This window comes from Choloepus didactylus, chromosome 20 (assembly GCF_015220235.1).
Source record: "Choloepus didactylus isolate mChoDid1 chromosome 20, mChoDid1.pri, whole genome shotgun sequence".
NCBI classification, from domain to species: domain Eukaryota; kingdom Metazoa; phylum Chordata; class Mammalia; order Pilosa; family Megalonychidae; genus Choloepus; species Choloepus didactylus.
Window position 1 is genome coordinate 22,786,398 of NC_051326.1, and position 261,153 is coordinate 23,047,550.

At 36.6% G+C, this 261,153-nt stretch overlaps 4 protein-coding genes, 1 long non-coding RNA gene and 3 pseudogenes across 14 annotated transcripts; 3 read left to right on the top strand and 5 right to left on the bottom strand.

Moving 5' to 3' along the window:
* Positions 1-13,624: 13,624 nt before the first annotated feature.
* THAP1 (THAP domain containing 1) lies at positions 13,625-17,552 on the bottom strand. 4 transcript variants are annotated; one of them, XM_037812854.1, is made up of 3 exons: positions 17,231-17,549; positions 14,701-14,899; positions 13,625-14,154 (listed from the first exon to the last, which is right to left on the bottom strand). In XM_037812854.1, exons 1-3 carry the CDS (start codon positions 17,299-17,301, stop codon positions 13,780-13,782), a joined length of 645 nt encoding a protein of 214 aa, XP_037668782.1. In that variant the 5' UTR covers positions 17,302-17,549; the 3' UTR covers positions 13,625-13,779. The 4 variants fall into 4 exon arrangements, 2 of the variants coding, with proteins under 2 accessions (XP_037668782.1, XP_037668783.1); XM_037812855.1 differs by having other exon boundaries at positions 14,704-14,899; positions 17,231-17,546; XR_005213309.1 differs by lacking the exon at positions 13,625-14,154 and adding an exon at positions 16,493-16,706 and having other exon boundaries at positions 14,767-14,899; positions 17,231-17,552.
* On the top strand, positions 17,141-22,132 carry LOC119516545. 4 transcript variants are annotated; one of them, XR_005213312.1, is made up of 4 exons: positions 17,141-17,346; positions 17,478-17,592; positions 17,987-18,799; positions 19,228-22,132. It is a non-coding gene; the product is annotated as an uncharacterized LOC119516545 (long non-coding RNA). The 4 variants fall into 4 exon arrangements; XR_005213311.1 differs by lacking the exon at positions 17,987-18,799; XR_005213313.1 differs by lacking the exon at positions 17,987-18,799 and having other exon boundaries at positions 17,481-17,592.
* A 1,912-nt stretch (positions 22,133-24,044) lies between these two features.
* On the bottom strand, positions 24,045-62,513 carry RNF170 (ring finger protein 170). Of its 3 annotated transcripts, none has more exons than XM_037812851.1 (7): positions 62,392-62,513; positions 56,416-56,559; positions 39,397-39,472; positions 36,828-36,936; positions 33,040-33,113; positions 29,931-30,041; positions 24,045-26,908 (listed from the first exon to the last, which is right to left on the bottom strand). In XM_037812851.1, exons 2-7 carry the CDS (start codon positions 56,550-56,552, stop codon positions 26,639-26,641), a joined length of 777 nt encoding a protein of 258 aa, XP_037668779.1. In that variant the 5' UTR covers positions 56,553-56,559; positions 62,392-62,513; the 3' UTR covers positions 24,045-26,638. The 3 variants fall into 3 exon arrangements, with proteins under 3 accessions (XP_037668779.1, XP_037668781.1, XP_037668780.1); XM_037812853.1 differs by lacking the exon at positions 62,392-62,513 and adding an exon at positions 62,083-62,314; XM_037812852.1 differs by lacking the exon at positions 62,392-62,513 and adding an exon at positions 62,195-62,297.
* A 295-nt stretch (positions 62,514-62,808) lies between these two features.
* On the top strand, positions 62,809-197,141 carry HOOK3 (hook microtubule tethering protein 3). Of its 2 annotated transcripts, XM_037812507.1 has the most exons (22): positions 62,809-63,087; positions 70,144-70,229; positions 105,448-105,520; positions 120,432-120,482; positions 126,450-126,582; positions 131,866-131,933; positions 142,345-142,407; positions 143,893-143,976; positions 149,551-149,714; positions 153,632-153,772; positions 155,309-155,510; positions 160,823-160,933; positions 161,660-161,747; positions 170,582-170,651; positions 173,102-173,242; positions 178,876-178,963; positions 183,139-183,173; positions 186,193-186,275; positions 186,824-186,924; positions 188,332-188,436; positions 188,601-188,672; positions 191,962-197,141. In XM_037812507.1, the coding sequence occupies exons 1-22, from the start codon at positions 63,031-63,033 to the stop codon at positions 192,100-192,102; spliced, it is 2,157 nt and encodes a 718-aa protein (XP_037668435.1). In that variant the 5' UTR covers positions 62,809-63,030; the 3' UTR covers positions 192,103-197,141. The 2 variants fall into 2 exon arrangements, with proteins under 2 accessions (XP_037668435.1, XP_037668436.1); XM_037812508.1 differs by lacking the exons at positions 62,809-63,087; positions 70,144-70,229; positions 105,448-105,520 and adding an exon at positions 105,616-105,696.
* Positions 86,944-90,648, bottom strand: LOC119516954 (annotated as a pseudogene).
* Positions 101,633-102,146, bottom strand: LOC119516269 (annotated as a pseudogene).
* Positions 197,142-204,981: 7,840 nt separating the features above from the next.
* Positions 204,982-205,690, bottom strand: LOC119516431 (annotated as a pseudogene).
* A 14,445-nt stretch (positions 205,691-220,135) lies between these two features.
* Positions 220,136-253,790, top strand: FNTA (farnesyltransferase, CAAX box, alpha). Its single transcript, XM_037813319.1, has 9 exons — positions 220,136-220,382; positions 221,459-221,544; positions 228,756-228,870; positions 231,944-232,048; positions 239,481-239,607; positions 246,554-246,702; positions 249,331-249,393; positions 251,983-252,154; positions 252,423-253,790. Exons 1-9 carry the CDS (start codon positions 220,174-220,176, stop codon positions 252,543-252,545), a joined length of 1,149 nt encoding a protein of 382 aa, XP_037669247.1. The 5' UTR covers positions 220,136-220,173; the 3' UTR covers positions 252,546-253,790.
* The last annotated feature ends 7,363 nt before the right edge of the window (positions 253,791-261,153 follow it).

Sequence of the window (261,153 nt, forward strand, 5' to 3'; positions counted from 1 at the left end):
GTTTATATCAGAGTAAGTGAGATAAGCCTGAAATTTTCTTTCCTGATTGGTCTGGTTACAGTACATAAGCTGCATAAAATAAGTTGGGGCATTTTTTAAATCATTTATTCTCTGCCATGAAAATTAAAAGACTGAATAGTATTTGTTCCTTGAACTCGAAGAGGGCAGTGAGATTTAAAGCTTCATTTCAATTTGCAAAAACATAGTCTATAAGAGAAAGAAAGGGCTTCCTATTATAACCACATGAAAATAGAATATTATTAAACCAGTCTGATTTGCCAAAGATTGACATGATTATGTAAAATTGGTTTCTTACAGAAAATTGCTTCTGGGCTACCTGTTTCTGTGAGAAGGGTTTTTTCTTAAAAGGCTAGGAAATTTAATGTATTAGAAGTTCTGTTTCTTTATTTATGGGGAATTCTGGGAACACTGGATTTTTGAAAGAGCTTAATTAATTTCTTTAAACTAATCAGAACAGACATCCTATTTTAAGAGACTGTCATTTAATTAATTAATACCTTCCAGAGGTAGAAAAATGCTTCTTACACATAAACAGACTTCTCAATTGCAGATGCACAAACACCCAGAAAGCTTACAGCTTCAATTTTACAACATCAGTCATTGTCAAAAGTAAACAAAGAAAAATAAAATTTCACCAGTTCAGATGACAACATATCTTCTTAATTAAACTCGCAAACAAACAAAACCCACAGCAAACCTGATCCTCTATTATCTCTCACCCAGCAGAGACTAGACCATCATCACTTCTACCAAAAGATCAGACTGCAAAATCAGATTCCCAGTTATTGTTGTCACCAATGGGGAAAAATTTGTTGGCCATGAATAAACCACAGTCATATACATGTAAGGCATTTTCTCTACCACCAAGTAGAGTCTGCCCTAGTGGTCCATTACACCAGTGCCTGCCTGGACCCCATTATGGAAAGTGACACAGCCCAAACCATGAACTGACTAACAGACTTGACAAAAAGTAAAATAAAACTGAAAATACAGCATCGAAAGAAAAAAATAGAGAAAATCAGAGTTCAATGGAAGGTAATGTCATATTTCCACTCAGGATTCATTCATGGAGCCAAGAAAAGATGTACTTGGGTTAAAGAGCCCACGAGGTGCGCTTCTCGGATAATACAGTTCAATTGACTTTGGCAGTTGAAACCACTTGGGCATAGTGGTGGGGACCCCAAAACTGTCAAAGTATAATGTTTAAAACTTAGAAGTGTGACTGTCATACAAATATAAAGTGAGCATATGTCAAAGATTTATATAACTCATTAACAAGGGAACCAACAGGATGATAAAGCTGGTTCAAAGAGCACCTGAAAGCCTGAGTATGTACAGGTATTGAAGACAGAATGATGAGATATGGTTGCTGAATTGGATACAAAACAGGTTAATGTCTTCCAGGACAATAAAACTGCAACCTTTGGGGTTATCTCTTCTACCAGACAGAAGGCTTATGCATTTTTACCAAGCAAAAATCTGCAAGTTGATGTATAACTTGTAAGAGTCTTGGTCCTAATTACTAGTAAATAGCAAATCAAACAAAGTTACAGTTTCCCAGAGAGTTAAACAATCTTCATGAGTGCATGTTAGATAATGCTCCTGTGTGACACTGAAAGGCACATGCAGTCATCCTTTGCCTAGTTCCATGTTTTGGATCATTTTTCTGAATGGTTCATCTAACTATTTATCAAAAGCCTATTCTTTGATGAGTACCCTGATGGACACTAAGGGGACGATGTTGAATAAGACATGACATTTGCATATCATACAGTCCAACAGAAAGAGCAGGCATGAGAACAAGTTCAATAGGGCATTAGATGTGCTGTGGTTTAACAAGTCTCCAAAGGGTACAGGGAAAACACAAAGGAGGGAGTAGTCCAGCCAATTAGGAGAACAGAAGTGGCCAGAGGCATGTCCCAGGTGCTGATGAGGGGAGATCAAGCCAGGTAGAGGGAACAGCTGATCAGAGGCATGAAGATATAAAATAGTCAGTCACTTCATCTTAGCCACTCATTATGGCCTTTAATTACATACATCTTGAAATGTCACTTAACTGCTTTGTGTAATATCAACATTTTCAATAACATACGCTTGGGCTGGGGAAATGCTGGGCAAAGATTGTGTTATACTCAATTGCAAAAATTAAGAGACAGTGGGCAGCTTGTGGAATTTGTAAAAATCTGGAACATTGACATTTGAAACCAAGTTCAAATCTCAGCTCTGCCACTTGTCAGCTGTGAGACCTGGGGTACGTAAATCAGTCTCTCCTGTGATGCCTTTGTGCAAAAGGGTCACAAACCCACATATCACCAGCACTATGAGGTATACATGAAGTAGAGGGTTAATTTGGAAGTTCACAGGCAGAAAGACAGCAGAATGCAAAGACCTCCATCCTTCTGCCACCCTGCAGATTGGCTGCTAGCATAGGCAGATATGGCTAGACACCACATGGAAAATCCACTCCTATAACCACACTCTCTATATATAGGGGGGGATGGCAGGGCGGATGCCAGAGAAAACATTTAGGGGAAGCCAAAATTATGGGAACTTCCTAGATGAGGAAATGGTCTTTTTAGAGAAAGGGACCTCTAAATATGACTTTGGTTTCAGCCTGTCAGACCTGTTCTGTCAGCTTCTTATTAAGTTACTGATAAGCCCCAGAACCATGTGGACTTGTCCCTCCTCATCTCATCTATAATATTGGAACATTAATATTAAAACATATCACATAAGATTGTTGTGAGACTTAAAAGTAGTAGTAGCCATATCATAAATGACAGCTGTAAACAGTGAGACCTGTTTCACCAGCCTGAGCTTCAATAATCCACAACATTTTTATTCCTCAAAGTAATCACTCAAATCCAGCATGCCCAGATTAGCAGAAAGTCAATTATCTATTTCTTGGGCTCCTCCTGCCAAAGCAGGAACCCTTTGAAATAGGCAAGCAATAGACAGCAATGAAAACCAACTGTAGGGTAAGAGATTGATAATGGCCACTGTTGAAGTAGCATCTGTGCTAAAAGGACTGTTACTGGGGAGAGTCATAGCCAAAGCAACATGTCCCCTCTGCTACCCCTAGAGCTAAGACAAATTCCCATTATTGCCACAGTAGTTCTTTACAGGGACAAGCCCACATCTTCAGCACTAGCTTGGTCAAGGCTGCCCCATGCATTTTCATTTACACTCACATGTTCAGCTGCTATTGCCTCAGCACACCCACTGTGAGCTGAGAACCATGGAGCAGAACATTTGCACCCTGCCCTGGGCTTCCGGCCCCCTCCTGTTGCTAGGCCAGATGCTCCTTTTCTTCATATTGAGTTTCCCCAGGGGGCCCTCAGGCCTTCCCTGCCCGTGGTCATCACTCAGTTCCGCATAAAGGTTCTAATAATATTGAACCTCAAAAGGGGAGAAGTCCACAGTTCTCATCAAAATAGTCAAAGTCATGAAAGTATTACAGACCCAAGGAGATTAAGGAGACCTGATGACTAAAGGCAATGTGGTGTCCCGGATTGGATCCTGGAACAGAAAAAGTACACTAAGAGAAAAACCGGTGAAATCTGAGAAGTTTGGAATTTAGTTAATAGTAGTGTACTGATGTTGGTTGCTTGGTTTTGACAAATGTTCCAGGTAATGTAAGATGAAACCATTAGGGGAAACAAACTGGAGGAGGAGTTTATGGGAACTCTGTATTTTACAACTTTCCTATATATCTAAAACTGTCCAAAGTAAAACAAACAAACAAACAAACAACAACCAAAAAAAAAAAAAACATTAAAAAAGAGAGAGACAGAGAGAGAAAGGGTCCAGGTATTAATCCCTTCCCCACCCCGGTGACTCTCTTGTCCCTATATAGGGATGACAGGCAAGTTCGTAACCATCCAGGCATCTTGTGTCAGGTGAATATGGACACAGTCTTGCACTGACCCTCCAATCCTGCACTGACCCTTAAGGGAATCCCTGCCAAATATGCCACAGGTTCCCTGGGGGGAGACATGAAGACAGGCAAAGTGATTTTTCTGGACATACATGAAAAGCAAAGACATTCCAGAAGTAAAGAAAGGATTAGAGGGTTTCATATAAACAGTGACAGAGGAGCTAGCCAGTGACCATCACTCTGCAGTACCCTGCAGTTGTCCGAAGTCAGAAGCTGATCAATTATTGAACTTTTTCAGCATAATTGAGACATGAAGCCACAATTTCCTATGTGTAGTGTGCTGACAGGATCATTGTGATGTTCTTGCTTTAGCAGACCAAGTGGTATATGACCTAACTTGTCATCAGTCTCCCGAGATGGAGAACAAGGACCCAGCTGACAACCAGGTGTCCTACCTTAGTTGGTAGAAAGGAGAGAGGATTGGGGAGGGGCACAATCTTAAGTCCTTATGAGCACCATGTCCTAAAAGGAGGCTTCTGTTTTAAAACCCTGAGTATCACAAATGTTTAATTTGAATGTGTGGGTCAGGGAGTGTACCAGTTAGGGTTCTTAGTTTTAAGCAAATAAAAATCAATTCTGGCTAACTTTAGCAGAAAAGGAATTATCATAGTTCACTACTCTAAGGAATATATGCCAGTTTGAATGTATTGTGTCCCCCAAACGCCATTATCTTCGATGTAGTCTTGTGTAGGCAGGAAACATATTGGTCTTGATTGGGTTGGAGACTTTTGATTGAATGTTTCCGTGGAGATGTGATCACTCAACTGTGGGCTAGATCTTTCATTGGCTAATTTCCATGGATGTGTGGCCCCTCCCATTCAGCATTGGCCTTGATTAGTTTACTAGCGCACTATATAAGCTCAGACAGAAGGACTGAGCTTGCTACAGCCAAGAGGGAGACTTTGAAGAATGCACAGAAGCTGAAAGAGGAGCTGCAGATAAGAGACAGTTTGAAGACAGCCATTGAAAGCAGACTCTTGCTCTGGAGAAGCTAAGAGAGGACAAATACCCAAAGAGCAACTAAGAGTGACATTTTTGAGGAACAGAAGCCTAGAGAGGAATGTCCTGGAAGAAAGCCTTTTTGAAACCAGAACTTTGGAGCAGATGCCAGCCATGTGCCTTCCCAGCTAACAGAGGTTTTCCGGACACCATTGACCATCCTCCAGTGAAGGTACCCGATTGTTGATGTGTTACCTTGGACACTTTACGGCCTTAAGACTGTAACTGTGTAACCAAATAAACCCCCTTTATAAAAGCCAATCCATTTCTGGTGTTTTGCATTCTGGCAGCATTAGCAAACTAGAACAGAATAGTTTTTTCACTTTTAACATTTTGAAATCTTCCAGCAGATGGTGCCGTACACTGCTGTTGGCCAGGTGAAAGTTATGACATAGTCATCATTGCCTGAACATATGCAAGACTGGCTGATATTTCTATTTGCGTGAAAGTAAACTGCAACTCTGGATATTTCTGTCGACAAGCTAGTTAAGGACTATTTGAGGAAAGACCACGAGTCTGAACATCTTCTATTAACACCTAATGGTAAGATTAAGAGAGTGTCAGCATCATAGCTTGAAAAAGCGATACCAGGGACTTGGAAGAGACTTCAAGGGACAATAGTGGAACACTCCGAATAAATGCTCAATCTTTAAGCTCTTGGTGACATAGAAGAAAATATTGTGTGGGAGAAAATGTTCATCAAAGACTTTGTGGTTTATGTGTCAACTTGGCTAGGTTATGGTATCTGGTTGTTTGGTCAAGCAAGCACTGGCCTGATTGTTACTGTGAGGATGTCTGGAAGATGGATATAAATCATTAGTCAGTTGACTGCCCCTACGGCTGATTACATCTACAGTCAACAAAGGACACTGCCTGCAGCAATGAGAGGAGCCTCCTCATCCAATCATTTGGAGGCCTTAAAGTGAGAACTGAGGATTTCAGCAGTCAGAAAGAAGACTATCTCTACTTCAGTCAGCCAGCTTCCCCTGGGGAATTCAATGTCACCTTCAATCAGAGGCCAACCTGTGGCCTGGCCTGCCCTGTGGACTTCAGGCTTGCCAATTCAAACAAATAAACAAACAAACATCCTGTTGCACCTGTTCTCTGAGAACCTTAATATAGACTCTAAATCAAGGAGTTATTTTTAAAAGATTCTGAATGAGAAGTTTTAGGAATACCCCAATCAACTTATTTTGCTAATATTTCTCTTTTTATGTATCCACAAGTGATATATAAGGATCTACATCTAAATAAATCTGAAAAACATTTTCTATAAGTACATAATTTAAAAATTTCAGGTGTTGGCCCTGCCCCAATCAAGATGATGGAGCAGGACACATAGGGCTCAGTCCCTGACAGAAGCTTTGAATAACCAGCAAGAACTGGCAGAAACATCTTTCTCAAAGCTCCAGAAAAGAGTTAAAGGACTGCAGTAATAGAGCAAGCACCAAACAAGAAAAAGTCTTCTTAAAAGCAGTAGGAGGTGGAGGACTAACTTCCATTTTTCCTGGCCAGCTGCCGCCATGGAACAACCATATCTCCTCTCCTGGCAATCAAGGAAACTTCTGTTATAATACTAGTTGGACACAAGCTTAAGGAACAGATGCCTCAGAGTCCTAAATTCAGTGACGACATATTAAAATATCAAAATGTCTAGGTTCTAGACTACTTAAATGGTTCGCATTCAAAGCAAATTTTGTTACTTTACAAATATAAAAATAATTTAACTAAAATAATTATTAAAAACATTTTTTATTTAGTTAAGATTCCTTTCAGTTTTTAGTAAATGCTATTAAAGAACATTTTTTTTACTCAGAAAAAAAAAGTCTAGGTTCCAACAAAAAATTACAAAACATACAAAAAAACAGGAAATAATGGTGCAGGCAAAAGAGAAGAATAAAGCACTAGAAATCATCAATGAGGAGGATCACACCTGGGACATACTAAAGACTTCTAAATAATGATCCTAAACATGCTCAAAGAGCTAAAGGAAAAACATGGACAAAGAACTAAAGGAAATCGGGAAAACGACAGATGAACAAAAAGAATCTCAATAGAGAGATGGAAATTACGAAAAGGAACAAAACAGAGCTGAAGACCACAATAAGAGAAGTTAAAAATTTCTCTAGAGGGATTCAATAGCAATTTGGAGCTGTTAGAAGAAAGACTCAAAGAACATGAAGGTGAAATTTTAAAGGAAAGGCAAAAGAAAAAAAGGAAGAGGAGGGAAGGAAGAAGGAAGGAAACTTTGCTGTTACTGGTAGACAAACTTGTAAGACAAGCACAAAAGAAAAAAAAATTTTTTTTTCCACTACATTAACAGGACTCAAATTCTGGAGGAACAGAAAGCAGACTATATGTGCAATGCTGGTACTTGTATGTTACATAAAAATTGTTCAATTTTTTCTGCCATTAGTTTTATCATCAGTTAATATAACAAATCATAAAATATGCATTTAGCATACACATTCTAGAATGCCCCTCCATTTCATTAATAATTTTGCTGTTTCATTTTGTTTTCACAGCTATTCTAGCTGTGGTGAAATCAGGTTGTGAGTGACCAAAACCACTGTGTGATACGGTTTTGCTTTGCAAAAACAAACAAAACAACAACAATGGCAACAACAAAGCAGGAGGATCTTGTGGCACCCTGGCTGGTGTCTCCCACCCTCACCAGCTCGGCACAGAGCTGGCCTGCACTCCCACTGCACTGTTCCAGGAGCAGAATAACCTTCATGCCCCTCCTGGGAGCATGTATGACAGGCCCAATCTGGCTAGTGGTGGCCTGAGGAACTCGCCATACCATAACTTGCCCTGTGTATAGAAGGCAGCTCACTCAGTCTCCCGGAGAACACTGTGGGAGAGCAGTCAAGTCATGCTGCCTGGATAAGGGATTGCTGACTGTACGACTTACAGTGCAGTGCCCAGGACTGTGAGGAGACTGTTTCCTGGAGAAGAGGGGACATTTGGAATTGGGTAAATGGGGGCAATTCCCAGAGCTGCACATGCATGCCCAAGATGAGTTGCATGTGTAGAAAGGACCAGGACAGCGCCCCCCCCCCCACTTTGGCCTGACACTATTCTCTAAACTCATAGTATGGATCAGCTCCAAAGGAGAGCATTTGCACAGGTTAATCTGCAGAGTGGGAAAGATGTTTCCTTTTTACCTTTTCTCCTTCTTCCCCTCTCCTCCTCTTTTTTGTTAGCTCCTGGTTTTCAAGGAAAGCTCTGTCGTAACACTCACACTGACCTGGGGGAGGGGAATGGTGTTAAAGGATAAATTCTGGCTCAAATACCATACAGACTTTTACTGTTCTTACCGAGATTCTGTAGATTTTCCTGAATGTTGCTTCATTTGCTCTTTGCGCTTAGGACAAGTTGCAGAGACTTTATTGTTTTCCTTTTCAATAATTTTCACCAGTTATGGTTGATATTCTGCATAGTGGGTTGGTGGTGCACCACACAGTCATTCCAGAAGACATCTCTCTATTCAATTATTGCTGATATTCTACAATTTACCTCATCAAAAACCATTTAAAACAATGGAAATTTATTCATATCCCTTAATATGTTTTAAAAATGAAAATTGGATCATCTCAAAACAAAATACTACAAATTTAGAAAAGAGCAAACAAAAAGTCTCAATAGATTTTAGGGCTTTAAAAATATGTATCACTTAGGAAAAAAAAGTCTCAGAATAGAAACCACATTTGGTGTAAAAAATTAAGACATGGAATTATGTAAAAGAATATTACTTTGAGCAAACCTTTCTGTTACCTATAAGTACAATCACAGTTGCTTGTTTTTAAATCACTGTGTTCACTCTGTGCTATTTTTCCTTCATGTCAATGATTGTACTTTAACATGCAAGACTGCAAAGACCCATATTGCCCAGAAACACAAGCTACCATCAGCCAAGATCAGTGCTCTTCACTCAATTCAACAGTCCCCAATATCAGGCAAATCTCTTATGACTCTTCACCTTTAACTGCTATTCATGTCACTAAGTGGTGACTATCTTAAAAATTCTGGAACACAAAAGATTTTATTTTTATAAATCAAATTAATTTTAAAATTTATTATTTATGTTACTACTGACTTTATAAAAGTCATAGGCATTGGATTTGCGTAGTAAATAATTTTTTTAGTAACTAAAGATAATCAGAGAATATTCATTTACGCTAAAAAAAATCCGTATCAAGTGAAACTTTCATTTGCCTTCAACATTATTATGATACTTCTGAGAAAGGAATTACACAAACAATATTTCAAAGAAAAAAGCCCCACACATCCTTGGATTTCCAAGTAAAAAGTTTTGTTAATAATTTGTAAACACCATTGTTTCTTTACTGCAATGACAAAATTATTTTAAGTACACATAACAGGCATACAATTAACAAACATTTAAATTTTATAAAATTGTAAAACTTCTTTAATTTGGAGTTTGATCATTCAAAGTAGGCAGTTCAAAGAGGTTAATAAAGGAGGCATAAAAACAATAGCAACTCATTTTACTCTAAACCAGAAAACTATTTTGAGGAACCTAAACACAGTAATTGCTTAAACGTAAATGGTAAACAGAGAATGGATGAACACTTTCCAGAGATATTATAGGAGATTCTGCAGGGTTGGGAGGTTAGGCTAGTGTTTGAGGATTTCCAAGTCTTTCCAATTCTAAAATTCCATGATTCTGCAGTTCTCTCAGCAGTTTTATTAAGAAACAGTTCAGGGCTTCCAAGAAATATGGCACAGTAGAAAGACACAGCATACATGTCTCCTACAAAAAAGTCAGTGGACAGGCAGAAACTGTCTGAATCAATGGTTCTGGGGCTCTGAGACCAGGGTAGCACTGTGCAGCGTCTAGGAAAGAGCAGGATGGAGAGGCTGAGAAGCTACAGAAAAAGCTGAGTGAATTGCCTGTGGCAGTGGCCAGTGCCCATCCTCCACCCTTGAGGTTTTCCTCTGATACCATCAGAGGCTGGCTGCTACAGATGCAGAGGGGTATGACGGTCCTCCTCCCTGGGAATGGCAGGGATACATCGAGTGCCAAGCATGGCTTCTGATTGGCGAGCTTTGACCTGCTGGGTTCTGGCTCTGAATCATGGTTCAAGCCTGCTTGGAAAAGGGATCCCCTCAGCCACTGTTTCAATACCACCCCATGGAGGTTAAAAAAGTACATTCCCTCCTTAGGACAGTGGGGAAAAGTCTGCCAAAGAGTGCCATCTGCTAGCCAGGTCAGGAAAGTGCAGCTTAGAAGAGGTGGGGTGGGGAGTGGGGGATGGGGAAGCTTTTTGGTATTTTTCCTGACCTTCTCCCCAGGGCCCTTTGGAATTGGCCCATGCCCCCTGCATGGGTCCCCGGCCGTGTTTTGATTAGTTAAGCACAAGCAATTCTAAAGATCTAGAATAAGTTGAACCAAGTGTCAAAGAAGAGCCTTAACTCAAAGCCAATCAACAGTAAGAGAAGTAAGCTCATCAAAATAATTAGCTGCCTAGACATCAGCAAAACATTACAAGGCATACTAAGAAACAGGAAGATGTGGCCCAGTCAAAGGAACAAATTAAAAAGTTGGAGGAAACATGAATTTGGAACAATAAAAGACGTTCAAACAAGTCTTCTAAATCAACTCAAGGAGATGAAGGAAAATATGGATAAAGAGATAAAGGATATTAAGAAGAAAATGTGTGAGCATGAAGAATTTGAAAGCATGCAAAGAAAAATAACAGAACTTATGGGAATGAGAGGCAAAATAGATGAGATTAAAAATACACTAGAGGCATACAATAGCAGATATGAAAGGGCAGAAGAAAGGATCAGCAAATTAGAAGACAGGACAACTGAAATCGTACAGTCTGAAGAATAGAGAGAGAAAAGAACGGAAAAATTTGAGCAGGGCCTCAGGGTCAGTCAATTCAGGAACTGAATGACAGCACACAAGCATATGCATCACGAGTATACCAGAAGGAGAAGAAAAGGGAAAAGGAGCAGAAAGAATATTGAAATATTGGTTAATAAAATTTTTTTTTAAAATAATGGCCCCAAATTTCCCAACTCTTACAAAAGATTTGGATAATACATATTGAAGCTCAATGTACTCCAGAAAAGAACAAATCTGCATAGACCTACTCCAAGGCAATACTAATCAGAATGTCAAATGTCAAAGATAATGAGGGAATTCTGAAAGCAGCAAGAGAAATGCAACTCATTACATACAAGAGATTCCTGTTAGGACTAAGGGCCAATGTCTTGTCAGAAACCATGGAAATGAGAAGGCAGTGGTATTACATATTAGGATACTGAAAGAGAAAGACTGCCAGCGAAGAATTCTTTATCTGTATCTGACAAAACTGTCCTTCAAAAACATGGGAGAGTTTAAAATATTCACAGATGAATAGAGAATTTGTTAACAAGAGACACGCCCTACAAGAAATACTAAAGAGAGGTCTGTAGGCTGAAAGGAAAAGAGAGGAGCAAGAGGTTGGGCAAAAAGTGTAGAAACCAAGACTATCAGTAAGGGTAATTAAAAGGGTAAAAAGAGAAACAAAAGTTAAGATATGAAATAAAAAAGCCAAAGGATAAAATGGTTGAAGTAACTACTGCCTTACAGTAATAATGTTAAATGTTAATGGAAGAAACAGTTCATTCTTCTCACCATAAGTGCCAGATTTTGTCACATATATATGGAAATTTCAATATGTTACTATATGTACTTAAAATAAATTTCATCTCTTAGAATTTGCTGCCATTCACATGAGCCTTCTTCCCATTTATTCCAGATTGAGGCCTGATCCCCATTTGTTTCAGATTGATGAATTTCATTACGCTTGAACAGAAATATTTTTTAGCCTAAATGTTACACTTTCCTTAGCAATGTAATAAACAATAGACAAAATGAATTTCACATCTCACAATTCACAAATAAGCACCTGCACCTCAAATTTCCTATGTTAAACTACAATGATAAATTATTTAAATACAAGCAGTTGGTATACAAGCTGTTTGCATAGTTCTCTGCAAATGGGGATTTATATCTGTTAGGAAAAGAAAGTAGCCTTAGGTTAAATCATAATGCTCAGATGCTAGTCATTAGGACTATTATAATTACCACTTTCACAATCTAAGCCGGATTCTTGGTTCTGAGGTGGTTTACATATATGTAGAAGGACACAGTGATTACCTTTTATGTAGAACACAATTTAGGTTGAAGATATGTATTTGTTCACATAACCTCCAGGCATCGCTAGAGAGATTAAATGTAAAAACAAACTACTTGGAAACTTCGTGGAGTCAAAAAAGCAGTTATGAGATCCCATGAATAACTTGAAAAAAATCCTCTAATTCATGATATCCAATTCTAAATAATGTTATCTGAAGCTATATAACTTCAAGTAATCATTATTTTCTACTTTTGAAATATTGGTTAATAAAAAAAAAATCAAATCTCCATGAATCCATATACTATCCACTGGCAGCATGGCAGTGAATTACGCTGAAAACCAGGTCTACAAAAGACACTTTTGAATGTCATTGTTTCACATCTTTAATACTGTCTTAAAAGGTCTGTTAATCTTCAACTATCTCAATGTACTTGGAAATATAAAAATAATTATAGTTGGAACAGTTATTCTAAATCTAAATCTTAAATTGATAATTCCTATGGGAATATTTGTTTACTCAGAACATATTTTCATTTCAAATATAGGTAAAATTTCTCACAAAGTCAGAACACAACTCACAGTTTGAATAGAAATCTCAGGGTTTAAATCTCTACATTCAGTAAAATAAACACTACACATTAGGTTGCTTTGGAATACAAATTACTCATTTAAATAAATGGGATATAAGTTCTACCTTGTGTTAAAAGTAAAAAAACTGTTTTTTTTTACATGAAGCCGTGTCCAAAATCAATTAGTCAAGTGCAAGATTACTATGTTATGAGACAAATTAAACTCTACTAACAACATATTTGTTGGAGATCTTGATGCAGCTATAACTACAGTAGGTGGAGAATTGGATGTCCCTTAGCTACTGGGTAATGACAGAAAAGAGCATGCCATGGATCCACTCCCGTTTTTACTAATTCCTTAATAACAATGTCTACTTTGTTTATTGAAGAATGTTTCTTCCTTTGGAAACAGAAGTCTAATTTTATAATGCTATACCATAGGAAAAATACCGGCTCACCCTATAAAGACCCAATTTTTATAAACTGATTTAACCATATTTGATTAGGTATGGAAAGACTTTGCATCTTCTGCTCTAAAGATGACCAAAATTTTTTCCCTAAGTATTGACGTGCCAATTTATCCTTGACAAGTGATTCAGAGGATAAATGAACCTTCTTACTTTAAAAATAAGAACGTGTGAATATATATTTATATATTCTGAGAAGTTTTGTCCCATGATCTGACCCATACTTCTGATTTAAAATATAACTGAGTTCTTTCAACATATTGTATTAATTCTACATTTTAAATTTAAGTCATCCTTACTGTACTGCTCTCACTCTCTTCAATTTTTAGGTTATTTCTATAAATATTCAAATTTAAAAAACAAATATGCCCAATCTCAAAACCAACTTAGGCTGGAGCTCTGAGGTTGGTTCATAACTTTTAAAATATTTTGTTCAAATGTAAAAACCCTGAAATCACAAACAAAAAGTTACAATTTTACAGTATATATCTAATTTATTTTTTAAAAAAATATTCTGAATGGTTTTTATACAAGTAATCAAGTGTTAACTTTTTCGAGTGAAACTCCTTTTTAGGCTAGAAGAGGCTATGTGGAATTGCCCCATTAGAAATCAATATACATTTAATTTTTTATGCTGGTACTTCCACTATTTCAAAGTAGTCGTTTGGTAGAATCACATAACCCCTCTCTGACATGTCATCTTTCTCTTTCTGGAAATGTACAACCTCCTTTAATTTTTCAAGCTGTCGTTCTTGTCTTCTGCATCGTTGCTGTGCAGTCTTGAGTTTCTTTCTGAGTTTTTCCACTTGTTGTTCTAGCTGATGAATCCTTTTCCTTTGGTGCATGGTATCCTCCACAGTATAGTTGTGGTCACAGAAAACGGAGAGATTATCAGGGGTCTGAAGAGGAGGCATTAGTAATCCAACAGCAGCATCAACCTGGGAAACCGGAGGTGTTAGGGGAGGTGGGGGGAGCTGTTCTTGTGGCTCCAGAAGATCTTCCTTCTAAAACAATAATGCAGAGTATGTTTGAATTTAGTAACTAAAAATACAGTTTGAAAGAATTCATCTGTGAAATTTAAGAAATATTAGACTTCTATGTAAATCCATGGAAGAGAAACATTCCAAACTGAGAAAATAGTTTAAGTTTTAGTTATACTTTTCTACCTGAAGTAGAAGTGGGATGCAACAAAGAGGTAGAATGATCACTTCAATTTAATTAAGTATGTACTAAGCACTTAAAACTGAGGGAAAAAAAGGGTATGAACTGTTACTGATAAAGAAAAAACAAAACTTTTCAACACACAAGTAGGGGTAAAGAATGATCTTTCAGTTACATAGCTAGTATAAGTTTCTTAATGCGAAAATATTTAACTTTAATAAACTATATTTTGTGCTTTTAAACAGTATATCTCTGTTAACAGTAGTTATTTACAAGTGATAGGTACCAGGTAGCATTTATTTTAACACTATTCTGAATTTTCCAAATTTTCCACAATGCACACATTAATTTTATAAACAGGAAAGCAACTAATATTTTAAAATACATATTACCTTGTCATGTGGTTCAGTACAAAGAAATATTGTGGGTACAGCGTTCTCTTTCAGTAACTTGTTGTTGCACTCCCTCTTAAAGCAGTCTGGAGTAAAGTGCTCTGAACAAATACTGCTATACTTGGTGGGTTTAAAGTTTTTTCTTCTCACAGCTGCCTCCCATTTTTTACAGAGACTGGGTCGAGTGAGAGGAAACCTAAGAAAATGACACAACTCAGTTCTGTGACATTATTTTTTAAAAAAAAAGAAAGAAAGAAAGCAGTTTCTTCAATTGGTGTTAACATACTAAAGACTATTTGATTAAAGAATAGCTCCATTTATCTATTTATCTCATTTACTAAAGTTAACTTTTTTATTTTGAGGACACTGAAAATTTCAAATAACATACTTGTTATAAAGTGAATTTGTATTGTTGGTTTTTTTTAACAGTAATTTTCTGTGTGTGTGTGTGTGTGCTGTGCAACAAAGTTGCGCATTTATCTATGTGCTGGAGGAAAAACTCTTCTAGTTCTTTAGAATTAATCTGATAAATATGAACAGGTGTAATTTGAATTAATCAGATTATAGGCAAATAATAATGATAAAGAAATAAAGTCATTTATTTTAATTACCTCTTAATCAACTAGAATATCTCCTTTAGGCCCAGATAAAGGGAGGTAGGAAGAATTTAAATTTATTGTGATTTTATTTTCTAGGTCAAAGATTCAGTAAACTGGGGGGACTGGAAAGAAGCCAAAAAGGATATTTCAAATCTTTGTTGCAGAGTTTCTCTTTCATGTAAAGTATGTTAGGGCCTGACTGCCATTATCATTAAGACCTAGCTGATCTTAATGACAATTGCCCTTCTTTGTCCAGCACAGCTCATCCCACTGCCACCAAGTATAAGCTGGGAGAAGTAGTACTCTTTGGAGGCCCAAGGACTACAAAGTCTCAGATTGTGAGGTTCTATCAAGATCTTTCCCATCTACTTCCCCAAATACTGTTCTTTTAGATAAAGGATGAGATGCAGTTAGCCATTCTTTTGAATGGATCGTTTTACTATCAGCAGAAACCCAATGTTTCTAATGTGTGAATGTCATCCTTAAGTAGTTTCCAGTTGGCAAGGAAGAGTTTTCCATATTTTTAGATTCCCTCTAAGGCATCATTAGAAATGTGGGGATGGAGAGCTGAATACAAACGGTGGTATGTCACTATCTCTAACCTATTCCTACACTTTGAAAGTTCTACAGGTCAATTTCATCAGCGTTCTGAGAGTACAATAAATCAAGAGATTAAAATTAGGATACTAAACTGAATCCTGGAAGAATTCTATCCCCTTCTCCGTGGGGGATCTTTCAGGATTTCTATGTTCTAGGCTCTCTTATTTCTATAGGGTCAGTTTTACATTATATCAAACATATTAAGATACATCCACATCCCCCATCAACATAAACATACCCCCACCCCAAGGAATACTTAATTTTGCTTTTGTAATTATTTGTCTATAAAAAATTTGCGTAATTTAATATTTGCTCTGATTTCTCAGCTGTCATCCCCGTACATTCGGAAATTCTTGCAAAGAAAATCTAATGTAAACTTAAAATTTATAAGTACTGAATTTGGTTGAACAAAACTGTCACGTGACAACTTCGCAGACATTTAACATTAACTCATTTCAATTTTGTAGCTTTCTTTTCCTATTTAGAAGATAATATTTTTGCCATAGGGCTGTAATTGCAGCACCTACTGGATAAAATAGCCCCGAAGGCTGTGAGGGCTTCTCTATGTTCCCATAATAGCTCATACTGACCTTTATTGCGGCATTTATTATGGTCCATATTACCATTATTGTGTGCTGAAATGATAATCAAGTCATCTTGGCACTACCAGAAGCTTTCTCTAAAACTTAGGAGTCCGTGAGATTGTTCCTCTGAGTTAAAAAAAGAAAAAAAATTCCTCCTCAAATCCTGGCCTGAAATCAATCCATACTGGTGTGATTCTCGCCGCCCATCCTCAGCAAGTTTCTGAAGGACGAAAAAGTGACTTCTGTCGTCTTTTTAAATGTCTTGGTTTCTATTTCAAATTTGCCGCTAAGGAGTTATCACCGCCTCAATGCTCCAGGACGCGGGTCTGTGAGCCTGGACACCTCACAACTCGAGGGGTCTCCTGGCATCGCTCGCGGGCCCAGATCTCGCCATCACGAGTCTGGGAGCGAGCATCACAGCCCGGGCCGGCTTCTCGAAAGCACGAAACGGACACCGCGGCAAAGCCCGGCGAGTACGCGCAGCCCGGAAAACCGGGGCGCGGGCCTCGGAGCGACGGTTCCCCACCAGGACCCCCGCCCAGGACATCCGCCGCTCCCGTACCGGGAGAGACCCCGGCGGCACGCCCCGGATGCGCCCCGCCCCTGCCTCCACCCCCTGCTCCTGCCTCCGCCCCCTCATCAATCCTAGCGCGAACCCGCGCCGGGCTCCGCCCCTCGCACTAACGAGCCGCGCGTCCACAGTCCCAGCTGGAGCCGGTCCCGCGAGGCACGCAGGAGACTTACTTGTGGAAAGAAACGGGCTTATCCTTATCGTATCGGTTCTTGCAACCGTAGGCGGAACAGGACTGCACCATCCTTCCGGTCCTCACTCACTTCACTTCTGCCGCCACGGCAGGCAGGTGAAACTGCTGTCAATGTCGTCGCGCTCGGTTTTAACGCCCTTGTTTCTAATGTAGCTTCAGCCAACAGTTACAGTGATGGTAGCCTCACTCGGGTATGACTAACGAGACCGTTTTGTTGTTTGCTGTAGCAGAAAAGAGCAGAGCCATCGCCCGTCTCCCATCTCCAAGATGGCGGAGGCAGCTTCAATCTCACCTCTCGCGAGGAGTTTGTCCCACTGTCTTTGATTAGCCCCAAGGTCAAAGGTAACGTTTCCAGGGAAGTAGGCCATTGGCTGAGGCAGGACGTCTTGCGCGTCGAGCTCTGTGTTGAGGAAGTGGGCGGGGCCTCCGAGCTTTTCGCAGGAAGAAGGAGAGCGATTGGGGGAGGAGGTTAAGCGAGGGGCGCGAGAACTCGGGGCGGAGCTCCCGCCGTCCTTCGAGACTCGATGTGTGAACTTATCCGGAGTTTCCCTTGGGCGGTTTAGATTGGGGAACAAATATGGCCTTTTGGGTCCAAGGGCCTAAAAGAGGCCAGAGTGTAAAGCTGACGTCATTTTCTAATTGCGCCCATTAGAAAAGGCCACGGATGGTGTATTATTTGTACACCTTTGTGGACCCCTTTTCTCGAGCGCTGTTGTCCTGTTACCTGTCTTTGCAGGCATCCTTAGACCTTGTGAGAATCTAGGTGACAGATTTTTAACAGAGAAACCACACACACAACACTCCTCCCTCCATACCCTGCCGAATCCTCCCTGGTCTCGGTGAGCCGCTCCACTGCAGCTTCCCAAGCAAACCCGCTTCTGAAGGCTGTTGCTACAGTAATCTCCAGGTGCTGTGTTGGAAATCGCGAAGTGCTGCAGCGATTTTCTCATTGAAGAATGGTTTTACCTTCCTTGCTTCCTGCTCCTCTCCTTTATGTAGATCAGGGCCTGAAAACCTAGAAAACAGGTTGAGTAATTTCATGGCTCTTAATACGCTCTTCTAAAATGGTGTTTCTCAAGGTTCCATCCTCTGCCCTCCTCTCTAAACACTCTGCTCCTTCACTTCAGTCAGATGCCACGACTTCCTAAATATTGTATTTCTTAAGTAAATCTGTTCTGCTTTCAGTAGTCTTATCATCTGTGAGTTACCTATTCAGTTGCTGGAGCCAGAAACCTTGGAGTCATCTTGGATTTCTTTCTCATCCTCCACATCCCTTTGATCAACAAGTAAATTCTATCAAATAAATAAATACCTCTTAAATCCATCTTTTTTCATCTCTCCTCGCACTGGTTCTTGATCAGGCCCTCATGGTCTCCTTCCCTTGCTTTTGCAGTAACCTAACTGTCCTAATCTCCCGTTTTGCCTCTTTTCAGTCCATCCTCCATGGAAACTGATAGGTCATTCCCCTGCTCACATCCTTCAGCTGCTACCCTGTGCATGAACTGAATGAAATCCAGACTTAGGTGGACACATAGTGCTTTAGGACCAGGTACCTCTACTCTTCCAACATCATCTTCCTCCACTTGCTCTTAAACTGTTTCAGCTTCATGTCTTACAGAAGGTAGGCTTTCTCATGATTTCCTTAAGTAGACTCTCCCTTTGCCAGAAATGCTCTTCGCTGACCTGTCCACTTTTGAGATGTGACCTCAGTGTTATCTTTTACAAGTTTTCCCTACCCTCTTTCTATTATTCCCACTGTAGGCACCTCTCTTATTTCAGTGAAATCCTGCAGTTCTTTTTTTTCAGATAACTTTTTTTATCAGCTTTATTGGGGTATAATTTACATAAAGTAAAATTCACAGAATTTAATTGTACAATTCAGTGAGTTTTGAAATGCATATGGTAGCACAATTCCTACTACAGTCATGACATAAAACATTTCCTTCAGCTTAAAATTTCTCTTGTGCTTCTTTGCAGACAATTCCTTCCCTGACCAACCAGCTTTGGCAAGCGTATGATTTCTACCACTATTCCTTTACCCTGTCTGGAGTTTATCATGTAAACAGAATTGTGAAATATCTGCACTTTTTATATTGCAGTTATAAACCATATGGTAATTTCTGTGTATATCTGTTTTCCTCTCTGTACTGTAAACCCATTGAGGACAGGGACTGAGTCTTTAATAATCTTGTAGCTTGAGTGCCTGGCAAATATTAAATATTCAGAAAATTCTGGTTGAATCAACTGGGCCTAGAAACCATAAATCTAAAATAGTTTCAGGGCCATATCCATATATCAAAGCATCTGAATAATAGCTTATTTCCAGTGGATATTGAGACAGGTGGTAATTTCCTCTGTGGTCTGCTGCACAATAAATATCAGACTGTGATAATTGTTTGTGAACTGAAAAAGTATATTTTAACTTAGAGTTCACTGAACTCTTTACTCATCAATTGATAAAACAAATATTTACTGAACATCTATGTTCTATGCATAATTCTAGGGGTTTGGGATACATTAGTGAACAAAACGAAGTTTTTTGCCCTTGTGGAGCTAATGTTTTAGTCGGGGTTGGGGAAGGCAGAGAGGAAACATAATATGGAACCACATCTGTTAGACGGTGAAAGGTGTTATGTGGAGGTGAGGGAGTTACAACTTCATATACAATGTACAGGGCAGGCCTCATTGAGGAAGTGATATTTAAACAAAGACTGGGAGTTGATGAGAGAGCTGAGTGTATCTGGGGGAAGAACTTTGCAGGCAGAGGGAATGCCGAAGGCAGTTCATGAGGCACAGTGTTCCCAAAATGTTGAAAGAACAGCAAAGAGGCAGTGTAGCTGGAGCCAAGTGGGGAAACAAATAAGAGATGATGTCAGAGAGAAACAGAGGGACAAGATCACGTAGACCCTTGTAGGCTAGTATAAGGAGTTTGGCTTTTACCCCGAGGGAAATGGAAAGCAGGGTTTTGAGCTGAGGTGTGATACAATCTTTTGAAGGGTTCTTTACTGTGTTGAGTATAGACAGCCGGGAATAACTAGGAGGCTAGGAGACTGGTTAGAAGGCTGCTGTGGCAACGTAGGTGAGACATAATGGTGACTTGGGTAGCAGCAAAGGAATAAGAAGTGGTCTTTCCTTGTCTTCTCCCTCCTTTATTTCTTTCATTTACTTATTACTCTCTATTTATTGAGCACCTACTAAGGTGGCAGGTGTTATGCCAGGTCTGAGAATATATTGGTGAACAAGACAGAGTCTTTATCTGCATAGAATTTATATCCTAGTGAGGGGAAAACTGTTGGTAAAAATAAATAAACTTTCGGCTGAGATGCCTGAATACATCAGAATGCTATAAAGGTAACTTAGGGGAAGGTAGGGTCACTACTTACTTTAGCTGGGATAGTTAGGAAGTTTGTCTGAGTAGGGAACATTTAACCTGAGAACCACAGAATAGAAAAAAATCCAGTAATATAAAGAATGAAGGGGCAAGGTTTGGGAGAGCATTCCAGACAGAAGGAATGTGGTGGAGCACAGTGAGCTGGGGGAAAAGGGCATGAAATGAGGTTGAAAAAATAGGCAAGGGTCTTGGTTTGGATTTTAATTTCAGTGGGAAGCCATTGAATCATTTTAAGCAGGGGTGAGACGTGATCCAATAAACATTTTTAAAAAGTCATTCTGGCTTTTGGCTGGAGGGTTTGTCAGATGGGGGTAACAGTGCAGGCAAGCAGACCAATTAGGAGACTTGCAGCGAACAAGAGAACAAAAGGTAATAGCTTGGACCAAGGTGATAGCACCAGCGACGGAGCAGTAGGCCTCGAGAGATATTTAGGAGATAGAAATGCCAGGGTTTGCTGATAGATTGTACATGAGGAAGAGGAAGGAAGGAAAAGGAATCAAGATATCAAGCATGATTTTCAGGTTTCTGGCTGAAGTATTTAGATGGATAGATAGTGGTGCCTTTTACTGATATGCAAATGGCCTTTAGGAAAGAAGAGAGCTTCTTCCCTCAATAAAATAGAGGACTTGGAGGGGCAGGAGTAACTTAGGAAGCTGAGTCAACAGCTGTGGTGTTCTATGACTGGGGAATATCAGAAGAGAAAGTAAGTATAAAGTAGATCTCAGAGACTGGAAATGTAAGCTACTAAGTAGGGTGTTACAGTCACAGCCAGTGTTGAGGGCCCTTTTGAGGTCTGTGATCATTAATCAATTTAAAGTGAAACCAGTCAGTTTTGTCATACGATTTCCCCATAGCCAAGTTCCCTCCTTTGCTTCTTTTTCTACTGTTTTTTTATCTTCTAGCTATTCATAACTTGGAAATGAAATATACATTGTTATTTAATATAATTATATTCCCTTCAAAATCGTAAATTTCTTGCCATAGTGAATTACATGTATTTTTAAAAATATGTATGTATTAGATTGAATTGAATGGTGATTTTCTTCTTTGAAAAAATCTCCCAAACTAAATTTTCCTTTGTGTGGTCTGCAAATTAATTTATTTGCTTAATATAAAAATAATTTCCACTTCCTCTAAACTAACTTAACTGTTGTCTGTTTTTCTTCTTTCTACTTTGTCCATTGCTTAACATTTTCTGAGGCCTGAATAAACTGTTCCTTACCTTTCAAGGGTGATCATGGGGAAGCATTTTTACTTTCAAAGATGATCACCCTTGCCTTTTAAAAAAGTTGATGGAAATAACCCGAATGTCCATTAATAGTTGAATGAATAAATGTGGTAAAGTCACACAGTGGAATACTATACAGCAATCAAAATAAAGCAGCTGCTACTGGCAAAAATGCGGATGATTCTTACACATGATGTTGAATGAAAGAAGTCAAACAAAAGAAAATATATGAATCTATTCTTGTAAAATGAAAAAAAAAAAAAGGTAAAACCGAAGTCATGGAGAGGTTACTTTTGGGGAGGGAGGAAATGAAGGCTTACAGGATGGTGGTAATATGTCTTCTGATTGGGGTGATAGTTAACCAGATGTGTGCACTTCATGATCATCATTTGACCCTTATGATTTATAAAATTTTTGGTATTTGTTACAGTTTAATAAAAGAGCTTATTAAACAAGGGCAAGATAACAAGAGAAGCAAATTTGCTCCCCTTTTTAGAGCAAGAGACATGTGTATACTAATTTGATCTCTAACCTCTACAATAGGTATGAAATAATGAATATATGCCTCAGTTCTATTTCATGGCCGTTTATGGGAAAGAGTAAATAGGGATAAACTGAAGACGGTTAGTTAGAAGCTTTGTTTTTCAAATTGTTAACAGGTCAAGAGCTTATTGGTTGACTATTAGTACTTTTTAAGGAAAGAAAACATTTTACCCTTAACATTAAAAGGGTATGTTTTGTCACAATTGTTTTAGAAGAGTAAGCTTTGTCTTCCAGTTTGATAAACTGAAGAATTAAGCCACTTGTTTTTCTACTCAACTGTGCTTTGTTTTTCTATAAACAGTTTCTATTAAAAAGGTACCCTAACACTGACGCTTTTTGGACCTCATTTTTTGCATCTGTAGAGTGAGGCTGTAGGATTAAATCAGGAATATTTAGTTTGGAATCCACAGATGATCAGGTCTTTGAATCCCCTGAAAATGATTGCAAAACTATGCAACTATGTATCTATATATGCATTTTTCTAGGGAGCTGTCCATAGCTTTCTATCTGATATTCACAGAGAAAAAAAACCTAGCCAAACTTTAAGGTCCCTTACATCTCTAATATTCTAGGATTAGTGAAACAAAGATTGGGGTGATTTTCATGTAGGTATAAATTACAGGTTTTCTCTAATACCAATTAGAAGGGTTTACTGTTTTTATCTGAATAGCAGGCATTTTTAAAGAAAATTTTTTTTAATTTGTGTATTTTAAATAGATTAAAATCTAAACTGTTAGATACCAGTGACTTTAAACATTGTTATCACCCTCTCCTACATCAGATACTACATTCTCCTCAAAAGGCCTATAGTTGAAATCACAAGCTGAATCTCACTGGTCTGAAAGGGAGAATAAGGACAGTGGCCTGAGCATGCTCAGTGTTTCTGTGAGGTGTTTACTCCTCTCATGTACCATTCTGGAACATGGGACAAGTCAGAATATGCAGGTGGATGAAGACGACAGTGATTAAAAAGTTTATTTTAGAATCCTGCTACAACACCTTCAGCAGTCAAGGATTCAATGCTTAGAACAAATGTTTGTGCCATGAAGATGGTCTGGTTCTGACAGAATAACAAAACCTCAATGATTATCTGTTAGCAGCCTCCTGTTAGCAGCCCTTAAAGAGTGTTGCCCTGGTTCTGGGAGACTCTGAAGTTCTAAGACCTAAAGCCTTGAATACTCCTTCCTACTCCCACCCAGTCCCAAGTTCATGGGTTGTTGTTTAGCAAAACGGAAAGGCCTGGAGGAAGTGGTGGTGGGAGGGAGGGGGGAGGAGTTATGTATGATGCAAACATTAAGTGTGCAGTTTCAGAAAAGAAAATTTCAGTTATCAAATAAAAAATTCAAATATATATCAAAGGAGAGGGGGATAGGGAATGAGGATCAAGCCTAAACTCTAAATATCCCCTTCATTGCTCAGAATTAGTAGATCGCCCAGATTAAATCACTTTCCTTAAAAAATACTTTTCTACCTTCCAACTTTTAAGAAATCTAAGCAAAATTAATTTGAAATGTGCTGAGATATTGGATACCCATTAGTGATAAAGCCATTACAACCATTATATTGAATGTTATTTCGGGAGTTCTCAATTTTGAAGCAAATGATAGCAAAGAAACAGGAAAATGACACCTATTTTTAAAATTTTAAGATACGGTGCTTTTATTCAAAAGAATAAACTTGTTGACAAACTGGTAAATTGCAGAGTTTGAACCAAACCACCAATCCTCTTCAACAACTCTGTGAGGTAGGTGTCTGCACAGCCACAAGGGATCATCAATACAATTCCCTTTTTTCCTGTGCTAGACTCAAAAGCTGTGAAATGTAGTAATTGAAACCGCTGTCCTAGTGGGCAGTTAAAACACGTTTCATCTGTCTTGTTCCCCACAGAGCCACCAAATTTATTACCTGCTCCTGGCGTTGGACCATTTGTTTCTGTGACAGTTACAATACTGTTGTTTTTAAAAAATCCAAATTAATGTTAGATTTATGTGATTTTACTCTAAGTCACAGAACTATTACCATGATATTTAAAACAATGATTAACTCTGCTTACTTTAAATACTCTTTCAGATTCCCTCTGCATTTCTTTTCAGTGATCAATGAAGATGACATCGTAAGCAGGTCTAAAATTCTGAAATGTAAGCATGTTCCCATTTCAATTTAATAAGACTTCAGATCATAACAGTGTTTTGTATTTTACAAAATTTGCTGCAATACATCTTGACCAGGAAAGTGAAGGAATTTCAAAATCACAATAAAATTATAACCAGAAATGTGACAGTTGGAGCAGAACATGTGCACAGAAAATAAAATCCTTTCAAAAATGACATTGCTATATAGCTCTGTGCCATATTCGTACTTGTATGAAATGCATTTCTAGTCTTGTAAATGGTGATATGACAAATTCCCAGCATTAGCTCTTCGTGTTGGCGACTGCAGCTGTATCGTTTCTCTATGAAGCATCCACCCTGTTGTTGATTTGGAAGGATTCATGAAGCCTTGATGTGTCATCTTTCTAGACTTTTTCCTTTCTTGGTCAGGAACACCTAAGCTATTCTACTCCAATAAAGGACTTTCAGAGAATACCTCCCATTGTCTCTTCTGCTCCCCACTTCATAATAACCATCACCATCAGAAAATTCTATCTAAACAACATATGCAGCAGTCCTAGAGTTTAATCTCAGTTCAATTTTACGGCTTCAGCAAAAAACTTTCATCTATAACATGGGGATTTCATCTATGAAAACAAAGGTGATGTCTTACCTTGGTCACAAAATTGATTTAAGGATAAAATGAAAACTATGCAAGAAATTGCTTTAGTTGTAATGTGCTATGTTTAAGCATTTTTTTTCCTCTGACAAGCAACAGCTTTGTCCTACACACAAATTAGGAAACACAATTTTTGACATTTCATTCAAAATCTCAGTAGTTGATGGCTGACAATTAACCTGGGAAAATCAGACAGGTTTTTCTCCTTATTTCCCTAGCTACACATAATTAGGCTCACTAATAAATTAATTGATAGTATAAAATATCAGGGAACACAGATTAAAACTAACATTGACTCCTGGGCATCGCCTTATACCATACTGTCCTAAATTCACTAATGAACAATACTAGCTGAGGTGAATTAGGATCTTATAATACTTGTGGTATTTCTCTTTCTTAACCTGAAAATTGCAGAAGAGAGCATTAGATACTTATGTTATAGCTGTAAAAAAACAGATAACTTTCCTATCTGTTCACTTCAGGTACATTTGCTTATTCTACACAATGTTTTTCAGATGTGATCAATCTGGGCTATATGCTGCCAGGTAGAGACAATATTAGGTTTTCTGGTGGAAGAGAAAACCAGCCAAATTTGTTCATTTTGTTACTAGAGTTAAACCAGTCATTTCTCTAGTCAAATTGAAACAGTGTTTCTAAGGGCTTCGACGGTCAGTGTCACGAACATCCACCTTTCACAGAAATGCATAAAACTGTTTGCAGTATCACCCAGGTTCCTGAAAAAAATTTTCCCTTTACAAGTTACTTTTATATGCTAAGGATCAAACTCAAAGTCACAACTGTGAACATCAAGTATACTGCCTGGAGATAAATCTTTTTCATCCAGTTAATTTTCCTATTGGTTAAAAATTGTTCTGTAAACCAGAATATGAAATCATATGATTAAGTTCAAGTTTCTTCCCTCAGTTTCAGTTGATAAAAAAACTGTACCAGAATGGACAAAACAGAACTGCTCCAAATGCACAAAACTTTGCTTGTACTAAAGGAAACACTGACATTCCCTCAGTATTGTACAATATTTTATTGTAACAAAAATATTTAGATGAGTTTCATAGTTAAATATGTAGGTACCCACTGAGGAAGATAAATTGGGAAAAATGTATATTTAGCAGTATCTTACTAAACATCCAATTAATCTTGAGTTGTTTTTGAGGAAAGATATAAAACATCCCTTTTTATATAACTCTTAATTTTTCCAGAGTCTTTATAGACAACACAGAATCAAGATATAGTTGTAAATCATTATAATTCTAACCATAATATTAGAACCTGCAACATGTTAAAATTCCAGTTATACACTGCTAGACGTCAAATGATCAAATGTTTATGACACAGTGGTTTTAAGCTTTAAAGATAATATTCAGATGCTTTATAATGCCATGGGTCTCTTTGTTTGATTCTACACATGAGCGCAAATATTCTAGTACGTCTCATTTTTTTCATCTGTTTAGCCTCTGTGTTATCACTTCTCGATACATAATAGAGATGTAAATAAGCAACAAAAAAATGACAAAGAAATCATCTAGAAAGCCTAGAATTCCAAACAAGGCTTCAGGAACAAAATCTAGAGGTGATATAAGGTAGAAAAAAGCTCCCATTAAACAAAGAATTATCCTGATGCGGAACATCCAGAAAAGACCTCCAACTGAAAACATCTCCCTGAATGCATGCCTCAGTAAAGTGGGTAGATCCATAATTCTTTCCATAATCTGATAGGAGGAAAAACAAATATTATGCTTTGGTATCTAATGTGTAAGATTTCAAAATAATACAATTTTCTTAAAATGTGTAGAAAAACTCAAGATAAACTAAGGAGTTTCACCTGTTGGTTGAACAGCATGTCTTCTATTTTATATTAAAATAGTTCTTTGATTACTAAATTCTTATAAAATAGGTCTTATTGCAGGTAATTCGAAAGCACCTAAACATCAACAAGGTTAAAATATGGGATACAGTAATGCAAAACTCAAGTTATCTCTAATTTGAGTTAGTAAAATAAACCAAATGAAGAACCTAGTGGGATTAGAGTCTGAGGCTTGAGCTTAAATTTCAACATTACAGTCATATCTGGTTTTGAATTCAAAGTCAAACACTTTTTAGCCAGGTGACCTTGGGGGAAAGTTGTTTAATTTAATGGAGATAATTCAACAAAAAAATTGAGTACGTATGTACCATAGGACTATTGAGAACTAAAAGAGATAAAAGACCTTCGCAAATTGCCAGACAATATACAAATATTACACATTAAAAACACATCTAAACTTCATCAACTTTGATGGCTTTGAAACCTTAGAAAAGCAATGAAACTGATTCCTTTATCGATATGACATTTAATCAGCTTAGTGTGAATTCAAGCAAATTACTAATTGCCACAAAGATTTTCTGTATGCCATGTGCTAATAAATTCCTGAATATGTACAGAAAAACACATGAATCAGTAAGTTTTTATATAAATGAACATAAAGTTTTCACAGTTGAAATTGAACAAAATACTTAAATTTTTAAAAATGGAAAGATGTACAGAAATTGGACCCTTCATGCTTTGCTGGTGGTAATGTACAGCCACTTTGGAAAATAGTTTGGCAGTTCTTCAAAACGGTAAACATAGAGGTATCATTATGATATAGCAATACCACTCCTAGATATTTAATGAAGAGGAATGAAAACATGCAACCACACAAAAACTGGTAAATGAATATTTACGGCAGCAGTATTCATAATAGCCAAGAAAGAGAACAACCCAAAGTCTATCAGCTAATGAATGGATAAACAAAAGTTGGTATATGCATGCAATGGAATATTGGGCAATAATAAGGAATGAAGTTGAACAATGCTACAACATGGATGAACCTTGAAAACATGCTAAGTGAAAGAAGCCAGATGCAAAAGGTCATATATTGTATGATCCTATTAATATGAAATGATGAAATGTCTAGAATCGGCAAATCTACGGAGACTGAAAGTAGATTAGTGGTTGCCAGGGACTGTGGAGAGGGGAGGGAAAGGGGAGTACAGAAAGTGTCTGCTAATGGGTACAAGGTTTCTTTTTGAGATGATGAAAATATTCTGTAAGTATACTAAAAACCATTTAATTGTACACTTTAAAGAGGTACACTTTATGGCATGTAAATTATATCTCAATAAATATAAAAATAAAAATTTTTAAAAAGGAGAGAGAAATGATGCCAGTATCTATTTGTATGACCCTGAGCAGGTAACTTTGCTCTCAACAATGGAAAACTCCTCATTTGTCAAATGTGGCTATTCGACTGCATGACTTACAAGGTGGTCCTGTCTAGTAATGATCTACCATGACTCCTCAACATAACTTCTTTTATTCTTATTTCTCAGAGTTGGTAGATGTAAGAGAAGCTGACCAGAGGAATAAATCACTTCCTGTGGCCATTCTGCGCACAGTTCAGCTATTTCTTTAAACAATTGTATAAAAAATCATTCATTCAACTCTGGAAATGTGTTTTGTTTAACAAGTGCCACATAAACTGAGATGGCATGGAGAAGAATATGGGAAGAATTAGCAAATGTGGAAGAAACAGTTCAGAAAACTCCCCCAGATAAGGAAAACCCTGTAACTCCTCTTGGAATACTGGTCACAAAAGAACAAGAATGAACTTTTTAGAATCACTTCCTGTGTTAATTTTCCACTCCCAATGGAAGAAACTAATATTTAAAGCAAAACAGCTGCACAGTTTCACAGTCTATGGTATATTACATTAAATATTCTAATGACGAACCAGTATGTCTTCTGAATACATTTCTGTCCTTTATCAGAGCTATTTCTTTCACTTCTAATATGGTATCATCAATTAGATAAAATCTGTTAATAATTATACAAGAAATGTGAAATGGTTTACTAAGAAATGTTTGTGGTGGTGCCATTTACTGAGTTGAGTAAGACTGAGAAAAGAATAAACCGAGTCGAGGGAATCAGGAGTTCAACATTATACAGTTAAGTCTGAGATATCTATGAAACATCCAAGTGGAGATGTAAACCAAGCAGTTTAGTTTGAAGCTCAGAGGAGAGGGTTGGGCTGGCTTTCCATATAAATTTGTACTTAGTTTTAGAAGTACATATTCAGTCTTACACACACTTCTAGAATCATTTGTTAGACTCTGAGAAAACTCAAATAAGTAATATGTGGTAATTTTTAACTTACTGAATGTTTTTTGGGGGAAAGAGGTTAACTGTAGTAATTAATGTGTTTTTTAAAAAATTAAAATATTTTTTAATAACTAAGATGACATACCAAAAAAAAAGGCAAAGAAAGAGACTTTTAAACCTAGGGTCATTTAAAGTAACATTTCAAATTGGGGTGAGGGAGAGGCATGGGGAGGGGAGTAAATAAAATAAAGTATAACACAATTGTAAAAGTCTTTCTAGAAGTTATAAGACAAACTATGACTTAGGATCACACAGGAATCAATAATTTTATATTTCCTTCTAGTTTTTCGTATTGCTTTTTTGCTGGTTTTTCTCTCAAACTTTTATAATGTTTTTTTTTTTTTCCTTAAGAAAGGAAAATGTCATCCTTGGCAAAGCTTTAACTCAGTGATTGACAAAAATGAAGGGGAAAAAAAATCTAAAAACTTTACCCAACACACATAGCAATGGGATTTTTCATAGTTCAAAGAATACTTGTTGGTAAATCTCTCATTAGAAAAGAGAAGTATAATGACTCCTTCCAACTCTTTACCTGCTATAACATTACTTACAGATCTGGGCTGCCCTGAGAATCTCCGGTTATAATCATTAATATCTTGATGCAATCGTACAATATCCTGAGACTGATTTTCTTCACCAAATACTGTTAGGAGTAAAGTTACCTGTATATTACAGAAAAAGAATGTCACACCTTAAAGCATGTTACACCTTTTTGTATCATTAAATTTTTTTCATTTTTGTGTTACTCATTTTCTCATTTCTTCTCATACAGGCAATATAGAGAAAGGGGAAGTAACTATAATATTATTGTCTTATAATAAAATATAATGCAAAATGTAATTTGAACTCCTATAAAATATATTGGGCACTATATCCAAGCACTGGTTCTAACATTTTCTTGTCCACACCAGGGATAAATGCAGTAACCTGTGTGTAGGCCAACAGATATTTGAAGATATAAGAATAATGAGAAAACATTCAGGAACAAAGTGATATGAAATATATACCTATAACTTTGAGAGTGAAAAAATTAGGGATTTTTTTTAAGTATGAAAATCACAATTCCTTATTCTCGCTGGTATTTGAAACAACTCTGAATGTTATTAACCATAATACAGAGATTAAGCAGGACAGCTCTCAAACAGCAATCCATACTATAATCAGAAAATGTAATTATTTATGCTATTATGTATAATGTAATACTTTTAACCCAGCTTGCTCCATAGTAATGGTAGGGAGCATACACATATGTCCCAACGACAATGGGATAATCTGAAGGTGACAGTACCTTGAAAAATAAATAAATTTTAAACTGTAACAACCCGTGACAGATTTCATTTCAAATCTTCCAACTGTTGTTTTTATCCTTTCTCAGTTCAAATGCCTTCCAAACAGCTAAACAAAGCAGTAAGTGGTGGGAACAGCAGGTACAGCCATCTCTTCCTTTACAAATTTGGTTTTGAAAAATGCATTCTTTCAGTAAACATTAATTGAGCACACCCACTGTGGGAAAGGCGCTGCTAAGTTCTAGGCATACAAAAAAATGAAGACATGGACTGCTCCTTGGTGACCATCATAATAAGCAAGACAGAAGGGGAGGCAGACCTGTTCAGCCTGTCACAGGGCACTGGGGTAGATGTTATAATGATAGTATGAGAGTAACTATCTCTTCTGCCTGGGGTGTCCAGAAAGTCTGAAACTTAAGCTAAGCCTTGAAATGTGTGTAGAATTGTTGGTGTGTCAGTGTATGTGTTTGGGGAGAGACGTGGTTAGCATGTTTCAGTCAGAGGCAAGAGCCTGTGCGTTATTATTTCCATAACAATTTACTAAAGGAGCCCAGAGAAAGGTCCTGCTGCTTGCCTTGTCACCAGGATGAATTGCTTTACAGTTCTGGAACCAATTACTAATATTAAAACAACTTCATATCCACTTGATTAGTCTCTAGTCTCAATTTGTGGATGGTAGAAAGGAAAACACCTGCTAATATACATACGCCTTAAGAAAAGCCATGGGTAGAACCAAGAAGAGGACACAAGTGGCAAGACTAATTCTTTAATGCAAAGACCTGCCTGGTTTCATTGTGGCTGGCAGATGGCAAAAGATGATAATAAGTGGTACTGGCAAATAAGCTTTCATTTGACTGTCATGGGTTACTCATCAAAGCAGCCAGAGGGAGTACCAAAAAAATCAATTTTCTTTCTACCCATGTGATGAAAAGTCAAGTGTGAAAGGGTATGTGGAAGCAAGAAGGGAAAGAAGAGAAAAACTTGTATTTTCCTCTCAGCACCACAAAATGGGGGAGTAGATAGCCAGAATAAAGGGTGAAGGAAATATGTATACATATGAGTGTGTCTGTATTTTTAAAAATAAAACATACTTTATTTAAAGTGCAAAAATCAGGCAAAACTAACAATATTTAGAGATCTATCTATGCAATAAAACTATAAAGAAAAGAAAACAATGGAATTGCTTACCAGTCAGTATAGTTACTTCTAGGTGAGAAGGGCAGGGTAGAGACTTGACATGTGCCCCAGGGGGGTCTCGGGTTCATAACAAGTTTCTATTTATTTCAGTGGTGGTTATATGAGTGTTGCTATGTGATCATTCACTGTGTGCTTTTCTGTATGTCTGCTATATTTCACATAGAATTTTTGAAAAATTGTTGCCTCTTCTATCATTTATTTTATTTTTTTGGTATCTGGGGATTTATGCCTTTACAAAATCCCCTTTACTGTTATTTTACTGGGGTTTCAAGAGGTAGCAAAAGTTAATGTATGCAGCATCCAATGTGACGTCTGTACAAGGAACTCTCATTTTTAGGACATCATTTTGCATGCTGGAAGACTTCCTAAGAAAATACTATCTTTTTACATGTTCATAACTTATCAGAAAGGTAAATACTTTTATTTTAAATGAAAAATAAAATAAGGATAATAGGAAATTAAGAAAAACTGTTTACAACTGATAGAACGTCCTATTTTGATATGTTTACTAATTTAAAAACTAAGAACTTAGGTTTTTCATATTGTTCAGTATTTTGTTTTCCAGTTTGTCAAAGAAATTGACAAAATCTGCACATTATAGTTTTCTCACTGTGCTACCATTTTAGTCTTCAAATTTAGGTTTATAAAAATCCACTGCTTCCCTCCTGAGGTAGCCTCTATACTGACTGTAATGTTCTGATCTGTTCTGGACAATGCAATGTGGCTGTGTCTCTAAAAGAACTGGAACTTTTTTAGATTATTATTCATTATTTAAAGCCATCTGGACCATCAGTGCAAAAGGGCAGATTAAAAGGAAAACAGGTTTTTTTTATTTCAAAAGTAGTATATGTGGTATATTTTATTACGCCTGATTAGCTAGTTCAGTTAATCCTCTGCTGGTATTACAACAATGATTGGTTAAGGATTGTGAGGAGGGGTTCATTTATCAGTTTTGTTTTTTTTCCCAATACAATGGTAAGATTTCAAAGGGAATTATCTTTTTTTTTGAGATTATGTCTTAAAAATGGTTTTAAAGAAAATACAGCAACATCACAGATGCTTTGGGTAAATAAAATTCTGCTAAAAATAATGGAGTGATCCAAAATTTTGATACAGAAACTAAAAATTTACAAAATGAGCTAGCAAAAAAATATGCTTTCCAGATACAAAACATTACCGTTTGTCTACAGATTGGACAACTGATTGCCCCAAGCCATGAACCATATCGCCAATATGCAATAATGCAGGTACCTAATGGAAAAAAAATTAATACAGGTGTTTTAAAGTCCATATATCCTGAGAAAATTTCATGTATTTTGAAATAGTTAACAGTATTGCCTTATTTTCAAATACTTTTTTCGTTCATCCAACCAACTCTTCACCCATAAAACTGTATGCAAATTCAAATCTAGTCTCAATTCCCAGTCATTGAAAAATAATTTCATTTAAATTGCTAGTTAAACTATAGACATTTCATACAGCAAGCATGCATTTAATCTTGACGCTTCAACACTACATAGAAAATAGTGCATTTCCTATGTAAAATAAATAAAATAGTTAAACACCATTGTAAATACACAACCAACAAATCCTAGTATAAATTTTCTGTTCTAAATTTGATATATATGTGACAAAAACACAACTTTTATTTCTTTCAGAATTTAGAAAGCCAAATTACTGAATTATCAACTAACAGTAATTAAGCAGTATGATCAAGGAATCAAAGAATACAAAAATTACATGCTCTCTGCCCTAAAAAAAATTTATGCTCCAATACACTAATTGAATCAACTCTTGCACTGAATGGATTTGATTTTTCTTCTTGAAGGTACTTATGGGAAACAAACAGCTAAAGGTGGGTGGCACAGCCTAAAGGAAGAGTATGTATGACCTCAAAAACTGGTAGGTAATAATGCAAGGTATGGACTATAGTTAACAGTAATATTTTAATATTCTTTCATCAGTTGTAACAAAGATACCACATCAATGCTAAGTGTCATTAGTAGGGAGGACAAGGGGTATGGGGTTTTTGTTTTTGGAGTAATGATTTCTAAAATTGATGATGGTGATGAACACACAACTATGTGATGATACTGTGAGCCACTGATTGTATACTTTGGATGGATTGTATGGTATGTGAATATATCTCAAAATTGCATTAAAAATTGAATTAAAGAAAAAAAATTGATAAGTGAGCTAAAAATGTAAGCACTACCCTTTAGGCCAGGAAAAGATGAAGAAGGAATATTTCTAAATACTGCCTGGTATTTTAGGAGCTAATTCATTAATCTGAACTATAGTGCTTCCCATCTTCCTTCTAATTCCAGGATCTCCCCTGTATTCCTCCTCTGGCCTCAGAAACCTAGCTTAGCCCTTCCTTACTTCTTAGTCTGATTCTTCCAGATCAAATAAGTGTTCAGAATTCACAGCAAGCAATGACAAATTAAGAAGACCAAGGTGGCACGTTTAAACCAATTAGAAGGTAGTTAAATCTTGAACTGTATAATACTAAGTATAAAAAGAGTGCAATGAGGGAAAACTCTCTGGGAGGCTTTAGAAACAGTAACTTCTAGAGCAGAAAGGATTTGAACTGAACTTTGTAGGAAGAGTAAGATAGGATAGGCGAAAAATGAGGGAGAATGCTCCAGGTTCTATGAGCAGCAAGAGCAAGCACCAGTGGAAGAAATAAATGGTATGTGAGAGGCTAGTGAGAAAACACATGGGGTAAGGAAAGGCTGTACAAATTGGACAATACAGTAATTGCAAGAAAAACTTGCTTAATGATGTAAAGATGAATTTAAAAGCGAAGCCATCTTTATTTGATATCTTTACTCTCACAGAATGCTGGGTTAATTAGATAATATTAAGTAGTTTGAACAACATAATTTCATATAGGAACTATATGAAAGCAAAACTTATTAATCTGTTACTGTATTTATAATTATTATTATTATTGCCATCTGTAATGATTCCTGAGATTTATCTACTGCTTTTCACCCAAGTCATTTATTAATTCAATCTCACATCTCTTTTCCACAAGTTGGGGTATAGGTGTCCTTTTGCAGACTATGTAATGGCCACTTGGCTGCACTGAAAAATTGTGGTCCAGCAAATCAAATTCTTCAGTTCATACACACCTGCTATGACATGCTTGATGCATCCCTGTTCCTCAAATTTCCTCCTCTATAAAACGAGATATCACGGCTCTTTAAATCTGTTTTTCTATCTATAAAATGGGAATGATAACCTAGACTTCACGAGACTAATGCAGAATTAAATAAAATGTGTGATATGAATGCAAATAAGTTGGTATCTGTTGTTGCTGTCATTCCTAACCACAATAATGAAACAGAACTGTAGATCCATATAGGAACTAAGCAAAAGTGCGCTTGATGGACATATTGATATAGCTGAACCTCTAGTCAAAGAAACACATTTTTTCTGTTTATTAAGAAGTTGAATAGTTTTTGTTTTTGTTTTTTTTTTAGCCTTTTAACCCACAGACACCAAATAAAAGTGGCTGACAAGTAGAACAGGGTATCAGAAGCAATTTACCCTATTACCTCAGACCCAGAGGTAAAACTAAGAACACACTGTTTCAGTTGGCTGAGTTATCCACTTAGTGAATTACCTAACCCTTACTTGGCAAAAAGAATTCATCTTGCCTGCCAGATCTCATTGATTCCTAACAGCTAGGTGGAATACTACGTTGCGAGGCTGATTAAGGCCATATCCAGAGTCGGAAGAAAAGAGAGCCAGATTGATTAGGAGTATATGCCACAGGTTTGGGAGGAGAAAGTAGGGATGCCAGGCATCTGCCTTTTCTGGCAGCCATTTGATTCTCCCCATAAGATCTTTCTTTATGTTGCTGTTTCTTAGCATTTCAAAGATAAAGTTAGAAACTGAAGTGTTTTATAATTTGTCAGCTGCTTACGCAAATACCTTAGTGATTGAGATTGGTCAGTACTTAATAAATGAACACAAAGTATGGAGAAATCTGCATTAGCATGACATGGATTTCAAATACTTACATCATTCCCAAGAGCATAAATAATAACACTGTACCTAAGAATTCTATATGATGAAGTTAGACAAAGATACAAAGGGGAGAAAGCAATTTATGGGCGTATTATGTGCTACATTTAAAATCAGTCTTCATGTGAACATTGGGTACATTTGGGAGTAATTAGGACCCTATCTTGAATATAGCTGTTCAAACAAATAGACATATTACCAATAAAAAAAATAGATCTAGCAATGGACAGAATCCAGGTAGACAGTAGTCCTTAGAGTATTCACCATGTATAAACCACCAATCATATAGTAGAATTGACCATAGGATTTGAAGTTAGATCTAGGTTTAAAACCTGGTTCTGTTACTTAGCAGCCAGATTACACTATATAAAGTTTCTTAAAATCTTTTAGCCTCATCTGTGGGGTCAGATAAGATGAAGTATGTTGAGTGCCCAGCACAGAGTAGGCATTTAGCAACTGATTTTGCCCCTCTTCCCCCAATCCAGTATGATCATACCAAGCAATAATGTATGATAACTCATTATTCTCTGAAATCTTTCTGGACGGTTAGGAAAAATTATAGGAGGTAGGAAGCACCACTTTCCAATACTAAATAAATGTAAAATCAATATTTCCTTCTTGTTCCACTACATGTTCTAGGTATCTTATTCTCTCTAACCAACTCAACATCACAAAGAGGCTAAGTACTTTTTGTATTAACTTAGAGGTAAAGGAAGGTCTGGGGCAGAGTTTCTGAGAGAACTTTTCTGCCCTAGAAAGAATGAAAAATAAATAAAACCACCAAAAAATGATGAACAATAAGGGATTCAGTGAAACAAGACTCAGAGGATATGAAATGTGAAAAAGAGAAAATTAGGAATCTAGCCTATGTTTACATATAGGTCTTGGTCTAAACAGTCATTTTTACCAAGTATGTCATTGTTTGCTTACCACAAAAAAGATGTCCACAGTTCGTTTCAACAGGGAAGGAGGCCTGATGTAAACAGATTGGACAGTACATGTCAGTATAGAACTGCTGTCGAGCAGGAGCAGGTGCATCCTGATGAGAAAAATAAAATAAAAAAAAATAAGTATATATACACCAATTTATATGAGATACATAGAGGGTTTTCAGAATTTATGTTTAATTACATTTAAGTACATAGCCAAAAGTGTGTAATCATCAAATTTTAGATATGCAATAGTTTAAGGTCTTAGATGTTTGTAAAGTTATGAGAATACTATTATCTTGTTTAAGCTGCATGAGTCTCTAGTCTCCTTCTAAAATATAATTTAAAGAAAATAACCGAGATTGACTCAGGAATTTCTCTTTTATTCTATAGGAATGAGTAAATTATTCTGAGTAACACAAGGCTAAGCTACTACATAAACTGAAGAATAAGAAATGTCAAACTGTTTTCTAAGTATTAGCTTTTTTCATTTTTAACATTTCCTCCTTATAAATGCTGCATGTCTGCTGCACCTCACAAGAGACAAGAGTTACACTTTCAGAGATTATTTGGTCATTTTGGAAGTAGAAAATTTAAGACTGCTGACAAATTAAACTTAATCCTTCACATAGATTAATAAACTTTAATGTTTTTCAGTTGTATCACTGTTGTGATTTATACTAGGAATGTTGAATAGAATCAACAGTACAAGAAGCATCCAGGTATCAAAGAACCTGCTAGAATGTAAGTGCCACAGGGACACAGACTTTATCTGCAGGACACCCTGTAGTACCCCATCCCCTAGAAAAGTAGCTAGCACTTGTCCTTAAGGTATATTTGTTAAAACATGCATCTGTTAATACCTGTTTTTGTAGCACCCAGCACACAGTTTATAAACAAAGTAGCTGACACAAAAATCATCAAATTTGCAAAATATGAACTGTTTTTAACCGTCCACTAAACCAAAGATTTTTGTCCCCCAATACTAATAAACTATAACTGATATTTCTTATTTCCTAAAACAGTCCTAAAATATCAGAATATTCTATCTGCCAAGGTCACATCTTTATGTTATGGTCTTTTATGTCAGTTTTAAAGGCGCAATCAAAAAACATACAGCTTTTAGTGCCCCCCCCCCCACCTTTTCTCGTTATTCTTCTTTAGAAATTAACAGACAAAAACAAGTACCAACAATGCCCAATAGAACTTTCTGTGAGAACGGGAACCTTTATCTCTTCTGTTCAATACAGTAGCCACTAGCCACATGTGGCTACTGAGTACTTGAACTTTGGCTAGTATGACTAAAGACTTGAATTTTTAATTTTGTTTAATTTTAATTAAGATTTAAGTAGCCACATGTGACTAGTAGCCACCATACTGGACAGTGCAGAACTAGGCGAAATCAGAAGCTTCAGTCTCACTCCAGAAGCTATATGCCATGCCTGAGGAAGGTCTGAAGGAGATGAATGGGACAGCGGTGCTAAGAAATCTAGAAAATTTGCCTCCATCTGAGATTCCTGCATAGCTGGCTCTAGTCATGTAATCCCTGGTGTGGATTTAAGCAGGCTTAGCAACTTAATATGTTAAATGGAATAAGAACAGCAACCTTACTATCAAGTGTAGGCTGTCTGAAGAATTTTTCAAGAAGATAGTTGTATATGAAAGCACAGTGTAAACTGCAAAACGCTATACATGCATGAATTAGTTGATAACAATAGTTCTGGAAGAGAGGGCTACTTCCAACATGCTTAAACTATTCCTGTATCAATGAATTAAAGTTCCATGAGGGTAGGAATTTTTGTCTGTTCAGTTCATAATTCAATTCCAAATGCCTAGAACAATGTCCAGCATATAGTAGAGGTTCAATAACTATTTGGTAAATTATACAATCCTCATTGGAACTGAAGATTGTTCAGTGGACAGGAAAGCAAGCTTTGTGTGTGTGTGTGTGTGTGTGTGTGTGTGTGTGTGTGTGTGTGTGTGTGTGTGTGTGTGTGTGTGTGTATGTGAGCAATTTCAGCATGAAGTGCACTGTATCCTACTTCCTCCAATCTCCTATTTCGTAAAGTATATTACATTTCTGGTTATTAAGAGATTCCATTTGGTAAGAAGTAAAAAAGGGGCTAAAGAGAAAAGTCTTTTTCTTTGCCTAACTAGTTTTGCTAGCTTTGACCACTGGAAATAGAACAAAACAAAATAAAACCATCCTTTCTAATCATTTCTTTGTAGGTTTCAAGGAGTACATGTTAGAAAGAATAGTTTTTCTACTACATTTCAGTAAGGTCAGTCAGACAATGATTATTTCCTCACACAATAAATAATAGGGAAACTAACTTTTAAAGCAAGTTAAAAAAAAAACAAAAAATCATGAAAACATCTGAATAGATTAAGACTAGGCATTTGCCTAGCCTAAAAATATATAATCTACAGTATAATTTAAGGTAATTAAAAGCAGGAAAGCCCCATTTTCCAAAAAGTAACTTATTAATGTTTCATCACAATTTCATATGCAGGGGAAATTAAAGTATCTACTCCTTACATAAATGCACATATTTCTATAACTACAGTACCTGTTCTGTTTGAAGTTGTTCCCGAAGCACCCTTACTAGCTCTTGGTTTTCTGGGTGAATGTTTTGATGTGCATTTCTGTTGAATAAAATATAATACACTTTGAATACAAAATATTGTCAGATAAATCAATTTTCTTTACAGGTTTAATTTTCAGCTTAGAACTACTGGTAACTTAAATATAAATGATGACACATGATGGCACTCCAATTCCAGGACTGAACATTCCAGGCTATTCTATGGTTTGTTATTAAAATCACGAATCACGTTTAATGTGTAAAAGACATAATCTAGGGATCTAGTACTTTAGGGATTTATTGTAATTGCAGTCCTTCAAATAACACAAAAGGACAATTAACACATTTCCTATTTCTTTTGTGGAATGTCTTAAAAATAAGCAGCTATATAAATCTACATATTATACATTTAAACTATGCATTTGAACACCTTTCCACATCTAATTTAACCATTCTCCCAACTTACCACCTATGAGGGGAGGGGACAAAGAAAAAGAGAAACTAAAATTATAAAGTGCAGAAAAGCAAAATTGTAACATACCACTAATATCTTAACATTAACAATTAAAATGGAGAATCAAAGGCAAGAAGTGAGTGGCTCTTATAAGTGGATAAGATGTGAGTTTTGAAAATTAGAAGTGATGGTTAGATGGGTAGGGTGAAGGTGAAGATTTATATCTGCATCACAGCTAAATTTCATTGGCTGTAAAACTTTTACTGAACTTAAATGTCTTTTAACATCAATATTTTAAATCCACTCAATCCCAGTGTTACTCTATAGAAGAATCCTTTCTCTCTGGGTGAGCCAATATCCAACAGAGATAAGAACCCTAAATCAATACCCTAATAGGAGAAGGAAAATTAAAGAAATCCATTCTATAATTATTCCATTTTTTGGAAAGACTTTAAATTTTAGAAAAGAAGGCTGACAAGATATAACTATTAGTTCGGAGAGGACAGGAAAACAGTTGAAAGTCAAACATCTAATCAGAAGTTCAACGTAAATGTAATGAAACTATGTGAACTCTGTTTAAACCTATTAAGTTTTGATAGATTGTTTATTTTAAACTAAGTTACATTCTTATGACTGAATAAATGATCTATGAAAGAAGGCTACCAGTATATGAAGGCAATGTATCAAGGAACAGCCCAGGGAACCAACTCACTTAAATACTAATAAATACCAAGTTGAACAGCATTTCTTTGAGAGTAGAAAACCATTGCCTTTTCATTGGAAAAATACAGCCATGACTTTTCAGGGTATAGGCCCATGAGACTGAAAGGTCTGTTTTGGCTTCTTTCCATATGAGAGAGGATATAGGAAATCTTTTTTTTTTTTATTAGTTTTATTGAAATATACTCACATATACCCTAGTTATCCACAGTGTACAGTTATTCACAGTGCCATCATATAGTTGTGCATTCATCACCAGAATTGATTTTTGAACATTTTCCTTACTCCAAAAAAATAAAAATAAAAATAAAAGTAAAAAAGAACACCTAGTGGAACTGCAACCCATAGCATCCTTTGAAATTTGTTCTATAACTACTTGTTAAATTGTAATTTGAAAGCTATACCTTTTTGTATATATATTATGTTTCACAGTAAGGAAATAACTGAAACTATGGTACTATAACTCATAATAACTTTGGAAATTTCCTATAAATCTACTTGCTAAATCATACTTTGAAAGATACTACCTTTTTGTATATATGTTATATTTCATAATAAGGAAATAACTGAAACTGTGGAATTGTAACCCAGAATAGTCTTTGAAATTTGCTCTCTAACTACTTGTTAAATTGCACTTGGAAAGTTATCACTTGTATGTATATATGTTATATTCTACAACAAAAAAATATGATAAAAAAAGATAATAGAGCAGTAGGTTTTGGAGTGTAAGAGGGTGAGAGGTGAGATATCCACTGGAATCTGGGCAGGATACATTTACTAAGAAAAGTATAAACAATTCCAGGTCCTAAGACAGTCCAAAGGCAGAAATGAGCCTAGTGGCTCAGGGCATAAGGAAAGACCCTCATGGAAGGGGTAGCCTCAGAAATAAGATCGTGAAATATAGGAACTACTTCAATGAAAAGTAAAGGGCAGAGAGAACATCATGAGCAAAGAGGTGAAGACAGGAAAGAACAGGATGAGTGGGAAGCAGGGAAGGCTACAGTTTAGCTGGACCTAAGAACAGTCCTGGAGGAGAGGATGGTAATGCTGCGAGGGTGGAGAGAGCCCCAGCGCAGAAGACCCAAAAGGCAGACTGAGGGGTGTGCACCTGTCAGAACTCTCTGTGTGGAGAAATGATGTATGCTTTAAGGAAATTAAGTTGGCAAATAAGATGAACTGCAAAAGGAAAAAATTAGAAGCAAAGCATATAGTTAGAAGGAGGCTTTAACAGCCTTCAGGTAACTTGTAAAGAGGGCATGATAGGAGATTAGCAGGGAAAATGCTGGAAGAATCACCAGGGAAGTAAAATCTATGGCATTGCCAACTGATAGGAAAGATGAGGGTAGGAAAAGCATCAAATTTTATCAGCACCTTACTCATCTTAAGAAAAAGGTAACAGCAATTTGTAGACTTTTCATTTGATTAGTACCTTTTCTTTCATTTGTAAATGATTCCTTTTCAAATAGCATTTCTCTAAGAGGCATCATTCTCCTATTAGTATATAGTTTTGAAAGAAATAGTTTTCTTCTGTTTCATTTTTAATCATGGAAAACAGATGAATAATTCAGTTATTGTGATCTTCCTTTCATTCCATAACAAATGCCTGGGATAGGGGACCACCAGGGTAGGGGGTATTCTCAGTTTAGAAACTAAGGCCAGGAATGCTAATCATTGCATCATGCCCAACACAAAGGGAGCAGCTAACTCAGGGAAAGTCAAAGCAGATGAGAAAAGCAATGACTCATTTTACACCCAAATCACTAGTATTACTGATATTTTGCTTAATGACTTTGAGAAACAAGAGTCCCTATAAGTCCCTGTGCTCCTATGCTTTAAAATACTCATATGCTATAAGATTTTGTTTATAGATAGTCATGCCTACAAATATATATAAGATTTTATTGGGTTTGTTTAAAATCCATCCCCCACCTCACATCCTATTTTTTGTTTAGTTTTTGTCCCCTTTTTCTACTCATCTGTCCATACATTGGATAAAGAGAGTATGAGCCACCAGGTTTTCACAATCACAGAGTCACACCATGTAAGCTACATAGTTATGCAATCGTCTTCAAAAATCAAGGCTACTGGGTGGCAGCTCAACAGTTTCAGGTACTTCCTTCTAGCTATTCCAATACACTAAAAACTGAAAAGCGTTATTTACATAGCACATAAGAATGCCCTCCAGAGTGACCTCTCGACTCCATTTGAAATCTCTCAGCCACTGAAACTTTATTTTGTTTCATCTCAGTTTCCCCTTTTTGGTCAAGAAGATTTTCTCAATCCCATGATGCTGGGTCCAGGCTCATCCCAGGGAGTCATGTCCCACATTGTCAGGGAGATTTATACCCCTGGGAGTCATATTCCTTGTAGTGGGGAGGGCAGCTGGCTTAGAGAGAAAGGGCCACAGCTGAGCAACAAAGAGGTTCTCTGGGGGAGACTCTTAGGCACAATTATAAGTAGGCTTAGCCTCTCCTTTGCAGGAACAAGCTTCATAAGGGCAAGCCCCACAACTGAGGGCTCATCCTACTAAATTGTTAGTCCTTAATGTTTGTGAGAATATCCATAACCCAGGTGGGGAGGTCCAACATTTACACATTTTCTCCCAGCTCCTCAGGGGGGCCCTGCAAATATATTTTTATTATCTGCCCATATTACTTTGGATGTATCGGGATTTCACGCTAAACTATACAAACCTACCAGATCTCATTTCCTATTCAAAGTTCCATGTAATTATGGTGCTTGAATAAACTGTACAAGTTAAAATATTTAGTGTGCTGCAGAAAATACAGATTCAGCACCAACTAAACATCTCTTCCCTTGGACTCACACAGAAGTTGAAGTTTGAAAACATCATCAATATCATCCTTTACCCTTTAGTCTGATTTACTATTGTTCTAACCAAGTCTATTTCATTCATATCTCTAACTGAATGAAGTCTGATCTCTTTTTCAGGCTCTTTAACATTTGCTGTATGGGGTAATGCTGACATTCATAGCTGCTGGACCCTGGTGAGTCTCAGGTGTCACACAGATACCCAAGGTTCCAGGGACCAACCAGGTTAAACAAAGAGCTCGGCATCTCAGAATTTAGAAATAGCCATTACCATTCAGGAATAGATATAACTGCTGTAAGAGCATACAATCTAAGAACCTTTACCATAAGCCTTCCCCTGATAACCTATGCTTTCAGATTCAATTTTCAGAGTTATAGTTAGTCCTTATTAGTGAGGCTTTATAATGTCTGTCTTTTCGTTTCTGGCATACTTCGGATGTGGGAAATCTTAAATCAGGAAGTAGAATATTAGAAAAGTCCAATTATATCCCTCCCTTTAGTAAGAGCCCAAGCTGCTTGAACACTGCCTAGAGCTCATATAATTAATTGAATGTGATTGGCAGCTATGAGTACAGAAACTTAAAATCCCCTAAATCAGGGATAATTAACATATATGGAAAGTTAGATTAGATTATGGTCACCTTAGCTATGACAAAATGACAGGGCATTTGACACCAAGTTGGTCTAAAGTCAGAAACCAGGGAAGGCTGTGGCTATAACATAGAACCAAAGTGCATTTATTGTTATTGTTGTTGCTGTCACTGCATTTACTGATGACTTATGGCTCTTCTTTGTTCTTTAAAAGGGAAAAACCAAAACCATCGAACCAATGAAGCTGTATGGGGCCCTGGAAAGGAGTCAGGAACCTCTAATATGAGGAAAGAAATGATACCCAAATTCTGAGACAAAGAAAAAAGTTTGATTCAAAGTTTACGAATGTGCAAAAGTGTTTGGTTTACAGGTTAAAGCCCATACCAGCCACTTTTGACTGACATCTGGTATCTCAGTAAATGTCAGTTATTATTAATATACTGTGAGGAAGGAAAAACAAATAAAAAGAATTTTAAAAGAATTATAATGACTAAAAACATAAAAGAAATTTCAGAAAAGAGAGAAACGGTTGCTTTGTGTGAATTTTAAACTACACATGCCCTCTCTAACCCATCAGTAATTATTTCAGTAAAGTAATAGGATTACAATTGCCAACTGAATTTGAATCTGAAAAGTTGGACGGGAATGTAAACCAGTCTCTCAACCAATCATACAATATTCAAGACAATGTCCAAGTAATAGGAGTGCCTTATCTAATTTGAAAAACTATTTCTTAGGTTAAGCCAAAACCTCATCATTTACTTCCATCTATTGGCCCTAGTTCTGCCCACAGAAAAAATCTAATTCCTTTTCTACAAAACAAGCCCTCAACATAAAGACAACTTATATATCCAACCATTCCTTTCCCTACAATAAATATCCCTAGGATCTTTAACATTTCTGTATTTTTCTCCATTCTGATAATTCCCTCTGAATATTTTCTAGTGTAAAAAGCCCCAAACTGATTGGGAAAGCCATAAGGACCACACTCCACTTTGTCTAGTTTATGGATGGATGAGTAGAAAAATAGGGGAAGGAAACAAACAGACAAAGGTACCCAGTGTTCTTTTTTACTTCAATTGCTCTTTTTCACTTTAATTATTATTCTTGTTATTTTTGTGTGTGTGCTAATGAAGGTGTCAGGGATTGATTTAGGTGATGAATGTACAACTATGTAATGGTACTGTAAACAATCGAAAGTACGATTTGTTTTGTATGACTGCGTGGTATGTGAATCTATCTCAATAAAATGAAGATTAAAAAAAAAAAAAAAAAAAAAAGCCCCAAACTGAATATAATCCAGATGAGACCTATAATTGGCCATTTTGATAAATGCAAACTAATTTGTTAAGTTTTGGCATCTACAATATACAATTGACTTATTAAATGTACTTTTAGTTTGTGCCTATCATGTCATTCTAGTCTTCAGGGAAAAGAACTTTTATTATGTAAGTATTAGATATCTATGCTAGAGTAAACATACAAGGGAAAAGAAATCAGGCAAAAATATCTTGAAATAAAATTAATCTTACAGAAATAATTTTTAAATGAACAGGTTATTTAATTACAGTTTTGTGATCTGTGTATTTCATTCAACAGTTATCACTTAAAATTTATCATGAATACTTTTACATGACAATAAATTCACATCTGCATCCCATTCTTAATAGGTAAATAGCAAGCACTCAATTTGTATTTGCCTAGTCATGATCCATTTTTGTATCTTGCCAATACAATTAGCTGTCTTTCCCAACTAACAATTTAATAAGCATGCCTTTAATGTCTTCTTATTCCAGGTTGCTAAAAAGTGAACAGAACAGAGCAGAAAGAAGGAATTAATAAAGATTAGAACAGAGATAGCTGAACTAGAGAACAGAAAAACAATAGAGAAAAATCAATGAAACCAGAAGTCGGTTTTTTAAAAGATCAGTAAAACTGATAAACTTTTACCTAGACTGACAAAGAGAAAAAGAGAGAGCAAATAACTAACACAAAAATTACACAAACTGACTCAAGAAGAAATAGAAAATCTCTATAGACCAAAACTAGAGAGATTGAATCAGTAATCAAAAACTTTCTAACAGGGAGGCGGGGCAAGATGGCAGACTGGTGAGCTGTATGTTTTAGTTACTCCTCCAGGAAAGTAGGTAGAAAGCCAGGAACTGCGTGGACTGGACACCACAGAGCAATCTGACTTTGGGCATACTTCATACAACACTCATGAAAACGTGGAACTGCTGAGATCAGCGAAATCTGTAAGTTTTTGCGGCCAGGGGACCCGCGCCCCTCCCTGCCAGGCTCAGTCCCGTGGGAGGAGGGGCTGTCAGCTCCGGGAAGGAGAAGGGAGAACTGCAGTGGCAGCCCTTATCAGAAACTCATTCTACTGATCCAAACTCCAACCATAGATAGACTGAGACCAGACACCAGAGAATCTGAGAGCAGCCAGCCCAGGAGAGAGGAGACAGGCATAGAGAAAAAAAAACAACACGAAAAACTCCAAAATAAAAGCGGAGGATTTTTGGAGTTCTGGTGAACATAGAAAGGGGAAGGGCCCTGAGGTGCATATGCAAATCCCGAAGAAAAGCTGATCTCTCTGCCCTGTGGACCTTTCCTTAATGGCCCTGGTTGCTTTGTCTCTTAGCATTTCAATAACCCATTAGATCTCTGAGGAGGGCCCTTTTTTTTTTTTTTTTTTTTTAATCCTTCTTTCTTTTTCTAAAACAATTACTCCAAGAAGCCCAATACAGAAAGCTTCAAAGACCTGCAATTTGGGCAGGTCAAGTCAAGAGCAGAACTAGGAGAGCTCTGAGACAAAACGCAATAATCCAGTGGCTGAGAAAATTCACTAAACACCACAACTTCCCAAGAAAAGGGGGGTGTCCGCTCACAGCCATCATCCTGGTGGACAGGAAACACTCCTGCCCATCGCCAGCCCCACAGCCCAGAACTGCCCCAGACAACCCAGTGTGACGGAAGTGCTTCAAATAACAGGCACACACCACAAAACTGGGCGTGGACATTAGCCTTCCCTGCAACCTCAGCTGATCATCCCAGAGTTGGGAAGGTAGAGCAGTGTGAATTAACAAAGCCCCATTCAGCCATCATTTCAGCAGACTGGGAGCCTCCCTACACAGCCCAGCAGCCCAGAACTGCCCTGGGGGGACGGCACTCAACTGTGACATAGCACAGTCATCCCTCAACAGAGGACCTGGGGTGCACGGCCTGGAAGAGGGGCCCACTTGCAAGTCTCAGGAGCCATACGCCAATACCAAGGACTTGTGGGTCAGTGGCAGAGACAAACTGTGGCAGGACTGAACTGAAGGATTAGACTATTGCAGCAGCTTTAAAACTCTAGGATCACCAGGGAGATTTGATTGTTAGAGCCACCCCCCCTCCCTGACTGCCCAGAAACACGCCCCATATACAGGGCAGGCAACACCAACTACACACGCAAGCTTGGTACACCAATTGGACCCCACAAGACTCACTCCCCCACTCACCAAAAAGGCTAAGCAGGGGAGAACTGGCTTGTGGAGAACAGGTGGCTCGTGGACGCCACCTGCTGGTTAGTTAGAGAAAGTGTACTCTACGAAGCTGTAGATCTGATAAATTAGAGATAAGGACTTCAATTGGTCTACAAATCCTAAAAGAACCCTATCAAGTTCAGCAAATGCCACGAGGCCAAAAACAACAGAAAATTATAAAGCATATGAAAAAAACAGACGATATGGATAACCCAAGCCCAAGCACCCAAATCAAAAGATCAGAAGAGACACAGCACCTAGAGCAGCTACTCAAAGAACTAAAGATGAACAATGAGACCATAGTACGGGAGACAAAGGAAATCAAGAAGACCCTAGAAGAGCATAAAGAAGACATTGCAGGACTAAATAAAAAAATGGATGATCTTATGGAAATTAAAGAAACTGTTGACCAAATTAAAAAGATTCTGGACACTCATAGTACAAGACTAGAGGAAGTTGAACAACGAATCAGTGACCTGGAAGATGACAGAATGGAAAATGAAAGCATAAAAGAAAGAATGGGGAAAAAAATTGAAAAAATTGAAATGGACCTCAGGGATATGATAGATAATATGAAACGTCCAAATATAAGTCTCATTGGTGTCCCAGAAGGGGAAGAAAAGGGTAAAGGTCTAGGAAGAGTATTCAAAGAAATTGTTGGGGAAAACTTCCCAAATCTTCTAAACAACATAAATACACAAATCATAAATGCTCAGCGAACCCCAAATAGAATAAATGCAAATAAACCCACTCCGAGACATATACTGATCACACTGTCAAACACAGAAGAGAAGGAGCAAGTTCTGAAAGCAGCAAGAGAAAAGCAATTCACCACATACAAAGGAAACAGCATAAGACTAAGTAGTGACTACTCAGCAGCCACCATGGAGGCAAGAAGGCAGTGGCACGATATATTTAAAATTCTGAGTGAGAAAAATTTCCAGCCAAGAATACTTTATCCAGCAAAGCTCTCCTTCAAATTTGAGGGAGAGCTTAAATTTTTCACAGACAAACAAATGCTGAGAGAATTTGCTAACAAGAGACCTGCCCTACTGGAGATACTAAAGGGAGCCCTACAGACAGAGAAACAAAGAAAGGACAGAGAGACTTGGAGAAAGGTTCAGGACTAAAGAGATTCGGTATGGGTACAATAAAGGATATTAATAGACAGAGGGGAAAAATATGACAAACATAAACCAAAGGATAAGATGGCTGATTCAAGAAATGCCTTCACGGTTATAACGTTGAATGTAAATGGATTAAACTCCCCAATTAAAAGATATAGATTCGCAGAATGGATCAAAAAAAATGAACCATCAATATGTTGCATACAAGAGACTCATCTTAGACACAGGGACACAAAGAAACTGAAAGTGAAAGGATGGAAAAAAATATTTCATGCAAGCTACAACCAAAAGAAAGCAGGTATAGCAATATTAATCTCAGATAAAATAGACTTCAAATGCAGGGATGTTTTGAGAGACAAAGAAGGCCACTACGTACTAATAAAAGGGGCAATTCAGCAAGCAGAAATAACAATCGTAAATGTCTATGCACCCAATCAAGGTGCCACAAAATACATGAGAGAAACACTGGCAAAACTAAAGGAAGCAATTGATGTTTCCACAATAATTGTGGGAGACTTCAACACATCACTCTCTCCTATGAATAGATCAACCAGACAGAAGACCAATAAGGAAATTGAAAACCTAAACAATCTGATAAATGAATTAGATTTAACAGCATATACAGGACATTACATCCCAAATCACCAGGATACACATATTTTTCTAGTGCTCATGGAACTTTCTCCAGAATAGATCATATGCTTGGACACAAAACAAGCCTCAGTAAATTTAAAAAGATTGAAATTATTCAAAGCACATTCTCTGACCACAATGGAATACAATTAGAAGTCAATAACCATCAGAGACTTAGAAAATTCACAAATACCTGGAGGTTAAACAACACACTCCTAAACAATCAGTGGGTTAAAGAAGAAATAGCAAGAGAAATTGCTAAATATATAGAGACGAATGAAAATGAGAACACAACATACCAAAACCTATGGGATGCAGCAAAAGCAGTGCTAAGGGGGAAATTTATAGCACTAAACGCATATATTAAAAAGGAAGAAAGAGCCAAAATCAAAGAACTAATGGATCAACTGAAGAAGCTAGAAAATGAACAGCAAACCGATCCTAAATCAAGTAGAAGAAAAGAAATAACAAGGCATCCAAATTGGAAAAGAAGAAGTAAAACTGTCATTGTTTGCAGATGATATGATCTTATATCTAGAAAACCCTGAGAAATCGACGATACAGCTACTAGAGCTAATAAACAAATTTAGCAAAGTAGCGGGATACAAGATTAATGCGCATAAGTCAGTAATGTTTCTATATGCTAGAAATGAACAAACTGAAGAGACACTCAAGAAAAAGATACCATTTTCAATAGCAACTAAAAAAATCAAGTACCTAGGAATAAACTTAACCAAAGATGTAAAAGACCTATACAAAGAAAACTACATAACTCTACTAAAAGAAATAGAAGGGGACCTTAAAAGATGGAAAAATATTCCATGTTCATGGATAGGAAGACTAAATGTCATTAAGATGTCAATTCTACCCAAACTCATCTACAGATTCAATGCAATCCCAATCAAAATTCCAACAACCTACTTTGCAGACTTGGAAAAGCTAGTTATCAAATTTATTTGGAAAGGGAAGATGCCTCGAATTGCTAAAGACACTCTAAAAAAGAAAAACCAAGTGGGAGGACTTACACTCCCTGACTTTGAAGCTTATTATAAAGCCACAGTTGTCAAAACAGCACGGTACTGGCACAAAGATAGACATATAGATCAATGGAATCGAATTGAGAATTCAGAGATAGACCCTCAGATCTATGGCCGACTGATCTTTGATAAGGCCCCCAAAGTCACTAAACTGAGCCATAATGGTCTTTTCAACAAATGGGGCTGGGAGAGTTGGATATCCATATCCAAAAGAATGAAAGAGGACCCCTACCTCACCCCCTACACAAAAATTAACTCAAAATGGACCAAAGATCTCAATATAAAAGAAAGTACCATAAAACTCCTAGAAGATAATGTAGGAAAACATCTTCAAGACCTTGTATTAGGCGGCCACTTCCTAGACTTTACACCCAAAGCACAAGCAACAAAAGAGAAAATACATAAATGGGAACTCCTCAAGCTTAGAAGTTTCTGCACCTCAAAGGAATTTCTCAAAAAGGTAAAGAGGCAGCCAACTCAATGGGAAAAAATTTTTGGAAACCATGTATCTGACAAAAGACTGATATCTTGCATATATAAAAAAATCCTACAACTCAATGACAATAGTACAGTCGGCCCAATTATAAAATGGGCAAAAGATATGAAAAGACAGTTCTCTGAAGAGGAAATACAAATGGCCAAGAAACACATGAAAAAATGTTCAGCTTCACTAGCTGTTAGAGAGATGCAAATTAAGACCACAATGAGATACCATCTAACACCGGTTAGAATGGCTGCCATTAAACAAAGAGGAAACTACAAACGCTGGAGGGGATGTGGAGAAATTGGAACTCTTATTCACTGTTGGTGGGACTGTATAATGTTTCAGCCACTCTGGAAGTCAGTCTGGCAGTTCCTTAGAAAACTAGATATAGAGTTACCATTCGATCCAGCGATTGCACTTCTCGGTATATACCCGGAAGGTCGGAAAGCAGTGACACGAACAGATATCTGCACGCCAATGTTCATAGCAGCATTATTCACAATTGCCAAGAGATGGAAACAACCCAAATGTCCTTCAACAGATGAGTGGATAAATAAAATGTGGTATATACACACGATGGAATACTACGCGGCAGTAAGAAGGAACGATCTCGTGAAACATATGACAACATGGATGAACCTTGAAGACATAATGCTGAGCGAAATAAGCCAGGCACAAAAAGAGAAATATTATATGCTACCACTAATGTGAACTTTGAAAAATGTAAAACAAATGGCTTATAATGTAGAATGTAGGGGAACTAGCAATAGAGAGCAATTAAGGAAGGGGGAACAATAATCCAAGAAGAACAGATAAGCTATTTAATGTTCTGGGGATGCCCAGGAATGACTATGGTCTGTGAATTTCTGATGGATATAGTAGGAGCAAGTTCACAGAAATGTTGCTATATTAGGTAACTTTCTTGGGGTAAAGTAGGAACATGTTGGAAGTTAAGCAGTTATCTTAGGTTAGTTGTCTTTTTCTTACTCCCTTGTTATGGTCTCTTTGAAATGTTCTTTTATTGTATGTTTGTTTTCTTTTTAACTTTTTTTTCATACAGTTGATTTAAAAAAGAAGGGAAAGTTAAAAAAAAAAAAAAAAAAAAACAAGGAAAAAAAAAAAGATGTAGTGCCCCCTTGAGGAGCCTGTGGAGAATGCAGGGGTATTCGCCTACCCCACCTCCACGGTTGCTAACATGACCACAGACATAGGGGACTGGCGGTTTGATGGGTTGAGCCCTCTACCACAGGTTTTACCCTTGGGAAGACGGTTGCTGCAAAGGAGAGGCTAGGCCTCCCTATGGTTGTGCCTAAGAGCCTCCTCCCGAATGCGTCTTTGTTGCTCAGATGTGGCCCTGTCTCTCTAGCTAAGCCAACTTGAAAGGTGAAATCACTGCCCTCCCCCCTACGTGGGATCAGACACCCAGGGGAGTGAATCTCCCTGGCAACGTGGAATATGACTCCTGGGGAGGAATGCAGACCTGGCATCGTGGGACGGAGAACATCTTGTTGACCAAAAGGGGGATGTGAAAGGAAATGAAATAAGCTTCAGTAGCAGAGAGATTCCAAAAGGAGCCGAGAGGTCACTCTGGTGGGCACTCTTACGCACACTTTAGACAACCCTTTTTAGGTTCTAAAGAATTGGGGTAGCTGGTGGTGAATACCTGTAACTATCAAACTACAACCCAGAACCCATGAATCTCGAAGACAGTTGTATAAAAATGTAGCTTATGAGGGTGACAATGGGATTGGGAAAGCCATAAGGACCACACTCCAGATTGTCTAGTTTATGGATGGATGAGTAGAAAAATAGGGGAAGGAAACAAACAAACAGACAAAGGTACCCAGTGTTCTTTTTTACTTCAATTGCTCTTTTTCACTCTAATTATTATTCTTGTTATTTTTGTGTGTGTGCTAATGAAGGTGTCAGGGATTGATTTTGGTGATGAACGTACAACTATGTAATGGTACTGTGAACAATCGAAAGTACGATTTGTTTTGCATGACTGCGTGGTATATGAATATATCTCAATAAAATGAAGATTTTAAAAAAAAAAAAAAAAAAAAAAAACTTTCCAACAAAGAAAAGCCCAGGACCAGATGGCTTCACTGCTGAACTTTACCAAACATTAAAAGTTGAATTAACAACAGTCCTCCTCAACTTCTTCTAAAAAAATTGAAGAGGAGGGAACACTTCCTAACTCATTCTATGAACTAGCATTTCTCTAATATCAAAGTCAGATAATGAAGACATCACAAGAAAAGAAAATTACAGACTAATATCTCTAAGGAATATACATGCAAAAGTCCTAAACAAAATATTAGCTAACCAAATCCAACAGTGCAGTGAAAGGATTATACAACATGACCAAGTGGGATTTATCCCAGAAAATGCAACAGTAGTTCAACACAAGAATATTAATCAGTATAATACACAATATTAAAAGAATGAAGGGGAAAAACCACATGGTCATCTCAATTGATGCAGAAAAGGCATTTGACAAAATCTAATATTCTTTCTTGATAAAAACACTCAGAAACTAGGAATACAAGGGAATTTCCTCAACATAATAAAGGGCACATATGAAAAACCCAAAACTAACATCATATTTAACAGTAAAAGGCTGGAAGCTTGCTCCCAACACCAGGAACAAGACAAGGATGCCTCCTTTCACCAGGGCTATTCAACATTGTAGTGGAAATTCTAGTCAGAGCAATTAGGCAAGAAAAGGAAATAAAAGACATCCAAATTGGAAAGGAAGAAATAAAACTATCTCTGTTCATAGATGACATGATCTTATATTTAGAAAATCCCAAGGAAGCCAAAAGAAAACTACCAGAGATAAAGAAAATGAATTCAGCAAAGTTGGGGGGTACAAGATCAATGCGCAAAAATCAATTATTCGTTGTGCTGGTTTGGATCTATTATGTCCCCCAGAAAAGCCATATTCTTTTAATCCAGTCTTGTGGGGGCAGACCTACTGTGGAGGGAACTTTTGATTAGGTTGTTTCCATGGAAATGTAACCCACCCAACTGATGGTGGGACATTTTGATTAGATTATTTCCGTGGTGATGTGACCCACCCATTCAAGGTGGGTCTTACCTAGTTTACTGGTGCCCTCTACGAGAGGATAAAAGGCAGAGACATTTTAAAGAAAGTTCAGAGATGCTTAGAGAGAAAACGCCGAGACATTTTGGAGACAGTTTCGCTGTTGAAACCAGACGTTTGGAGTTACTAAGCTAAGACATGAAGCCCAGAGTTTACCCTGGAGAAGCTAAGTGAAATCCCACAGATATTGAAGAGAAGGCCTCTAGAATCAGAAGCTGAAAGCAACACAACCTGTGAGCAAAAGATCAGCAGACGCCAGCCACGTGCCTTCCCAGCCAACAAAATGTTCTAGACGCCATCAGCCTTTCCTCACTGAAGGAATCCTCTTGTTGATGCCTTTGTTTGGACACTTTTATGGCCTGAGAATTATAAATTTGTAACCTAATAAATCTCCTTTATAAAAGCCAATCCATTTCTGGTAAGTTGCATTTTGGCAGCTTTAGCAAACCGGAACATGCATTTATACACTAACAATGAACAACAGGAAAAGGAAATCAAGAAACAATTCCATTTACGATAGCATCTAAAAGAACAAAATATCTAGGAATAAATTTAACCAAGGATGTAAAGGATCTGTGTACTAAAAACTACAAAACATTGCTGAAAGAAGACCTAAATAAATGGAAAGAAATCCCATGTTTATAGATTGGAAGACTTAATATTATTTAGATGTCAGTACTACCTAAAGTGATTTACAAATTCAATGCAATCCTGATCAAAATTCCAGCAGTCTTTTTTTGCAGAACTGGAAAAGCCAATTAACAAATTCATATGGAATAGCAAGGGATCTTGGATAGTGAAAACTATCTTGAAAAAGAAGAAAAAGTTCAGGGACTCACTGTTCTGGTTTGCTATGCTGCCGTTTTGCAAAACACCAGAAATGGATTGGCTTTTATAAAGGGGGTTTATTTGGTTACAAAGTTACAGTCTTAAGGCCATAATGTGTCCAAGGTAAGGCATCAACAACAGGGTACCTTCACTGACGGATGGCCATTGGCATCCAGAAAACCTCTGTTAGCTGGGAAGGCACGTGGCTAGTGTCTGTTTGCTCCCAGGCTGTGTTTCAAAATGGCGTTCTCCAAAAGGTTGCTCTTGGGGTGTTTTGTCCTCTCTTAGCTGCAGCTGCTCTTCAAAATGTCACTCTCAGTTGCTCTTAGGTCCTTCTGTCTGTGAACTCCTTTATATGACTCCAGTGATCCAGTTAACACCCACCCTGAATGGGCGGGGTAACACCTCCATGGAAATTATCCAATCAAACATTTCACTCACAGTTGATTAGTCACACCTCCAAGGAAACACTCAATCAAAGAATTCCAATCTAATCAACACTAATACTTCTGCCCATATAAGACTGCATCAAAGAACATGGAGTTTTGGGGGACATATTAAGTTCAAACTGGCACACTCACACTTCCAGATTTCAAATCTTACTTCAAAGCTACAAAAATCTAAAACAGTATGGTACCGGTATTAGGACAAACCAATAAAACAATGGATTAGAACTGAAAGTTCAGAAATAAACCCACACATCTATGGCCGTTTATTTTTGACAAGGGTGCCAAGTCCACTCCCTGGGGAAACAGTCTCTTCAACAAATGGTACTGGAAAAACTTGATATTACACATGAAAACCAATGAAAGTAAACCCCCCTACCTCAAACCATATACAAAAATTAACTCAAAATGGATCAAGAACCTAATATAAGAACTAATACTATAAAACTCTTAGGAGAAAACATAGGGAAAAATCTTCAGGAACTTGTTAGGCAATGGATTATGAATTTACCTAACTATGCTATCATCTAGTCATTTTTCCCTATTAGGGTCAAAAGTGTATTACCAGATACTCCACAAAATATTCTACCAAAGTCAAAATAACATTGCTCTAATCTAAATTACTAATAATGCAGAGGTAGAGGAATAATCACCACTTTTTTCTAAGTGTTCACATTCTGTTTAATAATCTTCTCTACAATTTTTCTAGGAAACTCACTGATTTGTAATTTTTAGAATTAACTGTATTCTCTTTTGTAATTTTTTCCATTTTTGTTTTCAATGATACATCTAAAATTTTATTTATATACTTCATTACCTAGTCTCTGTGTTTTGTTATATAGATTATTCAGATCCTTTTTAGGCTGCTGTTTCTCCATTTAAAAGCTGAAAATAATTTATCTTTATTATCTACCTTGTCTACAAGTTGATAGACTCAATTATGAAAATTACATTTTTTCTAAAACTGCAATATTCCCATACAAAATATTAAAATTTCATTCAAAATATGTATGTTAAATTTAAATTTATAAGACAGTTGATGACAGGAAAAATATATGGTAGCATTCAGAGCCCACTGGAAAAAAAAATCCCTTAGTAAATCTATATAATCACAGAAATCTATTTCTTGCTTGTCATATTAAACATTACTAAAAGCAGTCAAAATTCAGTGACCCTCGAGAATATATATTATTTCAATTTTTCTGTCCTTTAGTCTCACCTGAAAAGTGCATATACCAGGGTAGCAATCAAAGCGAAACTGACCACAACTGCCACAAGCACCTGGTCACTTACTCCTTCTATAACTGAATCATCATCCAGTTTCAAACTTTGAACTTCACCTTGATATCTGGCCATTCCAGGACTAAAAGATGAAGAAAAGACAAAAGTTACAATGACACAGTGAAAATGAAGTAAAGTAAAAATATATATATAACTGTCTTCTAATATACTTAATTTTTTGTAGCACCCACTTAAGGTAGGTTGCATTAAATACAACTCTAGTGGGTATCCCCCATTAATGAGTTCTTTTAAATTTGCCATCAACATTTGGGGGAATACAGAATTCTATTTTAAAGAAAACAAGCACTATAATTTATCATCCATTTAGTTGTTTGTTTTTTTTTTAAGAAATTTATTTAAAAAAAAAAAAAACCCTCTTCTCTTCAAGTTTAACTCCTTTTATTTAAGAAAAAAGATATTGCTCCTGCCCAATTACTCTTTTCTGACTCCTGAATACCAATTAAATTCTCCAACTAGATCAGATTCCTCTTCTCCCTCATAGCACCTAATTTGTATCTCTTATGGAATTTACCATGTATGGCTGTCATTTATTAATCTTCCTCATTTTCCTACTCCATTAAAGCTCTTTGGGGGAAGGAATGTATTGTCATCTTCCGTAAATATATCTATATTACCTAGCACAGTGCCATGTACACAGTGGGAGCTAATAAATATTGTTTAAAGTCAAAGAGTGACTTACCTTACTTATAAAGTAATTTGACTGGTAAAAGACATTTAGGCTATAGGACATTTATATTTATACTAAGACTACATTGAGTAAATGAAAATGCTGGTGCTTGAAAAGCCATTAGCCTCACCAGAAACTAAGCTGAGCTTATGGTTCTGAATTCTTTGAACTGCCTGGAATATGGAATCACTCTGAGGCTGCATTTCCTTACGATGAGAAAAGGGGAGGATATGAAACTCTCCTTCTCATACTCTAAACTAGAGAAAAATAATAATAACCAATTCTACAGGTATGAGGGGAGATAGCCCAACCACATCAGAGTCCAAATGTCATAGGTAATTCACATTTTTTTCAGATGGCAAAACAATAAAGTTCAAAGTCTTATAAGATAGCTAAAGGGAAATAAAGGAAATAAATGTTCAATTAAATATATGACTTAATAATTAAAATAAAGTTCTGCATTTTTGTAATTTTTTTTGTACTGAAAAGAATTTACCCAATATCATCATTAATCAGATGAATTTCTTGTTAAGAGGAAACTCTGAGTTTGGAAGTCTGACCCCTTTGATAAGAATCTGAACAGGCTGCTTGTAAGAAAATTACCTCTCATGCAAGAAACCTAACCTAGCCAACAGATCAAAGGTGGCTTTCACTAGCTTTACACATAGTAATAGCCTGATCCGTCAGGAACTTTCTAATGACAGGTTTCAAATACCCATTATAAAGGTGCATAACAGGAAACTAAGAGACAGAACTCTAATTTCAGTACTGTAATTCAAAAGAACAGTCAAATGAACTGCCAACTGAAAGTGAGAAAGAGCTTCAAATAATGTAGGTGTGGCACATATAGTCAATTTAGATTTTTATTTTATCAGGTTTCCTCTTTTTAATTTAGAGATGCTATGGCTGTGTCAGAAGTCCTAAGGGCAGGGAGAACTACCTGCATCTGCTCAATAATAACCAAAGTGTCATCCCTGTGTCAAGAGTCCTCAGCTTCTATTTAACAAAATCTAATTACTTAGAGCTGTGAGCATTAAACCAAATTATCAGAGGTAAAAGTGCTTTGCAAGTTAAATGCACCAATAGATGAATTATAGTTATCATTAGATATACACATTTTCTCCTATGCTATACATATTGGCAGTTTACTACTTTATACTTTAAAAAAGGGCTACATTTATTTCTATGTCCTTCCAGGTATAATCAGTGGTAACGTGACTGAATTCTACTGTACAAATTATACATACATATGCACATTTATGTATATATGTATATATATTTGACCTGTACAAAATTACAACCTTAAGATACAGCTTCATATATCTTATCATGTATCAGAGATCCAAGCTACTTTAAGTGTTACATGGCTATATAATGTTATTTGCATCATTTTAAAGACGTTGCCAATGTTGTTGAAAAAATAGTTATTTTCTTTCCACAAATTTTGGCATCACTAAAGGAGGTGCTGCCCTAGTAACAGGGTAGAAGGAAGGGAGGTGACTGCTGATGAGTTTCTGAGAGGAACAGAGGTCAGCTGCATTTTCCTAGCATCTGGAAATCCCCACTAAACCTAGGGCTCTTACATGGAGATCTACTGAAGGAGTCTGATCTACTCACTTATTGGGAGCTTTTATGGTACACTTTCTGCCAGTAGTTTTTCTAATAATCGGAGTACAAAATGAACTGTAGGAGTTAATGGCTCAACAATGAGATATTATAAGGAAAAATACCTCAGTTTAGAAAGAGGCTTATCTGATTTACTATTAAAGGGGGTAAACAATAGAAACAAAATTTCCTATTTGAGGATATGGATATACTTCATTCTTGAAAATGAATTCCAAATTAATCTGGACTTCAATTCTCCAATTTTTGTTTTTCACAATCAGAACTTTTCTAAACAAAGGAGCACTGCAGATTTTGTCCCATAGCAGTCTGAACCCAAGCCCAAGCAGTTGCTGCTTCAATATTAACAGCCTGGGGTTCTAGTTCCAATTCTGCCATCACAACTGTGACCCAACTTGATGTTCTGAGAACCTCTCCTTTTCTGCAAAATGTAAAAACTGGAGTTGATTTTTTAAGTTCCTTCCACCACCACATTCCTCTGGTTCAGAGTTTTCGGAATAGAAAAATGGCAGGAAAGATAAATACCAAAGGTTACACTGGTTACTAGTGGGGAGTATAACTGGAGAGCCAGATGTTCACTTTCCCCAGGATACAGTTCTACAGTGTGTGAATTCTTTTCAAGTATGTATTACTCTAAAAATAAAAGCCAGAGCTTACTTCCTTCCTTGAGACATAAATTCAATTTCTCTGCTCAAAGATTTAAAACCTGTCTCAAGTCCCACTCTTACCTATCGCCCCTAGACACTCTGTTTCTTGATGGTGCCTATTAAAGACACAGTGAAGGGCAGAGAGAAGGCACCCATATTTACAACAGGGCCTCCTCAATAGCAGGTTCTCAAGTCTCTCATCATGGGCTCCTTTCAATCTGGAACCGGGACTTACTCACTTGAGCAATGAACAAGGTCTAACATGTTGCAGGGGACATGAAATGCTGTTTACTTGAAAACCAGAAACAAGATAGTCAAATTCTTGTTGTTAAATCTAGTCTATTTCATTAGATCCTGTCAAACACAAAAATATATTATTATACTCAGTCTGTTTTTAACTGTTTGAAATTTACAAAAACAAAAACAAAATGTACAAAAGATCTTGGAAACTGTGTGGTATAAATGATAGAATACTGAAGTAGAACCAGCTTCTAGCTTTGGCTTCATTATTGCTTACTGGGGAGTAGCTGAAGTAGCAAAGAAGCATTAAGACTTAGAGTCTGGGTCTCCACTTACTCATATGTAAAATATGGAAAATTAAGTTGAATCATATCAAACTGCCACATTTTTGGTCAAAAATGCTTTGCCTTGAGGGATTTACAATGAAATAAGAAGCAGAACATTTAGCATATTGCTTGACATATCTGGTAGGCTCTCAGGAAAGGGAAGGTATAATGTTTTTATCACTATTAACAACTGTCAAGGAATCAGAACCATGATAAAATTTAGCCACACCTTCCCCATAGCTGTACTATTCAGCATCTCAAACACTCTTTAATCAAAGCTCTAAGTGTGTATTCCCTGGGAAAACAGGATGAACTTCGGAACACTGTCACATGTTTACTTGAATCTGATAAACAGCCATAGAGGAGAACTAGCCTTCAACTAACTACAATAAGGAGATAAGTACACACACTTTTCCTGGGTCCTTTCCAAAGCTTTCGGGAGAAAAAAAAAAAAGGTAGAGAAAAATAAAGGAAATACAGGAAATTCCAGAACTTTTAAAGGAGAAACTCAATGTCCTTTTACCCAAGCTCATGTATTAATCTTGAAGGCCACATAGCTTCTGCAGAAAATAACTCACAAGCAAGAAGCTTTTACTATAATTTCCTTCACTGAAGGTTGTTGGAGCTACAAAAGGAAACCCGGAGAACACAGCAATATCATGCACAAATGTGTTGTGTATAAATATTCCAGAAAAAAGTTTGAGGCCAATTACGTAAGTCTCGAAAATCTGAGCAGCTGGAGTAAAGATGCTGGCTACTCCACAAAGTACTTCCAGGGAAGGCTAGCATCTTGCTCATCTCCCCATCCAAAGACCTGTTGCACTTGAGTCAGGCTTAAGTCAATAAAACATACTAACTGATTTTACACTCTTAGGAAGAGATAGAGAATCTACAGAAACAACTTAGTTTGGAATGTAGGAACTCAGGTTTGACAAAGATCCAGAGGCAGCAACAGACAAAACAAAACAAGACGAAATACATATTTATAATTTCTAAAGGTTTCTCTGCCCTTTTTGTAGGAAAGATCACTGAGAAGACTTGAGATAAGTTTTTACATTCACAAACTGATATATCATCATGTATGAAATGTTAACTGGTACACCACTGTCAACAGTACTGGTAAAAACTCAATGTTGTCTTGCCAGTTTTGGATGCTCAAAGAAAGACTCCTCTTAATGGAATAAGGGAGACTGGAGGATCTGCAAACCAAAGTAAAGATGGCTTCTGGGAAGTTATCTTTGCTGAACCCCAAATAAATGTGTGGAATTATCTGGTAAAGTTACGCATACCCTATGAATCAATATTTCCATTACTAGTACTCCAAGGGAAGTATCCTAAAGAAACTCCTACTAGACATACACACTAGGGGTCCAGGTACAAGACTGTTCATAGTATTGTTCTAAGTAGCCCCAAACTGAAACAACAAAATGTCAAACAATAGAATGGATACATTATTATAATCACAGAGAAATACTAGACAGCAATAAAAGTTACTTCTAGATACAAAAATTTAATTAGTTGAAAGCCAGAAAATAGCATAACATGATTTCATTCATACAAGTTCAAAAACAGGCAAAGTAAAACTATATTGTTTAAGCACGTATGCATAGGTGGTAAAGCTGTAAAGAAAAGTAAGAAAGTGATAATTACAAGAATTAGGCTAGGGAAGGAATTTTGCTTACAAAGTAAGCCGGGTATGAGTGTGGGAACTCCTGGGGTACCCGCAATGGGCAATGTTCTTTCTGTTTTTATCTGGGTGTTTTATCATGAATTATTCTTTAAATATGTATATTGTATGCACTTGTCTGCATGTTATGTAGCATAATAATTTATCACTAACCCTGCAGGGATTCACTCTTCTGAAAAAGTGAGTACTCGAGGACAATCTACCTCTCCATTAAGGGTGACGGCTAACTCTGAACAAGGCACTAGGAGAAAGAGGCCCTAGGAATACTCAGGGACCCTTACGGTTTAGTGACCTGACGCACACCCTCTCCCTACTTTAAAGCTTTCAGGGAGTCGAGGCTCCAGGCGACCCAAGGAAGGAACGGCGGGCTCTGCTCACCGCCGGCCAAGCCCACCTAGAACCACCAAGAAGCCCGCCACGTCGGCCTTTCCACGGTCCCCGGGCCAATCCGGACGGGAACTGGGCGACTCTGGGGCTTTGCCAGGTTCCTAAAGGAAGGCGGAGACCTGGGGCTCGATGCAGCGACTCCTCCCTCCCCGAAGCGACTCCGCAGCCCTGAGGCGACCCCCAGACAGAACTGCTCGCCCCCGGAGTGTCCCCAGTCTTCCACGACTCTCCCGGGCCCGGATCCGGGTGGGCGTGGCACGCCGCGCGCTGGGCGCCGGGAGGCCGCGGGCCGGGGAGGGGGAGGGGGCGCGCGTACCTCTCCACCGCAGAGGAACTACCTCGCCAATTCCCGTTGACTGAGAATAATTTCCGGGGACTGTCCCCGCCACCCCTCCCGGGAAACCACTTGCAGTTGCTTTTTTTTTTTAATTTGGGACGCAGGCACTGGCGCACGCGCACTGCCGAGCTTCCGTGAGGGTGCGAGCGGACGGGGGAGGAAAATCCTCGCCGCCGCCGCCACCAAAGCTGAGCGCGTGCGCAAGACGACACGCAGCGGGGCCAGGGTCGGGGACGCGCGCGGCGGCGGCTGCGGCAGCGGGGAGGCGGGTCAGGCCCGAGTGCGACTGTGCGCAGTGGGTCGGCCGCCGCCGCTCGAGCAGGTCGCCGTTCTCGGGAGGAGGGGTGTAGGAGGCTGGGGGCGGGGACACAGGCCAGCGGGCGTGGCCGGGGGCGCGCGCGTTGGGCGCGCGGTCCCGAGTGAAAGAAGGAGGGGCAGAGGGGGTGACGGTGCGGGAGCCGCTGCAACCACCGGGGCGACAGTCGGCAGCCCGGGCCGGAGGAGAAGGTGGGCCAGAGGCCAGGTCAGCTGCCCGGACCCCCCCGCCTCAGCCCCAGACGCGAGCAGCAGCGGTTTCTGGCTAAGTGGGGAGGCACTGCCAAGCCCCAGGAGGGGAAGATGTTCAACGTGGAGTCGGTGGAGCGGGTGGAGCTGTGCGAAAGCCTTCTCACTTGGGTATGCGATGCCTGGCGGGTCGGGTGGGTAGACCCCCTCCCCAGGTCGCTTTTCCGGGATGCCCCCACGCTCGTCCCGGGTGGCGATCGCTGAAGGCGGCGGTGCCGTCACATCCGGGGCCTGGGGCGGGCGGAGCCGAGGGACGCGAGTGCGGGCCGCGTCTACACCCGCGGCCCCGCGGGGGTCAGGTGGGGAACCACCGGCGGTGTGGGGAGGCTTGGCACAGGGTCCGAGAGAAATTTGCCGGGCTTGAGGTATTGGCTGCTGTCGGAGTAGTAACCGACTCAGTGGAGGCTAATGATGGGGTGCAGGCGACCCTGTAATTAGGGTTGTTGTTGGCTGCAGCTGATGAGGCGCTGGTGCTTCCCTCTCGCGCTTGTGGGGACGGCAAAGCGTTGGTTCTTGCGCCCCCGCGCAGCCGGTAGGCACTCGGGACCCCGGGATACGACGCTCCTCGCCTTTGTTGTTTGGTTCACGGAGGATGGAGCGTAGCCCTTTCAGGGATGAACCCTGCCTACTGAAAAAGAAAATAGAAGTACTTTTAAGGCGTCCGAGAGACATTCCGAATCGGTCCAAAAATTGTTTAGGTTTTTGGCCAAAAGGCACCCAGAAAAGCAGAGTATTAAAAGGCAAAATGCATTTTGGAGAGTAGAAAGTAACTGGTATGGAAGTGCTTACTAAAGATACTAGAGGTAAATATTTAAATAAATCTGTAAGGCATTAGAGAATCAGTAATGAAACTCAAGGACATTTTGGAGCAGCGTTGTTGGAGTCTAACTTTATTAAACGGTTATTAAAATTCTCACATTTGAAAAGCAAATATGCATTCCATTCTAATGCCGAAAACATTGCGTGTAGCAGCCTTTTCAAGGGCCGGTCATTAAAGCCCTACTTACATAGTTCTCAAACTGTGGTGCAGCTTTCTGGTGAAGGAAGAGTGTGAAGGGGTATGCCGAATTACAGGATAAACTAGTGTTTCTTTCGGGAGCATTGTTTTACTCATTGCTAATGATTTAAAATATTTTTATAATAAAACAAACATGAATGCATTTATGGAGACGACTACAACATTTGTACCATTTTTAAAGGTAAAACGCAGAATTTCGAATAAATTCTGTTCAGCCAGTGGTTTGGGTTACAAATTCAGATCCTTGGATTATTATATCAGTCTCCTGTAGAAAGGTTTGTGGAAAGGTTTGTGAAGCAAACACAAGTCACCATGAAAATAGTGTCTGAGGTTTTCATAATTTGACAATTTCACAAATCAAATTATGTCTCTAAAACATAGACCTATATACAGTGGTAGGACTTGGTATATTCACTAATCTTTATATTAGAACATTCTTGGGTTTCAGATCGTTTGCAATAATATATAGTTATCATACAGTTTACAACTCTAATGGGATGTAATGTTCCAACTTCAGGCAAAGAAGATGAGTTTAACTGCTGTATTTTGGAGGAGGGAAAAACTGATAAGTTGCTTAATGTGGCCAAGGTTTGACTAGGCAGGGGAAAGATAAAGAATTACCACATTCTTTGATAATGTGGAAGGACTAGATTTGGCAGAGGTTGAAACAGAAGGCTGAGGATCTTAAGATTTTGTGTTTTGAGTCTGTACAAGTAGTGCCTCCCTCAGTGCTAGAAAAAGAGACAAAAAGGCAAAGATGAGGAAGCTAACTGAATTAGAAGTAGGGATACATTGTTTAAAATTTAGGAAAAAAGCCATGGAAACAAAGAGGTGTATTTGAAGAGTATCTGCAAAAAGTTGATAGTACAGTTTGAGAAATGCTAAAAATTTAGAGGAAAAATCATTGGAGAAGTTTGAAGGAATACTAATAGAGAACTACAGAATATGAGAGAATCTGGAATAATTTAGAATCTGACAAAAATGTCAAGAAAACCAAGATAATCCATGTTATCAGCTGCAGAGAGGTCAAGGAATATGGTATTGTAGAATAGGCTTTTTGAAGGACTTTGGAAGTCTAATCCAGGAAAATTTCTGGGAAAGATAAGATTAAAGATTATCAGTGACAAAACTGGAGGGCAGGGTTCACGCAAAGATGTACAATTCTAAAATGTGGACACATTGGAAATGTTATTTAAAAACATCAAAAGGTTTCAAAATAAGTTTGAGTTTAAATGCTAGGTTTGTTCTCTTTTATAAAAAGCAGAATAATATTTACATGAAAAATGTTTGAGGAAGTGGAAAAATGTACATTTAGTCTAGTAACATCCCACATATCTGGAGGCCAGATTAATCCTGAACACAATTCCAAAACCAAATGCAAGAAAAATATCTATAGAATACACTTCAACAAAAAGAATCCCATTTAGAATAATTTACTCTGTTTACTTAAACTTCTAGCCAACTTGATTGTGTGGTTTCTTTGCACACAGCAAGTTGGAAGGGGAATGCAATACTTGCCAAAATCCAGACAGCTGTCAGTAACAGAGAAGACCCAGGAACTAAAAGTGTAGTCAGGGTGATTCAGTCTTTGGGCTAACAGCCTTTTTATATATAAGAGCCTCCAACTTCAGTTATTAAAGATCATAATGATCCTGCATGTCAAATTAAAGGGTATTTTTCATTATATCGCATTTAGTTTGAGAGAAGAGAGATGTACATAATACATTTTTAGAAATTCTTCCATTACAAATGGTTAAAATAATAAAGTTCAGGTCCTTAAAGGGGTTACCATTGGTCACCTACGCAGAATTAAAATCTGTGGAATAACTCATTGCCCCAAATGCTAGATAAATTGCCATTGTATTAGAGATCCCAAAAAACAAATGTTCCAAATTTCTATTGAAAGAGGAATACTTAAGAAAAGACCAAGTATTATCCTACCAACAGAAAAATTCTTAAGCTTAAATTTCAAATCAAAGTTTGTGCATCAAGCAAGTTCAACAGGATATGCTTGAAATTTCCATTCTACCTCCTCTCCCCACCCTCTGAGTCAAAATATACTTGTTAGACAAATCTGCCCTGCCTATTATACCTGTCAAGCCTAATTTCTTGAACTGTGTATGAGTATCAATGAGAAGATTTCACTCTCCTGGGTTTTAAGAACTAAAAAACAAGAAAAAATCTGGAATGCTCCCAGTTCATGACCAGAGATTAAATGGAGAAAGAATCATTACATAGGCTGAGTACAATTATTCTGGGAAGCCAGCAACATTAACAAACCTTTGTAATGGTCATACTCCTATTTTTAGCATCCTATAAAATGTGGACTAGGCTATAGAATTAGGGAAGACAACAATTTTTGTCCTCTAATGGAGGAGTAAAGAAATCACTGATGTGTAAACATTAAATCAAATATTTTCAAAGCTTTAATTATTATTTTTTTTAATTGGGAGTCACTATAGTATAGTAGTTAAGAGTTCAGGTTCTGACATTTTACTACCTTGGTTTAAATCCTAGTTTTGTTTCATACAAACTATAGATGACATTCGATAGGTAACTTCACCTATGTGTTTTGATTGTATTCATATTTAACACGAAGATTTCTAACTACAGAATTAGTTCTCATACTTTAACATTCATCAGCATCACCTGGAGGATGTGTTGAACCACAGATCGCTGGGCCCTATCCCCAGTGGGTCTGGGCTGGAGTCTGAGGTTTTTTGTTTCTAGCAGTCATCCCAGCTGATGCTGTTGCTAGTGACCTGGGACCACACTTTGGGAACCGCCATAGGCCAGAGTTATTCATCCTTGGCACTACTGACATTTTTTTGGACTGGATAATTCCTTGTGGGCATTACCCTGTGCATTGTAGGGCATTTAGTAGTATCCCTGGCCACTAGAAGATAATAGCACCTACCTGGTTGTAACAACCAAAAATGTGTCCCAGGGAATAACATTGTTCCTGTTGAGAATCATTACTTTAGCGATACTTATTCCAGGAGGAGGGTGAGGAGGAGGTTGGATGGTGTTTATAGAGATGCTTGGAATTAAAAGAGAGGTTCTGACCCTTCATGTAGAATTTCATGCCTTAATGCAATTAGGTGCAATTGTTTTTAAATTTTACTGTACTACTATATTGAACTACCCCAGAGTTTATGAGAACTAGTAGGTGATAGACTTTTTTTTTTAAATCAAGATGTAATTCACATGCCATAAAATTCATCCTTTTAAAGTATAATATTCAGTGGTTTTTAGTATATTCACAAGGCTTTGCAACCATCACTACCATATCTAATTCCATATCTAATTTCAGATCATTTTCATTACTCCAAAAGGAAACCCTATAGGGAGAGATTTTCTTTGAGTTCTGCTTTCATGCCAAAGTAGAAGGGACATCTAGCCCTCAGTGAGCAACTATTTACCTCAAGGGCCAATACAGAGAAAATAATAATTGTTTAGAAATCAAGATGAAAAACTTCTAAGTCCCAAGAGAAAAACAGATAGTCTTACAACTAAATTACCTGCTTTATTGAATAACCTGCTTTATTGCATTGTTTCTTCTCATTGATCAGAGGCAGCTTTCTATCCTTTCATCCCTTACATTTGAGTGTAAGTGCGTTAGATCAGAGGGTTTCGAATGCCAAACCAGTGCCCAGCTGTATAAGAATGATTTGATGAGTTTGTTAAAAATAGATTTCCAGACTTTTTCCCCAACCACTATATACAGATTATGATTCAGTATTAGATAGAGCCAAAAAAAAATGTGTATTTTCAAAATAAAAACTTCCCAGATGATTCTGGTGTACAACCAGGTTTGGGATCTAGTACTTTGTTTAGGCTTTTCAGAATACTTCATGTGTGTTTGTTTTCTCATTCTTTGAGCAACACACCCCTCAATAAGGTATTTTCCCCCCAATTTCTAGATGCAAAAACCAATTTTAAGAGAAATGAACTGACCTGTCCAAAGTTATGCAGCAAATTAGGATCAAAGCTGGGAATAGAATTAGTTAGCTCCATTTAAGACAACATAGACTGAGGGCCTGTTCTGTATTGGGCATTGTGCTAAGGTTAGTGGTAGAGAGATAAATGAGATATGGCTCTCACTGTTGCCTCTCTTTTTCCTTCTAAATAAACCTACAAGAAAGGAAGTTGATTTTTTAAAAATGAACCATTAACTTGCCAACTATGAAATGAAAGCTGGTGCTTATTTTTTTTTAAACTACATTATTATTACCACATGGCCTGCAAGGAGGCAGCTGTAGATAGTATGGAATAAAACTCAGAATCATCCTCTGTGGGGGGTGGGGTGGGGGGCTGGGGGGTGGATATGTCAGTTGCTTGTATTCATTTACCAATCATTTATTGAGCTAATACTATGTGTTAAGTTAGTGCTTAGGGTTGCTTAGAAGGGCACTCTTTTCATTACCTACCCCAAATAGACACTTAAGTAGTAACTACTTGCCATGTGAACCTTTAAGTTAATTCCCTTAGCTTCCACCACCATAACCAGATCACTGCCCATAAGATTCTCCTATATAGAAAATATATTTGTTAATAGTTCTTTAAGATTTTTTTCCTTGTTTTTTCCCCCTTTATTAGGGAGGCTGTGGTTTACAGAAAAATTATGCATAAAATACAAGACTTTTTTAAAATTTGATAGATATGGTGTGGAGAAGTGGATACTTGTCTACTGTTATTAAGAGAATAAATTGTGGCAGCATTTATTAAGGACAGTTTGGCAGTATTTATCAAAAGTCTTAAAATGTCCATATGCTTTGACCCATCAATTTTACTTCTAGGAGTATAACTCAATAAATCAAGATGTGTGTGAGGACAGATAGTCACCTGCGTATTATTCCTAATATTTCCATTGACGCTACCTAGTTTAGCCTACCATATAATCTCATCTGTGTCAGTATGTCTACCTTTTTTCTTCCATTCCTTTCTTCATATTGTAGCTAGTATGATCTTTTATAAATACAAATCTCATGACCTCAGTTTCCTGCTAAAAATTCTTTGCTCTTCAGGATAAAGTCCTGCATGGCTTGTGAGGTTTTGCATGATAATGCTTGCTTCTTTAATCCTATCTTTCACCATTTTACTCCTCTACCTGTTCCATGTCTTCCTCCAATCCCCACCTCCACCAATCCACACCAATCTTCTTTTCATTCTTAGATTACATCCCACTCTTACTTTTAATCTTTGTACTTGCTCTTTAAACTTCTGGTAATACTGTTTCATTTTGCTAAACTAAACTCTTTGGGGCATGGCCTGTGTCTGTCTATTCTTGGTGATTTATTGCCTTCTAAGTCCTAATTCTACTACTGGGTCTAATTATTGTTGGTTCAGCCAGATTTTCTTACAGAGATAATTTCTGTTAGAATTATCATAACATTTTTCTGGCCACATCATGCTGATAGGTACAAAGTTAGTTCTAATTCAGGGTACATTTGAAATAACAATGAACTGAATATCTAACTTAACCCTAGTCACCGTGACTCCTTCATCTATACAATATCAGATTATTTGGGCTCTGAGTGCCAGAAACCTCAGCCTGGATTGATTTAAACATTAAAAAATTTATCTGACATAATAGGAGGCTTTAAGGGTTTTTTTTTAATTCAGTGGATCAGTTTTGACATTAAGAATCTTGTTCATTCTTTCTCTTCTCTTGGCCATCTACACATTTACCTCATCCTAAGATGATTCCCTTAATAGTCACAAGATGACTGCTAGTGGCAATTGAAGCAGTAACTTACTTATTCTCATCAAGAGTAGAGTAACTTTTCTTTTCCAGAAGTTCAAGAAAGCATCTCCAAGCATCTCATTGGTCCAAATTGTCTTGGCCTGTCCATCCCTGAATCAGTCACAAATGGGGGGATGAAGTTACTGTGATTATCCTGAATTGATCATCTGTGAGTAAATGAATATTGGGAAGTCACCCAGTGTCCACCACAATCTTTCTTTTAATGAATGGGGAAAATTACAATAATCTGTAGGAAATTACCTGTATGGGAAATTTTCCAACTGTTTTACTTTTTGAAATCTCTTCCAGCTCCTTAGGTGAGATAATCACAAAAAGAAGCCTAAGAACTCTCCTATATAGTTAACCATAAACTCTCCCCCTCCTCCTTTTTTTTTTCTTTCAGATCCGGACATTTAATGTAGATGCATCATGCCAGACTGTGGAAGATTTAACGAATGGGGTTGTGATGGCCCAGGTTCTTCAAAAGATGTAAGAATAAATTGCTAATCTTTGTATGTTCTTAAACATGGCTATTAGATTGAAAACATGGATTAAAAATTATAGTGCTAACATATAACTTGTGTTGCGTGTAGAATATAACTGTGACTAGTGATAATTTTGGTGAGATGAACTTGTTAGTTATGGATTGACTAGTTACAAGTTCAGTTAGGGCTATAATTGTTCTAATACTCCATGACTTTTGCAGAATTATTTGTCCTTGTGTTTTTGGCATGAGCTTAACAGACATTTTCATGCTATTGACCAGATTTTGCCATGTAGAGGGATCTGAGAGACTCCCTCTTATATATTTAGGATTTTCCTCACATGTCATCTTACCAGTGATGCCTTTTCTTAACACTATTTAAAATAACAGTAACCATTTCCCTGACTCTCTGTGCACTTACCCTTGTGTGTTCTTCAAAGCAATAACACCATCTCATATATCATATATTTGCTTGTTTATTTATCATCTGTTCCCCACCCACTCACACAAACATACACTCACACACACACACGCACAAATGTAGAGCCATATAAAGATAGAAAATTTGTTTTGTTCACTGCCATGTCTTAACATTAGCACAGTGCCTGGTTTTTGGTTGAACCACTTGAAACTGCCATTCTTTGTAGGACGGAAATGGTCAAGTACCAGCAATTTCTTATGGTTCAGTCTGCATCATGGGTGTTCATGTTTGTTGAATGACTAAAATTATGAAATATCTATTTGGAATATCTATTTCCTACCTGTGATCACAAATACCATGAAATGGGTTGGTTTAAACAATGGGAATTTATTCTTTCACAGTTTTGAAGCTAGGAGAAGTCCAAAATTGAGGCATCAGCAAGGCGATGCTTTCTCTCTGAAAACTGGCATTCTGGGGCTGGTTGCAGACAGTCCCTGGGTTCTTGGCTTTTCCATCACTTTGCAGTTCACATGGTGGCATCTTCTTTCTCTTCGTGGTTCCCTTGACTTTCAGATCCTTGCTTCCCTGTGGCCTTCTGGGCCTGTAGTAATAGGGTTAAGACCCATTCTGATTTAGTTGGCCATACCTTAACTGAAAATAACATTTTCAAAAGATCTTATTTACAGTGAGTTCATATCCACAGAATGGATTGAGTTTAATAACATTTTTTTCTGTGGTCCATAATTCAATCTACTACAAAATGTATAAATTATACCTGACTCATTCCTTCTAAGTATTTTGAAAACACATAATAGTTGTAAAGTGGATATTGTATGGCTATCTTTAACTTTTGACTGAGGAATATTTAAATCAAGGATTGCCTGTGAATTTACGAAGTCATTGGGTTTGGATAATTTGGGAGTTACTATTCTCTTTTGAAGCCCCGAGCATGTTGAGATTGATGTTAAGATTTACATATGACTAGCTAGACTTTCCTGTAGTTCTGTTGACAATCAATATCATCATTAAATACTGTTGCCCAGCACTGCTACTCATCTTGTAGTAAGTTACATAGAATTGCCCATATTAAAAGCAGTGCAAATGTCTGCATTTTCAAGCATCTGTCTTTGTGCCTGTAGAATTGGAGACTCACGCTTGAAAACCGTGGCTTGTTTTTCTGTCTTCTCTAATTTTACTTTCGTGGCAAATCTCTTTAGATCTACAGGAATACCGGCTTTTTGCTGGAACTTGTGAAGCCTCATTTGAAACCTGGTTCTAGCATTCTGAGAAGAGTGATCTTATAGTCTTCATGGTCACCTTTGAGTGGCACCCTAGTAATTTTTAGCTTTCTAATTGTCTAGAGAGTTTCACTGAAGTTCTTAATAAAAATTATTCTGGGCACATGGGCATAGCTAAGTGAGCTTTCCAGGTATGTGTCAATAAATGAATTTTTTTTCAAAGAGAGTGTTTATTGCTAAGCATGAAGCAGGAGATCAGATGGCCTATGGGCCTAAAAATCTGTTTCCTCAAGTCTAGGGAGTTTAGGGTTTTTTTATGGATTCAAACAAGGAGAGATGGAGTTGTTACCATTACAATAGCAAGTATGAACAAAGACTAAGAGGAGGCTATAATAGCCATCCCAATAGTAAGTATAAACAAGGGTGGGGACTATTTCATTGAGTTTCAGTAATTTCAGGTATTAACTTCTGGCTATTCTAGAAACTTTAAAAAAAAGTATATAATGATTCAGTAATCGTAATCATTCATTAATTCTTAGCTCTCAGTTACAACTCTCCCTCTTTTGTCCATTTCCTCAATTTTGAGGGATATCTGGGTGACGACCGTTCTAACTTCTTCATGCTGAAAAGTGACATTGACATTATGGGGTAGAGAAATGAAACTGGTTATCATTCTTGAAGAGACTGGTACCTCTGGATTTCAGGGTTTAGCTGGCATAGGAGCAATCCGGAGGCTTTAAGTCTCTGAAAAATAAACTTAATAAATAAAACTTTTTATGGATTTTTAGATAGAGCCCAGAGTATTCCTTTAGGGTTTTCAGGAACACTCTTGCTTGAGGCATTGCGTACGGCGTCAGTTTGCAATATCTGGCTGAAACCAGTAACCTCTAGAATGACCTCCTGACTCGATTTGAAATCTTGGAAACTTTTATTTTGTTTTACCCCCCTCCCCTCCTTTTAAACTTTATTTATCAAAAAATTAAAAAACACAAACCATAAAAACAACATTTTAAACTAAACAAAGCAAAGGAATAAGAAAAACAGTTGACCTAAAATAACTACTTTGCTTCCAACATTCCCCCTTTTGGTGGAGAAAGCATCGCCGATCCCACGGTGCCAGGCCCGGGCTCACCCCTGGGAGTCATGTCCCATGTAATAGATAAGGTAGGTTTAGCATAGGCTTAGCTTCACCATTACAGAAATAAGTTTCATAAGCGCAAGCCTCAAGATTGAGGGCTTGGCTTATTAAATTGGGAGCTCCTATTGCTTGAGAGGATAGCAGGAATTCTGGAGAAGTTTAATAGTTCTGTGCTTTCTTTCCCCAGTCCCTCAAGGGACATTGCAAATACCTTCTCATTTTATTCCCCAAACACTCTGAAATACATCAGCGTATTACATCAACCTGTACAGAATGCCAAGATCTTATTCTTTCTTCTAGGTTCCGTGTCAAATTTAGCTGTATTAGGTTGTTCAAATAAACTGACCAGACAAGTTAAATCAGATAATGTGCCACAGAAAATTTAAATTTTGGACAAAATAAATCTCTCTTCCTTTGGTCTTACACAGAAATTAAAGTCCTAAAATACAGAAATTATCATCTTTTATTTATTCTGTATTCTGATTCACCTTAGTCCTAACCTGATCAGCCCCATTCACTGCCCTGATTGAAGTCTGATCGCTTTCTCAGCTTCTTTAAGAGTTGCTGTATGGAGTAATGCTGCTCCTTCAGTATCTTCAGAGCTGGAGAACTCCAGCTCTGAGTCTAAGATGTCACACAGACATCTAAGCTTCCAAGGAATTACCAGGTCACACACCGAAGGAGCAAAGCGCCTCAAAATTTAGAAATAACTAAAGCCTAGGAACAATTGTGACTGCTGCAAAAGCCTACCGTCTAGGCCCTAATTCCCATAAGCTTTTTCTAAATGAAATTATTTCCAGAAATAACAACATTTGACAATTAGTTTATATAGAGATCCTCAGCCATAGACCACAGCAGAAGTTTTGTCCTGTCTCGCCTTTAAACTTGAACCAGGGTTATGTTGATTAACAGGTAGACTTGCCTTGCTTTTTTTTGAAGATGAAGCTGTAGCTGACCACTTGCATTTCACGAGAAGTGTCAGAGGAAAACAGTGTAACCAGCAAGGAAATCTGGTTGTCTCCATGACGTGCAACATTCTTGTAAAGATAACTAAAACCCTGACCAACAACATCACACTGCTGTCTAACATTGTACAGATCAGCATCAGGACATAACATGGACAGCAAGAACATTGTCAAGCCCCTAGTAACTTCATACAGTCTCTAAATATATGAATAACATATCACCCATACAAATCCAATCAACAGAAGCCTAGAAAATCCCTTTTAATTATTATAACACCACCCAAGCACTTCCATGTAATATATTAAACTATTTTTAGCACCTCACGTTCAAAATGAGAAAGAACAAATCCTTTGCAACAGCTTGCCTTTAAAAGTGAGAAGACTTGTCTTCTGAAATAAAGGATGATGTTAATATAAACATCAATGAGGATATTATTCTATATGATACAGAATCTTTTTTTCTAGACAGACTACTCAGAAAAAGTTTTTTGTAGCCTTTCCTTAAGAGCAGACCAACAATTGCATTATTTTAACAGGAAGAAAAATGAACTCCAGTTTTGTATGAATTCACAGTTTGACACAAAAGCTCTTTTAAAAAATTATAAACAAGCCCTATCAAATTGTTGGTCAGCATTGGCTACAACAAAACAAAATTCACTTTTGTAAACCCTCTACAACTTTCCATCTCCATTCAGGTCTTGTCTTATATATTCCTGCCTCTCATTCTGTGAAAACTAGCCATTTTACTTTGGGACAAAACCCCACTCCCTTAAGCTTCTCAAATTTTAGCCAGCACTGACTATGACAGGCTTTGTCAATAAATGAATTTCTTTATTTTGTTTTTTATCCAATGTACAATCAGATGTTCACAGTACCATCATATAGTTGTGCATTCATCCCCCCAATCTATTTTTTGAATGGTTTCCTTGTACCAGAAAAAAGTGAAAATAAGAATAAAAAATAAAAGTAAAGAAGAACAACCAAAACACCCCCCCACACACCCCATTTTTCATTTAGTTTTTTGTCCCCATTCTTCTACTCATGCATCCATACACTGGATAAAGGGAGTGTGATCCATAAGGCTTTCACAATCAGCACTGTTACCTCTTGTAAGCAATGTAGCTTCAAGAGTCAAGGCTGTTGGGCTGCAGTTTGTTAGTTTTAGGTATTTACTTCTAGCTATTCCAATGCATTAAAACCTAAAAAGGGTTATCTATATAGTGCATAAGATTGCCCACCAGAGTGACCTCTCAACTCCATTTGGAATCTCTCAGCCACAGAAACTTTATTTCGTTTCATTTCGTATTCCCCTTTTGGTCAAGAAGATGTTCTCAATTCAATAAATGAATTTTTGCATAAGCTAACTTGAGCAGGTTTTCTGTCATTTGCAAACAAAAGAATGTATGTGTATATTTTAACTATGTACGATCACAACATAGATATCATTCTGCAGAGTGGTTATTTTAACTTACAAAATTTTGTTCGCCTATTTCTCATCAATACGTCATTTCTACCTTTTTCAGAAAAGCTTTCTTTTTTCATTTATACATGTTTGTGTGTATACACACACACACACACACACACACATATCCAAGTAACTGCTATCAGATTAAGATACAGAACATTTCTGGCATCCAGATGGTTCCTCTCTTGCTCCTTCCTAATTAATACCCCTTACCCCAATGGTGCCACTATTCTGGCTTGTGTCGCCATCAGCTAGTTTTGCCTGTTCTTGAACTTCTTATACATGGAATCATACTGGATGCATTCTTATGTCTGGCTTCTTTCACTCAGCATCATGTCTGTGAGATTCATCCGTATTGTTGCATATTATCTCCTTTATTTTAATCAGTTGTGTAATATACTTAACTTCATCAACATTTGATCCTTCTTTTGTCAGTTTGATAAATATTTATTGAGTGGCTATTTTTTGTCCAGCCGGTGATCCAAGGGTGAGCCACAGCCAGCAAGGTAAGCTGCTTTCAGGGAGCCTAAAAATTAGAGAAAAACAGATTTTAATTAAATAATAACCAAAACAAGGTTGTTTCTATAATAAGTACTATGGAGAGTAAGTACACAGTCTTATGAAAGTTTAGTTAACAAAGTTAGGAACATTTTACCTGAGTGCGTAGTAAAGATAAGTTAAATATGAAAGCATGATTGGTAGCAAGATTTCTAAGCAGAGGGAAGAGCATATGCAGAGACCCTGTGGGATGGTGGAGTATGGTGTTTAGTACTAAAGAAAGAAAGAAGGTTTGAGTTGTTAAAGCAGAGGGGAAGCATGGTACAAAATGAGAATGGAAAGGTAGATGGAGTTAGACCACATATGTGTGGGAGTTTTGTTTTTATTCTAAGGCCTGCGAGAAGTAATTAAAGAGAAAGACATGGTTAACCATAATCAGATTTACATTTGAAAATATTCTGGCTGCAATATGTAAAATGAATTGGAAGAGGCCAGAGTGGATGAGGAATGATTGGTTGGAAAGAAATTACAGTTGTTCAGAAGGAAGATGATGGTGCTTCGGACTAAGAGATACAAAGGAGTTGAAGACAAGTGGGTGAAATCAAAGTGACACACAAAGTCAGCAGATTATGGGGTACTGACAGAAAGGGAGGTGTCAAGTTGACTTTTTAGTCTCTGACTTAAGCAAATACATGGGAAAGGATACAAATCACTGACATTGGACTACTGGAACAGTACCTGAGATGGAGAGATGCTGGATGTACCACAAGTTCAGTGTGGGGGACAATGAATTCGAGACATCAAGAGGAAATGCCAGGTTGGCAATTGACTGTACAGATTGTGAGTTCTGAAAAGGAGTCTGAATTGGAGATATCTATTTGGGTGTTTCCCAGTTGAAGACATGAGTGTTGATTGAAGCACTCAGAGGAGGGTATAATATAAGAAGAAAAAATGTTTAGTCTATCCCTTGAAGAACTTTGACATTTGATGTTTGGCTAGAGGGCCAATCAGCAGAGGGACCAGGAAGGAAGGTGGAAAGCCTGTAGAGTATAGATGCTGAGGGGTGAGTCTTACTGGAATAGCATCTTTTGCATTTTGGCTGAGCTGAGAAGTGAAAAACTATCTTTTTATACTTTTAGTAGAGATTTTATATTTTTCTGTCTGTCTTTAAGTCATTTTCTACTTTTTTACTTGCCTTCCAGCTTTCCAAATTTTGTTGCTCTTCTCTCTCATTCCTTTGTGTAGGTTCATGCCTCCCATCTCTTTTTTTTTTTTTTTAACAGCTTAAATGAGATTAAATTCAAATACAATATATTTTTTAAAGTGTATAGTTTGATAAATTTTGACATTATATATACCTGAAACCATTATCTCAATCAAGATATTAAACATATCCATCACTTCAAAAAGTTTCCTTATCCCCTTTGTAATCTCTTCTGTCCTGCTACCCTCCCAGCCCCCATCCCCAGGCAACCACTGATTTACTTTCTGTCATTATGATTAATTTGCATTTTCTAGAATTTTATATAAATGGACTCAAACAGTATGTTTTCTTTTGGAGGGGTGGAGGTCTGGCTTCTTTCACTCAGCATAATTATTTTGTGATTCTTCCATGTTGTTGCCTGTATTAATAGTTCATTCCTTTTCGTTGCTCGTAGTATTCCATTGTATGGATATACCATGATTTATTTATCCATTCATCTGTTGGTGAACATCTGGGTTATTGCCAGTTTGGGGCTATTGCAAATAAAGCTGCTATGAACATTTGTGTACATGTCCTTGTATGGGCATATGCTTTCATTTCCCTTGCATAAATTCCTAGGACTAGAATGGCTGAGTCATATGGTAGGTGTATATTTGATATTTAAGAAACTGCCAAACTGTTTCCAAAGTGGGTGTACCATTTATATTCCCACCAGCTGTTTATCAGAATTCTCATTGCTCTGAATCTTCACCAGCACTTCATAAGGTCAATCTTTTTAACTTTAGCCATTCTAGTGGCTGTGTGGTGGTTTTAATTCATTGTGGTTTTAATTTGCATTTCTTGAATGATTAATGATGAGCATCTTTTTATGTGTTTATTTACCATCTGTGTATTTTCTTTGATTAAGTATCTGTTCAGATCTTTTACCTGTTTTTTAACAGGTTGTTTGTCTTATTAGTGAGTTTAGAGTTCTTTGTATATTCTAAATACAAGTCCTTTGTCAGATACATATTTTAAAATATTTTATGCTAATCTGTGCCTTGCTAGTGCTGCTGTAACAAAGTACCACAAACCGGATGACTTAAAACAACAGAAATTGAGACTGGTGAGCTGTATGTTTTAGTTACTCCTCCAGGAAAGTAGGTAAAAAGCCAGGAACTGCGTGGACTGGACACCACAGAGCAATCTGTCTTTGGGCATACTTCATACAACACTCATGAAAACGTGGAACTGCTGAGATCAGCGAAATCTGTAAGTTTTTGCGGCCAGGGGACCCGCGCCCCTCCCTGCCAGGCTCAGTCCCGGGGGAGGAGGGGCTGTCAGCTCCAGGAAGGAGAAGGGAGAATTGCAGTGGCTGCTCTTACCGGAAACTCATTCTACTGATTCAAACTCCAACCATAGATAGACTGAGGCCAGACACCAGAGACTCTGAGAGCAGCCAGCCCAGCAGAGAGGAGACAGGCATAGAAAAAAAACAACACGAAAAACTCCAAAATAAAAGCAGAGGATTTTTGGAGTTCTGGTGAACACAGAAAGGGGAAGGGCGGAGATCAGGCCTTGAGGCGCATATGCAAATCCCGAAGCAAGGCTGATCTCTCTGCCCTGGGCACTTTTCCTTAATGGCCCTGGTTGCTTTGTCTATTAGCATTTCAATAACCCATTAGATCTCTGAGGAGGGCCGTTTTTTTTTTTTGTTTTTTTTTGTTTTTTTTTTTTTAAATCCTTTTTGCTTTTTCTAAAACAATTACTCTAAGAAGCTCAATACAGAAAGCTTCAAAGAATTGAAATTTGGGCACGTCAAGTCAAGAGCAGAACTAAGAGAGCTCTGAGACAAAAGGCAATAATCCAGTGGCTGAGAAAATTCACTAAACAACACAACTTCCCAAGAAAAGGGGGGTGTCCGCTCACAGCCACCATCCTGGTGGACAGGAAACACTCCTGCCCATCGCCAGCCCCATAGCCCAGAGCTGCCCCAGACAACCCAGTGTGACTGAAGTGCTTCAAATAACAGGCACACACCACAAAACTGGGCGTGGACATTAGCCTTCCCTGCAACCTCAGCTGAATGTCCCAGAGCTGGGAAGGGGGAGCAGTGTGAATTAACAGAGCCCCATTCAGCCATCATTTGAGCAGACTGGGAGCCTCCCAACACAGCCCAGCAGCCCAGAACTGCCCTGGGGGGACGGCACTCACCTGCGACATAGCACAGTCATCCCTCAACAGAGGACCCGGGGTGCACAGCCTGGAAGAGGGGCCCACTTGCAAGTCTCAGGAGCCATACGCCAATACCAAAGACTTGTGGGTCAGTGGCAGAGACAAACTGTGGCAGGACTGAACTGAAGGATTAGACTATTGCAGTAGCTTTAAAACTCTAGGATCATCAGGGAGATTTGATTGTTAGGGCCACCCCCCCTCCCCGACTGCCCAGAAACACGCCCCACATACAGGGCAGGCAACACCAACTACACACGCAAGCTTGGGACCCCAATTGGGCCCCACAAGACTCACTCCCCCACTCACCAAAAAGGCTAAGCAGGGGAGATCTGGCTTGTGGAGAACAGGTGGCTCGTGGACGCCACCTGCTGGTTAGTTAGAGAAAGTGTACTCCACGAAGCTGTAGATCTGATAAATTAGAGATAAGGACTTCAACTGGTCTACAAACCCTAAAAGAACCCTGTCAAGGTCAGCAAATGCCACGAGGCCAAAAACAAACAGAAAATTATAAAGCATATGAAAAAACCAGACGATATGGATAACCCAAGCCCAAGCACCCAAATCAAAAGACCAGAAGAGACACACCTAGAGCAGCTACTCAAAGAACTAAAGATGAACAATGAGACCCTAGTACGGGATATGAAGGAAATCAAGAAGACCCTAGAAGAGCATAAAGAAGACATTGCAAGACTAAATAAAAAAATGGATGATCTTATGGAAATTAAAGAAACTGTTGACCAAATTAAAAAGATTCTGGACACTCATAGTACAAGACTAGAGGAAGTTGAACAACGAATCAGTGACCTGGAAGATGACAGAATGGAAAATGAAAACATAAAAGAAAGAATGGGGAAAAAAAATTGAAAAACTCGAAATGGACCTCAGGGATATGATAGATAATATGAAACGTCCGAATATAAGACTCATTGGTGTCCCAGAAGGGGAAGAAAAGGGTAAAGGTCTAGGAAGAGTATTCAAAGAAATTGTTGGGGAAAACTTCCCAAATCTTCTAAACAACATAAATACACAAATCATAAATGCTCAGCGAACTCCAAATAGAATAAATCCAAAAAAACCCACTCCGAGACATATACTGATCACACTGTCAAACATAGAAGAGAAGGAGCAAGTTCTGAAAGCAGCAAGAGAAAAGCAATTCACCACATACAAAGGAAACAGCATAAGACTAAGTAGTGACTACTCAGCAGCCACCATGGAGGCGAGAAGGCAGTGGCACGATATATTTAAAATTCTGAGTGAGAGGAATTTCCAGCCAAGAATACTTTATCCAGCAAAGCTCTCCTTCAAATTTGAGGGAGAGCTTAAATTTTTCACAGACAAAGAAATGCTGAGAGAATTTGCTAACAAGAGACCTGCCCTACTGGAGATACTAAAGGGAGCCCTACAGACAGAGAAACAAAGACAGGACAGAGAGACTTGGAGAAAGGTTCAGTACTAAAGAGATTCGGTATGGGTACAATAAAGGATATTAATAGAGAGAGGGAAAAATATGGCAAACATAATCCAAAGGATAAGATGGCCGATTCAAGAAATGCCTTCACGGTTTTAACGTTGAATGTAAATGGATTAAACTCCCCAATTAAAAGATATAGATTCGCAGAATGGATCAAAAAAAATGAACCATCAATATGTTGCATACAAGAGACTCATCTCAGACACAGGGACACAAAGAAACTGAAAGTGAAAGGATGGAAAAAAATATTTCATGCAAGCTACAGCCAAAAGAAAGCAGGTGTAGCAATATTAATCTCAGATAAAATAGACTTCAAATGCAGGGATGTTTTGAGAGACAAAGAAGGCCACTACATACTAATAAAAGGGGCAATTCAGCAAGAAGAAATAACAATCGTAAATGTCTATGCACCCAATCAAGGTGCCACAAAATACATGAGAGAAACATTGGCAAAACTAAAGGAAGCAATTGATGTTTCCACAATAATTGTGGGAGACTTCAACACATCACTCTCTCCTATAGATAGATCAACCAGACAGAAGACCAATAAGGAAATTGAAAACCTAAACAATCTGATAAATGAATTAGATTTAACAGACATCTACAGGACATTACATCCCAAATCACCAGGATACACATACTTTTCTAGTGCTCACGGAACTTTCTCCAGAATAGATCATATGCTGGGACATAAAACAAGCCTCAATAAATTTAAAAAGATTGAAATTATTCAAAGCACATTCTCTGACCACAATGGAATACAATTAGAAGTCAATAACCATCAGAGACTTAGAAAATTCACAAATACCTGGAGGTTAAACAACACACTCCTAAACAATCAGTGGGTTAAAGAAGAAATAGCAAGAGAAATTGCTAAATATATAGAGACGAATGAAAATGAGAACACAACATACCAAAACCTATGGGATGCAGCAAAAGCAGTGCTAAGGGGGAAATTTATAGCACTAAACGCATATATTAAAAAGGAAGAAAGAGCCAAAATCAAAGAACTAATGGATCAACTGAAGAAGCTAGAAAATGAACAGCAAACCAATCCTAAACCAAGTACAAGAAAAGAAATAACAAGGATTAAAGCAGAAATAAATGAAATAGAGAACAAAAAAACAATAGAAAGGATAAATATCACCAAAAGTTGGTTCTTTGAGAAGATCAACAAGATTGACAAGCCCCTAGCTAGACTGACAAAATCAAAAAGAGAGAAGACCCATATAAACAAAATAATGAATGAAAAAGGTGACATAACTGCAGATCCTGAAGAAATTAAAAAAATTATAAGAGGATATTATGAACAACTGTATGGCAACAAACTGGATAATGTAGAAGAAATGGACAATTTCCTGGAAACATATGAACAACCTAGACTGACCAGAGAAGAAATAGAAGACCTCAACCAACCCATCACAAGCAAAGAGATCCAATCAGTCATCAAAAATCTTCCCACAAATAAATGCCCAGGGCCAGATGGCTTCACAGGGGAATTCTACCAAACTTTCCAGAAAGAACTGACACCAATCTTACTCAAACTCTTTCAAAACATTGAAAAAAATGGAACACTACCTAATTCATTTTATGAAGCTAACATCAATCTAATACCAAAACCAGGCAAAGATGCTACAAAAAAGGAAAACTACCGGCCAATCTCCCTAATGAATATAGATGCAAAAATCCTCAACAAAATACTTGCAAATCGAATCCAAAGACACATTAAAAAAAATCATACACCATGACCAAGTGGGGTTCATTCCAGGCATGCAAGGATGGTTCAACATAAGAAAAACAATCAATGTATTACAACACATTAAAAACTCGAAAGGGAAAAATCAATTGATCATCTCAATAGATGCTGAAAAAGCATTTGACAAAATCCAACATCCGTTTTTGATAAAAACACTTTAAAAGGTAGGAATTGAAGGAAACTTCCTCAACATGATAAAGAGCATATATGAAAAACCCACAGCCAGCATAGTACTCAATGGTGAGAGACTGAAAGCCTTCCCTCTAAGATCAGGAACAAGACAAGGATGCCCGCTGTCACCACTGTTATTCAACATTGTGCTGGAAGTGCTAGCCAGGGCAATCCGGCAAGACAAAGAAATAAAAGGCATCCAAATTGGAAAAGAAGAAGTAAAACTGTCATTGTTTGCAGATGATATGATCTTATATCTAGAAAACCCTGAGAAATCAACGATACACCTACTAGAGCTAATAAACAAATTTAGCAAAGTAGCGGGATACAAGGTTAATGCACATAAGTCAGTAATGTTTCTATATGCTAGAAATGAACAAACTGAAGAGACACTCAAGAAAAAGATACCATTTTCAATAGCAACTAAAAAAATCAAGTACCTAGGAATAAACTTAACCAAAGATGTAAAAGACCTATACAAAGAAAACTACATAACTCTACTAAAAGAAATAGAAGGGGACCTTAAAAGATGGAAAAATATTCCATGTTCATGGATAGGAAGGCTAAATGTCATTAAGATGTCAATTCTACCCAAACTCATCTACAGATTCAATGCAATCCCAATCAAAATTCCAACAACCTACTTTGCAGACTTGGAAAAGCTAGTTATCAAATTTATTTGGAAAGGGAAGATGCCTCGAATTGCTAAAGACACTTTAAAAAAGAAAAACGAAGTGGGAGGACTTACACTCCCTGACTTTGAAGCTTATTATAAAGCCACAGTTGCCAAAACAGCATGGTACTGGCACAAAGATAGACATATAGATCAATGGAATCGAATTGAGAATTCAGAGATAGACCCTCAGATCTATGGCCGACTGATCTTTGATAAGGCCCCCAAAGTCACCGAACTGAGCCATAATGGTCTTTTCAACAAATGGGGCTGGGAGAGTTGGATATCCATATCCAAAAGAATGAAAGAGGACCCCTACCTCACCCCCTACACAAAAATTAACTCAAAATGGACCAAAGATCTCAATATAAAAGAAAGTACCATTAAACTCCTAGAAGATAATGTAGGAAAACATCTTCAAGACCTTGTATTAGGAGGCCACTTCCTAGACTTTACACCCAAAGCACAAGCAACAAAAGAGAAAATAGATAAATGGGAACTCCTCAAGCTTAGAAGTTTCTGCACCTCAAAGGAATTTCTCAAAAAGGTAAAGAGGCAGCCAACTCAATGGGAAAAAATTTTTGGAAACCATGTATCTGACAAAAGACTGATATCTTGCATATACAAAGAAATCCTACAACTCAATGACAATAGTACAGACAGCCCAATTATAAAATGGGCAAAAGATATGAAAAGACAGTTCTCTGAAGAGGAAATACAAATGGCCAAGAAACACATGAAAAAATGTTCAGCTTCACTAGCTATTAGAGAGATGCAAATTAAGACCACAATGAGATACTATCTAACACCGGTTAGAATGGCTGCCATTAAACAAACAGGAAACTACAAATGCTGGAGGGGATGTGGAGAAATTGGAACTCTTATTCATTGTTGGTGGGACTGCGTAATGGTTCAGCCACTCTGGAAGTCAGTCTGGCAGTTCCTTAGAAAACTAGATATAGAGCTACCATTCGATCCAGCGATTGCACTTCTCGGGATATACCCGGAAGATCGGAAAGCAGTGACACGAACAGATATCTGCACACCAATGTTCATAGCAGCATTATTCACAATTGCCAAGAGATGGAAACAACCCAAATGTCCATCAACAGATGAGTGGATAAATAAAATGTGGTATATACACACGATGGAATACTACGCGGCAGTAAGAAGGAACGATCTGGTGAAACATATGACAACATGGATGAACCTTGAAGACATAATGCTGAGCGAAATAAGCCAGGCACAAAAAGAGAAATATTATATGCTACCACTAATGTGAACTTTGAAAAATGTAAAACAAATGGTTTATAATGTAGAATGTAGGGGAACTAGCAGTAGAGAGCAATTAAGGAAGGGGGAACAATAATCCAAGAAGAACAGATAAGCTATTTAACGTTATGGGGATGCCCAGAAATGACTATGGTCTGTTAATTTCTGATGGATGTAGTAGGAACAAGTTCACTGAAATGTTGCTATAGTATGTAACTTTCTTGGGGTAAAGTAGGAGCATGTTGGAAGTTAAGCAGTTGTCTTAGGTTGGTTGTCTTTTTCTTGCTCCCTTGCTATGGTCTCTTTGAAATGTTCTTTTATTGTATGTTTGTTTTCTTTTTAACTTTTTTTTTCATACAGTTGATTTGAAAAAAGAAGGGAAAGTTAAAAAAAAAAAAAAAGAAAAAAGACAAACAAGGAAAAAAAAAAAAAACGATGTAGTGCCCCCTTGAGGAGCCTGTGGAGAATGCAGGGGTATTCGCCTACCCCACCTCCATGGTTGCTAACATGACCACAGACATAGGGGACTGGTGGTTTGATGGGTTGAGCCCTCTGCCATAGGTTTTGCCCTTGGGAGGACGGTTGCTGCAGAGGAGAGGGTAGGCCTCCCTGTATTTGTGCCTAAGAGTCTCCTCCTGAATGCCTCTTTGTTGCTCAGATGTGGCCCTCTCTCTCTGGCTAAGCCAACTTGAAAGGTGAAATCACTGCCCTCCCCCCTACGTGGGATCAGACACCCAGGGAAGTGAATCTCCCTGGCAACGTGGAATATGACTCCCGGGGAGGAATGTAGACCCGGCATCGTGGGACGGAGAACATCTTCTTGACCAAAAGGGGGATGTGAAAGGAAATGAAATAAGTTTCAGTGGCAGAGAGATTCCAAAACGAGCCGAGAGATCACTCTGGTGGGCACTCTTACGCACACTTTAGACAACCTTTTTTAGGTTCTAAAGAATTGGGGTAGCTAGTGGTGGATACCTGAAACTATTAAACTACAACCCAGAACCCATGAATCTCGAAGACAGTTGTATAAAAATGTAGCTTATGAGGGGTGACAGTGGGATTGGGAATGCCATAAGGACCAAACTCCACTTTGTCTAGTTTATGGATCGATGTGTAGAAAAGTAGGGGAAGCAAACAAACAGACAAAGGTACCTAGTGTTCTTTTTTACTTCAATTGCTCTTTTTCACTCTAATTATTATTCTTGTTATTTTTGTGTGTGTGCTAATGAAGGTGTCAGGGATTGATTTAGGTGATGAATGTACAACTATGTAATGGTACTGTAAACAATCGAAAGTACAATTTGTTTTGTATGACTGCGTGGTATGTGAATATATCTCAATAAAATGATGATTAAAAAAAAAAAAAAAAAAACAACAGAAATTATTGTCTCACAGCTCTGGAAACTAGAAGTCTGAAATCTGTAGGGGAGAATCCTTCCTTGCTTCTTTCTAGCTTCTGATGGTTTGGTGGCAGTGCTTCGGTTTCAATCTCTGCTTCAGAAGGTGCATGATGTTCTACCCTGATCCTCTCAATCTGTGTCCTATTTTCTCCTTTTTATAAGGACACTAGTCGTATTCAATCAGGGCCCACCCTAATCTAGTTTGGCCTCATCTTAACTAATAACATCTTCACAGACCCTATTTTTATAAGATTACATTCACAGGACTGGCATTAGGACTTGAATTTATCTTTACTTTTGCTATTGTAAAATAAAAAAATATATATATGAAGTAGAAATTGGTTTTAGTAACATTAGTAGAGAATACATTCTAAAAACTGGAGGTTATTGGATGTGAAATTCTGGCAGCCATTTAATAGAAGAGTTCCAGATGGTTAGGTGGAGGCCAGCACCTCATGAGAATGAAAGCCTTCTCTGTGGTAAATTTTGGATGATACCTGGAGAAATCTATGCAGTGCAGAAACCAAGTTGAATTGTTTTCACAAATGTTGTAAAGTTAAATACAGTAAAAGGTTTTTTCTACATGCACTTCAGTTTCACAGCATAAGTGGCCTAGACTACCTAAACACAAAAGAGAACATTCATTCAAGATATCTAACTCCCTGGTATAATGCATACAATTCAAAATGATTATGCTATGATTACGACTAGGGCTTCCTGCAAGTCCAAGACTGTGGTTATGGAAAGCCTGGCCCCTGGTGTCAATATCTAGAAAGCAGTAGCCACCTTCTTCTATATGTGCTTTTTGCTTTTTTCTTCATTTTTCTTAATCACCTCTTCTCTTGTTACTGCTTCTTAGCAAAACTGGTAAAAACAAAGTTGTAATCATTGACCATGGCTCTCTGCAATCAAGATGTTTAGAACCTTCCATCTTCTGGATGAAGAAAGCACTGTGCTACATTTAGAACTCTGATTTATAAACAGGGTGGTCACAGATTTTCCTGGCTTGAAGACTTCGACAACTTTCCAGATCAGGGAGGGTATCACAGAGGTCTGAATTAAGTTTGTTTCAAAGCTTATATAAGAAAATTCTGATTATGGAGTGATATGAATAGTCTAGTAAATTCCATCTGATCTCATTCCATTCATTGAAGACTCACAAGGATTGAACAGTGTGACATCAATGACAGAGCCTGGTATCATGTCACAAATTCCACTCTCACACGGGATGTCCTTTGCCATAAGACCATTCTTTCATGTTGAACCTGGTCCATAACTGCTGGGCCAGGCCCACTCATCAGAATTTCTGAGGTTTAACTGGATTGCTTGATTACATGTAGACTGTCTGGAAAATTCCAAGCAACAGTCAGAATTCATACCTTCCATACAATGTGCTGCTTCATTTGGGAAAATTGTATTAAGAAATTCTGTTCCTTCCTGGAAATTACCCTTAGTGAGAAGGCATCTTGAAATTCTTATGGGAATAAAAGAAGCTTTGAATTGTAGTCAAACTCACTGTAATCCCTAGCAAGCCTCAAGAGGGGCACCAGTGCTTTTAGTAAGAGGCGATACCACATGTCTTCAAAACGAAACATCTCTTGGAGACAAACATGCTACTCTCACTGAGTACATAAGCTTTCTGCTTGTCACTTTTTGTCACACTTATGCTTGAACATGGCACATCCTTCGAAGTGTTTCCCACTCAGATCTTGGGGTGGTGCAAAGATCTCCAGATCCTTGGTTTGTGTTGGGGTGCTACTGAGAGAATCAGACCTCCAGCAGTTTTTTGGGCTCTCTGAAAAACTGTGCAGCTTCTATCACTCTGAGAGTAGTGAACAACCACAGAAAAGCAACTAAATTCTCTTTTCCCGCTACTGCCACTGCCGCTGCAGATTATTTCAGCTGCATTATTAAAGTTCAGGTTCCTTTTTTTGGCTATAGTTTTATATTAACTTTTTAAAAAAAGGAGTTAATAAAATTTTCCCAGCTTTTTTTCTGAGTGAAAGTTGAATGTGAGTCTGTTTGAAATACAGTTCAGTGAGTCTCTTGTAGTCTAGTTTACCCATTATAGAGTAGAGTGAGTGGTAGCAGATGCTGCCTGCCATACTGCGTAAGCCTGAACATGTCTTTTTGTGGACACAACTCTACCAGTAACATTAGCTTTCCTTTTCATTTTCTTAGTAGTGTCTTTTACAGAACAGAAAGTTTTGACTTTGAAGCCTGATTTATTTTTATTTTTTATTTTTTAGTTCATACTTTTTTTTTTATGTTGAGTAATCTTTACCAAATCCAGGGTTACTAAGATTTTCTCCTGTGTTTTCTTCCAAAAACTATATTTTCAGTGCTTACATTTAAGTGTATGATGCATTTTGAGTTACCTTTTGCATATAATGTGAGGTTAAGAGTCAAGATTTTATTTATTTCTTTATTGGCCTATGATTGTTTTTCCAGCAGTATCTGTTGAAAAGATTCCTTTCCCCCATTTCCAGGACCTTAGGTTATGCTGAACTGCCTAATTACTTGACAGACATTCTTAGATGATTAGATTCTTGTTTTCATTTATAGATTTCCTAATTTATCAGTCACTGTAAACTCTGTCAAAGGTCAGTTCTATCCTTTTACATCTGTACATCAACAAATACAAAATTAAAAAAATATTAACTCATGTTTATAGAATTTTCTTTCCTATTTTCAACTTCATGGCTTGAAAAAAATGTTTACAAAGTAGCACCTACTTTAGAGAGTATAGCCTGTTTTTTATAAGACAGCAAGAACTTGAATTGACTGTTTATAGTGTAAAACCTGTCATCTTGGTGAACCTAGGTGTATGTGCCTAAAAACAATCAATGCTTATTCCTGATCTGTCTTGGATTCCCTTTACCTTCTTGCTCTTAAAGAAATCTGGGCCTCCCCTAACAACATTCCTTCTCCTGCAGGCTTCTCAAGTGAAGACTGTTTTTTTGCTCATAGCCTTCATATAACACTTAGCCCAGAGGTGGCAAGCCTCAGTGCAGCTTCCAGAATGTTCTCCATCATCTTCTCTAACGCCTCCCAGTTTTTCATCTTAGCCCTCGTTGTTGACATCCCCTCGCATTTCTCAACAATTTTGGATTCACCATCACACTTTCTAACACTATTCTTGTCTAAATTCTTGGTTATTTGAATATGTGCCTAGATGTTCCTTCACATCCTTGCCTCTGTTCCTTAAACTCTTCCTTTCCATTGATCTTGTCTTGTTCCCAAGGTCATACCCTAGACCTTATGATAATCAGTAATATGTAACCCCTCCAGTTCTATGTTCTCCACTGTCTGAACACTACTTCCTATCTTTCCATCTTACTGTCTCTTGTACCAAGACTCCAGTAATCCTTCAGTTCTCTAGTGCCAGTGGAACCTCAGTATTATCTTTCCTTGAAACTATTCTCTCTTCATGTGACTCAACTGAAATTCAATGGTCAATTGTAATCCTCCCTCGTGCACATTTTCAACTCGTTTGCCCCTTCCCTTATTTCTTGATATTTGTTTGGGAAAATCATAACTCTGGTTAAATTTAATGCCCCACCTGTTTTGTGTCTCCAGTATGTAGCTGAGCCTGGCTAGGAAACAAACAAACAAACATGCTGATGGATCTCATTTCAAATTTCTCATGTGGAACCTGAAATGGTCCCTATGGAAGCCCACAGCCATGCTGTGCTTCCCTAGTCCTTTCATTCCCCCACTCTGGTAGATGAATTTTTCACACTTTTCTCTCCTCAAACCTTCAGTACTACTTCCCCTCTCTTTCATTTGATCAACTTACCAGCCAGGATACATTCTATTTCTGAGAAAATTGAAACAGTTAAAAAAGAATTTCCATAAAATACCCTGACTACATTTACCCACCTATCAGCACCTATTGGACTTTGCCTATCTGCCTCTTACTATATATATGAACTATTGTGTGTAAGGGAGTGTTTTCAGATTGGTGAAGCTGCCGGAATGTAATATACCAGAAAAAGGGTTGCTTTTACAATGGGGATTTATTAGCTTACAAATTTACAGTTCTAAGGCTATGAAAAGTCCAAATTAAGGCATTAATAGGATGATACCTTCTCTGAAGAAAGGCTGCCAGCATCTGGGACTTCTCTGTCATGTGGGAAGGCATGTGGCTGGCATCTGCTGGTCCTTCTCTCCTGGGTTTCATTGTTTTCAGCTCTGGCTTCACTGGCTTCCTCTCTCAGTTTCTGTGAGTGTGTCCTTGTCTCTCAGCTTCTCTGGGATATCTCTGAGCTTTCTGGTGTTTTTCCTGTGTCTCCTTTATCCTTTTATAAAGGACTGTAGCAAGGGGATTAAGACCCACCCTGGATGAGGTGAGTCACATCTCAGTTGAAATAACCTAATCAAAAGGTCCCACCCGCTATTAATAGGTCTACACTCACAGGGATGAATTAAAAGAACATGGTCTTCTCTGGGATACATAACAGCTCCAAACCACCTCAGGGAGAGAAAGATCCTATCTTAAAGCCAGTACCTGCATCTTGTATGCTGGATCCCATTGCCTCTCACCTACTCAAGATCATCACTTAACCAATATTCCCTTTCTTTCCTGCATCATCAGTTTTTCCTTCTCTACCTGATCATTTCCATCAGCATACAAGCAAGCTAGTATTTCTTCTATCTCTAAAAATACTTCTCTTGATCTCACTTCTTCTGTCACTCACTATTCTGTTTCTCCTAACTTTTTCAGTAAAACTCCCTTAAAGAATAGTCTTTACTATTAGTACCATACTGTCGCTGATTCCTCTCCTCCCAGTCTCTTAAAGGCACTTCAGATTTTTGTCCCCACAATTCAATTAAAGCTGCACTTGAGTCACATCTATTCCTGGGTTGTAATGGTTATCTCCAAATTCTGAGATGCTGAGCTCTTTGTGTGTAAAACCTGGTCAGTTTCTGGAACTTTGGATATCTGTGTGACACCTGAAGCTCAGAGCTAGAGGTCGGCAGTGTTGAATGGCAGTATTGTCTCGTACAGCAACTGTTAAAAAAAAAAAAAACCTGAAAAAGAGTTCAGACTTCAATTAGAGTTGTGAATGAAGAGGACCTGGTTAGGGCTAAGGCAAATCAGGCCAAAGGGTAAAGGACGATACTGACTGTTTTTTTGTTTTTTTTAAATTCAGTTTTATTGAAATATATTCACATACCATACAGTCATCCATGGTATACAATCAGCTGTTCACAGTACGATCATATAGTTATGCATTCATCACCACAATCTATTTTTGAACATTTTCCTTACATCAGAAAGAATCAGAATAAGAATAAAAAATAAAAGTAAAAAACACCCAAATCATCCCCCCCATCCCACTCTATTTGTCATTTAGTTTTTAGCCCCATTTTTCTACTCATCCATCCATACACTAGATAAAGGGAGTGTGATCCACAAGGTTTTCACAATCACACTGTCACTCCTTGTAATCTATATTATTATATAATCATCTTCAGGAGTCCAGAATACTGGGTTGGAGTTTGGTAGTTTCAGGTATTTATGTCTAGCTATTCCAATACATTAAAACCCAAGAGGTGTTATCTATATAGTGCCTAAGAATGTCCACCAGAGTGACCTCTCGACTCCATTTGAAATCTCTCAGCCACTGAAACTATTTCGTCTCATTTTGCATCCTCCTTTTGGTCAAGAAGATGTTCTCAATCCCATGATGCCAGGTCCAGATTCATCCCCAGGAGTCATATCCTGCATTGCCAGGGAGATTTACATCCCTGGGAGTCGGGTCCCACGTAGTGGGGAGGGCAGTGAGTTCACCTGCTGAGGTGGCTCAGTTACAGGGAGAGAGGGCCACATCTGAGCAACAAAGAGGTACTCAGGGAGAGACTCTTAGGCACAATTATATGCAAGCTTAGCCTCTCCTTTGCAATAACAAGCTTCATAAGGGCAAGTCCCATGATCAAGGGCTCGGCACATCAAACCGCCAGTCCCAATGTTTGTGACAACATCAACACCAGTCCAGGTGAGGAAGTCCAACACTTCTGCACCTTCCCCCAGCTCCTCGGGGTGGGGGGTGGGGGGGCTGTAAATATATTTTTTTATTCTCTGCCCAAATTACTTTGGGATGTGTCACTATTTCACTCTAATCTATAGTAACCTACCATATCTCACTTCCTATTCAAAGTTCCATGTAATTGTGGTATTTGGACAAACTGACTCTAGAGTTATACTGTTTAGAAAATACAGATCCTGCACCAAATAGACATCTCTTCCCTTGGCCTCACATGGAAGTTGAAGTTTTAACACAGTCAGTTTCGACCTTTACCCTTTGGCCCAGTTTGCCCTAGTCTTAACCAGATCTGCTTCATTCATATCACTAATTGAAGTCTGGGCTCTTTTTCAGCTTTTTTTTTAACAGTTGCTGTATGCACTAATACTGACATTCATATCTGCTGAGCTCTAGCTCTGAGTTTCAGGTATCTCAGAGATACGCATTGTTCCAGAGACCAATCAGATCATACACTAAGGGATCAGCATCTCAAAGTTTAGAGATAGGCATTACAATTCAGGAATAGAGTTGACTGCTGTAAGAGCTTACAACTAGGGACTATTACAGTAATCATGTCCATGTTAGGCTATGTTCTAGGATTCAATTCTGAGTGTACACATTGTAGTTAGTCCATATTGGTGAGGCATTATAGTGTTTGCCTTTATTTCTGGCATACTTCATTCAAATACTGTGTACAGGATCCATTCACCTCATTGTGTGTCTCACAGCTTCACTCCTTCTGGTAGTTGCTCAATATTCCATTGTATGCATACGCCACAGTTGACCATTCTGTTCCTCAGTCTATGTACCCTTAGGTCACCTCCACCCGTTGCAAATCATGATTAGTGTCTCCATGAACAACAGCTTGCAAACGTCCAGTCATGTCTCTGCTCTCAGATCTTCAAATGACATACCCCATAATGAGGTTGCAGGACCTTATGGTCCCCACATACTTAACTTTTTGTGGAACCACCACACTGACCTTCAGAAAGGCTACACCATTCTGCCTGCTCATCAACAGTAGGTAGGTACATCCCTCTCACCATGTTTTCTCCAACACTTTTACTCCTATATATATTTTTTCCTACAATTTTATAGTTATATTCACATGCCATACATTTATCCACAGTGTACAATCAAGTGTTCATGGTATCATCATAAAGTTTTACATTTATCACCACAGTCAGCACTTGAACATATTGATTACTATAAGAAAAATTGTTTTTTTTTTTTTTTTAGCAATAATAAAAAAGATGATAAAAAGAAAAATAACATGTCATACAATACAATATAATAGTAAGGACAGAAAATAACACCACTACCAAGAATCCCACATTCCTCCTCTATATCCTCCTCTGATATACACTTAGCATTGGCATATTGCCTTTGTTACATTTAATGGAGGTATATTACAATGTTATTGTTGACCATAGACTCCAGTTTGCTATAGTTATGTTTCTCCCCGAATACCATCCCTTTTTCAACACTCTACATGGTGGACATTCATTTGCTCTCCCACATACAAAAACATTTTTATATTTGTATATTTAGTAACAGTCATTGGCCACTCCAGTGTTTGCCAAGTTATACAGTCCCAGTCTTTATCATCTATCTTTACCTCTGGTGTCATACATTCTCCTATCCCACTTCTTTCAGCTTTACTCACAGACATCTTTGTTCGGTGTACTTACAATACTGTGCTACCATCACACAATATTATGCTATCTATTTCTGGATCTATACAATCAATCCTAAACATTCTGTAGACCTTCAGCATCAAATGCCTGGTCTCTGCCCTCTTTCTATCTCCTGGTCGCCTGTGTTGTCAGCTTTTAATTCCCAAAGTTTGTTCATTAATGTCTGTTCATATTAGTGAGACCATACAGAATCTGTCCTTTTGTTTCTGGCTAACTTCACTCAACATAATGTCCTCAAGGTTCATCCACATTATTATATGATCCATGTCTTTGTTCTGTCTTACAGCTGCATAATATTCCATCATGTGTATATATGTTTGTTTATCCACTCATCCTTTGATGGACATTTGGGCTGTTTCCATCTCTTGACAATCGTGAATAATGCTGCAATAAACATCAGTTTACAAATGTCTGTTTGTGTCTTAAGTTTCGGTTCCTCTGAGTATATACCTAACAATGGAATAGCTGGGTCATATGGCAAATCTATATTTAGCATCCTGAGGAACCGCCACACTGTCTTCCAGAGTGGTTGCACCATTCTACATTCCCACCAACAATGAATAAGTGTGCCTCTTTCTCCACATCCTCTCCAGCACTTGTCATTTTCTATTTTTTGAATAATGGCCATTCTGTTAGGTGTGAGATGATATCTCACTGTGGTTTTGATTTTGCATTTCCTTAATAGCCAGTGAAGTTGAGCGTTTTTTCATATGTTGTTGAGCCGTTTGTATTTCCTCTTCATGTCCATGTCTTTTGCCCATTTTTTAATTGGATTTTTTGTCTTTCTGTTATTGAGATGTAGGATTCCTTTTTATATTCGGGATATTAAACCCTTACCTGATATGTGGTTTTCAAATATCATCTCCCATTGTGTAGGTTGCCTTTTTACTTTTCTGACAAAGTCCTTTGATGTACAAAAGTGTTTAATTTTGAGGAGATCCCATTTGTCTATTTGTTCTTTGGTGCTCGCGCCTTGGGTGTGAGGTCTAAGAAACCACCTCCTATCACAAGATCTTTAAGATATTGCCCTACATTTTCTTCTAAGAGTTTTATGGTCTTGGTGCTAATGTTTAGGTCTTTGATCCATTTCGAGCTAATTTTTGTATAAGGTGTGAGATAGGAATCCTCCTTCATTCTTTTGGAAGTGGATATCCAATTCTCCAAACACCATTTATTGAAGAGGCTGCTCTTTCCCAGTTGCTTTGGCTTGACTGCCTTATCAAAGATCAGTTGTCCGTAGATGCAAGGGTCTACTTCTGAACATTCAATTCGATTCCATTGGTCAGTATATCTGTCCTTATGCCAGCACCATGCTGTTTTGAGCACTGTAGCTTTGTAATATGCTTCAAAGTCGGGTAGTATGAGACCTCCTGCTTCGTTCCTCTTTCTCTAGATATTTTTGGCTATTCGGGGCACCTTGCCCTTCCAAATAAATTTGGTTATTGGTTTTTCTATTTCTGTAAGGTAAGTTGTTGGGATTTGAATTGGTATTGCATTGAATCTGTAAATCAGTTTAGGTAAAATTGCCGTCTTAACTATATTCAGTCTTCCAATCCATGAACATGGTATGTTCTTTCATTTTTTCAGGTCTTGTTCAATTTCTTTTGGCAGTTTCTTATAGTTTTCTTTGTAAAGGTCTTTTTTGTCCTTGGTTAAGTTTATTCCTAAATACTTGATTCTTTTGGTTGCTATTGTAAATGGGATTTTTTTCTTGATTTCCTCCTCTTGTTGCACATTACTTGTGTGTAGGAACACTACAGATCTTGTAGCCTGCCACTTTGCTGTATTCATTGACTAGTTCTAGTAGCTTTGCTGTAGATTTTTCTGGATTTCCCACGTATGTAATCATCTGACTGTGTTTTAAAACTTCAACTTCTGTGTGAGACCAAGGGAAAGGACACTTATTTGGTGCAGGATCTATATTTTCTGCAGCACACTAAATAATTTAACTTGCATGGTCAGTTTAATCAAACACCATAATTACATGGAACTTTGAATAGGAAGTGAGATCTGGTAGGTTTGTATAGGTTAGTGTGAAATCCCAAGACATCCCAAAGTAATTTTGGCAGAGAATAAAAATATATTTGCAGGGTCCCCCTGGGGAACTGGGGAAAAATGCAGAAATGTTGGACTTCCCCACCTGGGTTATTACTGGTACTTAGTAGGATGAGCCCTCAATCTTGAAACTTGCCCTTATGAAGCTTGTTACTGCAAAGGGGAGTCTAAGCCTACTTATAATTGTGCCTAAGAGTCTCCCCGAGAGAAACTCTTTGTTGCTCAGATGTGGCCCTCGCTCTCTCTCTCTAAGCCCATGTGGCAGGTGAACTCACTGCCCTTCCTTCTACATGGGGCATGACTCCCAGGGGTGTAAATCTCCCTGGCAATGTGGGATATTACTCCCGGGGATGAACCTGGACCTGGCATTGTGGGATTGAGCAAATCTTTTTGACCAAAAGGGGGAAGTGAGATGAAACAAAATGAAGTTTCAGTGGCTGAGAGATTTCAAACAGAATCGAGAGGTCACTCTGGAGGGCATTCTTATGCACTACATAGATATCCCTCTTTAGTTTTTAGTGTGTTGGAATAGCTAGAAGTAATTACCTGAAACTGTCAAACTGCAACCCAGTAGCCTTGATTCTTTTTTTTTTTAATTTTTTTAAAGCAATTTTATTAAGGTTTATTCACATAACATACAGTCATCCAAAGTGTACCATCAGTTGTTCACAGTATTTCATATAGTTGTGCATTCATCACCACAATCAACCTTTGAACATTTTCATCACTCCAAAAAAAAAAAAATTAAAATTAAAATTAAAATGTAAAAGAACATCCAAAACATCCAATCCCCCTCCTCCTCCCCATTGTTCATTTACTTTTTTTAGTACAGTTTTATTGCGATATATTCACAAACCCTACAGTCATCCACAGTGTACAATCAGTTATTCATAGCACCATCATACAGTTCTGCGTTCATCACCAGAATTAATTTTTGAACCTTTTCCTTGCTCCAAAATAAAAATAAAAGCAAAAAAGTGCACCCAAAACTTTCCATCCCCTCCATCCCACCCTATTCTTCATCTCATTTTTGTCCCCATTTTCCCACTCCTCTATCCGTACACTGGATAAAGGGAGTGTGAGCCACAAGGTTTTCACAATCACACAGTTACACTGTGCAAGCTACATAGTTATACAGTCATCTTCAAGAAACAAGATCATTGGGTTGCAGTTCAGCAGCTTTCCCTCTAGCCATTCTAACATACCAAAAACTAAAAAGTTATATCTATATAGCACATAAGAATACCCTCCAGGATGACCTCTCAACTCCATTTTGAAGCCTTGATTCTTGAAGGTGATTGCATAACTGTAGCTTACATGGTGTGACTGTGTGATTGTGAAAACCTGGTGGCTCACACTCCCTTTATCCAGTGCATGGACAGATGAGTAGAAAAATGAGGACAAAAACTAAATGAAATATAGGGTGAGATAGGTGGGATGGAATGTTTTCAGTGTTCTTTTTTTACTTTTATTTCTTTTGGAATAAGGAAAATGTTCAAAAATTGATTGGAAAGACACTTCTTTTTTCTGGAGGGCCTTCTTAGCAACCCAAGGAAGGCGGGAAAAGGGAAATCAAGTAAACACACAACCCTCAGACCCTTATAATTTAAAATGGATTAGTCACGACTTGAAAGTGTTGGTAAAGCAACATATACAAATTATATAATATACTGAATATATATTTGCCTGGGGGCAAAGAATAAAAGCTTGGTCAGGATAGAATGGAGTTAATATTCTGTCTGGTCTTTGGTATTTCATAGTAGTTGTCCTTTATTCCCTAAATGCCATGACATTTACTTTTAAGAAATGTTCAAAATAATTCTTTAAAGTTATAAGCACCAAACAGCACATATACCTGTCCTAGAGTTTTATACCTATACCTGAATACTCTTACCCATGCAATCCCTAAAAATTGCCCTTAAAATATCTTGAAGGTAAAATAAAAGCTGCTTTTGCAATTAAAAAACAAAAAATTGATTCGAGTGCTGAGTGCACAACTGTATGATGGTACCATGAATAACTGACTGTACACTGTGGTTGATTGTAGGGTATGTAAATATATCTCAATAAAACCGTATTTTAAAAAAAAAAATTAAAGCTGCACTTGTCAGGTCTCCTACTGTTCTACACATTGCTAATTCTTTGGTCCATTCTCAGTCCTTGTCTTAACGTGACAGCAGCATTTGATACAGTTCTTCGTGTTTACCTCCTTGTAGCACTTTTAAAATTTGGCTTCCAGGATACTGTTACCTGCTCAGTTTTTATCCTGTCTCCTTGGTGAGCCATATTTTCTTGGCTGGCATTTCCTTTCCTATCCTGTTTCTTAATGTTGGATTGCTTGAGGACTCAGGCTTTGCCCTTCTCTTTTCTATTTACAGTCACTCCCTTGATTTCATTATTCTCATGGTTTAAATACCTGCCATATACTAATGGCTCTATTTTATATCTTCAGCATAAATCTTTGACCTTCAGATTTTGTCTCATTGTTTACTCAACATCTCCAGATTGGTCTAATAGATATCTCAAACTTATATCTAGAACTGAACTCCCAATCTTCTACACTAAAACCACTCTACCAGAAGTCTTCTCATTTTACTTTTTGGAATTTCTAGCCAGCCAGTTGCTGAGACCAAAAAATTTTGGAGGTAACCTGGCTTCTGTTTTTATTCTATCCAACACCCGATCTGTCAGGAAATCCTGATATCTGTACTTCCAAAGTTGTATCTCAGTAAACTAGAGGCTAGAGCAGCAAACTAAGTCATGAGGAAACACTCGAGCAAATCCAGAAAGGGAGACATTTTAAAGGACAACTTGCCTAGTTTTCTCAACAGATCAGCGTCATGAAAAGAAAGGAAGAGGATGGGCTGTTCTAGACTAAAGAATCTCAAGAGAGAGAGACTAGCCTAATTCAGTGCCTAGTTCTTTGTTGGATTCTTTTTAATCAAGCCAACTGTAAAACACATTTTGAGGATGATGGAAGAAATTTGCATGTGGACTGAGCATTAGATTGTATTTTGGGGATGTTTCTTTATTATGTTAGATTTAATAATGGAATTATGGTTTATATAGGAGATGCCCTTATTTATTAGAGATACATAGTGAAGTTCTTAGTGAAAGTTAGATTCTGTAATTTTTAAAACTTCAAAACAGTATGGAACAAACTCACCACGTTTGTCTGGCCATTGGTATCTCTTGCCTAGATTATGTTAACAGTTTTATTGGAACTCCAGTTTTTACCCTTGCCTGCCCCACAGTCTCATTTGAATCCAGCAGCCAGAATGATCCTCTAGTAAAGCAGATTTTCTGCTCAGAACCCTGCATTTGTGCTGCATTTCACTCAGGTAAAAGCCAGATTCCTTACAATGGTATAAGACCCCAAGTAATCTGCTCTGTTTGTTTCCACTCTGACCTCTACTTGATGTTTTCTCCCATCCTGGCTTCCTGGCTGGTCCTCCACAAAGGCTGGTCTCCTGCCTCAGGGCTTTTGCAGGGCCTTTCCCTCTGCCTGGAAGCTTTTCAAGCTTATAGCCACGGAATACTTTTCTCTCCACCTTCCAGGCTGAACTGATACTTGTCAGTTTCTCAGTGAAGCATATCCTGACCGTCCTATTTAATATTGTCACCGCCCTTACACTCCAGATCTCCCTTGTCCTGCTTTATAGTAGATTCAGGAAATATTTGTAGAAGGAAGGAATATGGAACTATAAAATTTGACTTTGAAATTAAAAGAAGACTTTATCTTTTATCTTTTGTCACTACATACTGATTGAAAGAGTAAGATAGGAAATAGTAATTTATACCTCTAAGAGCCATTAGTTTTTGTTTTCAGAGTTCAAAAAAAGGGGCAAAAAGGAGGTAAATGAGACCAAAAGAGAGAAGGTGAAGGTCAAGCTATGGTCAGTGGTGAAATGACTCTTAAATAGATACTTGTATTTTTATAGTATCCTAAGTTGTTTGCCCTTGGTATGGAGCCTATTCGTCTTCTTTTTTTTTTTTTTTAAATAGTGAACTTTAACATCTATACACAATAGTGATAACTTTCAAAGTACAATTTCACAAGTAGTCAGAGAGCAAATTTCAAAGAATATCATGGGTCACAGTTTCACTGCTTCAGCCATTTGCATTATTGTAAAATATACATACATACATACATACAGAAAGGTGTCAACTCTTAATGTTATATAGGTAATTTCAAAAATTGTTATGTATTACAGTTCCACAGTGTCAGTGCCGTCCCTATTATGCAATACAAGGTATATACAGAAAGGTGAAGACCTTCAAGGCACAACTCAACAAGCAGCTATAGAGCAAATCCCAAAGGATGCTATAGGCTACGTGTCATTTATCTCCTTCCAGCCATTCCAACACCCAAGCATCCAAAAATATATATATAAAGTTTCAGTATTCATAGACCTTTGTTAAATCTTCTCTTGTGTATTGGTACCCCTTCCTCTCTCACTTAATCTCTTTCTCCATCTTCAGGGGTATCTAAGTACCCTAACTTTATTCATATTGAAAGGGGGTGTCAACAGTATGGGTAAGGGGGCTGCATCTGATTGTTGTTCTTAAAAAGGCTATTGCCTCTTGGTTTTAGGACTTATAGGAACACTCTGGTGGCTTTAAGTTTCTGAAAGATAAAGCTTAGTGAGTAAATATTTTATACAGTCTTAGGTAGTGTGCTGGTTTGGATGCATTGTGTCCCCTAAAACGCCATTATCTTTGATGTAATCTTGTGTGAGCAGACGTATCAGTGTTGATTAGATTGTAATTCTTTGATTGTTTCCGTGGAGATGTGCCCCACCCAGCTGTGGGTGATGATTTTGATTGGATAATTTCCATGGAGGTGTTAACCCTACCCATTTAGGGTGGGTTTAAATTAAATCACTGGAGCCGTATAAATGAGCTGACAAACACAAGGAACTCAGTGCAGCTGTGAGTGACATTTTGAAGATCAACTGAGCGTGACATTTTGAAGAGGAGCTACAGCCAAGAGGGACACTTTGAAGAACACACAGAAGCTGCGAGAGTAGCTGCAGATGAGAGACAGTTTAAAGACGGCCATTGAAAGCAGACTCTTACTCTGGAGAAGCTAAGAGAGGACAAAACACCCCAAGAGCAACTAAGAGTGACATTTTTGAGGAACTGCAGCCTAGAGAGGAACATCCTGGGAGAAAGCTGTTTTGAAACCAGAACTTTGGAGCAGACGCCAGCCAAGTGCCTTCCCAGCTAACAGAGATTTTCCAGACACCATTGGCCATCCTTTGTTGATGGACACTTTATGGCCTTAAGACTGTAACTTTGTAACCAAATAAACCCCCTTTATAAAAGCCAATCCATTTCTGGTGTTTTACATTCTGGCAGCATTAGCAAACTAGAACAGGTAGGGACCTAGGTATTTGGGGACTACTTTTGGTAAGGGCATGGCATACTGTGCCCATTTTGGATGTCTGGCTGGAGCTTGCATAAGAGAAACCTCCAGGATATCCTCTCAACTCTATTTGGGATCTCTCAGGTACTGTGACCTCAGCTTGTTACCTTTCTTTTTCCCCCTCTTTTGGTCAAGCAGGCATTTTCAGTCCCTCACTGCCAAGGCCAGGTAGAGCTTATTCTTTATGTGCCTGTGTTGCTTATTTTGAATCAGTAGGGCCTTAGCATAATTTGCATTATTTTTGTTGTCATTATGGTTTTGACATTTAATTATAGCCAACTCTCCAATATACATTTTTTTTTTAATATGGTCAAAAAACTTATATTTAGAATTTGCCAGCTGGACTGTTTAGATGATCCCAATTTTGTTGGCAACATCCAAAGCATCATAGTCAGGAGCCAGTCGAACATATGCCTTCTTCTCTCCATCAGGCCTGATCAGGGTGTTGACCTTTGCCACGTCAATGTCATAGAGTTTCTTCACAGCCTGTTTGATCTGGTGCTTGTTGGCCTTGACATCCACAATGAACACAAGTGTGTTGTTGCTTCAATCTTCTTCATGGCTGACTCAGTGGTCAGGGGGAACTTGATGATGGCATAGTGGTCAAGCTTGTTTCTCCTGGGGGCGCTCTTCCGAGGATATTTGGGCTGTCTTCTGAGACGCAGAGTCTTGGGCCGCCGGAATGTAGGTGAAGTGCAGATCTTCTTTTTCTTGTGGCTGTGGACACCTTTCAGTACTGCCTTCTTGGCTATCAAAGCCTTTGCTTTGGCTTTGGTTTTGGGAGGGGCAGGGGCTTCCTTCTTCGCTTTCGGTGCCATCTTCATGAAAAGCTCTCCAATATACATTTTAATGGCAAGGGACAAAAATGATTATTTTAGACCATTAAAAGGTCATTAGAAAATAGTTATAGGTAATAGTCTGTCTATCTATAAATATGCTAAAGTTTGCTAATCAAAAATGTCTTATCAAGAAATGGAATCAAAATACAATGTTTGTATTGGACCCTATCTTAATAGGGGGAGGGTGCAGAGCTCATTAAAAATATTACAGTGATTAAATAATGCTAGCAGTAGAAATAAAATTTAATTTTTTGCTTTCTGTGAAAGCAATTGACTGCAAGCAGACAATACATTTCTGAAATTATATTAAGGATTAAAATTAATGGACTTTTCCTTTAATTTAAGCTATAACTGATACACAAGTTACAAATTATTGTTGACAAAATTTAAGCAAATTATTTTATGTTTCTTTTTTTCTCTTAGCAGAATTCAGGACATAGTAAGTAGCTAAAGATAGCTTCCTACTCATGAAGAATACCCAGTGAGATTATCAGTTCTTGTTTACATACCTGCACAGAACTATAATCTAAGATTTTTTAGATAATCACCATTATGTTGTTTGTTCCTAGCTGGAGAGCAATAGTTAAGGGGTATTCAGAAAACATTGCTGTAATTTGTAAACTACTTCTAGAAACAAGATATGGCCAGATGCTGCATATTGAATCAAAGCTTATTATTAGGAAAAGTCACATTGAATATAAGAAGGTTGTAGATTACTTTTCTTGGTTTGTTCTGCTTAAGCAGTAGATTGGAAGCTTGTTAAATAAAAAATGCTATGACTTTCCTAATGTTATGCTTCAGTCCACAAGTATTTATCTAGAGCCTGCTTTATGCCAGACGTGAGACATTTGGCAGTACAACAGTAATGGAGAAAAAGTACTGTGCTTAAAGAAAATAGATCATCATAAATTATGTTGGTCCTTTTCAACTTGTGACTTAGTTTACTGGGCCTAAAGGAGATACGTGTTGAACTCTACTGGTCTGTTTTAACAAAAATGACAATACCATCAGTTCTTTGCCACCTACTATCAGAATGAACTTGGATAAATTACATACGTCTATCTGGTATTCCTTAATTGTAACATAGGGATAATATTATATTCCTTGGAATGTTATTGTGAATGTAAAGTGCGTGATTGAATGCCTGGTCTTTTGCTGTTGCTTAGTACATGATAGTAGCAGCTGTTTTCATTGTCTTCCTTTTCTCGCTCACACATGATTATGAGATTTTGATTCAGTAATCTTTTAGGGAATAAGCAGAGTCCGCTATGATGCTTGATTTGAAACATTTTAATAAGACTTTTCTGAGTTCTTGAATTTTAAAAAGTATTGCTGTCTTACAACTTGATAATGAAAAGACAGCCCAATTTTTAAATGGGTAAAGGATCTGAATAGATTTTCTTCAAAGATGTACAAAATGGTCAGTAAGCAGATTAAAAGATGTTCAATATCATTAGTCATTAGGGAAATGCAAATCAAAACGACCATGAGATACCATTTTATACCCACTAGATGACTATAGTCAAAAAGGCAGGTAACAAGTATTAGCAAGGTGATGGAAACTGAAACCCTCATATGATGCCAGTGGAATGTAAAATGGTGCTGTTTCCTTAGAAATAGTTTGGTCATGCTTCAAAATGTTAAACATTGAATTATCATGTGACCCAGCATTTCTACTCCTACGTGTATACCTAAATGAAACATAAATTCACAAAACTGACACGTGAATGTTCAAAGCAGCATTATTTATAATAGCCAAAAAATGAAAACAGCCCACTTGTTCTTCACCTGGTGAATCAATAAATGAAATGTGGTTTATCTATACACTGAAACATTATTTGGCCATAAAAAGGAATGAAGTACTGGTACAAGCTACAGCATGGATGAACCTTAAAAACATCAAGTTAAGCAAAATAAGCCAGACCTACAAAAGACTACATATTGTATTATTTCATTTCATAAGGTGGATTATTCAGAACCCATAGGGATAGAAAGTAGATTAGTGGTTACCAGGGGTTGGGGGCAAGGGAAAATGGGGAGTGACAGCTAATGGAAATGGGATTTTTTTGGGGGAGATAGAAATGTTCTAAAATTAGGTTTTGGTGATGGTTGAACAACTCTGTGAATACTAAACACCATTTGCATTGTAAGCTTTATATTTATGAGTTTTATAGTATGTGAATTATATCTCAATAAATCTGTTTTCTTTAAGTACAGTGATAGACATTACAGTTCATATTATCTAGTGAAATGACACAGGCTTCAAAAATAATCATAACATATTTCTGTAGAGGTAAATTTAACTTCCCGTATATACTTGAAATCTAAATACCCTTTCTTAATAATAAAATTAAATTTTCTAAATAGCATGTTGCTTCATTAAAGATAATTTGAACAAAATTTAATACTGATTGTATATATCAGTTTGAGTTGAAGTAAAAATTGAAATCTAGACTTTTCCTAATATTTCTCTCATTGTCATTCTGTTTTTTGGTAAATAGGGATACTTGTAGCATTGTGGAAAGATCTTTGCACTTAGTAATTGCTAGAGCAAATCAAACATAGATATTCTATCTGTGATCTTGGACAAATTATTTTCTTGGAGTCTCAGTTTCAAAATCTTTAAAATGAGGATAATGCTGAGCTTAAAAAGGGTTTATCTTTGTTTCAATATGTTTGTCTGCCCCAGAGTCATCTTAGATTTTAAGCCTTTTGCAAACACAACAGTGTCCAACTTTGCCTAATCTAGTACTACATCTGAGAAAATAGTTCTCAACTTATGTTATTTGGAGAAATTGAAATATTAGTGATATTATTGGTGACCTTTAAAGTATTAGGTGTTGGAAATCATTGAAATATTAATTGAAAAACTTATTTTAAACTTGCCATGTTTTCTTTTGCCTACTTAAAAGCATGTAATTGATACTTGATTGTTTTTAGATATTAGTGTGATAGCTATAACTATGTTAATTCAAGTTTAGTACACTCATCTATAATTTGTTTAAAATGTATTAATTTTATGATGCTGTTTTTTACCTCTTAGTGTATGTTTTTGATAAAATATCTTTTTTTTAAATGAGCTAATAACGATCAAGTTAATTTTAGAGAAATCTGCTATAATTACATCGGTCTCATGTACTGAATTATTTAGTGACTGGTATGTAACAAATACATTTTTGTGTTAAGTGGCGATATGGGATGGGTTTCAGTTTTCCTTGTTGCTGCTGTTGTTGTTTTAGTTTGATAGATTCATGATCTTAATATGCTAACTTTTCTTTATTTGCAGAGATCCTGCATATTTTGATGAAAATTGGCTAAACAGAATCAAAACCGAAGTAGGAGATAATTGGAGGCTAAAGGTATTTTCCTTTTATTTTTCCATCTGTTAATTAATCCTTAAATACTGGTGTGTGTATAATATTATTGATTTTTGATCCATTGTGCCCAGTGAGCTTTAGGAACTTAGGCTGCCTATAGTGAAATAACCTAGAACTGAAGATTGGAGGTAACCTGAAGTTGCTCACCAAATACAAATGTAAGTCTATAAAGCATAGTGGCTAAATGCATGGACTCGAGACTCTGAATGCCTGTGTCCATATCACAGCTTTCCCTTTTAGTATCTGTGAGAGAGTTGTTTAACCTTTCTGTGCCTAAGTTTTTCCACTTGGATAGTGAGGATTATAATAGGACCTACCTGACAGAAATAGATGAGTTAATATATGTAAAGCACTTAACAATAGTGCTATTGTTGCTCTTAATAATGAGAAAATATTGGTGTTTTTTAACTATGTCCAAAACACTCATACAGTGAAATGTTTTCATTTTCTTTCTATGTTCCAGTATTTAGACTTCTTTAACCAAAACCCCACATAAAAATATGGTGTAAACTGCAACCTGTCACATGCCTAATTGCATCTGTATAAAGTAGCTGAAACAAGTTTTTACCTTTACTTTATGCAGTGATGTTTTTACTTTTACCTTAACAAATATTAGTTGCAACCCACTAAATTGATTTTTTAACTTTCTGTTTTGAAATTATTATAGACTGACAGGGAACTGCAAAAAAAAGATGTGCAGGGTACCCTTTACCCATGTCCTCCAGTTTCTCCATTGGCGTAACTCTGCTACAATATCAAAACTAGGGAATTGACATTGGTACAGTTCACAGAGTATTCAGGTTTTACCAGTTTTACATATGTTCATTTGTGTTTGACGATAGTTCTGTGTAGTTTTGTCACATGTGCAGAGTTGTGTAACCGTCACCACAGTCAAGATACGGGACTCTGTCATCACCACAAGGCCTCCCTGGTGCTGCCTGTTGGGCCATACCCACCCCACCTGACCCCCATCCCTAATCCCTGGCATCCACTGATTTGTTTTTTATCTCTATAATTTTTTTTTGCACTAAATTGCTTTTATGACCTAGTAATGGTCATGACCTCAGTTTGGAAAACCCTAGAACCATTTCTTTTTCTTTTTCTTTCTTTCTTTTTTTTTTTGACGTTTAGCTTTAGTATGTTGCTTTTCTTACAATTAATGAAAGCATCTTACAATGTTACTTTTAACTATAGATTCTGTTTTGCATTGATTGTATTTTTTTCCCCAGTACCATCCCTTTTTCAACACCTTACAAAATTGACATTCATTTTTTCTTCCTCAAGTAAAAACATTCTTATATATTTGTACATTTAATCACCATCATTGACCACTCTAAGTTTTGCTAAATTATACAATCCCAGTCTATATCTTCTATCTTTCCTTCTGGTTTCATACATGCCCCTAGCCTTCCTCTTTCAACTGTACTCACACTCATCTTTGTTCAGAGTACTTAAAATATTGTGCTACATCACATAGTATTGTGCTATCCATTTCCAGATGTATACAATCAATCCTATTGAATCTTCTGTACTCCTTCAGCATCAAATGCCTGATCCCTAACCTCTTTTCATCTCCTGATAACCTGTGTTCTTAACTTTAACTCTCCAAGTTAGCTCATCAATGTTAGTTCATATTAGTGAGACCACACAGTGCCTGTCCTTTTGTTTCTGGCTAATTTCACTCAATGTAATGTCTACCATCTACCCTTTTGTCTTTTAGATGTTACATGTCATATTTTATTTTATTTTTTTCCTCTCTCTCTCTTTCTAACCCTTACTGATAGTCTTCATTTTTACACACTTCTCTAAACCTCTCTCTCCTTGATTTTCCTATCTGCCTGTAGTGCTCCCTTTAGTATTTCTTGTAAAGCAAGTATCTTGTTCACAAACTCTCTCAGTGTCTGTTTGTCTGAAAATATTTTAAATTCTCCCTCATTTTCTTTTTTTTTTTCATTTTTATTGGGATTGTTCAGAAACCATACAATTATCCAGAGATCCAAAGTGTACAATCACTTGCCCCTGGGTACCCTCATACAGCTGTGCATCCATCACACTTAATTTTTGTTCAATTTTTAGAAACTTTTCATTACTGCAGACAAGAAATAAAGTGAAAGATGAAAAAAGAAAAAAAGAAATGGAAACTCTAATCCTCTCCATCCCTAACCAACCCCCCTCAATTGTTGACTCGTAGTATTGATATAGTACATTTGTTGCTGTTTATGAAAAAATGTTGAAATACTACTAACTGTAGTATATAGTTTGTAATAGGTATATAGTTCTTCCCTATATGCCCCTCTATTATTAACTTCTAATTGTATTGTCATACATTTGTTCTGGTTCATGGAAGCGATTTCTAGTATTTGTACAGTTGATCATGGACATTGCCCACCATAGGATTCAGTTTTATACATTCCCATCTTTTGACCTCCAACTTTCCTTCTGGTGACATATATGACTCTGAGCTTCCCCTTTCCACCTCATTCACACACCGTTTGGCGCTATTAGTTATTCTCACATCTTGCTACCAACATCCCTGTTCATTTCCAAACATTTAAGTTCATCCTAATTGAATATTCTGCTCATACTAAGCAACCACTCCCCATTCTTAAGCCTCGTCCTATATCTTGGTACCTTATATTTCATGTCTATGAGTTTACATATTATAATTAATTCCTATCAGTGAGACCCTGCAATAATTGTCCTTATGTGTCTGGCTTATTTTACTCGCAGATTGCCCTCGAGGTTTTGTCATCAACCCATTTTTTTTTTTAAAATGGTTTTGTTCACTCACCATACATTCCATCCCAAGTAAATAATAAATGGTTCTCTGCATGGTCATACATTTATGTGTTCACCACCTTCACCACTATCTATATAAGGGCATCTACATGTCTTCCACAAGGCAGGAGGGAGAGTCAAAGAAGGTAGAGAGGCAAAATAAAGAGGAAAAAAAAATGACAGCTAGGAAGCAGCAAAAGGAAAAATAACCTTAAATCAAAGTAGAATAAAGAATCAGACAATACCACCAATGTCAAGTGTCTAACATGCCTCCCCTATCCCCCCCCCTTATCTGCATTTACCTTGGTATATCACCTTTGTTACATTAAAGGAAGCATAATACAATGATTCTATTAGTTACAGTCTCTAGTTTATGCTGATTGCATCCTTCCCCCAATGCCTCCCCATTTTTAACACCTTGCAAGGTTGACATTTGCTTGTTCTCCCTCGTAAAAGAACATGTTTGTACATTTTATCACAATTGTTGAATACTCTAGATTTCACCAAGTTACACAGTCCCAGTCTTTATCTTTCCTCCTTTCTTGTGGTGTCTCACATGCTCCCCACCTTCCTCTCTCAACCATATTCATAGTTACCTTTGTTCAGTGTACTTACATTGTTGTGCTACCATCTCCCAAAATTGTGTTCCAAACCACACACTCCTGTCTTCTATCAGCCTGTAGTGCTCCCTTTAGTATTTCCTGTAGGGTGGGTGTCTTGTTCACAAAGTCTCTCATTGTCTGTTTGTCAGAAAATATTTTGAGCTCTCCCTGATATTTGAAGGACAGCTTTGCTGGATATAGGATTCTTGGTTGGCGGTTTTTCTCTTTCAGTATCTTAAATATATCACACCACTTCCTTCTTGCCTCCATGGTTTCTGCTGAGAGATCCGCACATAGTCTTATTGAGCTTCCTTTGTATGTAATGATCACTTTTCTCTTGCTGCTTTCAGGATTCACTCTTTGTCTTTGACATTTGATAATCTGATTATTAAGTGTCTTGGCATAGGCCTATTCATATCTCTTCTGTTTGGAGTACGCTGCGCTTCTTGGATCTGTAATTTTATGTCTTTCATAAGAGATGGGAAATTTTCATTAATTATTTCCTCTATTATTGCTTCTGCCCCCTTTCCCTTCTCTTCTTCTGGGACACCAGTGATACGTACATTATTGTACTTTGTTTCATCCTTGAGTTCCTGGAGACGTTGCTCATATTTTTTCATTCTTTTCTCCATCTGCTCCTTTGCATGTAGGCTTTCAGGTGTTTTGTTCTCCAGTTCCTGAGTGTTTTCTTCTGCCTCTTGAGATCTGCTGTTGTAAGTTTCCATTGTGTCTTTCATCTCTTGTGTTGTGCCTTTCATTTCCATAGATTCTACTGGTTGTTTTTTTTGAACTTTTGATTTCTGCCGTATATATGCCCAGTGTTTCCTTTACAGCCTCTATCTCTTTTGCAATATCTTCTCTAAACTTTTTGAATTGATTTAGCATTAGTTGTTTAAATTCCCGTATCTCAGTTGAAGTGTACATTTGTTCCTTTGACTGGGCCATAACTTTGTTTTTCTTAGTGTAGGTTGTAATTTTCTGTTGTCTAGGCATGGTTTCCTTGGTTATCGAAATCAGGTTTTCCCAGACCAGAACAGGCTCAGGTCCCAGAGGGAAGAGATATTCAGTATCTGGTTTCCCTGTGGGTGTGTCTTAGAAAATTGCTCCACCCTTTGACGCCTCAGGTCACTGTGCTTTTCTGCCCAGCAGGTGATGCCTGTTAGCCTATAATTCTTGACTGGTGTGAGGAGGTATGGCCGTGTTCCCCCAGGCTCTGGGGTCTGGTTCTGAATGGAAAGGGCCCCACCCCTTTCCTCCTAGAGAAGACAGACCCCCCAGGTGGAGGTCATTAGCATTTCAATGGTCTCCGCTCTCTGCTTGTGCTGTCTCCACCCTTCCTCGAGTCACAGCCCTGGAAACTGAATATGACTGGGGCTTTCTCCACTGAGCTGAAAAAGAAACAGATAGTCCCCTTCAGACCCAGTCCAAGGCGACCCTCCGGCTCTCCAAGGTCAGTCGTCACCCAAAGCCTCTGTCTGTTTTTTGGGGCTGCGTACCTGTAGTGAGCAGTTCACACTCGCTATTTAAAACCCCAGTTGGAGCTCAGCTGAGCTATATTCGCTTGTTGGGAGAGAGCTTCTCTCTGGCACCACGAGGCTTTGCAGCTCGGGCTATGGGGGAGGGGGTCTCGCTACTTGGATCCGCAGGTTTTACTTACAGATTTTATGCTGTGTTCTCGGGCATTCCTCCCAATTCAGGTTGGTGTATGATGAGTGGATGGTCTCGTTTGTCCCCCCGCAGTTATTCTGGATTGTTTACTAGTTGTTTCTGTTTTTTTGTAGTTGTTCCAGGGGGACTACTTAGCTTCCACTCCTCTCTATGCCTCCATCTTGCCCCGCCTCCTCCCTCATTTTTGAAGGACAGTTTTGCTGGATATAGAATTCTTGTTTGGTAGTTTTTTCTTTCCGTATCTTAAATATAGCATACCACTGCCTTCTTGCTTCCATGGTTTCTACTGAGAAATCCAAACGTAGTCTTTTTGGGCTTCCCTTATATGTGATGAATTGCTTTTCTCTTGCTGCTTTCAGAATTCTTCCTTTGTCTTTGACATTTGATAATCTGATTATTAAGGATCTGTTCTGTTTGGGATATGCTGCACTTCTTGGGCCTGTAATTTAATGTCTTTCATGAGAGATGGGAAATTTTCAGTGATTATTTCCTCCATTATTGTTTCTGCCCCTTTTCCCTTCTCTTCTCTTTCTGGGACACCATGACATGTATATTTGTGTGCTTCAGGTTGCCATTCAATTCCCTGAGACCCTGGCTCGTATTTTTCCATTCTTTTCCCTATCTGTTCTTTTGTGTGTAGGATTTCAGATGTCATATCCTCTAGTTCATGAATCCTTTTTTCTGCCTCTTCAAATCTGCTATTGTATATCTCAGTTGTGTTTTACGTCTTTTCTATTTTAACTTTCATTCCCATAAGTTCTGCCAATTGTGTTTTTTTAAACTTTTGAGTTTTTCCTTATGTTTCCCAATGTCTTCTTTATATCCTTTGTCTCTTTTGCCATGTCTTCCCTTAACTCGTTGATTTTATGTTGAAGTGATTTAACATGTTTTTTGAACATCTTTAATTGGTAGTTTCAACTCCTGTATCTCATTTGAAGTCTAAGTTTGTTTTTTTTGGCTGGGCCATATCTTTGTTTTTTTCTAGTGTTAATTGTAATTTTTTCTTGTTAGGCACCTGGTTTCCTTAATTACCCCAATCAGATTTTCCCAGACCAGATGGGCCCAGGTCTCAGGAGGAGTGTAATCAGTATCAAGTTTCCCTGAGGATGAGTGCCAGCAGATTGTCAGACTTTCCTGTGAGGCTTCTAGGCAAGAAAGTGGTGCTTGTCAGCCCGCAGCTCCCCACTGGCATAAAGAGGTGCAGTGCCTTTAATACTCAGCAGATCCTGTCCCTGCCAGGGACCAAGGGTGAATCAGAAGCTAGGCTTAAGCTGTTCTGTTTTGTTTTTCCCCAGGATCTGGCGTCTGAATTCTCCGAGGGAGGGCCACCCCTTGATGTGGGCCTTGCCCTGCCCCCCAGTTTCGCCAGTCGACAGGTGTTAGTACCCAATTCTCTTTGCCCCTTTCCTTCAGACACAGCCATTTTCTAATATTCTGAGCTCAGCTGTCTCCAAAAGCCTCTTTTTACTTATTTATGCATTTTTTCCCCATCAGCCCTGCCTTTTCTCTGCTGGGAGAGACCTCAGGCTTCCTTTCCTGCTTGCTCCAAGTTTATCTGGTTCATGGCTTATAGTCAGTAATCCACATTCGTTAATTAAAACCACTGTTGGAGCTTGGTTGAGCTACCTTCCCTTGCTTCCAGCAGGGATTACTTCTGTTTCCCATAGGGAAGTGTTCCAACTAAGCCTGCCATAGCAGTGGGGGAGGGACACTAGCTCCGCAGTTTGGGGAGCTTTGCTACAGTTCTGTGCTGCGATCTCAGCTAGTCATCCATTCCGACTGTTGTACGATGTGTGTCAGGTCACAGAGGTCCCCCAAAATTGTACCAGACTATTTACTAGTTGTTCCTGGCTATTTAGTAGTTGCTCTAGGGGACTAACTAAATTCCACACCTTCCTACACCTCCATCTTGCCCCACTGAACCATTTCTTTTTGATATAGACTAGTACAGACTCAGAAGTGCAAATTCGTAAGCATGTGAAGCCCATAGATTTATTCAAGGCCCACTTAGTCTATCTTTATATATTTCCTGAAAGCATGTACTTCTCCCACAAAAAATATGTATTGATTGCTTAGGTGTTGGGTCTGTCCAAATCAAATTTCTTTTTACTAACAGAGTGAATGGAAACTCTGTTTGATGACACTATTTTAATTTCTAAACAATATTTCAAGAATAGACAATTAAAATGCTTTTTAATGTCTAAAAGTTTTGAGACAATTTATGGATATTTAATATAGTGCTCCTAATCATCATTTGTGTTTGGTTGCTGTTTTGATTTGTGAAGAAGTTGTATATTTCTCCCCATTCCCCCCACTCACACAAATGCGCACACACACACCCCTTCAGTGTCGTGAGTATGGCATTGGAAAAGGAAAAAAGTTTATTGTATTTCTAATGTTAATAACTACTGTTTTCAGTTCTGCTTTGTATTCCTTTTCCTCAGTATTTTACCCTATGTTCTTTCTCTTCAGTCTTAAGATGACAGTTTGATTAGATATGTAGATTTTTGTGAGGGGAAAAACACAACTACAACTACCATTTTAAATGAACACATTGATTATTAATATATTTTAGTTTAAAATGTTAAAACGTGAAAAAAGAACATCCTAGAATAAGGGAAATAAAGTAAGTGTATTATATATTTTCCATGCCTCCAATTGTTTTCAGAAGTATAAACATGCCAATTTTATTTGAGAAGTTTCTTTTTAACTATATAAGTAAGCAAGTTTTCAGGTTATTTTTTCCCTTAAAAATAAATCTGATAGAGGACCTAAGATGGTGGCATAGAGAGGAGTGGAAGACTGTTAGTACCCCCTGGAACAATAACCAGAAAACTAGTAAATAATCTGGAATAACTGTGGGGAGATAAACGTGACTGTCCACTCATCATCCACCAACCTGAATTGGGAGGAATGCCTGAGATCGCAGCATAAAATCTGTAAGTAAAACTGTGGGCCCATGCCGAGAGCCGAGAGCTGAGAGCCAAGAGCCCTCCCTCAGGGAAGCCTCGCAGTGCTGGAGAGCAGCACTCTCTCAGCCCAGCTCCAACTGGGGTTTTAATGTTAACTGCTCGATACAGACAGCAAATCCTCAACAAGCAGACAGAGGCTTTTGGTAACAACTGACCTTGGGAGACTCGGGGGACATATCTGTTTCAGGACAGGGGGCCCAGAGGATCGGGTACTAACTCTGGCTGACGGGTGAACCTGGGAGTTTTTCTGTGCCTTTCTCTCTCTGTGGAGAAAACCTCAGCCATTTTCAGCCTGCAGCGCCTTGCAGTTAAGACAGCCTTAGCCATTTTAAAATCAAAACACTTCGATCAGCAGAGTCAGAGAAACAAAGAACTTATTGATATGCAGTGACCTCTCTGGCGGGGGGCATATAGCTTCCCAAGGGGAAAGGGAGGGGCCCAGCTCTACTGCCTGCCTTTCCGGAACCAGACCCCAAAGCCTGGGGGAGGACAGCCACAGGCCACACCCTCTTACACCAGCCAGTGACAGGCTGACAGGTGCACCTGCTGGGCAGAAAAGCACAGGTGTTATCAATCCTCTAAGAAAAACCATCAGGGAAACCAGATACTGAATATTTCCTTCTTCTGTGACCTGAGCCTGTTCTTGTCTGGGAAAACCTGATTGGGGTGGCCTAGGAGGTCAGATGCCTAGACAACAGAAAACTACAACCTACACTAAGGAAAATGGAGCTATGGCCCAGTCAAAGGAACAAACGTACACTTCAGCTGAGATACAAGAATTTAAACAACTAATGCTAAATCAATTCAAAAAGTTTAGAGAACATTTCGCAAAAGAGGTAGAGGCTGTAAAGAAAACACTGGGCATACATAAGGCAGAAATCAAAAGTTCAAAAAAAACTAGTAGAATCTGGAAATGAAAGGCACAATGCAAGAGACGAAAGACACAGTGGAAACATACAACAGCAGATCTCAAGAGGCAGAAGAAAACACTCAAGAACTGGAGAACAAAACACCTGAAAGCCTACACTCAAAAGAGCAGATGGAGAAAAGAATTAAAAAATATGAACAACGTCTCCGGGAACTTAAGGATGAAACAAAGTACAAGAATGTACATATCATTGGTGTCCCAGAAGGAGAAAAGAAGGGAAAAGGGTCAGAGGCAATAATAGAGGAAATAATCAATGAAAATTTCCCATCTCTTATGAAAGACATAAAATTACAGATCCAAGAAGCACTGCGTACTCCAAACAGAATAGATCTGGATAGGCCTACACCAAGACACTTAATAATCAGATTATCAAATGTCAAAGATGAAGAGAGAATCCTGAAAGCAGCAAGAGAAAAAACAATCCATCACATACAAAGGAAGCTTAATAAGACTATGTGCGGCTCTCTCAGCAGAAACCAAGGAGCCAAGAAGGAAGTGGTGTGATATATTTAAGATACTGAAAGAGAAAAACCACCAACCAAGAATCCTATATCCAGCAAAGCTGTCTTTCAAATATGAGGGAGAGCTCAAAATATTTTCTGACAAACAGACAATGAGAGACTTTGTGAACAAGACACCTGCCCTACAGGAAATACTACAGGGAGCACTACAGAGTGATAGGAGAAGACAGAAGTGTGTGGTTTGGAACACAGTTTTGGGAGATGGTAGCACAGCAATGTAAGTACAGTGAACAAAGATAACTGTGAATACGGTTGAGAAAAAAAAGTTGGAAGCATATGAGACACCAGAAGAAAGGAGGAAAGATAAAGACTGGGACTGTGTAATTTGGTGAAATCTAGAGTGTTCAACAATTGTGATAAAATGTACAAATATGTTCTTTTACAAGGGAGAACCAGCAAATGTCAACCTTACAAGGTGTTAAAAATGGGGAGGCCTTGGGGAGGGATGCAATCAGCATAAACTAGAGACTGTAACTAACAGAATCATTGTATTATGCTTCCTTTAATGTAACAAAGGTGATATACCAAGGTGAATGCAGATAGAGGGGGGGATAGGGGAGGCATGTTAGACACTTGACTTTGGTGGTGTTGTCTGACTCTTTACTGTACTTTGATTTAAGGTTACTTTTCCCTTTTGCTACTTTCTAGCTGTCATTTTTTTTCCTCTTTCTTTTGCCTCTCTACCTTCTTTGACTCTCCCTCCTGCCTTGTGGAAGAAATATAGATGCCCTTATATAGATAGTGGTGAAGGTGGTGAACACATAAATATGTGACCATACAGAGAACCATTGATTGTTTACTTAGGATGGAATGTGTGTTCTAGTTTGCTAATGCTCCCGGAATGCAAAACACCAGAGATGAATTGACTTTCATAAAAGGGGTTTATTTGGTTACACAGTTACAGTCTTAAAGCCATAACGTGTCCAAGCTAACACATTAGCAATCAGGTACCTTCACTGGAGGATGGCCAATGGCGTCCCGAAAACCTCTGTTAGCTGGGAAGGCACATGGCTGGCGTCTGCTCCAAAGTTCTGGTTTCAAAATGGCTTTCTCCAAGGATGTTCCTCTCTAGGCTGCAGTTCCTCAAAAACATCATTCTTAATTGCACTTGGGATATTTGTCCTCTCTCAGCTTCTCCAGAGTGAGAGTCTGCTTTCAATGGCTGTCTTCAGACTGTCTCTCATCTGCAGCTCCTTTGCTTTCTTCAAAGTGTCCCTCTTGGCTGTAGCTCCTCTTCAAAATGTCACTCACAGCTGCACTGAGTTCCTTCTGTTATGTCAGCTCATTTATATGGCTCCACTGATCAACTTAGACCCACCCCGAATGGGCGGAGCAACACCTCCATGGAAATTATCCAATCAGAGTCATCACCCACAGCTGGGTGGGGCACATTCCAAAGAAACACTCAAAGAAGTACAGTCTAATCAACACTGAAAACATCTGCCCACACAAGATTACATCAAAGATAATGGTGTTTGGGGGACACAATATATTCAAACTGGCACGTTCCACCCCCTGGACCCCAAAATGACATTATCTTTCCATATACAAAATACATTCATCCCATAAAAATATCACAGAAACTTAAATCGTTTCAGTAACAATAGTTAAGTACAAAATTCTATCAAAATCAATTGTAGGTGTGGTCAGTCCTAAGGCATAATTTTCCTTTAGCTGTGGATCTGTGAACTTATACAAAGGAGGGACATTCATAGGATAAACATTCCCATTGCCATAAGGAGAAAGAGGAAGGAAAACAGGGTTAACAGGACCAAAACAGTTCCTAAAATCCACAGGACAAACTCCATTAGATTTCGAAGTCTGAGAGTCATTAACAAAGGAAGGTTGCATCCTTGGGGCTTGAGAGAGCGGGAGTCTAACCCTTCCTAAGGGCCTTTGTGGCAGCCCTTTCCTCTCCAAATGCTTGGGTGAGTGCTCCAACATATCCACACATTGGGGAGACCACCTTCTTGGCCCCACCCTCCTCAAACATAGGGACAGCTCCTGGGGCGCATTCCAAAGAAACACTCGAAGAAGTACAATCTAATCAACACTGATAATGTCTGCCCACACAAGATTACATCAAAGATAATGGCATTTGGGGGACACAATATATTCAAACTGGCACAGTCTGTGAACAAAGCCATCTTAAAAAAAAATGGGTTGATGATGAAACCTCAAGGGCAGTATACTGAGTGAAATAAGCCAGACACATAAGGACAAATATTGCAGGGTCTCACTGATAAGAACTAATTATAATATGTAAACTCATAGACATGAAATATAAGGTACCAAAATATAGGACGAGGTTTAAGAATGGGGAGCAGTTGCTTAGTATGAGCAGAATGTTCAACTAGGATGAACTTAAATGTTTGGAAATGAACAGAGGTTTCGGTAGCAAGATGTGAGAATAACTAACAGTGCCGAATGGCACGTGAATGAGGTGGAAAGGGGAAGCTCAGAGTCATATATGTCACCAGAAGGAAAGTTGGAGGTCAAAAGATGGGAATGTATAAAACTGAATCCTGTGGTGGGCAATGTCTATGATTAACTGTACAAATATTAGAACACTCTTCCATGAACCAGAACAAATGTATGACAATACAACTAGAAGTTAATAATAAAGGGGAATATAGGGAAGAAATATATACCTATTGCAAACTATATACTACAGTTAGTAGTATTTCAACATTCTTTCATAAACACTAACAAATGTACTATACCAACACTATGAGTCAATAATTGAGGGGCGTTGGTTAGGGATATGGGAGGATTCTTTTCCTTTTCTTTTTTTCTTTTTTTCATCTTTCACTTTATTTCTTGTCTGGAGTAATGAAAAGGTTCTAAAAATTGAACAAAATTAAGTGCGGTGATGGATGCACAGCTGTATGAGGGTACCAGGGGCAACTGATTGTCCACTTTGGATCTTTGGATAATTGTATGGTATCTTGAACAATCCCAATAAAAATTAAAAAGAAAAAAAAAACCTTATCATAAAATAAAAAATAAATAAATAAATAAACCTGCCTTCCAGCGAACTCAATGAAGAAAATATTTGGAAACCACATATCTGAAGAGGGTTTGATATCCAGAATATTTGATGAAATTCTACAGCTCAACAAAAAAAGACAAACAGCCCAATTAAAAAATGGGCAAAAGACATGAATAGACATTTTTCCGAAGAGGAAATATAGATGGCTAAAAAGCACATGAAAAGATGCTATTAGGGAAATACAAATCAAAACCACCATGAAATACCATCTCACATCTTTTAGAATGACTGCTATTAAACAAATAGGAAACTACGAATGTTGGAGAGGATGTGAGAAATTGGAACTTATTCACTGCTGGTGGGAATGTAAAATGGTACATCCGCTGTGGTGGATGGTGTGGCGGTTCCTCAGGACGGTTAGTATAGTTGCCTTACGACCTGGCAATCCCAGTACTCGGGATATACCCAGAAGTTCTGAAAACAGGAACACAGCCAGACATTTGCACACCGATGTTCATAGCAGCATTATTCACAATTGCCAAAAGATGGAAACAACCCAAGTGTACATCAGCAGATGAATGGATAAAGAAAATGTGCTATATACATACAATGGAATATTACTCAGTTGTAAGAAGGAATGAAGTCCTGAAGCACATGACAACATGGATGAACCTTGAGGACATTATGTTTAGTGGAATAAGTCAGACACAAAAGGACAGATATTGTATGATCCCACTGATATGAACTAATTATACTGTATAAACTCATAGACATAAAATATAGAATATAGATTACCAGGATATAGAATGAGGCTAGAGAATGGGAAGCAGTTGGAAAGCAGTTGCTTAATACATACAGAATGTTCAACTAGGTTGAACTTAAATGTTGAGAAATGGACAGAGGTGATGGTAGCACATTATTGTGAGAATAATTAGCAGCGCTGAATGGCATATGAATGTGGTGGAAAGGGGAAGTTTAGATTCATGTAAGACCAAAAGGAAAGTTAAAGGTTAAAACCTGGGAATGTATAACCTGGTAAATCTTGTGTTGGACAATGTCCGTGATTAATTGTGCAAATATAAAAAAGTTCTTTTATGAACTAGAACAAACAGGTGATGCTATTAGAAGGAGTTAATAATAGAGGGGTTTATGGGGAAAACATGTACTGATTGCAAACTATGAACCATAGTTAACAATATTTTAATACTCTTTCATCAACAGTACACCAATACTGTGGGTCAATAATATGGGGGGATAAAGGGTATGGGAAGATTTGGGTTTTCTTTTTTATTTTTATTTTTCTTCTGGAGTAATGAAAATGTTCTCAAATTGATCATGGGGTTGTACGTCCAACTGTATGATGATACTGTGAGCCAGTGATTGTATTCTTCGAATGGTTTGTATGGTGTGAATATATCTCAATAAAACTGCATTAGAAAACAAATTTTGCCTTTGATTAACCACTGGATCACTCCGCTGTGATTCTGCCTCTTTTACTTGATGGCCATAAGCTCTACTGTTTTCTGTCCCAGAACATCTTCAACTACTAACATTGACCAGATAAGGCTAGATAAATGACCAATAGAATCTTAACATACACACACTTGACACAAATTCAACTTTATGAGTTGGGTCCAAAAAGAAAAAAGAGTAAATTAATAATTTACAGTAAAAGTGCCAGTGATTTTGCCTGCCGTTTTACTTAGATAACATATGGCCAGTGAACTTATGATCTGGATTGAGTCTGTGTTAGGAGACGACGTCAATATGTTGGTTCCTCATCTTGTCTCATTTCTAGGTTTCTTCTTATAGCAAGAGCATCTTGCTGTGCTGAGTGTTATTCCTGTGTTTCAAGATGTAATAGTATTTTTTTCAACCTTATAATTCCTGATTAGCTACTTTATTTAGTGCTCAACTAAAGAAACAGCAGTTTTCTGACAGTGGAGGGATTTGGTGACATGCTATTTTAAGAGATTTTCAAAAGTATTTTGACTACAATTTTTGCTTACTGTTCTGACTTAAGAACTTAGCCTCTATGTAAGATGCAACTCCAGTTTTCTAGGGAAAACGGTACCAAACTCAAGTTTTCATTAAGAATGGCACATTTATCCTTTACCTGCAGAAAACTGAAATAATTTAATCATACTGTTTAGTCTCCTTCAGTTCCCTCTGGTTTTTGTCAATGTGGTCATAGCATTGAAAATTTTGCATAAGTGGAAACAATTTGTTTTATAAATCTCTTAGATGAAATACATTCAACTGTTAATGGTTCTTTCTTGAAGATGACAATAATTCAAATATGCTATTAAAATCTTATTTTTTATATTTACTTTATGATTAATTAGAGTAGTTAGCTCAGAAAACTTTTAAGTTAAAATGTATTTTGATTTGTGCTTGCCCTTCAGTCAGTTGTTTTCTTTTTCTTTAAACAGATAAGCAATTTAAAGAAAATTTTAAAAGGAATCCTGGATTACAATCATGAGGTAAGGGCTTTTTTTTTTCTCATGGTGCTTGGAAATACAAATATAAGATAGTTTAATTTTATAGTAATTTCAAGTTAAGAAAGAATTGTCTTCAAAAATTGATAATTTGTAATATTATGTAGTTTCTAATGTTGATTCAAAAAATAGTTTAGGTGGTTAATAGATGAATAATCTTTTTTTGCTGTATTGTAGGATATAATAGATGATTTACTGATTTATGTTAAGTTTGCCATGCTTTCTGCTGTTAATAGAAACTGTTAACTTTTATTTCTCCCCTTACCTCTGAAGCTAGTTTAGCATTCATGCTTCATTGTATCAATTCCCTTGCCTGCCTCCATTTTATTCCTTGGCAAAATTTCACCCCTACATGAACTCAGCTTATCCTGTGTGTCTGCATCAGAACAGTCAAACATTGCTGGGCTGGGGTGGGGGGGAGTGGTATCAGGCAATAGAACTAACTAGTTGTACTTTAAATTTCATGATCACAGATGTCACATGGACACAACACTGCTTAGAAGCCTGTTATTTCCTTAATAAGTTCTTTCCCATTCTCTGAGAATACTATCTGATAGCTTGTCACTCTTTAAACTGCTTTACAACCCATCTCCCCAGAGACTCTGTAAGTGTAGAAAAGAACTTTGTCAATTTCCCTTTATCAGATGTACAAGCTTACCTGCATTTATACCTACCCTTATCCCCACATCATCTGTCTTCCCCACTCAGTAATTGAGCCTACCATCTACACAACTCCCCAAGCTCAAAACTTAGAAATCATCCTACAATTCTTCCTTCTTTTGATATCTTCAGCAAGACTCATTAGTTAAACCTCCAAAATACAGCTTTCTCCATTCTGCTGCCATCCCCCTACACCAAGCCATCATTAGCTCTTGCTTGGATTAATAAATTCATCTAACTGATGACCCTGATTACACCCTTTCCCCACTGCATTCTATTCTCCATTCCAAAGCTAGGATGACTTTTTTAAAACATAAACTTGATTATGTTACTCTTCTCCTTAAATCTTCAGTGGTTTCCTGTGCACTGACAATCAAATCCACACTTGTGGCATGACCCTCCAGGCACTACATGACCCCTCTAACCTCCTACTCTCCTCACCAGAACACCGCAGCCATGTTCATCTTGCTTCCCTTCCTCAAATATGCAAAGCCCTTTTCTTCCTCAAGGACTTCATACTTATTGCTCTTGCTGTGTGGAATGTTCCCTCAGCTCTTGATATTGCTTATCCTTCAGATCTGAACTTACTGTCATCTCAGAGAGGCTTTCTCCAAGCACATACTGTCCCAAACAGGGCACCATTAACCCCTTCCCCATTACTCATTTCTGTCACCATCTCTGTTCCCTTTCATCCTTGACCTATTAGGAGTTTTCTTATTTAAGTGGTTGATTTATTTAGTTGTCTTACCCCATTACTTTAGTAGAGTCAGGAAATGAGGTTGGAAATGGACCTGTAATAGTCTTTGTTACAGTGCCAGTCCCTAGCTCAGCGCTGTCTCACAGGGTGTACTCTAAAATTTCAAATGATCTCAAAGAAATACAATTTTAGTAAAACATTGTTTCAACTAATATTTCATTTCAAAGAAAAGTATATTTCAGATATATAAATGTACTCATAGTGTTAGTATTGCAATTCTTGAAGAAATACAATGCACGAGTGTAACTTTTTTGGCCAAAATTATTATATTCTAAGTGTGCTGTAGGAAAGCATATTTAATAGGACTTTGGGGCTTAGAAGAAATGATTTTTGTTGTTCCGAGCATCACACTCATTTTGTAAAAGACAAATGGTCATTTAAGTGAAGTACTACAGTTAAAAAAAAAAATTATGGTAGTGAAGGCGATGATATTTCAGGAATCATTTACTGAGTGTTGTCATGAGCCAGATACTGTGCTCAGTGCTGCAATCTTAAGCACATGAAGTAAGTGCCACTGTCTCCGTCTTATAGGTAAGAAACTGAGGTGCCGATAGTTAGACCATATACACTTCTTTCTCTTTCTTTTCTTTATTTTCTCCCTAACCCCCTGAAATTTTCCTTGGGTCTGCCAGTGTTTTTCATGTGGTCCCAATTAACATTATCTTTCTCCACTGATAAATGCTTGGGGAGGGAAAAAAACCCAACAGTTTCTGAGGATGGTTTAGTGTCATTGAAACTTACGTCCTTTTTAAAAACCTAATTACACTCATTACTACATGAATTTGGGAAGAGTTAAAGGGTCATTAAAACTAAAATCTGTGTATGGGGACGGTGTTTGCTTAATTTGGGTATCCACAACCATTTAGTCAGTCCATACTAGGTGATTTGTTACCAGCTTCTACATTTAATCTCACTCATAGCTCAATGTTCTTTTCCTTCATAGCACCTCCTGCAATTTGTAATTAAATAGTTCTTTGCGTGTTTACTTATTCATTTTATGTCTTCTACCCTTGGTCTATAAACTACACCAAAGTAGAGTTCTTGTCTGTTTTGTTAACCATTGTGTGCCGAGCACCTAGTATAGCACCAACAAATAACTTGTTGAATGAGTGGACATGCAGTTCTTTTTTAAAGGTTTGGTGTACAGGGGGAAAGGCAGTTTTACACATAAGTAGTGGGAATATGACTGGTCATAATTTTTTAAAAGGGCAGTCTGACATTGTATATTTAAACTATTTATAAAATGAATAACATTTTTTGACCTGGTAATGCCATTTCAAGAAATTTATCTTCCAGAACTATACAAGGACATCTGCCTCATCATCATTTCATAGTAGGTAAAAATTGAGAATAATCCAAATGTGTAACAGTAAGAAGATTATGAAATATTTATAGTACAAATACCATGTCATGAAAATTCATTTTTATAAAGACTTTAATAACATAAAATTAGGTTATACATGCCATATGATACCAATTTTATAGAAATATACAGAAATGTACTTGTAAATATGTACATGTGAATCCACAATCTAAAATCCAAAATCCTTTAGGCCAGATTCATTTTGAAATCTAGAATTTTTCAGATTTTACAAAGGTAACATTATGTATATGCCATGTATTATGTGAATACCTCCCATGGGGTCTCGGGCCACTCGCCATAGTCTATTACATTGATATTTCTGCAGCAAGCATATGGTTATTCACTCCAAATGAAATAAATAAAAATCATCAACTCGTGTTCTGTCATTACCATTCACCTTCATCCTGGAAATTCCTTTCTCTCTCTCTTATCTTATATTCCATCTGCTGAATCCCATGTATCCTTCTTTCCTGGTTTACTTCCTTGTTTTGGTGGAGCTCATTTCCCAGTGGTGTCCTAAGAAAAGGTACATGATAGGTAGATTTTTTTAGGCCTAACATATTCAGAAAGGTCGTAATTCTCCCCTCACACCTGATTGTTGAGTTGGATGGAAATCTAGGTTGGAAATAATTCCCCGGTTTTTTGAAAGCATTGCTGCATTGCCTTCTAGCTTCCAGTGCTGCTGTTGAAAGTCCGTTATTTGGATTCTCATTCTCTCTTTAGTAACGTGTTCGTTTTCTGTTTTTAATCTTCATTGTTAGTGGTTGTGTGTTTTGGTATGAGGTATTTTGTTTTGTTTTCTTATTATGCTTTGCATTAAGCAAGCCCTTAAAATGTCAGTACTCAATACTTTAGTTCTAGAAAATTTCCTTATATATATATTTTTTATTGTTTCTTCCTCTTTATTTTCCCTGTTCTTTTTCTGGAATTCCATTCTGCTATCAAACTTCCCTGGATTGACCCTTTCATTACACAACCTTTTCTCTCCTTTTTCTCTTTGTGTTTTTGCTCTATTTTCTGAGATAGACACTTTTCTTCCAGCTTGCCCATTGAAGTTTTCATTTCTATCATATTTTTAATTTCCAAGAGCACTTTTGTGTTTTCTGAATGTAACTTTTGTATCGTGTTCTTGCTGTATAGATGTAATATTTTTCTTATCTCTCTGATGATATTCATTTTGGACTTTTTTCACTTTCATATTTTATTTACTTTATTCATTTCTTGTATAATAACAATAATACATGAATTGATAGTTTGGAAAAGGTACAAAAGGGTGAATAGTGAGTGAACAATATAAATTTTTTTTAAATTTTTTAAATTTTTAAATTTTTTTTAATTTTTTAAAACAATGTAATTAAACATTGTTTAATCCTCCTACCCCAGCTGCCCTGTTACTAGTTTCTTGTTTATCCTTCTAGAGATGGTCTTTTCCAAAAGAAGAGGAAAAACTAAATTTAATCTGGGTTGGGGTATATTTCTATTTGTTTATTTTCCATATCATTCAGAATAAAACCCATACCCTTGACATGACGCTCAAGGCCTGAGTGACCTGCCCCCGACCGCAGCACTTTGTCCTCATCTTTTCCCACCCCTGACCTCAGCCTCGCTGCCCTTCCCACTGTTCCTAGAGGTCAGGTGAACTCCTGCCTCAAGACTTGGCACTATGGTAATCTCTGCCTGGTGTATTCCACCCCCACCCCCACCGCCACCCGCAGGTATAACTAAATGGTTTGCTTGGTCATTTCAGGTTTCTGCTCAGTTTTTACCTTAACATAAAGGCCTTCCTTCACCACCTATCTGAGATAGCCATCCATCCCCCTGTTTACATTAAAGAAGTTGTAGGTTTGCAGAAAAATCATGCATAAAATACACAGTTCCCATGTGCCACCTTATTATTAACACCTTGCATTAGTGTGGAACTTTTGTTACAACTCATGAAAGGACACTTTTATAATTGTACTGTTAACTATAGTCCATTGTTTATATCAGGGTTTACTGTTTGCATTGTACTGTCCTATGGGTTTTCTTTTTTAATTTTTATTCTAGTAATATATGCAACCTAAAATTTCCCCTTTTAACCACATTCAAATATATAATTCAGTACTGTTAATTATCTTCACTATGTTGTGCTACCATCACCACAATCCATTACCAAAACATTTTTCCATTAACGCATATAGAAACTCTGTACAAGCTATGCATTAACTCTCCATTCCCTACCCTACCCTTGCCCCTGGTAACCTATATATCCAACACTTTTTCTTATAAAATAAACATACTTTCAGAAAAGTATGTAAAATGTATGTGTACAGTTTAATAGTTTGTTACAAAGGGAACAGTTATGTAGCCCAGATCAAGAATAGAACATTGCCAACACCGCAGAAGGCCCAGGTTTACCTGCCTGATCACAGCCCCTTTCCTCCCCAGAGAAAACCACTATCCTGGCCTTTTCAAAATAATCATTAACTTGCTTTTATTGGTAGTTTTACCACCTGTGTATACATCCAGTTTTAGGGTTTCTTTGTTTTGTGTCTTTTTTCATTTTGGAGAATGTCTTGATGATCCGTGGTTGTTTGTTGATACTTAAAAGTAAGGCACTGTGAAAAATTGACTGGAAACTGAGTGGGGGTGCTTTTTGAGTGCTACATTTCTCGGTAGGTCTTTCAGTTAGAGACCTGCGCATTTATTTATGTATATAAATCTTTTCATTTGGGGCCGATTTCCCCATAAAGATACCCTCCAGTCTCCTTCCTGATATAAGTATCTCGCTGCCAGCATTTTCGGACTCAAATGGAATGAAGGTGGCTAGGGAGAATTTTAGTGTTGGGATGTGAATTTATATTTAACCTCAGCTATTTCCAGTGCCCCTGGTTTAGAACCCCTCTGGTTCTCCTCCAGAGAGTAGACATCCAGTCTTTCCTTGGTGGGGGAGGGATCAGCAGTACTCGGTGTCTCTGCTAGTTGTACATACACATCAGATTAGGGATTAAGTTCTTGTGTCCCAAAATAGTTTTAACCTCAATATAGGAGGCAACAGAAACTGGGAATGAGAATGATATAACAGCTCTGCCCTTGGTAGCGAGTTTCTGATGCTGACAAACTAATCTCTATCAAATATTTTATTTGACCGTATAATTATAAATACAATTGTAATTTTTTTATCTTCGTTCAGGTTTTAGGACAGCAAATTAATGACTTTACCCTTCCTGATGTGAACCTTATTGGGGAACATTCTGATGCTGCAGAACTTGGCAGGATGCTTCAACTCATTTTAGGCTGTGCTGTGAACTGTGAACAGAAGCAAGGTAATTTATTTGAAGTTGGTGTATTCATTTAAAAATAATTTAGGAAAGTAATACTTGTATATTTTATATATAAATTATGAGTATAGACAGTGGCATCTTTGAAAGGCTACTCTCAAAGAATGCAATTTTCCATAATTTTACTGGTAGTTTGTTTTCAAGATTAAGAGGTTTACAAACTAGAATAAATTTGATTATGATGATACTTCCCCTTTCTGCAAGAACACATACTTCTTTGAGTAGATTATTTTTAGTGCCTTTTAACTATACTGAATATAATGAAATCTATTGTTAATTCGACTGAAGTCCATCTGTCAGTTTAGAAAAAATGAGCACAGATGCACAGTAGTTAAATAGGTAATCAGGTCTGCCTTCCCAGTATGCATTTGCAAGATGTCTCAGACCCTTTTATTGAGGCACATTGTTTGTGGGACATTTCCAAGTTTGTAGTTACTGTGGGGAAAAGGGGAGGGAAGAGTATCAATTCATCCAGTCACTAAAACAATAAAAATAGATTTGGATTTGGGTCACCTACCCCTAAATCTGGTAGATAATCTTCCTCAGGAAATTAGTTCCTTAACAGTTAAATTTTAGATGTTGCTTTGGCTAGCTTTTTTTTTTTATTCAGTTTTATTGAGATATATTCACATACCATACAATCATCCGTGGTGTACAATCAGCTGTTCACAGTACCATCATATAATTGTGCATTCATCACCTCAATCTGTTTTTGAACATTTTCCTTATACCAGAAAGAATCAGAATAAGAATAAAAAATAAAAATAAAAATGAGCACCCAAATTATTCCCCTCATCCCACCCTATTTTTCGTTTCTTTTGTCTCCATTTTTCTACTCATCCACCCATACACTGGATAAAGGGAGTGCGATCCACAAAGTTTTCATAGTCACACTGTCACCCCTTGTAATCTACGTTGTTACACAATCGTCTTCAAGAGTCAAGGCTACTGGGTTGGAGTTTGGTAGTTTCAGGTATTTACTTCTAGCTATTCCAATACATTAAAACCTAAAACGTGTTATCTATATAGTGCATAAGAATGTCCACCAGAGTGACCTCTTGACTCCATTTGAAATCTCTCAGCCACTGAAGCTTTATTTCGTTTCATTCTGCATCCCCCTTTTGGTTAAGAAGATGTTCTCAATCCCATGATGCTGGGTCCAGATTCATCCTTGGGAGTCAAATGCTGCATTGCCAGGAAGATTTACACCCCTGGGAGTCAGGTCCCACATAGAGGGGAGAGCAGTGAGACCACCTGGCTTTGACCAGCTTTTAAAGGCGAGACTAATATATATTTCAAAAGTGTTTCATTCCATTTATTTATAAATGATTACAAAACTTTTAGAAGTACCCTAGGATATTTATATGACTATACTCTGGAAAGAAAACCTTGAAATTATTTGGGCTTATCTTTGCAAAGATTAACAAAACAAAGTAAGAAAGAGACATTTAAAATAATGATTTGGGTGTGTTTATCTCAAGGCCAGAAAAAGATGTTGCTAACCATAGAAAGTTTGAACTATCATCTTTTACTTGTGTCCTTTGTACTTAACAATCTAAAATATCTAATTTTAAGTTCCCAGAGTCACATTGATCCAATATATTATATCATTATCATTAGTGTTAAAATATTGGTTCCTTTATTAATTTGGTTGGTATATCGGCAATTTAGGAAATCTTTCTGTACCTGATATTAAGAGCGTGGGTTTCCATGTCCAGCCAATCTATGTCCAAATCCTAACCCACCTTTCACGAGGTTTGGGATATTGAGTAAATCAATCTCTAAGTGAAATCTTTGATTTCTTATTCAGTAAAATGGTGATGTTAGTATTCACTTCCTAAGGTTATTGTGGGAACTAAATGAGGAAATGTATGTAAAACACTCAGTATAGTGCCTGGCAAACTTGAAAGCATTTTGTTATAATTTTTCATGTATGGTATTTCAAAACATAAATTTTAATTCACTTTTCTATTTTGTGTTTTTGTGAACTTTTAGGTAGGCAAGTTTTTAAAATGTCAGTTATAAGGTGGCGTTTTGGTATTTACTTAATGATTTATACTTATTCTGTGAAATATGGAATGTAAATTAGTAAAACCACTAATTTACATTGAGAGCAACTGTTCAGTAAGTTAAATTTTAGTCTACAGTTTTAAAAATAAATGCAGTACAACAAACCCAGTTTAACAGATTTGTGTTTCCTTGAGGTTACTTGAAGACCAGCTTTGGTATGATAATTATAAAGTAACGTATCTTTTTTTTTTTTTTTAGTCCTTCCAAAGTGCTTATCTTCTTAAATGGCTTTTCCCTTTCCTCTGTTGACACTACTCATTTGCACAGAATCACTTATTTTCCATAAATTCCTGTTCAAATTCATCATCCATAAAGTAGATAATTTTTACCTTAATTATTAAATTTATTTTCCCCTCTTCTTTAGTTGATTTATTTCGCAAATACTTATTAAATTCATACATTCCAGTAGGAGCTAGGAACAGCGTTTTAGACAAAATGAATGCAGTAACTGCTCTCCTGGAGTTGTGTGTGTCTGTGTGTGGGGGGGGGGGGTATTAAGAAAGACTTAGGTTGACTTTAAGAATTTTTTTGAAAAGACTGCTATAATTGGATAGTAGGGTCAAGGGAGATTAAATAGAAGATTAGGTAGGTATGGGCTATTGTAAATCATGATAGCACATTATTTTACTGATATTTGTATGACCTTTGAAAAGGATGGATTTTTTTTTTTTAACCTCAAACTTGTTTCCCCATCCTATCTGCAGTAATGCAAAACAGACTTACTAACTTATTGTCTAAACCTTTTTGGTGTTCTAGTGATGAGTGTGATAATAGTTAACATTGTTTCCCTGAAGCGATGACCAGTGTTATTGGTCTCTTATTTCAGGATTTTTTTTTCTAATAATGTAGTTATTTCTCTCTAGTCCAATTCCTTTTAGATTTTAGCATGCCATGCCTTTATACTAAATTTTTGTTTGCTTATGCCGTTCAGATCAAAAATTAAAATACAGAAGTTTCTGCCTTTGTGATCTTTGTATATTTACTGAAATATTTAGTTTTGTCAAATGTTAGAAGATGGGTGCAGATAAAGAAGATTTAAAAAACATTAAATCTCTAAGTAGATGCTTTGATTTGAAGGTGGAAGAGAAATTACTGTAGTTTATTGATAATCAGATAATGACTTGTTATAAATATATTTATTCTGTTACGAGATTCATTAATTCCTGGGATCCTACATAAGACATAGGTATCCTTGGAAGTGTATAGCTAAGAGTTGGTTAACTGTATTTATTACGGGATAGGAATAGGAAAAATATCTGTGTTCCCATGGAAAAGAAGACAGTCATAATATTTATTGAGCTTTCACATGGACTAACTGTTCTGTATAACAGCTTGATTCAGTTTTTCCCTAAAAACTGTATAAATGATGAAAACATATTGAGCAGAATTTTAACATCCCATTTATCCAGATTTAGGGCATTCTCCACTCTTAGGAACATAATAGAGAACTAAGAATCAAATGAAGAGTTTCTGACTTGTTCAATATTGGCTGTCACTAGACATTTATGATATAATATTAGGCAAGTGAAGACATAAACCCACATCTTCTCCACATTTAATCTTATAATCTTTGCACTAAACTGCTGTAAATTTTGGACCTCAAAATCACTCCTAAAAGCTAAGTTTTCAGGTTAAACTCCTTATATAGCATACTTCATTCTCCAGCATCGCCTCATAGATATGTACCCAATAATCATACATATCTTTATTTTAGCCTTTAAAGAATTGTAAATTATTTTTTTAAACTGTATATTAATGTAGTTCTCCTCATCATTTTATCATTTTCATTTTACGGTGTTCGCGGGGAAGGGCCTTGACGTGGCAACACCGCTTCTTAACTAACGCTTCCCCTCTCACACCTTACTAACTTCCTAACTCCCTATTCCCCGTTATTTTCTTCACTTCCAATAGGCTGTCATTAAGTTTTCCTTCCCGATTATCGATGCCAATGCTGCTTCTTTTCCATATTCACAGTCATTTATATGGAGGACAGATTAGTCATTCCAGCTATGCTGGTTTCTCCATAGCCTTTGAATTCTGTGTGACCCCTTTGAACAGAATGTCTACAGGTACTCCCTTATTGTATTCCAACACTCACCAGGTGCTCTTTGTCAACAAAACAAAACAAAAAGTAGAGCTCAGACTAACAAATTCTTTTTTTTGACCAAATGGTGATTTCTGATTAAGATATGATCTATTCCTACTGCTGGCCTAATAACAGTGCCTGCAATTTAGGTGTATTGTGTTTTTGTACACTCACATTTGATTAGATACAAGTATCCCTAGAGCAATATTGTTTGAAAATATGTTTTCAGTAAGCCAAAGGCTTTGGCATTAAGGACCAAAATGTCATAATTTAATAGTATTGTAGAAATACTTTCTTTTTTAAAACAGTTTACCTGTTGGGAATTGTATAATAGTTTGGTATCCCACATACATGAGACTCTTGCCAAAAGATCCCTTTGAAAATATTGATTTGAAAATATTGAAAACTGCTCCCAGGGCTTTTTTAGAAGACAAGAAAACATTATTTTCAACTTTGTCACTTCTGATAGATTCTTCTCTTTTTTGCCATTGGTGAGGTTGAGATTGGTGAAGTTGCCACTTCAGCTTCTTAGAGACTCATCATGCATTTACCCCATGGTATCAGGTTCTGCAATTCATCTTAATTTTTTGCGTTAAGCAGCTATCATGTTCATTAACTTTTTTCTTTTTTATAGCAAAGACTGTTAGGGGAGGAATTATGCACAATTCAGTGCATTGATTTCATGTAAGAATAAAGCACAGATTTCAAAATCTTTAACATACACAAAATAAAACTGAAAGACAGCTATTTTTAGTTTTTAGGAAAGTAAAATGGAGTCCTATCTATCCTGACTTCAGGCTGTTCCATTGCATTGTTTCACACTGGCTCACGCTCCTGCTGATATTGCATTCCCATGACCTTTAGCTGTAGCCTCAGCTTAATTGATGAGGAGTGATAAGGGAAAAAAAAAATCTGTCTCAAGAAAAGATAAATAATGTGACTTTCAGCGTTTCCTTTACCTGTGGCACATATAATTAACTATATATGAGGGATTTCTAGGAAGAATCAAAACACAAGAAACTACTTTGTAAAACAATCTGTGAAGTATTACCTTTACCCCCTTGACTCTCTTTAACTTGAACAGTGACATTCCAGATTATTCTTGTTTTCAGAGTACATCCAAGCCATTATGATGATGGAAGAATCTGTTCAACATGTTGTCATGACAGCCATTCAAGAGGTAAGTTAGAACTCTGTGCTTACAATTTGTTAAAAATTAAGGAGGCATACATGAGTTTAAATAATAGAAGTAAAATTTTTAAAAGATTCTATTACTCATTTTTAAGACATCTTTTCTTTAAACTTATGATACAGTGTCTCATTTTTATTAAAAGATACTCATTTGAATTTCTCATTTTATTAAATCTTAAACACTTGTCTTGCAGACATAGATATTCAGTAACTATTCCTAATTTTTAAAAATGCTTTTAACGAACAAGGAAGAATAGACTAATTCCTAAAGCCATTATAAATAATCTCTATCTTAAACCAGCTGTCCCCTCACACATAACTGTTGTTTTCCTATTTGGCATGAAATGGGTCTTCAATTCTATTCATACCCAAAGCAATTTCTAGATGAATTATGATATTAAATGTAAAACACAGAATTATACAAAGTATAGATTAATAGGTGGTTTACCTCAGAATGGGAACAACTTTTTCTTATGCAATTTTATTGTGATATAATCACATAACATACAGTCATTCGAAGTATACAATCAGTTGTTCACAGTATTGTCATATAGTTGTACATTCATCATCAGAAACTTTGAACATTTTCATTCCCAAAAAAATAAAATAAAGATTAAAATAAGAAAGAATATCCTAAACATCTCATTCCCCTCCCCTCCTCCCCACATTGTTCATTTACTTTTTTTTAAATACAGTTTGAGATATATTCACACACCCTACATTCATCCACAGTGTACAATCAGTTATTCACGTCACCATCATACATTTGTGTGTTCATCACCAGAATCAATTTTTGAACCTTTTCCTGACTCCAAAATAAAAATAAAAGCAAAAAAGAACACCTAAATCTTTCCATCACCTCCATCCCACCCTATTCTTCATCTAATTTTTGTCCCCATTTTCCCACCCATCTGTCCATATACTGGATAAAGGGAATGCGAGCCACAAGGTTTTTGCAGTCACACAGTCACACTGTGCAAGCTGCATAGTTATACAGTCGTCTTCAAGAATCAAGGTCACTGGGTTGCAGTTCAGCAGCTTCAAGTATTTTCCTCCAGCCATTCCAACACACTAAAGCTAAAAAGTGGTATCTATATAGCACATAAGAATGCCCTCCAGAGTGACCGCTTGACTCCATTTGAAATCTCTCCACCACTGGAACCTTATTTGTTTCATCTCTCTTCCCGTTTTTGTTCAAGAAGATCCTCTCAATCCTACAGTGCTAGGTCCAGGCTCATCTCCAGGATTCATTTCCTACATTGCCAGGGGGATTCACACCCCTGGATGTCATGTCCCACGTAGGGGGAAGGGTAGTGAGTTCACCTGCTGGGTGTGCTTGGGGGGGGGGGGTCACATCTGAGCAACAGAGGCTCTCTGGGGGAGACTCCTAGGCACAATTATAAGTGGGCTTAGCCTCTCCCTGGCAGCAACTAGCCTCACAAGGGAAAGCTCCCAGATCGAGGGCTCAGCAGTCCTCAATGTTTGCAGGAAAATCAGCAATAACCCAGGTGGGGAAGTCCAGCATTTCTGCATTTCTCCCCATTTCCTCCGGGGACCCCACAAATACACTTTTACTCTCTGCCCATATCACTCTGGATATATCAGGATTTCACCCCAGCCTGCACAAACTCACCAAATCCCACTTCCCATTCACCACTCCATGCACCCGTGGTGGGAACAACTTTTTTTTTTTTTTTTTTTTTTAAATAAATTCCAAGTTATATGAACAGTTGCAAAAACAATACTAGCCCCATACACAGAATTCCATCATACCCTGACCTCCCTCCCCCGGTAGCTCAATCCACCAACTTTAACTTGCTGTCACATTGCTATTTCTTTCCCTCCCTCCCTCCCTATCATCCATCATCTATTGCTCTGTCGTCTGAACATAAGAGAGTTAGCTGCACACATCCTTGAGCATTCACTATAATTCACGTATACACTTCCCATGAACAAGAACATTCTTTCATGCAATCCCATTAAGCGCAGCTAAGAGGTACAATAGATTCAACAATGATAAAAAGCTTGCATTCTATATTTCCTTTTCCTTATGTCTCAACTGTGTCCCTTTGAGACACCTGTCCTCTATCCTCCTGTCCCATCCAAGTTCATCCTTAGTATTCAATTGTCATCTAGTTAGACTGACTTTTTTTTTTTTTTTTTTTCAGTTGTGGAAACATATATACAGCCTAAATCTTCCCATTCCACTCCCTCCCTAGCCTTTCATTAGTGGGATTAATCACGTTTAGAATGTTGTAATGCTCTGTCCCACCATCCATTACTAGAAATTTCCCTTCACCTCAAACAGCAACCCTACACTCATTTCTTAACTCCCCATTGCCCCTTCCCCCATTTCTCTTAACCCAAACTCTACTTTTCATCTCTATGGTTATATTCTCTGATAATTTCTTTGTGTTTACTGTGGGGCTTAAAATTAACCTCTTAAATCCATAGCAATCTTGTTTTTCTTTGATACCACCTTCACTTCAGTAGAACACATAAACTACGTTCCTATACTCCTGCATTCCCCCACCTTTATATAGTTGTCTAAAATTACATATTTTACATTGAGTTCAAAACCACTGATTTGTCCTTAAGAGTTTGTGTATTTTATATCATGTAGGAAGTAACTAGTGGAATTACAGTTCAAAAATTATAGACTTTCTATTTGTATTCCATTGTGGTTGGAGAATGTGCTTTGAGTATATTCAATGTTTTTTTTTAAATTTCTTGAGGCTTGTTTTATGTCCCAGCTTATGGTCCCTTCTCGAGAAAGATCTGTGATCACTAGAGAAAAGTGAGTGTCCTGGTAATTTGGGATGTAAGGTACTATATTTGTCTGTTAAAATTCTCCATATCTCTTTCTCCTTTCCCTGTCTCTCCTCCAGCAGGGCTCCCCTCAGAATCTGAAGTAGGGCAGGTCTTTCATTGGCAGAGTCTCTCAGCATTTGTTTGTCTGTGAAAAATTTAAGCTCTCCCTCAAATTTGAAGGGAAGTTTTGCTGGATAAAATATTCTTGGTTGGAAATTTTTCTCTCTCAGAGTTTTAAATATGTCATGCCACTGCCTTGTCGCCTCTATGGTGGCCGCTGAGTAGTCACTACTTAATCTTATGTTGTTTCCTTTGTATGTGGTGAATTGCTTTTCTCTTGCTGCTTTCAGAACTTGCTCCTTCTCTTCAGTATTTGACAGTCTGATCAGAATATGTCTTGGAGTGGGTTTATTTGGATTTATTCTATTTGGAGTTTGCTGGGCATTTATGCTTTGTGTATTTATATTGTGTAGAAGGTTGGGGAAGTTTTCCCCAACAATTTCTTTGAATACTCTTTCTAGACCTTTACCCTTCTCTTCCCCTTCTGGGACACCAATGAGTCTTAAGTTTGGATGTTTTATTTTATCTGTCGTATCCCTGAGATCCGTTTTGATTTTTTTTATTTTTTTCTCCATTCTTTTGTTCTTTCATTTTCTGTTCTGTGGCCTTCTAGGACACTGAGATGTTGTTCGGCTTCCTCTAGTCTTGTATTGTGACTATCCAGAGTCTTTTTAATTTGGCCAGCAGTTTCTTTTATCTCTGTAAGATCTTCTATTTTTTTATTTACTCTTGCTATGTCTTCTTTATGCTCTTCTAGGGTCTTCTTTATGTTGCTTACATCCTGGGCCATGGTCTTCTTGATGTCCTTTAGATCCTTTGCCATGTTTTCATTCCTCGACTCTAGATCTTTGATTAATTTTGCGAGGTATACCGTATCTTCCGATATTTTGGTTTGTGTGTTTGGAGTTGGATTCTCCATATCTTCTCGTTTTATCATAAGCATTAAGATTTTCTGTTGTTTTTTGGCCTCTTGGCATTTGTTTTGCTTGATAGGGCTCTTTCAAGTTGTAAAGAAAAAGGGATATCGATCTAATTTTTCAGGAGCACAGTTTGGTGACATACACTTTCTCTAACTAACCAGCAGATGGCGTCTGTGAGTCACCTATATCCCTCAAGTCAGTTCTCAACCTTTTTTCCACTTTGTGCGGGGAAACGATTCTTGTGGGTTCAGTTGGAGAACTCAGTTTGGGTGTGTTGCTGGAGCTGTCCACCCTGAATGTGGGGCGTGTGTACGGGTAGCCAGGGAGGAAGGGCAGTTCTAATGTTCAAATCCCCCAGGATCCCAGAGATTCAAGGCCGTCGCAAAAGTCTAAGCCTTCATTTCAGTTCAGCCCCAGCCTCTCTCTCTCGCTGATCCATAAACCACCAGACTTGGCGTAGCGTCCCTGGGTTCTCCAGCGGATCCCCCCTCCCAGCCGCGCTCCTCCAGTATCTCAGCCAAGGAAATGCTGTGCTATGTCACCAATGCACGCCATCCCACAAGGGAAGCCCCAGGCCGCCGGGCCGTGTGGCGGCGCACTCCCAGCCCGAAGCAAAAATGGCTGAGCGGGGGGTCTCTGCCTCCTCATCCTCGCACCGTTCCTCCTTCCCAGCTCCGGGAGAACTGGCAGGGCTTCGGGCTGTGGGCACGGCCCCCGGCAGGAGTTTATCCAGCCCTCCGGGGCTAGCTTCTAGCCACGGGGTTTCTTTCTGCTTCCGGCTCTCCCCTCCATTCCCCCAAACCCAAGGGTATTTGCTGTGGGCTATCTTCCCAGCCAGACAGCAAGAGGCCAGCCCAGCCCCCTCTTGCTGTGTTTTACTGCGTGGTTCCCACAATTGCTACTAGAGCCCCTCCTCTTTTTTTTTTTCAAAACAGCCAGCTGGTCTCCATACGCTGAACCCTGGCTTCCCCAGCCTGCCGCGTGGCTGCGGGTCTTCCAGCCAGCTTACTCACTCGTTTCAGAATGCCGACTCCTGGTTTCACCAAGTATACGGCCCCTCTGGAGCTAGGAGCCCGCATCCAGTTGGTGCATCGCTGTGACTGGTATTCTAGGTCACTTTCTGGTTTTTAGCTAGTGTTTTTCACGGAGGCGTTTTTTTCACCCTATCTCAGCTAGCTGCCATCTTCTCTCTCTGGGAACAACTTTTTAAATCATAACAGCAATGAAATAAAAATTGAGGGAAATAAAAATTAGATAAAAGGATGTGAATATGAAACAGAAAAAACACAAAAGACAAGCATGAAAAATGCTAAATGCAAATTAAGGTACAGTTTTTTTTAAATCCTTTCAAAAAAGCAAAGCTATTTAAAAGATAATCAGTTGACAGTCAGCACTGATGGTTGGAGTGTAAAGTCATATATCTTTTCAAAATTATTTACCTCATTGTATCATATATGATAAAGTCTGGTTGTGAGTGTTAAAATATCAAAATGATGGTCACTCAAGCAAAATAGAAGTTTAATTTGCTCTTGAGTGATCCTGGGCTGTAATGGAGTCTCTGTAGTCATTAGGGACATGGTTTTTTCTGCCTTGTTGCTCTGCCATCCATAATATGTCATTCTCTTATGGTGGTCCAGCTATGGCTTCTCAAGCTCCAGCTATCACATTCACATTCTAGTCAGCATTAAAGATAGAAGGAACAATTATCCACTTTCTTTAAGGAAACATCCAGAAATTCCTATTCCCACCCATATCCCTTTCGCCAGAACTCAGTCACACAGGGAAACTGTGTTCCTCAAGTCATCTTAATTCCAGGTGGTCACAGACTCAGTCAAAATCTGAGGATTCTGTTATTAAGCAGGAACAGAAAAATGAGTAAAGAAGCCACTAACAGTTCTGCCTTAGTCTAATTGATCCTGCACATCCACTTCTCGGAATTTAGCATAAGGAAATACAAAGATATGTAATAATGATAGTAAAATCAAACATTTATCTAGCACTTAGTATACACTAGATAGTGCTGGCACTTACTAAACACTTTACATCTGTGAACTTATTTACGGCTTACTGCAAATCCTGTGAGTTGTGTACTGTTATTTTCCTCAGTTTATAAAAGAGGACGCTGAAGCATAAGAGAGTTGTAATAAGTTGCTCAAGATCACACAAGTAAAATAAGTGGCAGAGCTGGGATTCAGGCCTACCTAAGCAGTCCGAACCCAGACCCCATGCTTATAACCGTTGGGCTGTTAGTGCCTCGAGATTTTTTCTTTCCGTTATTGTGTAGTAGTGAAATATTAGAAACAACCTACAAGCCCAGCATTCGGGCAATGGATAAATAAATGCTATTCATCCTTTCTAACACAGCATGTAATTAGATTTCACACTCTTCAGGAAGCAAGAAGTAGTTTGGCCTATAGTTAGTATTTGATGCTCAAGGTATTGAATTTAGATTACTCAGCTTCTGATTGGGTCTACATCAAAGTGTTTGTCCAGCTCCAATTACACAGTGTAACCTCAGTCTTCAGTATTTTCAGAGAGTGGAACTTTACCTTAAGGTTTGGAAGAGGAAGAGAAAAAGTTATTTCATTTTGTACACTTCTAATTTTTAATGGTATCCACATCCAGCAAAGGTTGTAACAATTCAGAAACCCCATCTTAGCTTAAAACTCAGACCAAAACCCAAGTTTCTGTTATGTTAATTTTGTATAACTCTTGTTGCATCTCTATTTCTGGTAATAATTTGAGCAAATTAGATCACAGGGAAGTTTAATTAGCCAAGCATAGTTTTGAATTTTCGGAGGTGGGGGGCTATCTTGAAAAATATTTAGTGACATAGGGAAAGAAAAGCTTGCAATGCATTAGGTAAAGTAAAAGGTAGGGTACAAAACAGTATGGTCTCATTTCAGTTAAAAAAAAAATAAAGATGAGTGGAAACAAATACACTTGCCAAAATGTTAGCCATCTCCTAATGATTGGATTTTTTTAAACATTTTCTTTATTTTCCAATTTTTCTAGAATAACAAGTATTATACATATAATCAGGACAATGTTTTTAAATTAATATTCTGTGACAAAGGGATTTCCATTCTATGAATCTATCCCAAGGAATTATTTAGAATTCAGACCAAGATTGAGCACAATAATTTTGTCAAACTATTTTATATTAATAGAAACATGAAAACAGTGTAAAAGTGAAATAGCAAGTGTTTAAATTATGGTACCTCCATATGATGAAATTTTATATAGCTGATAAAAACTTATAAAGAAAAAGAGTGTCTTATGACAGAGGAAAGAACATTTAAAACATCATGTGAACAAAGCAAGATGAAAAATTGCGTTACAATACAGTCCCAATTAGACTTAAAAAATAAGTTATATGTATATCCATTTTTTTTTGCTTTTTTATGCAATTTAATGAGATATAATCATATAGCATACAATCATTCAAAGTGAGCATATCCATTTTATTCATTTAGTAAATATTTATTGAGCACCTAATATGCAGCAGGCACTTTAGCAGGCCTAGGGATACAAGGATGAAAAAGATAGTCATGATTTCAGCCTCAGGAAACATAAGTTTCATGGGGGCAATGCCGAACAAGCAATTCAAATCCTGTAGGAAAAGTGCCATGATAGGAAAAATATAGGAGCACCTAAAGAGAGACTCTAACTCAGTTTGAGGGCATTGAGGGAAGGCTTCTCACAGGAAGTGGCATCTAGACTGAGCACTGAAGGATGAGATAAGTAAGGGAGGGGCAAAAATTGTTGTAAAGTTAGGAGTCAAGAGAAACCAAGACCTGCATGGTACATTGGAGGTGTTGAAAGAAAAATGCCTGTAGCAAACAATGTGAGATGGAAAATGTTTAGAGATTAAAGTTAGAGAAAGAAGATCATTAGGCTATGATTTTGTCAAAAGAGTTGGAATTTGGAAACCAATGAATGGTTTTAAGGAGAAAATACATTGAGGACTCTTATTTGAGAACTTCCACGCAACAGGAAGAATGGGAGGAAATTGAGTCTAGAAAAATGGAGACAGTTAAGAGACCTTAGAATTTATCCAGCAAAGAATGACGGAGTCCTGAACTAAGTTATGGCAGTGAGGTCAAAGAGAAATAGATTTGAAAGGTATCACAGTTGAATCAGTAGTCTTGGTGACTGATTGGACTTGGGGCGGGGGGACGGGAGGGCAAGGGGTAGCTGTATAGAATTATGGAATTGGAGAAGGGCTTCTGTAAGATGATGGTCTTTTAACTATTTAAATACTAATAGGAAGAAACCACAAGAAAGAGAAAGAAAGCAATTGAAATATACAAGAGGATTGATAGAATAAATAGAACAGGATCCATGAGAGGGTCGGAAGAGACTGGTTTGAGAATACAAGTGGAGGGATTCCCCTGGACAGGAAGAATGACCCTGATATTGTAACAGGAATGAAGATGGAAGGGATGAACATAGGTGTTGCTAATTTAGTAAGTCAGGGTGTTGAAAATTGAGGGAAATTCTTATCAGGAGGCAATGTTTTCTGATGAAGACTGTTGAGAAGAGGGAAAGGTTTGGAATAACCTCTGAAGAGAATAAAGGAAACCTGACAGGGGGAGCATACCTTTATTCTGGGGCAGCTTCAAAGGCTTGGCTGAGATTGGGAACTATACATTAATAATAAAACAGCTTTTTGGTTTTTTAAGATGTTTCACTCTTGGTATTAGCAGTCAGGATATATGGCCAGAAGCTCCACCTAGTTGGATTGATCTTGGATTGGAATTTTTGCCAGGGAGAAGGAATGAGGTTAGAGGATAGTATGAGGTAATGTCAAAAGTCAGCGAAGTAATATGCCATGAAACCTAGGCTAGATAGAGAAGAAATTGATTAAATAAACCATGAACTGCAGTATTTAAAGTAAGGAGGGTATTCCCCAAATTATCAAGATGTTGTTAGCAAGAGAAAGAAGAGGAAATTTAAGGCAGGCAAAACCAACTGATGTTCACTAGCATTTAAGCAAAGTAGGGAAGACTGCAAAGTAGGGAGATAAGTAGAAAGATACAGGGTTTAGAAGCTTCGATGAAGTTGAATAGATATACTACATATAATTGAGTGAGAGACCTAGAACAAGAGAAGGGTGTATTCAAAGAGTGGGATACCTAGATTCTTGTTTCAGAGGCTGTGCTGTATTATTAGGACTAAACTGTAATAGTGGGAAAAAGAAAAAAAACTAGAAGAAAGTACTTCTCCCTTCTACCTCTCCTATCTGAATTAGATGCATCATCTTTGAATATTCTATCACAGTCCTTATCTATTGATATTTCTCTCTTATTTGAACAGTGCTAGACCCATGGTAGGCACTTATAGCTTCTTAAATCAAATACTTCAAAATTATAAAAGTGGTCATTTCCACATGGTAGAATAGTGGTGGTTTTTGTTTTTTGTTTTTTGTTTTAATTTTTCCTGAATTTTACCTCTACAATGGGTTTATTTTTTCCATTGGAAGAAAAGTTTTTTTTAAAAATCTTTTTATTAGTATTGTCACAATAAGAGCTGAGAACTGGAGCCAGCATTTTTTTTGGCTCTTCCTGAGTTGTTTTGTTTTTGTTTTTGTTTTTCTGATTGTATAAAGGAACTTTCAACTCTTCTCATTACTTTAATTTCAAGCGATGGTACAATGCTTCTCAAACATTAGTGTGCCTCAGAATCATCTGGAGAACTTATTGAACTGATTGCTGGGCCCCAACCTCAGTGTTTCTGGTTTAGTAAATCTGGGGTGGGTCCCCCCCACACCCCCCGCCCCCAAATTTGTTTCTAACGCGTTCTCAGACAGTGCTCTTGCTGTTGGTCTGGGGACCTCACTTTGAGAACCACTGAAATAGAGGGAAAAGGTATAGCTGAACATAACACTTCCTTTCTCTGAAGAGTGGAGTGAAGGCTGGAATCACACGGTCTCTCCACAGTAGAGGACCTCTGCTTGGTCCTCTCCCTTTTGTCCTTCACACAGAACATAAGAAGGAAACCATAAGACATGGGGACCATTTGAGTCTACCCCTGACATGTGTCACAATCAGAATTTTACCCTCTTCTCCCCAACCCCTACAAACACCCTTTGGATCATCTGTCTTTGCAACACTTTGGTTAGAGAAGCTAAGACATAGATTTATGTGTGTGTGTGTGCATGTGTTATCATTAACCATTAAACATTAGCCCATTAACTTGGGCTAATAGTGATCTTGCCCACCTTTTTTCTTTGGAAATAAAGAGGTACTTAGTGTTGCTAATTTTACTAAAAAGTCACTGTTTCAAAATACCTTGCCACATTTTTAACTTAGACTTGTCTTTTTAGTGATAAGAGTAAATACTACTTGATTCTTATGATTGGGTCTATAATGAAAAGGAGCACCAGAATTTAGGCCTCTCATTTTAAATGGAAACGTTATGTGAGAGCGAAAAAGAAGATTCAGAGTGAAAAGTTTTAATACATAAAAAAAAGTTCATTTTACATTAATGTTTCATTTTAATTTTTATAATTATATCCTGGCTAGGTATTTATGCTTATTGTGTAAATATTTTATGTAGAATGTCTTCTTTACCTCAAAAGTATAATCACTTAAATCTTGATTTCAGCTAATGAGTAAAGAATCTCCTGTCTCTGTTGGAAATGATGCCTATGTTGACCTTGATCGCCAGGTATCTAATTTTGCATGAATTTGTTCACATGAAGATTGAAAAGGATATTTTTAATATTGAGGAAAAGAATGTTGTGGTTGAAATTTCTTACAGGATATATTGATATAATTCTCGAAAATACTATATTTTACCTAAAATTGAAGAACTTAAAAAGCTGTCTTACATTCTTTGAAATTTTCTCTCTAACTCCTTGTTCAGTTGTACTTGGAAAGTTATCACTTCTAAGTATATATGTTATATTCCACAATAAAAAAAAATATTTTAAAAAGCCATCTTAGTAATGGATGCTACACATTTATAAATAAATAGCAGCATCTGTTGCATAACCTCCTTTAAAATAAGTTAACTTCTTTAACTGTAATTTGTATATTCTAGTTGCAAATAGATACATTCCTGGAAAATGGCATACATTTAATCTTGTGATTTATTTATAATACAGAATATATTGTATCTTTTATTTTATTTCTTTTTCTTCAATTGAAGATGTCTCCTCTACCCTAGCCTTCATCTTTGTGAAGTAATGAGTAATATGTCAGGAAATATTTAAATGTACGAAGAGATCTACTAATTTTTTAACCCAGCAATAATTTTAACAGAGTTATTTTATAATTTTGATGATTGCTTCTTAGTAAAATATTGTTAGTTACATTGTCAGTTCCCTATATTCAATTTATTCTGGGACACCTATTCCAAGGAAAGAAGTCTTTGTATTCTCTCATTTCTTCCCATGATTTTGCAGAAAAATCTTTGTATACACTATAATCATAACCCAAGTTGTAATTGGTCTTCCTCTTACTTCATGGTATTTGATTTTAAAGTTGTTACTATGAATGCATTTTTTGTATCTATATTACACAGATGTTTGGTTACATGAAATGAAGAGACAAGATTTTATTTTAATCAATTTTTTGGTACTGTGTTAATTAAGAGATTATATAACAATGGGACACAACTCAGAAATGCTTGGTTTGTGTTGAGAATCAGAATAATAAAAATATTTTATTTTGAAAATGGTAATATACAAATTAGTATAAAGGTTTAAGATGACTGAAAAACTCATGTTGAAAATACACTAGATACATAATTTAACTATTGAAACCCCCTGTTGTATAGCACATGTATACTTTTCCAAGGTAAAATGTCTCAGTTATTATAGAATCAACATCACCAAGAACCAAGTAGCCCAGAATAAAAAAAATTTTTTTTTAAAGTGTAAGAAAATTTGATGTAATGAAAAGAGCCCAGTTCAAAGGATGGAAAAGACAAGATGTAGGACTAAGAGAAATTCAAGTTTATAAGTAACTTTTGGTGACTCTTGCAGAAGGATTCTTGACCGCCCTCTCCAATCTCTCACCCCCCCACTTAATAAGAAGGGAAAAAATGTGAGAGTTTTGTGAAGAAAAATATTTTGATTCTCTGTTGTACATATGTAATTAATAATGGTTGCCATGTTGAAATGTTAATCTTATCTCTGTTTCTAACCAGTTGAAGAAAACTACAGAGGAATTAAATGAAGCTTTGTCAGCAAAAGAAGAAATTGCTCAAAGATGCCATGAATTGGATATGCAGGTAAGAGGTCTGTTCTGTGTACCACCTATTTGAAATGACCTATCATAAGGACCATCAGATGTACTGGGTGCTGTTATAAGTTAGATTTGACCATAATGCAAGCTTAATTAAAGCAAAAGAGAAGTAAGGAAAACAGATTTCTTATTAAAGATAGTAGAGCAAAGATACCAATATTAATTTCCTTTCCATCAAGTTGCTATGGTTTAACAACCAACTCATACAACTCCTGAATATTTTGGTATATATTGTAAATAATATTTATTTAGTCATAATGTAAAAGTAATAATAACATAATTGCTTTTCAAATTTTGGAATTGAATAGACAAATGCTAAAAGTACTAACAAATAAGAGTTGATTATTTTTCACAAGCAAGATATAACTGTTATCTTTGACATTATGTCTTTGACAATATAATATTACAGGTTGTCAGACTACAATTCACCATCCGGTTTTGTAAATAAAGTTTTATTGGAACACAGCCAATTTCATTATATACATATTGCCTGTGTCTGCTTTCATGCTATAGTGGCAGAGTTGAGTAGTTGTAAGAGAGACCAATTACTCTTAAAGCCTAGAATATTTACTGTTTGATCTTTTATTGAAAAGTTTGCCAATCCCTAGATCCCTGGTATAGACAGATTGCAAAGTGAATAGTAGGGTTGCAGAGAGATTACAAGATGAGAACAACATACTTGGCTCTTCAGAAAACAGTATGAGCATGATCATAATAGCATAAACTTTAATGTAATAATACGTAAACTTGATTGCTTTTTAACATTTAGAATTGTCCTAAGAGAAATGTTGTTCTAAAAGTAAACATATCAGCGACAGAGGTTGGGAAGCAGAATGGAACTGGAGAAATGAGGGAAGGGTAGGGCCACTGATGTTTTCATCCTACGAAGTAGGTAATCAGAATCACTTCTGTGGTGCAACAGTCATTACATGGCTGGCTCCTTCTTATCATCCAATCTCAACTCAAAATTATCTGATTTCTCTTAATCATAAAGTATTTATTGGGCCCTTAGGTATGCCAGGGACTATTCTAGGCTCCCCAGAAAGATCTTCCATAGTCAGCTAATCCAAAGTATAGTTTTACATAGTCTCTCTTTTTACTCTTATTTTAACCTCCGCATTGTGCTTTTCACTGTTATTTTGTGTGTATATTTATTAATTTACTTTCTTTTTTAATATGATTTTGTTTTGTTTATATGGTTATTATGATTTGTTTAGAATATAAGCCACAGGGGAGAATGGACTTTCTCTGCTTTTTTTCATCATTTTATCCCTTGTACCTAGAATAGTACAGCAGTGCCTAAAATGTAGTAGGTACACAGTGAATAGAGTGAGTTGAATGAAGGGGTGGGTGATTGAGTGAAATGAATTGTAAGTAGTTAAAATTGCAGTGACCAGTGAAGGAAGTAAGAATAGTGACATAACTATACTTGGGGTTAGGGGAAAATGGCACAAGTTGCTATAATCTAACATATCAAAGAGAGAATCACTAGATAATATTTCAGGTTGATAAATAAAGAAGTAGCACTAAACATTTAGAGATGTAAAGTGTTGCGGTTTGCTAATGCTGCCATTATGCAAAATACCAGAAATGGATTGGCTTTTATAAAGGGGGTTTATTTGGTTACAAAGTTACAGTCTTAAGGCCATAAAAGTGTCCAAGCTAAGGCAGTAACAACAGGGTACCTTCGCTGAAGGATGGCTGATGGTGTCCAGAAAACCTTTGTTAGCTGGGAAGGCATGTGGCTGGCGTCCACTGATCCAGGGTTGTGTTTCAAAATGGCATTCTCCAAAATGTCTCTAGGCTTAGATTCTCAGGGCAAACTCTGGGCTAGTATCTCCAAAGCATCTGCAAAAGTCTGCTTTCAACAGCTGTCTCTAAAATGTCTCTCTAGGCTGGAGCAGCAAGCTCCTTCTGTCTGAGCTCTTACAGGGCTCCAGGAAACAATGCAAGACCCACACTGAATGGGTGGGGCCACACCTCCATGGAAATAATCTAATCAAAATTATCACCCACAGTTGGGTGGGTCACATCTCCATGGAAACAACCTAATCCAAAGATTCCAACCTAATCAACACTACTAAGTCTGCCCCCACAAGATTGCATTAAAGAACGTGGCGTTTTGGGGGACATAATACATCCAAACTGGCACATAAAGTAACAAGCAGAAGCAATAAAATGAGGAACAGTTATAACCAGTTGTTTTTTGGGAATGGGAAAACTCAACAGGGAGCCATAGCTTTTCGTTATAAGCTCCTTTGCCTTTTTTTATTATTCTAAAAATAAATTCTGTTTCTGTATTTTTTTTAGTCTTTTTTGTTTCTGTGTATAGAAAGCATTTCTGCCATACCACAGTGAATTAAAATATTTTAGCAATGTTAGCTAGTCTGATAATTCTAGTATTAAAAATTTGCATTAAACACTCAGCCTTCATTTAAATTGACTACATACAAGGTCATAAAACAACTTTCAATAAAATTCAATGAATCTGTCTCATATAGATCATGCTCGCTAACCAAAGAACAGTTAAAATTAGAAATTAGTTAAAAAAAGATGAGTTCTTTAAAATTCCATCTATTTGGAAATTTAAAAGCATGCTTCTAAATAATGTGTGGGTTGAAAATATATCATAATAACAAGTAGAAAATATTCAGAACTAGACAAAAGCAAAAATACCATATATCGAAATCTGTGTGAGGTAGCTAAAGCAGTACCTAAAGAGGAAAGTTAAAGCCTTAAATATTAATTTTTTTAAAAAAGTATGGAAAGAGCAGAAATGAATGAAATAGACCAGTGACATACAGTAGACCCCAGAAAAGACTCATGCGTTTAAGGAAATCTGATTAAAAAGCTGACTTTTCAGATGTATTCTTTTATTCAACAACATTTATTGAGTACCTACTATGTACCATGCACTGTTCTGGTTGCTGTGGATACAATGAGGATGGAAGGGAAGGGGAGGAACAAACATAGATAAACCATTCCTGTGCTCGAGGTGCTGGCATTCTAGTGAAGAAAGATATTAAGCAAAATAAAAATATAGTATGTTACACATGATAGTGTTCTGGAGAAAAATTAAGCATTGGAGGTGGAATAGGGAATACAGGGTAGGGAGAATTAATTTTAAAATGGGTAGTCAACAAAGACCCCCTTGAGAAACTGATTTTTGAGTAAAATCCTAAAGAGGTTGGAGGAGCGAAACTCCCAGATTTCTGGGCAAACAGCATTACAGGCAAAGGGAGCCCCAAGTGTCACAGTAGGTGCAAAGGCCCAGAGGTAGGAGTGTGACTGATGCATTAAGGAAAAGCAAGAAGATGAGGGTGGCAGGAGAGGAAGGGAATCTTGTGGAGAACAGGAAAAGGAAATCAGTCTGGAGAGCCCTTAGAAGCCTTTGTAAAGACTGATGTTTACTTCCGGTAATGTGGGAAGCCATTGGAGAATCCTGAGCAAAGTAGTCATGTGAGCTGACTTCTGTTTTAGCAGATCATTGTGGCTGCTGTGTGGGAATAGACAGAAGGAGGCAAACGCCAAAGCAAGGAGACCAGTTAACAGGCTATTGTGATAATCTAGGCAAGAAATTACATTGGCTTAGATCAGGATGTAGAGATAGTGAGAAATGGTCAAATTATATGTGAAGGTAGACTGAATGATATTTGCTGACAGAATGGATGTGGGTGTGAGAAAGAAATGTTAAGGATGATGTCTGAGCAACTGGGAAGATAGAGTTACCATTAACTGATGTGGGAAAGACTGTGCAAGGAGTCAGGGGTGGAGATAATAAAGAGTTGCATTTGGCAACTTAAATTTGAGATTCCCCTTAGGCATCCAAGGGGAAATGATGTCCAATACAGGTTTTCATACTAGAAATAGAAATGTACAAGGTGTCAGTGAATAGGTGCTATCTACAGCCATGAAATGCTGCCACCACCGTATTTAGAAAAGTTGTGGGGCATTCCAGTGTCCAAGAGAACAGAGAGATGAAGAGGAATTGCCTAAAGAGAATGAGAAGGTAAGACCAGTGAGTTGGTACAGAATCCAGGAGAGTAAGGTGTCCTGGAAGCCAGGTGAGGAAAATGCTTCAAGGAGGTTATGATTGTGTCAAATGTTGATAAATCTTAGTGACACTGAGGTCATCAGTGATCCTGATGAGCAGTTTTGTGGGATGTAGGGGCAGAGCCTGACTGGAATGGGTTCAAGAGAAAATGGGAGTGGAAGGGAGAATTAGAGATATTAGGCAACATTTGTTTTTACAGCTTTATTGAAATACAGATACACAATAAAATGTAGATATTTAAACGTACAATTTTGATGTGTTTTGACATAAGTATAAACCCATGAAACCATCACCACAATCAATATAATTATCCCATCACCCCAAAGTTTCCTCATGCTTCTTTGTAATAAACTCCCATTCCCTCAACCCATCCCACCCCCTAAAACAATCCCAGCAAACCACTGCTTTGCTTTCTTTTGTTATAGATTAACTTACGTTTTCTAGAATTGTACATAAAAGGAATCATATAGTATATACTCCTTCCCCCTCCACCCCCCCTTGGTCTGGCTTCTTTTGTTATTTTGCAATTCATCCAAATTGTCAGTATCAATAGTTTGTTCTTTTTTATTTAGAAGTCTTTGTGTGGATATATGCTTTTATTTCTCTTAGGTAAATATTTAGGAGTGGAGTGGCTGGGTCGTATGGTAGTTACACATTTAAATTTTAAGAAAATGCTAAGCTCCAGAAGTAAGAATTGCCATCATTTGTAGCTTCAATCCATCATGGTTGGAGAAAATACATATTTTCAGTATTTTTTAATTTTTTGAGACTTCTTTTATGACCCAACATATGATCCAGGTGTACTTGCTAAGGATGTGTATTCTTCTCCTGTAGGGAGAAATGTTCTCTATATATCTATTATGTCTAGTTGGTTTAGGTTGTTGTTCAGATCTTCTATTTTCTTCTTGTTCTTCTGTCTAGATGTTCTCTCCATTTTGAAAGTGGTAGATTGAGGTCTCCTATTGTTCATGTAGAAACATCTGTATCTCCCTTCAATTCTGTTAATATTTGCTTCATATATTTTAGAGCTGTGTTGTGAGGTAATAAATGTGTTTAGTTGTTGGGAAAAAAAGATGGTAAGCTATTTTCTAAAGTGTTTGAAACATTTACATTCTCCTTAGAAGTGTTTGAAGTGTATGAAATTTTCACATCTTCACCTACACTTGTGCAATCAATCTTTTTAATTTTAGCCATTTTAGTGGAAGTGTCATGATTTTAATTTGCATATCCTTAATGACTAATGATGAATATCTTTTTCTGTACTTGTTTGCTACCCATATATCTTCTTTGGAGAAGTATCTATTCAGATATAAAATAAAAAATGAATTCTTGCTTACTCTTAAATATTGCTCTGCCTGTACACTATTCCAAAATAATGTAAATGTTTGAAGTGAAAGTGGATTGTACTTTATTAAAATGGACTTTATTTCATAATGATAATTCACAAGTTATTGCATTGAGGTTAGTGTAATTGAAAGAAATAACTGCTGTCTTATATTCTAACAGGTTGCAGCATTGCAAGAGGAGAAAAGTAGTTTGTTGGCAGAGAATCAGATATTAATGGAAAGACTCAATCAGTCTGATTCTATTGAAGATCCTAATAGCCCAGCAGGGAGAAGGCATCTGCAGCTCCAAACTCAGTTAGAGCAACTCCAAGAAGAAACATTCAGGTAAAAGATCATTTATTAAAATCTTATTTTAAAAAATTTGGTAACTGTAATCTACAGTTAAGAATATGGTGCTAAGATTTCTGGGTAACTGCAGACAAAGGAGTCTGTGTAATAAATAACTTCCCCAAATTTCCTCCTCACATAACATGAAATAATATTACATTTAGGAGAAATTCTACCAAAATTACACCTTGAATATTTTTTCATGACAGAATGCCCAAGCTGCAAAATAACTGAGTAAAAGGGAAAAAACAACCAATAGCAGCTCTGCATCCTACACACTTGCTCCTCCCCAACCCTGCTAAGGATCTTGGTGGTGAACAAAGGCAGGCTGAATAAACATTAGGGCAAGACAGAGGAAGTGCTCTAACAAAAGGGCTTGAGGGTGAGTTGGAGTGATCACCAGAAAGATTAAATCCACCTAAAATCAGAAATTACTTGGAAAAAAAGAGTAATCAGGCAGATCAGACCACCACCTGCAGGGAAGGGATTTCAAAGGTCCAGATGCCACAAAAAGATACAGTCACGAAATTTAAAGAGACGGATGCCCTTTCCAGGCACACTACGAAGGGAGAGGTACAGGATTGAGAGACAGATGTTATTAAAGAGACAAGCTGATTGAAAGGGCAGTCTTCAAACACATTTCTTCTGGGGGAGGAAGAGGCCAAAAAGAAGGTAGAAAGGCCCTTTGGCAGTTGGGTGGTAAAAGGAGAAAAGAAGGAAAAGGGAAATTTTGGTGTCCGGCAAGACAAAAGAAAACCACAAAATTGGAGGACTCACAATCTAAAAGAAACAAATAAACCAAAAAGCTCACTAAAATACCTAGACTTGGTTAGACCAACAGAAAAGGACTCAAAGTAGAAACCGTGTAAAGCATATCAATATCAGAAAATAAATAGAAAAGTTCATAAAGAATTATTGCAGAAAATCAGTGCTATATGTTTATGTATCTAAGTATTTTTGATTAACTATTCTTTTTAGTCAGATATGCTTCTAAGTTTTTCTTTATTATGACAGCATGCTTCAGGTTGTTATTCTTCGAGTTAATTACTTTTTCAGAATTAAGTCCCATGGATTAATTGTAATTATAAAAGGAGAAAATGTACCTTTTCAATGGCAGTCAACATCTTAACCTAATCATGAAACTTAGCAGCACCACTAATAGGACACCCTACTGTTATATGCTTCCTGGCACAATTCTATAAAAAGTGCACATCACCCATATAGTATTTTTGCCAAATATTTAACCTGAATTGAATCATGAAGAAATAATCAGAATAAGGGATATCCTATAAGATGGCCTAGACCATTCATAAAAATCAATGTTATAAAAACAAAAACAAATCAGAGAGACAAAAGAGATATAAAACTAATGATAATGTGTAAACTTTCATTGGATTTTGAATCAGGATGGAGAGAGGGAGCTATAAAACACATTTTTGTTACATTTGAGGACATTTAAACATGGACTCTGTGTTAGATGATATTGAATTAATGTTAATTGTCTTAGATGTGATAATGGTATTTTGATTAAGAGAATGCCCTTACTGCCAAGGTAATTAGGAAAGAAGGGTCATAACCTTTGCAGCTTACTTGCAAATGGTTCCCCCAATGATATTTGTGTGTATTTTATGTATGTGTGTACATCAAAAGGGGGTGGGGTGGGGGGGTAGGTGGTGTGGGAAGCAGGGCAAAATATTAACAATGGCTAGGTGAAGGATATACAGGTGTATTCATTGTTCTGTTCAGATTGTCTTTAAATTTGAAATAATTAAACATAAAAAGGTGACAAAAGAGAAATTAACTCTGATATTACAGACAATAGCAGCTTTTGCATAAAAATTTACCTCTCCCTCCCCTTCCCTTATACCAAAACCAACAACAGCAACAACAAAATTTAAAGTACTAACATCTCATTTATGAGTATTTTTAAAACAATCTTAAATAAAATAGTAGCAAATTGAATCCAGCAGTATGTTAAAATAAACTTTATCCCAGGATTCTTAACCTGTTAACTGTTATTAACCTATTACAATAACTATTAAATCTATTATTGTAACTCCTTCAAACCATGAATTAAAGGAGAAGGAAAACTATAAAATAATCTTGATGTGGGAAATTCCTATTAAAGTTAAGAACAAGATAATGAGTATTTATTAATTGCTTTTTTCCCTAGATATTCTAAAAATCCTGGCCTTTCCACTTACCAGCTCTGTAACGTTGGGCATGCTTCTACTTTCTCAGCTATAAAATAGTGTAATAGTATTATCCACCTTCTACAATTTTTGTGAGGATTAAATGAGTTAATGTATGTAAAGGACTGATAACATTGCCTGGTACACAGTTGCTATATAAGTTTACCTGTTGTTATTACTTTTCTCATGATGAATTAAGAAAAAAAAGTGAGGATAAAAATTATAGAAAGGTAAAAACTAAATGATAATCATTTGTAATTAATATTTTTGGCAACCTAGAAAATGTAAGAGAATCAATTGAGAAGTTCTTAGAACTAATAAAAGTTTAACAGAGTGTAGCTATAAGGCATATTTGCCTTAGTTCATAAGCTTTTCTAGCAATAACTGTATCATCAGGAAAAACTTCAATTTATAAATATATAAGTGCCTGAAGAATAAAAAAAATTTTAGGTACTGTAGGGGACATATATGCCGAAAACTTTCATACCTAAAAAATATTTTAACATATGGAGAGAGAGAACATGATTTTCTTACATGTTTGTGGAGAATTGTAAAGAATGCCATTTCCTTAAATTATTATATAATTTGAATTAGAATTAATGAATTGGAATGACTCAACATTTTGAGAACAAAGTGTAATGAAGTAGTACTTGCGTATCAATGTTGAAATATGATATAAACATACACTAATTGGTGTGTACTGGAACAGTAAAATACAGACAACCTAATGACACATTTTAAGATCAAGAAACAGAATCAGTATACATAAAAACAAGTGATATGATACATGCTACATTTTCTAATCAGTAGAGAAATAGTTAGATTATTTGTTAAGTGGTTTAGGACAGTTGGTATTTTGGCAGAAAAAGTTAGATTCCTACATTATATCATATACTAAAATTAATTCCAGGCAAATAAAAACTTACCTTAAAAATGAAGCCATGCAGGTGAATTCACTGCCTTCCCCCCTACATGGGACATGACTCCACTCCATTTGAAATCTCTCAGCCACTGAAGCTTTATTTCATTTCATTCTGCATCCCCCTTTTGGTCAAGAAGATGTTTTCAATTCCACAATGCCGGGTCCAGATTCATTCCTGGGAGTCATATCCTGCATTGCCAGGGAGATTTACACTTCTGGGTTGGCTGGATGATTTAATTGTGCCATGAGACAAAGAACCAGGTAATCAAAAGGAAGGATGTATTTTAAGTAAGTAAATCTAGTTAAATTAGGAATCAGAAGCATATTATCCATATTTTGAAAAAAAAAAAAATCTTTGAATAGAAATAAGACTGGAAGATAGATGTACTCCAAATTTATTAATAGTAGTTATCTCTCTGGATTAATGTATGATTTTTATTTTCTTTGCTTTTTTACCTATCTTCTAAATTTTCAACAATGAGCGAGTGTTAATTTCATAATCAAAACATAAAACTTAAATAAATTATGTCCGCATTATTTTAGAAAACCATTACTTGATGTTTAACTTTCTGAATAGAGAAATAGTAATCAACTGTCACCTTTCCAAAAGCCTTAGAACACTGGAATCCATTTTCAAGATAGTTAAGACTTGGGAAATATAGTTTATAGCCACAAAAGTAGGAGACTAATTGAAGAAAAGTTTATTCTTGTGCTTTATAGTTTTATTTTCCTTTGCTCTTCTAAGAATTATTCTTAGACAGTAAATAGTGCTTTCTTAGTTTATTTTGTTTTGGTTACAGACTAGAAGCTGCCAAAGATGATTATCGAATACGATGTGAAGAGTTGGAAAAGGAAATCTCTGAACTTCGGCAACAGAATGATGAACTAACCACTTTGGCTGATGAAGCCCAGTCTCTAAAAGATGAAATAGATGTTCTCAGGTAAACAGTTATTCCACCTCTGTAGAATCTCAGAGCCGTCATCACCTAGGACATCTCTAGTACTGATGTTTCAAACTCTAGGACCTCTGAGCAGAGCAGAGCAGTTAAGAATCAGCTCCCCAGGTTCAAATCCCAATGCTGCCATTTTTTTAACCTCTATGTAACCATCTTCTCGTCTCTGAGAAACCTGCCTGCCTTAGGTTTATATAAGGAATTAAATGAGTTTGTACTTGTAAAAACTTAGAACACTATCTGGAAAATAAGTGCTATGTAAGTGTCTGTTAAATAAAAATTAATCTTTGACTATGATTTTATACTCTTACAGCTCCGAAGCTTTTAGTCTCATTCTCCTGTTCTTAAAATTTGGAGGCTTCCAGTTTCCTTTTTTTTCAGATCCCACAAGACTTCATTTCCTTGCTGGTGATTAATCTAGACTCTTTATTTTATTCTCTCACATGCCCCTCCACTGTTTGCCACCTTGTTTTTCCATTATGCCACTGCTGAATAATTTCCTAGCCTCTCTTGTATCATTCCAACCATCTATATTTTTTGCTTTTGCTCTTTGAATACTGAGCACTAATAGAGAAAATCACACAGTTGTATGGTTTGGTCCTGTCACAAATTAATGATCTGATCTGTACTCTTCGCTGGGTTCTTCACACTGGTCTGCCATTCCCCTGCTCATCAGTAGGTAGCTCGGTGTCCCGTTTCTCCCATCGCTGTGTCATGTTTTCCTAACTCTTCTCACCTGACTGCCCACGCACCACACCTCCCCCATGCCTTAGTCTCTGCAGATGACCCTCTCCTACCGCACAGAAAAAGAAGGCCGTGATTTATTGAACTCTTCGTATTCTGTGTCTTCTGTTTCTCTAAACCTCCCTGTAACTTTTCTCTTCTTCTCGAGTGTAAGCTGTCCTTCTTCCTCCTGTCCAGTGCTAAATCCTTTATGTGTGCCCTGAGTCTCAGCCTTTTTCCTGACACAGGAACTGTGTTACATCAATTAACCTTTCTCTTCTCAGCTTGAAAAGCCTTCCTTAGCATAAGTACATGTTTAGGTCTCTTTCATCTTAAAAAAAAGAGAGTGGCTGATGACTTTCTCCTTCCCTTGAGAACCAAATTTAGATTAAAGAAGGTAAAACTTACATTTTGTCCTCAACCCATTAAAATTTGCCACTGTCTCTCTTCCCCCATTACTCCCCTGAAACAGATTCCTATGGTTACTAATAACATACTAATTGCCAAATCATTTGGACACTGCCCAGCTTATTTTACTTGACTTCGGTTACATTTGACTCTGCTAGCTATCCCCTCCTGCTTGCTTTCCTTCAATATATAACATTGTCCATTACACATTTAGCTGTAATTTTAGTCATCTTTCTGAACCTGCGCAAACACTTAACCTTTTATAGTTTTGGTCTTATAATTTCATTAAAACGTGTTTTTTTTTCCTGGCAATCCCTCTCGCTCCAGCACTTTCTAAAACACCTTGGCAACTGTGGATGTGTGTCTGATCTTTTATTTCTCATTGCATTCTAGACATTCTTCTGATAAAGTGGCTAAACTAGAAGGCCAAGTGGAATCATATAAAAAGAAGCTAGAAGATCTTGGTGATTTGAGGCGGCAGGTTAAACTCTTAGAAGAGAAGAATACTATGTATATGCAGAACACTGTCAGTCTAGAGGAAGAGTTAAGAAAAGCCAATGCAGCTCGAAGTCAACTTGAGACTTATAAGAGACAGGTAAAAGAATAGTAACAAAGTTTATTAATGATGTTTTCAAGCAAGTTCTCCATTATACACTCTTACTTATCAAGAATACAGGTATTTGTTTTTGTGGTATTCTGTTTCTTACCTATGAAACTTAGTTCTTGTCCAAAAGTTACATTGAGTCATCTCTACAGCAAATCCTTTATTTAATTTTTAATTTATTACACACTATTTAAGAAGTGCAAAACAGTAGAAGAATTAAACAGTAAGTATTCATGCTTAAGAAATAAAATGTATTCCTTTTCATCACAGGTAACTACTGTCTCAGTTTTGTGGCTATCATTCCCATACATCTCTTTATACTTTTGCTACATATATATATATTTATCCCTAAACTATTATAGTATTTTTTCATGTTTCAAACTTTATATCAATGATATAGTGAAAATGCTCTTCTGCAATTTACTTTCTTTTTCTTAGTAGTATGTATGTGAGACTCATTTATGTTAATAGATGCAGCTTTATTCTATTCATTTTCATTCCTGTATGGTAGCTCACTGAGTTATTCTACCACAGTTTATCCATTCTCCTGTTGAAGGACATATATGATGTTTCAACTTTATATATGCGCGTGTGTGTGTATATATATATATATATATAAAACAAGAAATACTTCTATAAATAGTATTGAAGCGTGTGTGTGTGTGTGTATATATATATATATATATAAAACAAGAAATACTTCTATAAATAGTATTGAACATGTCACCTTTTATACAGGTGTGAAAGTTTTACAGCTTTCTGGAATGTCTTCCTTAGAGTGTTTTTAACATAATTAAGTACTGACAAATTGTTCCTCAAAGTGATTGAACCTTAATTTATGTTCCCACAAACAAGCAGTTAGTGTTCCTATTGCTCTGCATCACAATATATAGTATTGTCAGACTTTAATTTTTGCCAATTGGAGGAATATAAAATGGTGTCTCATTATGATCTTCATTTGTGTTAAGTTGATTGGAAATATATATACTGACTATATTTCTTTTGTGAATTTTATTCTTTTGTGAATTTATTTTCCTCTTTTATCCATTTTTCAATTGGATATTTCTTTCTCTTAATTTCATGTTCTTTATATGTTCTAGGTATTAATTTTATGTCAGTTATATGTTACATTTATCTCCTACCAGTCTGTGACTTGTCCTTTTACATTTTTTATGTCGATAATTTTAATGTAATGAACTTTTAAGAATCTTTTCTTGATGATTTGTGCTTTTTGTGTCTTGTTTACGAAATTGTTTGCTACTTGAGTTTTTTAGCTGCTAAAACAAATACCGTATAGTGGGTTGGCTTAACAATAGGAATTTATTGGCCCACAGTTTCAGAGGCTAGAAGGTGGGCTTCTTCCTGGGGTTGGAGTCTTTTGGCTGGCCAGCAATCTTTGGGCTTCCTTGGCTTTTCCATCACATGGCAATACAAATGGTGGCATCGTCTCCTTTCTTTTCTGCCGACTTCCAGCTTCTGCCTGCTCCCTGTGGCTTCTCCCTCTTCTGATTTCCTTTGCTCATAAGGACTTCAGCCATATTGGGATAAGGCCCACCCTCATTCAGTTGGGGCACACCTTATCAAATAACATCTTCAAAGGTCCTATTTATAAAACGGGTTCACATCCATAGGACCGGGGGTGGTGACCTGAACGTGCTTTTGTTGATGCATGTGATTCAATCCCCAACACTACCTAAGGATGTAAGTCTAATTTCCTTTATTTTCTTTACAAAGATGTAAAGTTTGTTTTGCACATTTAGGTATTTAATCCCCCTGGAGTTAGCTTTTGTGTAGGGTATGAGGTAGGAATCCATTTGATACTTCTTTTTGTCCACGTGGATAACCAGTTGACACAGCGCCATTGATTTAATAGTCCATCACTTCTGCAGCGATCTGAAATTCTAACTCTGTCATTATTACATTTCCATGTTATTTGTGGGTTTGTGTCTGGGCACCCTCTTCTGTCCCATTGGTCTATTTGTCTACTCCTACACCAATACCACAACATGTTATTTTCTACAGATTTTTAGTAGTTTTGATGTTTGGTAGAATCCTACACCTTGTTCTTTTTTCAAAATTGTTTTCTCTATTCTTAGTCCTTTGCTTTTCCATTTAAACATTTGGAAATTGGAATTACATTGAATCTGTTGATCAATTTGGGGAGAATTAACATTTCTATGACAATAAATCTTCCTATCCATGAACATAGTATCTCTCCATTTATTTAGGTCTTACATGTCTGTCAGTTAAATTTTATAATGTTCTTTTTAAAGATCATGCACACATTTTGCTGTATTTATCCTTAGGTACCTTATGTTTTTGATTGTTTTTGTAAATGCAATTAACAAAAAGAAAGATAACATATTTTGTTTGTCACTGATGTATGTGAATGAAATTAATTTTTATATATTATTTTTGCAACCTTACCAAATACTTGTCTTAATTCTGATAATGTCTGTAGATTCTCTTGTCAGCAATCATATTTTGTGCAAATAAGTTTTTGTTTTGTTTCTTTTTCTACTCCATACTTTTTTTCTTAATTAACATATTTGACCTTCAATACAATTTTGAATGGAAGCAATAATAGTGAACAACAATTATTTTTGTTGATTTTATACAAAATGCTCTAAATGTTTCACCAATATATTATGAGGATTGCTATAGATTTTTGGTAGCCACCTTTTATTAGAATAAAGAAATTCTGTGACATTCCTATTTTGCTCAGAGTTTCTATCTTAAATGGAAATTGATTTTAATCAACTACTTTTTGTATATGTGTTAAGAATTCTGTGCTTCTTCCCTTTCTATTAAGGGGGTAAGTTATATTAATAGTTTTCTAAATCCAAACCATCCTTTCATTCCTGAGATAAATTTAGCATGGTCACAATGTATTTATTGTTTTCACATTGTTAGAATTTGTTCTGTTCATTTTCCTTAGGATCATTTTCCTCTGTGATTCACTTGAAATTTTCTATTTTGTACTTTCCTTATCTGGTTTTTGCATCAAACTTAAACTAAAATTTTCTATTCCTTTAGTTTTAGTAGAGCAGCCCTGTGGTAGGTTTTTTGGTGAATACATTTTTTTTCCCAATATTTTCTTATGAAATTTTCAAGCATACAGCAAAGTTGAAGGAATTAAAGAACTTGAATTTAGTTTGAGAAATTACCTATAATGAATGTAACTCTAAGAGATAGAAATTATAAATGAGATTAAAAGGTATGGACTAGAAAATGAAAAGTACTCTAATTGGAGCTCCAGAGAGAGAGAACAGAAAGAATTTGGGAAAGGCATTATAATTATTTTTAACATTTTTTTGTGAAATAAGACACAGAAAAGTGATAAATTTCAAAATAGAGTTTAACGGGTGGTTATAAAGCAAATTTCAAAGTATAATATGGATTATAGTTCCACAACTTCAGGTATTTACTTCTAATACACTAGAAACTAAAAAGAAATATCTCTGTAATGATTCAGTAGTCATAACGATTTGTTAAATATTAACTTCTCTGTTACAGCTCCTCCCTCTCATTTGATCATTTTCTCAGTCTTCACAGATATTTGGGCAATGACCATTCTAACTTCCTGTTGAAAAGGGGTGTCAGCATTCTAGGGTAGGAAAATGCAGCTGGTTGATGTTCTGAGAGAGACTGGTTCTTCTAAGTTTCAGAGCTTATCTGGCATAGGAACAATCTAGTAGTTTTAAGTTTCTAGAAAACAATAAGTAAAACTTTTATAGAGTGTTAGATAGAGCCCTGGGTTTTCTTTAGGATTTTCAGGAATACTGTTGGTTGGGGCTTGATAAACCATGGCAATTTGTAATATCTGACTGAAGCTTGCATGAGAGTAACCTCTTGACTTTAAAATCTCTTAGGAGAAATGGCATTATTTGAAGGAAAGGATGGCTGAACATTTTTCAGAACTAATGTAGAACATGAGATTTAGAATTAACAATGAATTACAAACAAAATAAATAATAAATCTACACCTAGAAATATTGTAGAGAAACTGTATAATACATTAGTTCTTTCTACCTGTGTCTGATATACTGTTTAGTGTGTTTTATTTTTCAGTGATAATGTTTTCCTTTCTACAGATTTTCTTTCGGTGCTTTTTCAAACCTCTCTGGCCATTTTTGATGATCTCTTACTCCTTTTCATAATTTAGATTTTCTCTTTAATTTTTTAAAGTATTTGTGTTTTGCATCTGCCAATTCCTATCTGAAGTCTTTGGGTTCTTCCCTGCTATTTTGTTGTTTTTATTTCTGTTGCTGTTTTCTGCTGACTCTTGTTCATAGGGCTACTTCTTTATATCCTTTTTAATTCTGTATTTTGCTCTTTCATTTGGCCCATCTTTATGTTGGGGAATCCGGGAGGGGCTGGATTGAAGTGGACTTTCAGACAATATATGTGTTTACTTACACCAAATTTCCCACAGCATTACCAACCAGGACCACTTTAAATTCATTGCTTGGCTTACAGTTACTCAGACAAGGCAAGTAGTAAAAATCCAAACCCAAATTCATCTTTTAGCAGGCCATGGGTACAAATTTTCAAGGGATACTTTCTTTTTTAAGACACAAGTCTTTTTTTTTTTTTTTTTTAACAATGAAATTTCCTATTTTTAACTGTTTCTTTATAAACATCCATGCAAGAGTAACTCTCAGATATATGCCTCAAACCCCAATCCCTCTCTAGAAAGTCTGATTCATATTTCTGGCTGTATGGGACACATGCTCATGGAATGCCCCATCAAACACAACAGCCTCACCCCAAACCAATCATCATTTCCTTTTTTGTTCCCACTGAAAGACACAAGTTTCTTTATTGACATTGTCAGTGTGGATTTTTTTTTTCTAACCTACTTTTTTGCTGACTCACCAACTTATAGAGCCAAGGTGGTTTAATAGCCATCAGACTCCTTCCTGGTGTTGGCAGTTGTACCTCATGTACCTGTAGCTTGTACACCAACTTCCCACACCAGTTTTAGCCCCTGAAAATTTTCCTAACTTTCTAAGTTTAGCTGTGCAACTGGTTATTTTCTCCTGGCATTTCTTTTGTTTTATAACATGAAGGTTTTAAGCCCTGTGGATTCTTGCATACTTTTGAGTTATTATTCTAGAAGATTCTGGTTTTGGAACTCATAGTATCTGGGAAGATTTTTATTCCTTGTTCTCCGCTCTTTTGGACTGCTTTATTATATATATTTGAGTCTTTTTAGGGGGAGTTCATACATCTGAATAAAAAAATTGTGATCATTTCTAATGTTTCAAATTATAGAAATTAATGATATCTTTCTGTATCAGGTAGTAGAACTGCAAAATAGACTGTCTGAAGAATCAAAGAAAGCAGATAAATTAGATTTTGAATATAAGCGGCTAAAAGAAAAAGTTGACAGTCTTCAAAAAGAAAAGGATGTGAGTATATAATAGGCATTTTAGCTTTGGGAACTGCTAAAATTAAGACGATATTTAATTCATTTTTAACTACTTCATTAATTTCTTCTATTTATGAATAAAAGTAAAGATCCTGTTTATTTTTAAATTACAGGTTTCCATTTGTATTTCAGAAATATATCTAAAATAAAAGATAAAATGAGTATTTTGACTTCCATTCTAATTTCTTTTATATATATCTACCTTTTCTACCACTGTTGCCTTCTGACTTTCTCTGCTCATAACTTTCTATAAATTTATGTGGCTTTTCTGTTTTCTGTGTGATTAATATGTAGGGCACAATTCTTTGTTGTTGTTCAGCATATTTTGAATCTTTTAAAAATACTTTTACTTTGTCATGATTCATGAATGTTTACAGACTTTGTTCTTTGATCCTTCGTGTTTAATGAAAAGAATGTTATTTAAGAAAGTAGGTACTTATTAAGGAAGGAGTAGACAGTGCAATTTCTTACATTTAACTGTAGATACCATATTATATTGCCTTGCACATTGTATATACTCAATATTTGTTAAATGAAAAAATTATTTTAAGATTTTCCTTCTTCTATGACCTTTTCATATATCAAAAGATAAAACATGTCCATGTTCACTACTATTTATCGTTCTATTGTGTAAGGCAAAGACCACTGATGAATAAACTTTACAGCTTGTTTTTAAATCACCTCCCTTGTTTTTATGTCCCTCCAGAGGTTAAGAACAGAAAGGGATTCTCTAAAGGAAACTATTGAAGAGCTTCGTTGTGTACAGGCTCAAGAAGGGCAGCTCACAACCCAAGGTAAAAATATTTTAGTAGCCAAAAGAACATGATTTTTAAAAAATCTTTTTTTATTTAAGAAGTTGTAGGATAAAAGAAAAATCATGAAGAAACTACAGAATTCCCATATTCCCCCCTCACACACTCAGTTTTCCCTATTATTATACTTTGCATTAGTGTGATACCTTTGTTACAATTCATGAAAGAAAATTATTATAAATATACCGTTAACCGTAGTCCATGGTTTACATTAGCGTTCATTGTTTGTGTTGTACAGTCCTATGTTTTCTTTACTGTTTTAATTCTAGTAACATATATAAAATCAAAAATTTCCCCTTTAATCACAAGTAGTTCACTGCAGTTACATACATTCACATTGTTGTGCTATCGTTACCACCATCCATTACCAAAACTTTTCCATCACCACAAACAGAGACTATAAACCTATTAAGCAGTAACACCCCGCCCCCCCCCCCCCCCGCCATTCCCTCTCCACTCTTGCCCCTGGTAACCTGTATTGTAGTTTATGACTCTATGAAGTTACTTATTCTAATTTTATATCATTGAGATCATACAATATTTGTCCCTTTTTTTTAAATTAGAGAAATTGTAGGTTTACCAAAAAAGCATGCATAAGATACATATCCCACCCTATTATTAATACCTGGCATTAGTATGGTACGCTTGAAGGAACATTATTATAATCGGACTATTAACTATAGTCCAGGGCTTACATTAGCATTCACTGTTTGTGTTGTACAATTGTATGGTCTTGTTTTGTTTTTTAATATTTATTCTAGTAACATATATACCTCCTAAAATTTCCCCTTTTAACCACATTCAAAACTATATAATATAGTACTGTTAATTACATGCTCAATGTTATGCTGCCATCACCAACATACATTACCAGAACTTTTCCATCAACCCAGATGGAAACTCCGTGCAATTTAAGCATTAACTCTGCATTCCCTTCTCAACCCCAGCCCCTGATAACCTAGATTCTAGTTTCTGACTATGAATTTGCTTATTCTAATTATTTCATATCTGTGAGATCATATATTTTTTTCCTCCTGTGTCTGGCTTATTTCACTCAACATGTGGTTGCTTGTGTCAGAACTTCATTACTTTTTATGGCTGAATGATACTCCATTGTATGTATGTACGACATTTTGTGTACACATTCATCTGTTGATGGACACTTGGATGGTTTCCATCTTTTGGCAATTGTGAATAGGGCTGCAATGAACATTAGTGTGCAAATATCTGTTCAAGTTACTGCTTTCAATTCTTTTGGGTATGTACTAAGTAGTGGGATTACCAGGACATATGGTAGTTCTATACTTAACTTTCTGAGGAACTGCCAAACTGTCTTTCAAGTGGCTGCACCATTTTACATTGCCACCAGCAATGAATGATTGTTCTTATTTCTCGGCATCCTCTCACTTGTTATTTTCCATTTTTTTAATAGCAGCCTTGAAATGATACCTTATGGTTTTGATTTGCATTTCCCTGATGGTTAATGATATTGAGCATATATTCATGATATATATCTTCTTTGGAAAGATGTCTATTCAAGTCTTTTGCCCACTTTTTAATTGTGTTGCCTAATTGTTTTTTGTACTGCTTTTGCTGTCCACAAGCTGCATTTGCCTCTAGGGCAAGTCCTGGAAGACTGAGCTAGAGACAAGTTTCCTGGTTCTGTCTTTCACACTGCCACCTGATAGACTGGCACTAACGTATAGGCACCCTAGTATGTGCCCAGGGGTATTCTTCTGCTTCTGGAACAGGGCCAGAGACCCACAGTGGTAGGGAGGGTAGCTCCTCACTGGGCTAGGGAAGGGGTGGGAGCTCGGGCACCAAGAGCTTCTACCATTTTTAAAGCTGCATTTTCTTGATTTGGCCTTTGCCCAGTTACTGCAACCCTTCCCCTACCCCCACCCCCAGAGTTTTAAGAAAAATGGCTCTGCCAGTTTTTGCTAGTTGTTCAAAAATTTTGTAGGGGAATGGCACCCTGATGTGTCTTATCCCATCTTCATCCTCATGATTTGTTTATTTTTTAATGCAATTTTTCATTGTGAACTCCAACACACATACATAATAATAACAGCTCTCAAAGTGTGATTTAGCAAGCAGAGAACAAACTTCAAAGAATGTTGTTCCATTTTGCTAATGCGGCTAGAATGCAAAACACCAGAGATGGATTGGCTTTTATAAAAGGGGGTTTATTTGGTTACACAGTTACAGTCTTAAGGCCATAAAGTGTCCAAGGTAACAGATCAGCAATCGGGTACCTTCACTGGAGGATGGCCAATGGTGTCCGGAAAACCTCTGTTAGCTGGGAAGGCACGTGGCTGGTGTCTGCTCCAAAGTTCTGGTTTCAAAATGGCTTTCTCCCAGGACGTTCCTTTCTAGGCTGCAGTTCCTCAAAAATGTCACTCTTAGTTGCACTTGGGGTATTTTTCCTCTCTTAGCTTCTCCAGAGCAAGAGTCTGCTTTCAATGGCCATCTTCAAAATGTCTCTCATCTGCAGCTCCTGTGCTGTCTTCAAAGTGTCCCTCTTGGCTGTAGCTTCTCTTCAAAATATCACTCACAGCTGCACTGAGTTCCCTCTGCCTGTCAGCTCATTTATATGGCTCCACTGACAAGGCCCACCCTGAATGGGTGGGGCCACGCCTCCATGGAAATATCTCTTCAGAGTTATCACCTACAGTTGGGTGGGACGCATTTCCATGCAAATCTAATCAGCACCAAAATGTCTGCCCCACAAGGCTGCATCAAAGAATATGGCTTTTTCTGGGGGACATAATACATTCAAACCAGCACAAATGTCATGGGTCACAGTTCCACAACCTCAACTATTTCCATTACTATAAAACATAACATACAGACAGAAAGGTGTCAGCCCTCAGTGTACAGCTTACAAGCAGTTATACAGGTAATTTCAAAAATTATTATGAGTTACAGTTCCACAGTTTCAGTTCCTTCCTTGTTTTGCAATATAGGGTATATTCAGAAAGGTGAACACTTTCAAAGCAATTCGACAAGTAACTATAGAGCAAATTTCAAAGGATGCCATAGGGTACAGTTCCACCATGTCATCTACCTTCTTCCAGCTATTCCAACACCCAACATCTAAAAAAATATATATATTTACATAAAGTTTCAGTATTTATAGACCTTTGTTAAATCTTATCTTATTTGTTACTACCCCTTCCTCTCACTTAGTCTCTTTCTCCATCTTCAGGGGTGTCTAGGCAGTGAGCACCCTAACTTGTTCATATTGAAAGGGGGGTCAACCATATGGGGAAGGGGGCTGCATCTGAAAGTTGTTCTTAACAAGGCTGTTGCCTCTGGGTTTTAGGACTTGTCTGGTATAGGGACACTCTGGTGGATTTTAAGTTTCTGAGAGATAAAGCTTAGCGAGTGAATCTTTTATAGACTCTCAGGTGGAGACCTAGGTATTTGGGGACTACTTTTGGTAAGGGCATGGCATGCTGTGGCCATTTGGGATCTTTAGCTGGAGCTTGTATAAGAGAAAACTCCAGGAGAGCCTCTCGACTCTATTTGGGATCTCTCAGCCACTGTGACCTCAGCTTGTTACCTTTCTTTTTTTTCCCCTTTTCGGTCACGTAGGCATTTTCAATCCCTTGCTGCCAGGGCCAGGCTCATTCCTGAGAGTCATGTCCCATGTTGCTGGGGAGATTCATTCCCATGGGAGTCGTATCCCTCGTTGGGGGAAGGTTAATGAATTTATTTGCCGAGTTGGGCTTAGTGCCAGAAAGGCCACATCTGAGCAACAGAGGACGTTCCCTGTAAGTGCCGCTTAGGCATAATTATAGGAGGGCTCAGCCTCGCATTTATAACCCTAAGTTTCACAAGAGCAAGAAGTTGAGGGCTTGATTTATTAAGTAGTGGGTTCCTAATTTCACTTAATATATATTCTATCCCAATAAAATAGATTAAAACTTCATGAAGAAATAAAAGATCTCTGGTAAGGGTAACAATATGGATAAATATGAATGCCAGTCCTGGTGTATTTTTGGTTTGTATGTCCACTTTTTCCCTCCTAAAGGATCTAAAAGGCAAATGCACAAAATGTAATGATAAATCAGTGGTTTTGGACTCAAAATGATTAAGCATGTAATTTGTGACAAGAACTACATACAGTTGGGGTAATGGAGAGGTGTAGAAACACAGTTTGTGTAAAGTATGAATTCGTATCAAAGTAAAGGAGGTTGTTATAGATTTAGAATGTTAAATTTAAGCCCCATGGCAACTACAAAAAAAAAAAATATTGGAGCATATGCAATCATATAGAGACAGAAATTAGAATACAGGTTGCTAGGGGTTAGAGGAAGGGGGAATGGGGATTTAATGAAGAAAGGGTGTAGGATTTCTGTTTGGGGAGATAGGAAAGATTTGGTAACGGAAGATGGTGAGGTTAATGCAACATTGGAAATATGATTAATCCCACTAACTGATCTGCTTGGTGGTGGTTGAGATGGGAAAGTTTATGTCATATATATGTTCCCACAATTAAAAAGAAAGAATGAATACCTAAAGAGACAATGGCAATTAAATGCAATGCATGATTTTGAATGGAATTTAGCAAGGGAGGAGGAAAGGCTCCAAAGGGACTTTATTAGGACATAGGAAAAATTTGACATGTAGACTATAAGCTTTATATCAATGTTAAATTTTTTGAACTTGATAAGTGTACTTTAGCTGGTTAAATAAGTGATTATCCTTGTTCTTATGAAATGTGCCTGACAATATTAAGTGTTCAAGAACCACGATATATGTAACCTACTCTGAAGTGTTCAGAAAGTGGATGAATTGGTGGTGGGCGAGGGAGATATGACAAGATGGACAAAATGTTAAAATTGGTGGATGTGTGTATCTGGGAGAAGGGTGGGATATGTTGGAGTTCTCTGTAACAGAGTCGTATTATTTTTCTAACTGTTGCATAAACTTGAATGTATTTCAAAATAAAATATTTTTATATATGTGTGTGTATATATATATTTTAAAGTAAGTAAAGCAAAAGAAATGAAAGCAGGGACTTTAACAGATGTTTGTACACCAATATTCATAGCAACAGTATTCACAGTAGCCAAATGGTGGAAACATCCCAAGGATCTGTCATCAGATGAATGGATAAACAAAAGGTGGTATACACATGCAATGAAATATTAGTCAGCCATAAAAAGGAATGGAGTTCTGATATATGCTATAACATGTAATAAGCCAGACACAAAAGGACAAATACTGTATGATCACACTTATATAAAATACCTAGAATAAGGAAATTCATAGACACAGATCATAGATCACAAATTACCAGGGGAATGAGGAATTATAGCTTAGTGGGTACAGAGTTTCTGTTTGAAGTAAAAAAAAAAGTGGGTAATGGGTGTTGGTGATGGTAGTACAATATTGTGAATACAATTATTACCACTTAATTGGATACTTGAATTTGGTTAAAATGAGAAATTTTGAGTTGTATATATATGTTCCAATAATAATTTTTTTTTTTTTTTTTTTTTTTTTTTTTTAAGAAATGGCACTACTCTTGATTAAAACTCTCGTAAATTAGGAATAGTGCAGAGCTTCCTCAACCTGGTAAAGAGCATCTAGGAAAAACCTACAGATAACCTCATACTTAGTGATGAAGAATGAATGCATTTCCCCTAAGATCAGGAAGAAGGCAAGGATGTTCATTCTTTCCACTTCTATTAAACATGGTATTAGAGGTAGCCAGTGTAGTCAGACAAAGAAAAATAAAAGGCATCCAAATTGGATAGGAGGAAGTAAAACTGTCTTTACTCATGCATGGTATGCCTATGTTGAAAATCCCAAAAGAATCCACATGCAAAAAATTAGAACTAGTAAATGAGTTCAGCAGGTCTCACAATACAAGGTCAGTATACAAATCTAAAGAGACATTTCATGTTCATGTAATGGAAGATTCAATATAGTTACCATGGCAGTTCTTCTCAAATTGGTCTACAGATGCTATGCAGTACCAATCAAAATCTCAGCAAACGTTTTTTGTAGAAATTCACAAGCTGATCCTAGAATTTATATGAAAATGCTAAGGAAATAGAATAGTCAAAACATGTCTTCAAAAAGAACAGAGTTGGAGAACATACACATCCTGATTTCAAAACTTACTGTATAAAGTTAGTATATAGTAACTTTGTAAGTTATTCTATAAAGTTAGAGTAATCAATACAGCATGGTACTGGCATATGGATAGACATAGTGATCAATGGAACCGATTTGAGAGTCCAGAAATAAACCCAAACGTTTACGGTCAGTTGATGTGCAACAGAGGTGCCAAGGCAATTCAATGAGGAAAGGATAATATCTTGAACAAATAGTGCTAGGACAAAGATATGTACTTGCAGAAACATTAATTTAGACCCTTACCTTTCACCATATATAAAAATTAACTAGAAATGGATCAGGACTAAAATTAAGTGCTAAAACTTTAAAATTTTTCAAAGAAGTCGTAGAAGAAAATTAAAGGAAAAAACCATAAGAATAAAGAATTCTTAAACATGACACAAAAAGCACAGTCCAGGTGTTGATGTTGTCACAAACATTGGGACTGGCGGTTTGATGTGCTGTGCCCTTGAGCATGGGACTTGCCCTTATGAAGCTCATTACCACAAAGGAGAGTCTAAAGTTGTATGTAATGGTGCCTAAGAGTCTCCCCCTGAGTACTTCTTTGTTGCTCAGATGTGGCCCTCTCTCTCTCTAACTGAACCATCTCGACAGGTGAACTCGCTGCTCTCCCCCCTATGTGGGACCCAACTCCGAGGGGTGTAAATCTCCCTGGCAACGCAGAGTATGACTCCCGGGGACGAATGCGGACCCGGCATCGTGGGACTGAGAGTATTTTCTTGATCAAAAGGGGGATGCAAAATGAGACGAAGTATTTCAGTGGCTGAGAGATTCCAAATGGAGTCGAGAGGTCACTCTGGTGGACATTCTTATGCACTATATAGATAACACCTCTTAGGTTTTAATGTATTGGAATAGCTAGAAGTAAATACCTGAAACTACCAAACTCCAGCCCAGCAGTCTGGACTCCTGAAGACAATTATATAATAATGTAGATTACAAGGGGTGACAGTGTGATTGTGAAGTCCTTGTGGATCACACCCCCTTTATCTAGTGTATGGATGAATGGAGGAATGGGGATAAAAACTAAAGGACAAAATGGGGTGGGATGGGGGGATGATTCGGGTGTTCTTTTTTCACTTTTATTTTTTATTCTTGTTCTGGTTCTTTCGGATGTAAGGAAAATGTTCAGAGATAGATTGTGGTGATGAACGCATAACTGTTATCATACTGTGGATGGTGGATTGTATATCATGGATGATTGTATGGTGTGTGAATGTATTTCAATAAAACTGAATTTAATTAAAAAAAAAAAAGCTCAGTCCAAAAAAGAAAAAAATTGATAAATTGGACTTTATCAAAATTTAAAACTTTTCTGCTTTAAAAGATACCATTTAGAAAATGGAAAGACAAGGAGAAAATGTTTTAAATCATATTTCTATAAAGGACTTTTCTAAAATATATAAAGAACTATTGTAACCCAAAAATAAAGAGACAACCCAATTAGGAAATGGGGAAAAGAGTCAAATAGACATTTCACCAAAGAAGATACATGAATGGCAAAGAAGCACATGAAAAGATGCTCAGTAACATTAGTCATTAGGGAAATTCCAGTCAAACTACAATGAGATACCATTTCACATCCACTAGAGTGTCTGTACTCAAAAAAATTGACAAAGCCAAGTTTTGGAGAGGATGTGCAAAACTGGAACCCTCATACATTGCTAGTGGGTGTGTAAAATAAGGCAGCCACTTTGGGAAGCGGTTTGGCCGTTTCTTAAAAAGTTAAATATAAATTTACCATGACATCTAGCAGTTCCACTACTTGGGATCTTAGAGATCTCAAGAGAAATGAAAATGTATAGCCACCCAAAGACTTGTATGCTAATGTCATAGCAGCATTACTTATATTAGCCCAAAAGGGAAAACAATCCACATGTCCATCAACTGGTAAACAGACAAGCAAAATGTGGTATTTCCACGTAATGCAATAAAAAGGAACAAACTTAATAAATCCTACAACATGGATGAGCTCAAAAACATTATGTTTTGCGAAAGGAGCCAGATGCAGGGAATCACATATTGTATTATTTCATTTCTGTGAAATGATAGGAAAAGGAAAATCTGTAGAGATAAGAAGTAAACTAGTGGCTGCCTGGGAACGGAAATGGGGATTGAATGCAAATTGACATGAGAGATCTTTTTGGAGTGATGAAAATATTCTAAATTTTGATTTTGGTAATGGTTGCACAACTCTATAAATTTACAAAGAATCATAAATTATATACTTAAAATGGGGAAAAATTATGGTATGTAAATTATATTTCGAAAAAGCTGTTTTTAAAAAGTAGGTGACCAGGCTGTTCTGAGTGCAGTGAAAGTTACAACTAATTGATCACAGTCAGTTACAGATTCCTTTGTTCATTCTCTACTCCCACTGCTTCACTTGACTAGTCTAAAAAATAAAAAAATAAAGTAGGTGACCAGTGTTTATAATATTTTACTTTATGAACTTCTGTATTTGAGGGGTTTTTTTAATTGTTGTTTTATTTTAATTGTGTGTGACTTTTATAATCCGTTTGTATAGTAGGAATGCATCATTCATTGGGGAACACTACAATAACGGTCTACCACATCTTTTAATATTCTTTCCCATTGGTTTTAAAAACAAGGAGATAGCTGTGTTTTCTATTAACTTTGTATTTGTGTATGTATATTTATAGGGCTAATGCCTCTGGGAAGTCAGGAGTCCTCAGATAGTCTGGCAGCAGAGATTGTTACACCTGAAATCAGGTAAAGTAGATTGTGATGTTTGCAGTCACACTGCACAGTACTCCTGCAGAAAACTTAGTCCTCTACAATATGAAAATGGTCAATTCCTTACCTTTGTTACTGACACTTTCAACATGAACTCAGTATTAAATTTCTTTGTTCTCAGCTTGTTAGAAGCATTCTTCAACTGGCCCAACTTGATTTAAATCATATTTCTGACAAGGACTTGTCTGGAATATATAAAGAACTATTGTAACCCAAAAATAAGGAGACAACTCAATTAAGAAATGGGGAAAGGAGTCAAATAGACATTTCACTGAAGACGATATATCACACATTTGGATATTCTCAGCAGACATTTAGCAGTGAAAATACTTGGCCCAAAGAAAAAGGTTATGCTTAGCCAGCAGCCTGCAAAGTATTTAGTCACTGAGATTTATATAGTGACTACATGGATTGGTTCTGCGAAAGATATAGTGCAATAGACAGGAGGACATAACTACCCGTCTCTACTACTCCTCCCTTGGTAATACCTGACAATTTTATTTAGTCATGGCATTTTAAAAATTCCTTTTATTTTAATATATAGCTTATTTATGTATAGAATGAAAAATTGAGGAGAAGAATGGGGCAGGGAGGGATGCCAAGTGTCTAGCAGGAAGGAATGATTCACTGTGCATATTGCTTTTACATTTGCTGAGCTAGTTTGCTCCTTAGTTAAAATAGACACAGGCCTTGAGTCCTCATAAGATCCTTGGTGTATCAAATAATATAATTATTGTGTAAGAGTTTTAAAAATGATAAAAGTTGCAGTCAGCATTCTAATACTTGTTGAATAAATGAAAACAATATCAGTTTATTTTTGTCATTTATTTAAGAAGAACAAATTATAATGCAACACCAACTTTGGGAGCAGCTTGTATGTCTTTTACTTTTCTGCTCTCTCATCTGCTACTTTATATATCTAATTGAATGAAGAAAATTTGTTGAATGAATGAACACTTGTTTTTTATAGATATTTATAAATACATGATTATGCCTAAAAAACCATGTAGGGAAGTTTACAGATAATGCAGTTGACTTTTTAAAATAATGAAAAGAACAATGATAAAACAAATATTCAACAAATAAAATAGATTTTCTGAGTATGGCTACATACAAATTAAAATAATCTCTGTGTCCAAAAGTGCTATCAAGAAAATGAAATACCAAACAGGGATGAAAATTTTCCAATACATATCAAAGACAGGGGTTTAATATTCTTAATTAATTTGGCAAGTCTATTTTAAATTCTGATTTTCACTGATGATAAGGTGTGGGAAAATCTCATACACTAGGAATAGAAGTTTGGGAGAATGTGTCTGTTATCTTAAGAAAGTGTCTATACAGTTATATTTCTGGGAATTGATCCCAAGGAAATAATTAAGGACATACAGAAAGGCATATGTATAAAATTGATCATCATTAAAATGTTAAATTCAAAATTGATAATAATCTTAATGTCTAATAATTGGGTATTGATTAAATAATGATTTATCTATGTATGCTAGCAATATGTGATTTAAAATATTAAATATTTAATGATATGAAAAGATCATGATATTTTAAGTGTAAAGAGCAGGTTCAATGTAACATGTACTGTATGATCCCATTTTCAGAATGTTTCCATGCATGTATATATGCATAGAATTAGAAGGCCATTATTTCAATATTAGTTTGCACTGTAGAGTTATAAATGGATTTGTATTATCTTTTCATTTTTTTCCCACAAGTGTTTATAGTCTAAAAATAAGATGAAGTCAATGCTGTCTAGATAAAAAATATATCAAATTCTATATATTTGTTTGACTTGGCCCACGAATTTGGCTCTCATCTTCCCAGTAGCAAAAGCAAAAGTACATTATATGATGAATGGTGCTTATAAAATAAGAGCAGAGGTGTGGTTTTTTTTTCATGTTCTTTCTTTCTTTTTTTTCTCTTTTTTCATGAGAAGTATGACTTTCCATAGTATCTGGTGTCTGATAGTAATATCTGCCTGGGACCTTCTAAAGAGGGCACTATATAGAGAATGAATTATTTCTTCAACAGTTTTATCTTTCCTTATATCTTCAAATGTATTTTCCCTATAGTAAGTGTCAGGAAGTTTTAAGAGAATAGCATTGGAGATCATATTTTCTGATGGACAAGTAAATGTATGCACTCATAGCTTAAATGTTTAAAACAGAAAGGAAATAGAATTTTGAAATCTTTTTCATTATATCTGGATATTTGAAGACTCCATTGTCTTCAGATTGTCTGTTCTAAAGTGAAAGTACTTAAGTTCTGAAATTAATGGTCTTAACCAGTTGTAATAGGAGCTAAATTCTTTACAGGTTCTCTGTTTTTCACTTCTACTCTATGTATTAAATCTGTAACTTTGCATAACTGGATTTTCATCTACCAGATCATCAGTTTTTATTTTGCTCATTCAGGGAAAAACTTATTCGTCTTCAACATGAGAATAAGATGTTAAAACTTAACCAAGAGGGTTCAGACAATGAAAAAATTGCTTTACTGCAAAGTCTTCTAGATGATGCAAATCTACGCAAGAATGAATTGGAGACAGAAAATAGGTAGGAATATCTGCACTTGGCCACAGGTTTTCTTTATTTGCCTTGACTTTGACTACCTTAAACAAAGGTTTGAATTGCATTTTGAAAAGTGATAATGTGCTATTCTGTTTCCTTTTAACAGTATTTTAATCCATTCCTCCACTTTCAGGCCGATTTGCCAAAAAGTATTATACCTCTTTATATTAGCATTCCCCTCTTTATTTATTCAAGCAAAATGATACCAAAGCCCTACCATTTTTCCTTTCTAGTCGCTAATTAAAACCAAAGGATTGAAAATATATATATATATATATCACTGTTAATTCACCAAGTCTTTCACACCAAGGTCAAGTCACAGTCATTATCAGGTTAATATCCTTTATCCCATTCTTACAGGCCAGTGTTTCAGAGGATCCATTGGTGTGGGGAAAGCAAACCTTCATAATTGAATTGACAGAACATTTTTATTCCAGTCTCTCATTTCTTGTGACCTTAAAAAAAGAAAATCATTCATCATATGAACAATTCAATTATTTTGAGAATTTAGAATCTGGCAGATTTAACAAGAAAAACACGTTTCTGCTTGTACATTTTCAACATACAGCATGATGCATTCTTTCAAAGTTACTTTAAAAGTAATAGCTTACACAAGTTTACTTTTATATTTTGTTGTGACTGTCTTTTTTTTTCTTTTCTTGAAGTTTCTTATGATAACAAATACAATATCTTTTCCTTAGTGCTATGATATTTTGTCATTTTGAGGGATCTAACATTTATATTAGTTAAACAGTTATTAATAGTTTCATAGTTTGAAACTAATCTGTGTCTATTGTACTTTATTTCCCAGATATGAGTCAATATTATTATGACAATTCTACGTACCCTACTCTTTAATGTTTAAAGCAGCTGAGGTAGAAGCAACAGACACTGCAAATCAGTATAAATAATAGGATGATTATAAGAACATAATTTAACATAAACAGAAGAAGAAAATTTTATATTGACTCTTGAGAGCATGGAGAAAGAATAATTATTAAATACACTTAGGAAAACTGGAAACTGAGAAGGTAGAGGGAGAGTAATTGTAAAAAAGAGCTGACAATCACGTAACCCCAGTGGCAAAAGAAGTCTTGTGTTCATCTCATTTTTCCTTTGCCCTTGAGCGTATTTTAGATACCTTAGTCAGGAAAGCTCTCTCCTTATCCTAATATTTTTCAGTGAAAAAATATCCATTTCCTAGAGCCAAGTCATTTCCTAGAGGCAAGACTTCAATTAGAGATGTGAATAAAGCAGATCTGGTTAAGACGAGAGCAAATCAAGCTGAAGGGTAAAGGTTGAAACTGGCTGTGTTCAAACTTCAACTGTGTTCAAACTTCAACATCCTTGTGAGACAAAGGGAAGAGATATTTATTTGGTGTAGCATCTATATTTTCTAAACAACATAACTTTTACAGTCAGTTTGTTCAAATACCACAATTACATGGAACTTTGAATAGGAAATGAGCTATGGTAGGTCTGTATAGATTAGAATGAAATAGCAACACATCCTAAAGTAATTTGGGTGGAGAATAAAAATATATATTCAGGGCCCCGCTGAAGAGCTGGGGGAGAATGCAGAGGTGTTTGACTTCCTCACCTAGATTCTTGCTGATATTCTCACAAACATTGGGGACTGACGGCTTGATGTGCTGAGCCCTCTGTCTTGGGGCTTGCCCCTATGAAGCTTGTTGCTGCGAGGAGAGGCTAAACCTGCTTATAATTGTGCCTAAGAGTCTCCCCCTGAGTGACTCTGTTTCTCAGATGTGACCCTCTCTCTCTAGCTAAGCCACCTTGGCGGGTGATCTCACTGCCCTCCCCGCTTCATGGGACCTGACTCCCAGGGGTGTAAATCTCCCTGGCAAAGCAGGATATGACTCCCAGGGATGCATCTGGACCTGACATCATGCAATTGAGAACATATTCTTGACCAAAAGGGGGATGCGAAATGAAACGAAATAAAGCTTCAGTGGCTGAGAGATTTCAAATGGAGTTGAGCAGTCACTCTGTTGGACATTCTTACACACTATATAGATAACACTCTTTAGGTTTTAATATATTGGAATAGCTAGAAGTAAATACCCGAAACACCACACTCCAACCCAGTACGCTTGACTCTTGAAGATGATTGTATAACAATGTAGCTTACAAGGGGTGACTGTGTGATTGTGAAAAACCTGTGGATCACACTCCCTTTATCCAGTGTATGGATAGATGAGTAGAAAAATGGGAACAAAACGTAAATGAAAAATCGGGTGTGATGGGATGGGTGATTTGGGTTTTCTTTTTTTATTTTTCTTTTTTATTCTGATTCTGATTCTTTCTGGTGTAAGGAAAATGTTCAGAAATAGATTGGGGTGATGAATGCACAACTATAAGATGGCACTGTGAACAGTTTATTGTACACCATGGATGACTGTATGCTATGTGAATATATCTCAATAAAACTGAATTAAAAAAACACACAAGAAAGAGGAAAAAAACAAGGAAATAGATCAATGGATAGACAGCTAAATAGAATGATACAGCAAATGTAGCAAAATGTTAAAATTGATGGATCTGGCTAGGGGAGAGAGGTAGGGCTATACTGTAGTTTTCTGTGTAAGTTTATATTATTTTTTAATTGTCCTGTATGTTTGAAAGTCTTTTAGAATAAAAAGTTTTTAAAAAACAAAAAAACAAAAAAGTCATTTCCAATTAGTTTTCCCAATGAGTTAATTTTTTAGTCTTTACTACCGGCTGACTCTCAAACAGGTTTCAGAAAAGGTTAAAGGTTGAAATTTAGAACCATATCAGAATTCCTCAAATTTCAAATATTAGATTTCTCGAAGTATACATGATCTTTCTCTCATATTGCTCAGAGTATATTGTGATCCCAAGATCATCCTCACCCCTTTGACAGCTGTATGAATTCAGTAATTATACTTTTTTTAACCTTTTATTTTGAAATAATTTCAAACTTACAGGAGAATTGCAAAAATAAGACCAGTCCCTGCCTCCCAAGACACCCAGACCCACCAATTTTAACATTTTGCTACCTTTTAAATTATAACACCTATGTTATATCATCCCATGTGTCATCTGTGTATTTGCTGAACACTGACAGCATCATGCTCCTTGAACACATAATACTTCCATGTACATTTCCTATGAATAAATATTCACTTACGTAATCACCTTAGTACAGTTATCAAGTTCAAGAAATTTAAGATTAATATAAACTTACCTTCTATATTCCAGTTTTTTCTTACATTCCAATAATGTCCCTTTGAGCTTTTCTTCTTCATCCTTAGGTCCCATCCTGTATCATGATTGCATTTAATTGTCAGTACACCTTTAGTTTCTCTTTCCTTCCTTTTTGTTTGTTTGTTTGCTTTTTGTTTATTTGTTTTAAAAAAGAACATATATACAGCATAGATTTTCCTATCTTAACCCCCCAGCCCCACCCAAGCATTCCATTCACTGGAATTAATAACATTCACAATGTTGCAGTCCCCTCACCACCTTTCATCACTAGGGCTTTTTCTTCACCTCAAACAGAAACCCTACACTCATTTTTCTTAATGCAATTTTGTTGAGATATATTCACATAACAGATAATCATCCAAAGTGTACAGTCAGTGGTTCGTGGGCTCATCATATAGTTGTGCATCCATCACCACAATGAATTTTTGAACATTTTCATTACTCAAAAAAATAAAAATTAAAAATAAATAAATTAAAAAGAATGCCCAAAACATCCAATACCCCTTATCTCCCCTATAATTTATTTAATGTCTTTATTTTCTTACTCATCTGTCCATACACTGGATAAAGGGAGTGCCAGTCACAAGGTTTTCACAATTACACAGTCACACCTTAAGAGCTATATAGTTATACAGTCATCTTCAAGAATCAAGGCTACTGGATTACAGTTCAACAGTTTCAGGTATTTCCTTCTAGCTATTTTAATACAGTAAAAACTAAAAAGGGATATCTATATAATGCATAAGAATACCCTCCAGAGTGATCTCTCAACTCCATTTGAAATCTCTCAGCCAATGAAACTTTATTTTGTTTCATTTCTCTTCCCTCCATTCTCAATTCTATGAGGGAGTCATGTCCCTCACTGCCTGGGAGATTTACACCTGCAGAGTTGGCTTAGAGAGAGAGGCCACATCTGAGCAACAAAAGAGGGTCTCTGGGGGTGACTCTCAGGCACAATTATAAGTAGGCTTAGCATCTCCTTTGTAGCAACATGCCTCATAAGGGCAAACCCCAAGATTGAGGGCTAAGCCTACTAAACTTGTAGTCTCCAGTGCTTGCGAGAGTATCTGTAATTCCCAAAGTAAGGAAGTTTAATATTTCCCCATTTTCCCCCATTCCCTCAAGGTGGCTTTGCAAATACTTTTTTATTCTCTGCCCAAATTACTCTGGGATGTATCAGGGCATCACACTAATCTGTACAAACCAACAAGATCTCATTCCCTTTTCAAGGTTCCATGTAATTATGGTATTTGAATAAACTTGACCATAGAAGTTAAATTAGAGAGTGTGCTTCAGAAAATATAAATTTTGCACCAAATAAATGTCTCTTCTATTGGTCTCACACAGAAGTTGAAGTTTTAAAACATAGTCAATATTGTCCTTTACCCTTTAGTCTGATTTGCCTTAGTCCTAACCAGATCAGCTTCATTCATATCTCTAATTGAAGTCTGATTTCTTTTTCAGCTTTTTTAACAGTTGCCTTACGGGGTAATGCTGACTTTCATTGCTGCAGAACTCTAGCTCTGAGTCTTAGGTGTCACACAGATATATCCAAAGTTCCAGGGAATGACCAGGATATACACAAAGAGCTCAGCATCTCAGAATTTAGAAATAACTTTGACAACGCAGGAATAGATGTGACTGCTATAAAAGCTTACAGTCTAGGACCTTTTACAATAAGCCTTCCCCTGATAACTTAGGCTCTAAGATTCAGTTCTCAGAGTTTGCACATTATATTTAGTCCATATCAGTGAAGCATTACAGTATTTGTCTTTTTGTTTCTGGCTTATTTCACTCAATGTACTGTTCTCAAAGTTCATTCACCTAATTGCATGCCTCACAACTTCATTCCTTCTTGCCGCTGCTCGATATTCCATTGTATGTATACGGCACAGTTTGCCCTTCTGTTCATCAGTCAGTGTACCCTGAGGCCACCAACATCCATTGCAGATCATGAATATTGCTGCTATAAACACCAGCCTACACTCATTTTGCATTAACTTTCCCTTGCCTCTGCCCCCTACCGCTGGAAACCTATACTTGACGTTCTGTCTCTATGAATTTGCATATTCTCTAATATTTTCTTTGTGTTTACCATGGGGTTTATATTTAACATCCTAAATCTAGTACAGTCTTGTTTTCTTTGATACCAGCTAAACAACTTCAGTAGCATAAGTAAACTGTGTTCCTATAACCCCTCCATCCTTCTACTTTCTAGCAGTATAAAAAATAATCAGGAAAGTGAGTTACTGCTATAACACGTAACACGAGGCTTTATTTTGCTAATTATACTGTCTCTTTAGCAATATGGTGTAAAGTAAAAGGCATAAATAATTCAGTACTTGAAAAATTAATGTACATTTGATTTCTAGGCTGGTGAATCAAAGACTTCTGGAAGTACAGTCACAAGTTGAAGAATTGCAAAAATCTTTACAGGATCAAGGCTCAAAAGCAGAAGATGTAAGTTTTAGTATGCACCATCTATGGCTCAATGATTTCTCGGTGTTGAGAAAAGATTTTATTTTTTTATTTGGTGGTCTCTATTGAAATAATTTAGAATTATATTGCTTATAGAAAATAAACAGTGTTTCCTTTTTACTATCATTCCTTATAAAATATAACCAGATAGTATTTTAATTGTCTCTTCCAGATGTACTCTCCTGAGAATTAGAAGTTCATTGCTAGTTATCAGATAAGGAATTAATTGGAGCTTTAGGTTTTAAATGTGCTCAACTCAGTATTCAGAAATGAAGTATAGGGTTTTCCCCTGTGGTCAAAAAATAAATACCAATAGAAACTTTGCATTTTTAAGTAGAAATCTTTCATGTAAAATTGATATTAAGAAAATAATGCCATCCCTAGAATCCTGCCATCTCTAAATTTCTGAATCCCTCTCATTACCCCCACTCAAATATAAGTTCACCTATCCTCTAATTCTCTTAGCACTCTGCATGTCTTTGTCATTGCCCTGCCTACTTGATTGGCCCCCACACTAGAATACAGTAAATGCACTGAGCCCGGGGACTGTCTTCCTTCATCTCTGTGTACCCACCATCTAACATGGTGCTTATACAACACAGAGCGGTCAGTCCATCTTTGATGAAAAGTGTAAATAAGCATTTTTTACAAATCAGTTAAATTTAATTAACAATATACAATAGAGCTGAGATTTATGAAGTGTTCAAAATAGTATATAAAGGAAGAAAACTGAATTTTAGTGATCAGTCTTTGCTTCAACCAGCTGATTTTTCCCCCTGTACCCAGCTAGTGTAATTTGCTATAAACTCTGGTCTTAGAAGTATAATCGATTGCTTCTATTGATTAAGTCATTTTGGAGATCAGCTTCAGAACTATAGATCTATCTAGTTCTATCTAGCTTTATTAATATAAGATATAATGACAAAAGGAATCCAAGAAGGGAAGTTAAACAACTGTATTACTTAAAACCCAAGAATATTAGACATAAAAAACCCATCAGTGATTTACTTTTGTCAGCTTCTTAAAGGTACATCTAGTTTATATTGGGAGCATGCTTCTCCTTCTAAGATCAGTGATCTTAGTTTATCCGTTAATTAATATTTTTGTAGTCTCTCTTAAATTCACAAATTGGGGGGTTATACTCCTAAGGTTGTTATCACTAACACTTAAACTACCTTATTCCCTCATTAATATGGAACTAGTTTGAACTGTCGTGATTTATTTTAAGCATGCTTTTATGCAAGCTGCTGAATCACAGAAGTGAAGCAAAACCACCATTAGTGTATTAAAATATTATTAAGCCTTATTAAGAGTATCCTAGAGATGAACCAAAGGGGATAACGTTTCTTAATTTGGTGAACTCATTAGGGCCTTGAAATTGAGATAATTGTATAATTAGTTTTGGTCTAAAATTTTGAGGAGACCTTTGTTCATTTTTTATTGGTGGGGAGGGGGGGGAGTAGTACATAGAAAGTAAAATTGAAAAAACATCAGTATCAGCTAAACCTTAGTGTTTGCACTGATAACTATAGTACTTGATTATCTTACTTGCTTATATCAAAACTAAAATAAAGGAATTTAATCTTTAAAAAATAATTTTGTTGTCTGATTAGGTACACTGTGGTAATCAACCTTAAATTAATTAAATATGCTGTGGACCATTTCTGTAAGAAAACATATTTCAGAAGTGATACCACCCTATAAAATACTATTTGCATAAATTAGTTGATTTATTTACTACCAAAATGGTAATGCGATATCTTGCTGTATACTAAATGGAAATTTTAGTTCTTTTCTATATGTAGACAAGATTCAGATAGAAAACATTCTGAAGCTGTGCCTCCAAATGGTTTGAAGAAATAAACAGTGTGGTATAGGACAGGTGGTTTCCCCAGCATATTTTTGATGTTTTTGCCTTACTTTTCTCATTCACTAACCTACAGTGTTGCCCCTGACAAATGGAATCAGTCGCATCTGAAGAACAACAACCTAATGTCTGCCTATTTCTGTTTTCAAAAGCACAGTCCTTTCATGTGACCTTAAGTCTTAGTGTAGGATGGTTTACACATTTTTATTATTATTTTTATGTTATTTGTTTTTAGCATGGAAGCAGAAAAGCATTGTTTTATCCAGTCATATGGCTAATTTGTGCTAGCCACAGTATATAAAACTCTCCAGAGAACGAGACAGGATGAGGAGACCATAGAAGAAAGAAAAATGTACATTTCTGAAAAAAAAAAAAAAAAATGCATATCTTTTACTTCTGTTCATGAGTTACTAAATCATTCCTTCTATTGGCTGCTGTGTTTGCTTCATACTAATATGTCTTCTCTGTCTCTTGGCATGGTTTCTGCTCAAGGCTATTGTAAGTATGGCTTCCTCTACATTTCTATATATTAAGTATTCTTTTGTTCAGTTTTTTAATTTATGTATTATCTGCCATCTTAGTTGATGGTATTGAAATTTTAAATTAAGGTAATTTATGCAAAATGAATACAATAATATTACTTGTCTTATAGGCTTATGACCTTTATAGTTAAGATACTTAAAGGATATTAGAAACTTGAAAATATATTTATCAAACCAAAGAGAAGGTTGTTTTTGGTTCTTTTCTCATCCCACGCCTACTCTATGTCATGATCATAGTTCATTTTTATCAATTACTTTGAAGCTAGCTTCCTATCACAGTCTGGCCTCCTCCTGCCACATAAATTGATGGTAAAAGTCTTCAGTTTGAGAGACATTACAACACAGAAAGCATGGAAGTGAAGATCATGCATGGACTTTGGGATCTCGCACACAACTGAATTTTAATTTTGGATTTGCCACTTAAAAGTTACTGAATGTCTCCCCAGCCTCACCTTTCTCAACTACAAGATGGGGCTAATAGTACTCAGCATTGTGAGGTTTGCATGAGACAATGTATATGAAAGCTTCAGTGCAGTGCCTGTCATATGTATCCACTCATTAAATACTTATTTTATTGTGTGTTATCTCAGGGTTAAAATTAATTTTGCTATAGCCTAACCAAGACATAAATACAAAATTAAAAATAAGTTTCTTAAAAATTATTTACATTTTATCCCCTGTACTAAAGAAAGAACAAGTGATGATTGAAAGTTATCTCTTTTTATATTTGGGTGAAGCAGTAATAGAGGATGTTGTAGTCTACTTATTTAGTTGTAGTTAACATACTGAGCAAAGAAGTGAATTTTAAATACTCTGGGTTGTGTTAGAATGAAATGGACAATTATAGTAATCATCAAATTAGGTGACAGAAAATCAAAGAACTTAGTATGACATTTGCTTTTTTTTCCCTCTCAACACTGCAATTGATTAATTGGGCAGTTTGATTTAGAACCTGGGTAAATTAGGTTTGACAGAATTAATTATCTAAAAATGTTGCATAGCATTCGTTAATACTATGCACCCTACAAGTTTAATTTTTTTTTTTTAGAGCAGTTTAGGTTTACGGAAGAATCATGCAGAAAGCACAGAGTTCCCATACTACCAAATACACACACTCACACAGTTTTCCTTATATAAGTGTAAATTTAGTTATGAAACAGTACAGAATGCCTTTCATTATTTTTTAGATCAATTCTTATATTCTGCTTTTCAGGAAATCTTCTTATTTTTGTAATACCCAGCCAAAGTTGTATTCTCCAGCAAATTGAAATCTGAGCATATGCCATCCTTCATGTCCCCATGACATAAAAAATAATTTGCAATCTGTGCATATTCATAAATTACTGATAATCAAGAAGTATTATGGAAATTGACCCCAGGTTTTATCATGCTGCAAGGAAAATGATATAAAAATTATCTTAGGGAAAGTTTATTGTTAGAATCCTACCTGACTATTGAGTCCAGGAATATTGGATCTATATTCAAGTAGCTTTTTAATCCATTTCCCTGACTACAAATAAAGAATTCAGATATCTATTTCTGGGTGTTTTATATTGATTGCTGTCACTTTATGGGCTGCTCTCTCCATTATCAAAGAGAATTAAGCTTAGATATACTGAGTGTTTTGAATTCTGTGACCAGAGAAATTACTGAGGGCTCACACAGGGTTAGTTATTACTATAATCGATATTAAAAAAATTATTAGTTAAAATGTTGAATAATAACTATTTTCTATTTTCCATTTTCAGTCAGTTCTTCTGAAAAAGAAACTTGAAGAACATCTGTAAGTACAAAAGCTTCTGTGGCTAATTCTCAAATTATCTAATGACATAAATGCTTTGTATTAGGTGGATACAAGGTGTCTAGACAATGGTATGGGCAGCACTTGAAGATACAGAAAATTGTAAGATATATCGCCAGGAAATTTATTTTAAGTTTCTAAAAATAATTACATTTTATTTAGTAGTGTCTAAAAGGTCATTTCCACCAAGGTCCTCAAATCAAAACAATGACCACTTTAGAACTGTTTTCTCAAATGAGATTCGAGGGTTTCTATATCTCCACAATTGCGTTTATAATCACAGTGAGGAGTTTGAAACACTCTAGATTAGGAGTCAGCAGACTTTTTCTGTCAAGGGTCAGATAGTGATTATTGTAGGCCTTGCAAGGCATGTTCTCTGTCATAGCCACTCAGCTCTGCAGTTGTGATTTGAAAGCAGCCATAGACAATACGTAAACTAATGTGTAGCTTTGTTCCAATAAAACTTTATTTACAAAACAAGGTGATAGGCCATATTTGGCCTATGGGCTATAGTGTACCAATCCTGCTTTAGAGTATGGCCAGTTGATTCTTACATTTTAGGTAAAATTTTTAAAGTATTATAAAGCTTTTCAATAGCAGATTTTCTAACATTTCCTTGAATTATGGCATATCTCAGCAGGACATTTTTAATCTAAAAAATAAAATAAATAAGATAATATTCTCTTTGTTTTCTCATGAAGATGAAATCTTTATCCATCTTTATCTATACGTAAGGTTAACAGTGTTAGGGATGTTCTATAATTTTTCTCACACCCAGTAATGACCTTAATCCCTCCTTTCACTTTCTAACAAAACTCTCTTTACAAACATTGAATGAAGGGTTGCCATGAATTGATGGCCTGTTATGATTATAATGTTACACTCTGCTAAACCAGGCATCCTTAGTACCACAGAGATAATTTCCACTTGTTCTATTATGATTGGAAACAAATTTTGCAATCTGGCAGTTTGCCTCAAGCTATTTTTTTTTTTTTTTTTTTTTTTTAATGTGGGAGAAATGAGACTCCTAGCAACTGAGATTTGCTGGCCTAGTCTAACAATGGGCAGATTCTTAATGTACTAGAAGAAGAGAAAATGTTACTCCCAACATTTGTGGGAACTTAGTGTTTAATTCTGTCATTTTTTTCATATCCCATGCCTTTATAGAATAAGTTATTTCATGAAACTACTGTCTGGCCATTGTTCTGGTGTTCAGTCATTTACATGGTAAAAGTCTTCATCAGAAGGGATTTATTAGTTAGAATGGAGCCCATAAACATCTCAAAAGTAGCCCAATCTCATGCAAATTTAAAACTACAGTGAGATACTATTTTACACACACCAAATTGGTAAAAATTGAAAAATCAGAGAAACTAAGTATTGCCAAGGATGTTGAACAACAGTAACTCTCTTCCAGTGCTGGTAGGAGTTACGCCGTTTTACTTCGTGAAATGGAACATGCGCACATTGTGTGGCCCAGAAGTTCCACTCTCTGTATGTGCCCTGGGTTCCTAGAGACACTGTCATCCATGTGTACTGGGACACTGCAGAAGAAAATAGAGACCAGCATTGTTTGTGATCACAGAAAAGAGGAAACAATACAGACAGCCACCAGTAGTAAAATGAAAGATAAAATGAGGTATATTCAAACAACAGAATACCATATGCCAGTGAAAATGTGTAAACTAGTGCTAACACATCAGCAAAGAGGAATCTCAAGAACATAATGTTAAGTAAAAGACAGAAGTAACAGAACAATACATACAGTATGGTTACTGATATATAAAATAAATATTGGGCAGAATTAAGCAATATGTTGTTTAGGTATCTACAAAACCAATAAAACCATTAAGAAAATCGTTGATTCAGAAATTCAGAATGTTGGTCACCCCTCAGAAGGGGATAGGGACACATGGGCTTCCAAGTTTTTGGGCTAATGTCTGTTTATTAACTTGGTAGTGATTCACTGGGCTTAGTTTTTTTATTCTTTAAACTACCTACATGTTGCATGTGTTCTTTTGTATATATCCTATATGTAACACCCACAAAATAGAACTTATTAAAAAAGAAAAAGATTTATTAAAGTATTATGCATAGAAAATATCAGAAATAGAACCAACATATTTTCTTTGTAGTTTTTTCTCTGCGTTTTCCAATTTTTCTAGCCTTTCTTCTTTTCTCATATTAATAATACCACACTAAATATAAGGATTACACATATTACCCACATACCAAGAACAAGACTTGCTTTCTGTCAATTCTTTCTTTTACTTTTATACTGAACTGTAACACACACATACATATAGTAAAGTACACAAATCCAAAGTTCCTAAATGTACAGCTTGATGAATGTTTACCTACCTATACAGATAACCCAGATCAAGATATAGACTATTTCTAGCATCCCAGTAGGATTGTTTGTTCTCCCTCCGTTAGTTGATTACCTCCCCAAACTAGCCACCATGCTGATCTCTATCACCTTTCATTAGTTTTGCCACTTTCTGTACTTCTTATAAATGGAATCACACAATATTACTCTTTTGTGTCTGTCTTCCTTTGTCCATTATTCTGTAATATCCATCCATGTGGTTTCATGTATCATTTGTTCATTGTTTTCTGTTGGTGTGTAGTATTGTTTCTGTTAATTCTTTTAGAACTTCACTTTTTTCACAAGATTTTGCATTGTAAAACCTCTGCAGAGTTGTAAATTAAATTTTTGCAATTCCCTTATTCCTGGGGGGGAGGGGGGAGATTATTAAATTCTCTGTACCTTCTTGTGCAGGTTAATATAAAAGAAATGATTACTAATTCAAACTCAAAGAAGAAATTTTTGACTTTTATAACATACTAAATTTACATTGGTTTAATCTTTTTATCTATTTCATAATGCATATCTGCTATGGAGGTGTATTCAAAAAAATAAAGAACTTGGATCTTTCCTTTGAAGTGGAAAAAATACAGAAACAGTAGTATGTGACATGGTGTTATTTTTTTTTAACAGAGAGAAGCTGCATGAAGCCAATAATGAATTGCAGAAGAAGAGGGCCATTATTGAAGATCTTGAGCCAAGATTTAACAACAGCTGTGAGTCTTCCTAATTGCATGGTTTTAAATTGTGTTAGTCATATATTACCCTAATGGTAAAGCAATTATATAGAATTATTTTAAAACTACACTCTTTTACATGTTCTAGCAATAAAAATTTTGTCTTATTTACAAAAACAGTAGACAGTTTTCATACTGTTCCTTACATTTATAATTATAGTTACGAATTTTTCCTTAGCTATGGAAGCTAATGAATATGTTATGAAATCAGATATTTTCATAGTGTAGTTGCAGGTAAGTCAGGCAAACCGTTACTTCCACTGAAATTTATATCTGTAGGTACTTGACTTTATTAATTCTTTTGTGTGGATGTGGGCAGGACAAAGTTTTATTTTTTAATATCTGTACTTCCATACCTGGAGTTTTTGTTTACTTATAAGAAAAGCTTTTGTTAAAAAAACAAAAATATTGGTTTCCAAAGTCAATCTCCCAAAGCTATTAACTATTTATTACTGTTTTGTCAGTTGAAGTATTTTCAAAGTTGTTACAGTCTAAAAATACATATTTTTACTATGTCATACCTACAGCATTAAAAATTGAAGAATTACAAGAAGCTTTACGGAAGAAAGAAGAGGAAATGAAGCAAATGGAAGAACGATATAAAAAATATTTAGAGAAAGCCAAAAGTGTAAGTATAAATTTGTGAGCAATCCACTTTCTGATCATGTTTCATAGAAGTCTAAAAACATAATGCATTTATAGTGATTTTTCATAGAGAGAGCAATCGAGAAGAACAAAAGAAATCTTTTAACAAAGAAAAAGAACCTGAGCAAGAAGCAGGATCAAAACAGGTCACTCTACAAATTACTTAACTAATTACCAAAAGGAAAATATACTTTTACAAAGGAAATAACTGGGAGTCACCACCTTAATCAGTAATCAAAATTAGCAACACTGTTGGTGGGACAGTGAACCTTTTGTGCCTCGTGTTGGAATATTCTTGCCGATAATACTTACCCTGAATCTAATCAACCCTCTATACCTAACCTCTAGTTCACAGCAAAAATGAGGTTATTGGAACACCTTAAACACCTTGAGGAAACCATCAGATAAATCCAGAATTTGGGATAAAAGTCAATGTCATGAAAAACAAAAATAGGCAAGGGGGACAGGAAGCTGTTCCATTTTGAAAGAGCCCAAAGGGCCCTATCTGCCAAATACCTTTGGATTCTGGATTGGGAGCAAGGGGTCAGTTGTAAAAGATATATTAGGGACAATTGTGGAAATATGAATTTGGACCATAGAGTGATCTTATAGAATTGTTAATTTTCTTTAAAGATGACGATTGAATTGTGATTATATAGGAGAATGTCCTTATTTTAAGGAGATGAATGTTGAAGTATTTAGTGGTTAAATGTCACGAGGTCTGCAAATTACTTTAAAATGGTCCCCTAAAGAAAATGTGTGTGTGGAGAGAGAGAGAGAGAAAATGTGCCACTATGGCAACTTGTGAATCTGGGTTAAGGGTAAATGGGTTTTTATTGTTCTATTCTTTCAAGTTTTCTATAGGTTTGAACGTTTCCTTAGTAAAAGTGTTGGGGGAAAGAGCAAAAAGTCCTTTCCCAGAAGACTTCTAGCTGGCCAGCCAGAACTGCATCACATGCCTACACCTAAACCAATTCACTGGCAGAAGAGATGGGGCTACAGTGATAGTCTTAAACCAGGCAGGACCCACTTCCTGAAGTACACATCTGTTCCTCAGCAGACGGCCAGCTGAGAGCCAAATCAGGGTTCTGTTAGGGCGGAAGAGAAGAAGGGTAGACAACTGTCACTTGTGTCTGCTGTATGTTATTCATAATTTTAAGCCAGAAATTATTCATATAATTATTTAATCAGTCATTATAATTGATTTTTTATATAAGTTGTAAGAATTGAGTATTATTACATACATTCAAATTTTAAAGTATCCTTGTAAGATTGCCTTTAATTCTCACAAGGCATTTGATTTTTTTTTTTTTAGTAACTATTTCTTTAGACATTATGATATCCTTTAACTTTGAGATTTTTAAAATTTTTCTTTGATTGCTTTTTGCAGGTTATCCGTACGTTAGATCCTAAACAGAATCAAGGAGCCGCACCAGAAATACAAGCTCTTAAAAATCAACTCCAGGAACGGGACCGGCTGTTCCATTCATTAGAGGTAGTTTTCTATATCATATAATAAAATATTTGTTTTTTGAATCTTTATCTTCTAGGAACTTTGCTATGTTATACAAAAATTTTATCCATGGATTTAGACAGTTAATTGTAAGTGTTTTGCTGATACTGAATTGTTTTGTATCTTTACATGTGCTTGCTTTTTAGAAAGAATATGAAAAAACAAAGAGCCAGAGGGAGATGGAGGAGAAATATATTGTTAGTGCCTGGTACAATATGGTAAGAAAATAGCACTTCAAAACAGATCGTAAAATTAAATGAATATTTAATGCTTATTTTTTATTCCCTTTACTGTAGATTTAATTCTACTGAATGAATTGGAAAGTAATTGCTTTTCAAGTACATACTAACAAAACCCTAATGTTGACCTTAGGACTGAAAATTTCAACCGATCTGTTGAAATTTAAATGTCAGTTTGATTTCCTGTCCCTCGGAGCTGGGAAAGGGACTTTAATAATATCTAAAGATGGATGAAATGGCTTTTGTGTTCTGGTCTATTTCACTGTCCTTTGTAGCAGTGCTACCTGGACTGAGGATAAGTTACCTCATAGGCTTTGGAAAATGTTAACCATGTCAGACCCTGAACCACTAGAGGTTTCAAAATTGAATATTCCAACTCCCCAAAAATGTTAAATATATTGCAGGAGAAAACAGATATTTATCAAGATTCTGGGCTTTGGTAAGATTTTCTGGATATGAATAAGCTGCGGATTTTGGAGACATCTATACCTTTTTCTTAATATTTTTTCTTTGTTCTTCTTCCCAGTAAGACTACTGCTTCTAGCTTATCAAAATGTTAGTAGCTTTAGATAGGTAATTGGACCAGATTTCTTTCAGCACCCTCCTCTGACCCTATAGTTTTGTTAGCACAAAACCAACATTTCTATTTTATAATTATAATTGATATTGCCTCTTAAAGGTTAGTTTCCAAGTCCTAATAATGTCAAAAATTCATAAATTTCATGACATGTCATGTTCACATCTGTATTTGCCTTTGGTTAAAACTATATTTGAGAAGTTCTCTGGAAATTAGTCCTGATTCCAACTCTTAAGTGTCTTCTTTGGGCTCCTTAAAGCTTAAGGTTTGCAATCCTGGAGCGCTACACTTCAATTTTTATTAGTAATTTAATATTCTTGATTGATTTTTAACACTTCACATATTTCTTATGGAATCAAATTTATATATTCTGTGTACTAAAGAATAGTCCTAATTTTCAGCTCTCCAGAGAGTAAAGGAATAACTCCAAGTACACTCACACAAGTTATGTTCAGATAAAATAACCAGGAACAGTATTTACCTTCATAAAGTTCTGCATCTTAAACAATTTAAATGGAAGAGAAGATGGTGAATGCTGGAAAAGGGTATTAGCCCTTGAACACATGCATTACTCCAAAAAAAATAAAAATAGAAGTAAAAAAGAACACCCAAAACATCCCATACCCCTCATCCCCTCCTAGTATTCATTTACTTTTTGTTCCCATTTTTCTACTCATCTGTCCATACACTGGATAAAGGGAATGTGAGCCACAAGGTTTACACTGTCACACGGTCACACCGTATAGCTATATATTTATCCAATCATCTTCAAAAATCAAGAATACTAGATTGCAGTTCAACAGTTTTATGTCTTTCTTTCTTGCTATTCTAATACACTAAAGACTAAAAAGGAATATCTATGTTATGCATAAGAATAACCTCCAGAATGACCTCTCGACTCCATTTGAAATCTCCCAGCCACTGAAATCTTATTTTCTTTCATTTCTCTTCCCCCTTGTGGTCAAGAAGTGTCTCTCAATCTAACAATGCTGGGTCCAGGCTCATCCCCGGGAGTCATGTCCCACATTGCCAGGGAGATTTACACCCCTGGAAGTCATGCCCACATAGTGGGGAGGGCAGCAAGTTCTCCCTGCCGAGGTGGCTTAGACAGAAAGGCCACATCTAAGCAACAAAGAAGTTCTCTGGGGGTGACTCTTAGGGCACAACTATAAGTAGCCTTAGCCTCTCCTTTGCAGCAACATGCTTCAAAAGGGCTTGACCTACTAAACTGGTAGTCCGAATGCTTGCAAGATACAAGGAATTCCCCAGGTGGGTAAGTTTAATATTTCCACATTTTTCCCCAGCCCTTCAAGGGGGCTTTGCAAATATTTTTTATTCTCCACCCAAATTCTCTGGGATGAATCAGGACTTCACACTAACCTGTACAAACCAGCAAGATCTTATTCCCTTTTCAAGGTTCCATGTAGTTATGGTGGTTGAGTAAACTAACCATATAAGTGAAATTATAAAGCATGCTACAGAAAATATAGATTTTCCACCCCTAAATGTTTTGATTGCAAGTTGAGTGAAAAACATGCTCTGGATTTTCTTGTTGGGAAAATGGAGAAACGTTGTGTTTTTGCTAAGTTTTAGTAGACAAATTATTTTTAAAATGCAAAGTCATACCAGTGTTTTCCATAGAAACTAACCAGTGAAGCTTCTAGTTTCCTGTGTTCTGTGCATTGTACAGTTCGTTCCGGAAAAGCCAGGTCTCTTTTTACATAACTTGGTCGTATCTACCTGACCATCCTTTTTGTCTCCTGATTGCTTATTTTTTTTCTTATTAACTTCCACTTCCTCCCATCAGTTTACTTGTATCCAGTCATTTGTGAGATTAGACAGCAGCTTTCAGTTCTTAACATTTCTTTGGCTAGGATTCTTCACAGCCTTGTCAAATGAATACCAAACAACTTTTTCCTCATCTACTCACAGATTCTGCCTTAAGTAAAGCATTATTAGTAAAGTATTCTTATTATTATTATTATTGTCATTGTTATTATTCCTCCAAGTTCAGAGAGTACCAGGTTTCCTCTGTCCTGTTAAGATAGTCGGGGCCCAGCAAGCCGAGGTTCCTCTCCCTCCTAAGCTAGCACGTGATCCTTCTCCTGTCTTCAAGAAAGACCCCCTGCATCTCAGTTGGGCCCCTGTTTGGGGCTGTCAGCAACTTTTCTTAATTTGTTTGAGAATACAGGTCTTCCAGAAATGAAGAAAAACAACATGGTGGTATGTATTATGTCTAGTGTGGCTTCCCACCTTAGGAAACAAGTGCATTAAAGTTTTTCCATCCTAAAGCAACCCTGTGAATCAACTGCTACTAATCAATTGCACTTTTTTCTTAGAAAATCACTTTATATATTCAATTTTAAGGGAAATATGGTTGAATGTGGGTGAACCAAAAAATCTTTCTTCATTACCTATCATTTTATTTGTTGTAAATTCAGAAAAATAGCCTTAATTTTTTCAAAAGATTTGTACCAAAATTGATGGGTTAAAATGCCTCTAGAAGATAAGATTTTAATCTATAATGAGATTAAAGTTTCCATAGTAATGGAAAGGTTCTCTCTATAATGAGAATAATTATATTTCTAATTGTGCCTTATGAAGCAAAGTAACAAATTCTGCATGATGTAATTTTCCTTTGTGAGAATGTGTTCCATTACTTTTTCATTGATTAATTTTTTTCCATTGTAGGGAATGACTCTGCATAAAAAAGCAGCTGAAGATAGACTTGCTAGTACAGGTTCAGGCCAGTCATTTCTGGCTAGGCAAAGACAAGCAACCAGCACGAGAAGATCTTATCCGGGCCATGTTCAACCAGCCACAGCAAGGTAGAGAAGTCTTGCATTAGAAATAAAAAACAACCTGCATTCAAAGCGTACTTCTGTTACATAAAAAAATGTTCCAGGAAATTTGGCCAGCTTATATTTTGTCTCCATTCTATGTTAATATTTAGTTGTTTCTCACTTGAGAACTCTTTCTCCTGTATCTGTAATGTTTTGATTTCTTTGTCCTTTATTTTGTAGTCCTTTCAGTTCTTTTTCCTGTGCCAAAATTTTTTAAATGCCCAGTTAAAAGTGTTGTAAAATAGTGTATTACTTTTCTTTGTATGAAAATGTCCTTTTCCCCCGTGATGTAGGCTTTATAATGAATTAAATTTTCTGCCAGTAATTGATATACAATTTATATTCTTTATTGTGCCTATGTGTTACCATGCTTTATAAGAATGTCTTTGTTTAAAGGGAATTAATCTTTTTATGATGTATTAATCTGTGTTTTAAATTGTTTTCCAAATGCACTTCAAATAACTTGCATATTTACTGTATAAAATGGTTGGCAGGTGCACTTTTTGCAAAGACGTAAATATATTGGCAGAGGTGCTAATAAAATCTTACATAAGGCACCTGGTAGAACTATTTAAAGGAAAAAAAATGAGTTTTCACATTGTTTTATAGGAAATAAAATTTGTCCAAAGATTTGGAGACTATTTTTAAAACATAAATACATAGAATTTCATTATTTCCTAGTATCTTGTGCGCTGGCAGAAATGAATGCATTGGCGAGGTTATTTGGGAAGAAATTATAGAGAAAAACAGGCAGTGTATTGATTTTTTCTTGTGTTGGAATATCACAGTAACTGAAGATCAAATGTCAAATGTGGCTAACATTTGTAGCTTCCATTGCTGTCTACAGCTAAAAGATTTTTTTTTTTCATAAATTTACAAGTAATAGGTAGCCTTACTTTTTAGGCAATTTCCTTGTTGACTTGTGCCTCATTTGTTTTACTTATTCTTTAATATAAATCCTTCCATTTCTCAGTAATTCCTAATATTTAACTTTTTAACATCAGTCATTAAGATAAATAAGTGACTTCTTTTGTGTGTGATGTTTGATGGCAGGGCTCTTTCACATTTTTTCTTAATTCTATCCACTAGTCCAGGTATTTGTTACTGATTCCCTAGGGTGATTTGGTTGCCTCACAGTGCTTATGTTTGTTGGCAATTGTTAGAATTTATTTACATCAATGAAGAATGGCTGCCAAGTAATGATTGTAAAGTACTTTGAATATATATGAGGTGCTATATAAATGTGACATATTCATTTGAATATGAAATGCCTTCTGCCTAATTTTCCATATTAACTTGTTTAATAAGTATTTGGTCCCAAATTATTTTAGGTTCCTCTCCAGCCTTTTTCTTGCACCACAGCCCATTTTTTAAAACCAAAAAAATTCCTGAAATTTGTTTGTTTGTTTTCAAAGATAGGTCACCTAATAAGAGGGTTTCATTTCATTCACTTGCTATTTGGAAGTTCAGGTTTCACTTAGTTCTGTATATTAATGCAAGTAAGTAACTTTAAATCAAGCTAAATGTGATTAAGAATTTTCAAAAACTATATTCAAAAATTTGATTTTAAATCCTTTTAAATCCCTCCTTTTAAAATAAGAATAGTTGACCTTCAAATTAGTAATGTTTTCATTTGTGCTTAGAAACTGCACTTGAAGAAAGGTATTAGAATATACACAAATGATTTCATGCATTGAGCTAATTTGTACAATAAATACAGAAGTCTGAGTATATAATTTGTACAATAAATACAGAAGTCTACTGGTAAGAACATAAAGCAACAAGTATTAGCAATAATGGAAAGAGCCACCCAAGTAAAACGCATGTGGGCTTTCAAGACGTCAAGCAGTCAAAGTCAGCATATAAAATTTTGACAACATAATATTTTAAAATATTTGTTAATGATTCTTATCCCTAAATTCTACAAAAGCATAAGGGGTCAACTGTTTTAAAAACAAATTAGAGCTTCAACACTAACCTCAGTGAAATTAAAATTATTGGAGAAGTTTACCTGCAGATTAAGATGAATGAAAATAGGAGTCTATGAACTTCTTCATTAAATGTATCATGATCCATGAGAAAAGAGGTTTTAATTTTATTCTCTATTTATTGCCCCTTTTCTGGTCTCCTACCTACCCACCCACCCAGAAATATTTCTCTAAATGAGTCAGAAAGGTGCCAAGCTTTTAGAAGGAGGTTTTACATCTAATTTTTCTTCAGCATCCTACTGCATGCTTATACGGTAGACCTAGTCATGCCATCAGCAATGGAATAAGTACAGTGTTACAGCCTTGGTTGGAGTGAGCCATCACTACAGTGTCCGAATTCTTATAAACAAAAAGCTTATTTTCTGATTTCATTCTAGCCAGGGTAAGAAAATACAAAGTAAATAACTAAAAGAATATTAAAGCATTCTAGCATTTATGTTCCACAGTATATATTTAAGAAGTTTGTAATGGAAAAAAAGTCAACAAATATAGTCATTTACCACATCTAAAAGAGAGAATAAATAATGCAATTGAAATATTTTGAAAGACTTTCAAAAATTTGATCATATCTTTTTAATCATTTGTCTAATTTACTTGATAATAACCAAGGAAAAGAAGTCCCTAAATACAGGACCCATGTTCCAAATTTTATCATGTTTGAATTATTTCCATTACATATCCCTAGCCTGGTAAAATTGGCTTAATGGGATGATTAGATTGTAATAAAGGTAATATGGTAGTCTAATTTTTTTGAGGTTTCATTGTTTTGCTTATATAATGAAAGTTAAATTATACAAATTAAGCTAAATATTATCCAGTCAGAAACCTCAGCCTATTTATTTCATTAGTCCTCACAAATGAATGAAAATCCATGCTGGGTGCGGATAGAGCAGCAGTAAGGGATTGTTAAATAAAAGATGAGTTGGTTGAAGAAGAGTCACATTTTATTTGTGAGCTACTTTACTTATATTTCTTTTTCAGTAGCAGTTTGGTTTATTCTTGTTAATTAAATAATTATATGAAATCTTTTTGAGTGCCTCTCTCTCAGACAAGCATCAAGCTATTATTTTAAAGATACTACTATGTTAAAACCTTGAAAATCTTCATCTAAATATAAGAATTATCTTGAAACAAAATTTAAATTTTTAAAATTCTCTTAACTGTCTTAATTTAATTTCCAGTTGCCCAATTTCCAGAAATGTTACAGTTATCCCCAGTTGGGACATGTTAGATTTGTCTTATAAAGCACCCAGAACTCACAGCTAGTGGAAACCTAGTTAGTTTACAGCTATGTGGGTAAGAACATCTTTGATTCTAACATAGTAACAGGAAAGTGCTTGGCATCTTGGCTTTTGCTAAGGACAAAATAACAACATGAAGACAAAATGCTTTTTTGTTGTCTATTCATTAAGCTTTGGAAGAATATTCTGACGTTTAGCCTTATAGTATGAAGGGACTCTGCATAGAAATGACCGTCAAACTGATGTAGCATTGCACTTCTGAACAGTGAGGCCTATGTGCTATCCTAAAGTGTGATGAAAGAGTGTACCAAACAAAATAAAATGGGATATCAGATTCTTTGAAAATTATTTTAGCATGTTTTTATTTTTCCCTTTTTATAAGTTAAAGGGTTTTCCATTCAATACAGATAATCTCTGTTCCTATAGTCCCAACTGTCAAAATGGCAGTTTATTGTGGTAGTTGTTCAGCCCAGTTTCATTACATTTAGAAAGAAGTTTCAGAACTTATTCTTTGTAACTATAGTGATTTGGATATTTTATATCATGAAATTTTTTATATGAGGAAGGCTAATGTCAATGTATTTGTCATCCAATTTTTTACTTTCTATAAAGCATATTTAAATAATAATTGGTGTATGTTCCTTTTATTGAAAATTTTGAAAATGTTTTGTCCAATTTCAGGACAATAATGTTCTGAAGTTTTCAGTAAATACTCTTCAGTTCTCAGAAGCTTAAAAAACAAAATAATACACTGGTGACACAGATAATTTCTACCCCCAAATTACAGAAATATTAATATTTAGCTTCCTTTATATAAAATGAAGGACAGCACAAATGTGATGGTGTCCATCTCTTTTAAATTTTCAATTATGTTCTTGGGAGGTATGTACTGATTATTTTCTTTTTAAACAGACTTCTATCTAGTTCACATGTATTATCTTTATGAATATAAAAACTTGTGAAACTTATATTTAATGTTGTCCTGAAACATGAATATCCTCAGGTTCTTCACATTACACTAAAATGAGAGAGATGGGAGCATTCGTTTATTTTAAGAAACAGATCTAAGCCTACTTATGGCAAATGTATGAGTTTTTGCAATTAGGGGTCCATAAATGTTTTCTAATGATTATATATAAGGATCATTTGATATCCTTTATTATTTTTCTGTTTTCTTATATTTTCCAACAATATTCTTTAAGATTAGGCTTGCATGCTTTATATAAATGAGGACAGAAGTCTAAGAAAGTAACAGAAATTTGTAAGGGCAAGTCGATTCCTACAGAGTAGAATGGATTTTTGGGATAAGTGGCCTAATTATAAACAGATATCCAGGCAGATGGAAGGATTAAGACAATGAAATCTTACACCACCTTAACAAATGTTGCTAAAGGTAATAGTTTATATAAAATCTTCTGTCTTTAATACTCAGTCGATAAAAAAGAGTAAACAAAATTTTTTATTTTCTAATTGTCCTTTTCTTCACTAAGCATTAACTAGGTACACAGTATTAACTGTGTATATTTATTAGTGGAAGGGAAGGCATCTATTTCCATTTTCAGAATGTTAACCCATTACTAAATCTATTTTAGCCACTTAAGGATACTATGGTTTGATGAGATGAAAAGTTATCTGTGGTGCTTGAAAATCATGACAGCTTCTTATAGTTACCTAGATCTGCCACTTCATCTAGTTTCCAACCCTAGGCTGAAACAAAGATTTGTTTAAAGTGAGGGTGAGAGTAGACTTAAAAAAAAAAAAAAAAAGAATATTCAAGGAGAACCTTTATGTACCTAATACATTACCACCAGGCTCTGAATTAGATGCTAAGAGTCTGAAGAGGAAATCTCAAAGAAGGTATCCACAGCCTCAAAATTTTAGGCCCATGGGACCATCAAATATCCTGAGTTATATGTACTTAGAACTTAAAGAGTAAACTAAATGTCATGAGAAGAGCAACATCAAAGTGAGAAAAAGACAACTACCAAAGCATGCTGAGGCTTTAATGTATGTTAAAGACTTCTGAGCAAGGGTTATTGCTTTAAGAGATCTCTAAATTGATGAAGGAAAATAGTTTAGCAATTATATTATCAAATTAATAGAGGGACTCGTATTTATTCTTGGTATGTCATCCTATGGGCAGTGATTTCGTTACTATGTATACATTCTACAGTGTTTATTTTATGTACATCACTATTAGAGATGTCTTTTAATATTATTTGCTTTTACCTTTAATCATTTATGTGTTATTTATACTTTAAGAGTCAAAGCACTTTACTAATGTTAAATAATTTTCCTTCTCCTCCTCTATCTTTTTGTGGCATAGTCTATTAATATCTTTTCCACTGGGATTCTTTTCCTTATTTTAGGGCACTCACTAACAAAAATTTAAAAGGTCACCTAAATAAACAGGCTTTGTACTCTTCCTGAATTTTTTCTTTCCTGAATTTTTTTAATTTGAGGAGTCTGAAGTTCTAAATCTAAAATCTATTTGAAGCAGGATTAGGGCTATTGGGAATTGATTATATGTCACATTAATAAGAGTCTTTTGCAATGTGACATTAGTGAAGCCAAGCCTCTCAAAGTCAAAAACACTTGAAATTTTTGTTTCCTAGAATTGTGTTAATAAAAAGTAAACAACTATCTACTGGTTAATCAGATGTTCTTACCTTCAATTTGTCTACTAAAATACAAACCTAAAAACTGTCCCTAATTTTAATAGTTTCTTCATCATTGCATATACCCAAAGAACAGGTGGAAGAAAGCCAAATTGGTGGAAGAAAGCCAAATTCCGGGAGCTGTGAAGTCAGAGAATTTGGAAAATGGCAGGGGAGAGGTGATGACAAAAGGCAGACATTAAAGAAAGCAGAATGCTACAAAAATATTTTAAACTCTACTGTAACAGATAAATGTTATTAACTTGACCATTTTCCTAAGCTTATAAATAACAAAGTTTTCAGATTCTTCTATTGGGGGATTTTTTTTTAGAGGTCAGGACTAACATTTTGGAATTTGAGTATATTGATATTCAAATCATAGTTTAAAAGTTCTGGATATTTGTTACCTAAGCACTGGCACATATGATTACTGCCAAAGAATAGGGAGATTTGCTCATAAGGTCATTCTCTTCAAGTTTTGTAGTTTTGTGTTGTTTTGATTTTGGATGAGAGAAATGCTTTTGCAGGGTAAAAAGTGTCAGTATTATTTTCTTCTGTATTGTTCCCTGTTCTTCTGATGTACTTTGCTTAGGCAGCTCACCTGTAAGAGAACAACACTGAAACAGAAACTATGAACTCTGATCTTTAAAGGGAAGAACTGCTTAAGTCCTCCCAAAGTAAAAAACTTTACAATTAAACATTCTCATATATGTGCATGCACATAAACACACACACATGTATACTTGACAACAGAATATGTTTTGAGTATCAGTCACTAATTAATTGTTAAATGAATGAAAGAAAATTAAAATTCAAAGAGAATCCCATGTATGCTTTTGGTTCAAGTTCCCTTCTAAATGTCTTAATCTTCATTGGCTTCCTGTTAATCTACATGAGTTGATCCTAGCCCTGCGTTGTCTAATTCAGGAGCCACTAGTCACATGTCGTGATTTAAGTTTAAATTAATTAAAATTTAAAATTTAATTCCTTGGTCATATTAGCCACATTTTGAGTGCTCAGTACCCAAATGTGACTAGTGATTACCATATTGGACAGCACAGCTATAGAACATTTCCATCCTATCAGAAAATGCTATTTGACAGCACTGTGATGCCCAAAGAGAAAATAAGGACAAGATAAAGGTAATCAATTAACTTACAGCTCAGATTTTACCACCATAGTTGATGAAAGCAATTTTTCTTTCAAAATTAATACCACCCCTTTTTAAGGACCTTGGAAAAATCAAAACCCCATTCTTTTGAGTTAGTTTTCTATACGTGTATATATATATATATTTTAAGTTCTCAGCACTTTATTTTTCAAGTGATATATTTAAATCATTTCATAAACCATTACTTCGTATCTTCAGGGTTTTCCTTTTTATGTACTCCTTTTTGAAAATAGATAAAATATAGCTGTCTAACCTATCAAGCAGGAACTGATGAATGCTTAATTTCCTTTCAAATAAAAGTTGATAAACTTTATCTTAGCCTTCGCTTCTACTACTTTTCAGTCTCTCTATCTAATGAAATTTGCCCACTTTTTTTTTTTTTATTTTTGCCCCTTTAAACATTTGTCTCTAAGGTCACATTTGACCATCTTCCACCTCAAAGATACACCAAGATTCCAATATCCTTATGTTTTTCAGTGCTTCCTGCTCTTGTTAACTTGGATTATGAATCAAATTGAGTTTCATGTATGAAGCAAACATTTACTAGTTAATGACTTAATGATTTTAATAATTATTAATTTACTTGGCCTGTTACTAACATGCTTAACATAATTAAAAGGATCTGTACTGATCCTTTTCATTCATTCTTTAAATGAAAATAAGAGACTAATCATTCTTTTATGTCAGTTTGATGCTTGTTAGAATCATACTATTAGGAAGTCATAATTCTTTCCTTTTTCTTTTCACATTTTTTTAATCAAGCAACAGACTTGATCCAATAGAGTCAAATTCCAAGCAAATTATGATGAAATTGTTACTGTAGTTTAAATACAGATGAATAAATGGTGTAATTTGAGTTTATTATCTTTCATGGCCTAATTTATTATGTATTCTACAGAGACTCATTAGTTAAGGGAAATTTTCAATATGCTTCAAGTAAGAAATAGCACTTTCTGTTAATACAGGAAATGACTGTACACAAATGCCAATCTATGATTTGGGGCCTTTTAATTATTTTTAATAGTAGTCTTTTTTATTTTTTTAATAGCCTTAGTTATTTAATATTCAAATGCACTATAATGTTATTGCTGTCAATAACTTTGCTGTTTACAGGTTCTGTATAGTTCAGAATGCTTTGTACTCAGAAGAATGATTTCCAGGTTTATCTTGTTTTGCAGTTTCCATGTTTTGACAGTGGCTTACCATTTGTACCACCCAATTTTTAGTTGTTTAATGAAATGGTAAAATTCAGACTAATTTAGTAATTTGCCTTATATTAATTAATGAATGCTATTAAAAATTTGGGGATAGAGGCTTTTTTTTTCCTATAGTAGTTTTAAAACTTTTCAGATGAGCTGAAAAACACCTTAGCACATTGGAGTTGGAGTTGTATTGATTACAGTCCAGCTCTTAAAGCCTTATACTCATGTCTTAAGTATTATAGATTGTTCTGTCGATTGTTGTTAGTTTGAAATTTGACATTGTAGTTATCCACTGACATTTTAGCCTTTGCAAAAGGTATATTGCCAGGTATATTTCTTCTGGTTGACTGCAGAATTTACAGTTTCATTCTTTGTAATTGTAATAAAAAAATGATGTCCACATAAATTTTAAGACTCTAAATTTCTCACATCACAAATGGAATCAGTACAGACTTAGCAACATTGTACATGATGGAATCCATTTTTTCCCACCAGTTTGCAGAGGTCACCAACCTTTTACTGTGCTGAGATTATTGGATGTTCTGTTTATCCGAGGTGAATGACTTGTTAGCCTCAGGAAGAAATTCTAACTAAAATCACAAAAACAAAGTCCAAGAAACCACCAGAAAATGGATTTTAAATTTTTGAAATGTTACATTTTGTTTCCTTTTGATATCACATATTCATTTTAATTTTACAACTGCCAACTTGTTCTGGTATTAATTAAATGTATGTGTTTATATGCATATAATATATGTATATGTATATGAAGAAAAAAGTTAAGATTTGGTCAAACTATATTTTCCCATTCAAGTACAGAAATGTTTTCAAGGATGCAAAAAGTGTACAGTTGTTAAACAAGTTGTAAATAAAGACTTGCATAAAAATTCAGTTTAGAATTTTTTTCTGCTCTTAAACTCATCAATAACTAATTGTTTAATAGTATTCATTCACTTTTACTTGGTACTTGCCATAGTGTCTGCACTAGTCAGGTTCTCCAGAAAAAAACAGAACTGGCAAGAGATATAAATATTTATATATACATCTACATACACACACACTAAGAGATTTATTATAGGAATGAACTCATGTTATTGTGGGGAGTAGCAAATCCAAATTCTATAGGGCAGACCACAAGTTGGAAACACTGATGAAGGTGAACTTGAATTCCCCAAGAGTAGCTAGCTGGCTGAAGTAATGGCAGAAATTATTCTTCTGGGCCTCTGAAAAACTCAATTCTGGCTTTTATAACCTCCAACCAATTGGATGAAGAGACTCCCCTTGTTGCTGAGGTGGCAGTCTCCTTTGTCGGTTGTAGATGCAATCAGTCATAGATGGAATCAACAGACTTCATAGATGCAAATCCGTCTATGAAATACATTCACAGTAACAATCAGACCAGTGCTTGCTTGACCAAACAAGTGGACACCATGACCTAGCCAAGCTGACACATGAAATTAACCATCCCAGTGTCCCATCAGGTTAAAGATTATGCCACTGATAACTGTAAATCAGAAATATGGTTTGAATTTTTTTCCTAGTATGTGTGATAGATTTTGTATTAATATAGGCTAGTACTTGTTTGTAAGCTGGTTGGCTAAAGTTCCTAAGGATAAAAGTTACACTTGGCTTCTCCCCTCTTGGAGTTACCATGTTAACATGATCAATTTTTCTACAGATGGTACCACAAGAACCAATGGTAGAGCATTTACATTCTTTGGCAATTTAATTTCACAACATAAAGCACTGTTGAAGCATCCTATTTTAGACAATAAATACCCATTTTCCTGCCTTTGTAGTCCCTTACAGTTCACCCTTTTCCCCACTTCTACCCTAAGCATTATTAAAATACAGTGTCTTCAGTGTTATGTAAAGTGGTAGTAGCAGAGTGGGATTTTACATTTAGATTACAGTAATCAGCTAGGTGATTCTAAGGTGAAGTTAGCATAAAGGAAAAAAAAACTAATGCACATAGGCAAAATAGTGTCCACTATTTTAATGAAACAGTTAACATTTTAACATCAAAGAGATAAATATAGTATTCTTCACTCATTAGCTTGAAGATAACCATATTAAGTTTAGCATTTATTGAGTGCCTGCCCCAGGTATTTAATGTTCAGGTGAAGGAGTGGGGATGAAGAGAGAGGGTGAATCACAAAAATTAAACCAAAATAATGTTACTGCCTTCAAAGACTTGTATGCTTTAATAGGACACAACACAGAAAAGTTCCCAAATAGAAATATCACCCAGCTGAAAGCCTACCAGTTTGCCTTAAGTATATTATGCTACTGTCCTGGTTATCTATTGCTGCACCTCAAAGCTCTCCAAAGTCTGGTAGCTTCAAGCAGTATTCTCTCTCATAGGTCTGGAGGCAGGCTTTTCTCCATTGCAGTCCCTCATTCAGTTGCAGTCAGGTGACTGATGGCTGGCACTAGAGTCAACTGAAGGCTTTTAGTCTCACATGGTCTGGCACCCAGACTGATATGAATGGAACACCTGAAAGCTGATCAACTCTCCACACAACCTCCTGGAATGACTAGCTTGGACTTCCTCACAAAATGGAGGTTGCAGTGTAGATGGATTTTTATGGCAGTTAAATTCCCCCAGAGCAAGAGTTCTAAGAGACCCAGGTGAAGTGTCAAAGTTTCTTACGACCTAGCCTCATTAACATCAATTCCATCCTATTCTATTTTCCAAAACAGTCACAGACAAGGCCAGAATCAAGGGGCTGAGAGAATCCACTCCACTTCTCAATGTAGAAGTGTCTTGTACATTCAGGGAGGGGAGGAATCGATGGCCACAATCTTGAAGGAACGTTACCAGTTTCTATTATTCTGGATTCAAAAAGAAGGGAAATTTCTGCTATGAAGATCAAACTCCTGAAGTAACAATCATTTCCTATTCCTTATGCTAAGCACATTCACTTCAATGCAGAACAATCAAGTACACAACTTCAGTGTGAATAAATCCTGAGATACTACATAGAACTCCAAGTAAGTTTGAAGCCACAAATAAACTCGTGCTTCTTTTCACAGTTACATAACCATAGGTGACATGAGCTATCCTCTTCCCTGATAGTTACCTTCTGGACTGTATTTTAAGGAAATAATCCAAAGTATAAATACACACTAATGCGTAGTGTAAACTGTCCATATTCCTAGCCAAAGCCTTCCATTTGTGTAATAGATGCTAAAGGCAGGTTTCCAGAAAATTTACCTTTTGTGAATTTTAGTTTTTCCCCTTTACTGAATCATTCCCATCAACATATAGACATGCTGTGTTTTCTTCTACCTTCAAACTATCTCTGTGAATTATTGTTAATTTTTAACAGCATTATTGATGTATAATTGACATACAGTATATTGTACACATTTAGTGTTTACAATTTGATCTGTTTTGAAATGTATCACTAGTTATGACACCATCACAACAATCAAAATAATGAACACACCTATCACCTCAAAAAGTTTTCTCAGGCCCAATCCCTCCCTCCAGACCCTCCTTGCTTCCCCCACACCCATTCCATCTCCCGGCAACCAAGGAACTGCTTTCTTTCACTATAGATTACTCTGCATGTCCTTCAGTTTTATGTAAATGGAATCACGTTATACACATTTTTGTTTGGCATCTTTCACTCAGCATAATTATTTTAAGAATCATCCATGTTGTGTACATCCACAGTTAATTCCTTTTTATTGCTGAATAGTATTCCATTGTATTGATTACCACATTTGTTCATTCATTCACGTGTTGGTGGTCATTTGGATTGTTTCCAGTTTGGGGCTCTTACAAATAAAGGTGCTAGGAATGTTCATTTACAACTCTGTGTGGGGATAAGCACTCCACACAAAGCACTAGGAGAAATACCTAGGAGCAGAACAGCTAGGATGTGGTTGGTGTGTACTTCACTTTTAAGAAACTGCCGAACTGTTTTCCAAAGTAGTTATAACATTTTAACTGCCAGCAGAGTATGAAAGTTCCAGTCTTCTACATCCTTGCCATCTTTTTTATAAGAGCCATCCCAGTGAGCATGAAGTGGTATTTTACTGTGGTTTGGATTTGACCTATTTAACTTTAACCATTGTAATAGATGCCTAATGATGTCTTGTGGTGTTAAGTTTTATTTCCCTAATGACTAATAACATTGAGCAGTTTTCTTGTTCTTATTTGCCATGCATCTACTTTTTAGATAAAATGATTGTTCAAATCCTTTTACTATTTTTGTTTGTTTTAACTTTTTCTATATTTTTGCTTCCTTCTTTCACCTGGAATACTCTGGGAGAATTGAGAAGCCCTGTCTTAGAATTTTGTTATTTACCGCTGCCCTCATTGCTAACCAAAAGGGTGATGGTGTGGAACTCCAGGAAATCCTGCTGGAATCCCTAGGAATAGAGACAACATGTAAAAGTTTGGGATTGAACCTACAAATTTAGGTGCTAATATTAGCTAATTTAGCTACAATCTCCAGGTGTCAGCATTAGTGCCCATGAAGTAGCCAAGGCCTGTGTTAACAACTAACTGACCAACTAGATGAGGCCTGTGGGATTGGAGCTATATTTTCAAAGAAGTTGCTCAATCCAAATCTGAAATGACTAAAGTTCACATTATTTATTCACCCTTGAACTCCACTGGAGTCAGGGATAATGTGTTGTCTTCTTTTCCCGAGAGTGAAGTCTTCAGGTGGTATCTCAGAGTGAAGTCTCAGGTGGTATCTGAGCTACCCAGTCATCATATGAACGCAGGGTCCATAGTTTCTCTAAGCATAGGTTTCTCTGGTTTCTGGAAGCATCAAATGAATCACCACCATGCTACCAAAGTCCACACAAAGCCAATCGTCAGTGGCCTTCCCTTCAATCTTAACACGAGGCTCACTTTTACATTTCAGGTGTCTGTACATTTTCAGAATGTAGTCGGCCGTGCATGTAAGTGTCGGGTGGAGGGTTGCACACCCAATCACAAAGTAATCTATATAGTTCATCTCTGGGGGAAACTTTATCACACAAGTATCTTTTGCATTTTCTTGTCTCAGATGTGAAACCAGCAATATCGAGGGCAAACTTGGGACTAGTGTGATCTTCTGCGCCCTACTCCAAGTGCCCCTCGCCAGCTGTCGGTCCACCGCTCCTCATTCCGGAACCGACATGCAGGCAGCGCGCAGGGTCGGGGCGCCGGCAGAGCGTGGGTCCCGCGGGAGGCCGCCCTTCGGCCAGCGGCGGGGCTGGGGCTGGATGCCCACCGCAGGTGTAGCTTCGCTAGGAAGGGCCCGGCGCGCCCACAGCTGCCAGACCCCATCTTTAGAAATGTTTTTAATTTGCATTTCCTGACTACTAATGAGATTAAGCACCTCTTCAAATATTTATACAATTTGGCTTTCCTCTTTCGTGCAAAATGTGTTTAACCCAATTTTCTTTTTTAGTCTATCTGTATTTTTATTTTTTTTTAATTTTGTAGGAATCCATTATATATTTTGGATGTTAAGTCCTCTGTGGTTTGCTTTTCACTCTCTTAATGGTGTATTTTGATGCATGGGTGTTCTAATTTTAACATAATCAGATTTATCAATTTTTTCTTATATATAATGTCTATTTTTTTTATCACTGTATTATTATGGCTTTCTATGTCTTGTTTAAGAAATTTTTTCTGACCCTAGAATCTGAACATTTCCTCCTATATTTTCATCTAAAAGCTTTATTGTTTGCCTTTCACACAGAGGTCTATTATCCATATGGAATTGATTTATATGTAGAGTGTGAATGAGAATGCAATTTCTTTTTTTTTTCTATATGGATTCCTAATTGTCCCAGCACCATTTATTCAGAATATCTTTTTTTTTTTTAATCTTCATTTTATTGAGATATATTCACATACCACGCAGTCATACAAAACAAATCGTACTTTCGATTGTTTACAGTACCATTACATAGTGGTACATTCATCACCCAAATCAATCCCTGGCACCTTCATTAGCACACACACAAAAATAACAAAAATAATAATTAGAGTGAAAAAGAGCAATTGAAGTAAAAAAGAACACTGGGTACCTTTGTCTGTTTGTTTCCTTCCCCTATTTTTCTACTCATCCATCCATAAACTAGACAAAGTGGAGTGTGGTCCTTACGGCTTTCCCAATCCCATTGTCACACCTCATAAGCTACATTTTTATACAACTGTCTTCGAGATTCATGGGTTCTGGGTTGTAGTTTGATAGTTTCAGGTATCCACCACCAGCTACCCCAATTCTTTAGAACCTAAAAAGGGTTGTCTAAAGTGTGCGTAAGAGTGCCCACCAGAGTGACCTCTCGGTTCCTTTTGGAATCTCTCTGCCACTGAAGCTTATTTCATTTCCTTTCACATCCCCCTTTTAGTCAAGAAGATGTTCTCCGTCCCACGATGCCAGGTCTACATTCCTCCCCGGGAGTCGTATTCCACGATGCCAGGGAGATTCACTCCCCTGGGTGTCTGATCCCACGTAGGGGGGGGGAGCAGTGATTTCACCTTTCAAGTTGGCTTAGCTAGAGAGACAGGGCCACATCTGAGTAACAAAGAGGCATTCGGGAGGAGGCTCTTAGGCACAACCATAGGGAGGCCTAGCCTCTCCTTTGCAGCAACCGTCTCCCCAAGGGTAAAACCTGTGGTAGAGGGCTCAACCCATCAAACCACCAGTCCCCTATGTCTGTGGTCATGTTAGCAACCATGGAGGTGGGGTAGGCGAATACCCCTGCATTCTCCACAGGCTCCTCAAGGGGGCACTACCTCTTTTTTTTTCCTTGTTTTTCTTTCTTTCTTTTTTTTTTTTTTTTAACTTTCCCTTCTTTTTTAAATCAACTGTATGAAAAAAAAGTTAAAAATAAAACAAACATACAATAAAAGAACATTTCAAAGAGACCATAACAAGGGAGTAAGAAAAAGACAACTAACCTAAGATAACTGCTTAACTTCCAACACGTTCCTACTTTACCCCAAGAAAGTTACCTAATATAGCAACATTTCTGTGAACTTGCTCCTACTATATCCATCAGAAATTAACAGACCATAGTCATTCCTGGGCATCCCCAGAACGTTAAATAGCTTATCTGTTCTTCTTGGATTATTGTTCCCCCTTCCTTAATTGCTCTCTATTGCTAGTTCCCCTACATTCTACATTATAAACCATTTGTTTTACATTTTTCAAAGTTCACATTAGTGGTAGCATATAATATTTCTCTTCTTGTGCCTGGCTTATTTCGCTCAGCATTATGTCTTCAAGGTTCATCCATGTTGTCATATGTTTCACGAGATCGTTCCTTCTTACTGCCGCGTAGTATTCCATCGTGTGTATATACCACATTTTATTTATCCACTCATCTGTTGAAGGACATTTGGGTTGTTTCCATCTCTTGGCAATTGTGAATAATGCTGCTATGAACATTGGCGTGCAGATATCTGTTCGTGTCACTGCTTTCCGACCTTCCGGGTATATACCGAGAAGTGCAATCGCTGGATCGAATGGTAACTCTATATCTAGTTTTCTAAGGAACTGCCAGACTGACTTCCAGAGTGGCTGAACCATTATACAGTCCCACCAACAATGAATAAGAGTTCCAATTTCTCCACATCCCCTCCAGCATTTGTAGTTTCCTGTTTGTTTAATGGCAGCCATTCTAACCGGTGTTAGATGGTATCTCATTGTGGTCTTAATTTGCATCTCTCTAATAGCTAGTGAAGCTGAACATTTTTTCATGTGTTTCTTGGCCATTTGTATTTCCTCTTCACAGAACTGTCTTTTCATATCTTTTGCCCATTTTATAATTGGGCCGACTGTACTATTGTCATTGAGTTGTAGGATTTCTTTATATATGCAAGATATCAGTCTTTTGTCAGATACATGGTTTCCAAAAATTTTTTCCCATTGAGTTGGCTGCCTCTTTACCTTTTTGAGAAATTCCTTTGAGGTGCAGAAACTTCTAAGCTTGAGGAGTTCCCATTTATCTATTTTCTCTTTTGTTGCTTGTGCTTTGGGTGTAAAGTCTAGGAAGTGGCCTCCTAATACAAGGTCTTGAAGATGTTTTCCTACATTATCTTCTAGGAGTTTTATGGTACTTTCTTTTATATTGAGATCTTTGGTCCATTTTGAGTTAATTTTTGTGTAGGGGGTGAGGTAGGGGTCCTCTTTCATTCTTTTGGATATGGATATCCAACTCTCCCAGCCCCATTTGTTGAAAAGACCATTATGACTCAGTTCAGTGACTTTGGGGGCCTTATCAAAGATCAGCCGGCCATAGATCTGAGGGTCTATCTCCGAATTCTCAATTCGATTCCATTGATCTATATGTCTATGTTTGTGCCAGTACCATGCTGTTTTGGCAACTGTGGCTTTATAATAAGCTTCAAAGTCAGGGAGTGTAAGTCCTCCCACTTCGTTTTTCTTTTTTAGAGTGTCTTTAGCAATTCAAGGCATCTTCCCTTTCCAAATAAATTTGATAACTAGCTTTTCCAAGTCTGCAAAGTAGGTTCTTGGAATTTTGATTGGGACTGCATTGAATCTGTAGATGAGTTTGGGTAGAATTGACATCTTAATGACATTTAGTCTTCCTATCCATGAACATGGAATATTTTTCCATCTTTTAAGGTCCCCTTCTATTTCTTTTAGTAGAGTTATGTAGTTTTCTTTGTATAGGTCTTTTACATCTTTGGTTAAGTTTATTCCTAGGTACTTGATTTTTTTAGTTGCTATTGAAAATGGTATCTTTTTCTTGAGTGTCTCTTCAGTTTGTTCATTTCTAGCATATAGAAACATTACTGACTTATATGCATTAACCTTGTATCCCGCTACTTTGCTAAATTTGTTTATTAGCTCTAGTAGCTGTATCGTCGATTTCTCAGGGTTTTCTAGATATAAGATCATATCATCTGCAAACAATGACAGTTTTACTTCTTCTTTTCCAATTTGGATGCCTTTTATTCCTTTGTCTTGCCTTATTGCCCTGGCTAGCACTTCCAGCACAATGTTGAATAACAGTGGTGACAGTGGGCATCCTTGTCTTGTTCCTGATCTTAGAGGGAAGGCTTTCAGTCTCTCACCATTGAGTACTATGCTGGCTGTGGGTTTTTCATATATGCTCTTTATCATGTTGAGGAAGTTTCCTTCAATTCCTACCTTTTGAAGTGTTTTTATCAAAAAGGGATGTTGGATTTTGTCAAATGCTTTTTCAGCATCTATTGAGATGATCAATTGATTTTTCCCTTTTGACTTGTTAATGTGTTGTAATACATTGATTGATTTTCTTATGTTGAACCATCCTTGCATGCCTGGAATGAACCCCACTTGGTCATGGTGTATGAATTTTTTAATGTGTCTTTGGATTCGATTTGCAAGTATTTTGTTGAGGATTTTTGCATCTATATTCATTAGGGAGATTGGCCGGTAGTTTTCCTTTTTTGTAGCATCTTTGTCTGGTTTTGGTATTAGATTGATGTTAGCTTCATAAAATGAGTTAGGTAGTGTTCCATTTTCTTCAATGTTTTGAAAGAGTTTGAGTAAGATTGGTGTCAGTTCTTTCTGGAAAGTTTGGTAGAATTCCCCTGTGAAGCCATCTGGCCCTGGGCATTTATTTGTGGGAAGATTTTTGATGACTGATTGGATCTCTTTGCTTGTGATGGGTTGGTTGAGGTCTTCTATTTCTTCTCTGGTCAGTCTAGGTTGTTCATATGTTTCCAGGAAATTGTCCATTTCCTCTACATTATCCAGTTTGTTGCCATACAGTTGTTCATAGTATCCTCTTATAATTTTTTTAATTTCTTCAGGATCTGCAGTTACGTCACCTTTTTGATTTATTATTTTGTTTATATGGGTCTTCTCTATTTTTGATTTTGTCAGTCTAGCTAGGGGCTTGTCAATCTTGTTGATCTTCTCAAAGAACCAACTTTTGGTGATATTTATCCTCTCTATTGTTTTTTTGTTCTCTATGTCATTTATTTCTGCTTTAATCCTTGTTATTTCTTTTCTTCTACTTGGTTTAGGATTGGTTTGCTGTTCATTTTCTAGCTTCTTCAGTTGATCCATTAGTTCTTTGATTTTGGCTCTTTCTTCCTGTTTAATATATGCGTTTAGTGCTATAAATTTCCCCCTTAGCACTGCTTTTGCTGCATCCCATAGGTTTTGGTATGTTGTGTTCTCATTTTCATTCGTCTCTATATATTTAGCAATTTCTCTTGCTATTTCTTCTTTAACCCACTGATTGTTTAGGAGTGTGTTGTTTAACCTCCAGGTATTTGTGAATTTTCTAAGTCTCTGATGGTTATTGACTTCTAATTGTATTCCATTGTGGTCAGAGAATGTGCTTTGAATAATTTCAATCTTTTTAAATTTATTGAGGCTTGTTTTATGTCCCAGCATATGATCTATTCTGGAGAAAGTTCCATGAGCACTAGAAAAGTATGTGTATCCTGGTGATTTGGGATGTAATGTCCTGTATATGTCTGTTAAATCTAATTCATTTATCAGATTGTTTAGGTTTTCAATTTCCTTATTGGTCTTCTGTCTGGTTGATCTATCTATAGGAGAGAGTGATGTGTTGAAGTCTCCCACAATTATTGTGGAAGCATGAATTGCTTCCTTTAGTTTTGCCAGTGTTTCTCTCATGTATTTTGTGGCACCTTGATTGGGTGCATAGACATTTACGATTGTTATTTCTTCTTGCTGAATTGCCCCTTTTATTAGTACGTAGTGGCCTTCTTTGTCTCTCAAAACATCCCTGCATTTGAAGTCTATTTTATATGAGATTAATATTGCTACACCTGCTTTCTTTTGGCTGTAGCTTGCATGAAATATTTTTTTCCATCCTTTCAGTTTCTTTGTGTCCCTGTGTCTAAGATGAGTCTCTTGTATGCAACATATTGATGGTTCATTTTTTTTGATCCATTCTGCGAGTTTATATCTTTTAATTGGGTAGTTTAATCCATCTACATTCAACGTTATAACCGTGAAGGCATTTCTTGAATCAGCCATCTTATCCTTTGGTTTATGTTTGTCATATTTTTCCCCTCTGTCTATTAATATCCTTTATTGTACCCATACCGAATCTCTTTAGTACTGAACCTTTCTCCAAGTCTCTTTGTCCTGTCTTTGTTTCTCTGTCTGTAGGGCTCCCTTGAGTATCTCCAGTAGGGCAGGTCTCTTGTTAGCAAATTCTCTCAGCATTTGTTTGTCTGTGAAAAATTTAAGCTCTCCCTCAAATTTGAAGGAGAGCTTTGCTGGATAAAGTATTCTTGGCTGGAAATTTTTCTCTCAGAATTTTAAATATATCATGCCACTGCCTTCTCGCCTCCATGGTGGCTGCTGAGTAGTCACTACTTAGTCTTATGCTGTTTCCTTTGTATGTGGTGAATTGCTTTTCTCTTGCTGCTTTCAGAACTTGCTCCTTCTCTTCTGTGTTTGATAGTGTGATCAGTATATGTCTCGGAGTGTGTTTATTTGGATTTATTCTATTTGGGGTTCGCTGAGCATTTATGATTTGTGTATTTATGTTGTTTAGAAGATTTGGGAAGTTTTCCCCAACAATTTCTTTGAATACTCTTCCTAGACCTTTACCCTTTTCTTCCCCTTCTGGGACACCAATGAGTCTTATATTTGGACGTTTCATATTATCTATCATATCCCTGAGGTCCATTTCGATTTTTTTAATTTTTTCCCCATTCTTTCTTTTATGCTTTCATTTTCCATTCTGTCATCTTCGAGGTCACTAATTCGTTGTTCAACTTCCTCTAGTCTTGTACTATGAGTGTCTAGAATCTTTTTAATTTGGTCAACAGTTTCTTTAATTTCCATAAGATCATCCATTTTTTTATTTAGTCTTGCAATGTCTTCTTTATGCTCTTCTAGGGTCTTCTTGATTTCCTTTGTCTCCCGTACTATGGTCTCATTATTCATCTTTAGTTCTTTGAGTAGCTGCTCTAGGTGCTGTGTCTCTTCTGATCTTTTGATTTGGGTGCTTGGGCTTGGGTTATCCATATCGTCTGTTTTTTTCATATGCTTTATAATTTTCTGTTGTTTTTGGGCTCGTGGCATTTGCTGAACTTGATAGGGTTCTTTTAGGATTTGTAGACCAATTGAAGTCCTTATCTCTAATTTATCAGATCTACAGCTTCGTGGAGTACACTTTCTCTAACTAACCAGCAGGTGGCGTCCACGAGCCACCTGTTTCTCCACAAGCCAGTTCTCCCCTGCTTAGCCTTTTTGGTGAGTGGGGGAGTGAGTCTTGTGGGGTCCAATTGGTGTACCAAGCTTGCGTGTGTAGTTGGTGTTGCCTGCCCTGTATATGGGGCGTGTTTCTGGGCAGTCAGGGAGGGGGGGGCGGCTCTAACAATCAAATCTCCCTGGTGATCCTAGAGTTTTAAGGCTGCTGCAATAGTCTAATCCTTCAGTTCAGTCCTGCCATTGTTTGTCTCTGCCACTGACCCACAAGTCCTTGGTATTGGCGTATGGCTCCTGAGACTTGCAAGTGGGCCCCTCTTCCAGGCCGTGCACCCCCTGGTCCTCTGTTGAGGGATGACTGTGCTATGTCATAGGTGAGTGCCGTCCCCCCAGGGCAGTTCTGGGCTGCTGGGCTGTGTAGGGAGGCTCCCAGTCTGCTGAAATGATGGCTGAATGGGGCTTTGTTAATTCACACTGCTCTACCTTCCCAACTCTGGGACAATCAGATGAGGTTGCAGGGAAGGCTCATGTCCATGCCCAGTTTTGTGGTGTGTGCCTGTTATTTGAAGCACTTCCGTCACACTGGGTTGTCTGGGGGCAGTTCTGGTCTATGGGCCTGGCGATGGGCAGGAGTGTTTCCTGTCCACCAGGATGATGGCTGTGAGCGGACACCCCCCTTTTCTTGGGAAGTTGTGGTGTTTAGTGAATTTTCTCAGCCACTGGATTATTGCGTTTTGTCTCAGAGCTCTCCTAGTTCTGCTCTTGACTTGACCTGCCCAAATTGCAGGTCTTTGAAGCTTTCTGTATTAGGCTTCTTAGAGTAATTGTTTTAGAAAAAGAAAAAAGGATTAAAAAAAAAAAAAAAAAAAAAGGGTCCTCCTCAGAGATCTAATGGGTTATTGAAATGCTAAGAGACAAAGCAACCAGGGCCATTAAGGAAAGGTCCACAGGGCAGAGAGATCAGCTTTTCTTCGGGATTTGCATATGCGCCTCAGGGCCTGAGCTCTGGCCTGGGCTCTGCCCTTCCCCCTTCTATGTTCACCAGAACTCCAAAAATCCTCCGCTTTTATTTTGGAGTTTTTCGTGTTGTTTTTTTTCTATGCCTGTCTCCTCTCTGCTGGGCTGGCTGCTCTCAGATTCTCTGGTGTCTGGTCTCCGTCTATCTATGGTTGGAGTTTGGATCAGCAGAATGAGTTTCTGATAAGGGCTGCCACTGCAGTTCTCCCTTCTCCTTCCCGGAGCTGACAGCCCCTCCTCCCACGGCACTGAGCCTGGCAGGGAGGGGCGCGGGTCCCCTGGCCGCAAAAACTTACAGATTTCGCTGATCTCAGCAGTTCCACATTTTCATGAGTGTTGTACGAAGTATGCCCAAAGTCAGATTGCTCTGTGGTATCCAGTCCACGCAGTTCCTGGCTTTCTACCTACTTTCCTGGAGGAGTAACTAAAACATACAGCTCACCAGTCTGCCATCTTGCCCCGCCTTCCAGAATATCATCTTTTTATCACTTCTCGACTGTGAAGGCTTTGTCAAACCTCAAGCATCCATATATACATGAATCAGTTTGTGAGTTCTCTACTCTGTTCCATTATTTAATTGTCTATCTCAGCACCAATACCATACTCTCTTAATCTCTACAGCTAAAGTCTTAGAATTAATAGATGTTAGCAAGGTGGCTGGATATAAAAATCAATTTCATTTCTGTATACCAGAAAAAAGTAGAAAATGCAAATCTAAATCTTACAAAATATGTGAAAGTGCTTGTGCTTGTACCCCAGAAAAGGCCATGTTCTTTTAATTGATTCCTATGTGTGTGGGTTTACTGTGGGTGGGAACTTTTGATTAGGTTGTTTCAATTGAGATGTGACCCAGCCCATACAAGGTGGGTCTTAATCCTTTACTGGAGTCCTTTATGAGAGGATAAAGGACAGAAAAAGCCAGAGAGCTCAGAGAGAGAAACACCCAGATTGCTTAGAGAGACAAATACCCAGAGAAGCTTAGAGGAAAGCCCCCAGAGGAGCTGAGAGAGCCACTGAAGCCAGAAGCTGAAAGCAATGAAACCCAGGAGAGAAGGACCAGCAGTTATTAGCCATGTGCCTTGCTATCTGACAAAGGAACCTCAGATGCCAGTGGCCTTTCTTTAGAGAAGGTATCAACCTGTTGATGCCTTAATTGGACATTTTCATGGCCTTAGAAGTGTAAATTTGAGAACTAATGAATAACCATTGTAAAAGCTAATCCATTTCTGGTATATTGCATTCTGGCAGCTTTAGCAAACTGAAACAACAGTGCTCTACAGAGAAACTATAAAACTTCACTGAGATATATTTAAAAACCTAAATAGAGATATACCATATTTATGGATTGGAAGATTTATTGTAGTAGAGATGTCGGTTCTCCCAAAATTGATCTATTGATTTGATATAATCCCAATCAAGCTCTCAAGAGGATGGGATGGGGGAGGGGGCTGACAAGTGAAATTGTCAGATGGAAAGTCAGAGATGCAGGAAGTTTGCTGGTAGCAAACTCAGTTTTTGTTTATCTGAAAATATCTTTATTTTGTTTTCATTCTTGAAGAAGATTTTTGCAGGACATAAAATTCTATGTTTCAGATGTTTTACTTCAGCATTCTGTGGATTTCATTCCACCGACTTCTGCCTTTGCCTTACTTAGTAATGGGCTGCAACCAGTCACTGCCTTGCTGTCTTGTGCTGACTATCCCTTGACTGGACTGGGCCCAGGTTTGTATGCTTGGTGGCAGAATAAGGCAAACAAGAAATGGGCTCCTGATTCTGCCAACCAGGATTACCCAACTTTTATTCACCTCTCCTCTTCTCTATCCTCCCCTCTTTCTCTCTAGCTTGCAGAATCCTGGCACTAGCTCCTGGAGTGCATCCAGTGTTCTGATGATATCATTGTGCCTCATTATAGAGGAGAGAGAGGATGTTGAAAGAGGAGCTGAACCCTGGAGAGCATTGAGGAAAGTTGAAAGCTGACAGTTCAGGCACTTAACAGGATCCCAGTCACCTAAAGATGGTCAATCTTAGGGGGAAATCTTTGGAAGAGTTCAATAAAATTGGGAACATCATTTAGCTAAGTAACAGCTATGCCAAAGAAAAGCTTATATCAACAATACCAAAATTGATGATGAATTATATATTTGAAACGGGTGAATTTTGTGTTATGCAAAATACATCTCAATAAAGGTGTTAAATTAATTGATGAACAATTTGTACTACAATCACTTGGTAAGCGGTTTTATTTACACACGTGTTGTGGTTTATTTAATTTAGAGAATAAAAGGGAATATATATTTTAATTTTTATTGATTGATTGGTTGATATATTTAATGAGGATACTGGTTGTTAAATCAACCTGCCTGGGTCTCTCTCCCTAGCAGTCATTGTACCTTAAGAGTCCCAGGTAATCTGATGAAAAGCAGGCTGCACCAAGGACTGACTAGAGCAATGGTTCTCAACCTGGGCTGCAAGTTAGAATGCATGGGGAGCTTTTAAAATATGCTGATGCCAAGGCCTCATGCTAGACCAATGAAATCAGAATCTCTTTGGGTGGGGTCTAGTCACTGGAATTTTTAAAACTCTCCAGGTGATTCTAAGGTGCAGCCAGGATTAAGAAATACTGGACCAGCCCGTCTCCTTTCGCTGTGACAGGCACCAGCTGTACCTCCCCCAGCCAGGGCACTGCCCTGGCCTCTCGGCCCAGCCCCACCCTGTCCTTTATCCTCAGCTCCCAACCAGGTGACAGGCCCAGGCAGACAGCTGCTCCCCAGGAAAGGTTGGATGCTGACTTATCTCCTTTCCAGAACCCCTTCCATACTCACGCACACTCACAACCAGGCCTGCTCTTCTCCCATGGACAGGGAGGGGGAAACCAACCCCTTGTGTCTTTTGAAAAACAAAGAAAAACGTATTCAGGAACCTGACTCCAGCACTGGGGTCTCTGGCCCAGGTCAGTCTGTCTTGTCTCAAATCTAGGCATTTTGCTTCAATTCTATTTTTTCCTAAAAAAACAAAAACAAAAACCTGCACTAATTTACTTGGTTTTGTAGGGAATTTTTTTTTTTTTTATGTTTTACATTTTTTGCTGTCCGTTTGTACTGAATAATTTTGCTACATTTGTAAAATGTAAGAGTTATATATAATATATGTATATTTCTAATGTAAAAACTAATTTTTTTCAAGATTTTTTCTTAAAAAGAGGAGAGAAACAAGATATTTTTTCAGGAAACACAAACTTTAAAATAAAAAAAGAGAATTAAACCTTTTTCTCCCCTTTCCCTACCCTTTCTCTATCTACCCCTTTCCCAGGAACAAATCAAAAGGTGGATTTTCTTGTAAAGAATGTAAACCCCAGAATGACGTATTTTTCTCAATGCAGTGCTCTATAGATTCTCTAGTTTTATCCCTGGGTCTGGGAAAGTGTGCACTGAGGCAACTGTGGAGAAGAGCTTGGGGTTGCAGGGCAATGAGTTTTTTTCTTTAGTGACGGAGGAATACAATCAACCATTTTGTATTCATGAGTGCAATATTTTGGAATGGGGCATTGGTGTGTTTAGAGATTTAGTTTAAAAACAAAGCAAAAAGAATGACCAAATCTGTACAGTTTATATTGTTCCAGATTTTTTTTTAAGTTTGTATTAAAAGCATGATACATAATACCACCACCATCATCACCACCACCCCCCAAAAAAAGCAAAGAAATAGTGGACCGGAGGAAGGTAACCTCTGAAATAGGGAGGCAGTCATTTGGGTTACGTTAGGGTCAGTGTCCTTACCGTTACCCTACTCCATAATCCTATCACAAGGGCCCTCAGACCTGGCACATTTGTAAAGTGCAGGAATAATACCTACGCTGGTTTCTCTACCAGACTGTTATAAATCTCAAATTAGATCATTTTGTGTGTCCTGGCAGCCATTCATACGTCCTTATGTATATTCACCTAGATTCTATATTTCCGTCTTCCTCAGTTATAAAGACTTCTACCTTATCCCATAATTTCCTTTCTCTGACTTCCATTTTTATGTCCTTATTTTCACCACACACATTTTATACTATTACTAATATTCTCAAAGATTGATAAGAAAGCAGGAGACTTTAATATTTCCCCTCTTTCAAAGATGGTGCTCTGGGACATAATTGTAAGCACATAGCAAGGATCTGAAAGATAGTGCCAGTTCCAGAATTCACTTTCATATGGTAAGTGCTTTCTGGTGGCAGTCTGGCTCCAAGGAGGATCAGTCTTTTTACTTAGATTGTATTTTTATTTAGACAGGTTTTGTGGGAGGGCTGATGAAGTTTAGGGTACTTGTCTTGAAGCAGTGGCAGCATAATTGCTTTTCTCTTCCTACACTGACAACTTTAAACAGTATATTGTGCAATTTATAGGTATAGGCTATTGGAAGGGAATTTGGGGAAGTTCATATCAAAAGATGAGGAAGGACACAGAAGCTTATATTGTGGGTCCAAAAAAATAAATTTCCATTTAGGACTAAAATTCTGTAAGACCAGAAAGGACAAGACAGGACAAGACAAGACAAGATAAAAGGAAAGGAAAGGAAAGGACAGCACAGCACAGGACAGGACAGGAAAGGAAAGAAGGAAAGAAGAAAGAAAACAGGACCCTGGTTAAAATAAGACCAAAACAAAATGAAAAAAAAAAACAAAAAACAGAAACAAATGTGGATGTAAATCCATAGGAAAATAACTCAATGTACTACCAAACTAAAACAGGATTGAATGGTCAAAGGGACTTTTTTCTAATTTGAGCAAATAGAACTTTCACCTTGGTATCACGCTTAACTATTTTGGTTTGTGTTTTTTTTTGAGGGGGGTGCGTCTCAAATCCCCCATCCAGTTAATCATCAGCAAAGCCTATCACATCACCCTTTAAAGTATATCCAGAATCCGACTACTGCTTATCACCTCCATGACTATTAATATAGTCCAATGTTTTCCAAAATTTGTTGACCATGATCCACAGTAAGAAATATATTTTACATGACTCATTATGCCTGAATATGTATAAATAAGAAAATTTCACATATTAATTCTTTTTTTCCTAAATACAATATGCTCTGATATTTTCTATTCCATTCTATTTCATTAAAAAAAAATGCCATGGAATCAGATGCAATGTGGATGCAAGATTAGGGATAAACATCTGTGAATTCAAACTGTGCCTTGTGAAGCCTCAGTTTACCAGGCGGGGAGCTCTGCAGTGAGTTTGCCTGTTGGAGTGTTTCTTGTCAGGGCCCTCATTTGCTCATCCAGTGTGGGCTGTCCCTCAGGCCATGCTGGAGGCTGTCTGCTGACTGCACTTTCTAAAGCTGGGCAGCAAATCTTTCCTTGGAGGAGGACTGGCATATCCCCTTGTCCACCATTGGAGAACTAAATTAATTTCATGAGCCACAATTCACATGAATTATGAATCAAATGTACACACTCTAACCTATTGCCTGGACTACTGCAGTGGCTTTCAAACCGGTCTATTTTCATTCTTGCCCTCTACAATTTATTTCACACGCATTTATCAGAGTAATCCTTTAAAAATGTAATTTACATGTCCCTCCCTTGTTCGAAACCTTCCACTTATTTCCACTTAAAATCAAATTCTAAATTCTTACCATGGTCCCTGGCTACCTCTTTTACCTCATCACCTATAATTCCATCCTGTCATGCACAGGGCTCCAGTCATATCAACATCCTTGCTGAAGCCAGAACATGCTAAGCATTCATTTCTTGTTCTCTATAGCTAGCATGCATGTCCCCTTTTCAGGTCTCTACTCATATAACTCACAGAGAAGCCCTCCTGACTACCCTACCTAAAAAGGCACCTACCAACACATTTTACCCCCTCATTTGTGTTTTCACTTACAACTACTGACATGATGCAGCTATTATCTATCATGATCTTCCTCACTAGAACATAAATTCTATGACGGCAGAGACCGTGGTTTTTATTCACTGCTGCGAGCATGCCTGGCACACCACAGGTGGTCAGTAAATATTTGTTTTATGAACGAGTTTCCCTTTTCTATAACGTATACATGTACTACTTCTATAATTAAAAAATTAATTTCAAAAGCCACAAACCCTGGATTACTGAGGTTCTGCGGTATAAACTCTTAGCATCCAAAAGAATAAAAAATGTGTGCAAGAACATAAGGCCCTTAAAAGCTTAATGAGGGGCACTGAAGGTAAGTTGCGTTGAGATAGGGACCAGAGGATCTTGAGCCCTTAGATGTACGGCATCTAAGACTCCGTCAAAAAGAATAACCATCTCTCCTACGTGGGGCAAATTAATAGCCCTAAGTGTCAACTACAAGCATCTGGAAAGGCCTACCGATGGGATGAAGCAAAGGAAATCTTGAGTTACTCCTCTGCACCTTGGAGGCGTGACGTAGCCTTTCCCGTGGACACGCCCTCCAGCTCACACACCCCGCCCCCCCGGCCCCTCTGGCTCGCATCTCTATGGTAGGGAAAAAAAAAAAAAAAAAAGAGAGAGCGAGAGAAAACCGGAAGTGAGTTGCCGCATGGAGGAAGGGAGTGAGGGGCGGGGCCGTGGAGGGGCGGGGCCTTCGCCACCACCTCCGCTGCGGTCTGAGGTGAGATGGCGGCCACTGAGGGGGTCGGGGAGGCAGCGCAGGGCAGCGAGCCTGGTCAGCCGGAGCAGCCACCACCCCAGCCGCACCCACCGCCCCCACAGCAACAGCAGCTGCAGGTGGAAGAAGAGATGGCGGTCGAGGCCGGAGAAGCTGTGGCGTCCCCTATGGACGACGGGTTTCTGAGCCTGGATTCGCCCACCTATGTCCTGTACAGGTAACGCCCGCGCGACATGGCCTCCGCGCCGGGGGCTCTTCTTTGAAGGCGGGGGCTTAACGCCGGTGGCAGTCCCCGGTGCGTGCCTCGGGTCTCATTGTGTCTGGCTGAAGTTTCTGCGGTTTTGTTACCCCGCGCGCGGCCCGGGAGACGCGCTCTGCGGAGTCGGTGGCCCGTGTCCCTCGCGCGCCTTTCGGGCTTGCTGCGTCCTGGATCTAACACTGTTTTCGAGAGAAAGGGGAAAGGGTGAAAACCCGCGATGGCTCTGTGGCTGCTCTCGGGTTTGTTAAGCAACGTAGAAAATATAAAACTCTGGACAACACTTTCTTAGGCTGCCGTGATTCATGAATTTAAGAAACTTCCCGCTCTTTTCCATGTTCCCAGAAGCTCTCTTGACTGAGTGCACATTTTAAGTGCTTAATGCCTGTTACCTCATTTAATTTTCAAAACAGCTTTATGCAGTTTATTGATAATATTATCATCCCCGTTTTCTGGATAAAGAGACTGAGGCCCAGAGAGGGTTAAGTAACTTTCTCAAGGTCTCACAACTAGTAAGTGGTAGAACCTGTATTCCAATTCAGGCAGTCTGACTCCAGAGCCTATACTCTTAGTGATCACCGGGCTACCCCTCTAGTATACAATAAACTTACAGTGTTTACTTTGATTTTTAAAGTGTCAGTTCCTGGTAAATTGTTATTCAAAAAATTTTAAATGCCGACTGACTTCGAAGAGTCTTATGGATTAAGGGAAAGCTGAATCTTAGACCAATGATTTAGATTGATTTGGAAGTTAAAAGCATGTGTACTTACTGCAAAAACATTTTTTCAAAACTGTTACCTTATTAACTTTTCAATGGGAATATTATTCATTTTATCTTCATTTTACTTTAAAACTTTACTATGTAAAGCACAGTGGCAAAACTTGGCCATGAAGAATTCAACCATGATTACATTAAGATGTCTGTAGGTTACTAGTATTAATGTAAGTGTAATTGTTGACATTTTTAAAAACCTCAGAGTTCTTTTTCTTCTTATGTGTTTGAATGTAATCATTGAAAAATATATGTGTGTTTTCAGGGACAGAGCAGAATGGGCTGATATAGATCCAGTACCACAGAATGATGGCCCCAATCCAGTGGTCCAGATCATTTATAGTGAAAAATGTAAGTTGATTTTCTTTAGGAAAAGATCTGTAAGTCAAATTTAGTAACAAAGTTGAAATTCACAGTTCTAAAATGTGACAAGATAGATGACAGATTTTTGTCTAATAAAGGTCTGAATGACAAGGTAAGCTGTGTTTTTCCTTAATTTATTTTCATTATTGTCAATTTTATTTTGTCCAGAGAATGGACATATTCTAAGTATAATTAGTGAATGTTGCATTATAATTTATAATTGTCACTGTGTGATTATGCTTTAGTTTACTGTTTAATCTGCATATAAAATACAACGCAAATGAGTAATTGATTTAGTGTAAACTTTGGTTGCTATGAAGTCAGCATTTCAAATTTGTTTTGGCAATGAAATGTTAAACTCAGTTGGAATATCCATTAGTATTAAAATGAGTGGATTATTTTCTTTGACAAAATGTCATTCATAATGAATGTGAGAATGTTCTGTAAATTGAAGGTCATACAAATGTTAACCTTTCGTTCTTCTAAGAGAGAGTAAGTGAATAAAATGGAATGCTAGTTTTGTAATTATGTATGTATTTCTCTCAGTTAAGGCTTTGTTATCTAAGATCATTCCTCTTACAAAAAGCATATGTTATTTTTTTCTGATTATAAAGTAATATCAAGAAATATTTGAAAGGAAGAATAATGGTGTGAAGGCTTTGCCTTATCAAATATGAAAGTGTACTACCAAAGTAAATAATATTGTGGAACTGGTGGAGAAATAGCTAGATTATAGAGAATCTAAAAGTAAATCATCTATATGTGATAAAAAGGGCATTTCATGCCTACATCAAAAACTGAATTACTCAAACGATGTCTTCGTAGCAGTTGGTTATGCATTCGAATAAGAGCAAAGTTATATCTCTGTCTTATATCTTACATGGACATAAATTACAGATGAATTAAAGTTCTAAAACAAAATTTTTAGATGTATTAGAGGTAAATTATAGAGAATAATCTTTCATTCTGGGGATGGAGAAGTTATTAAGAATGGTGTAAAACTCATAATTGGTAAAGGAAAATATTAGAAGATAGAACTGCATAAAATTGCAAAACTTCCATACTGTAAGAGATATTATGTGCGAAGAAATAATTCTTTGAAGAAATAGAAATAACTATGAAAAGATGTTCCTCACTAGTGATGACAGAAATGTAAACCACAATGTTTTCAGATTCATAAGGTACCTAAAACAAAAATGTTGAGGAAGTTAACATATATTTCTGTTAGGGATAAGTTAGTAACTTTTTTGTGGGGTAAAAAAAATTGATATTCTAAGTTCTTGCATATATCATTAGAAATCACAAAGTAAAGGTAGACAAATTTGCTGTATCAAAATTTAAAACTTGTGCAATAGAAGATACCATGGACAAGTTAGAAGGCAACAGTTTTACCATGTAAAACAAGAAAATTGATATTCAGAATTTTATAAGGAATTCCCGCAGAAGAGTAAGGAGACAGCCAACCCCAATCAAAAAAAATAGACAAAAGACCTGAACTGGTAGTTCAGAGAAAAGGAAATTCCATTGGCTAATAAATAGGGGAAAAAGATCATTATCATTGAAAATGAAAGGTAAGCAAATTAAAATGAAATTGCCATTTTTCATCTCTCAGATTGGCAAAAATTAAAACTGTTATATCAGGACATATGAACAGATCAATTCATTTCAGATGCTAATTTTAATAAATTTAGCCATTTTGGACTGCAGTATGGTTTATAAAACTGGAAAACGCTCATATCTTAAACCTAGCAGTGCTGCTTGTATTTATATACTCTAGGTTCATTCTGGCACATGGGAGGAGAAGACTTGTACTAGGAGGTTAAGAGCACAAGACTTTGGAGCCAGACTACCTATTCAAATTCTAATTACAGCATTTACTGGCTCTGTAATCTTGGTTAAGTTATTTAACCTCAATTTGCCTCTGTGTCCTCATTTGGAAAATGTTGATAGTATTAATAACTACTTTACAGAGTAAGTGAATTACCCACGTAAACTAATAGAACAGTGTCTGAATCATAGTAAGCACCCTATGCACTAGCTATGATAATTTGCAACATTTTTTGAGAAAGCGAAATTTTGGAACCCACCTACATATCCATCTTTAGGAGAATGGATAAAGAAAATGTATCATTGTCACACAATTGAATACTATGTAACCATTAAGAGGATCTACATCTATTATAACATGAACAGATCTTAGAAACACTATTGAGTGAAAAACACAGTTTTAAAACTTTGAGTATGATGATATATTTAGTATTTTTTTAATTAAAAGAGTAACATCAAAAAAAGTATAGAAAAAGATCTTATAAATGATGTTACCAGAGTAGAACTGTATGACACAAAGAGTGAATCCTATTGTAAACTATGGACTATCTTGATACAATTACAGTAATATTATTTCATCAGTTGTAACAAAGGTACCAGACTAATACAAAATGTTAATAATAGAGAAAACTGTAGGGTTGGGGACGGGTATATGGGAATTCTGTACTCTGCAAGATTTGTCTATAAACCTAAAACTGCTTGTTCTGGTTTGCTAGAGCTGCCTCTATGTAAAATACCAGAAATGGGTTGGCTTTTTATAAAGGGGATTTTTTTAGAATACAGATTTACAGTTATAAGGCTATAAAAGTGTTCAATCTTCTTGACCAAAAGGGGGTTGTGAAAGGTAATGAAATAAGCTTCAGTGGCAGAGAGATTCCAAAAGGAGCCAAGAGGTCACTCTGGTGGGCACTCTTACTCACAATACAGACAACCCTTTTTAGGTTCTAAAGAATTGGGGTAGCTGGTGGTAGATACCTGAAACTATCAAACTACAACCCAGAACCCATGAATCTCGAAGACAATTGTATAAAAATGTAGCTTTTGAGGGGTGACAGTGGGATTGTGAAAGCCATAAGGACCACACTCCCCTTTGTCTAGTTTATGGATGGATGAGTAGAAAAAAAGGGAAAACAAACAAACAGACAAAGGTACCCAGTGTTCTTTTTTACTTTAATTGCTCTTTTTCACTTTAATTATTATTATTGTTATTTTTGTGTGTGTGCTAATGAAGGTGTCAGGGATTGATTTAGGTGATGAACATACAACTATGTAATGGTACTGTGAACAGTCGAATGTACAATTTGTTTTGTATGACTGCGTGGTATGTGAATATATCTCAATAAAATGAAGATTTAAAAAAAAAAGTGTTCAAACTAAGACATTAACAAGATGATACCTTTGCTGAAGAAAGACTGATGGCATCTGGAACACCTGTCAGCTGGGAAGGCACGTGGCTGGCATCTGCAGTCCTTTGTTCTCCAAAATGTCTCTAGGCTTCTGTCTCTCTTAGCTTCTTCTTCTCAGCTCTTTGTGCATCCTTCCTTGTTCTCCCATGACATTTCTCTTTCAGTGTCTGGGAGTCCTCTCTTAGCTTCTTCAGGGCAAATGCTGGGCTTCATCTCTTAGCTTAGCATCTCCAAACGTCTTTCTGTCTGCATCTCCAAGCATCTGTGTTGGCTCTTAGCATCTCTCCAAAATGTCTCTCAAAGGACTCCAGTGTTCTAATTAAGACTTACCTGGAATGGGTGGGGTCACACCACCATGGAAACAACCTAATCAAAAGGTCCCACCTTAATCAAAAGACTAATAAGTCTGCTCCCACAGATTGCATTAAAGAACATGACTTTTTTTTAAATCTAATGAATGTAACATTCTATTTATATAACTCCTAATTATTGTATGATCTTTGTCAGTTTGAAATATATAGTCCTGTATTAGTTAGGGTTCTCTAGGAAAACAGAAGCAACAAGAGATATCTATGAATATAAGATTTTATAAAAGTGTCTCACGCAACTGTGGGTATGCACAAATTCAAATTCTGTAGGGCAGGCAGCAAACTGGCAATTCCAATGAAGGTGTTTGATGAACTCCTCAGGCAGCGAATTGGCAACTCCGTTGCAGGTGTTCCATGAACTCCTCAGGAAATGCTTTGCTGGCTAGCTGAAGAAGAATTGAAGGTCCTCTCTCTGTCTTGTGTAAAAGTCTTTACTGATGGGATTAAATCCAGCTGACTGAATTCTCTCATTGTGGAAGACACGTCCTTCATTGATGTGATCAGTCACAGCTGCAGCCACTTTGACCGATGATTTAATAAACCAGCCTTCTGATTTATTAACCAGCCACGAATTTCCTTGCAGTAATGGTTAGGCCAGTGCTTACTTGACCAGATACCTGGACACCATCACCTGGCCAAGTTGACACATGAACCTAGACATTACAAGTCCTAAGACAGAGTATTCTGTTTACACTTACAGCATTCTGTTCTGCAGAAAAGTAGCATTGACTTGTAAAAAAAATATATATATATATAAGTTTTCATTGAAACATTATTTGCCATAGTGAACCATTAGAAACAACCAAATTTCCATCAATAAGTAAATTATGCCTATCTCCTCTATGGAATATTTTAAAAAATGATACAGATGTGTATACACTAGCATGGAGGGACATACTATTGAGAGGGAAATAGCAAAATGAGGAGCAGTATGAATAATGTTCTAATTTTGTTAAAAAAACAACAAAAGCACATATGAATGTTAGAAAAATATTTGGAAGGCACTTAGCAGACCAGTGATTTGGAGAGTGGTATTGGGGTAGGAGAGACTTCATGTACTTTTGTCTTATTTACAGTGTTTATATAGAGCATGTATTTTTTAAATTAACATTTTTTAAAGTAATACATGCTCATTGTAGAAAATTTTGAAGATATGTCAAATTTGAAAGAAGAAAAGTTTCATCATCCAGAAATAACCGCTGTTAAAATTTGATGTATAGCCTTGCACTCTTCTGCAAATATGTTTCAGCAGACTTGGTATTATACTATATATGAATGCATGTGGTGGTGTTTTATCTATATGTTTGTGTGTGTATATATAATGTAATATATATTACATTGTATATAAAGTTAACATGTTATGAGCATTTTATTATAAATTTTAATTATTCAGAAGTTTGGTTTTTGTTGACTGCATAATGTTCCCTTGTTGATAGCCACTCATGTTTCTAAATTTTCCTCTAGTATAAATTTAATTCACATTTTTAAAGATTATATTTAGAAGCAGGTGACCTTTGTATAGCTCAGAAATTGTAAAGAGTTATAATTGTTCATGTTCTGACCTGATAAATTCACTTCTGGAGTTACAGTCTAAGGAAATTATATACACACACACAGAAATACATATACACCTAGAGTACATTTATTATATAATATGTATAATTTTAAAAATTTAAAGTAAAGTGGGAAGCTTAAAGCAATGATTTTTATAAAACAAAATAGAAAATTGCCACATTTCATGTAGTAGCAGAATGGTTAGGCAGACTAGAGTATATTGATACTGTTTTCATGCATATTGACCTGTTAAAAGTTGTAAAATATCAGTAACTGGAAAATGATACTGTAACATTGCATGTTTACATTGATTTTTTAACTCTGGAAAAAGGGAGTATTTAAAGTATGGTGGCTGTTCTTTTTGATAGTCTATCTTGGAACATTTTTTGTCCTCTACATTAATTTGTGCTGTGTTTTAGGGATATTTCAACTGCTGTACATACTCTTTCATTGTGATTAGCAGCATCAGACTAGATCTGTGTTTAAATTCTGTCTTTGTTAATATCTCTAAGCATCATTTCCTCTTATGGAAAATGAGAAGGAAACATGGTACTGTTTGCTAAAGTCTAAGCTTCTTAATAAATATTTAAGAACACCAGTAATCAGTGGAAAATTAAAATGATTTATATTGCGTGAAAAGTTGCTTAAATTTACTCACAATTAAAGAAATGCAAATAGAAACAACCATAGATACGATTTTTCACTTAAGAGATTGGCAAAGATCAGAAGTTTTGATACTGTGTTGGTGTGGATGTAAAACATTGATCAGAAATGTACTTTGATCAGACTTCTTCATAGGATAATTTAGCAATCTCTGTCAATCAACATTGCATATAAAAACCTTGATCCAGTAATTCCACTTGTAGGGGTTTATCCTACAGATAAATTTGCATGTGCACAAGACAGCTAAAGAATGAAAACAATTCATTTATGTTTATTTATGGGGAATGGATTAAATAAAATTAGAATACCCATACAGTAAGGTACTGCACAGCTGTTTCAAAAATGAGGTAAATCTTGTAACAGGGAGTGTGGTTGAAAGTATGTCTTCTTCCTGTCTTTGTTCCCCAGACTGGTATATTTGTAAATAAGCCTATCTTTTTAACTTGGCGGATAGCATATTGCTCTTCACCTTTCTTTTTTTACTTAACATGTCTTGCAGTTATTTCGGATCAGTAAAATAATGTTCTTTACTAATGGAAATTTCAGTTGTGTTCTATTTCTCTTTTTAATTTTTTCTGTAACCAAATGCTCCAGTAAACATCCTTGGATGATTTGGGTACATATGAGAGTATATTTGTAAGAAAACTTCCTGGAACTGGAATTTGATGTGTTAATGACTATGTAAATTTTAATTTAACATATATTATCAAATGGTTTTCCTTAGAGGTTTAAACAGTTTTTACTGCCTTTAATAATGTGTGAGTGAAAAAGGAAGGTCTAGAATATTGAGTGTGATGTGATCTCATTTATATAAAAAAATGGGAGGATGAAATTTAGCCATATACTTGTATATGTATTGAATATATTTGGAAGGATACATCAGAGTCAGTGAACAGTGGTTGCTTCTGGGGAGGAGAGCTGCAAATTTAATGGGAGGAAACATAGGTTTTGGTGGGGAACATTTTTGTACTGTTTGAATTTTCTACCTGTGTACATATTTTTCAGTTTAAAAACTGATCAAAATAAAATGCAAAAAAACCCCATCATTTATATTTGAATATGTGTACTCATAATTTTACTTTACTATGTAAGGTCTTTGGGAAATTTTGAGTCTGGCATTAACTTACATACATGCAAGTGGTGAGTGTGGTTATACGTTATCTAGTCTAACCTTTGTGGCTGTAACAGTATAGCATTACTAAGGTGGCAAAGATGTTCACACTATCATTTAACTTATTATTTTGCCTGTTATAAATGATGTGTGTACAATAAAATATCTTTCCTCATAGGGCATAACAATATTTTATTTTATAGTACCAGTGTTAAATGAGAATGATAATGCAATTTTAAATGAAAATGCAATTTTGTGCTTTGTTTTCAGTTAGAGATGTTTATGATTATTTCCGTGCTGTTCTGCAGCGTGATGAGAGAAGTGAGCGAGCTTTTAAGTTAACCCGGGATGCCATTGAGTTAAATGCAGCCAATTATACAGTGTGGTAAGTAATAGACATCATTAATATCCTCTGTTTAATTGTCTCCTGTTTTAGTTTGGATGGTTTTTATTTCTCTTAATTGAACCTTGGTTTTAATTTTTATCAAAGTAATAATTTAAAAATTATCAGGTTAAAAATCAGTGGCTGAATGAAAATGACAATCTCAGCCCATTCCTTCCCACCACCAGAGTCCCACTCTCCAGAGACAACTCTTTGCTGTTGTTTTTGAATTAACCTCTGTATTTCTAAATAATGTGCTTCATTGTTTTTTGTTGTTGTCTTTCATTTTAGGCATTCTCTATTCTTTCTATGGAAGACACAGATTTCACTCTCCACTGTTTTATCTCTGTCACCATTTTTTAATTAAATCATTAATCACTGTATGGTTCACACTGAGCTGCATTCCACAGATTGTCTGTTTGGTTTAATTTTCTTCATATCTGTAACTAATTTATCCTCTAGACTCTGTGATATAGATGTAAAATGCTTCTTTTTACTGTTGAACACAACACATAATCTTCCTTTTCTTTTTTTTTCTTTTTTGCCCCCTTCAGGTTGGGGTGCTGACATTTGGTGTTCAGTGATCTCTGTTCACCATTATCATGGGGATCCTGTTCAACTCTTTCATGCAATGGATCCCTGTTTTCCAGATCCCATGTCTTTTCTCTTTCTTGATTTACTCCCTCATATTGATAGAGCACATCTCTGAGTAGAAGAAAGCTTATAAAAGGATATGTGCAAGGTAAATTTTGAGATTTTGTACATTTAAAAGTGTCTTTAGTCCCCCCAGATTTGAGTAATAGAATTCCAGATTGGAAATAATTTTCCTTCTGAATTTTAAAACTTTTTCAGTTTTTTTTTCCAGCCTCTATTGTTCAGGTTGAGATGATTCCCCTTCTTTTTCTCTTTAAGATCTGGGAAATTTGTAAAAGTTCGTGTGATAATTTCTTCCCTTTCCTCTCTCCTCTCCATCTAGAGTGCCTGTTATTTACATATTACACTTCTAGACTCTCTCTTATTTTCATTTCGTTGTCTTTTTATTTACTTTTGGACTATATCCTCGGTTTTGTCTTTCAACATTTATTTTTAAAATTTCTGTAATCAGTTTTAATTCCCAAGAACTCTTTCTTGTTCTCTGAATATTCTTTTTTTTGTGGCATCTTGTTTCATATTTCATGGATGTGGTATTTTGTCATCTCTGTTTATGTCTTTTGTAGATACGGGGTCTCTTGTAGATGTTGGGTTTCATGTATCTGTTTTTCTCAAATGATTGGTAATCCTTGGCTCTCCTTTCATATTTGTAATTAAGGGAGACAGACCCATTTAGAAGCTCTTTGTGTCTGTGTGCAGGCAGAGCTTGTCAACTGGAGGGCTTCACTGTAAAGTTATTGAGTGGGGATATGACTGTTTTTTGTGAAGTCTTCATGTGTTAGTATTTTTACGTCTTTTCTCATGACTTACTTGTTTCTTCAAAGAGGACAGTCTAAATTATTGCATGAGGGGGTGTACATTTGGTTCCCAAACTTCTGGGGGTCAGATGGTGAAGATGGTTGGTGGTGGGGCATGTATCTCACTATTTAGTTTGTCTGCATTTTTAATTTCCTTGTTCCAGTCCTTTCCCTCACCCTGCCTTCCACTATGCCTATGTCTCTTTCTGCTTCAGAACTTTTCCAGCAAATAAAGCCACTTTTCTTCTGCCCAGGTTAGGAGGTATTACCACTTTTCTGCTCAGGGTGGGGGAAAAGAATCTTGGAAGCTGAGGACTCTTTCTATACACTATGCACTTTATACTGTTTTCAGCTCTACCCTTGACTCTCAGCTTTGGAGATACCAGTTCCCTATGATTTCAGAACTATTTGTAGTTCCTTCTCTGATGGCAGTTAAGTTTTAAGTGCTTTCTGTTTTGCCAAGTCAGTTAAAACTTGTCTATCTGCTTATCATTTCCCATAAATTTGTTGACCTCTTCCGGTTTGCTGTGGTCTCCCACTCCCCCCGCATTTCCCTTTGTCCTTGTGGACTTATACCATTATTTATTCCTTTATTATCCTTTTAGTGGGGTTTTATTAGGGAGTGAGAGTAAATTCATTTATTCAATCTACCATGTTTAATTGGAATTCTCCAGTTAATAGTATAATATTCCAGTTGATTATGATATTCTATTCCATCCAGTTGATGATATGATAGTCCATTATTTTGTGTCTTTTATATGCACTTTCTTTGCTTTTAAGACATACCTGATGAACCAACTTAGACTTAGCACCAACATAGCATGATCAACTTAGAATGCATTTCAAAATTTGCTAAATAAGTTTATTTGCTGTTTTTTTTTTAAAGCACTATATACCTGAAATCTTTACCTATATAAGCCAAGCTGCTTGTTTTGATGTGCTCTATGAAGCCTAATTTTCTTTAAATTAATAATGAGAGAAGTATTGTTATTTCTCCTATTTAGCATTTCTTTTTAAAAGATAATTCAAAAAATAGCTATTGAACTGTTCGTCTATTATTATTTATTGAATTGGAAATTTTTTGAAGTTTTAAAGTGAAAATAGATCAGAATAAACCATGTTTTCAGGAGAAAAAATGTTAAAGATTTGATTCCACCTGTGAGGAAATTAAAGAGAAACTTGTTTCATTTATAAGTAGTATTTTTGTGATGGTTTAAAAGTAAAGTATTTTGATAACATTTGTAATGTAGTTAATTTATTATATGAATAATTTTACATGAACAAGCTATACCACATACAGAAAGACATATCTTTGATTCTCTTACTATAGGACACTCCTGTAACCAAAATGTCACCAGAAAATAATCATTTTGTTGGTTGTCTTTCATTTAAAATTTACTTGTCATCTCTCTCACATTTGTTACCTCTCACTATTTTTACTTCAAAAATGCTTGATTCTTCCAGTCACCAGCATTTCCAGTCACAAGAAGTTAAATTGCCAAATGATTGGGTTACATAGACTACCAAAAAGAAATTTGTTTAACTATGTTGTTGTAGCTTTGTTTGATACTGTTCCTAGGCAAGTTATTTGGTGTAATAAGACTTCTGATGCTTGATGTTTGCTATAGGCATTTTCGGAGAGTTCTCTTAAAGTCACTTCAAAAGGATCTACATGAGGAAATGAACTACATCACTGCAATAATTGAGGAACAGCCCAAAAACTATCAAGTTTGGTAAGATAAAGATAGGAATGAAATAAGTCACTGTGCTAATAATACTTAAAAGTGGGTGATGGGATTATAGGAACTTTTTGTGCTTTTTTTTTTTTTTTTTTTTAATAATTTTAGTGCTTTACATTGCAGTTAATATCTATTTCATAAGGTTGTTCGGATTAAATGAGATGATTTTATATTTAGTGCTTAAAATGGTGCCTGACCCACAATTCACAAATAAATGTCAGCTGCTATTATTATTTAAAGTTTCAACATGATCATTTAATACTTGCTAGAGTAAAAAAAATTTTTTTGAATAAAAAAGTAATGTTTTCTGTTCAGTGTGTATTAAATGACTTTATGGTAGTTGATCTTTTATTTATTTGTTTAATAGGAAAAATTTTATTGATGCTGGTGATACAAAGATGAACCAGCAACTAGAAGTCTAGAAGGGAAAGCAACTAATTAAACCAGTTATTTTACAGAGCAATGTGAAAAGTATAATTGTTCTAGTTTGCTAATGCTGCCAGAATGCAAAACACCAGAAATGGATTGGCCTTTATAAAGCCAATTTGGTTACAAAGTTACCGTGTTAAGGCCATAAAGTGTCCAAGGTAACACATCAACAATCCAGTACCTTCACTGGAGGATGGCCAGTGGTGTCCAGAAAACCTCTGTTAGCTGGGATGGCACGTGGCTGGATTCAAAATGGCTTTCTCCCAGGATGTTTCTCTTCAGGCTTCAGCTTCTCTCCAAAATGTCACTCTCAGTTGCTCTTGGGGTGTTTGTCCCCTCTTAGCTTCTCCAGAGCAAAAGTCTGCCCTCAAAGGCCATCTCCAAAATGTCTCTGCAAGCTGAAGCTCCTCTCTCAGCTCCTGTGCACTCCTTAAAGTGTCCCTCTTGGCTGTGTCAGCTTGCTCCTGTCTGATCTTATATAGTGCTCCAGTAATTCAATTCAGACCCACCCTGAATGGACAGGCCACCACCTCCATGGAAATTATCCAGTCAGAGTCATCACCTACAGTTGGGTGGGGCACATCTCCATGGAAACACTCAAACAATTACAATCTAATTAACACTGATAGGTCTGTCCACACAAGACCACATCAAAGACAATGGCGTTTTGGGGGACATAATACATTCAAACTGGCACAATAATGGTAGAGTTTTTCACAGGATTTATTCTAGAAAGTAAGCCCCTAAATTAGCATGAACCTGGGTATGGAGATAGTGAAGATTATTATGAGCATGCATGGCAGAAAATAATAGGGGAAAAAAAAAGTGTGGAGCAGGGGGACAGAACAAATAGGAAAGAAACAAAGGGGATGCTGTATGAAGTATTTGAACAGCACCCAATATATAGTGAGCACTCCCTGAATAGAAACTGCTTTTGCTTCTGTTATTGAGGTGGTGGTGGTGGTGGTGGTGAAGTAGAAGAGGCATCCTGGAGTACCACCAAGAGGTCTCTCAGCTTTCTCTATTACTGGCTCCCTGCCCATGATACAGGAGTTGCCACCATTTTATGCTTTTCAAACACAATGACCTACACACACACTACCCTAATTTTATGCCTGAGATTTAAGAAAGACTTCTGATAAGAAGGAATTCAGGCAAAGAAAATATTCTGGGCAGAGACATGAGAGTGTGGTGCACTCGGGGAACTGCATATAATTCCATGTGATTAGAGTATCGAGTACATTCAGCGAGTCTTGTAAATAAGAGTAGTCTTGTAGGCAAGATCATAAAGGACCTCAGGATTACCAATAAGGGATTTGGGCTTGATTTTAGTGGCTGTGGAGAGCTATGACAAATTTTATTTCAGGAAGTAACATAATTAGATTTGTGTCCTAGAAGGTTTACCCTGATAGCAGTGTGGAGGATGGGCTGGAATAGGTTCACAATCCTGGAGGCTGATAGGCCATTATGTCAGTATAGGGTAGAAGAGATGATGCCTCAGATGTGGTAGGGGGAGGAGAGACAGAAGGATAAAGATACTTTTATATAAAATCCATAGCTTCCAAATCTAGACATCACACCATTTTTAGCATTTGATTAGATCTAACTGTGGCTAAAGAGAAGTGACTTGTTTTTTTGGACACTGCAGATACTGTCATTATCTATCACCCACTGTTATGAAAAACAAACCACTCAAAGCAGATGCTGTTGAAAGCCCAGCAATTTCTAATTGCAGTAAATTTTACATTGCCCACTCTGCTTCTTGCTGTTATAACCAGTATAGTATAAATAATGAAAATCCTATCTTCCAATTAATTGATCACTTTTTATTAAATTCTCACTATGAAAATTCACGTTGTAACATAAACCCATGTATTTAATAGCATTTAAATCATAGACTATCAGAGAAAACACTTGGTTCTGTCTTCCTAGAAATCAGTTTGACTTACTAGAGGACGTTTTTAACCTTTTCCTAAATCATAGAATTTACCAGGACCCTGGACAATTAAGATGCTGCTAGTAACAACCAGTAAGAACTGGCAGAAACATCTTTCTCAAAGCTACTAGTAATGGTTAAAGGGCTGCAGGAACAGGTTGAGTGCTGAATCAAGAAAGAGGCTACTTAAAAGCAGTAGATCTCTTGGCATCCTGGCTGGCCCCTCCCCCACCAGCTCTGTACAGAGTTGGTCTGTACATGAATGCATCCCCTGTCCCAGAGGGAGCAGAGTGACTCTCATGCACATGCTAGGAGCATCTGTGTCTGGTCCAGTCTGTCCAGTGGGGCCTGAGGGACTCTTCTCCCAGAACTTGCCCTGTGATAAGAAGGCAGCTCACAGAGCCCTCCTGCAGAACCCTGTGGGATAACAGTCAAGTGGCTGCCTGGGGCAAGGGATTGCTGGCTGCAGGACATGGGAGTGTAGTGCCTGGTACTGTGAGGAAACGTTCCTGTCCATGTAAATAAGGGAATTCCTAGGGCCAAACATGCATGTCTAACATAACAGCTGAGAAGAAAGAACCAGGGAGACACCTACACTTCGGCTTAGAGTTGTTTGAACTCTTTGTGTGGATAAACTTTGAAGGAGAGCCGTCTCACAGGTTAATCTGCATACTGGGAAAGGTGTCTTTCATTTTTTCCTTTCCTTTTTTCTTAAATTTTTTTTTAATTTAAAAGAATTTTTATTAGCTCCTGGCATTCAAGGAAAGTTCTGTCATAACATTAGCTGGATACAAGCTAAAGGAGGAGAAACCTCAGTGTGTAAAGTCCAGCAATAATATGCTAAAATATAAAAATTTCGAGATTTCAACAAAAGATCACAATGTGTTACCAAAAAAAACCCTACCAAAAACGGGAAGTGATGGCCCAGACAAAGGAGAAGATAGAAGCATTTGAAACCATCAGTGAGGAGGCTCAGACCTGGGACAGTCTGGATAAAGACATTAAAAAAAAAAAAAAAGGTCCTAAAAATACTCAAAAGAGCTAAAAACATTGACAAACAAAGGAAATCAGGAGAGCAATACATGAACAGAAAGAGAATATCATTAGAGAAGTAGAAACTGAAAAGGAACCAAATGGAGCTGAAGACCACAGTAACAGAAATTAAGAAGTCCCTGCGCAGACACATCCCAGAGTAATTTGGGCAGAAGATAAAAATACATACGAAGGGCCCCCCTGAGGAGCTGGGGGAAACGTGGAAGTGTTGGGCTTCCTCATCTGGATTGTTGCTGAAGTTCTCACAAACATTGAGGACTGACGGTTTGGTATGCCGGGCCCTCTATCTTGGGGCTTGCCCTTATGAGGCTTGTTGCTGCAAAGGAGAGACTAGACCTGCTTGTAATTGTGCTTTAGAGTCTCCCCGAGTACCTCTTTGTTGCTCAGATGTTGCGCTCTCTCTCTAACTAAGCCACCTTGGCAGGTGAACTCACTGTCCTCCCACTGCGAGGGACCTGAGTTGCAGGGGTGAAATCTCCCTGCCAATGCAGGATATGACTCTCAAGGATGAATCTGGACTGGGCATCGTGGGATTGAGAACATCTTCTTGACCAAAAGGGGGATGTGAAATGAAACAAAATAAAGCTTCAGTGGCTGAGAGATTTCAAATGGAGTTGAGAAGTCACTCTGGTGGACATTCTTACACACTATATAGATAACCCTTTTTAGGTTCTAATGTATTGGAATAGCTAGAAGTAAATACCTGCAACTATCAAACTTCAACCCAGTAGTCTTGACTCTTGAAGATGATTTTATAACAATGTAGCTTACAGTATGATTGTGAAAACTTTGTGGATCACACTCCATTTATCCAGGGTATGGATGGATGAGTAGAGAAATGGGGAAGAAAACTAAATGAAAATAGGGTGGGATGGGGGGGAAGATGATTTAGGTGTTCTTTTTTACTTTTATTTTTATTCTTATTTCTGGTGTAGGGAAAATGTTCAAAAATAAGACTGGGGTGATGAATGCATAACTATAAGATGGTACTGTGAACAGATGATTGTGCACCATGGATGATTGTATGGTATGTGAATATATCTCAATAAAACTGAATTTAATAAAAAAAGAAAAAAGTCCCCGCTCAATAGCAAATTAGAACTGGCAGAAGAAAGAATCAATGAACTTGAAGATAAGACAATTGAAATTCAATCTGAGGAGCAAAGGAAGAAAGAATGAAAAGTTAACAGAGCCTGAGCAACCTGTGAGACACCATCAAATGCACCAATAGACACATTGTGAGAATTCCAGAAGAAGGAAGAGACAGTATTCCAAAAAATAATGGCTGAAAAGCTCCCAAATTTAACACAAGACATGAACATACAAATCCAAGATGCTCAAAGAACTCCAAAGAAGATAAACACAAATAGACCACATCAAATCATGTTATAATCAAACTGTCTGATGCCAAAGATAAAGAGAGAATTCTGAAAACCACAACAGAGAATCAATGTGTCACATACAAGGGAGCCTCAACAAGATGATATGCTGATTTCTCAATGTAAACCATGGAAATAAGAAGGCTGATTTAAAGTGCTGAAACAAAATATTTCCCCGCAAGAATTGTACATCCAGAAAAATTGTCTTTCAAAAATGAGGAATGATTAAGATTTTTCAGTTTGCTAATATTTCACTGGAGAAAGCCCATTGGCATCTGGAAAACCTCTGTTAGCTGGAAAGGCATGTGGCTGGCATCTGCTTGCTCCCAGGTTGCGTTCCAAAAATGGTGTTCTCCAAAATGTCTGCGTCAGATTCTAACGTCCTTACTATTATATTGTATTGTATGACATGTTATTTTTCTTTTTATCATTTTTTTATTGCTAAAAAAAAAACACAATTTTTCGTGTAGTAATCAAAAAAAAAAAAGTCTGTCTCAGCTGTAGCTCCTCTAAAATGTCATTCTTAGTTGCTCTAGGTTCCTTCTGTTTGTCAGCTCTTTTATATGGCTCCAGTGATTTAATTAAGACCCATCCTGAATGGGTGGGGTAACACCTCCATGGAAATTATCCAATCAGTGGTCTTGCCTACAATTGATTGAGTCACATCTCCATGGAAACCATCTAAGGATTCCAACCTAATCAACACTAATATGTCGGCCCCCACAAAATTGCATCAAAGAACATGGCATTTTGGGAGACATAATACATCCAAACTAGCACAAAGACTATTCCAGAGAAAAGCTGAGGGACTTTTTTTTATCATCACCATACTGGCCCTGTAGAAGATGCTAAAGGGAGCTCTGTATCTTGAAAGGAAAGGACCTTGACAAGTGACTGAAGCCAGATGAAGAAATTAAGATTTCTGTTAAGATAACAACATGGGTAAATATAAAACCAGTGCTATTGTATTTTTTGGTTTGTTATTTCAGTTTTTACTTTCTGTGGGATCTAAAAGACAAATGCGCAGAGTATAATGATAAATCAGTGTTTGGGAACAGAGGAATAGACAGTTAATGCAGTGATGTAGGGTTTCTGTTTGGGGTGAAGGGAGAGTCCTAGTAATGGATGGTGGTGAGGGTATTGCAACATTGTGAATGTGATTAATACCACTGAAGGGCATGCTTGGGAGGTGTTGGGATGGGAAGATTTATGTTGTATATATGGTTTCAAAATTTAAAAAAAAGGGAAACTAAAGGTATAAAGACAATTAAATACAGTATACCATACTGGATGAGATCTAAGAAAAGAGGAGAAAAGGCTCAAAAGGACATTATTAGGATGTAAGGAAAAATTGGAATATAGAATATAAGCTTTGCATCAATATTAAAGTTCTTGAACTTGATAACTGCACTTAAGGTGATTATGTAAGTGAATATCCTTGTTTGTCGGAATGATATGTGCATCTCTTCAGGAGGTAGAAGTAGATGGGTGGATGGAGGGAAGGTGGGAGGAAGGAAGGGAGAGAGAAAGAAAGCTTATTGCAAAGGTGGCAAAATACTAAAATTAGTAGATCTGTGTATCTGAAAGGATGGGGATATGTTGGAGTTCTATATGGGGTTTGTATTATTTCTGCAACTGTCCTGTAAATTTGAAATTATTTTAAAATAAAAAGTTAAAAAAATGCTACTGGTATTCACTGAGTTGGAAGATTGCTGAAATAAATTATTTAGAGACTTTTCCCCTTGGTAGTATCTTGCCTTAATTATTTTGTAAGATGAATTTTTTAATTTTCCTGTAATGTAGAATAGGTCATTCATTAAACATTAAATTCTTCCCCCTTTCACCCCTGCTCACTTTTGTTATAATGAGTACTATAGTCTAATAGTTTTTTTAAAAACAGCTTTATTGAGATAACATGTCAAATATCATACAATCCACCCATTTAAAGTGTACACTGCAACTATCACCACTGTCAATTTTAGAACATTTTCCACTAATAGATTTTTATAAATATTTTAGCCATGAGAATCATGAAAATGGGACCCAGCAGAAAACTCTTACAGGCATTTTCCTAGTACAGAAACGCCTCTTTTAACAAACTTGCAACTTGTCATAGCTACTTTCCAGAGTAGAAGCAAATTTAGTTCTGTCAATGAACTGATAAAATACGAAGTTGCTTGTATGATGACACTTTGGGAAAATTAACAGCCTGTTTATATAAGTAGTAGAGAAGCTTCTATACTTTATAAAATAGTATCACATTTCCTCTACTCTCATGAAGCCATCTGGTAATATTTCAAAATTCCTTGGCAGAATTTTGTGGCTGTCAGAAGATTACTGTGTTTCCAGATTTAGCTTGAGATAAATCTTTAAGCTTAAGTGTCTGATGTCATTTTGCACTCAGAACATTTTTTTATGTTTAACAATTCTTAGTATTTTGAAATCCGTTTGTTTTTTCTTAGTGTTTCTTTTGTATTACCTTTTCTCTCCAGTGGAGTCTTAAGAATTAAAGATGAATTTCTAATTCTGAATGTCCATTCATATCACTTAGAGCAGTAGAAAACATGCAGCTGACATTTTAGTTCTTGGGTAAGCTTAAAACAGAATTTCTTTCTTCTCTGGGCTCTAGGCACCATAGGCGAGTCTTAGTGGAATGGCTGAAAGATCCATCTCAGGAGCTTGAGTTCATTGCTGATATTCTTAACCAGGATGCAAAGAATTACCATGCCTGGCAGCATCGACAATGGGTTATCCAGGTAGTATCTTTCTTGTTCCATTTTTTTTGGGGTGTTCATTTTTTTAACTGAATTAAAAAATTAAAATTACTATTAAATTCTAAGTGTACTTCTGAACTAACACCCATATAGATGATTACATGCAGTTTACTGTGAATAAGAATTATTAGGATACTTAATTAAAACCCGATATCCTTCATGTTGGTTAACCTTTATAATCTTGGATATGTTGGTAAGTAACTCCATATTAATGCAGAATAATGGAAAATTTTTAATATTTTTTAGATTAATTTTACATCACGTATTTGCTAGCAAATTGAGAAAAAGAAATATTTGAAAATTTTTAATGCAGCTGTATTGGTTTAACAAGGGCGTATTAACATTTCTAAGGTTTTTGTATAAATAGGCTTTGGAGTATGATTTTACAGTTACAGTTATCTATTTTCTACTCGTGTTAAAATTTTATGCTAAAATCTGAATACAAGAGGACAGTTGTAACTCCCACTCTGGGCATTTTACTTACTGTAGCAAACAATTCTAGTATTGTTTCCTATGAATTTTTTCTATAAGTGCTACTTTCTGCACTATGCATTATACCGAGAGTGTTTCACCAAAACATTGCTTCCCTAAAATTTTCAACTTTTTGAAAGGTTTTCAATATTTTTATTTTTTATGACAACTTTAATCATTTAAAAATACACATAATATGTATAAACCTAGATACCTATCACATCTTAAGAAATTGAACATTACAGATATATATGAAAAGTGCTCCCCTGCTTCTTCCTGAAGTTACTTATAAAAGATTTCCATGAATTTGTATTATTTTTGTAACTGTCCTCTTAAGTTTGAAAGTATTTCAAAATAAAATGTAAAATTTAAGAAAAAAAGTTCAAAATGGCAAAATGTAAGATACATATATATATATTACCACAATAAAATTAAAATATGTATGTATGTATATTTAAAAAAAAAGATTTCTATGAGAAAGGATTCCAAAATATCCCTCAGTTGTGTTTTAGCAAATGAGGTACACATAATTTTCTTCCTGTTTTCACATTTGATATATTATAGTTTCATATATTTCCAACATAACTCAGTTTCTAAAAGATAAGACTCACTTTCAACTGTAATGGTCAGTAAATGAGTTCTGAAAACTGAGGAGAATCTATGAGTTTTAATATAGTAAATAATAAAGGAAGGAAATTAACTTGTCTCAAGATTGAAAGTGGAAATTATATATATTCTTAAATTCATGTACATCAGTGGTTTGCAACCAGGGTGATTGTGTCTCCCAGGGACATTTGGCAATGTCTGGATGTATTTTTGTATGTCACAGCCGGGATATGGTGCTACCAGGGGCATTCACTATCTAGTTCATAGAGGCCTAGGATGCTACTAAACATCCTAAAATGTACAAGACAGTCCCCCACAAAAGAGAATTATCTGTCCGAAATGTCAGTAGTGCATGGACTGAGAAACCCTGGTGTATGTCAGTGGAACCTGTGTCTCTGTTCCCATATTGAAAGCCATTCTTTTAATATTTCAGTTCTTTCCAATGAAGATTTAATGAATTCAGTATACTCTTTGATTACTTAAAATGGGAATAATTGACATGTTCTTAAAAAGTGTTTTAGGACATACGTATTATAAATGTGAAGAGAATTTTAGTTTTAAACACTGTTTTAAATAATTAATTTTGAACATTCTTGAATACCTGGTACCTGGCTTATATATTCTTTGGCACTGACACTTTCAAGTTAACCGTAATAGTGCAACTCAAGTGAAGGAGTAAAGGGACCCCCCTCCCCAATCCATTACAGATTGGATATATGTTTGTTGTATTTTATGTATATTTCATTTATGTAAAATACATTAAAAATGAATTACTTGAAAAATGAAATTAAACCGTGTGTGTGTATGACTACTACTCAGCAATAAAAAGGAATGTATTACTCCTTTTTACATTGGATGGATCTCAGGGGCATTACACTTGGTGAAAAAGGTCCATCTTAAAAGGTTTCATATTGTATTGATTCCATTTGTATAACATTCTCAAAATATTAAAATTGTAGAGATGGAGAATAGTTCCATAGTCGCCAGTAATTTGGGAAGGGGAGGGTGCAGCTATAAAGGGGTAGTGTGAGACAGTTTCTTTGTGGTGATGAAACAGTTCTATATTTGATTGTGGTAGTGGTTACATGGAACATGAAATTGCCTGGAACTATAACACTACCACACCCGCCCCCACCCTAGCCACACATCCACAAAAGGGTATGTAAAAACTGGTGAAATCCAAATAAGGTCTAGTTAACAGTATTGAACCAATTCCATTTTCCTAGATTTGAAATTTTATTTTAGTTTTGTAAAATGTTACACGCTACCATCACCCCTGCCCATTTCCAAATGTTTAAGTTCACATTAGTTGAACATTCTCCTCATAATAAGCATCTGCTCCCCATTCTTTAGCATCATTCTAACCCTTTGACTGAAGGGTCCATAGGGCCTTGTTTGTTTTTAAAATTTCCTATAAGTCTGTAATTATTTTACCCCCCTACATAGCCCCAATTTTTTACTATTAGGTTCAGCAGACATAAAATTATTCTGCCAAATTGTTATAAAAACTCCGAAATGCCTTGTATTTCTGTACTTATGTTGCAGACTGCAAGCAGTTTGAGGACCAGCACCAATCAGTAGCCCACACTAGTATGACTGAACTATACTAGTAATCAGCAGATGGAAAATTTCACAAAAATATATCTTCTTTAATGCATTTTTTTATTATCAGCCATAAAGTCAGGTACTATCATCCTGAAATTCTTACTTTTTTTTTACTATTATCAAATAAAAAATATAACTTCATTAACTTTTTCATAGTCAGAAGTTTCCAATTTGTGCAATATTTTATAGTGTTGGCCATTCTATCCCTTTTTCAAATTGTCTTTATTGTTTCTCTTCCCTCGTATTTTTTTTAAATTAAAACAGCTTTATAATGTAAAAATTTATGTCCAAAAACCAATTGTATATATTTTTCCACATGCATTTTAGTGTATTTTTATTATGTATGTGCATTTTTAAAATTATACATATTTTTATTGAAACTGTTCACATGCCATACAACTATCCAAAGATCCAAAGTGTACAATCAGTTGCCCATGCTACCATCATACAGCTGTGCATCCATCACCACAATTAATTTTCAATTTTTAGAACATTTTCATTAGTCCAGAAAATAAATAAAGACAAAGAAAGGAGACTCAAATCCTCCCATACCCGTAACCAGCCCCCCCTTATCGACTCATAGAATTGGTGTAGTACATTTGTTACTGTTGATGAAAGAATGTTAAAATACTACTAACTGTAGTATAGAGTTTGCAATAGGTAATATTTTTTTCCTATATGCCTCTCTATTATTAACTTCTAGTTACAGTGTCATACATTTGTTCTAGTTCATGAGAGAGATTTTTAATATTTATACAGTTAATCATGGACATTGTCTACCACAAGAGTCACTGTTTTATACATTCCCATCTTTTAACCTCCAAGTTTCCTTCTGGTGACATACGTGACTCTGAGCTTGCCCTTTTCACCACCTTCACACACCTTTCAGCACTGTTATTCTCAAAACACGCTACCATCACCCCTGCCCATTTCCAAACGTTTAAGTTCACACTGGTTGAACATGCTCCTCATAATAAGCATCCGCTCCCCATTCTTTAGCATCATTCTGTATCCTGGTAACTTACATTTCATGTCTATGAGTTTACATATTATAATTAGTTCATAACAGCGAGGCCCTGCAGTATTTGCCTTTACGTGTCTGTCTTATTTCACTCAATATAGTGCCCTCAAGCTTTCTTCATTAACCCATTTTTTTTTAAGATCGTTTTCACATACCATACATTCCGTCCTAAGTAAACAATCGTTGGTTCCCTGTATAGTCACGTATTTATGTATTCAGCACCACTGCCACTATCTATATAAAGACATATCCATCTCTTGCACAAAGAAGGAGGAAGAGTCAAAGAAGGCAGAGAGACAAAAGAAAGAGAGAGAAAACAAAAACAAAACAAAACATGACAGCTGGAAAGCAACAAAAGAAAAGATAGCATTAACCTAAAGTAGAATAAAGAGTCAGACAACATCACGACTGCCAGGAGTCCCATACCCTTCCCCTATTCCCCCCCCACCACCCTCCATACGCATTTAGCTTTAGTATATTGCCTTTGTTATATTAAAGGGGGCATAATGCAATGTTTCCATTAATTATAGTCTCTAGTTTGCATTGATTGTATTTTCCCTCCAATCCCACCCTGTTTTTAACATCTTGCAATGTTGACATTCATTTGTTCTACCTCATGTAAAAACATATTTGTACCTTTTATTAAAATCGTTGAGCACCCTAGGTTTCCCTGAGTTACACAGTCCCAGTCTTTATCCTTTATCTTTTGTTCTGGTGTCGCACGTGGTCCCAGCCTTCCTCTTTCAGCCATACACACTAGTCGTCTTTGTTCAGTATACTTACATTGCTGTGCTGCTATCTCCCAAAATTGTATTCCAAACCTCTCACTCCTGTCTTTTCCTTTCTGTCTGCAGTGCTTCCTTTAGTGTTTCCTGTAGAAAAGGTATCTTGTTCACAAACTCTGTTATTTTCTATTTGTCAGAGAATATTTTAAATTCTCCCTCATATTTGAAGGACAGTTTTGCCGGATATAGGATTTTTGGTTGATGGTTTTTCTTTTTCAGTATCTTAAATATATCACCCCACTTCCTTCTTGCCTCCATGGTTTCTATTAAGAAATCCACACACAGTCTTATCAAGCTTCCTTTGTATGTGATGGATTGCATTTCTCTTGCTGCTTTCAGGATTCTCTCTTTATCTTTGACTTTTGAGAATCTGATTATTAAGTGTCTTGGCATAGGCTTATTCAGATCTGTTCTGTTTGGGGTATGCTGTGCTGCTTGGATCCATAATTTTATGTCTTTTATAAGAGATGGGAAATTTTCACTGATTATTTCCTCTATTATTGCTTCTGCCCCTTTTCTCCTCTCTTCTCTTTCTGGGACACCAGTGACATGTACATTCTTGCTTTTCATTTTGTCCTTAAGTTTCCGGAGATATTGCTAGTATTTTTCCATTCTTTTCTGTATCTGTTCTTTTATGTAGGCTTTCAGGTGCCTTGTTCTCCTGTTCCTGAGTGTTTTCTTCTGCCTCTTAAGATCTGCTGTTGTATGTTTCCATTGTGTCTTTCATCTCTTGTGTTGTGTCTTTCGTTTCCATAGATTCTGACAGTTGGTTTTTCGCACTTTCAATTTCTACCTTATGTACGCCAAGTGTTTTCATTACACGGTTCATCTCTTTTGCCTTATCTTCCCTAAATTTTTTGAATTGGTCCAGTACTGGTTGTTTAATTTCCTGTGTCAGTTGAAATGTAAATTTCTTCCTTTGACTGGGCCATAACTTCGTTTTCCTTAGTGTTGGTTATAGTTTTCTGTTGTTTAGGCGTGGTTTCCTTGGTTACCCCAATCAGGTTTTCCCCGACCAAAACGGGCTCCAGTCCCAGAAGGAAGAACTATTCAGTATCTGGTTTCCCTGAGGGTGTATCTTAGAAAATTGGTACACCCTGTGAGGCCTTGAGTCACTGTGCTTTTCTGCCCAGCAAGTGGTGCCTGTCAGCCTATAACTCCAGCCTTGTGTAAGGAGGTGTGGCCCATGGCTGTTTTCCCCCAGGCTCTTGGCGTCTGGTTCTGAATGGAAGGCAGGTAGTAGAGCTGGGCCCCACCTCTTTCTTCTTAGAGAAGATAGACCCCCTAGGAAGATGTCATGAGCATTTCAGTGGTCTCTGCCTGTGCTGTCTCCACCCTTGTCTGGATGAGAGTGCTGGGAACTGAAAATGGCTGAGGCTTTCTCCACTGAGCCAAAACAGGGAAAGAAAGCCTCCTTCAGGGCCAGTCTGCAACCACCCTCTGACTCTCCAAGGTCAGTCATCACCAAAGCCTCTGTCTGCTCGTTGGGGATTCCTAGGTTGTATTGAGCAGTCCCTGCTTGTTAATTAAAACCCCAGTTGGAGCTCAGCTGAGCTATATTCGCTTGCTGGGAGAGAGCTGCTCTCTAGCACCACGAAGCTTTGCAGCTTGGGCCGTGGGGGGAGGCCCCCCCCCCCGGCTTAGATCCGCAGTTTTTACTTACAGATTTAATGCTGCGATCTTGGGCATTCCTCCCAATTCAGGTTGGTGTAGGATGAGTGGATGGTCACTGTCCCCCTGCAGTTATTCTGGATTATTTACTAGTTGTTCCTGGTTGTTTATTAGTTGTTCCAGGGGGACTAACTAGCTTCCACTCCTCTCTATGCCGCCATCTTAGATGGTCTCTGTATGTGCATTTTTAGTGCTGTTCTTTTTACTTTACTATTATGTATACTTTTGCTTCTCAGTTATTTTTAGATGATATTTAAAAGCTACCATGTCACATCAGGTTAAAACACTATACTATAGTTAATCATTCTATTATCAGTGAGTTCAGAGTTTTTTTCCCTCCTAAATTTCCACCTTAACAATGCTGTTTTAATCATTGACCTAGATATACTACTTAAATTTTTTTTTTATTTAGTTCTTAAGAATAATTAATTATTCTAATAATACCTCTTGATATCTAAATTGTTCCTCAAGGAGATTATACTAATGAATTACCGGCCACTCTGCCTGCTAATGTGTTTTCTCTTGCTAGTTTTTTTCCTTCCCTATGACTTGTTTCCTATTTACTGTAGTGTGTCTTCTCAGGCTTTACCCTCAGTTTCATACTCTCTCTCCTTCAGTATCCTTGAGCTGCAATTAACACTTCCAAATTGTAACAAATCTTAAGTCTCCAGTTTCACATTCTTAACTTTGTTTAAGTTTCATTTAATTTTACTGTTTTCAAATAATGGGACATTTCTAATTGGATGTTTTGTTTTTTATTTTCTTTTAGGAATTTAAACTTTGGGATAATGAGCTGCAATATGTAGACCAACTTCTCATAGAAGATGTGAGAAATAACTCTGTCTGGAACCAAAGATACTTTGTAATTTCTAACACCACTGGCTACAATGATTCTGCCATATTGGAGAAAGAAGTCCAGTTAGTAATGTTCTGCACTTGCTCATTGATTTAAAAAACATATTTGCCATGTCTCATGTGTTGGGGATACAGCAAAGATCAAGACTCACCCAGATCCTACCCTACTAATAGGACAGAACACTGAAATGAAACATATAATGATAAATTTAAAAATATAGTACACCTCTACTTTGTAGTGTCTTAAGTTTTTTGAAATGTTGTTGCTACTAGAGATTGAGAAGAATCAGATTCCATAGTGTCTAGAAAGGAGGATTTGGGGTCAGATGAATCTTTCCTGTGAGGGACTGTCCTGTATGTTTTAGGATATATAGCAGCTTCCTGGGTAGCCCTCTCCCCAGATATGACAACCAGTAGTGTCTCGACATTGCCACATCTCCCCTGGGGAGCCAAATCACCCCTTGTTGAGAACTGTTGCTCTAGTGTACAAAAGGCTGTTACAGGAGTAAGACAGTTTTAAATTGCCATGAACTTCTATATTATATCCATAAACTTTAAAAGCTGCCTTTTTTCAGACTGTCCATTTTGTCTCATTATTAAATTGTACCTGAATGGATATAAACTTAATATTTAAATGTGCTTATTGTTTTTAAAGCCTGATTAAACTATAGTCATAATTTTAATTATAAAAGCTGTTTTAACAGCTCCTGGGAAGAGCTGATTTATCTGTCTCCCTGGCCCTCACTTCTGCTTGGATCAGGGCAGCTAGGTCTTTTATCTGTTCTATATAGAATTCTAGCAACTTAACTTTTTTTTTTTCCAAGTCTGTAATTAAAAAAAAAAAAAATGCTTAACAATCCACTGTCCTACACTTAGTCTCTTCTCCAAGCTTATGTCTGGAGCAAACTCATGCCACTCAAGCACATTTTATGCTTTCTTCCTATTGCTTTACTGTCTGAAGCTGTGCTGTCCAATATGGTAGCCGTTAGTCAAATAAGGCCATTTAAATTTAGTGTAATAAATTCAATAAAAATTTAATTTGTTTAATAAAATGTAAAATTAAATAACATAAAATTAAGTATTCAGTGTTAGTTGCACTAACCACAATTCAGGTGCTCAGTAGCTAGCCGCTTGTAGCTAGTGACTACCGTATCAGACAGCACAACTATTGAACATTTCCATCGTCACAGGAAGTTCCAATTGGATAGTGTTGATACAAAGAATAACTGTGAACTTACTGAAATTATTTTGTCATATTAATCAAACCTAAATGCTAAAGCTTAAGTAGAGAAAATTCAGACTAACTTACCTGACACTGTTTATTATTTGTTTTTTTTCTTTTGGAGTTGGTGTTCTGTTGTGAGAGCTTTTAAAAAGTACCCTGAAGGAAAGCAAAGCATTACTCTTTAGGAAGTTCAGTAGCTTTCTCGCCAAAATGTAGAACACTTTTGGGTTATTCTACCTTAAATTAATCCAATTAATTATGGGTTCCAAATATGACATATTCCTTACTTAATATATTCTACTCATTAAGTTAAGAATAACAAAATATTATTTTTTAATTGAATATGAAGAGTTTGGAAAACCAAACTCTTTCTTAACCTTCAAAGGTAGATCATTGGCTTTCAGTTACCAAGAAGAAACAGAATAATCAGCCAAGAATCTAAAAGAGCTTTCCATACTTATTATCATTCTCTTAAGATGGGTTATAGAAATATCTAAAATGTTAATACTAGCTGTAGATATCTAGAATTTACAGTTCTATTAATGTTTTTTGACTCATAAGGCTATAGACATGTACTCATTAATTTTTTTCATTTTATTATAAAAATAATACAGTTATTGGGGGGAAATGATACTGAATTGTATAAAGTAAAAAGTCAAAAACCTTCCTTCCCCATCCCATTCTGTAGAGTGTGCTACAACTAGTATGAATCCTTCCAAACTTTATAAATATGTTTGCAAGCATTTATACACACCAACTTAAGCAATATTACGCTTTTTTTTTTCATTTAATGTATCATGGCCATGTAAGTACATGATTTACTGTTACTGTTTATAAGAATCAGGATTTAGCAGGCATTTACTATGTGCCAGGAATTGTTATTTCTCATAACTATGAGGTATACCTGGTGAAGAACTTGAAGTTCAGAGTAGTTCAATTAATATCTATAACAGATAATAACTGATGGGATAATTTCCATTCAGTCCATTTTTTATTATATTACTCAGATTATATATGTAATTTTTCTTTTTCAATGAGTAAGTCTTTGGCATAAATAGATGTTAGACTTCTTCTTTTTTCCCCTCAGGGTTGCTTTTCCATGAAAAGGAAAGTCTGCATGTTTTAGCCGACATTTCCCTCAGAGGAAAAGCCTCAATTAAAGGATATTTCCACAATTACCCATTGTGAATTGAAGCCTTTAGATTAGTTACATGTCTTTCCTCAGAATTAGACACAAATATATAGGAGGGAAGAACTATGTAAAAAAATTGACAACTGCAGACTTATGGGATTCTCTAATTTTGATATGACCTAGAGACGTGCCATAGTCCAATGAGAGAGAAAAGTGAAGACCAGACAAGTGAAAGTACATGTTAAGTTGTAACGTGTTTTTGTGGATATCTGTGATGGCAGTAATTTTTTACTACTCTTTTCAACTTATACCCATATGGGTCTTTTTCCTACAGGTACACTCTGGAAATGATCAAACTGGTACCACATAATGAAAGTGCATGGAACTATTTGAAAGGGTAAGAGATTGTTTTTGCTTGTTTGATGTAAAATAAATAAGTTTGTTTATGATGCATAATAGAATATATTCTGTTGTCTTCCAAATAGATAGTAAAGAGTTTTCCATTTTTATGAATCTCAGCAGAAGTGTAACTGCTGAAAATAGTGCTCCCTGTCCTTCACTTCACCTCTCAAGCAAATACCAGCACAACTTGTCAAACAGTCCATGAGTAAATAATAATGCAATTTTAATTGCATTTGTAAAACTTGTAGGCTTTATGGCAAAGAAGGAAATACCCACACACAGTTTGTCTTCAGCTCAGGAGCACGGTAAAGCAAGGTAGACTATTGACAAGCAGATTGCACAGATGTATAGCTGGACTTTCTATATTTTTTCTAGAGATACCCTATTACAAACCTCACTCCTTAAGTAGAAATGGTTTCACTTTTCTATTCGCTTTTCTGTCTGGCCACTGATAGAACCAGGCTTCTTTTTGAACTTAGAGGTTTCCCAAGGAAACTAGGCCCAAAGAGCATGAAGTGTGGAGCCCAGTCACATTTGGATATGTGTCAGGGTTTGGGGCCTGTAAAATCCAGACAGCCAAAGGGATAAGGAACCATCTCAAGAAATAGGAACATCTGTCCTGTTTTGTTTTGTTTTCACTTTTTAATTTTATTTAAGAAGATGTATTTTTACTTTTCTGTTGCTTTACTTTTATACAGTTTGAGTTGTAAGTGGTCATTTTTAAACTTCACTATCTTTTTAACTAAATTATCCATGATAAATTAACATATAATTTAAAAGTTTCATTTAGTTTCAACCCCATTCATTCACTCAGGAAATATTTATTTTACATTTATTACTTGGTAGGCCTAGGCACTTTGTTAAAAAATTTCATAAAGTGAATTTTATGTATATCTGTGGGGTATCCCAGTAGGAGCCTAAAGACACAGTTAAGTAATATTTAGAATCTCAAAAGAGTGGATACAGCTGAAGGTACCGAGTCAAGACTTACTCTTCTGTAGGTGGTAGTTGATTCAGAGATGCAGGAAAATGCCCAGGGTTAGAAGAGAAGAAAGCCATGGATAGAATCGGTGGGTGGAGGGGACATGAAGTTTGAAGGGGGTATAGAGAAAGTAGTGTTCTAGAGAAAAAGCCAGAGAAGTGTGAAGACTATCAGTTGAGGGTAAAATCATAGAAGCCCAAAAAAGAGAGGGAGTGATAACAATATCAAATGCCATAGATGGGTTAAGAAAGTACTTAGAAGTGACCAATAGCTTTCTTCATTAAGAGGTTGACAGTGACCTTAATGGAAGCCATTTCATTGACAATAGGAGAAACAGAGGTGGTTTTCAGTGGATTGAGAAATTAGTGGGAAAGGACAAATTAGAGACATTTATTGTAACAGTGCTTTCAAAAGTTTGACTGTGAAGAGGAGAGAAAAACCAATTGCAACAGGATATGTATGGTTAAAGAAGATTTTTCTTTGGCTGTTTTCTTTTAAGATAGGAGAGAATCATGTAGGGAGGATGGAGGTCGAAAGAGAAGAATTTGGATTTAGAGCACAAGTCAAAGGCATTCGACAGGAGGGAAACCTCTTTTTTAGGATAGCAAGAAAGGATGGGAGAGAATACAGTTATGTTTTTAGTTTGGGGGTGAAGTTGTTTATATATTCCCTTTCTTACGAGTTGTCAATCTATGACCTTTCTGGACTTTGTTCCCATAGAATGTTGTCCATTGTAGTGCTTGTATTAACTCACTTTAACTGTCTGCATTCCTTAGTAGAGAGTAACCTCCTTAATTGTAAGGAAATTTCAAAACAACAGTGCCTAGGTCTAGTATGTAATGGATGAAAAATTATTCACGCTTGAAATTTCCAATTTAATTAAAAAATAGAAAGCAAGGCCATTTGCCAAGAGGGAAGCAGAAGAATTTGGAGAAATTTAGAATTGATGAAGGCTTCCTTCCACACCAAGCTGTATCAGAACTACTAATAATGAGTTTAGAAGTAAAAGACTTTTAAGTGTCACAGCTTAGAAATCATGATCACTGCAAATGGTATCTTTTTGTTTTTGGGGTTTTTATTTTAAACTTCTTAAGGATTTTTAAAAACAAACCATAATAAAATTATCACACCTAAAAACACTTAATAATTCCCTAATATATATAAAAATCCAGTCAGTTCAGATTTACCTGATTGTTTTATAAGTGGATAAGGATCTAAATATCATCCACATGTTGCTTTAGTTGAGAAATCTCTTAATATATAAATTCCCGTTTCTTTTTTTACCTTGTCTTTTATTCATTTATCCTGTAGAGTAGTCCATATTCTGGATGTTTTAGCCATTGTTTTTAGTGGAGCATTCTAGCTCCTCATTCGGATCCTTAGGAGGAGTTAGTAGAAAGAGATTTTTGCTTTAATGCATTCGTTGCATTCACAGTCGACCAGAGCCAAGAACAAGTCCTCGAATTGAATGGATCCATACTTTAGATTCCTCCAAAATAAGTCTCCTTTCCTTGCATGTGTTTCATGGATCATCTTTGTTCTTATATCCTCTTCCACGTCAAAATTGGGTATAATTCTTTTTTTTTTTTTTTTTTTTTTTAGGATTTTGCAGGATCGTGGCCTTTCCAAATATCCTAATCTGTTAAATCAATTACTTGACTTACAACCAAGTCACAGTTCTCCCTACCTAATTGCCTTTCTTGTGGATATCTATGAAGACATTCTAGAAAACCAATGTGACAATAAGGAGGACATTCTTAATAAAGCATTAGAGGTAAACTGATGGGTCTCAGTGCTTTTCTTTTTGGGTCTACCCAGTGCTACTAAAATTTACGCCCCCTTTTAGCATAGTTACTTAAAATTCAGTGTAGAGCTATCTCTACTGTTTAAGACAACACCCATGCCACTAGTAAAGAAAGTATGTGACTGTTGGTGTATTTCACTTTCACATGATAAGAGTTCAGCTGTATTGGTTCAAAAGCATTTGCCCTAGAAATTGAATTACACATTTACTTCAATAAATTTTTATTTTTCGTTTTCAGTTATGTGAAATCCTAGCGAAAGAAAAGGACACTATAAGAAAGGAATATTGGCGATACATTGGAAGATCCCTTCAAAGCAAACACAGCACAGAAAGTGACCCACCATCAAAGGCACAGCAATAACACCATTCAGAAGAACTTGATTCAATACTTTTATTTTTTTAAGGGACTCTAATGCAGGAGTTTAAAACTAGAGCAACCACCCCTTTGCCTGTGCTGGCGTTAAACATGCATTGTAAAGGTATTGCTTTTTAACAATAACTAAGTGCAATGCTCCTTGGGCTCTGCTGCTATTCAGAGGAGCTCTAAGTAATTTGATTCTTTTAATGTAAAGTAACTTTGGAGGGGAAAAAGGAAAAGAAAATCCATAAAGGAACTTCTGTAGTCTTTTGAACATTTAGTCTAATCTGTTAGCATCAACTCCTCCCTAAAATGGTGTATTTGCAGCAGTAAGGATTGCAGGTAACTTGTGCGTAAGGAGTATGAGGTAACTTAAATTTAGGTTCAGTAAGCAGGGAATGCATGTTACTTTAGAGCTTCTCTGCCACACTGACAGTATCTTGCTATCACTGTAACCAACTAATGCTAAGAGAACAGTTTTGTAATAAAATTGTAGATGTATCTAAAAACAGTGCCATAGTGGTTTGGTTTTTAAAATATCATTTAACTATATACATACAGAGGAATTGTCTAGTCTTAGAAAAGCTGTAGAGGAAGAAAATATTGCTTTAAAACTGTAGAAACCATAAACATGATTATGTTAAAAGAAATGTTATTAAAATGTGAACTGGTCCAAGTTTTTGACTACAAGCAACAAAATCTACTCAAGGTAGTTTAAACCAAAGGGTTTATTAAGATATATAGATAGTTCACAGAATAACTGGCTGATTTTCTAGAAGTGCATTCCAAAACCATATCATGGATCTGGACCATAAAGTTGCTGCTTCCTATGCCAGGATTAGGAAAATGCTAAATCAGGAAGCCACAGCCCAAGCTGCCAACGCCAATACTGCCACCTCTGCCACATTCTTTGTGAGCAAATCTGCTTCTCTCCCATGTAATTCAGTTCAAAAGTAAAGGCTTAGTTTAGTGTATCTGATTGGTAGAATTACAGTCTAGTGTAAATATAACTTTCATATATACTGGGAAACCAAAGATTTTGTGTGACTCAAGTTATGGCGATATTCACTTAATTGCTGTGGTCTGGAACCAAACCCACAATATCTCTGAGGTATGCCTGTAATGTTATATAAATAAGAGTTTTTTAAACTGGGTTGTAACCCATTAATGGTTAATTATGTCAACTTAGTGGGTCTCAACTACCTTTTTTTAAAAAAAATGTAATAACAAATTTTTAATTTCATTGAATTCTGCTCTCATCTTTATAATTTCTACTTGATTTGGATTTATTTTGCTCTAGTTTTATTAATTTTTAAAAATTTATTTTTTAATTAAATTCAGTTTTATTGAGATACATTCACATACCATACAATCATCCATGGTGTACCTGTTCACAGTACCATCATATAGTTATGCATTCATCACCCCAATCTATTTTTTGAACATTTTCCTTACACCAGAAAGAATCAGAATAAGAATAAAAAACAGAAGTAAAAAATAACACCCAAATCACTCCCATATCCCACCCTATTTTTCATTGCATTTTTGTCCTCATTTTTCTCCTCATCCATCCATACACTGGATAAAGGGAGTGCGATCTGCAGGGTTTTCACAATCACTCTTACCCCTTGTAAGCTACATTGTTATACAATCGTCTTCAAGAGTCAAGGATACTGGGTTGGAGTTTAGTAGTTGCAGGTATTTACTTCTAGCTATTCCAATACATTAAAAATTAAAAAGGGCTAATTATATAGTGCGTAAGAATGCCCACCAGAGTGACCTCTCAACTCCATTTGAAATCTCAGCCACTGAAGCTTTATTTTTTTCATTTCGCATCCCTCTTTTGGTCAAGAAGATATTCTCAGTCCCACGATGCCCGGTCCAGATTCATCCCCAGGAGTCATATCCTGTGTTGCCAGGGAGATTGACACTCCTGGGAGTCAGGTCTCGCACAGGGGGAGGGCAGTGAGTTCACCTGCCGAAGTGGCTTAGTTGGGGGGGGTGGGTGGCCACATCTGAGCAACAAAGAGGCACTCAGGAGACTCTCAGGCACAATTATAAGCAGGTTTAGCCTCTCCTTTGCAGTATTGAGCTTCATAAGGGCAGGCCCCAAGATACAGGGCTTGGCATACCAAGCCATCAGTCCTCAATGTTTGTGAGAACATCAGCAACAATCCAGGTGAGGAAGTCCAACACTTCTGCATTTTCCCTCAGCTAATTTTTAAAAATTATTTTTAATTGCTATAAAATATACATAACAAAAATCATTTTAAGTGGACAGTTCTTTGTTATGTTAACAATACTGTGTTACTTTCACCACTATTTCCAGACTAGTCATCATCCCATCCAAAACTCTGTCATTTAACAATAAATCCCCATTCTCTCCTCCTCCACCGTTGATAACCATTATTCTGTTTTCTATCTCTAGAATTTTGCTTATATTCTAAGTATTTCATATAAAAAAAAGTCATACAATATTTGTCTTTTTGTGTCTGGCTAATTTACTCAACATGGTTTTGTCAAGATTCACCAATGTTGTAGTATGTATCAGAACTTCATTCCTTTTACAGTTGAGTAATGTTCCATTGTATGGATATAAACATTTTGTTTATCCATTCATTTGTTAATGGATCCTTGGGTTTCTTCCACCTTTTGGCTATTGTACATAATGCTACAGTGAACATTGGTGTACAAAAATCTGAGTAAGTCCCTGCTTGCAATTCCTTTCAGCATATAACTTCAATTGGGATTATCAAGTCATTTGGTTATTCTATGTTTAACTTTCTGAGAAACTGCAAAACTCTTTTCTACAGTGGCTGTATCATTTTACATTTCTACCAACAGCGTATGAGGGTTCTTATTTCTCTACATCCTTGCCAACACTTCTTATTTCTATTTTTTTAATAGCCATCTTAGTGAGTGTGAAGTGGTATCTCATTGTAGTTTTAATTTGCATTTTTCTAGTGGCCAGTGATGTTGAGTATTTTCATAAACTGATTGGCCATTACAAAATCTTCTTTGGAGAAATGTCTATTTATATCCTTGGCCCATTTTTAAATTGGGTTGTCTGTTATTGAGTTGTAGGGGTTCTTTATATATTCTGGATATTAAATCCTTCTCAGATGTAAGTGTAGAGACTTATTTTCTCCCATTCTGTAGATTGTCTTTACACTTTAGAAGGAAGCATTTACTTCTGCCATCTAGCTATTTATTTTCTCTATATCGTACATGTTTTGTTCTCAATTACTCCATTACTGCCCCCCATTTTTGTAATTAGTTGCCTTTTTTTTTTTTTTTAAGTGTACCATTTTGAGTCCCTTCTTTTCTCTATGTATTTTAGTTATTTTCTTAGTGGTTACCTTTGTAATTAAAATTAACATTTTAAACTAATAATGTAGTTTTACTAGTACCAACCTAGTTTCAGTAGCATAAAATTCTCGACTTGTATGTCTCTGTTCCTCCCCCTTTATATTGTCTCAGATTACATCTTTATACATTTATGCCCATTAACAGATTTTAAATGTTTTTTTACACATTTGCTTAAGTCATGTATGAGGGAAAGAATAGTTACAAACCCAAAATATAATAACACAGGATTTTATATTTACTTATGTAGTTCCTTTGACCAATATTCTTTATTTCATATTATGGCTTTGAGTTACTGCCTAGTGTCCTTTTATTTTATCTTAGCATTTCTGAAGGTCAGATTTTCTGGTGATGAACTCTTTCAGCTTTTATTTACCTGTAATTTCTCCTTCATTTTTGAAAGATAATTTTGCTGGATATAAAATTCTTAGTTGACAGTTGTTTTTTTTCTTTAAGTACTTTAAATATGTCATCTCACTGTCTTCTAACCTCCATGGTTTATGATGCGATATCTGCTGTTAATCTTATTGGGCATCCTTTGTATCTGACAGGTCACTTCTCTTGTTTCTTTCAGAATCCTGTCTTTGGCTTTGGATTGTGACAATTTCACTATAATATGTCTTGTTATAGCTCCCTTAGTCTATCCTGTTTGAGTTCTTTGAGCTTCCTGGGTAGGTATATTCATGTCATTCATCAGATTTGGGAAGTTTTGGCTATTGTTTCTTCAAATAGTTTTTTGCTCCTTTCTCTCTCATCCTTCTGGGACTCCAAGGAGGCATATATTGATAGATTTGATGGCATCCCACAGGTTGCTCAGGCTCTGTTCACTTTTCTTCATTTTTTTCTTCCTGTTCCTCGCACCGGATAATTTCTATTGTCTTCAAGTTCACTGATCCTTTTTAATGCCTGTTCAAATCTGCTATTGAACCCATCTAATGAGTTTTTCACTTGAGTCTCTGTACTTTGCAGATCCAAATTTTCTGTTTGGTTCCTTTTTATAATTTCTTTCTCTTTATTTTGTTCAGACAAGATTTTCCTAATTTCCTTTAGTTCTTTGTATATGTATTCCTGTAGCTCATTGAACATATTTAAGACAGTTAATTTAAAGACTTTGACTAATAGTTCCAATGTGTGAGCTTCCTTGGGGATTTTCTTGTTTATGAACCATGCTTTCTTTCGTGTTTTGTAATTTTTGTTGAGAATTGGATATTGAATATATCTTGTTATAACTCTGAAAATCTAGATCTGGAGCCATCAGTTTGTGACTTTTCTAAACTATTTTTGTTCCCAGATGAGGAATGGAAATAAAAAAGAGGGGAAAAAAAAGATAATTCCTCTTCAAGATTCCTTTGTTCCTTTTGCCTGAGGGGAGTTGAAACAGTGGCCCTCAGAGTCAGCTCTCCAGTGATCTGAAGTAGCTTATCAAAAGCAGTGATCATTGATCAGACCACATGACCACATACCCCAGGATTTTGGAAAGCTAGCTCCACTAAGAGCCCAGGCTCCAGTCTCCACTGCTCCCTTCGTTGTGGTTGGGGGATAGGGATGGTAGCCACTGCACATAGGTCAAAATTCACCCATATTTACTACATTTTATCAGCCTCTTCCTCCTGCTCTTCCCTGGATGCTGCACTTGTTCCACTAAATGCCAGAATTTCAAAAGAATTGATTCAGACAGTCCCTGCTTCTTCAATAGCTGTTTTGGTAGAGGGACTGATTCCTAGAGCTTCTTACTCTGCCGTCTCAGTCCTCCACTTTTTTTTTTTTTAAAGGTTGGAAGCTTAGATTATTGATTAGAGACCTTTCTTCTTCTCTAATATAAGCATTTAATGATATAAATTGCCCTCTAAGAACTCCTTTAACTGCATCTCACAAATTTTGATAAGTTGTATTTCCATTTTCATTCACCCCAAAATATTTTCTAATTTCTCTCCTTGAGATTTCCTTGGATTATTAGAATCTCCTTGAGATTGACCCTTGGATTATTTAGAAGTGTATTGTTAATTCCTAAGGGTTTGGAGGTTTTCCTAGTACTGTCTGATAATGGCTGTTATTTTTTCTTGTTTATAGTGGTTGTTCTTAAGATTACAAAATATACTGTTAACTTCACATTCTATTTAGAATCAATATTTTATCAGTTCACTTGGCATGTAGAAACCTTATTAACATATAGGTCTTCTTACCATCCACCATTTATGCTATAGTTGTCTTTTTTTTCACTTTTTTTTACGCAATTTTATTGAGACATATTCACATACCATACAGTCACCCAAAGTGTACAGTTCACAATATCATTATATGGTTGTACATTTAACGCCACAATCAATTTTCGAACATTTTCATTACCCCCCAAAAATAAAAATACATAAAAATAAAAATAGAACACCCAAAACATCCCATACCCCTCTACCCCCATTATTCATTTACTTTTTCTTCCCATTTTTCTACTCATCTGTCCATACACTGGATAAAGGGAGTATGAGCCACAAGATTTTCACAATCACACAGTCATACCATATAAACTATATAGTTATATGATCATCTTTGATAATCAAGGATAATGGATTGCAGTTCAACAGTTTCAGGTATTTCCTTCTAGTTATTCTAATACACTAAAAACTAAAAGGGATATCTGTATAATGTATAAGAAAAACTTCCAGAATGACCTCTCAACTCCATTTGAAATCTCTCAGCCATATAGTTGTCTTATATAGTAAAATCTACAAACATTGAAAACCTCATCAGACAATTTTGTGCCTTTTTAGTTCAACTACCAAACATTTTAAAGAACTCAAGAAAAGAAGGTAGTCCATTATATTTACCAGATAAATATATCACTTCCTTCATTTCTGATCCAAGTTTCTATCTGCTATCATTTCTCTTCTGTCTGAAAAACTTCCATTAACAATTCTTTTAGAACAAGTTTGTTATCTACAAATTCTTTTAGTTTTCCTTCATCCAAGAATGTTTTTATTTCACCATTCCTGAAGGATACTTTTGCTTGATATAGAATTCTGGCTTACAATTCTTTTCTTTCAACATTTGAAAAATGTGCAACTTCTGTCATGATTTCAGATGAGAAATCCACTGGCCTTTGAATAGTCCTATATCTATAGTTTATGCTTCATCTCTCTCTGCGCTTTCAAGATTTTTTTCTTTGTCTTTAGTTTTCAGCAATTTGAATATGATGTGTCTGGCTCTGGATTTTTTTGGATATAAAATGTTTGTGGTTTGCTCAGCTTCTTGAATCTTTTTGAGTTCCACCAAACCTGAAATTTTTAGCCATTATTTCTTCAAATATTTTTTGAGCACTTTCTCTTCTCCTTTGTGATTCTGATAACATGAATGTTAGACCTTATGTTCTTGCCCCACAGGAACCTGAGGTACTGTTCATTTGTTTCTATCTTTTTCTCTCTTTTATTTAGATTGAATAATTTCTATTCATCTGTCTTCAATTTCACTGATTCTTGTGTCGTCTCCATCTGCTATTAAATCTATCTAGTGAGTTTCTTATTTGGGTTATTGTGTTTTTCAGTTCTAAAATGTTTATTTGGTTCTTCATATTCTCTACTGATAATTTCTATTTTAACTTTTGTTTCAAGAGTGTTCATAATTGATCATTTGATTTGAGCATTCTTAATTGCTCGTTTGAGCATCTTTAGAACTGCTTTAAAGTCTTTGTCCAATAATACCAACATCTTTGTCATCTCATTGCTGGCAGTTGTTGATTATCTTTTCCTTTGCAAGCTGAGATATTTTGTATTTCCTGTCTAGTATTTTTAATATTATATTATAAGGCTTCGGTTCTTGTTTATATCCTGTGGAGAATATTGATATTTTTGTTATAGAAAACACTTCCCCAAGTTAGGTACAAGCTACAAGTTGCAGCCCTCCTTTTGTGGGCTGTTTCCAAAGTCAGTTCGGTTTTTCAAAAACTTTGCGGTGCTATTTGAATCTGTCCCGTGTGTTGCCCAGTGGATAGTCTGAGACTTAAGGGTTCTCAAAATCTTTGGTATGCTAATTAACAATCAGAGCCATGTATGCACAGGTCAGGGATGAACCTAAGGGTTTATAAACAACTTTATAGGGTTGCTTTCCCAATCTCCTCCATCTCCATTGTTTCTGATACTTTCCAGTTCTCTGGACCGCCTCATTTTTGTCCTCTGGTCATAAACCTCCCCCTTCTGGTGAGAAATTGCCTTAGCAGTGGGAGAATAGATAGGAAGAAAGAAAAAAAGCAATAGGGCTTCTCTCTGCCCTCTTGTAGTCACAGCTTCACTGAAAGGAGAAGGTTTCCCTCCCTCAGAGTTTTGGCTCCTGCAGTTTTCTATTGCTGACCATTTTGCTGCTGCCTCTGTTCCTGCCACAGGATTGGCTGGGGGCTGGGGAGTAAGACTACGGAGAAAAATGAGAGGAGGAAAAACAAATAAAAAAATGGATTTTCTCCACTCTGAGCTTTAGGAGTTCTCTTTTTTGGTCTTTTTCTCCTGGATCTCTCTGTCTTCCCCACAGTGTTTTCCAGGTTTGGGGCTGTATTGAGTTCAGGCTTGAGGATACCAGAGGGGAAAAAAGGCCAACATCATGGCCAGTTTGGTGCTACTTTAAATTCTGGTGTTCTTCCTTGATCCACCTGGTGATGTTTACTTCTCAGAAACCTCAAATAGCTGTTCCATGAATTCTGTGAGGTTTTAGAGTTGCCTTCAGTGGGAGAGAAAAGTTTGTATGGGTTTATTCCATCTTATCATAAACCAGCTGCTCTCATTCTTCTTGATATCTCTCCTTTCACAGTATCTTTGTCTTCTAACATTTGTTCTAGTGCCCAATTCAAAATTTCCAAGAGCTCATATTTGCTTCTTCTTCTTTCTTTGTATCTTCTCTTTCTTGGAGAGGCCATTCAATTCCAGAGCATCACAGTATACTTCTTATAGATGATTCTTATATACATAGAAGCAAATTAATATTATGTGTGTATATGATATATATGATAAATACATATCTTTTAAAAATGGGATTGTTTCCCCACCCTTAACTATATATTATTAATATCTTGTCATATCAGTACATATAGAGCTACAGTATCATTTTAAAAATTTTGTTATTATTTTGGCTTTTAACAATGGGAATTTATTCACTTACAAGCTTACAGTTTTGAGGCTGTGAAAATATCCAAATCAAGGCATCATCAAGATGATTCTTTCTTTCTGAAGATGAGCTGCCAGTGATCCTGGACTCCTGTCACATGGCA

Bases quoted from the DNA above. Each gene is read 5' to 3' on its own strand.
- THAP1 (XM_037812854.1), bottom strand. From the start codon at position 17,301: ATGGTGCAGTCCTGTTCCGCCTACGGTTGCAAGAACCGATACGATAAG. The intron at 14,900-17,230 runs GTAAGTCTCCTG...TCATTTTCTTAG, and splicing joins AAGCCCGTTTCTTTCCACAA to GTTTCCTCTCACTCGACCCA. The intron at 14,155-14,700 runs ATATGTATTTTA...TTATTGTTTTAG, and splicing joins CTGAACCACATGACAAGGTA to AAGGAAGATCTTCTGGAGCC.
- RNF170 (XM_037812851.1), bottom strand. From the start codon at position 56,552: ATGGCCAGATATCAAGGTGAAGTTCAAAGTTTGAAACTGGATGATGAT. The intron at 36,937-39,396 runs GTACTGTAGTTA...TTTTCTCATCAG, and splicing joins AACAACTTCAAACAGAACAG to GATGCACCTGCTCCTGCTCG. The intron at 30,042-33,039 runs GTAATGTTTTGT...TGTAATATACAG, and splicing joins GTCCAATCTGTAGACAAACG to GTAACTTTACTCCTAACAGT.
- HOOK3 (XM_037812507.1), top strand. From the start codon at position 63,031: ATGTTCAACGTGGAGTCGGTGGAGCGGGTGGAGCTGTGCGAAAGCCTT. The intron at 131,934-142,344 runs GTAAGTTAGAAC...TCTTGATTTCAG, and splicing joins TCATGACAGCCATTCAAGAG to CTAATGAGTAAAGAATCTCC. The intron at 188,437-188,600 runs GTAGTTTTCTAT...CTTGCTTTTTAG, and splicing joins GGCTGTTCCATTCATTAGAG to AAAGAATATGAAAAAACAAA.
- FNTA (XM_037813319.1), top strand. From the start codon at position 220,174: ATGGCGGCCACTGAGGGGGTCGGGGAGGCAGCGCAGGGCAGCGAGCCT. The intron at 232,049-239,480 runs GTAAGATAAAGA...TCTGGGCTCTAG, and splicing joins CCCAAAAACTATCAAGTTTG to GCACCATAGGCGAGTCTTAG. The intron at 249,394-251,982 runs GTAAGAGATTGT...TTTTTTTTTTAG, and splicing joins GCATGGAACTATTTGAAAGG to GATTTTGCAGGATCGTGGCC.